General features: G+C 49.3%; 5 protein-coding genes and 1 long non-coding RNA gene across 25 annotated transcripts; 3 read left to right on the plus strand and 3 right to left on the minus strand.

Moving 5' to 3' along the window:
- The first annotated feature begins 677 nt into the window (after nucleotides 1-677).
- Nucleotides 678-101,573, plus strand: TET3 (tet methylcytosine dioxygenase 3). 10 transcript variants are annotated; one of them, XM_084765268.1, is made up of 12 exons: nucleotides 1,456-1,562; nucleotides 5,187-5,927; nucleotides 19,483-19,539; nucleotides 53,820-55,968; nucleotides 76,120-76,210; nucleotides 83,172-83,265; nucleotides 86,616-86,824; nucleotides 87,602-87,752; nucleotides 90,120-90,209; nucleotides 90,633-90,770; nucleotides 93,357-93,693; nucleotides 94,162-101,573. In XM_084765268.1, the coding sequence occupies exons 2-12, from the start codon at nucleotides 5,625-5,627 to the stop codon at nucleotides 95,949-95,951; spliced, it is 5,409 nt and encodes a 1,802-aa protein (XP_084621394.1). In that variant the 5' UTR covers nucleotides 1,456-1,562; nucleotides 5,187-5,624; the 3' UTR covers nucleotides 95,952-101,573. The 10 variants fall into 10 exon arrangements, with proteins under 10 accessions (XP_084621395.1, XP_084621394.1, XP_084621399.1 ...); XM_084765272.1 differs by lacking the exon at nucleotides 1,456-1,562 and adding an exon at nucleotides 3,824-3,928; XM_084765270.1 differs by lacking the exon at nucleotides 1,456-1,562 and adding an exon at nucleotides 4,144-4,362.
- A 5,015-nt stretch (nucleotides 101,574-106,588) lies between these two features.
- Nucleotides 106,589-114,552, minus strand: BOLA3 (bolA family member 3). Its single transcript, XM_084766546.1, has 4 exons — nucleotides 114,394-114,552; nucleotides 112,798-112,921; nucleotides 110,965-111,053; nucleotides 106,589-106,866 (listed from the first exon to the last, which is right to left on the minus strand). Exons 1-4 carry the CDS (start codon nucleotides 114,445-114,447, stop codon nucleotides 106,801-106,803), a joined length of 333 nt encoding a protein of 110 aa, XP_084622672.1. The 5' UTR covers nucleotides 114,448-114,552; the 3' UTR covers nucleotides 106,589-106,800.
- A 5,114-nt stretch (nucleotides 114,553-119,666) lies between these two features.
- MOB1A (MOB kinase activator 1A) lies at nucleotides 119,667-139,715 on the minus strand. Of its 2 annotated transcripts, none has more exons than XM_084766545.1 (6): nucleotides 139,477-139,715; nucleotides 135,108-135,271; nucleotides 132,603-132,696; nucleotides 129,083-129,216; nucleotides 125,639-125,802; nucleotides 119,667-123,448 (listed from the first exon to the last, which is right to left on the minus strand). In XM_084766545.1, the coding sequence occupies exons 1-6, from the start codon at nucleotides 139,488-139,490 to the stop codon at nucleotides 123,371-123,373; spliced, it is 648 nt and encodes a 215-aa protein (XP_084622671.1). In that variant the 5' UTR covers nucleotides 139,491-139,715; the 3' UTR covers nucleotides 119,667-123,370. The 2 variants fall into 2 exon arrangements, with proteins under 2 accessions (XP_084622671.1, XP_084622670.1); XM_084766544.1 differs by having other exon boundaries at nucleotides 135,108-135,274.
- A 13,255-nt stretch (nucleotides 139,716-152,970) lies between these two features.
- MTHFD2 (methylenetetrahydrofolate dehydrogenase (NADP+ dependent) 2, methenyltetrahydrofolate cyclohydrolase) lies at nucleotides 152,971-166,846 on the plus strand. Of its 2 annotated transcripts, XM_084766050.1 has the most exons (8): nucleotides 152,972-153,140; nucleotides 157,326-157,510; nucleotides 159,012-159,134; nucleotides 159,931-160,083; nucleotides 161,155-161,262; nucleotides 162,550-162,642; nucleotides 163,258-163,383; nucleotides 165,712-166,846. In XM_084766050.1, the coding sequence occupies exons 1-8, from the start codon at nucleotides 153,040-153,042 to the stop codon at nucleotides 165,873-165,875; spliced, it is 1,053 nt and encodes a 350-aa protein (XP_084622176.1). In that variant the 5' UTR covers nucleotides 152,972-153,039; the 3' UTR covers nucleotides 165,876-166,846. The 2 variants fall into 2 exon arrangements, with proteins under 2 accessions (XP_084622177.1, XP_084622176.1); XM_084766051.1 differs by lacking the exon at nucleotides 159,931-160,083 and having other exon boundaries at nucleotides 152,971-153,140.
- A 2,278-nt stretch (nucleotides 166,847-169,124) lies between these two features.
- SLC4A5 (solute carrier family 4 member 5) lies at nucleotides 169,125-239,092 on the minus strand. 9 transcript variants are annotated; one of them, XM_084766856.1, is made up of 25 exons: nucleotides 238,793-239,092; nucleotides 235,336-235,465; nucleotides 221,308-221,468; nucleotides 220,374-220,526; nucleotides 219,418-219,513; nucleotides 216,755-216,810; nucleotides 215,436-215,596; nucleotides 214,255-214,342; nucleotides 211,543-211,697; nucleotides 210,537-210,737; nucleotides 208,350-208,527; nucleotides 204,293-204,426; nucleotides 203,186-203,457; nucleotides 198,935-198,996; nucleotides 196,007-196,207; nucleotides 189,317-189,430; nucleotides 186,816-186,977; nucleotides 185,746-185,924; nucleotides 184,098-184,170; nucleotides 177,591-177,659; nucleotides 176,622-176,795; nucleotides 175,745-175,894; nucleotides 173,934-174,018; nucleotides 172,878-172,945; nucleotides 169,125-169,262 (listed from the first exon to the last, which is right to left on the minus strand). In XM_084766856.1, exons 2-24 carry the CDS (start codon nucleotides 235,386-235,388, stop codon nucleotides 172,911-172,913), a joined length of 3,012 nt encoding a protein of 1,003 aa, XP_084622982.1. In that variant the 5' UTR covers nucleotides 235,389-235,465; nucleotides 238,793-239,092; the 3' UTR covers nucleotides 169,125-169,262; nucleotides 172,878-172,910. The 9 variants fall into 9 exon arrangements, with proteins under 9 accessions (XP_084622982.1, XP_084622988.1, XP_084622981.1 ...); XM_084766862.1 differs by lacking the exon at nucleotides 238,793-239,092 and adding an exon at nucleotides 238,293-238,562 and having other exon boundaries at nucleotides 186,816-186,857; XM_084766855.1 differs by lacking the exon at nucleotides 238,793-239,092 and adding an exon at nucleotides 238,293-238,562.
- Nucleotides 239,093-259,479: 20,387 nt separating this feature from the next.
- Nucleotides 259,480-260,757, plus strand: LOC311588378. Its single transcript, XR_014776181.1, has 2 exons — nucleotides 259,480-259,757; nucleotides 260,612-260,757. It is a non-coding gene; the product is annotated as an uncharacterized lncRNA (long non-coding RNA).
- Nucleotides 260,758-266,910: the final 6,153 nt, after the last annotated feature.

The following is a 266,910-nucleotide window of genomic DNA, read 5'->3' on the forward strand; positions in this document are numbered from 1 at the left end:
TGTTTCCTCTAATCACTTCTTAAACATGTTTTCAGTGAGGCTGGCCATATGGCTCAGTGGGTAAAGGTGCTTGCCCCTAAACCTGATGACCTGAGTTTGGTGCCCAGCACTCACAAGGTAGAAGCAGGGAATGAAATTGTCCTCTGCCCTCCTCATGCCCACTTATGGCATATGTGTGCCCACATATAAAGCATAAACAATAAGTAGACACATATCAAACAAACAAACAACAAACTTGGGGCTGGAGAGATGGCTCAGTAGTTAAGAGCACTGGCTGCTCCCAAAGGTCCTGAGTTCAATTTCCAGCAACCACATAGTGGCTCAAGACCATCTATAAGGAGATCTGGTGCCCGCTTCTAGTGTGCAGGCCTACATACAGGCAGAACACTGTCTATGTAATAAATAAATAAATCCTTTATTTTAAAAAAAAAAAACCTTGACAAGTGAAGAGGTTTGTTAAAAGATTACTGGGTCAGAGCAGAAGAGTTTCTGATGGCGTTTGTTAGGGTGACCTGGAGCATAGCTTCTCAAAGTTCCCAGGAGATGGAGATGGTCTAGGAACGCTGCACAGAACTGATTCCTGTTTATGGCTGTCCTCAGCTGCTCATGTGGCCTGAGCAGTGTGGGAATAAAACCACAGCACAGAAGGCTGGAAACCCCGAGGCAGAGAGCTGAGCATCTGGGACCACACTTGAGGTACCCCTGAAGGATCTGGGAGGCTGGACACTGGTTGGGGAAGAAACTTGGAAGCCTATGGGTCCTTAGTGTTCCTGGAATACGTCATTGGTTGGTGCTATTGATTCATTTCTCTTTCTTCTTCTCCTTCTCTTTTTAAAACACATACTGAGCCGGGCAGTGGTGGCGCATGCCTTTAATCCCCGCACTTGGGAGGCAGAGGCAGGCGGATCTCCACGAGTTCGAGGCTAGCCTGGATTACAGATCGAGTTCCAGGACAGCCAGAGCTGTTGCACAGAGAAACTCTGTCTTGAGAAACCAAAAAACAAACAAATAAACAAACACATACTGATCTGGTGCTACGTCACCAGAGGTGACAAAGGAGAAAGAAGAGTGTGGTCCTCGCTCTTCAGAGCTGGTCTGGTGACTAGAAAGGAAATATGTAAACAGTTGTAACACTGATAACTATTCTCTGGGGGCTGGGGGTGGAGGAACCCTGGCATCTAAGTTGCTAGAACCTTCTGGGAAGAAGTGGTATTTATTCCCAGACCTGAAGGGTTTCCTGGAAAGTGGAAAGGGTATGTTGTTGAACTCAGTCCTCTGAGGAAAAAGTGACCATTTTTATTAGATGAGCTGCGCCTGCTTTCAGAGGCCGTCAAGGTCCAGCTGATGACTGTTGGGTTTCCTCATAAAAGTTGGGTGAGGGGTTACTGGCCCCTCCCCCCAGCCATTTGTACTAGTTTGCCCTAATTGCACATGGGAGGGACTAGAGTATATAGGCTGGTAGGGTTAGCAGACGGGGGTCTCCCTTTGTGTGACTGTTGAGTGAAGTGCAGCTGCTGCTGAGGTGTCCTTCCTGTCCCTGCCAGTTACCTCAACAACATTCTGTAAGTCTGTGGATCCCCGGGGTAAACGGGGTAAACCTTGGTGTAACTAACCGTGCTTTGGTTTGTTGATAGGGCCTTAGGAGGAAGGGATAAACTTTAACATCTCCCCAGGGAAGAAATTCTTGAACCGGGGTTAGCGGGATGAAGCAACCGGAACAACTGAGATTTAAAGTTCCAGAGAGAAAAGTGACCCGGCAGGCTGGGCAGGCAGCTACTCCAGCCTTGGCTGCTCTCAGGCTGATGTGCCCTGCAGCTCATTCCGACACCTCTTTGCTCTCACATCCTCCACCCCTGAGGACTGCTCCATGGTTGGCCACAAGCATCCCTTGTATTCTATCCCGGTGAACACCACACGCCCGCAGTCCACCAAGGTTCCCAAGCCAAAGAGTTCTATGAAAGGTGCAGAATAAAACTGGTTAATTGTTGTCGCCAATTATCCAGGCAAATCAGAAGTTGCTGGGCACTGCTTTTGAATCCACTCGGTAGTAGCTAGTAGCGAAGTGGCCCTAACAAAAGGACTTAACTCACCAGGTTGCTGTGTTGGTTAATAGTAAGAATCACTTGTTACTCAGTGAACCCGGGATTAAGTGCTTACTTTGGATTCTCCTAAGAGATGGGGTGTACACAGTTCAAGGTTGCATCACTGGTCAGCGGTAGAGCCAGATCTGGGAGCCACAATTCTCTAATGCCTTTGCTATTTTCTTCACACCCAGCCCATTTTTCAAATAATAGACAAGCGAAACGGGCAAGTGAAAGCAGCATGGCAAATTGCATTGTCATCACAAGTGTAACCAATTAAGAGACATTAAAAAAAATTTTTTTTTCTTTTCCCAAGACGGGGTCTCTCTGTGTAGCCCCCTGACTGTCCTGGCCTCGAACTCACAGAGATCCGCCTGCCTCTGCCTCCCCCGATTGTTGGGATTAAAGGCACACACCACTGCCCAGCTTGAGATTTAAAAATTTTTAATCATTCACCTACTGTTTTGTTGTATGTGTGTATGTGGGCATGAGTGCATATGTGTGCGTGCATAAGTGTGCCAAGTCCACAACTTCTCCATCTCGTAGTTTCTAGTCTCAACTTCCCTGATGGGAAACTCTTGGGTACTTTCAAAGGCCGTGGTAGGAAGTAGCTACTGCAGCCATGTTCACCACCCACCCAGCTGACAAGCTGGCGTGTGGAGCAGGTTGTCAAATAGTCCCAGACAACGCCGGCTGCTTGAACTAACTGCCTAGGGCTTTCTGGACAGAGAGAGCTGTGTGAGATCAGTTAAGCACCCCACCCCACCCCACCCCCCGCATAGCGCGAACACACACACACACACACACACACACACACACACACACACACACACGAATGCTCTTTTTTCCAGCTCTGGATGAGTTGTTAGCTTTGGCCTCTGAGGACGCCTGCTAGGTACCTGGCTGTGTGAGCACCGCCCAAACTGGTCAGGCTAGTCCACGCATGGTGGTTTCTGCCAGGACTTGCCCATGTGTAGGAAGGGTACAGCCCTACCCTTCTCCACAGCAACCCGGGTAGGTGGAAGGCAGCTGTGGGCACTAGCCTGGCAGTCGGACCAGATGGGTGGAGCTGAATTAATCTAACCTGGAATTTCAACTTGGCTAGTAACAACAGGTGAGGGGTGGGGGGGAGAATCAGCCTAGAGAAATGGCAGTTCGGCAAGTTGGAAATACTTTTGTGTCTTGTCCCTTATCCCCTCCCTGAAACACAACACAGGGTGACTTTTTCTAAGTGTCTGCGATGTTTAGGCCTCGGCGGCGAGCTGGGCCCTAAGAAATTGAGTGAACACACCCCGAATCTGGCTAGGTTCCTCTCCGCAACGCGCCCCTTCCCTTTACTGGAAGGCAGAGCCGGGGTCTCGGATTAGTCTTTGTTTTAGATGTTAAAGAGCCCAAGCGTCGCGCCGGGTAAGCTGGCGATGGCAGAGCCCAGGGGTCGGTCGGGGCAGGGCACTCAGCTGTGACCCTCAAGAGGATGCCATGCAGCGGGCACTAGGTGTCTGCCTTCGGGCACCTCCTTTTTGCGAGTCAGGCTGACTCGGTACGCAAACGCGGATGTCCCCTATTGTCCTGCCTCGGCCTGAGAGAGAGGCAGCCGAGGAGGGGAAAGGGGGTCGGTCAGGCTCGGGGCTGCTAGGCGAGCGTGGGGCCGTCCCGAGCACGCAGGGAGTGGCAGGAAGTGGGGACACCCAGGCGGCTGGGCCAAGGGCCTAGCTGGGGAGGTCCGCGCCCCGCCCCTCCTCGACAGCTCCGGCTGCGGGGCCCGCCGGAGGGCAGGGACGGGCCAGCCCGCGGGGACAGCCGCGTCTCGGGAGGGCCCCTCTGTGAGGCCTGGGGAGGCGCTGCAGGTGCAAAATCCGGCCGGCCCGCGCGCGCCTCGCTCTCTACCCGGGAACTCCGTTCTTGCGCGGTCTCGGGCCTAGCGGCCAGCCTCGGCGGGACCGCACGTGCGCGCCCTCCCGGGCGGGGGAGTCCCCGGGCGAGCACGTGCCGCGGCGCGCGGGGGGCGGGGAGTCCCGCGGCCGCCTTCATTGCTGCTGCTGCTGCTGCTGCTGCTGCCGCCGCCGCGGCCGCCACTGCCTCTGCCTCTTCCTTCCTCCTGCGCTGTCCCCTGCTCGGCCGGGGCTGGGGCGGGGGTACTTCGCGCGCGCAGCGAGCTTGGCTGGGCTGGGCGCTCCGCTACCGGAGGCGCTCACCTTGGGCCGTGGCGGTGGCGGCGGTGGCAGCGGCAGGGTAGGAAACTTTGCCCCTTTGTGCGCTCCGCCCCGGAGGCGGCGGGCAGGTCGGTGCAGCCGGTGGCTTTCCGGCTCCGCGGTGGGGGAGGGGCAGCGCGTGGAGGGGGGGGAGGGGCGGCACGGGGACCGTGGCAAGGCCGTGGTGGTGGACGCGGCAGGGTAGCCAGGGACCTAGCCGGGAGCTCGGGGTGGCCCTGTGGCGCTGCTGAGTGGGGGTGGCGGGGCGGGGGCTGCGGTGCAGCGGGAGCGGAGCGGTGGAGGCCCCAGAACAAAGGAGCCCGAGCAGCGGCGGCGGCGGCGCGCGCAGCCTGGCCTGCGCCCCAGCGCGTCCCCTCCCCGCACCCCTTGGTTGCTCGGGTCGCCCTCCTCTGGGTCCGCGGGGGTTTGACTCCTGGGGCGCTGTGAGGTGGCCGGCGCGGGACTCCCTACGGGCGCGCCCCCCACCTCCAGGCCGCCTGGGGCGCCGTCCGCTCCAATGAGCGTGCCTCTGCAAACTTTTATTTTGCAAGCTCGGTTTCCCCGAGGAAGGTCCTGCGGCCCCCCTAGTGAGGGGCTGCGCGCGTGGACTTTAGTGAAACTCACAAGCCAGTAGAAGATGTGTGGGGGTGGAGGATGAGGGTGTACACAGAGCAACTTTCTCAGAAATCCCACCTTGAGCACCCCTCATCCCCTTGAATGCCTTGTCCAACTCCACCCCCACCTCCAGTTCGCTGTACCTCCGTCTGAGGTTCTAAGGAGGACTTCATTTGACACAGACTCTGGCTTCCCCCATTTTCTCTTTTTCCCAGAAGCAGGAAGAGATAACACGTGAAAGTTGTCCCTGAGCCCCGAGTGATGCGCTTCCCTTTTCTGTGTCTTTTTCCCCCCTCAGGCAGCATAGCCTTCATCATCCTGACCCCACCAGGGAGGGAGAAGTGTCAGGAGGAAACTCCTCACCCTAATCTGCCCCACCACACACCCATTGGCTCACCTCATGCCTGAGCCCCGGGTGGGTGAGGGTGAAGAGCCCGCACAGCCAAGATGAAACTTTCCCTGGGGTCTGCTGCTGCTACTGTCTTGCCCCAGCTCCTGGGGCTCTGCAGGTGGGAGACTGGTCCTCGAAGGTGCCCTGTAAGCCGGCTGCAGAGAAGGTGAAGAGGGTTTAAGAAGAGGCAACCATTCCAGAGGCAGAAGCTCCTTGTCTTCACCCTTGTAGACTTGTTTAGGAGAGAAAAAAAAAAAAACCTGTTGGTGGCATTTGCAGATAGCAGGACTCTGGACAGTAGTTTAACCCGGCACCTATGCGCCCTTCCCAGGTGAACGCCGTGTCATGAGCCAGTTTCAGGTGCCCTTGGCGGTCCAGCCGGACCTGCCAGGCCTTTATGATTTCCCGCAGGGCCAAGTGATGGTAGGGGGCTTCCCGGGGCCTGGGCTTCCAATGTCTGGGAGTGAGACTCAGCTGCGAGGGGGTGGAGATGGGCGAAAGAAAAGAAAACGGTGTGGGACTTGTGAACCCTGCCGGCGGCTGGAAAACTGCGGGTCTTGTACCAGCTGCACCAATCGTCGCACGCACCAGATCTGCAAACTCCGCAAGTGTGAGGTGCTGAAGAAAAAAGTGGGGCTCCTTAAGGAGGTAAGTGGGCCTCTGCCAGGCCCCCTCCCATCCCTTGCCTGAGGGCGTTTGTCATCTGGAGGGTCTGGTTAAAAAGACCCGGCCACTTAAGCCCATCCTCCCGTTCCTGGATCACTGGGTCTCCCTTGGAGCACAGCCTGCTGCTGTTGGAAGCCCAGCAGGTTCCTTTTCCGTGCTGAGGGTTTGTATGAGAGCGCTTCTGTTCCCACGGAGCGTGGCGGGGCCACCGTTCTCATCACGGGTGTTTACAGTTGATGCGAGACAGATGTCTAGCTTGAACTTGAAAAGGTTTCTTCTGCTGGAAGCCTCAGGTGTATTTTAAGGTGACCGATGTGGGCAGCTGCGGACAGAGGTGGATGCACTTAGAGGGTAAAGCTCGGGAGTGATAGGTTGGCTTTTGTGCTGTCCTGATTTTTGGGTGGTGGGGGGGGGGACGACTGATATTTCTCCCCTAAACGTTTCCTTGGGTTCCAGGTTTTTTTTTTTTTCCTCTCAAATAAGGAATTTAATGAGAGACATGTGATTGGGGTTTCCAATCATGGGATACTTCCAAGTATGGGATACTTGCCGAGGCCACAGTTTTTTGGCATAGTAATAGTTTGGTGGGTTTTAGGCACTAGATGCCAATTTATCAATGAAGTGCTTTTTAGGTTTGTCGTGTCAAGGACGGCTCCCTGTATTCACGGTGGTAGACAGGAGGAAGACTTGGGATGAGAGCAACCAGAATTGGGCTGGGGGGAAGAGTGGAGGAGTAGTGGCCCTGTATTGGGGTCCCCCCCCCTTTCCTACTACTACTTGGTGAACAATCCACACAAGGTTGGTAGCATCTGTGACAGCAGAGAGTTGGCGAAAGCAGGGGCCAGCCAATAGAGCAGATTTTAGGCGGAACACGTAGCGGCTCAAGTTGCTCCAGGCAGCGGAACTGGCGCTGGACAGAGACAGAGAGGTCTGCGCTGTCTGCAGGGCTCCTAGCTCTGCCACTAATTTGTCCAAGACTTTTCCGCACCTCCGGGCCTGTCTAATCTTGGGGGAAATGGAGCTGTCCCTGATGATCTTCAAAGCCCCCTCAGCTGGGTCAGGAGCTGCTGTGCTCTGAGCACCAGGTCACCTGTGGCCGGGCTGGGTGTGCAGCTCACACACTCAGGATTTCCTTGCCGGCTGTGTGTAGAATTGTGCCTCAAACTGGTAGGGTTTTTGGCTAGGAAGAAAAATCTAGGTGGTAGGGGCAGAGGAATGGATTCTGCCAGGGTGTTTCCATCTCTCCTTAACTCCCTTTGTCCATTTGCTACGTACCTATTTCCGTTGACCAGCTGAGGCAGACATCTGGATCACATCTGCAGCCCTACCCCACCCCCCAGCCTTGGGGCAACAGTGTCCAGCCCCATCTATGCTGCTCACCTTGTGCCTTGCAGCTCGTTTCTCAGAGGGTGAGCTAGATATAAGAGCTGGTGTTTGGCTGTGAGAGCTGCCTCGTATATGTTGCATGTTTGGGTCCCTTAATTTCCTTCTTCCTAATATCACTTCCTCTTCCCATCCCAGGACCTCTCTCCATTCTTCTGGTCGACTCAAGGGTAAAGATGCAAACCCCTGTGGGCCACTATTTTTTTTTTTTTTTTTTTTTTTTTGGTGAGACTTGTGGATGACATTAAGTGCCTGTTCTGTCAACAATAGGATAGGACATCCCTGAATAATGAATGGAGCCAGAAATGAGGCCCCAGGGCCTCTCATCCTCTTGTTAAAAGCTGCTGGCCAGGTTGCCGGGTGGTCATGGTAAAGATGCTGCGGACTTGGGTTGGCTGAGGCTTAGAGACAGCCCTGAGAAGTCTGCGCAGACCTTGCCACGCTTGATGGCTTTGACGGCTACTCTAGGCCCCTAGGGTCAGGTAAAGATGTAGCTGGACAGCCTGCGATACAGAGGGTCTTCATGTAGGGCTGTGGACCAGGGAGGGCTGCCTGCTGGTTCCTGGAGAAACAGTGTAGTAGAGGAGGTGGAATGAATTTTTTGTTTGGTTTGGTTTAGTTTTTCGAGACAGGGTCTCTGTGTAGCCTTGGCTGTCCTGGACTCACTTTGTAGACCAGGCTAGCCTCGAATTCAACAGCAATCCACCTGCTTCTGCCTCCTGAGTGCTGAAATTAAAGACAGGTGCCATCACCATGCCTGGCATAAGTTTTTTAAGGCTAACTAATTCGTTCTGTTTATTTTGTGTGCACCATGATGTGGACGGACAGGTTGACCGTTCTCTCCCTTCTATCATGGGAGTTCTGAGGATCAAACTCAGACTTTGCAGATAACATCTTTACTCACCATCTCACTGGCCCTAATTTTTTTTTTAAGAGCAGTGCTCAAAGAGTGTGTACTTTCGAGCCAGGCATGGTGGCACATGTCTTTAATCCTAGCACTCAGGAGGCAGAGGCTGTGAGTTTGAGGCCAGCCTGGTCTACAAAGTGAATCTAGGAACAGCCAAGGCTACACAGAGGACACTTGTCTCCAAAAACCAAAAACCAGGAAAAAAAAATCGTATTGATATTTAAACTTTGAAGAAAACTTCTTTCTATCTTTTTTCTTTGCTTGGTTTAAAACAAAACTAACCAAAATGGTAACTAGTGGCTCTCCTTTGCAAAAACAAAACAAAACACAAAGCACCCTGCTGATAAAGGCTTGAAAGCCTGGGAACTGCTGTCTAGAAGACACTCCATCTAATGGGTTTGTCTCTGGCACACTGAGTTGTGCCTGACACACTCTGCCTGAGCAAAGTGTTTGGCAGCCTCAGGGGGCCGCAGTGACCTTAATCATTAGATTTTCACAATGCTTAGCAGACAGAATGTGTCCCAGGAGTTGTTTTGTTTTTGTTTTTTTGTTTTTTGGCCTGACTCTTCAGGCGTGGTGGGACACTCCATCCCCAGTGGCTTGAAGGTTGTACCATCTGCCTTCATCTGTGCTCCTGAGTTTGTGGTCCTCTGGACATCCTACCTTACCTCTACCCTGACTCCACTCTGCCAGCTTCCTTAGGGGTCCACAGCTGCTTGGCCCCATCCTGTAAAGCTGAGGACATGGCATGTGCAAAAGAAAGCTTATTCTGTGTTTCCCACTCCCCCTCCTTTTCTCTTCTTGACTTCTTTTTGCTGGAGGGCTTTGGAAAGGGTGTGCCAAATCCTTGGACTCAATAGTTCAGAATTTAAAGATTAAAGATGGCTTCTGGGGGAGGGGGGCGGGTGGTGGCTGCTTCTCTGGGTTTGGAAGTAGGCGAAACACATCTGAAGGGGTTTGTACCTCTACTATTTTCTTTCATTCCTAGTCCCAGACAGATACAGAGCTTAGGCTGGTGTCTGAGTTTGTTTGGCTTACATTCAAGTTAGTAGACTTTGAGTATGAAGCACGCACGGCAGGGTGACATAGTCGATCGCTCTAGCATTGGTTCTCTCGGTTGTGAGAGAGGGCTAATCCCCTCCGGGTGTCGCAAGGATGACGTGTAAGACTGAATGGGCATCATATCTGGCACGCAGTAGGTAGCCAGCACAGTGATAGAATTAAACTTAACATACATACAACTGTGCGCTAGTCTGAGTGGTAAGCCTGTGAATACAAATTAGTGCTTATCTTGAGGCATCCCCCGACTTCCTGGAAGAACAATTCTAGAACAGGACTTTGGAGCTAGGTGTAGGGAGGGGGATGTCCGCACACTGGGAACAAGGTGGCACTGTGGTGGTCCTGGGTGTGGGCCAGGGAAGTAGAGACTTAAGCAAGAGAAGCAAATCTGTGTAGAAAAATACATGCATCAGGTTGGGAGCTGAAGAGCAGTAGGGATGAACAGCGGAGAAGTGGTCCGTGGTTGGAGAGTACTTGCTAGCCATCAGCCGAGCACACATCGACTTAAGCTTTCTGACAAGATACTTGCAGCTCTCTCGGGGTCAGGGAGGCCTTTCAACAATGCCAGAAACATGACGGGTTCTTGCTAAGGCATCTGGGAGTTGCAGCTTCCTGAGGAGGGTGTTCAGCTCCCTCAGGGAGAAGCAGCTGAAATAAGGTGGGCGATGAGATTCTTTAAAAGCGAGCCCACCTGGCTGCTTGAGGCCTGAGAAAAAGGCTGGGCAAGAAGGCCCCCCCCCCCCCCGAAAGTCCTCACTGAGTTGCTGTTTTTAACCTTGCAGCCACAGACGTGATGAGGACAATCAGCGGGGTGGGGTGGGGGTTAAGGGGGTGTGTGTTTAAAAAGGAAATGTGATAAGGGTAGTAGAGGGGGCCAGGCCCATCTGAGCCATTTATGTGGTGCCACATTACTGTATACAGATGGTCAGGGCTGTGCCCAGTGGGGATTGTGATGTGAGGAGCTGGCTGGCTGAGCCTTCCCAGGCACACCAGAAGGCCCAGTGGCCAGAATGCACTGTGCCTAGGAGGAAATGCTGTGACAGCAGCTTCTCTGCATACTCCCCCGGCAAGGAGAAGGAAGTAAGTAGGCCTGCAACTTAGGGAGCAGGACTAGGGGCAGGAAGGACAGCTATTGGGCCCCTGTGTACTGGGGGGTGGTGTTATACTGGGGAAAGGAGAGCCAGTCACCCTGGCCACTTGCTCTCTGCCAAACAGCTTCCCAAGTGAGTGCTTCAAGGAGCGTTCTTTACAGAATTACCATGATAAAGTGCAGATTCAGGCCAGCAAGAAGTCCAGTTTTTCAGAGTTTTTTTTTTTTTTTTAAATTACAAGCATATTAATTTGATGCTAATTTTTTTTTTATAGTTTTAGGACAGATTGTTAAAAGGGGTAGTGAGACTTTGGAGAGGCCAGTAGTGGACTATGGGAACGCCCAGGGTTCCTTAGCAAGCAGCCCAGACAGGCTACGCTCTGGATTTCTGCAGAGAAATGATGTTCTCTCTAGAAGCTTCGACAGAGCTGAGCTTCTGTTGACAGTGTAGATCAGGAGCACCGTAATGGAGTTGCCAGGGGAAATGTAAAAGGGAGGCACGGGATGGGACTGAGGGCGTGGGGGGTGGGAGGGTCCCACCTGCCAGAAACTTTAACCTAAGTGGCCTGGAGCAGAGTTGAGTGGACTGTGGCTCCTGAGGAGCATCCATCTGTGGGGGCAGAGACCCTTTGCTGCCGACAAGAGTGGTACAGATCCTGCCTGACTTGAGGGACAAAGCGGAGGGGGGCAGGTTCAGTTCATCTCACCCACTTCCACCTTGCTGCACAGTGGTCCTGCAGTGCTTTCTAGAGCTTGTTGTGAATGCATAATCTCTGGCCTTCTCCTAGACCTTTAGAACCCAAATCTGTAGTTCAGCCAGATCCCCCGGTGGCTTATATAATCATTAGAATTAGAAGAGTAAGTCTCCCAACACTTGTGTGGCTAGGAGAGAGGTGGGCAGGACACGGGGGAGGGGGCAAATGAACTCACAGCCAGGCACAGAATTCCAGTAGCCAACCAGGAAAGGAGAACCCCACCCAGGACTGACTCCACATTCCTTCTGGAGTTCCCCAGGCTGGTGAGTTTTGAGTAGTACTGTTTAAGGACTTGGGTGTGATCTGAAAACAGCCAGGAAAGCTCTCAAACACTGTTTGCTGCTCGAAAAGCCTGGTGTGGGACGTTGTGTAGGCCCACAGGTCATGAATGGTACTTAGCAGAGGGATAGGTATGTCTGTGGAATCTTGGTCCTGGTTGAAGGGTCTGAGGTTGTAGCGTGTTGCAAGTGAGGAGGAAGTGGCTGCAGGTTGGAAGATGGAGCATAGGGCTGAGGAGATTGGAGCAGTCCAGAGTGGCCAAAGTCAACGGGACTTCAGTGGAAAGGCCTAGACTTGTTTTACTTTTTTAAAAAAAATAATTAATTTTATGTGTATGAGTGTGCATGCCTGGTGCCTTCAGAGAAGTCAAAAGAAGGTGCTGGAATCCCCTGGAACCGGAGTCATGGATAGTTTCAAACTAGCACATGAGTACTAGGAATTGAACCTGGGTCCTCTGCCAGAACAAATGCTCCTAACCGCTGAGCCATTTTTCCAACGCCCCTACCCCCTCCCAAGACTTGTTTTGAAAAGAGTTGCTCACATGAGGACCTGACTTCCTGACCAGGTAGAAAGAAGAGCTGAAACTCTGTAAGGAATTTCCTTAGCCTATCTTGAGATCTGTCACAGCGGCCACATATAAGACAATCAAAGGAAACGGGGCTAGTCATTTGCAAATGGGTGGAGGAACAGATGCTGTGTGGAAGAGGAGCCTGTTCCTTCCTGTGTGTGTGTGGGGGGTCCTGCAGACCTCTGTTAGTGGGCTTTAAGCAGGCCTACTGAGCCCATGGCAAAAAAAAAAAAAAAAAAAAAAGGGACCGTGTGACTCTTTGCTGCTTTTCCTCCACTGGTGAGCTAGCCTGAGAGATGCCCTGTTTCCTGAATATGTCATAGGCTGGTGATATGCTATGAAGGAGCGAGTGATCTTACAAGGTCTGTGGATAGTGTAACATTAGGTGTAGTTTCATTTTCCTTAGACAGCTTTTCTTGCAGAAGAAATATTTGTGTGTGTGTGTGTGTGTGTGTGTGTGTGAGAGAGAGAGAGAGAGAGAGAGAGAGAGAGAGAGAGAGAGAGAGAGAGAGACAAAGCGACAAAGCCCAGTGATCAGTATTGAGCGTCTTCCTCAATGATGTCCACCTTCCAACTTAGAGACAACATCTCACTATATAGTCCTGGCTAGCCTGGAATTCATTATGTAGTTCAGTCTGGCCTTGAACTTGGAAAACTCTGCTGTCTCTTGTTACCATGATATGGTGTTTAGCTTGCATTGTATGTCTGGGCACCAAGTGTGTGCCTAGTGCCTATGAAGGCCAGAGGAGGGTGGTGTCGGGTCCGCTGGAACCAGAGTTATAGATGTTAGCTGACATGGGAATTGAGTTCGTGCCTTTTGCAAGGGCAGACAGTCCTCTTAACCACTGAGCCATCCGTCCTGCCCAACCACCTTAGCTTTGGAGTTTGCTGCAGCCCCAGGAAGGATCCTATCTTCGCCTCCCCAGTTCTAGGGGCTCAGTATACACTGCCATGCTGGGCTTTTATGTGGGTGTCAGGCACCACGTTTGTGCAGCAAGCACTTTACCAAAGGGAGCCACCCTTCCCAGACCCTTAATTTTTTTCTTTTGTTGTTGTGCTGAGGATTAGACCTTAAACATGTTAGGAAAGTGTGTGGCTTCGTGACTGAGCCACACCCCGGCCCTAGGCTCTATCCTATAACTGGGCTCAGTCGCAGATCTAGGCTGAGGTCAGGGTTGTGAGCTTTCTGAAAGGCTCAGCTGAATGTTCGTGAACGTGCAGCAGCGAGCATACCTATCTTCTCTGGGGAGACGGTATATGGTTTTTAGCTCATTCTCAAGAATATTCATGGCCACCCCGAATTTTAAGAGCATGATTTATCTGAGCCATCCAATACAAGATCCATAAACCATGGACAGCTATTTAAATTAAAATTAAAATTACAGTAATAGTCTCGATAGCTCCCTTCTAATTGCTCAGCTGCACGTGGCTAATGGCTCGTGTTGGACAGTTCAGATAAAGAATGTTCTCAGCCGGGAGTGGTGGCTCAGACCTGTAATCCCAGCACTGGGAGATGGAAACGGAAGGATTCGCCAGTCGGAGGCTGGCTGAGCTCTTTGTGTAGTCCAGCCTACAGGATGGGTTCTAGGCCAGGCTCAGCCATATGCTAAGACCGTGTCTCCAAAAGTTCCTAGTACAGAAGAGCTATTAGGTAGAGCTATGGCTGGACTTAGGGTGTTCTTGTATGTGGTCCCCAGATCCATCCTCGCCATAGTTGCTTTTTAGGTTGGGGAACTAGCCTTCTGGTTTGGGAACCGTGGCCCGTAAGCCATGTATGGAAGAGACAGTGCTCTCCTGTATTCTAACCTACAGAAACCATTGTTGGAGGCATGGCCATGGTTTTCCTTAGAACAGCAGTAGGAGTAAGGTGAAACTCCCTACCACTCTGGGACTGTGTACCCTGTGGTGGCTTTGTCTTCCATTTGCATAAGAAGTTGACAGCCTGAGTTTCTACTACTGACTGAGGCGGGCACAGGTGGGGGGGGGGGAGGGGGGATGGAGGGCTAGGAAAGCACTGGTGCCTCTCAGGTCCAGGCGGGGGTGGGGGGGGGCGTTGCTTGATTGCATCAAGGGATCCAGGAGGTGGGCTGGGCTCCCGATGGCTCTGCTCTGTTCACGTTGCTGTCTTTGGCTTGGAGTCCCGGCGCTGCTATGCCCTGCCTGGGACTTAGTGGACGGATTACACACCTACCACTTCAGTGACTCCAGGTTCTCACAATAGGACGGGTGGGGCCACTGGCAGTCAGAACAGCAGTGGTGAGACTGTGGCTGCCCCTCTTGATTGTCGGAAGAAGCCTCAGGAGGGGACAGGGAGAAGCTGGGTCAAAAACAAGTGGCCAGGTGTTGGGCTATAGTGTTCCACTTCTGAGTCATTCGTTTAGGGCCAGTCTTTATTCTTTTGTTGATCTCCCCCTTTAGGGGTAACTCAGTTCTCCCCAAGATTCCAGGCGTGATTCTGAGACTCTAGAAGAGAAGGGTTACAGGCTCTTGCTTGAGGCCTGGTGGGGTGGAGAGGAGAGGTGCAGCTAGGGGCCAGGGAGAGGGCTGGCAACTTGAAGAAGGAGGACACATTCCTTCTGGAAAATCCCTGAGCTCCAGGACCTAGAATGTTCCTCTTCCTGGAGAAGTACAGCTCCTCTTCTGGTGCTGCCTCAGTTTCCAGAATCAGGAAGAGTCTGCTTAACCTGTAGCTAGCCCTATCCAGCAAACCTCTCCAGGGGCTGGTGCTGGCCAGGCCAGGCACTGAGCCTGAGTCAGGAGTGGAGGGATGACAGTGTTACCTTTGTCCTTCACGACACCAAGGAAACATTTTCTTGCCCGACCGTGGTTATAAAGCTGGAAGGGAGGAATGCCTTGAGGACAGAGTCTAACCTTAGTCTCCCTGGGGCCTCTCTTGTAGACCGGCTGGGAAGGGAAGGAATGGGTCTTGTGTGTGACAATGTAGGTGGCTTGTGAAGGGTTGAAGAGAGCTGTCTGAGTGCTCGGAAGAGGATAACGGCAGAGGTGTGGGAAGACGCAGGCAGGCTGGGCACACCCGAGGGTGCTCACAGATCCTTAAAGTAGGTTAAATCTCCGTTAATTCCGTTTGGAAGTCTTCTTCCAGGTCGCCTCGAGTTTCTAAGGTACTCTGCACCCTGTGTCTGTAGGGTCATAAAGTCTCCTGTTGTTTGATTTGGGTCCTGGAACAGGTTGTGGTCCTAAAGACTCTTGAATTTGACCCTAATGAGACTCAGTACAAGACCACCTCCCCACCGTCTAGGACCATGGTTCTCAACCCGTGGGGTCACGTATCAGAACCTGCATATCATATATTTACATATTATGGACTCATAACGGTGGCACAGTTACAGTTATGAAGTAGGAATGAGAATAATTTTATGGTTGAGGGGGGGTCACTACAACATGGGGAGCTGTGCTAAAGGGTCACGGCATTAGGAAGGTTGAGAACAGCTAACAGGAGGATGCTCAGAGTTCAGGCAGAGTGGTACTACCTGCCAGGGTGGCCGTGAGAGGGTGGGTCTGCTGTCCCTCCAAGGAGAAGAATCTTCCCCCCTCCCCCCATTCTTGCTCCTCTCCTCTGCTTCCTCCTCCTGGTGACTGCCATTGACAAAGACTTCCGCTGCCAAAGCTAATTGTGAGGTCTGATCAGTGAATGAAGGCGAAGGCAGTTCCCATGACAACCTCAAAGAGTTTCAAATATAGGGGATGATGTATGTGTGATGGGCTGCAATTACTTGGGTGGAAATGGGTGTGTGGACACCAGGAAACATCGGCTCCAAAGGTGGAGGGGGCGGTCGGTTTCTTTGGCAGGAGCCTTCGTGTGATAGAGAGGCAAGCAGGTCACAGGCTTCTCCACAGTCAGTTCCCAGGGCCTTCAGTGTTGAGAGGTTTGGAGAGGCAGGGCTTCAGCCATTCTGGTTGGGGAGGCAGGACACACATACACATAGACACAAACTTCATAGGTGTTAAAAGAGAAATGTAAGAGGTGCTGTGGACCGGCAACAAGTTGAGGTAACCAGAGAGGGCTTCCTGGAGGAAGTGGGCTTCCACTGAGCATGGAAGGAAAAGCCCTGTGAAGAGGTTCTTTGTTCATGATGAGGCGAAGGGAAGAGACCCATCTCTGCCCCCCCCCCCCCCCCCCCCCCCGCCTCTGGAAGAGGTAGATGGATGATGTTGTAGGATTATCATAGTGGCCACTGCAAGCAGAGCATAGGAAGAGGCATGCTGGGTGATTTTCTAGCTGTGTGACCTTGGGCAAGGTGCTTAGAACTCTTTCATCGTTTCTCCATCTATAGCATGGGCATGGAAAATTCCTAGCATGTTGGTTTATTTTGAGGTTTTTAAGAACTTCGTGTCTCCATTTGTGGGGCCCCTTGAGGCTTGGTGCTTGGTTCACTAGCAGTCTTCCCCTTCCGTGTGTGTGCGTGCGTGCGTGTGTGCACGCACACATATCTGAGTTCCTGTTTGTGTGGAGTCTGGTGAGATTTCTCGGTGATCCAGCAAGCAAGGGGCCCCCATTTACCTTCTCTGTGGCCCCTACTTCAGCCAGCACAGTAGAGTCTGGGAGGTCAGGATGGAAGATTGGGGGAAGGATCTTTGTCCTTATGCAAAGGAATCTAAGCTGGTCACTGTGAGGCCCACAGTAAAAAAAAAAAAAGGGGGGGGGCATATAAAGATGAGGAAAGTCAGGTGGGAAATGAACTGTCTTGGCTTAGTAGCCCAGCCTGGTGTGCATCAGGTGCCTCTCAAGAGGGAAGGTGGCCACAGAGGGACGAGGATGGGAACAAGTAGGTTGTCTTGGGTGCCACATGCTCCCTTGGTTTAGCCAAGGGCTGATGGAGGGCAGTGTAGGGACCTGGGGGAGCACACAGTTAGCCCAAAGAGATGGGGAGGACTTGGTTCCAGAGCTGCTATAAGCTGTAAGGAAGAGGCGGGTTGGTCCATAGTTCACAGTGGCAGGTCTTTATCTAGGAGAGCGGATGCTGGCCCCCAACCCCAGGCTTTAGGGACCTCATTTAGGAGCCTGACCATCTCGGTGCCCAGCTCCCCGCCACTCCACACTCCCGAGGCAGAACTGGGCTCAGCACATTCCAGTTCTGTGTAGAGCCTAGGAACTCGGGGAGGACAGGGCCCCACCCACGTGGGGAGCGACTGTAAATAAATAACTGCTTGGATGTGACTGGTGCGCCAGAAGAGGCAGTATGCTGTTACTGAGGCCAGGGAGGAGCTTAGGGAAGGCTTGGTGACTGAGGACCTAGCAGAGGGGAGGTGCTGTTTGGATTCCGTCCTGCAGTACAGGAGCATGCGGGGGGGAGGGGGGAGGGAAGCAGCGTTGGGAAGAGTGAGAATAAGTAGTAGTCTCAGATCTGTTTGACAGGAAGTAATCACTTGAAGTGACCCAATTGTCTTTATGTCTCCCGGGGCTTAGCAGAAAGGGGTTTCAGGACTGGGAAGGGTCTAGGCTTGAATTCCTACCCACCAACTTTCAAGGGCAAATTGTTCAGCATCCCGTAATACTCTTCCTTCTCCCGAAAACAAGTGTGTGTGTAGAGCAGGTAAAATGAGGTGAAGCTACAACGCGGTTGGCACAGGGCTTGTTATGTGGCAGGCTCCTCGGCTGATACACCGTGGCAGCCCCATGGTGGCAACGGTATTGATGCTGTCCAAGCTGCTTTGGTCTCTCCCACAGTCTGTGTGGGGTGCGTGGGTTTAGCACAGGGCTTCAGGGAATGGAGAGACGTGGGAGGACTCACTCAGGCTGGTGGGCAGTGAGTTAAAAGACACACACACTCGGTTTTTTGTCACCTAAAGTCTTGATTGAAGACACCCTCCCTTCACCTTATCTTGTCATCTGCCTCCCTCCCTGCTTTAGGACCCAGTAGGCCTCCCCTTTAGGACAAGGGGGAGACAGGTGTGGGCCCTGAAGCCTCTCTGCCAGAGGCAGGCTTGCCCGTCTCTTAAGGAGCTTATCTGATTCTGAACACCCCCTGGGGGCCCTGGGGTGGGGCATGATTATGCCTTTGTGGTGGAGTGGGTAATAGAGCGAGTCACTGGAGCAGGGGCGCTCTTCTGTGACTCACTTCTCTCAGACCTCGGCTTATTCATCTGTGAGAATGAGAAAGCACCCTGAGCTCTGGCAGAAATGTAGAGCGCTGGAAGGCGGCAGCACCTACCTTGTGTCAGGCAGCTGGCTCTGTGCCTTCTCAGGGCCTCACAGCTCTATGAAATGGCTGCTGGTTCCATTCTACAGATGAGAAAAGAGAGGCTGAGAGAGGTAAGTTTACCACCTGCTTGGACCAAGATAGTGTGGTTACTAAAGTTCATGCGCCGCGGCGCGCGAGGTGGAAGCCTGGATGTTCCCCGTCAGATGGGAGGGGATAGATGAAGGAGGTGCCTGGGAATGCCTGGGGCTTGCGTACGAACGCGAATTGCTAGCACCTTGCTGTCCCCTCACCCCTTTAGTCTCCCGGCCAGGGCACCCTTGGTATGCTTTGGAGTTAGGGAATTAGAAGGGAACTCTTGAGGTCTGGGAGAAGTGGGGGGGGGGGTGACGGGTGTTGGAAGGGGCACCTGGTGGGTCCCGCTACAGCCGGTTTTCCGAGTGGGGTGCCACAGCGTAGGGGGTAAGAGCTACAGAATGGTGAAGGGTACGGTCAGAGGATAGACCTGGCTTGGAGTTTGAGCTCCGCTGTGTTGTAGCGGTGTCACCTTCGGTAAGTTACTCCGCTCATCTGCACTCTGCAAAGCGGGGGCGGGGAGCGGGGCTTGGGGGTGGGGTGGGAGGGATTAGAGGCTTCTGCCGTTCTGGATTCTCCTTGGGGCACTCTCCACCAGCTGGAGAGTGGCTGCTGTGGGGTACCCACCTCCCCCAACCCCAGCTCGGACGTACTCCAGGCGCAGCCGCCGGAGGTGCAGGGGATTCCTTATATATGTGGGGAGGGGAGAGTGCCCCGGGATCCCCGGCCTGCCTGGGAAGCAGCCCTGGTGGCTATGGCTCCCTTGACCAAGGCCCCCGCCTGGCTGCTGGGCAGGTCCTTGGCGAGGAGGGCCGGGTGCGGGATTGGCTGGCGTGCGCGCCGCCCCTTCGCACACCAGCCTGGCGGGGCGGGAGCAGCCGGCAGCTGGCCGCCGCCTCTGCAGTGCCTCCCTCGGTGCGCTCCCTCGGCGGGGATAATGGGAGGCCCGGCGGCGGCCGATGCAGTAGAGGAGGCCGGCCGAGGTAGAGCGCAGGGCCTGGAAGGGAGGGTAGGCCTCCTTCAGGCCGGGAGCGGGTCCCCGGGATCTCCTGAGGCCAGAGAACCGAGACAGGAAAACAAAACACTGGAAGGCGCAGGGGCCCATCCGCGTTCTGGTGGCAGCTGGAGCAGGAAGATGGCCAGGTCCAGCCTTTCTTCCCCCGGCCCTTTCCCCTCCAGCGCGCTGGGGCCTGTGCAGGACCGCTTTGCTCCCTGCCTGCTGCCAGCCTGCCTCACCAGTGTCTTTGGCTTCTTTTGCAGGTGGAAATAAAGGCTGGTGAAGGAACGGGGCCCTGGGCACAAGGGGCGACTGTCAAGGTACCCTGCCTGCGCGCGCTCGTGTGTGTGTGTGTGTGTGTGTGTGTGTGTGTGTGTGTGTGTGTGTGTGTACGTACGTGGGCGCGCGCGGTGGGGGTGAAGTGTTTGACTGGATTGGATAAAAATAAAGGGTCTCCTCTGGTGATCCCTTAATCTCCCACTGTGTGTGTAGCAGCAGCTGAGGGGGAGGGGCGGCGGGAGTGTGGGCGGCCAATGAATTCTCAGGCCTGTGTGGGTTTTGTTTAGGTTCTTTTTGCTTTCTCAGCTGGATGGTTTGGGTGCAGTGGGGGTTTGGTGTGTGTGTGTGTGTGTGTGTGTGTGTGTGTGTGTGTGTGTGTGTGTGTGTGTGTGTGTGTGTGTTGTTTTAAAGACATGTAACCCACTCCCCACCCCTGCCTCTGGAAATCTCTGGAGAATGGCCCTGGCACTGTTGGGTTGCATCCAATCTGGAGAAATCCCCGGGGTGCGACGTCGCGGTGAGGGGGGGGGTGAAAGACAGTAAGGGGGAGGGAGAATTGCACTCCTGAGTCTGAAGCTGATAGGGTGTCATTAGTCATGCTGCTGTCACCATGGAGATGGCTGGAGAGAGGAGAGGAGGTGGTGGGGGTGAGGATATTTTGGGTAGGGTGGGGGCTGATGCAACATTATGGCTGGGAAGCCAGCCGGTGTCTGCTGTTATTCTGTGCCACTTGGTGTCTGGGAGACTGGGAAGGCCGTGTTCCCAGGTGTGAGGGAAGCAGAGAGGGCCTTTGAGCCATTCAGGTGGGTTTTCGGGGGGGGGGGGCAGGGACATTTGAGAGGGGAGAGTGGAGAGTCTGGGGAGCACCTGATCACTAAGAAGCTATGACTAATTTGCCATAGGTTGGCCAGCACCAGATCAATAGATTTCCTTGTAGTTTGCCCCACTTTACAGGGCTGGGGGGTCCAACTAAGTTGGAATTACTCAGCAGTGTCTTCTGGCCCAGGAGGTGAGTGTGGGGACAGGTGGACAGGACAGGCCCAGTGGGGCTCTCTCTAGCACAGAGGAAGCCCCAAGCCTGGTTGCTTAGGTAGCAGGTGGGCGAGCTGTGAGTGTCCCTGCATGCTCTCAGTCTTTCCTGTAAATCTACCTCCTGCTTCCTGGGAAAGCTGTGGGAAGCTCTGAGGAGGTGCTGGAAATGGCACTCTGCCTCCTCACTGGGTGGTGACACTGACAGGGTGGCGCTTTGCTTCCTCCTGTGTGTGTTTGGGGCTTCCTGGGCTAGCTTACAAGGTAGATTTGAAAGCCAGGGTTATACTTTGGCCAGTTCCCAAGTGAGTGTTTGCAGAAGGGTGTGGATTTTACTTCTCAAATGGCTTCCTAGGGAGGAATAGCCCAGTGACAACTCTCCGAGGGAGCTGGCATGCCTTGGTGAGGCTGGGAGTTCTTGATAGTCACCTGCAAAGGGCCTGGGAGACCGCAGGCAAGCAGAGCATTAGTGATACTGTTTGTGTGCACGCTGCTGAGGGAACTGTGAGCTCACATTGGCTCACTTACCATCTTGCTGTCTTTTCTTGGGAGCCAGATCCCACAGTTTCCCACCTCCGCTTCCTTTGGCCTCCCACTGCTGTCTGGGGGAGTTGTAGTCATTGAGTATACTGTCCCAGGGCCGTGGGCACTGGAGATGCTAAGATTATGAAGCCGACTCTTCCGTCCCCCAGTCGGACAAAAGGGGGGGACAGATGGGCTCAGGGAGCTGAGGAAGCTCTGTTTCTGTACCTATGTGCTTATCTGTGTATTCACTCAAGCACCCTGCCTGCCTGCTTGCCTGCCTACCTGCTTGCCTGCAGCACACTGCCTGCCTGCTTGCTGTGGCGGTGGCTCCAGACTTGCTTCCTTTTACTTTCCTTCTCTCACCTGTTCTGCTACCCTGGGGTCCAACCCAGAAGCCCAGCCCCGATGTTATGAAAATCGAGAGGAGGCCCTCTGTATGGACCTTCCCCTACCTGGTTCTCACTGGGTATGTGCTTGTTTATGTTGAGTTGCCTGTCTGAGAACCGTAGCTCCCCCTCAGCCTTGATACAAGCAGTACTCTGGTCTGAGCCCCCGTTTTCTGGCTTTGTCTTCTCTGAGCCTTGGATTTTTCTCAGGTGGCCTGCTGGGGTGAGAGTTTTTCCCAATTTATTATTAGGTCATGGTTTTTTTTAAAAAAAAAAAAAGGTTCTCCTGTGGTCAGGATAAAGGGAGTATGTTTGTGTGTGTGTGTGTGTGTGTGTGTGTGTGTACAAGTTCCCACAGGATGGGGATGGGAGGGGTAAGCCCCAAGGGTGAATGATGTCCAGCAGCCAGAAGAAATAATGCATGTCTCCTTGTGTGCTGCCAGGAATATCCTGATGTGTGTGGGTGTACACAGTCTTGGCACAGCCATAAAGCTGGGCTTGATGAATGCAGGTCGTTGGTTTACTGTACGTTAGGCTCCGTGCTGTGTACTCATGCTATATCCTGGGGAATATGCCATAGCACAGTGCGCTGTTGCTGCCTCCTTCCCCTCAGCTGCCTGCACAGAACAGAGCGCCCAGTGCCGAGAGCTCCAGGCTGCCCTGCTTTTGGGATCCCACGCTCTGCCTCATGGGAACATTCACTCCACAGGCTAAAGGATGTCTGGAAACTATTTTGGTTCTGGCCCACGATCTCTGCCTTCTGTCTTTCCTTAAGACCACCCTAAAAATGCCCTGTTGAGAATCTGGTCCTTGCGACTCCGCACACCCTTGGTACTCCTGTCTGTCCTCTTCTGCCTGCCCTTCAGCTCTTGCAAGGATCCTTCTCTCTGAGGTAACTTATGAGTAGCAGTAAAGTGTGAAAACAGGTGGGCCTGTCAGGCTGGAGCAGGAAAGGAACCAGCCAAGAGAATTGTCAGATTCAATTTGGGGAACGAAGAGAGGGCTTCTCCATGCTTGGTAGGAGCCAGAGTTAATCACACAGTGACCCCAGCCATTTTTGAATGAATATCAGAAGAGGAGGAATTGTGGCAAAAATAAGGTTTTGTAAGCTGGAATGGAAGGCTTCTGTCCATCACAGTGCAGGGACCTGGAGCTGCGTTCTGGGACCACCATGATGCTTCTGTGGCCCTCTCGCTGGGGTTGTGTGCGTGCCTGCATGTGTGCACCATGGAGGGGGGGGGCAGGGCTTGGGTGCTCATCTGCTTCTAGCTGCAGATGGATGGAGGGTTCTACTAGAAATGGGCTTTGTGGTTTTGCCAAGTTCCCTCCCATACCCTGAGGCTGTGGCAGTAGCTGGGCTGGCTGGGGGGTCCGGGCTGGGAGTATGGCAGAGGCTTTGTTTTGGCTCAGCTTTTGGGTCTCCCCATCCACTTAAGTCCTCTTTTCCATCCCTGACCTCTTGGGCTTTTGGCCTCATTTCCTCCCACACCCAGACATCTGGCAGTCAGCGAGACCCCTGTTCCCAGCCTGAGTGGCCTCTGAGGGGGAGTAGGCTTTCTCTTGGGCCAATTTAGGAAGTCTGGACACATGGAGCAGCAGGGGTGGCTTGTATGAGTAAACCAGTGGCTTGGAGTGCTAAACCAGGACTGCCCCCAGCCCCACCTACCCTCCCCCATTCTTTGTCTCTTGTCTCTCAACATTGGAGAAGCATTCACAGGTCCCAGTACTAAGTACAAGATAGAAGTTACTATTTGAACCTCACAGAACCATTAGATAACTAAGAGATGCGGACTAAATTACTTCAGTTATAGGTGGGAAAAACCAGCATTGCCGGTATGTTTTCATGCAGCTAAGACCCTTGATCTCCACTATTTGGGGCACATGAACTTGTACACACCACAGACTGCACCTCTCACCCCACGTGCACTCATTTGTGCCGAGCTTACTTTTTGGCTTTTTGAACCTCAGGAGAGTTTGAAGAATCAATGTGCCAGCCTTGTTTTCAAGGTCAGTGCTTCCAGGATCAGGTGTGATGGGTTAAGGCCATGTGTTCAGAAATGAATAAGGTGGAAAGAAAGCGTTGGTTTTAGATCCTGAGAGGGCGGGATAAAATACCGTGCCTAGGCTGGTCATTTGGGCTTGTAACTGCCTTCAGCTCATCAGCAGTGAGCGTCTCCTGGCTGTGCTGGTGCACACCTTTAATCTCAGCATTCGGAAAGCGCACACAGGTAGATCTCTTGAGTGGAGGCCAGCCTAATCTGCATCGTAAATTCCAGAAAGCTTGAGTTCTGGGGCTGGGGCTGTGACTTCACTGAAGAGCATTTGCTGTGGACTCCATCTCCAACACTGCCAAAAGGAAAAGTCACCTTGTAAATATTTACCTGGATATAGTGGTGTGTGCCTGTAATCTCACACTTGGGAAGTAGACCAGGAGTTCAAGGTTATCCTTGATTGTGTAGCTAGCCAGGGTTATATCAGACCTTATCTTTAAAAAAAAAAAAAAAAAGTTTAGGTCTGATAGACTTACTGCCTCACTGGCTGAGAGGGAGCAATAATTTGATTTTCTTACTCTATTCATGGGCTCTGCCGTTAATTCTGGAGAGTTACTTAGCATCCATGGCCATGGCTTCCTCTCCGCAGCAGAGGGCTTGCCTTCCAAAGTTAGTTTTTCTCAGACTAAATCTAGAAACGGACCAGATTGGCTTTTTAGGTTTTCTCTTTTTTAAATTTCCAAGACGAAGTCCCATTTTGTACCGTTAGCTAACAGCTAACAGTAAAGTTTTCCTCCAGTGTTCAGTGCCAGTCAAAGCATCCCATGAGCAGTAACTGAAGGCTCCTCTGCGTGTATGTGATGCTGGACAGGGTCAGACCGTGGACAGCACTGCCTTTGAACTTGCTTCTGGCGGTGCATAGGGCTCTTAGTTTGCATGCTTCCACACCCTTTCTGGACACTGCCTCCCCAATTCTTCCTCACCCTGCGTTTGTTACAGGGAGCCTCTTAAGAGCAGCCAAAAAGGCTTATTTGTACCTCAGTGTCTGTAGATAAGGATCCCTCCTGTGTGTTCAGGAATCTGATGGTCTAAAGTCTGAGCCCCATGAGCCCCTGAAAGGTGTGTTTGTGCTTGGAGACAGAGCTCACACATGCCAGGGAAACGGTCTACTACGGTAACATCCTTATCCCAACCCCCTTCCCTCCCAGGCTTCTGAATGCGTTCTGTAGCCCTGCGCCACCGTTTCTAACTTCATTTACCTTTATCTCTCTTCAGGCCTTCAGACGGTGACCCGTATTAATGCATAAGTGTAGGTAGCCCTGTCCTCCGAGGGGCTTAATCGCATACTGTGATTCCTCTAAGGATGGACATCTCTGTCACCTTGGCGGCTTTAGTTGAAGCATTTTGGCCCTACTTACTCCAGCTGAGGCTCTTCAGCTTTTTTGTTTGCATTGTTTTTTTTTTTGTTTGTTTGTTTGTTTTTTGAGACAGGGTTTCTCTGTGTAGCCATGGCTGTCCTGAATTCACTTTGTAGACCAGGCTGGCCTCGAACTCACAGTGATCTTGCCCTCCTCTGCCTCCCTAGTGCTGGGACTAAAGGCTTGCACCACCACTCAGGGCTTGTTTGCATTGTTAAACATTATAGTAAAAATGTGAGTTTCTTTTTGTCTTAGCTGCCTAGAGAAAAGGGCCTAAACTGACTTGCTGCAGAAATATTACTTAAGGGGCCAACATTGCCAAGTGTGAGAGGATTAGGGTCTAAGCAAATCCTGGTTGTGTGTCTGGCTAGGAACTCTTGTGCCCTTGGTGCTTAAGTAATTGGATTTCTGAGCCCCGCCCCCACGCATCCTCATGAGTAATCCTGATCTCATGGGCTATGCATGGAAACAAAGGCATTGAGAGGGCTAGTAGCTTGTCCCTATCAGAGAGCTCTCCAGCTCAGCCCTGTTGGCTGGTTTCTGCTTCCTGCCTCTGCAGCATCCACTGTCTTCTTTCAAATGGTCTGTGGCTGGGGTCTACCTTCCTATCCCTCAGGGAGGTTCTGTCTCGGATTCTGTTGGCTGCTCTGTGGATGGGCCCGAGCAGGAGGCCACAAACACCTTTCAGAGGCAAGCAGAGGCCCAGAGAAGGGCTGTGGGCAGAGAACCTGGTCTGCATTGGCATATCGAGTCCTCAGCTATGTTTTTCCCTCAGGAGTACCCCTCAGACCAAATCCTGTCTCTGCCTGCTTGACCAGGTTCAGTTGGGGTGCAGAGGGTCCCTTCTGATCCTCCTGGTTCTGGAGAAGGAGAAGCATGTGAGCCGTTATTGGCGCTGTCCACCAAGCCTAGGAGAATGGTTTTTGATGGAGCTGAAGATGTTCCTGTCAACATTAAAAACAAAACAAAACATACTGCTCATTTTAAAGGACCAGGGCCATAATGTATTCTGGAGCCAATATGAATTATCATGGCCCAGAAACACAGATTCAGGTTACGCCAAATTCTGTGGTTCAATTTGGTAACTGTTTTATAAAGTTTTTGTTTGTTTGTTTTCAAGAAACTGAACAAAGCCATAAGTCAAAACACTTTGTATAAATGCATGGATAGGAACAGCCAGGCTGCAGTGAAGTGGGAAAACTGCTTGCTATTGGTCTCAGATGCTATCTGGGGACACTTCTGGCTTTGGTTGTTGGTGAAAGTCACAGGATGTCAGTCGCAGAGGTGGGCAAACAAATGGCTGTTTAGGGACTAGGAGAGTTCAAGATAAATTAGCTCTGGGCCTGCAACGTTTCCAACTCAGTGATCTCTGAAGTGTTCTTATCAGTCAGTCTGCTTGCTAGACTGTTCACGGTAGCTGTGGTTTCTCTAGTCAACATGTCTGAGAACTGTCTCCCTGTTTTCCTCAGCATCTTTCTATCCAACTCTTATTTTCTCTATACTAGGACGTTGTTTAGGGTCTCTGGCTGTCTGCCCTTGTTCCCACTACACACTTTAGGCATAGCTCCTCTTCCTAGTCTGAGCATGCTTCATGACATGCGGACCAGGACTCCTTGAGTCAGAGTCATGGAGGGAGAGTGCCATGGAGCCGCCTGGCCAAGATAACCGTGTGTTGACTCAAACTCATAGATACGGGCTCCTGTTCTAGACTGGGGTAGACGGAGGACCAGGGTGGCATGAGGCCCCCGATGACAGTGCTGGAAGGTCTCTGTAGGCATCCGTGTGGGGGCTCCCTCCTCACTGCCTCATTCCCTGTCTCTGTTTACCTCTGTCCTATGGCCCTTTCCTTCTATTTTCCACTGGTTTCCCGTTTTCCAGCTGTGGGCTCCCAGAGGCATCATTTGGCCCCTGGGTAGTAGTTAGGGCTTAGCTCTGGGGTTGTGTGGTTGCATTGGCGTGTGTCTTGGGGCTTCCTGGCAAGGAGTCCAGTCTGAACTCCTTGGCTAGGGGCCAGAACCCATGGTTTTGTGTCCAACTTCGTGGGCCCTAGAGTTATTTAGAAAGCCTCTTCTGCGTTCCACATTTGTGTGCCCAGGAGTGCATGCAAACATGCCCCTCCCCCTCTCTTTCAGAATGATACCTTTGCTCCCCATTAAGTCTCTGACTGAGGTCTGGGGAAGTGTTGGATATGGAGCAGGAGCTGGGTGGGTGCCAGGACACGCCACCCCTAGACACTCCCACCCCAGCTTCCCCCACCACAGGCAGGGCATTGCTTCAGCTTGTCCTGAGTCTACAGCAGCCAGTCTCTCTGGTTTAACTAGTTTAGCAGCTCTCAGCCCCTGCTGCATGGTAGAATTTTCTAAGCAGCCTTTCAAAAAGGGTATGCCAGTGTCTGGCCTCCAGGGACTCTGTTCTCGGTGTGGAGTGGAGCGGGGCCCCGTGCTTTCCGAGGCGCTCCCGATGGTTAGAATGTGCAGGAGGGGTTAAGAGCAGTTGCCTTGTCAGTTTGGCTCTCTGTCTCCCGTGCCTGTGGGTTGCACCCAAGCAATGAAAGCCTGGGAAAGTTACGATCAGATTGCCAGACACTTTGTACAGGATTGAACGTCCTGACCAATCTGTGAGCTCGGCAATTAGAGTGTGAGGTTCGGAATGAGGCTCTAGGGCAAGCAGGACATAGAATTTTCTCATCCCAGCCTTTAATCTTTAAACCTTTTATTTCTTTTTTTTTTATAATTTATTTATTTTTATTGTGTATGCATTGTTGTTTTGCCTGCATGTGTATATGTGTGAGGGTGTCAGATCTTGGAGTTACAGACAGTTATGAGCTGCCATGTGGGTGCTGGGAATTGAACCCGGGTCCTTTGGAAGAGCAGTCAGTGTTCTTAACCGCTGAGCCATCTCTCCAGCCCCAAACCTTTTATTTCTTATGTATGTGTGTTCTCATTTCTGCAAGTGCATGTGCATGTGTGTGTGCATGGATGTGGAAGCCCCAAGGCTTGCTTTGACTGTCTTCTTCAGCCTGTTTCTGCATATTGAGTCACAGCCCCTCACTGGAACCCAGAGCTTCTTAGCTTGGCTCCTCGGCAGCCAGCCTGTACCCTGGGTTCCCTGTTTCTGCCTCCAGAGCGCAAGGGTTACAGGCAGGCACCTCGTTTTAACTGAAGTCTAGTGTATGCGCAGAAGAAAAGCATGTTCTGTTACAGCGTGTTAAAGTCTCACAGACACGCCCGTGTAATCAACATCCGGCTCTGGAGATGACTTTCCGCCCTGTTTGAAACACTCAAGTGTCTCTGTGGCACTTTGGGCAAAGTCAGGGTGTGCCATGCGTGGTGTAGCAATCTGAGCTGGCTTTGAGCCTGGAGGTTTTTTAACGTGGCCTCTGCCAGGAATACCTTTAAACGCCTTCGCAGACCCACCCGTGCGCTTTCTCTGGCGTTGGTAGGTGAAGGTCACAGGGCAGGGCATCTTGTGAGCCCCTTTAGTTCCTTTTCCACCTGGGTGTTTAAGGTGATGGCAGGCTCCAATCTTGAGTTTAAAAAATAAAAGCCTATGTCCCTTTTTGGGCCCTTTATTCTATTTCTTAAAATTAAACCAGTAACAACTATTCTTTGGGGTAAAAATGGAAGACGGCAGGGGAGGGAATTTGCGGGCAACATCACAGTGCAGCTGCCTAGCTTTCCTTGTTCAGATCTGCTCCTCTGACCTGAGTCCCAGTGCGGTGTGGCTGGTTAGCTGGTCACCCTGGATGACAACTAGCCACCGGGTCACTGATGAGTGCACTACACGTGCAGCGTGAGCACATGGACAAACAGTTCACAGTTCTGTCCGTTAGTCCTAGTGGCAAGGCTGGAGCGGGTCAGGGAGCCAGGTTAAATCAGGCCAGGAGCCTGACCCAGGGCCTGGTGTTTTCGCGATGGATGGAGCTGGAGCTGGGCACATGTGTCCTTTGTCAGGTTCTTACTGGCTTGAGCATCTTTCTCTTTACTGGTACTGTTCCCTTCTCACTGCAATGTGAGTGACTAGGCTAGTGGTTTGCCTTTAAGCAAGGTGTTGTGGATTACTGAGGCCTTAGGGTTCTGTGATTTCTTACTATGTCACGTGAAAGAAACCATCTCATTTCACTTTGTTAATTTCTTGCCCATTGGAAGTTGTTAATTTTTTGTCTTTCTATTTGGGTGTGGTTTGAAGATCACATAGTATTTTCCCCTTACCTTTTTTTTTTTCTTTCTTTTGTTTTTTTGAGATAGGGTTTCTCTGTGTAATAGCCCTGGCTGTCCTGAACTTGCTTTGTAGACCAGGCTGGCCTTGAACTTGCAGAGATCCGCCTGTCTCTGCCTCCCAAATGCCTCCCATGTGCCACCATGTCTGGCTACCTTTTTTTTTTTTTAATAATAAGATGATTTAGTGTTAACACTATCTCATTTGCTTATGTTGGGAGATTAAGTTTTCATTGTTAGATGGTGGAAGAGTGGCAGTAACTTCATATAGGGGATTGAGAAGGTTTCTGAGGCATTGGTACAATTTTAAGTAATATAGCTGAAATAATTCTAGTCTTTTAGAATTTGAAAAGGTGTCATGAGACCACATGGTCTGCTATCTTTTCTAGAGATACCAGTCTGGCCTTTCTTTGTCCTTTGCTTGCTGGTGTAAACCGTTTACCATGTATTTTCTGTCAGTGGCCCAGCCTCAGATTATTCACATAATGTATCTGCAGTTGGCTGCATTTCATTTCCTGTGCATTATGATTTTTTTCCATGCTCTGTATTTCTCATTTGTTAGTTGTTTTATGTTCGTGAATTTCGTGCCTGAATGTGTGGACATGCACCACATGTGTGCCTGGTCAGAGGAGGGCACTGGGTCTTCTGGTCTCTACTTCTGGATGGTTGTGAGGCACCGTGTGGGTGCTGGGAACCACGTTCTGTGCTTCTGTAGTGCTCTGTAACTACTGAACAATCTCTCCAACCCTATTTTTGAACTTTTTAATTATTACTGTCATCAGCAGGGGGGAGAGGAGAGGCCAAGGTTTCTTTCTGTAGTACTGAGTGTTTTAAAACTCCGAATGCAGACCAGGCTGGCCTTGAACTCCAGAGATCTGCTTTTCCAGGTCCTGGGATTAAAGGTGTATGCCAGTAGACCTGGCTATTTCTGAACTTTTAAAATAGTACATAGCTATTTAAAGACATCAAATATATAAAACTGTATGGCTGGAAACTCAGGTCTTATTTCTCCATCCTGTGTAACAACTGAACAATTTACTGCTTCTCCCCTAGGCCATTCCCAGCTCTTTACTAAATATACTAAGGATGCTTTGCTAAGTCAGTGTTGTCTGTCTTAGCCTTTTCTGCAGGAAGTAGACGTGGTGACCCATACCTGTAATTCCAGCACTTAGGAGGTCGAGGCAGGGAGAAAGAGCTCAAGGCTGGGCTGGGCTGTACAGTAAGGGCCTCTCAAAAGCAGCAGCAACAATGGTTACTGAGTTGTTAATGACATAGATTTATATAATTTAACTTGTTTCCCATTGGATGATCACAATTCCAATTTTTAATGGCTATAGCAATAAAGTGATTTAAAATTTTTAATTTAATTTTATTTTTGAGACAGGGTTTCTCTGTGTAACCTGTCCTTGGCTGTTCTGGACTCATTTTGTAGACCAGGCTGGCCTCGAACTCATAGAGATCTACCTGCCTCTGCCTCCCAGAATGCTGTGTGCCACTGTGCCCGGGGAAGTACCTCTTTCTTCCCTAGCCCTTCTGGGTTCCTACCAAAGCTTGAAAGTGTCCTTGTGTCTGTTACACATACTCGCCACCATTGCTGTTGTGGTCTCTCCCCGGCCTTCCCCTCCCCCTGTGGCTTCCTGCTGTGCTGTAGTGCTGGTGATTGGAGTTGGGACCTCACTTGTTCCAGGCAGGAAGTGTGAGTGTGTGTGTGTGTGTGTGTGTGTGTGTGTGATAGCACGTTACTCACATGTGTTTGCCTGTAAAGGCCAGAAGAGGCTATCAGCTGTCCTGCTCTATTGCTCTTATACTCCCCTGACGCAGAGTAGGGTGGTAGCCAGCAAGCCCCAGCAGTCTTCCTGTCTCTGCACACCTAGCTTTTCTGTGTGGGTGCTGGGGAGCTAAATGCAGCCCCTCATGCTCACATGGCAGATGCTTTTCCTGAAGGCACATTGGAAATACCTGTTTTTATTTTATTTTTATTTTTTTATTTTTTTATCAGCTGTCCATGGTGCGTCCCTGTCTCTCTGGCCATCTGTAGCAATACCGTAGTCCTTGGGTCTAGGTTCCTTGTGGTGGTGTACACATCAGCTGCACTTCCCCGGCACCTGGCGCGACGCCTAGCATGCAGTAAATGCTTTTAATAAGTGCTTGTGGAATCAAACTGGTGGGAGAGACAGTAACCTTCACATCTTCAAAGTATGCTGCCTGGGCCTCAGCCAGGAGTGCAGCCTGAGGCAGCTCTGGCCCCAAGCCTGGAGGCTGGGATCTGGGTAACAGATGGGGGGAGCACCCTCCCTGTCTCTGCAGGGAAAAGAGGGTCCTGGGCTACTTTCCCACAGAGACTTTTAGGGAGTAGCCTACGCCTTATTCATAATTACCCATAATGACCAGTGACTCTCTTGTCACTCACCCTGGTTAGAACTAATCTGAGGAGACCTGTGCTCTCTGTTCCCAGAACAAATGAAACTTCCACTCTTGTCAGAGGACAGGATTCATCGGCAGGAAGTAGGAAGCGGGAGCTTGGGAGGCTGCCGGCAGCGAGGTGTGCGCCACAGCTGTGTGCCCAGGAAAATCGTCTTCACTCAGGGCAGCGTCTTGCTCCCTACTGTTTGGTTCCCCCAGATGGTTTCTGCCTGTCAGCATGCTAGTTGTTCCTGTGACCAGTGTATTTTAAGCTTCCATTGGGAATTGGGGAATGAAAGGCATTTGGGGTTTTTGTTGTTGTTTTTGTTTTGTTTGTTTCTTTGTAATTTGCTGTGTGTGCATGGGGGCTAGTGTGTGAAGGTCAGAGGTCAGCTTGACAGGTTGGTTCTTTCCCTCTATGACTTGGTCCTGAGGCTTGAAGTCAGGTCGTCAGGCTTGGCAGCAAGTGCTCTTACCCGACCAAGTGTGCCAGACTGGAAAGGCACAACTTCCGGATGTGGCTGTCCTGGCGTGCTGTCTGTCCTGTGTCCTTGCTAGTCTGTCGAGATGAAATCCTGAAGTCCTGGTCTCAACTGGCCTAAGAGCCAAGGTGATGATGGAGACGTCTCCTCACCTAGCATTGCTAGGCCTCCTGTGTGGCACGTGAACAAGGGACCCCTCATTTCTAGGGGCTACCTAGAGCCCACAGGCTTAGATAAGTGGGGGGGCTTCCATGGTTGTTAAGCAGGGAGTCAGGATGTCTGCCTCTTGATGTGCGTAAGGAGAAGGTGAGGGTAGAGATGTGAGCCGGCCCTCTGTGTGTCCACTGGGGCTGTGCTTCCCTTGTCTAGGTATGGCACAGTCAGCGTTGTCACCCATCTCTCCAGCAGGGCAGCAGCATGAGAAAGGCTTTGCTAGTGCCTTTGCTGCCCTGCCCTGCCCTTGGGAACAGCTGAAGCAACAGCACACCCAGGGATGTTGGGGTTTGGAGGAGGAGATGGGGGTACTGTTCTGAGCCCCAAGCCTAGCCGAGTGGGCGAGATGCCGTGTGCCAGGTGGCCTTAGGCCTGACAGGGGGGCCACTCCTGGCAGCCACTGCTGTATCCCTGCCAGCCCTGGAGGAGCTGCTGCCTCCTCAAGGTGCAGAGCAGAAACAAACAGATGGACCTCCGCGAACCTGTGGAGTGGATCCAAACGCTTCCTCACAGAGCAGAGAGCGCTCCGTCAGAGAGGAGCTGTGGTGCAGGGCTGCCCAGGGTGAGGCTTGCCTTGAGGAGGAAGCACTCTGGAGACAACACTGCCTCTTTTAAAGAGCTGATATGGAGGGGGGGTGCATGATGTGAAATTCACAAAGAATCAATACGAAGTTAAAAAAAAAAAAAAAGACAGAGGCCGGGATCTCTGGCTGGTAAAGCCGGCTATGTACATGGGCTGTGAACTGCTGTCCTGTGCCAGCCTGTGAGAGTCATGTTGAATTTACCCAGCTCCCTAGCCAGCTGGGGCCTTCCCCTCATCTCTGTTGACCTTCTTTGGGCTATAGAAGGGGGCTTCTCAGAAGGTAGTTCCCTCCGAGCCACACCCCTGGATCCTGTTTGTAGCCTGTAGGAAGGTGGTTTTACACACACACACACACACACACACACACACACACACACACACACACGTACGTACTCTTGGGAGTTTGAGAAACAGGTGGTCTGGGGACTGGGCTAACAGAGGGGCTCTGCTTGCTTGGAGTGAAAGTCTTTACCCGTGTTTGCTTTTAACACCCTTGTGCATCTGCAGGGGATGGTAAGTGTGAAAGCTGTTAGACTTCAGGTTTGGCCAGACTCTGGAGCTGTTTGTTACAAACAATGTAAATTTATTGCTGGGGCTGTGGTGGTGCACGCCTTTAGTACCAGCACTGAAGAGGCAGAGGCAGGTGGATCTCTTAGTTCAAGGCCAGCCTTTGCTACAAAGCAAGTTCAGGACAGGCAGGGCTACACAGAGAAACCCTGTCTGGTGAGGGTGGTTGGGTAAATTCATTGCAGATAAGGAAAGTCTAGTAAACAGAATGATGTTCTAATTTTTTTTCATTTATAACTCATTAATTTAGTTTTTCTAGAACAATCTTTTTATTTTAATGTCTTTATTGAATTTTTATCCCATTATCAAAATATACATGCTTACTATATGTACATAGTGGTTTGTTTTGTTTTGTTTTTTGGATTTTCGAGACAGGTTTCTCTGTGTAACAGCTTTAGCTGTCCTGGAACTCACTCCATAGACCAGGATGGCCTCGAACTCCTAGAGATCCACCTGCTTCTGCCTGTGCCTCCCAAGTGCCGGGATTAAAGGCATGCGCTACCACCGCCTGGCCTATATACTGTTTTTTAGTTCAGTTAAAATGATATGAAAAGTCTAATTTTTTAAAACTACATTTAGTTGGGATGCGCTTTTTTTCCCCTCTGTGTGTTATTTCTTTTTTATTTTGTGAGGAATTTTTACTAACAAGAGACCTTCGTATATTGCTGGTACCAACTCTTTACCTCAGGAAAAAAGTAGAAACACCTTTTAATTAAGAGTTTGGCTTTTGCTTATTCTGCCAATCCTTTTAAAACAAAATTTTAAGTATCTTTGTGGGGGCGCGGGTAGGGCACCTGTGTCAGAGGACAACTTTTAGAAGTCCTCGCCTTCCATCATGTTGGCCCCAGGGATCAAACAGTCCCTCTGGTTTAGCAGTAAGCAGGCTGTATGTGCTGAGCCGTCTTGTCAGCCCCTGCTCGGCTAAGCTTTTGAATTATGGTTGTGACATCAAATCAAGCTTTATCAGTTGTCCCCACCCTTAGCCTTTGGTTGTGATAGGCTGGACCGAGAATGGGTGTGTGCGCTTTAGGAAGCCGATAGGAACTACAGGGCAGTTGGGCCAGTAGGGGTTAGACAGGCTTCTGGTAGTTCAGTGTCCGTCCAGGTAATGTGGGGCTTCTGGTGCATTTCTTAGCAGGCCTGGGCTTGAGCCTTGGGTTGTGCTTCCAGGGGAGGCACTGATGCTGGCGTTTGGACCGCAGTTTGCATAGGTAGCAGGGGGACTAGAAATGCCCACATCTGACCAATGGTCAAAGCAGCCTCACGAGCGTCTTCTGAGCTGTTTGCCCAGGGATATCGGGCTGTGGGACCGAGTCTCATGTCTGGCTAGGTGACTTGGCTAATAGCTAGGCCTGTCTGAGCTCCTACATTCCTCTGTCTACACATGTGAAGAAGGCAAGTAAGTGCTGATCTCAAATGTCTAGGGAAGTTTAATAAGAGGAAAATGGGTTAACTAAATGGATATAATTCTTTGGTAGATGTTTTCTGATAAATCTTTCAATATTTCTAAAATTTCCCTAGAAAATCATTAATTTATATTTTTAAATGTTGGCACCTCTTAGCATCTCCTTTTTTTTTAACATAACCAGTCATGTCATGCATGAAAGCCACTGCTTTTGTTTTGTTTTCTAACCAGCCACTTCAGTCTTTATCCCCAGTCATTCGGATTTTTTTCCTACTTCCGTTTACTTTCCTTCATACCTTCTTGGATTGAAACTAATTTTTCTCTTTATTTTGTGAAAGTGCCTATGAGACCAGGGTTTTTTCTGTTACTAGATATGGTTCTCACTGCTACTAACTTATCTTTGAATCTGCAGTTGTGGTTTTAATTTCTCCCCTCTGACCTGAGAGCTATTGAGGCCGCTTGCTAACAAAGCTTCCCAGATGTTTCTTGGGTTAGGGATTTGAGCACTGCGCTCCTGCTCCCTGGCCTGCCGCTTAGCATACTAAGCCGGGAGCCTGCTCCACGTGGGCCTGGGTGTTGTGGTGAGAGCCTCTTTGCCTGTGGAGTGCCAGAGGAGGAGGGGTTGGTACCCTGTGTGGAGGGGGCTGGTCTCACAGCAAGATAGGTACTGCCCCCTGGCAGTCCTGTTTCTGCACAATGCTGGCGCTGCTCAGTACACTGGTGGTGGCCCCTACCCTTTTTATTTCTCAGTTCCTGACTCTCTAGCTCACATACCAGTTCTTGGTGTGACGACCTGGGGCTTGGTGGAGGGTTGAGGGGGATGGGGTAGGGGTGGGGTGCGGCTGTTAAAGAACCCTAGATTCAGAGCTCTTCTGTCACTGATAGCCTTTGACTTTGACCACTGGTTTCTTCCTGGCTTTTTTGTTTGCAGAAAATGCAACCTCATCTCAAGCTGGAAGACCCTTAGGGGTCACCTATTAACTTTCCTTTTTTTTTTTTAAAGAATATGCTGTTTTGGCATAACTTCGTAGTTTCCAAAAAGAGGAAGAATCTTACACTACTTCGTCTCCCTTCTCCTCATCTCTCTGCCTCCCAGGGGTTAAAGGCGTGCCTCACCACCGCCCAGCTTTAAAATTCTTTATAGCTTAAATCCGCACCACTTGATCCTTGGCTCACACCACAAGATCTGGTCTTGGTTGGTACCTGGGTGGGAGGCGTTCTTTATGTTGATAAAGATTAGGGACCTAACTCAGTCAAGTGTAGGGGTGCTAGGGCAGGAGCTGCTATCTGTCCTGAGGCCTGGAGTCTCGGTTGCTAGCTGAAGTCCACAGACAGAGGGGTGGGGCCAGCCAGCGCCCAGGAACTGCCTGCCTTGGTCTTGCCTTCTGCCCTTCCGGGTTTGCAGTGCCAGGGCTGTGCCCCACCCCTTCCCTGGATGGTTTGGGGTTGGCTTAGGATCAAGGCTGAAGCTTGGGAGGGGAAGACTTTAAAACTCCAGCCACTGCCTGTCCTGAGAATGGTGCCAGGGAACAAGATCTCTGCCCCCAGCCATCACAGCTGCCCCCCTTCCCTGGAGGAACACCCTGGGACTGGATTTTGAGCCCCCTCCTTCCCACCCCCACAATTTGGGGCCTGGTACTCTCAAGCCTGAGAAATGTGTCTGAACACTGTTCTGAGTCTGGGCTTAGGTAACCAGGTGTCAGGCTCACCTGCTCCGCATCTCCCTCCTGGTGCAGGTGCGGGGCATCTGGAGCGGGTCATTTACATGACAAAAGGGATACTTCACAGGCTGTTGACCCTCAGGTTATCTTGTTGGAGCTCCCCCCTGGGTGGTGGGTGATTTTAAAAAAAATGTAATTTGTAGCTTTGGGTTTGTTTTTTGTTTTGTTTTCCCCAGCAAATGATTAGCCTTCACTTTCTTGCCCACACCCCTGCTGAGAGAGCTTCCTCTCTCTTCAAAGCCCTGTGGTGAGGTGTGAGGTGGCTTATCTTCTGTAGGAAAGGAACTTCCCTCTCGGCCCCCCAGTGGGGCCCTCCTGTCCTGTGACCTAATGGGAAAGGTCAAGGAGTTGAAACTGCTTTCCCTGGGCTCCAACCTGCCCTGCCGATGCCAGATGCCACCGTTGCTTCTTTCTTCTTCCGTCTCGCTTTTATTGAGATATAATCCACATAATATAGCCAGGCGAGGTGGCGCACACTTGTAATCCTAGCACTCGGGAGGCAGAGGCAGGCGGATCCTGAAAGTCCAGGACAGCCAGAGGCTACACAGAGAAATCCTGTCTCAAACCCCTGCCCCCCCCTGCAAAATCACATAATATGAAGTGACCCTTTTTAAGCTACACAGTTTGGCTTTGGTATGTATGTATAGAGTACATACTTCACACTGCTTTGTTTCATAACTTGTCTTATCCCAGAAAAGCCCCATGGAAAACAGTACTCAGCTCCCTGGACTCCGCCGCCCCCGCCCCCCAGGCCCCATCAGCCCTAGGACTAACCACCACCCACCCCCATCCCCCCACCCCTGCCCCTGGCCCTTGGCCACCACTAATGGATGCTCTGCCTGTGGATTTGCCTAATCTGGACATCTTCACGTAAACGGAGTCACAGTCACACAGCCTGTGACCTTTTGTGTCCTTTCTTTTTATTCTTCCCGTTCTCAAGGTGTGCCTGTGTGTGAAAGTTCATAATTCAGAATATCCCATAGGACAACCAGGCCACATTTTGTTTGCCCATTCAGCAATGGGTGCACATTTGGGCTGTTTCTTTCTACTTTTTGACTGTTAGGAATACCATTGGTATGAATAATCATACAAGTTTTTCTGTAAATGTCGTTTTTGTCCTATGGGTTTTTTTTCTTTTTCTTTTTCTTTCTTTTTTTCTTTTTTTTTTTTTTTTTTTTTTTTTTTTTTTTTTTTTTTTTGGAGACAAGGTGACATTGTATAAGCCAGGCTGATGATGAACCCACTCTTGCCTCAACTTTGAAAGTGCCTGGATACAGATGTGGGCCACCATGCCTGGCTAGCGTGCTTATTCGTAATTGATGTTGCCTTTTTATAACTAAGTTGTGTGAGGTTTTATGCAAATAGCAGCCACTTGTCAGATGTATGACTTTCAAGTGCCTTCCGGCTTGCCCCATCTCTCTACCCCCACATACACATATGTAGCTAGTGGATTTTTCTGAAGCGGAGACATTTCTCAGAGGACAGCTCATGGGTGTTAGTTCTATCTTTCCACCCTGTGGGCTCCCTGGGACCAAACTTCAGGCTTATGTCAGCGTGTGCCTCCACCTGCTGAGCCATCTCGCTGCCTCCTGCCCGGAGAAGCGTTTGAACCGGTGAAGTCTGATTTCTCTTTGTTCTTTGTTACTCATTGTCCCAGTGTTGCACCCAAGAGTCCATCTGCTTATCTGGGCTGATGGCCCTTAGCTGTCGTGTAAGCGTTGTATAGTGTCCGTTCTTATACACAGTGTGCGGTTGGTTCATTGTGCGTGGGCTTTAGAACCGGCTGTGAGCCACGTGTTCCACTACTGTCACACGTGGTATTGGCTGCTCTGCCACGCATCTTGAGAGGAGGACTCTTTCCCTCTTGGTGTGCTTTGCAGCTTTTTATAAAAAAGGTATCTTTTAAGACATTTAATGCATCTGTTTGTGGGTGTGTGGGTACATAGGGCCTATGTGGAGGCCAGAGGCCAACTTGTAGGAGTTGGTTTTTCTCTTTCCTCCATGTGGGTCCCAAGGACTGAGCTCAGGTGGTCAGGCTTGGTAGCAAGCGCTGCTGCCTGACTAGTTATGTCACTGCCCCCTTTGCAGCCTTGTGAGGTATTTTGGCTAGATTGATCATTATAAATCTCATTAGCTCTTTATGTGAATTATTTGTGATTAGCTCTTACATGATAAAAATCAATCAGTAACTTAAAAAATTAATTGTAGCCGGGCGGCGGCGGCGGCGGCGGCGGCGGCGGCGGCGGCGGCGGGTCTTTAATCCCAGCACTCAGGGAGGCAGAGGCAGGTGAATCTCTGTAAGTTCAAGGCCAGCCTGGTCTTCAGAGGTTAGTTCCAGGACAGCCAGGGCTACCCAGAGAAACCCTGTCTTGAAAACATAAATTAATTGCATATTTATACATTTTTAAGATATGGTGTGATATTTTAGTACATGTGTATGATGCTTAGTGATCAGATTTGGGTAGTTAGCCTATCTGTATCAAACATCATTTCTTTGTGTTGGGAACATTCAGGATTCCTTTTAACTTTTTAATTTTCCATGGGTGTTTTGCCTGCATGCCTGTCTACTATATGCAGTGCTCAGAGAGGCCTGAAGAGGGTGTTGGATTCCAAGGAACTGGAGTTACAGTCAGTTTTGTGCCACTATGTAGGTGCCGAGAATTGAACTTGGGTCCTCTGGGAGAGCAGTGAGTGCTCTTGACCGCTACCTATTTTAAAGTATACAGTTGATTGTTAGCCATAGTTACTGTACTGCAGTATAAAACATTAGAAGTTGTGTCTCTTCTCCACCTGCCCTCCTGGGCCTATTAGCCAAACTCTCCAGTGGTCTTCAGGTTTTTTTCCTAATCCATCATAGGTCATTTTGTAAAGTAAAAGCAAACTACTAGAAAAACAAGCGTGTCCTCATATTGCACGGCAGTGTCAAACTCTGATGCAGGTTCTAGAGTAAATACTCCTGGCTTCCGTCTTCATTCCGCCATGGAGAGATGGAGGGTCTGAGCCGCTCAGAAGACTTGGCCGTGGGCTGCCCGTGCTCAGTCTGCGTACCCTTTGCTGGACATTCTCAGGCCTGTGTTTCTCAAGCAGTGCCTTGCAGGCCTCATTAGTGTCAACTGAGACAAGAACCACAGATCCTGGTGTTGTCATCCCCCGCGCCCCCTTCAGTCTTGAAGGGTAGCTTTCTCCAAGTACACGGATGGTAAACTGTCGTCCAAACAGTGAGCCAGGGATGGTACAGCTTCTAAACTGTTGTTCAAATAGTGAGCCCGCCCTGCTGTGTGGGACTCCACCTTTTATCCATCACCTCCTACAGTGTCTGCAGCCAGTGGGGGAATTAGAAGGCCGAACAGGTGTTGGACAGGCAGTGCCTGGGGAGTGTGGCAGACCAGGAGATGTCTAGAGATTGAACCATGGGTTCTGCACCTGCAATGGATGGCCCAGGGAGAATGGGGCAGTATCTATCAGAGGCGAAAACTGTTTTTTTTTAAATATATATATTTATTTATTTTACATATATGGGTACTTTGTCTGCATGTACATCAGAAGATGGCATCAGAAAGTTGTGAGCCTCCATGTGTGGTTACTGAGAATTGAACTCAGGACCTTTGGAAGAACAGTAAGTGTTCTTAACCACTGATTCATCTCTCCAGCCCCAGAGATGAAATTCTTAAAAAGCTAGAAATGTATACAAAGGTTTATGACATGCTAAGGGGAAGCTTAATGTTAAAAGAAAAAATCAGTTAAAAACATCAGTGGTTTCAGTTCTTTAAGTTAAATGTATGCTGCATTAAACTATGATAAACTCCGAACTAAATCAAAGAAAGGCACCCGCTGCAAACCAGGCTTTGCGTTGCACCTCTTCTGTCACTTCTGACAGCCAGCAGAACCCTCTCACTCCACAACTCCCCAAAACTTTGCTAACCGGTTCTTTCTCCTCATCTTTCCCTTATGACTTCGCTTTATTCCCCAGAGTCGTGCACCAGGGCCTCCCTGCCTCTGTAATGACTCTAGTGCATGCCCTGGATATTCTACCAGCTGACACATACCAGGCAGCTTTACTCAAAGACAAATCCAGAGTCAAAGCCCGCGTGTGTGGGCGGAGGCTCCTGCACTCCCGCGAGGCCCAGTGACGCTGATGGCCTGTGAATGTGGACAAAGCCACACATCTAAGCAGTGCCAGGCCACGAGCAGGGACTCTATTGCAGTGTCCTCAGTGCTGAACAGCACTGCTGACTGTATGTTTGGACTGGTGGCTTGTGATTCTGTACGAGAGGAAAAGTGATATATATATATACACATGCTGATCACCCTCATAGGTGGAGTTCACTGTTTTGTGGCGCTGCTCTGGCTGTTTTGTTTTTACCATGTATAGAGTGCACACCTAGATGATGTCGTGGCTCTCATAAGGCAGGTGCTCTGCTAGTTTGACTTCCCCATTTGATCCATCTTTTCCCTCTATATTTAAGGTTTCCATGAGAATCTAATGTCCTGTTGAATTGCCTCATAATTTACCCTAATGTTTGGTTTATAAGGAACCACTTTTTACTAATCCATAGAAAAGTTTTTGTTTTTTTTTTTTGAGATGTAGACCTTCCCAGGTGGCACACACCTTTAATCTCAGCACTGGGGAGGCAGAGGCAGGGAGATCTCTGAGTTCGAGGCCAGGCTGATCTATAGAGTGAGTTCCAGGACAGCCAGGGCTACACAGGAAACCCCTGTCTTGATATTACCACCTTGCCCCTCAAAAAAGGAAAAATTGCAAATCTTTAAAACTAAGTTCCTGGGCTCAGCATTACTGTGGGGAAGGGTCCTTCTTACGCCAGTTACTCATTTAGTTACATATCTGGTCATCAGTCTTTTACTATTTGAAACAAAAGTAAAGATTCCAGTAGTGAGAGGCACCCTGGCAGAGGAGCCTGTTGCGTGTGCGTACGTGTGTGTGTGTGTGTGTGTGTGTGTGTGTGTGTTTTGGGATAGGATTCCCACTGACTTGGAGCGATGGCTGTGTAGCGTAGGATGGCTGGCTAGGGAACCCCCATCTTCACTTCCTAGTACCCCAAGCCCAGCCTTTTATGTGGGTTCTGGGGAATCTGAGGTGCCATGTAAGCACTGGACCAACTGATCTGTGTGTCTCCAGCCCTTCACTACCCCCATGAGCAGATTATGGCTCCACCTTACTCTTTGAGAAAGGAGTACACAGGGAAGCAAGCTGTTTGAGGGAGAAGATGGGATCTGTTAGTAATGTTGAGACCCTTCTGTAACTGTGGGAGTTTTCTCCCGAAGAATTATAGCTGGGTAGCAGGGAGGCTGCAGGCATCCACAGTGCTGCCGTAGGTGTTGGATTTGACTTTATACCACTCGCCAATTTTGTGCTTGGTTGGTTTGTGCCTCTCTTGGCTTGCTGCCAAAATGGATGTGGAGTCGGAAGCATTGGAAGTTGGTTACATTTAAGCCAGAACTGCTACGTCATGTAGTTTGTACTTCCACTCAAAAACTGTTAGCTACTTGCTTTTCCTCCTCAGTCCTGGTCCTCTGACACACCCGAATACTCTGGATTTTGAGGGGTTTGGGATTCCTTCAGGAAGTAGTCATGGGGCCATTCACCAAGGCTAGCTCTGTCGGGGGACTGTGATGGTAGCAATGCTTACTTGCTGGTTTCCTGAGCCTTTTAAGAAGGCTTTTTGAGGCAGGAGGTGGCAGAGAGACTGACTGTGAGCAGTGCTAGGCGGGGCCTGACTGAGCCATGGGCATCCGAGTCTAAGGATGTTCACTGTGGGGCTGGCACGATCGATGGCCCTGTGGCAGGAGTGCAGGCTGTATTTTTGCCCAGCAGGGCTGCCCACGAGTCTGCTATGCCTGGGAGCCACCCTGGTGGCTTGACCTGGTTTTGGTGTGCCGGAGACTTTGCCTTCTGCGAGTCCTTTGATGTGGTCAGCTCAGTTGCCTCCATACTAGCTGGAGGCTGTGGTCCAGGGGCTGGTGGGACCCCACAGTCCAGGACTCTGCGCTGAGCAGCTGCTCTGCCAGGGCCTGCAAATTGCTGTTTGAAGTTGGCAGCCATGGTATGCCATGGGTGAGGATTTTAGATACCTCCCAGGGCACTCTTCAGCTCCCAGACATGCTTTTTTTTTTTTTTTTTAAACTGGACTTGTGCATGAGAGACCAGTTTGTAGCTAACAACAGAAAGTGCACAAAAAGGGCCCACAAGTACTGGGCCTGGGGGTCTCTGTTTGTAGGCCTGTGCTTGTTTCTATGCTGTTGGAAATCTTATTTTTTAAATATAATTTTTAAAAAGATTTATTGATTTATTTATTAAGTATATAGTGTTCTGCCTGCATGTACACCTGCAGGCCAGAAGAAGTCATTAGATCACATTATAGATAGTTGTGAGCCACCATGTGGTTGCTGGGATTTGAACTCAGGACCTCTGGAAGAACAGTCAGTGCTCTTAACCTCTGAGCCATCTCTCCAGCCCCTGGGAATCTATTTTTAAGCCTTTCTCCACTTAAAAAAAAAAAAATCCAAGGCTACATCGAGAGACCCTGTCTCGGGAAAAAAAAATCAAGTATGATAACCCGTGAACAGAACATTTCTTGCATGCTTGCTCTGACACGCATGTACAGACATCATACATACACGGTGATGAATAATTGTGAAGAGAAAGCATAGTACTGCACAGTGTCTGCCGCCAGGAGCCGAGCGCTGTCCATGTGTGTGTCCCTGCAGCGGCAGAGCTGGTTTGCTGTGGATTGTTAAAGGGATGGAATTGTTAAGTCAGGCAGTGTTTGAATCACGCCCTGCCCCCCAGCACTTCCTCATCAGGAAAACATTCCCCTGAGGATGGGGTGTGCAGCTCAGATGGTAGAGTGCTTGCCCAGGAAGGATGCTTGGGCTCCATCTCCAGCATAAAACTGGATGTGGTAGCACATGCTCATAATTGAAGCAGTCACAGTGTGGAGACAGGAGGATCAGAAGTTCAAGGCCAGCCTCCCTCCACAGAAAGTCTGAGGCCAGTTTGGTCTACCCGAGACCCTGCCCTTTTCAGGGGCATTCTGAAGTGTCTTTTTTTTTTTTTTTACCCACTGAACATATTTTCTGTGTTTTTGTATTTTATATTTTCCTATTATCACTTTAAACATACCAGCAAATGAACTGCCATCTTGTAATTTTTCTGATGTTGTTATGTGCACATCATGATGTATCACAGATAAAGCCTGACAAATAAGTGCTGTTCACATGCGTGCTTTCTTCTAATCCATCCCTGTCTCTGTCTCAGGGACCCAACCATTGCTTGGTATTCACTGCTTATCTTTCCTTCATTGGAGTTTTCATTATACGTTGTGCTCCCTTACATTTAATTTTGCTTGTTTAGTACAAATATCTTAAGTCTTTAGAAGGAATATATACATACACATATATGTGCTCCTTTGAAGGTCAGTCTTTGTGTTTTGTTATGTAAATCAGGCTGGCCTTGGACTCACAGAGAGAGATCCACCTGCCTCTGCCTCCAGAGTGCTGGGATTAAAAGTGAGCACCACCATCTCTGCATAAAGCCAGTTTAAAAAAAAAAAGTTTATTTATTATGTATACAGTGCTCTACCTCCATGTACAGCTGCAGACCAGAAGAGGGACCAGATCTCATTATAGGTGGTTGCTGGGACTTGAACTCAGGACCTCTGGAATTGAATTTAGGCCTGGAAGAGCAGTCATTGCTCTTAACCTCTGAGCCATCTCTCCAGGCCAGGCCAGCTCTTTTAAATTCATGCATATTCAGTTTCTTTGTGTGGGCACACGGGCGTGAGGATGCGGGAGAATAGCTCGCCTGAATCTGATCTCTCCTACAGTGTGTGTTCCAGGCGTGGAGCTTGGGTTGTCGGGCTTGGAGGCAAGTGCCTTTATTCACTGCACCATCTCCTCCCTCCCCACTTTTCTAACTCATTATAGTTTGTGAGAGCCTTTCCCATCCTATGGTCCATTATTCCCACTGCTGCTTAGCACTTATCTGATCTGTGATTGGTGGGCTCTTGGGGTGTCTGCACATGCTGCTGCTGCTGCTGCTGGCTAACACTGCGGTGAATCATGGGTGTGCCACCTCTTGCGTGTATATGTGGTTTCTCTGGAACTGGAACTACAGGGCCACAGGACGTGTGTGTTTGACATTAATCATAGTCCACAAATGTTTCCAGAATGATTGTCCTCTTAGCTTTTTTGTTAGTGCCTTTTCAGGAAGAGCTGCTGCTGAACCCCACAGGTGCTCAGTGTTAAAGTAACACACACCTAGCCGGGCCATGGTGGCACCTTTAATCCCAACACCCAGGCAGGCAGATCAGATAGTTCAAGGCCAGCCTGGTCTACATAGCAAGTTCCAAGACAGCCAGGACTACATAGAAACCCTGTCTCAGAAAACAAAACAACAACAAAAAAAGTCCCACATCATTTTGTGGCCCTTGCTGTATGCATGCGTGTGCTCTGTGGACACAGGTCGTGTGTGTCTTTAATGCTCAGGTACTATTACCCTCCTCATTTTACAAATTGAGGAAACAGAAGAACAGAGATTGCATAAAATGTGGCATCTAGTAAGTGGCAACGACAGAAGTCTCACTGTGTTATTTTATTTTGTTTGAGACAGTCTTGCTGTGTAGCCCAGGCTGGCCTCAAACTTCAGACCTTCCTGCCCCAGCCTCCTGAGTGCTGGGATTACAGGCATGCGCCACCACACCTGGCATCACTCTGCTTTTACTATGTTTTATTCTAATTTTTAACTATGTGTTTGGTTTTCCCTTGCATGTACCACATGCATGCCTGGTGCCTGAGGTGGCCAGAAGAGGATAACAGACCCCTTGGAACTGGAGTTAGACAGTTTTAAGCTGCCACGAGTGTGCTGGGCCTAGAACCTGGGCCATGTACAAGAGCAGCCTGGCTCTTAACCTCTGAGTCATCTCTCCAGCTGCTGTGCTCTGTCTCTCTCTACCTCCCCGTCCCCGGTATGTGTGTGTGTGTGTGTTTAGTGGGGTACTTTTCCTACCCTCCACCCCACCCCACCCTCATAAAGACATATAGAGCACTTTGTAAACCACTCCTGTGTTTTTGGAACAGTCAGGCTGTTTCTAGTTTTTTTCTGTTATAATGCTTCAGGGGAAACAATCTTGGCATTTGTAGCATTTTAATTTCTTCTATTCCCTTATTGTTTTTGTTTTTTTTTTAAACATTTATTAAAGTGAGAATCAGCACTTGGTGAATAAAAATGGCTGCACTGTGTGATCAGGAAGTGGCACTTGTCTGTGCTCAGTGTCTTTATGTCCAATGCCTATGGACTATGGGAGGAATAAGCGTGGGGTGCTGAGCGCCATGCCCTGCCTGCCCTGAGGGTGTCCTAGCAGTTAGTTCTACAGGTTTGTTTTCACCTTCAGCCTCTTTGCTGCCACATGAGTTGCTGTTAGGTCAGAGGGCATGAACTCTCATAGTCCGGTACTCTTGCCAAATGGAGCAGAGGTTACCTGTCCCAGACGAGGCAAGTTTCAGCATTTTCTTGAGCTTCGCTCGGTCACTAAAAGACCTGTGCATCGGTCAATTCTGAATTACAAAAATCAGGAGGTTTTTAAATGCTGCATTGATAACATGAATAGGAACCGTGAGACTCACTTCTAACCCCTCCCTAACAAGAAGTAGCTCTGCCGTCCTGTGATGGGTCAAAAGTTAGACATGCCTTCTCAGGGTTACAGTCTACATAGGGGGTACATCCCTGGGGCTTACTAGCCTGTGTGCACACATGAGCACACATACTCTCCTGCCAAAGTGGGCAGCTGTATGTGTCCTCTGCCAGGGCCCCCTAAAAGTCTCTCCATTACACATCAGCTTTGTCAGCAAAGCTCAGGAGGGGGAGGACCCTCTGAAGAGATGAATAATTGATTCAGCTCTAGATAGACTGCCATAAGCAGGATCCCTGCACTCTTTTCACTTGGGAAGGAGGGGAGGATTCTTGCCTCCTGGAGATGCCTGAACTAAGCTGAGGGGGAGAGGGTAGGGCTGCAAACCCTCCAACAGCAGGCTTGGGCTTGGCTGGGGTGGAAAGATCTGGGTGGGGAGGCAGCCTCTATTGCCTCAAATTCTGGGAGAATTCACCCATGGAGAGACGGGCGCTTGCTCTTCCTGGCTGCCAGCACTTTGGACGGGTTTCTGCTAACGTGGTGTGTAGCTGACAAGCAGCAGTCCAGCCCCGCGTCTTGGTCCTCTTCTAACTCCGCCTCCTGCCAAGGCTGACAGGGATGGACAGCACTCCTCTCTCCCAGCCCTGCTCTTCCCTAAGCCCTTCCCTTTGCTTTCTTGTCAGTGGAGTGCCGCAGAGCTGGTATGTGCTTACTGAGAATCTGGAGAAACTTAGGAAGCTAGGACTGGGTCTGAAGCCCCCCCTTGGCATTGACTGACTTCTCTGGAGAGTAGAGAATCCAGCCTTGCCCCGCCTTGCCCAACACCAGGGCTTCTGGACTCCCTCAGGTAGGGAGGGCAGGCGGCTGCTGTCGAACCCCTGAAGCTGTCTGGGGGACAGTGGTGGAGACTAGGGAGCCCCAGATAGGATGAGGATGAGGCAGCAAGAAGAACATAAGTAAAAGAGGCAGGATGTGAATGGCATCCCAGCAGAGGCCCCTGTGTCCCTGGAGGGAGATGAGAGTGGGGCGAAGGTGAGCTCCAAGCTTCTGGCGCACACAGCTCCTCAGATGGAGACAAAGCTTAGGGCACGTCTATGCCTCACTGAAGGTTACTGCTGCTCCCGACAAAGGGGAAACACCCTAACCTGGGCAAGACCTAAAAGGGGAACTGGAGAGTTGTTGGCGTTGTGGGTCAAAGAAGAGACCCAACAGGAATAGGAGGGCCCCAGGAGAGTTGGGGGGGGGTTTGTACTCAGAAAGGGAAGCAAGGAGGGGGGGCTTTGACACTCCCATTGTAGTGGAGAGATCATTAACTATGCATGGAGCCTCAGAGGGTGGCCCAAAGCTTGGGTAGGATAAGACGGATGGCAACCAGCCAGTCAGCACCGCAGGAGGCAGAGGCACAGGTTCCAGAAGTGTGCCAGGAGCCTCATCCCTTAGCAGCTCAGGGCCCAGTTGGCTATGCGTCCCAACAGAATGAGGCTACGCATCTGTCATACTCAGCTCTGGCACGGACCGGTCAAGGGAGACTTCACCCAGCAGAAGTGTTTCCTTCCTTGTCTCTTAATGTTTTACTCCTGTGACATGTTGCATACATGTGCTGGTTCAGGCCTCATGCCACAGGTCTGGAGAGTGATGGTAGCATCTGCCTGGCCTTTGGGTCACAGCCCTTAGGACTTGCAGTGACTCCTGAAATTTCCCTCCTGGAAGTAAGTCTACTCTCTGCTTTGTCCTCGCTGCTGCCCCCATACCTGCTGCTTTCCATCTTGGATCCGGTGTGCCGTTGGGCCTTATACGTGACATGAGTCTGTCTGACTGTTGATTCCGGTCAGGAAGTCTGAGGAAGGCACGGGCTGCAGGGCCCTCCGAAGCTGCTGCCCTGCTTTATGCCTGTCATCCTTTCACTTGGGTGCGCACTGCTGTCTCCTGTGTATAGTTCGCATAGACATGGTGTAAGTGCAGGGCTGTATTTACTGTTTGATTTTTCTCTCTCTAGCCTCTTGACCTTTTGGCATCTGGTCCAGTCTGTTTGCCCTTCTGGCAGGTGGCACAGCTGCTCAATCTATGAATAGTTTCCCCCTCCTGTATTCAACATCTGTGTCTTCTCTGAGAGCAGCCCTGCTGTTGCTCGTGGTCAGGGTCTGCCCCAGGTGTGTCCGGGTTCCTGGTCTCTTATTAAAGGAGTTGAAGCAAAGGCACAGTCAGACTGCAGAAGGAGCAAGGGAGCTTTATTCAAAGGAAAATGACAGAACAGGCCGGATGCACTGGCAAGAGTGACGCGTGTGAGTGAAGATGGTGAGGGGTCCCGATTACTATTGCGACTTCCCTTCGAGAGAAAAGGGGGGTGATGGGGGGGGCGCTAAAGAGATGGCTGCTCTTCAGAGGTCCTGAGTTTAATTCTCAGCAACCACATGGTGGCTCACAGCTGTCTTTAATGAGATCTAGTGCCCTCTTCTGGGGTGTAGGCCTACATTCAGGCAGAACACTGTATATATAATAAAGAATATATTTTAAGAGAGAGAAACAGACAGACACACACACACACACAATCAGATGTACAGACAGACAGACAGACAAGGGAGGGGTTTTGGGCACTCGGGGCATATTTTGAGCAGTTGTGTTTTGACTGACAACTTTCAAGTTACATAACCACTTCTCTAGCTTGTATGTCCTTTCCCATAACACATCTGATTTTAATCCTATACATGTCCAGTTAGGCATGAAATGGCAAGTTAGGAAATTCTCCCTAAAAGTTCATTCTGAAGACAGCTTGCCTTATTACTGCCTGAGCTCCAAACCAGTTCAGGCCAGACCCAACTCAAGTATGACTGAATAGGATCTAAGGTTGACAGCCATTAAGGCAATTAGAAACTTAGTCTATTCAGAGAGGGGTGTGTAGGCAGCTCAGTGCATACAGGGGTCCTTTGTTGTTGTTGCATTCCTAAGTTTGGAGAGGTGTGCGTGCATAGTACGTGCAAATAAGAGCAGCGTGTCGGGCTGTTAAGTACGTTGTAAAAAGAGGGGAGTGAGTGTACATAGCCCAAACCGAGTGGAGTTCCAGATTGCTGAGCTACACTACACTCCTTGCTTGACTTTCTCACTGTGAGGGACCTCCGGATCCCACCCCATTAGTTGACTCACCATAGTTGAATATGGCTGGGCTGTGGTGACAGGCACTTACAAGCCAGCACTCTCTGTAGCTGGCCTCATCAGAGTTGTGGCAGACATGAAACTTGAACGTCTTCTGATGGAGCTGTAGATCAAAAGCCTACAAGGGGGCTTCACAGGTAGCCCAGGTAAACGAAGTGACAGCTGATCCAGATGTGAACGGGTGCTCAGTCCCTGACCCCTGGCCTTGGTTTCAGCAGTCTGTGCTGGTGCTGAGGAGACAGATCTATTCTGTGTACGTGGTAGCTCCTCTCCGCTGCAGGCAGATTTGCCAGGTAGACTTGTAGACCCTTCAAGGAAATCGAGGCTTTGTGTATACTTTGGTTGTGAAACAAACAACAACCACTAACTGTTGGTCAGGCCAGCTAGGCAGACCTGTGGCAGTTGTGGCTCTGACCTGTGCATCATGGCATCCCCTGCTTCATTAGTCACATGACACAAAACATTAAGATAGTTGGTTGACAGTCTCCTGCGGAACCTGACTCCTTATGGGCCCTCTACCCATTCAAGAGTGCACCAGCCTTCAAACCCAAGACTGCATGTCGGGGACCATGCCTGCCTTCGGTGCTCATGGGCAACTTCTGCTGACGAGTTTGCTCCAGGCTCACTGGCAGGTACTGAGAAAATATATCAATGGAGTTCCTTAGCCAGGAAACAGGAATTCAGGGTTTTCTTATCTCGCCCACGTGTGCTGGCTTTCCTGTCTTCCCCTCCATGCCTGTGTCTACCTTTCCCTTTATTCTCTTTTTGGTCTGAAAAGCATTTTTCCTTCTCAGGGAACTGAGTGGCACACTGCCAGCCTTAGTTCTTTCTTATTCACACACCAAAAATAGCTTTTAAAATCCCTTTTCGTTGCCTTGACCATTTTGGGGAAGCCTCAGCTCCTGCAGCGTTAGTCTTCCTGACATTGTTTTCGTGAATCTTGCTACTCTCGGATGTTACCTCTGCCTGTCCCTTTACACACAAACACTTAAAGTTGTGTTGCTGCAGGTCTATAAGCCACACTTGTGTAAGCCACACTTGTGTAAGCCACACTTGTGTAAGCCACACTTGTGTAAGCCACACTTGTGTAAGCCATACTTGTGTAAGCCACACTTGTGTAAGCCACACTTGTGTAAGCTTCTAAAGTGAGCAGTGGGCCAGGTATAAGATACATTCCTAGATGTCTAAAAGTTTTCCAGCAGATACTGCGTGGCCAGTGGGGGACAGGAGATTCCTTGTCCTGGGAGTGTTTCTGCTGTACCAGCTGTGGGTCGGCATGGGAGTCCTTGGGTTTCAAACATTGCCTTGCATTAACCGCTACCACTGCGGGAAGCAGCTGCTTAGGCTTGTCAGAGTGGCGATGCGTGATAACCATCTGCGAAGCCACAGGACGCAGAGCCTTGGAGATGGAGGCACAGCTAACTCTTCAAACTGGGTCTGAATAGAAGTGATGCTCTAAGAATAAACCACAGTGACCAATAAACCACAGGCCAGAAAGCGAGGGCCACATGCTCAGAGCTGAGACATTGGAGAAGCACGTGGGCCCTTTGTCGCCTGAACAGGGACAGTGATGAGGAGGTGGGATCTGCAGGCTGAGGTGTCGTTGCAACAGACCTGATTCCTAGTGGCCGCCACCCCTCTGGAGCCTATGATGGCTGTGCCTAACTGACATTCTGGGAGCTGGTGTTATCGTAGCCACCGTAAAATATTTTGTGTGCTACCCAAACATCTGGTTTATTTTTTAGTGTTCTATTTTGACAGGTTTTTTTTTTTTTTTAAAGACAGAATTTCTCTGTATAACAGAGCCCTTGCTGTCCTGGACTCTTTGTAGACCAGGCTGGCCTTGAACTCAGAGATCCACCTGCCTCTGCCTCCCAAGTGCTGGGATTAAAGGCGTGCACCACCAACTCCCAGCCTGACAGAATTTAAAACTTTTCCCATGTTATAAGATCATACCTGGAACCAGAATATTTACATTCTCATCTGCTTTAGCATTTTCTCTGTATGTATATTTTTATATATGCATATAAATGTTTTATTACTACCTGCGATTAAATTAGAAATACACCGTGTCCCTTTACTGCTAAATACTTAGATGTGTTTGTCATACTAACAAGGGCATTCACTATTTAAAAAAAAAAGATTCTGTAGTTTTAATTATTACCTTTTGGAGGGGCAAAGCTGAGGCTTGAACCTAGAGCCTCTCACATGCTAGGCATGTGACCTACCACTGAGCTGCATCCCCAGAAGCGTTTTCTTACCTGCTTCTATAATGATGCAAGTGTAGATTAGGATGGACAAAGTGTAATCCTGCTGGTGTTGCTACTCAGATTGCATCAGTAGGGCAGCTGCTGTTCTCCCTCATTTGAGATCTGACCTATAAGCACGTGCTTTGTTTAGGTAAATTGGAAGAGGTTCTCCCTTGATTATAGGCTTTGGGAGGACACTTGGCATATTATGTAGAATGCTGCAGTTTTGTTTACCTGGTAATTTCCTCACGAATAGATTCAGATCCTACATTTTGGCAGAAGTTCTCTGAGTTGTGAGTCCTGTGTTGGTGTTGCCATATTGTAATAAGTGTAATGGGTAGCTTTGATTGGATTGAGAAATACCTTGGACATTAAGGCACATCTTAGGGTGGGTCTCCCAGGGCTTTTCTAGAGAGGATTACCTGAAGGGATAAAGGTCCACTCTGAATGTGGGGGCACCAGTGCACGGATTGTGATTCTATACCGAATAAAAAGAAAAAGCCAGCTAAGCATCAGCCTTTCCTTCTGCGTGTGTCTGCTCTGTGCTGTGAGCAAGAGTCGTCACAGCCTTACTGCCACAGCTGTGTGAGTTCCTGCTACCAAACAGAACCTGCAGTAGTGAGAGGTTGTACTCTCTCAGACCGGGAGCCAAAACAAACATCCATTCCCTTAAATTGCTTCTTGTCAGTTATTTGGTAACTAATGTCGACCATTTGGTTAAGGTGGTGTCTTTACTAAAATCCTCCCATGTGTCAGCTTTCCATTGCTGGGGGTGGGGGAGGGGCAGTAGAAAAAAATCTTTTTGTAAGTTGTTTAATGGTCTCAGAGGATTCAATCACTGGCCGCTTGGCTTCATCACTGCGTCTGAGGCAGGACATCATGGTGGGCAACAAGTGGCAGAGCAAAGGGCTCACCTCATGGAGCCAGGAAACAACGAACGGAGCAGGGGTACCATGAAGGCCTTTGGTCCACTCCCAAGTTCCACAGCTCCCGGGCAGTGCTACCTACCTACTGCAGGTGGAGCTTTGAAGGCCCCTGCCTCTGGGGGTGCCACAGAGCTGGATATTGGACCGTGCAGCAGCTGCTGTGACCTGAGGTTTTCAGTAGCTGTCAGTCCTGCACCTCACCAGGTTCCCGCTGCCTGTGACTGAGAATCTGTCAATCCTTCTGAGGTTTTTCTGGCCTTCGGTGGAAAGGAAAGATTTTCCAAGGGATGAATCTTGCAGATTTATGTCATGTCTTTCTTTGTATTTGCTTTTACCTTTCTGGACTTGGTCCTTTCAGCCCTGCTTCAAGCACATCAGGCTTTTGTGGGCATTGAGTATATATATATATATTTCCTGGGTGAGAAGTTTGAATCTTTCCAAACAGGAACTCAAATGCCATGAGCCCAACTGGCCCTGCATGGAGTGGGGCTAATCTCCTTCATATGGGATGGGGCTCAGGGTTGGTCATCAGTATTTCCCTCAGCCCTAGGGCTGTGTGTGGGATGTGAGCTAGTTCTCCTACCTTGAGAGCATTTAACTGGGAGAGAAGGGAATGTGGGTCGTCTCCCCAGTAGGAAGCGGTGGCTGATCCTTGCCCAGGCCAAGTGGGAAAGCTTCCCAGCTTTCTGTTTACAACACACTGTTCCATGTTGGGGTTGGTTAGCTTTCTTTCCCTCCTGACACAAAAATAGAGTAGGCAGGACCTTGGGATACCTTTGGTTATTGGAAGTTTAAGGGTATTCATTTTGGGTATTCATTTTTTTAAAATATATTTTATTAATTTATTCATATGACATCTAAATTGTTATCCCATCCCTTGTATCCTCCCTCCCTCCCATTTTCCCCTTACTCCCCTCCCCATGACTGTGACTGAGGAGGACCTCCTCCCCCTGTTGTATTTGCTCATAGGGTAGTGTTCATGGTTTTTGTAACTGGTCTGAGCTCTCACTGGGCCCAGTGACGCTGAGAACTTCACGTAGAACCTCTCTGTGTGTTTGCATGTATGCACATGTGTGTATATGGAGGTCAGAGGACGGCCTTGGGCATCATAGCTCAGGAGTGACCCCTCCTGACCCCTCCCCTCCCACATGGTCTTTTCATTGGTCCAGCACTAATAGGCCAGAGCAAACCCTGGGGGTCGACCTGGCTCCCCTTCCCCAGCTCTCTGAGCTAGAGAGTGGAGACGCATGAAGATAGACTGAGGCTCAGCAAGTGCCAGGGAGAGAATTTGCAAGAAAAGAGGGGTGTGGTGGCCGTATGCCTGGGCAGTATGAAGCACGGTGATACTTTACAAATAGTGTGGTTTATGCTTTTCCTTTTTTCCCCTCCCCTCTGTTCTCTCTCTCCAGACAGGTTCAGAGTTCAGCCCAGTTGATGGACCTATTCCAGGTCAGATGGACTCAGGGCCAGTGTACCATGGAGATTCAAGGCAGCTAAGCACCTCAGGGGCGCCGGTCAATGGTGCTAGAGAGCCCGCCGGACCCACTCTGCTGGGAGCTGCGGGTCCTTGGCGGGTAGACCAGAAGCCCAGCTGGGGCGCTGCCTCAGGCCCTGCTCACACCGCCCGCCTGGAAGATGCCCACGATCTGGTGGCCTTTTCGGCTGTGGCCGAAGCTGTGTCCTCTTATGGGGCCCTTAGTACCCGGCTCTATGAAACCTTCAATCGTGAGATGAGTCGTGAGGCTGGGAACAACGGCAGGGGCACCCGGCCCGAGAGCTGCTCGGAGGGCAGCGAAGACCTTGACACGCTTCAGACGGCCCTGGCCCTTGCGAGGCATGGCATGAAACCACCCAATTGCAATTGCGATGGCCCGGAGTGCCCTGACTACCTCGAGTGGCTGGAGGGAAAGATCAAGTCTGTGGCCATGGAGGGAGGGCAGGAGCGGCCCAGGCTCCCAGGCACTCTGCCTCCCGGTGAGGCTGGCCTCCCAGCCCCAAGCACCAGACCACTCCTTAGCTCTGAGGTCCCCCAGGGACCTCCCCTGGAGGGCCTGCCTCTGTCCCAGAGTGCCCTGAGCATTGCCAAGGAAAAAAACATCAGCCTGCAGACAGCCATCGCCATCGAGGCCCTCACGCAGCTCTCCTCCGCCCTCCCTCAGCCTTCTCATTCCACCTCCCAGGCTTCTTGTCCGCTCCCTGAGGCCTTGTCCCCTTCTGCCCCTTTCAGGTCTCCCCAGTCCTACCTCCGGGCCCCCTCATGGCCTGTGGTTCCCCCAGAGGAACATCCATCCTTTGTTCCTGATAGCCCAGCCTACCCTCCAGCAACCCCAAGAACTGAGTTTCCAGAAGCATGGGGTACCGATACCCCTCCAGCCACACCCCGGAACTCCTGGCCTGTGCCCCGCCCAAGCCCTGACCCTATGGCTGAACTGGAGCAGCTATTGGGCAGCGCCAGTGACTACATCCAGTCAGTATTCAAGCGGCCCGAGGCCCTGCCCACCAAGCCCAAGGTCAAAGTTGAGCCCCCTTCCTCCTCCCCAGCCCCAGCACCATCCCCTGTTTCCCAGAGGGAGGCTCCCCTGTCATCAGCAGAGCCCGACACCCACCAGAAGGCCCAGACGGCACTGCAGCAACACCTTCATCACAAGCGCAACCTATTCTTGGAACAGGCCCATGAAGCCGCCTTCCCTGCTCCCACAGAGCCACAGGCTCCTGGCTGGTGGGCCCCGCCAGGCTCACCTGCCCCACGGCCTCCCGACAAACCACCCAAGGAGAAGAAGAAGAAGCCTTCTACCCCAGGTCCCGTGGGAGCGGAGAAAACCACCCCTGGGATCAAGACCAGTGTCCGAAAGCCCATTCAGATCAAGAAGTCCAGGCCCCGGGACATGCAGCCTCTCTTCCTGCCTCTTAGGCAGATTATTCTGGAAGGGCTAAAATCCCAATGCTCAGAAGGACAGGCACCTCCACCTGCCCAATTCCCCACCCCGCCTCCTGCCTCCCAGGGTGCTGCCTCCCAGAGCTCTGCCGCCCCTTTACCCCCAGAACCTTCTCTTGCGCTATTTGCACCTTGTCCCTCCGGGGACAGCCTGCTGCCCCCTACTCAGGAAATGAGGTCCCCCAGCCCTATAGCAGCCCTGCAGCCGGGCTCTACCGGCGGCCCCCTTCCCCCTGCTGATGACAAGCTGGAGGAGCTCATCCGGCAATTTGAGGCTGAATTTGGGGATAGCTTTGGGCTCCCCGGCCCTCCTTCGGTGCCCATTCAAGACCCTGAAAACCAGCCGACCTGTCTCCCAGCTCCAGAGAGCCCTTTCGCCTCCCACTCCCCCAAGAAGATCAAGATTGAGTCTTCAGGGGCCGTGACTGTCCTCTCAACCACCTGCTTTCAATCAGAGGAGGGAGGGCAGGAGGCCACACCCACCAAGGCTGAGAACCCACTCACACCCACTCTCAGTGGCTTCTTGGAGTCACCACTTAAGTACCTAGACACACCTACCAAGAGTCTGCTGGACACACCTGCCAAGAAGGCACAGGCTGAATTTCCCACCTGCGATTGTGTTGGTAAGTCCGCCTGAGTGCCAGGGAAGAATGGAGAGCAGCCTGGTGGGCTTGGGTTTTCGTCTAGCGGATGGTTTACTGAGTGCCTACCGCTGTGCCGCATCCTGGGAAACGAGCTGACAGGCACGTGGAAAGACGCCTAAAGGAAACTGGTACCAATGTAACTGAAATAGGCTGTCTTAACTTATTTTCCCGTTGCCGTAAAAAAAAAAAAAAAAAAAAAAATACTCAGCTAAAATCAACTTAAAGGAAAATAGGTTTATCGTGGCTCCCAGTTTAAGGATGCCGTCTTTCAGGGCCGGAAAGCCAAAGAGATAAGGAGTTGGAAGCAGCTGGTCACATGGCAACCAAAACCAGGAAGCAGAGGATGGTGACGGTTTGCTGCTGCCCAGCTCCCTTTCTCTGCTAACATAATCAGAGTGTCAGCTAGGGAATCCCACGGTGGACTGGCCTTCTGTCTCAGTACAGTTAAGATTACGCCTCCCATAGGCATGTCCAGAGGCCGCCTCCTGCTCATTCTTCCTGCAGATGGTGCCTTTGCAGAGCCCTGTAGGGCACTCAGCTAGAAAGGAGGGCCATTCTAGGAGTTAGGAGTGCCTCTGGCTGAAAGTAGGATTCGTTTGGAGTCTTTTTGCCCTAGAAAGAGCAAAGTAGGATGAGGTGGCACAGTGGGCAGGGGTCAGATCAGTCAGGCCCCAGGGGGCCAGTGTCAAGAGTTGGATGTGATCCCGGGGGAAGTAGTAGGTTCCTGAGGGTTTGAAAGCAAGCGATGTCTTTGTTATACACTTGGAAACTTCTGGCTTATGGTGGAAGGGGGGACAGTCCAGACCCTAGAAGGAAAATGACATGAGCGATGTAAGAAAATGTGTGTGCCTGAGAGGGAGTAGGGGGAGCAGGAGGATGAGGGTCCTGGAAGAGGTCTTGGCCACAGCTCTTCACTGGGGACAGGCGTGGAGAGGAGTGTGCACTCTGGTTGTGTAGGCCGAGCCTGGAGTGGCTGCGCAGCTGGAGGTAACATATGCACATGTTCTGACATGGCTAGGTCTGGGCTGGGTGTGACCCTGGGCCACAGGTCAGGGGCTAAAGAGCCAGTCAGTTTGTAGGCCTTGTCCTTGGGTGCCTTAGGACTACCCCATGGATGTGATAGTCTCCGAGGATGTTTTTGCTACGGTGGCAGCCCTGGGTCTGCTCTGGCTCCCCGTGCCCCGCTGCTTAAGAAAGGCCCATGAATGGCACGTGCGCTTCAGGTATTGACAGAACAAACGCCCCCTCCCCCAATGCTCATGATGAGGACACTGACTTCTGTGACTGTGTGATACACAAAGGCTGTCATCCTGACATGGGGAAATGTGCGAACAGCAAATAAAATGACTTGTAAGGTGCGTGTAAACGCCCATTAGCTCTGCTCCTTGTTAGGTGTGGCTGTGAAGCCCCTGGTCCCCAGTGTTTGGGGGGCAGTGCGTTCAGATCACGAGCAGTCCTCCTCTTGCCCTTCTGTGTTAATCTGTCTCTTGCTTGGCCTGAATGTAGTACGTAGTGCTTAGGGCTTAGTCGGTCCTTAATAAATGTGTTACTTGCTAAAAATTCATTTTATGGTGTGAGGGTTGGTCAAGGCAGTTTTAGAATCTGAATTCCAGCTCCATCGATCATGAGCTGGGAGTGCTGGGCCCTTCTCTAGCCTTTATGTGCGCCCTAGAGGGTGATGACCCAGAGCAGGAAGCTGCTGAGAGCTGCAGTAGTGCTCAGGAAACGCTGCTCAGCTCCAGGCAGCAGAGCAAGCACTTCAGTCACCACTTCATTTAGGTCACAGTACAGTCACATGGTGTGAGGATTGTAGCTGGCTGTGCTTTGACATGAGGAAGTGAGAGTCAGGTTAAATGCTTTTCCAGGGTCATAGAAATGGTGGAATGGAGACTCGAACTTAAGCACTTGGGCTCTTAACCACCATGTCATACTCTTATTTTTCTTTTAACTTTTCGTATGTGTGTGGTACAGGGGATGCCAGAAAACAATCTGTAGCTGCCTTTCTCCTTTATTAAGTGGGATCAGGGATCAGATTCAGGTGATCAGGCTTGCACCACAGATCATTACCGCTGAGCAGTGGCTGCAGGCTCCCTAGCAGGTCATATTGGACCGAAGCTAGCTAACTGGTAAGCAAGGCCTAACTACAACACACAGCAGCAGGACGAAGCGATTTAACCTCAGCTTCCGGAGCGTCTGAGGCTCCTGTTAGGAAAAGACATTCAATATTATTTTAGAAGCATCTAGAGCCCTGTGTCCAGAATGGTCCTTTTCAGCTGCTCTGGGTAGACTCTGAATCAGGCTGACTCTGGATCGCTGTGATGTAAGGTGAGATAGAAGAACCCATGGACCGTTCCTAATACATGCTTAACAACACTTGGCTTCTCTTGCCAGAGGGCTTGGGCTTGGTTACCAGAGGTTCAAAACCATCTGTGACTCTAGTTCTGAGCCATCTGACTTCCTCTTCTGGCCTCTGCTGGCACCAGGCACACACATGGCACACACATAGATATAGACACACACACAGAGCACACACATAGATACACACACACACAGAGCACACATATGGCACACACATAGATACACACACACACACACAGAGCACACACATGGCACACACATAGATACACACACACACACACAGAGCACACACATGGCACACACATAGATACACACGCACACACAGAGCACACACATAGATACACACACACACAGAGCACACACATGGCACACACATAGATACACACACACACAGAACACACACATGGCATACACATAGATACAGACACACACACAGAGCACACACATGACACACACATAGATACAGACATACACACAGAGCATTTAAAAACAAAACAAAATATTTCCTATAACATAGTACGAGAAACTTAAAAACCAAGAGCATTACCCATATGTGAGAATTATGGAGCAAGATATGGTGACATATACCTGTAATTTCAGCCCTTGGGGGAACTGAAATGGGTGAATCATAAGTTTGGGGCCAACCTGGGCTATGTAGGAAGTTATAGGCTAGTTGATGCTGTGTAGAAAGACTCTGTCTTAAAAAAAAAATTATGGTTTTCTTGGATGTTTGGTAGGATATATCTAAGTTTGTTTTAGGAATTCTAAAATTAAAGGCAGCCATGAAATTTCAAAATAAAGTATAGACAGTGTGGAAGGCATTGGCTCTGAGGGGCGGGGGACAGGGCGTGGGTGTTGAAATATTCCTAGTATTTTGAAGTTTGCATTGGAGCGCCCTGTTTACCCTTAACCATCCTGTGACCCTTGGCAAAGATGGGCAGGGCACTGGGCTGTGCAGACTGCTGTGTCCACGCTCAGTAATGGAGAAATGCCCAGAGGAGAAAGATTAGGACAGAGAACGAATCTGAATGACGTTTTAGTGGGAAAAGCATCCTTTAAGATCTAGACATCATCTCATACATGAGAAAGCAATCTGTGTCAGCTTTTAATCGTTGCCTTAATGTATCTGAGGCGCGGCCAACAGGAAGCTGTGGGGACTAGCCCAGAGCCCAGGCAGGAGGTTAGATGTGTGGGGGTCAGGGGGCAGATTTCATAGAACTTCTGCATTCTAAGCCCATTATCACGCCTAAAGAAGTGGCTATGAGAACAGCCTCTCCTTTGCCCGGAGCACAGTGAAAGCTGAGGGGAGGGACATCCATTGTTCAGCAGATGTGGCTGGCTGCAGTGGCTACCAGGCAACACCAAGTAGAGACAGTCCTGAATGGAGAGCACGAATTTATCTTGGTTTATAATCATTTAGAGCCTATTTCCTGCAGCTTTCATTTTGTGAAAATGCGTCCCCTTCCTTTGCACTCATTTTGATGATTCTTAAAATAGTTGTAAAACAATAGAATATTTTGGATAACAGTAGAGAATCCAGTCCTAAGTTCAGAGGGCAGCAAAGACGACTTCCTGGTAGGGGTGATGTCTGAGTTTTAGAGGGCCATAGAAGGTAAACAGGGGTACAGTTGCCAAGGAAACACTAAGGAGAGGGCTGTGGGTATGGGGAAGTGAAAGGGCATGCAAACCACATGCGATGTGGGGAAGACATGGAAGACAAGTTCTGGTGTGGCTGGTGTGCTAGCTGGGGGCGGTGGGAGGGGCAGTCTCGGGGAAGGAGGGATGATACTAAAAGCAGAGAAACCAGCTTACAAGCTCAGGCAAGGAATTGTGGGTGCCTGGGCTAAGAGTGACTGCCAAAGGCCAGACATGGTGACACATGCCCTTAATCCCAACACTCGGGAGGGAGAGGCAGGTGGGTCTCTGAGTTCGAGGCCAGCCTGGTCTAATAGTGAGTTCCAGGACAGTCAGGGCTCTGTAGAGAAACCCTGTCTTTAAAAACTGACTGCTGGTTAGGAAGGAGGGGAAAGAGAAGTCCATCAGTGGCTAGGCGGTGGGAGAGGTGGAGGAGCAGCAGCTGATGTGACTCTTGAGATTCAGGTTGGGCAACTGGGTGTGTAGTGGAGGAGACCTACAGGCCGGCCGTGCAGATGTGTGGGAGGGAGCCAAGGTTGGATTCATGAACTGGAGATGATGATTTGAATTTTCAGTTGTGGTCATTGCCAGGCTGTGTAGACTAGGAGGAAGCCTTAGAACACAGATGACCAATGTTCAGCAGGGAGGGCTCGCATTTGAGGCGAAGGTCATGTGAGAAGTCGTGGCAAAGGCAGGATAAAGTCCCCCCTGGGGAGCTTTGAGCATCAGTACGGAGTGAGTCAGTGATCGGTGCTGGGGCTTCTCTGGCTGGCTGTGCTCCGTGTGCTCATCTCTGCAGTTAAAGCCTGTGTTTCTTGTTTTTTGTTTGTTTTTTCGAGACAGGATTTCTCTGTGTAGCCTTGGTTGTCCTGGACTCGGTTTGTAGACCAGGCTGGCCTCTGCCTCTCGGGTGCTGGGATTAAAGGCGTGTACCCCCTCTCCCCCTCCCACCTGTCCCCCCACCCCCCCACCCCCCCTCCCACCCCCCCACCCCCGGCGAAAGCCTGTGTTTCTTGATAACAAGATTTTCTGTTGTTGTTCTGAAGCATCTGGGCTGGCAGGTACGCTATGCGTTTTTTGGGTTAACTGGTCAACCTTATTCCATGTCTGTATTTCATCTTATCAGAGATGTGTGATCAACATAGGTGTTATCTCTTCGCTTTCCATCTTTGTAGTCAGCTAGTGGATCCATTGCCAGTAACATAGACATCAGGGTGACCTGATCATGTTTAAGAATTCCACCCAGTAGTCCTGATCCAAGAAAGGTCCTGACCATCTGCTTGCCCCCCCCCCTGCTGTGGGCTTACAACTTTCAGGAAATGTCATACCAGGGGCACTCTGAGGGAATGGATCTTATTGGCTGTGTACACAAGCTGCCCATAACATTGCATTTAAAAACGGAGGCTTTACAGAGGATTGCTAGGGAAGAGCTAGTAAGTGCAGGTAAAGCCCGATGTGGTCTGGCATTGGTTGTATGTGGTTTCTGTGTACCAGTGTCACGAAAGCCATGATCACCGTTCCCATGTGCATTCTGCTTTTAGCTTTCCCCACTGGGAGAGTGGAGGCCCTCGTGCCTATTACAGTTTTGTTTATGTGTGTGTGAGTGTGCCCATGTGCCACAGTGTGCATGCGGAGGTCAAAGGTACTTGCTTCTCTTTCCACCTTGTGGGTCTTGGCTTCAGTGACGCTCCTTGCTTGCTCTCCGCAGTGTGCAAGTGTGGAGAGGGAGGGGTAGGTGGGAGGTCCCTCAGAAACTCAGGGTCCCTCTTTCATCATGAGTGGTTTCATTTGCCTCTTGCTAATGATAGAAAAATGCATTTCATCTATCTCCCCAGCCTGGTAGGCGTAGAACAGAGCTTTCTTTTTTTGTCTTAATGAGTATAAAATGAGGTGCATAGGGGTTAAGGAAAATACCCCAAGCCATGTGGGAGGCGCTCTCCCAAAAATAGTATGTTACGCTCCTTAGCTCTCCCACAGTGGAGCTCTCGTATATATATTTCAGAAAGAAAAGAAAAAGAAGAAACCTCACTTCACTTCTTGTCTTACTGTCCAGTGTGAGGAGCAGAAACAGATTTTTCTCTAAGAGTTAAATCATTTCTCTTTACCTTAATGGAGAAGGAGGAAGTACCACATGGGACTGAAAGGAGGAAAATGGTGACCTAATATCCAGATAGCAAAATATTCCTTTTCTGAAACCTGATAAAAGGAGCCCAAAGGAATACAAGAAAAGGAGAAAGTTCCTCGACCAAAGCAGGAAGGGCTCCCATCTTAAGCCACAAGTGCCCGGCTTGCCTGCCAGCATAGACGCTTGTTCAGGGAACAGCAGTAGGGTGCACAGCACTGGGTATTGGGGAAACAATCCTGGGGCCTCAGGAACCCCATAACTTAGAGACAGGAGAACACCTTTGGGGAAAGTGTATGCAGGCAAAGTGAGGAAGCTCACTTGAAGGACTTCACACCTCAGCATCTGGGAGGGTCAGCTCTCAGCTCTAGTTGGCTGGCAACCAGAGAGGCCGGATACTAGGAGCCAATCTGTAGGTGAGACCCAGCAGTGCCAGTCAGAGTGAGGCCACTGTACAGGGAGTAATCTTCACCGACACTCCACACAAAAGTCCTACCCAATGTGAGGCTTTTAAAAACTGAACGGAGTGGTCCAAAGTGCCCAAAGCCTGTCCCCATCAGGACAGAGCTTGTAACCCAGCCCTCAACACACAAAGCCAGGGGTCTAGAGCCATCAGTACCACAAAACATAGACCTGGGGCTAAACTCCTGCCCAGCTCCTGCCCCTCTTCTGGCCCACTGAGTTGCTTTCTCTGGGTTAGTTCCTAAGGGAAGAACTTGAGCAGTAGCTAAGTAAACAAGGGTAATAGTCTATTTCAGTCAAACAAGTCTAGAACTGTGGTTTTAATTGAAAGGAGGGCTAATTTATCCCTCTTGATTGAAGACATTTTGGGCTCAGAGCAGATACAATAGTGCTGGCATCCAAAGGGCATGGATGATGCTGAGCCCCAGCCACAACAGCTTACAACAAAGAAGTATCCACCCCACAACATCCATTGCAAAAATAGTATGAGAAAGCCGCAAGTGAGAGACGCCTTGGGCATATAAGACTCCCCTGTCAAAGATTACTTAATGCCGAGGCTGGTGTTAGCCGCCTATAATCCTAAGGACTCTGGTGCCTGAGGTAGGAAGAGCCAAAGTTGAAGATCTGATTAGAGTGAGGTCAAGGCCAGCCCACACAATTAGCAAGACCCTGCCTCGGAGTAAAAAGCATAGACAGGTGTAGGGGGCAAACCGAAACTGGGAATGGTATGAAAGAGCACCTTTGGTGTAGGGCTCCACCAAGGCACGCTCAAACATGGGAGCCTCACTCTACAGTAAGAATGAGGGGTAGATCGCTGGAGGCAGAGGCAGGTGGATCTCTGAATTTATTTGTTCCTAGGGCTAAGGCTGTGTTCCACTGCAGGTGGTAGGTTGTACCATCAGCTAACCAGAGTGGTTGTAATGACTTAAACTCTGCATCCCTACCAGCAGGTAGTGCCGGTCTTTGCCACTGCGGCATGTGATAGACTCTCACTGTGCCGTTATGCATAGCTTCTCCGTGGCTATTTTCATACACCCTCTTTGGTAAAGGGTCCGTGTGACTCTGTTGACCTGTGTCTCGTTGATTAGTAAAGGTTTTTACGTTGGAGATATCTATTGCAGCTCTCTGGGTATTGAAATATTCTTGAGTGACTGAGATCAGTGCTCGGTTAAATCCCTATTCGTGCATGTACAGGACTCACTAAGATATGTCCATGCTGAGTACGCCTTTAATCCCAGCACTTGGGATGTAGATGCAGGCGGATCACTGTGAGTTCGAGGCCAGCCTGGACACGACTGACAGGGCTGTTACACGGAGAAACCATATCTGGGTAGAGGGGAGATGTCTGATATTCAGGAATGCACAAAATAATGACAGCCGGGGAAGTTGTGCTAGCGGAGGGGCTCGCAGTGAACGCTACCGACAGTCAGAATGAGTGTAGAGGAACTGGTAGTTCTCTAAACAGAAGCCCCACCAAGCATGGTGGTGCCTGCCTGTAACGCCTGCACCTGGGTGCTGGAGGCAGAAATGTAAATTCAAGGTCATCCTTGGCTACAAGCTGAGATTAAAGCCAACTTGTGTAGACTGAAGTCTACACACAACCCTGCCTCCAGGACCAGGATGTCAAATAAAATGCAAAGGTCACTCCTACTCTAAATGAATTTATTACATTGTGTACCTTTCTCCCTCTTTTATTCCTCACTTCCCTCCCTTCCTGAGTAGTTCAGAATTCACTCTGTAGACTCGGCTAACCTGGAATTCACTCTGTAGACCAGGCTGGCTTGGAATTCAGAGAACTGCCCTCCTCTGCCTCCTGAGTGCTGGGGCCAAAGGCGTGTGCCACCACTTTCTGCTTATATTAAAACATTTTATCATCCAGAGAGGAAAGTATAATCACAAGAACACTATCAAAAAGCAGATGGTAAGGCTGGGCGTGGTGGCGCACGCCTTTAAGTCCCAGCACTCAGAGGCAGAGACAGGCAGATTGTTGTGAGTTCCAGGCCAGCCTGGTCCAGGACAGCCAAGCTACACAGAAAAACCCTGTCTCAAACAACAACAACAACAACAACAACAAAGCAGATGGTAAAGGAGATGGAAGACATTCTAAAGACACTAACTCTTCCACCTCCAAAGACCCACTAGTGTTAGCAAAAACATAATAGAGATTGTCCAAGTTAGAAGTGGTATGGTGTGGGGGGGGGGAATACAAAACTATGGCAAAAACCAGGAAATAATGTTCATTGCTTACTAATTTTCATGAAATACCAAATGCCAGGAAGCAAAATGTTATAAGTAGGCTCATCCCTCCTAATGGCTTGCAGGCTCCTAGTGTTAGCACCGCCGAGAAGGCTGTTAAGCTTCATTTTGCTGCGGGAAGCACCAGGCATTGGTTGCTGACGCAGAGCATATGTAGCACATTATCTCAGCCTTGTAGAGTAGTGTCTTTACCCCCACCCCCATGCCCCCCACACCCCCACCCTGCACCCCCACACGCCCCACACCCCACCCTGCACCCCCACACACCCCACACACCCCACACCCCCAGTGACACAGCACTGCCTGCAGAGAGCTCCAGCTACAGCCCTTGCAGGGCAGCCAAATCTAAGCGTCCGTCAGAGAGACCAGGGCCAGCTTGCTCCCTTGACGCATCTGCACTCTGGGCTCATGGTGTTAGTTAACATGCTTCTGGATATTTGTGTTTCATGTGGACTGAAAGTGAGGTCTAAGGGCTTGTTTAGCCCCTGTTAGTGATGCCCTGTTAACCACTGTTAGGGCAGTGAGAGTGGGTATTGCTGTTAGGAAGTTACTCAGCCCCCTTTGCATCCAGGTCATTCTTGTGATGGCCAAAGCCGCTCGGATCCCCATGATCCTCTGAATGGATTAGTTTTTCATCGCTCATGGTAGAGTGATGATTTTGTCATTCTCTCAGTCTTTACCTATATTTGATTCCTGGCATGTTTCTGGATGTGAGCAGATTTAGAAAGCATTCTGTCTAGGTGAAATAGTCTAGTCGCAGAACCGTGTACTCGGCATGATTCCACTTAGGTAAGCTGACTAACACAGTCCAACTTGCAGCTTCCCGCTTCCCCACACCCCTGACCCCCTGACAGCCATCAGTATGTTTAATTAAAGTGTCCTCAAAAAGAATGTGCTGTGGCTCAGAATTGAAACAAGAGGTTACTATAAATGCAGTGAAGAGCACTTGCTGCTCTTCTAGGGGGGCTACATTTGCCTCCCAGCACCGTGGTAGGTGGCTCACAATTGCCTGTAACTCCAGCTCCAGGGAATCGGATGCCTTGAGTACCTGCACTCCTCACCCCCAACCCCAACCCCTCTCTCAGACACACACACTTAAAAATAATTTTTTTCAAAACCATTTGATGCTTAACAACACACAGTGGACACAGTGGACGTGGTTGTGGAAAGTGGTGCCCTGATTATTTAGCTCCTGCTGTTTTCTGTATATACTGATGGGTTCTGTTTAGACAAGTCGCAGAGCTTTTCTACAAGCCCAATTTCAAATGATATAAAGGTGTTCCCATGCTCTACAAAGCAGTTTTCCCTCTTTTTGGTGCATGCAAACACTGCAAAGACCAGCAAATGAAAGAGCCCCCCCCCCACTTCCCGTGGTTGTAAAGAAAGGTCTCTCTCTTTGTATTCCTCTGTCATTGGTTTCATTGGTTAAGTGTTTCTCTTCCAATGCTTACATCTAATGTGTGTTTGCTACAGTTGCCTTTTTGCTTGGCTTCTCCAGGTTTGACTGGTTAAAGCACCTTCAGGCCAGCTCCAGAGCTCTTTGGACATAGCTTACCCCTGCCCACTCCCCACCCCTCAGGCATTCTGTCTGTGCTTGTTTGCTTTTTCTGCAAGATGTTTGAACTACATGCCTCCTCTTCTGGCCTTAGACCTCGAGTTGACCCTTCCTCTGAGCCCCTTGGTTCTTTGGTGGATGGTATTTAAAAGTCAGAATAAAGCACTGGCGTGTCCGCAGCTCCTAGAGGGTTGGGGCTTTTAGCCTGTTTCAGTGAGTAGAGACTACATTCATAGTGATTGCTGTAGTTTGGCTATTGATGCCTTTCAAAGGCCCACGTGTTGAAGGCTGGGCTCCTAACCTGTGGCACTACTGGGAGAAAGTGAACCACTAGGAGGTGGGCTCTAATGGAAGTAAGTTAGGCCATTGGGAATATGCACTTGTTGTGTGGCAAACCTTTTCCTGGAAAGATGCACATCTACTCACCCCACATAGGGTTCTCAAAAAACCCCCAAAGTACAGATACCACCAAAGTCCAATTTAGTGAACAAGTGAGTTTTATTGGAGTTACTTACAGGACTATGGGTAAAGGGTTACTTACAGGGACAGAAATGACTCCAACAGCTGCATCCAGGGCGGCCTACCCCAGCATGGTGACAGCTCACAAAATCTGGGAAACCTGAAGCACACTCCAGCCTACAGGCAGCTCAGCAGGTTGGGGAGTGTCCTTTCCGAGTGACTCTGCTCTGAACCTCTTCCAGGCAGTTCAGCATGTTTCTGTGGCTTCCAGGCAGATGTTCTGGTTGTAGGACAAACCCAGCTCTTCTTGCTTACTCTGGTAGGGAGGGGCCTAGTGAATCTGGTCCGTTTCAGGGACTTCCTTATGCTACTCTGGGTTGCTTACCTTGTTGCTTAGAGAGCATCGCTGCAGGATGCATCTCCTTCCTCTTCTCTTTTTCCCTGCTGCCGTAAGGAGAACAGGCCTCCTAAGCCCCGCGTTCCTACGGTGATGCTCAGCATCAGACCAGTGACCGCTGGCTGAATTGTCTGACACCATGAGCTAGAGCAAACCTTCTCTCGTTGTAAGTTCATTATCTCAGGTGTGTAGGTCTCTGTCATGTTGAAAAGCTGAGCCACACATTAAACATTTGCAATTCAAATGAAGCATAGGGTTTTTACATAACTTTGATATTTATAGTTATATCTCTTTTTTAAGATTTTTTTCTTTATTTCATTATGTATACAGTATTTTCGCCTGCGTGTACCCCTGCATGCCAGAAGAAGGCACTGATCTCATTATAGATGGTTGTGAGCCACCATGTGGTTGCCAGGAATTGAACTCAGGACCTCTGGAAGAGCAGCCAGTGCTCTTAACCTCTGAGCCACCTCTCCAGCCCCTATAGCTGTATCTCTTAATGTTAACACCTAACTCAGGAAACTATAAAGGTGCCGGTTGTCATGGTGATTTATGTAAAGCAAACCGTGGTCCAGTGAGGCGGCTCACCTTGTTGTGCATGCCTGTCAGCCCCGGCTTGACCCCTGGAGCTTGTGTAAAGGTGGAGAGAGAACAGACCCCATACCACCTCCCACCTCAACACATGTGTTGTGGCATATATGTGATCACACAAAATAAAAATTTAAGGCAAAAAGCTGTAAAATGGGATATTTACATAACAAAAAATGGGCGCTGTTGGGGTTTATGTGTGTACACACAAGTTTCATAGTTAAACATATGTGTTGGATCAGATTTATTTTTCCTAGAATGTCCACTCCCATATAAAAAAACATGCTCAGGAAAGGAAGTGCACTTAAAAGAAATGGTGTTTTTAAGACGCACCTGGGCTGTGTGGTCAACTGCTGCCAAGTGGCCTTGCCTTTTTTCTTGGGGTGTCTCCCCTGTGTTTCGGCAGCTCTCCCAGAGAAACCTGACCAGCCAGTTTCTAGACTGGCTCGGTTAGGGACGGAACTGCCAGGCCTCAGTTTCCAGCTTCCCCTTCACCGTGTGAGCTGATGTTGTCCGACCTGGGGCAGAAGGTAGCCACCAGAGTCACCCTGGTGCTCGGTTACCTTGCAAGACCCTCTGGTTAGCTCATTCCTTTGAACTTTCTCTGCACAGCAGAAGCTGGAGCAAAGCCCACAAGTTCTGTCACAGTCACATCCTGTTTTCTGTATGCCATGCTGTCGCTGTCTACTAAGCACCTATAAAGAGTGCTCAAACCACTAACTCCAACCCCCGCATCCTCGAGGCTGCTCTCTCGGGGCCTCCACCGTGCTTCCTCTGTCTGTCGGCTCCTGCTTTTGTATGGCTCAGAATAGGGTGTATTTGGAGCAAGTCATTTTTGTAAACTGTGCTTGGAGCCACTCAGAAAGTGCTGAGGCCTCGGCACCTGGCAGCTCATCAAATCCTCAACTGCTCTGCAAACGTATATCTACCCACCTTTTAGTTGCTTTGGGGCTTATGAAGGTTGTGTAAGTCGCTCGCAGCCTCACAGTTGTTGACAGAGCCTGAACAATAGCAGCCTGTTGAGTTCATGTTTGTGCCAGACGCTGGGCTGAGCCTTTCATTTTGTACGCAGAGGCATAGGGATTAGAGAGGTTGGGAATGTAACCACCATTGCTGCCCAGGTTCCTGTCCACGAGATCATATTTGTTCTTCTGCGTACCACTAGTGGTTACCTAGCAGACCGGATCCTCTCCTTGATACCCGGCATGTACCAGGCGCCCAGGAAAGCTCAGTTGGGCCTCACGGCAGATGCTTGGTGGGTAAAGTGCTTTCTGTGTAAGCACAAGGGCCAGCATTTAGGTCCCCAGGACCCACATGAACATCTGTAGCCCCAGAGCTGGGTGAAGGACACCGTTGGCGCAGGAGGTGGTTATTGGACAGCCAGTCTAACCAAAATGCCGAGCTCCATGTTCAGAGAGAAATTTTGTCTCAAAGGGCGGGGAGGAAAGGTAGAGGGCTATGGGGGTGGGGTGGCTCAGTGAATAAAGTGCTCACCGTGCACAAGGACTGGAATTTGGATCCCTAGAACCCACCCAGATGCTAGGTAGGCATAACGGCCTACCTGTAATCCTAACACTCTGAAGGGTGACCTGGCTGGCTGGACTAGCTGGGTTGGCCAAATCTGCGTTCAGTTTGGAGACTTCGTCTCAATGAATAACGTAGAGGTGGGTTGGGAAAGATGCTTGTTATCCACTCAGGCCCTTGCACACATTCACACATACACGTATCTGCACATGTGTGAGCATTCACAGAAGACACACAGTATTGATGCTTGGCCTACACACACACACACACACACACACACACACACACACACACACACACACACACACACACACACACGGGCCTGTGCGGGTGTGTGGCGGGAGCCTGTGGCGACGGTGTGCGGTCCCAAGTGTGGGGGTTGTGGTGAGATGGTGTGGTGTGGGGCAGTTGTGGGACAGTGTGGAAATTGTGTTCTCTCTTCCGTCTAGAGTCCTCAGCAGGAAGAGCCATGAGCAGACTTCTGTTTGTCTGTGGTGTGGAAGGGTGCCTTACGGGTATGGGGACTTGCTTTGAGGAGAGCGACTGCTGTCCTGGTCTGGGCCAGAGAAGCCATCAGGAGCATCTGCCTGGCTGCACGTAGGCATAGAAAACAGCTCTTTAAAACGAGGCTAAGAGATGACTGAACTCAGTTTAAGCTTGCCGTATCTATGTTACTAGCATTGGTAATGCTAGTATAGCTTTATGCTTATGTGTGTACAGATGTGTATAGCATTGGAAATATGGCCACCCTCGATGAAAATACCTGGAAGTAATTTTCTGTACATAAATCTAATTCCAACATAGGGTTCAGTAATGTCCGTTGGTGGGGCTGTAGGTTACTTATGATAATTTCCCATTATGAACAACAATACCAGGGACATTTGTGTCCCGTCGTCCCATCCCTATCCATTTCCCCACCGTAGCTCCTGACCTTCAGTTGACACGACCCTCTGTATAGCCCAGGCTGGCCTGGAACTTGCTATGTAGCCCAAGCTGGTCTCAAACTCACAAGGCATTTTCTTCACCCTCCTCTGAGTGCTGAGATGACAGATGCCTGCAAATCCAACTGAATTCCTAAACATAAATTCTTTAAAATTGCTGGGTCAGACCAATTGTGCACTTGTTTTAGCACGTGGCTGTGTTGCTCTCCACACCGCTTGTTTCCTGTGCCCTCTCCAGTACACAGACTTAACAAGTGACCCATCGAAAAAGGAGAGAAATGGCTTCAGACGTGTCCAAGCCACTTGTAATTCTCCAAGAATCAAACACCTTTTCTTTTCTCTTTAGTTGTGGTAGAGCTTGGTGTATTAAGGAAACTAGTGTGGTGTTCCAGATTGTTCTCCTGGGTATGATGTTTGTCTTCAGCACTTTTGATTGTGATTACTGTAAGGTTCCCTTTAGTTAGACTTATTAGGGTCTTTTGCTTTAAATCAGTGGCTAGTGGATTTTATGTCATGTTTTGAGATATTCCTTACTCTGTGATAACTTGAATAATCTGTTTTTTTCAGCATTCGTGTAATTTTTAAACGTTTGGGGTGTGTGTGTGTGTGTGTGTGTGTGTGTGTGTGTGTGTGTGTGTGTGTGTGCGCGCGCCCTCAGAGGCCAGAGGAGGCACTGGATAACCTGGAGCTAGAGCTACAGGCAGTCGTAAGCTGCCTGACAGGGGCTGGGGTAGGGTGAACTCTGGTCTTCTGGAAGAGCAACAAATGCTCTTCAACTCCGACTTTTGGGGAGTGAGGGGTAGCTCTAAAATTCTAACTAGGGATCAAATAGTTCCATCCAGTTGACCCAAAGTTAAGCATTGAAAAATCCCATCCCTCCCCTGTGGTACAATGCTATGAGGGTAGCTTGTGTGGGTCCCTTGCCTGTGCAGCAGGAACAACTGCTCTTTAATGGGAGTAGCGGTGTGTGTGTGTGTGTGTGTGTGTGTGTATGTGTGTGTGTGTATGTGTGTGTGTGTATCCACCATAAAACAGTATAATGTTCTATATAAAATTAAAATGGACTCTTAAATTATTTAATATTTTATGTGCATGTGGTTTTGCTTGCGTGTATGTCTGTGCACCACGTGCATGCTTGGTGCCCACAGAGGCCAGAAGAGAGCATCACATATCCTAGAACTGGAATTGAGATGGTTAAGAGCCACCATGTGGGTGCCAAGAACTGAACTCAGGTCCTTAGGAAGAGCAGCCAGTGCTCTTAACTGCTGAGGCATCTCTCCAGCTCCCTAGACTTTTTTTTTTTTTTTTTACCATGTTTTACATTATAAAATTGTAAGGTTTTGACTCACAGGACAGCTTGCCAAGCCTTCATTTACAGTTCCATGAACATTTATAAAACGAATGCCCACATCAGCACCAAATACTTACAGATCTAGGCCATGCCCGTCCCGAGGCTCCTCTGACCCCTCCTATCCTTTTCTTGTTCCTGAACCCCCGAGAAACCATTGTCCTTACCTTTTTTTTTTTAAAACAATGCCGTACTTGATTTTCTTTTGAAAATGCATTTTCTGAAGGTCAGATTTCATTGGGTGTCTGAGTGTCCTGTCTCCTTCTGCCACCTCTGTGTGGATTTCTAAGCAGCATTGTTTAGCCACCCCTATCTTTGAATGTTTAAGCAGAATCTAGTTTGCTGGCTCAGGCTTGGCCTTCAGCCCCCGACTGTGCTCGTGTGGTGGTCGGCACATCCTGGATGCATCCCAGCCGTGACTACTACATTTTATTTATCCATCTTCTGTTGCTGGATTATGAGTGTGTGTTAGGATGTACTGTTATCAGTAGCCCCACCCCACACTGGACAGCTTAAGCGAGCATTCTCACAGGCCAAAGACGCTGTAACTGGTGGGAGCTCCCTTTCTAGCTGGGATATAGGCTCTTCCCTGATGCAGGAGGACAAGCAGAAGAGTTAAGATTTCTGTGTCTCTTGTGTGTGTACATGTGTATAGAGATCAGACTCAACATCTAACTTCTGATCATTTTCATCTTTTTTTTTTTTTTTTGAGACAAGGTCTTTCAGTGAACCTGGAGCTCATCAGCTTGGCTAGGCTGGCTAATGAACTCAAAGGATCGACCTAGTTTTGTGTGCGTGTACACACACACACACACACACACACACACACACACACACACACACACACAGTCCCATCTCTCTAAGCTGTACTTATAGATACAAGTTGACATGCCCCCCGTTTCTATGGTTGCTGGGGAGCTCAGGACTCATGTTTATACAGTAAGCTCTTTACTCACTGAGCCATCTCCCCAGTCCTCTCCCCCTCTCTCCCCCCCTCTTCCCCCCTCCCCCCTCCCCCTCTCTCCCCCCTCCTCCCCCCTCCTCCCCCCTCCTCCCCCTTCTTCCCCCCTCCTCCCCCTCCTCCCCCCTCCTCCCCCTCTTCCCCCTCCCCCCTCCCCCTCTCTCCCCCCCTCTTCCCCTCTCCCTCTCTCCCCCCCTCTTCCCCTCTCCCTCTCCCTCTCTTCCCCCCTCCCCCTCCCCCTCTCTTCCCCTCCCCCTCCCCCCCCCCTCCCCCTCTCTTCCCCCTCCCCCTCCCCCTCCCCCTCCCCCTCCCTCTCTTCCCCCCTCCCCCTCCCCCTCCCCCTCCCCCTCTCTTCCCCCCTCCCCCTCCCCCTCCCCCTCCCCCTCTCTTCCCCCTCCCCCTCCCCCTCTCTTCCCCCTCCCCCTCCCCCTCTCTTCCCCCTCCCCCTCCCCCCTCTCTCCCCCCTCTCCCCCTCTCCCCCCTCTCCCCCTCTCCCCCTCTCCCCCTCTCCCCCTCTCCCCCTCTCCCCCTCTCCCCCTCTCCCCTTCTCCCCCTCCCCCTCTCCCCTTCTCCCCCTCCCCCTCTCCCCCTCTCTCCCCCCCTCTCCCCCTCTCTCCCCCCCTCTCCCCCCCCTCTTCCCCTCTTCCCCTCTTCCCCTCTCTTCCCCTCTTCCCCTCTCTTCCCCTCTCCCCCTCTCTCCCCCTCTCCCTCCCTCCTCATCTCTTTGATGGATAGATGCATGGATGGGTGCATGGATGGATAGGTAGGTAGGTAGATAGATAACACATGCTTGTAGATACATGGGTAGAATTTATAGGCATAGTGGTGCTCAGTATGGATGTTAGCAACTGAATTCTGGTCCTCTGTATAAGAGATCTTAACTGCTAAGCCATCTCTCCAGCCCCAAGGCTCACTTCCATGGCCTAGTTACTTCTTGGGAACCTCACTTCATGATGCCTTCACACCGGGGTTTAGAATTCAGCTTATACTGTTGGGCATAGCCTCTTCCTGCCCCCCCCCCAGGCAGGGTTTCTCTGTGTGGCCTTGGCTGTCCTGGGTGCAGCCTTTTTAACCTTGCATGTTGCTTCCAGTTTTGACTATTGCTAATAATACTGTAAAAATCCTTTCATGCATGTTTTGATGTGTGTGGCCAGAATTTCTCATGGAATCAGATAACAAATGATGGCTTTGAAGCAATGTTTACTCTAAATGTATGTGTATATTTGAAGGTCAGAGGGCAATTTGTATAGGAGCTGGTTCCCTCCTCCTAGCACATGGGCTCCAGGTACCAAAGTCAGGTCTTATGGGGCTTGATGGCAAGTGCCTTTACCCACTGAGCCATCTCACTAGCCTTGGGTTTTCCTTGTTTGAAAGATAACAAACTTTTATTTTTTGTATTGATCATTAGTAATTATAAGTGTCAAACATCTTAACATACTCTTATATTGTCTTATATAATTGCATACATTTAAAAGTGAGAGGCTGACGCTGGTACCCTACTCCCTGGACTCCTGAACCCTCTTCAGTGGGCTTCCATCAATTTCCTTTCTCTGTTGGTGTCTAGTTGTCTCCTTTAACAGGAGCCAAACGTAACCAACTTAAGTATGTGTGGCTTACAGTTACCATCTGTCTGTCAGCCTTACAGTAGCCATTCAGAACACCTGTCCCAAGTGATTGCTGCTCTTGGAGTCTGGCTCTTTTACTTTGAAATTTTCACTTAAGCTTATTTAAAAGGGCATATTTTATCTTATTTTAGCAGATAACCCTCACACAGCATGAAATTAGCCATTTCAAAGTTAGTGATGAGGACACACACATCGTGCAACCAGCTCTTGCCTAGTTCTGAAATTCTTTCACTACCCGCAAAATGAAACCCGTGCCAGTTAGGCTGTTACTCCCCATCTCTTTCCCTTTCAGCCACCACTCTTTCTGTTACAGATTTATCTACTTGGGGAAATTTGCACAAATGGAACCATATACTGTGGGGCCTTTCTGGCTTCTTTTACTTAACAGTGTTCTCAGGCTCCATGAACGTCAGCATGTATCAGCACTTTGTTTCTATTTATTTTTTAAATTTTTTTACTTTTTTTTTGTTTTTTTGTTTTTTTGTTTTTCAAGGCAGGGTTTCTCTGTGTAGCCTTGACTGTCTTGGATTCCCTTTGTAGACTAGGCTCTCCTCAAACTCACAGTGATTCACCTGCCTCTGCCTCCCAAGTGCTGGGATTAAAGGCATGCGCCACCACACCTGGCTGAATTTTTATTAGATTTTATGATGCAAAGGTCAGAACTTGCAGGAGTCAGTTCTTTCCTTCCACTATGTGGGTCCAAGAATGAACTCAAGCCTCTGAGCTTGCCTGACAAGCACATTTACCCACTGAGCCAGATCACCGGCCCCATTTCTGTTGGTTTGTTTTTTAACTGTGATAAAATAAAATACATCTAACAAAAAGTTGACACTTAATCATGTATAAATGTATGTGCGGTCAGGGCCCTTAAATACATGTGCCGTACCTTCATTCTGCCATCGCCACTGTCTGTTTCCAAAACTCTTTGTCACCTTAAACAGCCGCCCTGTGCTGTGAAGCAGTAACCCCACATTCCTCGCTCTTCAGCCTTTGATAACCTCTAGTGTGCTCCCTGTGTTTGATGAACCGGCCTCTTATAGATAATCCATGTAACTGAATTCTTAATGTATTTGTAGTTTCGTTTTTGAGACAGGGTCTCTTGTAGCCTGTGACAGCCTTGGGTTTGCCACGTAGCTGAGGTTGGCAGCCTCCTCCTGATCTTCCCAGTTACCAGGGTTACAGGCGTGCATCACTGTACCTGCTGTGTCTAGTGTGTTTCACTGAGGCTCGTTATGCGACAGATAGCCATATCAGAACTTCGTCCTGCTGGACCTGGTGCCACAGGCATGGAGTTTGCCTACTCAGGAGCCTGAAGAGAAGGATCTCCATTGCACACGTGGCCAGAGTAACTTAGCAACGCACTGTCTTAGTTTCCTCTAAGGGTCTGGGAATAATACCTCAGTGGTGGGAGTTACTGTATAGTTTGCTTAAGGTCTTGCATCCAACCCCCAGTACTGCAAAAAGAACTTACTCCTCCTTGGGGCCAAGTGATGCTCTTTTGGTGGATTTGGATGGTACCACATTTAACTTACTGTTCTGCCTGTTGATGGATGCTCGTGTTTGGAGGTGCTGCTGCTGTGAACTCTGGAGTTTGGTTCCCTTCGGTGGTGTTTCTGGGGTAGCTTGCTGACTCTAGCTTTATTGGCTGCCGGTGAGCTGAATTCCAAATGGCTAGGCTGCCCTCTTGACAAGACTTGGTTTTATCAATTTCTTAAACTTCCCCATTTGACGGATGTGCTTTATTATGAATTTAATTCTATTGTGTATTTCCTGATAGGAATCGAGCAGTTTTTACAGCTATTTGTGACATACTTATTAACTTCCTACTAGTGGTTTGCCTTTCTGAATTAGTGTTGCCTAATTGTCTCCAAATAATGCTTGCTCTTGGTATTTCTGCAGAACAAATAGTGGAGAAAGATGAAGGCCCATATTACACTCACCTGGGATCTGGCCCCACAGTAGCCTCTATCCGGGAACTCATGGAGGAGCGGTGAGTGACGCTGGCATCCAGGGAGAGTGGGGAGCGGAGCGCCGGTGGAATGTGGAAGCACCTGAGTCCATAGGGTCACGATAGATGGCACCAGGGAGAACCCCCACATCTGGATGGTGGCAGGTTCAGAGCAGGAATCTCTCTCACTTTCTGTCGTGAGTTTCATGCCATCTGTAGGTCTGCCCTCGTGTGCCCCGACCCCTTTTCTTGTTCCCAAAAAAGCTTTATTGAAGAAATACCGCTGTGTGGTGTTATCGCTTATGGAGTTAGTCGTCCACAGCCGGGTTTTCTTGGGTAACTTTTCTACACTGCTGCTTGGCATGCTCCCATGCTCCCTTGTCCGCTTGATGTCCCGCAAAAGGGTGCTTAGAGCTCACGTTCTGTTGGCATCGGGTGGGTTGTCTTGTTTTGATTTCCCACCCCCACCCAAATTATGTCATAACTGGAGTCTGCCCTGATTTACTGTATAGGATGTTCTGGATTCATGTTGCACATTGATCCAAGGAGTCCTGAAAGGCTCTGGGGACTTTGGGGTCAGCGTACATGTTGCTACAAAAGTGGTTCATTGTTTTCAGGTCACTTTAGAGGAAAAGACTGAGTGAGGTTATGGCTTTTTTTCCTTTTTTGTAGTTGAAGGTATCATGAGTTTACCAATTCAGTACTGAATTGGAGTGGGGTTTTTGTTTGTTTTCTTTTTCAAGACAGGGTTTCTCTGTGTAATCCTGGCTGTCCTGAATTCACTCTGTAGACCAGGCTGGCCTTGATCTTGGAGATCCACCTGCCTCTGCTTTCCTGTGGGGTTATTTAACAGCTCTTCGTTCTTTTCTTTTCTTTCTTTCTCTCTTTCTTTCTCTCTTTCTTTCTTTTTAAAGTTGTTCACATAAAGACTTTTTATGGAAATTTTGTTATTTGTTTTTAGACAGGGTCTCTCTCTGTCTCCCGGGCTGTTCTAGAACTCCCTATGTAGACCAGGCTGTCTTCAAACAGAGAGCCACCTGTTTCTGCTTTCTGAGGGCTGAGATTAAAGGTGTGTACCACCATGCCTGGTTCACATAGAGCCTTTAATGTCTGATCCTATGCTTATTGCTGAGTCCCCTTGGGGGTTATATAACTCAGTTTTCTTATCTACAAAGCAGAGCTGGCATTATAGGAGTGCTGTGCACACAGACTGGACTGGCATGGAAACTGAACCATTACAAGTGCTCCAGAAAGCGTGGGCAGTCCTTGTCGTGTGTGTACACTGATGTGTTCAAAACCAACCATTAGAATTTGAAATAGAACAAAGCAAAGATGATCTACCTTTGCTTGTGTATGTGCATAGCATTTTGTGGGAGGCTTAGTGGCTTAGGTCCTACAGACATGGGAGCCGGGTCTTCTGTGATGAGGGGAGCTGGGCTCAGCGTGTCAGTGCAGCGGGAATGGGATGGAGACCGGGATTGCTGTAAGCTGAGCTGGATGGAGGTCACTGATCTGCAGTAATTGCTCTTCATTTCCCAAGCCATCTGGAAACGTTTCTGTTCAGAATAACCATCAGAAAAGCCACTTGGTCAAAGACCAACTCCAAGTGCAGTCTTGATTTAAAGGGTCCTGCCTGAGCCCGGGACAAGAGACTTAGATCCGGGTGTGTTTGTGTCTCCTTGCGTGTCTGCCACAGTTTGTAGACTGCACCGGGACACATTTGGAGGATGGCTTTATTTTGTTTTTTGTTTTTTCAAGACAGGGTCTCTCTGTGTTAGCCTTGGCTGTCCTGGACTCGCTTTGTAGACCAGGCTGGCCTCGAACTCACAGCGATCCGCCTGCCTCTGCCTCCCGAGGGCTGGGGTTAAAGGCATGCACCACCACACCCGACCAATGATGACTTTTTTATTGTTGGGGTTTTTTGTTTTGTTTTGCTTGTGGTGGGGGGCGTGTTTTTTGTTTTTTGTTTTTAATTTGTTGAGACAGTTTTGGACAGCCCAGGCAGACCTCACACTTAACTGTGTATCTGACACTGGCCTTGATGTCCTGTCCGCCTGCTTCCACCTTCAAGTGCTGGTGTGACCCAGCACTCCAGGCCTGCCAGTGGTTTTGGTAAGGGAGTGCAGGTCTTTGCTCAGGTCTGAGCTGGGAGAGTGTGATTTTGGTTTTAGTTGGATTTGGTTGTTCTCCTTTGGACAGGGATGTTAGTAATTCTATAAGATTTCCAGACAGCTCTCTAATTTTAGCAGAGGACACTCTGAAACAAGGATTTGGAGGGAGGGATCGAGTTGAGATTGACCCCCCCCCCTCTGCTTTAAAAAATAACAGCCAACTATAGATTCTTCAGAAACAGATCCAAGGGACGATCCCCTCCGAGAGCTGGGAATGCCTGTTTGTTTCCCTCAGCAAATGGCTTGTTTCCACCATGAGGGCCCCATGAGTCACGGAGCAGGTTGTGCCTCTATCTTTGTATTGGCTGCCAGTGAGCTGAGAGCCAGGTCTGATCACCCCACCCCAGGAAGAGCTCGAGGGGCTCACCTTTGGCGGAAAGAGTCCTCACCTTTGGCGGAGGGAGTCTGAATCTTATGACTTGCCCCTAAGGAGTCACTGCTGACCTGCTTGCCCATAGGACAGATTATTGTGGGCTCATCTCTAACACACCAAGCCTGTGGTCACATTTTGTACAGCAGCCCATCTTCCCTTCTCTCTTCTGAGTTTATCTTACAGATGTCTTACTTTTCTGGAACAAGGAAGAAAGCAGGTGGGCAATGCATTTCTTGCTGTTGTGGCTTGTCCAAGCTGATTTTTTAATTTTTGTTTTAATGTATATGAATGTTCTATCTGCATGTACACCCGCATGTCAGAAGAGGGCATCAGATCTCATTATAAATGGGTGTGAGCCACCATGTGGTTGCTGGGAATTGAACTCAGGACCTCTGGAAGAGCAGCCAGTGCTCTTAACCGCTGAGGCATCTCTCCAGCCCCACAGCTGACTTTGTCTGCACCTCTCTTCACAGGAGGACTCTATTGTTGGGTTAGCCAAAGTCGGGGAAGGGCACACACTGACATCAAGGGAGTTTTGATGGCTTTTGTAGCTGCCTGTAGGGCACAGATCTAGAGGAGGGAGTGGAGTTGAAAGCAGATTCTAAAATACCCCAGTGTGTTCATAGGCATCATGGACACCCAGGTCCTGGTGCTGATAGATAATTAGAATCAGTGGTCACGCTACAATCTGTGGATGGCCCAGGGCGCAGAGCCTTAAAGGGTCCTCTGCAGCCTGCCACTGTAGAGAGCCTGCCACTGCAGAGAGCCTGCCACTGCAGAGAGCCTGCCACTGCAGAGAGCCTGCCACTGCAGAGAGCCTGCCACTCCAGAGAGCCTGCCACTCCAGAGAGCCTGCCACTCCAGAGAGCCTGCCACTGCAGAGAGCCTGCCACTGCAGAGAGCCTGCCACTGCAGAGAGCCTGCCACTGCAGAGAGCCTGCACTGCTCGTGGGTCCTGTGAGCTCGGGGAGGACAGATCTCATTCATATGCTAGTGCTAGCCCTGGGGAAGTCCAGATTTAATGCTTCTCAAATTTGAGCAGGGGTCCAAAGCTGCTGGGGGACGGTGAGAGCACAGGCAGGGCCCTGGGCCCCATTCCTGGTCTGGGTAGGACCTGATAACCCACCTACCTACCTGGCTCCCAGCGAGACCTGCTGATGATCCTGGGGCCAACCTTCCAGAACCATAGGCCAAGCTTGTTAGCTGTCCTCGGTGAGGCTTCGGCCAGTCCTGACAGACTCAGAATCTGGTAGTTTTAGGTTCGTCATGGTTAGGCAGGAGGTAAGGCATTTAAGATGAAAGAAGCAAAGCAGCAGTTGCCTGTCAGGTTCTGTTCTAGAGGTAAATGGGCAAGCAGGACGGCTCGGTGGGTAGAGGCATTAGCCTTCAAGCCTGAGTGTAACCTTAAAACCCTCGTGGCTGAAAGGAGAGACTGTCTCCCACAAGCTGTCCTCAGATCTCCATACATAGACCATGCTGTGCCCCCCACCCCCAGTGTTTTCAGTTTTTATTTTTTCAAGGAACAAAAAAAAAAAAAAAGAGTCTAGCTGGTTAGGCAACTTGGCCCTTTCTTTTTGGTCTCCAGTGCAAACTTTGAGGAGCTTTGTCACCAAGGACAGGACAGCGGGGAAGGAGCTAGCTGGCCGGAAAGCCAGCACCGGTGTCCTCAGCTCACCCTGCTGTGGGAAATATGATAGTTGTCTCAGAGAGATCTGTGGCAGCCTTACGCTAGTCTCCAGCAGGGATCCCTAGACAGACCTAGGTCCCAGGCCTGCCCTTGGGGGCGGTGGCTTGATAAAGCCAGTTGGGCTGAGACTTGTCCAGGCAGCGAACAAAAGCCACCCTGTCAGGTCCTGCCACAGAGGCCCTGAATGGCGTCTGCAAGCACTTCCTATAAGGACGGGCTGCTGCTCCCGTTAATGTGGTCCAAAGCACTTCTTGCACTCCCCGAAGATCTGAGTGAGATAGACACCTTAGTTCAGAGTCTGAAAAAGAAACTCTGTTCCCTTTTCAACCAGGGAAACAAGGAAGCTTTTTTTTTTTTTTTTGAAAGACATCTGTAAGTATTGGCAGGGCTTGGTGCATGCCTTAAATCCTGCCCTTAGGAATCTAAGGTCATGAGGACTGAGTTCCTAGACCAGCCTAGGCTACACAATGAGACTGTCTCAAAAAAAAAAAAAGTTAGAAAGCCATTAGTGTACAGAGTGGGGAAAGCACCTTGGCCACTGTTTTTTCCACAAGATTCTTTGCTAAAGGCAGGATGTGTGTGTGTGTAGTGTGTGTGTGTGTAGTGTGTGTGTGTGTGTAGTGTGTGTGTGTGTGTAGAGTGTGTGTGTGTGTAGAGTGTGTGTGTGTGTGTAGAGTGTGTGTGTGTGTAGAGTGTGTGTGTGTGTAGAGTGTGTGTGTGTAGTGTGTGTGTGTGTGTAGTGTGTGTGTGTGTGTAGAGTGTGTGTGTGTGTAGAGTGTGTGTGTGTGTAGAGTGTGTGTGTGTGTAGAGTGTGTGTGTGTGTAGAGTGTGTGTGTGTAGTGTGTGTGTGTGTAGTGTGTGTGTGTGTAGAGTGTGTGTGTGTAGTGTGTGTATATATAGAGAGAGAAATTATACACCTAGGTGAGTTAATGATGCCAGCTTTTGTACCACTGACCTGCATCCAAGACTCGTGCCCTTGTTGGTTGGTTCTGGGGTATAATGATTCATAACAGTGGAGCAGATGAGGTGAAGAATGGGGTATCACAAAACTTCAGACATCAGGATAGCATTATGCTTTATTAAATGGCATACTTAAATGTCATGATCAAACTGAATTCACTACAAAATACAAGGATATTTTTTATTTAATCTTTTTTAAAAAGCTGCCTGTGTTGGAGCTTGAGAGATGGCTTAGCAGAGTGCTGTGCAGTAAAAGGAGTGGAGCCTGGATCTCAGCACCCACAGAGCACCACCCAGCCTAAATGTGCCTGTGCACACCACACCACACACACCACACACACACCATGCACAAACACCACGCACACCACACCCCACACCCCACACACCCCATACCCCATACCCACACACACCTACACACACACACACACCTACACACACACACACACACACACCCCTACACACACACACACACCTACACACACACACATACACACACACCTAAATCAGTCTTTTAAAAATATATTAAGGGTCTGGCGTGGTGGCGCACTCCTTTAATCCCAGGACCCGGGAGGCAGAGGCAGGCAAATCGCTGAGTTTGAGACCAGCCTGGTCTACAAAGTGAGTCCAGGACAGCCAAGGCTACACAGAGAGACCGTGTCTCGAAAAACCAAAAAAAAAAAAAAAATCATGTTAATAGACTAAAGAAAAAAATAGTTTCATTAGATGTTAAAAATACATTTGTTAAGTTAATTGATGGATGCCTAGTTAAAGGTCCTAGGCCCTCAGGGCACTCGTCAAAGGCAAGAAGTCTGCCCCACATTGGAGAGTTGGCTGGAAATGCTCTCAGTGAAGTCCAGGAGGAGCAACCATGCCTGTAGCATGACAGGAGCTCAGTGGATACAGACCCTTGTCTGCAGATGATACTGAAAATGTATTATAAAGAGGCTGGCTTTCATGCTGTGACAGAAGTGCTGAGTTTCTCCCTCGTGCTTGATGCGCTTTAAGTAATACGTGTACGCCATCAAGCCTGGGGGCTGTCCAGTTTACACACAAGAAGGCTGGGCTCCAGACGATCTCCTTAACTTGGCCACACAATTATGTAGCTAGAGAGTGGCTGTCTGACCATCGGGTTGTATTTGAACCAGGCTTGCCCCGTGTCTTTGTGTGATACATGTTCACGGTCATAGCTGTGTCCATAAACATGGTGTGTTTGGTATGTGATGTCAGAGGCCTTTGGCTCTTTAATACTGAGGCATGGGTGCCCAGGAAGAGGGTGTGTGCCGGGGTGGGGGGGGATTATGGGGCAGCCTTGTCCACTGTATGCTGGCATTTGTGTTTAGCAGGGTCACTCCCCTACCATCCTTGTATTCAGAGGTCAGCTGAGGTGGCTATAAGAGACCAATAAGCATACACACACACAATTTTGTTTTTCATTTGTATATTGAATTTCTAAGTAGTTAACTAGGGGGTCCTTGGCCAGCAGAGCTGAGTGCAGATGCCTGTGGGCTTAGGCAACTTCCTCAAGGGTCAGAAGTAGCCGGGGACTATTCTGCCTAACTGTCCCTCTGTCTGAGGACAGAGACAGGCAAGCTGCACGGGAGCAAAGGAGGAACAGGTGAACCAATGCTGGGAGCCCAGGGGTAACACTCCGAAGCCTGTGAGCAGAGAGCAGCCACAGTTTCCACCTTTCCCCTTCTCGGTTTGCCCCACAGTGCCAGAAGCCCGGGCTGAAACGCCCTGGGGCCCTTCCTCCTGACACTGCAGAGTCTCTGGGTGTTCGCTGTGCTGATGCGGCTTCTGTCTCCTCTCTAGGTATGGAGAGAAGGGGAAAGCTATCCGGATCGAGAAGGTCATCTACACGGGGAAGGAAGGGAAGAGCTCTCGAGGCTGTCCCATTGCCAAGTGGGTGAGTGCTGGGTCTCCACGGCTAAGCTGCGCTGAGCATTCTTGTCCTCTGGGCCCATGTGGCAGAACAGGCTGCAAGGCGGGTGGGTAGGAAACAGACATACGTACCATCGTGGGCCCAGAGCCAAAGACCCTCGTGGCAGCAGATTACCTTTGTCTTACTTACACGCCAGCACCAGGCATCCTGTGCTGTGAGGGACTATGTTCATCTTTACACTTAGTGTGTGTGACCCCTCGGTAAAGGCTGCAGACAGAGGAAGAGAGGAGCTGGCTACTGCCCGGCCTCGCCCACCCCTACCTGGAAGTCAGGGAAGATAGCGGAGGCTGACCTAGATGAGCTAAGCTGAGGGATGCGACGCGGCCTCCAGGTAGTACTGCGACGAGGCTGGCTTCTTACCGGCCTCTGAGCAGGGATCCTGGCCATCTGGTCGGGGAGAATGTCACTGGCAGACCTCAGTTCTCTCAGCCTTGCCTTTCTGGCCCACGCGCAGCTCTTGGAATCACCGTTGCTACTACAGAGCTGGCTTAGAGTGAGCTGGGGGCTCTCAGTAGCTGGTCCGTGTTCGGTTGCCATAGGCAACTGGAGGCGAGGTCACTGAGACCTGGAGACACGAGTTTTAGTCAAGAAACGGCGGTGATGCTACTAGTGTAGGAGTTGAGGGACAGGAGTTGAGGCTGGGTTAGCCTGGGACGCAGATGTGAGCAGGGCCACAGGGCATTAAGTGGCCCAAGGAGTAGAAGCATCTCTGAGGAGGAGGGCCACGGGGCCAGAGGCAGGAAGGCTGAAAGGATGCTCGTGGGGCTGATTTGGATGTCGCCTCCACGCTCACCATCTTTGCCTGGGATCACCCCTTGCCTCTGCATCTCTGCATTGGATGGAAATAACAAATGTCTGAGCCTCAGTCAGCACATATTAGGTTTCGGCACTCCCTAGCCAGTGTTGTAGGCCTTTTCACAAGAAAAGAGCCTGGTGCTTCTTAAAGAAGCGTGCAGAAGCATGTCGTCTCCACCCCCGTGGGAGGTGGCCCTTGCAGTAAAAGGTCTGATGTGGTAGGGAGGTACCTCCTCAGAGCTCCCACCTGCGAAGTGACATCAGCCATAGAGAGTGACCGTAAGGCCTGGAGAACCCTGGTCCAGGGGCCACTGTCACATCAGCGTCTGCAGAAACATGGCGGTGCCCACAGTGGGCCTCCTGCAGCCTGCCAGGAGCCAGGCAACCGTTTGAAGAGTCTTGAAGTAGCATTTGACCTAGGGTAGGTTGTTCGTGTGCTTCTGAGTTCCAAGACACAGTCAGAAAATGATGGCTGGGAAGTAGGGGATGACTTCACTATGTGCCAGCTTTAGACCAAAGCCTCATGGTCAGGACTGCGTGCCGTCTAGAATGCAAAATATTCTGCTAATGTTTGCAGAGACCATGGACCATGCTGCTACAAACAGAACACTACCAGTTGTCAGTTTTGGGTTGCCTAGAGCTCCACATGCGTGAGGTACTTCAGAGTCAGGTTGCAGAGACAGAAAGGACAGTGCTGAAACGCTGGGAAGAATGCAGCTCGGTAACAGAGTGCTGGCCCGGGATGCACAAGACCCTAGATACAGCTCTCAGCCCAACCAAAAATCCAAAATGTGGGCTTGGCAAGATGGCTCAGTGGGTAGAGGCATTTGTGGTATAAATTTCATCTCTAGATCTTACTAGGTAGCAGGGCTCCCAGAAGTTCTCCCTCGGCCTACCCTGCATGGGCACACGCAGACTAAATAGATGCTAAAAAGAAAAGTTTAATTAAAAAAAAAAAAAAGAAGAGAGATCTCAGGGGCTTGGGAGTGTCAGAAGGGAAGAGTTGGAGCTTTACCGTTCCTCGAGTGAGGTTTTAGCTTTATTAGGAATAGAAGTCATAGACCAGCAGTAGTTCTCAGCCTCTTTGGGGGTCGCGTATCGGGTATCCTGCGTATCCGACATTTACATTATGATTCATAGCAGTAGCAAAATTATAGTTATGAAGTAGCGACAAAAATGATTTTACGGTTGGGGGTCACCTCTGCATGAGGAGCTGTAATAAAGGGCCATGGAGGTAGAAAGGCTGAGAGCCGCTGTGCTAGAGGAAGTGGTAGCTGTGCAGCATGGCGAATGAGCCTAAAGCCACTAAAATGTACAGATCTATGTGTTATGCATATTTTACCATAGTAGCAAAAACAAAAAAATGTGGTGCTTGTTACTTTAAAGAGGGAGCTTGGGTCCTGGTGAGATGGCTCAGCCATTACGAGGTTTGCTGCTCTGGTGGGGGGGCGGGGCTCCAGCTGCCCCCACGTGGTTCTCATGAAGCACACAAATATATGCACATAAGTTCTTAAGTGAAGAAAAATCTCAAAAGTGTTTGGCCAAGCACACCTCTAATCCCAGCATTCAGAAGGCAGGGGAAGCAGGTCTGTTTTTGGTTTTTGTGTTTTTTGTGTTTTTTTGTTTTTTGGCAGATCTGTTTTTAAGGCCAACACGGTCTGCATAGTAAGTTCAGGACCTTCCAGGACTACATAGGAAGACCCTGTCTGAAAGGACGGCTGGACGGCGGGGCGTGCAGAGCTCCTCATTTCCCCGTTGTCCTTACAGACCAGAGAAGCTTAGCTACACAGGCTTGAGGTCCCTTTGTGGTTAAGGAGAGCTAGGCTTCACAGCTTTAGTGAACAGATATCTCTCCTGAGGCCTCACCTTGTGTCAGGCCCCTTTTCCCTGTTGGTACTGCCTACCCGTCCTTTCTGTGGACCCTGCACAAGGTGAGTGGCAGGTGTGACTACACCTGTCTGCAGCCTGGTCCTCCCCTGACCTCAACACCCCACAACCGTGGGTTCTGTGTTGGAGGAGCCTGGCTGTTTTCCACAGTGCTATGCCCTGAGTGCGAACACACACATATGCGCAGCCCTTTTTCTGCCCGTGTATAAACGTACACAGATGTGCAATGCTCTATACTATATTTCTGGCTCACAGTTTCATTTATTCTTACTTTCAAGTCTGTGTTGGCCACAAATGTCTTAGACTTTGTTGTAATTTTTTTTTTCCGAGACAGGGTTTCTCTGTGTAGCCTTAGCTGTCCTGGACTCGCTTTGTAGAACAGGCTGGCCTCGAACTCACAGTGATCCACCTGCCTCTGCCTCCCGAGAGCTGGGATTAAAGGCGTGCGCCACCGCGCTCTGCTTGTAATTACTTTTTTATTTTGCTGTTTTAAAAAATGTGTGTTTCTTCTTCCCTGACGGTACTGTCCAAAAGACTCATAACTCCAGGTCTGTGTGGGTAGTGAGGGGCGGGTACCATGCAGAGCTGTGTGGCCCCCCGCAGGGTCATAGCTCAGGCCCGTGTCTCTGCAGGTGATCCGAAGACACACGCTGGAGGAGAAGCTGCTGTGCCTCGTGCGGCACCGGGCAGGCCACCATTGTCAGAACGCCGTGATTGTCATCTTGATCCTGGCCTGGGAGGGCATCCCTCGCAGCCTTGGAGACACCCTCTACCAGGAGCTCACTGATACCCTGCGGAAGTACGGGAACCCTACCAGCCGGAGATGCGGCCTCAATGACGAGTATGTGCTGGGGTGGCAGCAATGGCTTCAGCCCCACATCAGTGCTAACCTGTCTTTATTTGGGTTTTCCTATCCTTTCGTTGAGATGCGTTTCGCTTCAGTAAACTTATCCTACAGGTATATAGTTTGGAGGGCTTTGCGTTATTTTTGTTGAGACAAGGTCTTGCTATTGTAGTCTTGGCTGGCTTGGAACAAGCAATATAGACCAGGCTAACCTTGAACTCGGGGAGATCTGCCTCTGCCTCTGCCTCTGCCTCCAGAGTGCTGGGTTCAAAGGCGTGTGCTCCACCAGCCCCAGCAGTTGGAAGGATTTTGATAAATATCAATGGTTAGGTGGCGTAGTCAAGATTGCGAACAGGGGTCCATGAGGCGGCTCAGCGGGTAAAGGCGATTGCCACCAAGCCTGAGTTCATTCCCCAGGACCAACATGGTAGCAGAGAATAATTCCTGAAGTTGACACACACACATACACATGTGCACACACGTGCAAACACGCATAATTCCTGTACCCTTCATCTACAGCCCTTCCCCCGACCCCAACACCCATGTCTTTCCTGTCCCTTTAAGTTTGCCTCTGCAAGAATGTCACTGCTAGTCTCGTACTTCAGGTAGTATGCTGGATGCTCTGGACAGGCATGCTTCACCGAGCGTGAGTGTCACAGAGTAACCTGCCCTTGTCACCAGAGGCTAGTGGATGCCAACCCTCTCTGCAGGAGTTAGGGACAGGGTTAACAAAGAGACCACATCTGCATGCCTGGCCTGTGTTGTACCTTGCAGCCGGACCTGCGCTTGCCAAGGCAAAGACCCCAACACCTGTGGTGCCTCCTTCTCCTTCGGCTGTTCCTGGAGCATGTACTTCAACGGCTGCAAGTATGCTCGAAGCAAGACGCCTCGCAAGTTCCGCCTCACGGGGGACAATCCCAAAGAGGTGAGGAGAGCACTGCCTGGCACAGGGCAGGCCCCCACCCCTCCACCCCACCCCACCCCTGCACCCTTCCCCACCTGCATCCTAACAGCTATGCAGAGGGTAGGGCTGACTTGCCACAGCACAAACAGCAGAAAATGTTTCTTGCTTGGCTTTGGGTTTTGGCCCTGCAGAGGACCAGTTAGCAGGCGGTGAGGAAACTGAGGGCTGCCAGCTACAGATGTTTGCCACCTAAACAGCAGCTTTAAAGGAATTACTCTGAGGGCTTCAAATGCAAATCAATGCCGATCTTCCATCTGAACTTGATCTGGCCATTTATTTGTAGGGACTTCTTTAGGGTGTAGGAATTACAGGAGGAAGTGGGGGGCACCTTCCTCTCTGTGGATGACCCTCTGAATCTGTACTGGGCTTGGTGAGGTATCGCACCCCTCGGTGGGCTGGGGCCCTGTCCTGGTGCACTGGGTGGTGGTCCACACATAGTCACGGGGTTGTGATGAAGTTTTCTCTCCGTGGCTTCTCACCCTGGTCTCCCTTCCAGGACCTGTCTCCCTCAGCCCTGTCACAAGAGACTAAGGACCTCTGGGTCTGTAGTGCAGCTTCCACCAAGGGGTTAGGATCTGTGATGTCAGCTGAGGCCATTTCTTATTTGCCGTGTTTTCTGTGCTCCGTGCTGCAATGGTCGTAGCAAGGGGTGGTCTCAGGATAAGCATGCTGCCCTTTCACCTCTGCTCCGCTTCCTCTCTGTTTGTGTTCCTGGTGGGTGGGGTCAGGAGACTGGGCTCTTTGCGGGATTGCAGGCATCCTGGGTGTCCTGATATCAGTTCCGCCTTCAGAACTCAAATCTCTTGGTCCTGGCAGGGTTCCCCACTCCCCTGAGGACAGGGACACCCACTAGGCCGCCTCTTCTGTGCCTCCACAGCCCATGTAAGCATCTTCATGGCTTTGTTCTTCATAGGTAAAGTGAAACACTTTCAGGGATTGGAGAGATGGCTAAAAACCCTGGCTGCTCTTCCAAATGACCCTCGTGCAGCTCACAGCCATCTGTAGCTCCAGCGCCAGGGGCTGGCACCCTCTTCTGGCTTCTGCAGGCACCTGCATGCACACATACCGTAAACACACATACATAAAAATCTTATTTTTTCCCTCAAATTCAGAGCCTTTTCCCCCAGAAAACTTTTAGATAATTCAGTAAGCTTAAAATACTCTAATTTCAGCTCTTTGTAAGCTAGGGACCCTCTACCTCCTGAAGCTGCAGATGTGGCTGCCTCAGCGGGTTGAAGAGCTTCAAGGCCTAAGACTTGCCAGGAATAAAAAGACACAATCACTTAGTTTCTTCAAGAGCCGTCCCTGGTTCTGCCAATCGCCACTTGCTGAGCACTTGCTGCATCCTGGGCTCACATGTGTCTCAGTCACCCCATTTGTCCAGGCAGTGTTAACCTACTTCACAGACGAGAGTGACGTGGGAGTAGTTCGTGGTGAAGGGGGCAGGGTCCCTCACCTTGGGGCTGTCTGTGTTACTTTGGACCAGCTGTGCTGACAATAGCACCCCGACATTCTCCAGAGCAGCAGTCAGGCCCCCACACAGCGTCATGCGGGTTGCACTGACTGTTGACCGAGCCGTGCTCCTAGCTTCTCTCTGTGCGGTGTGGCTTGCTTCCTTCTCCATAAATGTTCCGTGTGTGTGCTCAAGGCCTCAAGTGCCTATGAGCCTGTGTAAGGCCAGAAGGGTGACGGAAATGCTGCTGCTGCAGGTGAGACAGCAGCCAGCACTTGGTGTAAGCAGTGGTCATGGGGTGTTTCCTCGATGCTGCTGATGACCAGCTTTGTTATCTAGTGCAGAAACCACCTGGAGCCACCGAGGGACCTAGTTCAGTCAGTCACTTACATTTCAGAAGGCTGTAGCAGCCAGGGCTTTGGATTTGGCTACTTGGCTGGCAGCGGGCTCTGGGCCAGGCCAGCTGTGAATGCCCAGCACAGGCCCATCAGTTTCCGCTTTCTCTAACATGGGAACACAGATCTACACCTACCAAAAAATCCCCACTGCCATAGCACACCTGTGACCCAGAGCCTTGCTCTACAAGGGCTCTTCAAGGGCCTGCTCTCCTGCCCTGGGCCAGATGGGGCTGCGTGTGACTCATATGGTAGCTTAGCCATCAGGCTGACTGCACCTTCCAGCTGTGGCTTTTCATAGCAAGCCTCAGCGTCCCCAGCTTTAAAATGGACATGATAGAGGAACACTGTGAAACCCTGCAGACCCTTGGCTTCCTGCCTTCCCAGTGGTGCCCAGCAATGGATCTGGTAAGGTTCCTTTCTGCCAGGGAGTTTGCCAGCCAGGGCAGTCCTGAATGTTCTTAACTGTTCTCTCTGCAGGAGGAAGTGCTCCGGAATAGCTTCCAGGACCTGGCCACCGAAGTTGCTCCCCTATATAAGCGGCTGGCCCCCCAGGCCTATCAGAACCAGGTACTGGAGCCGGGGCCTTTGTCTGTCCCATGGCGTTTTCCCTCAAGTTTCCTGATGTTGGAAAGTGGGAGTGGTCACCTTTGTGTTCTTAAAGCGCTAAGCCTAGAGGTCTCCTGGGGCCATTGTGTGTCTCAGAGACGCCTTGCTTTCCCCGTCTACCCCTAGCTCCCATCTCATGCTCCCGGTGGTCCTCGGGTGCCTCTGGCCTAGCTTCCCCCATGGAGGCTTGAGTTCCTGTCTATCTAGGCAAGCACGCCTGAGCTAACTCAGAAGAGAGAGATTCCTTCGGGACTAGGGCCTCTCAAGTGGGAGACCTTCCTCTTGTGGCTCAGGTTCACAAGACAGATGTGACCCTTAACCTGCTTCTAAGCCCGGCATCCCAGGTGCAGCCTCCTGAGCAGCTGTTCTTGGCCGTTCACACAGGTGACCAATGAGGATGTGGCGATCGACTGCCGCCTGGGACGGAAGGAAGGGCGGCCCTTCTCAGGGGTCACGGCCTGCATGGACTTCTGTGCCCACGCCCACAAGGACCAACATAACCTCTACAACGGGTGCACTGTGGTAAGGAAGCCTAGGTCCAGCGGAGAGAGCCAGGTTTTGCTCATTATAGGGAGGGAGGTAGAGACTGGATTCTTGGAGCTCTAGGTCGTGTTGGTAAGATGGCCAGCCCCTCCTCAGAGAAAGCCCTCACAGCAGCAAGTGAGGTGCGTGAGCCGTCAGAGCCTATATATGTGCCTCTCCTGAGCAGAACAACAAGATGAGGTTTGGGGGTGACAATGGGAAATTCTTCCTCAACGCCTGCTAGGCTGTATAGATTGTAGAAGGAGCAGGCAAGAGAAAGGTTCAAAGAGTACAAGTGGATCATCTCCACAGGCGTGTGTGCGCTGGAGAAGAGAGACGGCCGTTGCTGACTGAGGTGGAGACCCCCCCTCAAGGGAATGCTGCCGCCGCTGTGCTTGCTTTTCAGCTGGATCCAGTTCAGACAGGACTGTGGGGCCTTGGGAGCCTGAAGGAAAAGGCTGGGGGCCCAGACATGAAATGCTAGAGAGGGCAGGCTCCCTAAGATAAAGTGAGGGGCCCTGCAAGTTTTCATGTCTTAAAATTTGTACATGTGTAGCCAGGCGCCATGGCACACACCGTAATCCCAGCACTCAGGGAGGCAGAGGCAGGTGGATGGATCTTTGAGTTTGAGGCCAGCCTGGTCTACAGAGAGCGTCCCAAACAGCTAGAGCTACACAGAGAAAACATGTCTGGGGGGGGGCGGTGTACATTTATGTAGGCAAGTGGGCCTGCGCATGTGGGTAGCTGTGTTTGCACTTGGGTTCAATTTGCATTGAGGGTCAAAGGTCAACCTCTGGTGTTCTATGAAGCTGTCTGCTTTTGCAGGGTTTACTGTCGTTTTTGAGTTGGTCTTTCTTTGGTACCTGCAGCTGGGCAATTAGGTTAATCTGGATGGCCAGTAAGATGGGATCCAGCCTCGCTTGGCTCATTGTGTGGGTCCTGGGGCTTGAACTCAGGTCCTCTGTTTGCACAGCAATAACTTTATGCACTGAGCCATCTGCCTCAACCCTTCAGTATAAAAACTTTTAGAGTTGGGGATTGAGAGGTGGCTTTTAGCAGTGATCACTTGCTACCCCTTCCAAAGACCCTCAGTTTGTTTCTCAGTAAACTACTTCAGTGAGCTCTCCATCTTCACCCTCAGAGGACCTGAGATGCTCTTGGCCTCTGTGACACGTATGTCATACTTCACACACAGACACAAACACATGTATAATAACCGTCATCGTCGTCACCTTTTAAAAACCCTTGTCTGAAAGCTGGTGTGGATAACCACAGTCAGCATGTGGCGGCCATCCCTTCTGCAGCTCTGCGCACGACCACGGCCATACACAGCTAGATACAACCCCCCCTACATGGGGTAACCGCGTGTCGCCTGTGGTCCTATGGCGTGCTTCTTAACTAGCGGGAAGTCGGGCTCTCTGTGTCAGTGGGTATAGATCTATGTTTAAATGTGCCGAACCTCTCATATCAACTACTTAGCCAGTTCCCTTACAGGTGGGCAGTTAGCGAGTCCCACACTTTCCGTCCATAAGCCATGAAGGATCCCTGCCGCTCTGTTCAGAAACGGTTCCTTCTGGAAGTCCCAGGGTGGAGATAGTGACGGTCGCAAGTGTTTAGTACTTGTTCTGTTTCCTGAAGCGCAGGACCCTGTCAGTCTGCCTGATTAAGTGAGGTGTGCCTCTTACACACTAAAGAGGTTGGACATCTTCCCATTTCTCTTGCTGCTTTTTTTAAAAAAGATTTATTCTTTTATATATATGAATACTCTGTCTGCAATGCAGAGCCTGCGTGCCAGAAGAGGGCATCAGTTCCCATTATAGATGGTTGTGAGCCACCACGCGGTTTCCGGGACTTGAACTCAGGACCTTTGGAAGAGCAGCCAGTACTGAGCCATCTTTCCAGCTCCTTTTGCCTCTTGCTCATAGAGAAGGCAGGCACGAGGCTAAGGGCAGTCGAATGTGGAGTATACGAGTTGGGGAGGTGTAAATTGTATTAGAAGATTCGTGTACAAGAAATATTCGTGCTATGTTTAAAAAATGTGCATGCTATCCTAGTTGGTCATCCAAAAGTATTACATACAAGTGCATGTGTGTGGAACTAATGTTTACAACTTTTTTTTTTCTGAGATAATTTTTTTTTTTTTTTTTGGTTTCTTTGAGACAAGGTCTCTCTGTGTTAGTCTTGACTGTCCTGGACTCACTTTGTAGACCAGCCTGGCCTCGAACTCACAGTAATCCGCCTGCCTCTGCCTCCCAAGTGCTGGAATTACAGGCGTGTGCCACCACGCCCGGCCCATTCTTAATAAAAAGAAAGGTTATTCTAGAAGCAAAAAGCTCAGTGGTCGATGTGGTCAATGTGGCATAATGGCGGCAGTGGTGGGCTACAGGAACGGCAGGCGCCCTGGCCCCAGCGCAGCCACACTGAGCCGCACGTTGTCAGATTTTAGAGCCTTAGTGGTCACGAGCGTGTGATGGGACAAGGCAGAGGGCTGATGGTAGGTCTGCGTGGGGGTGACATGTTTGGGAGCTCAGACCCTTCTCTTGAAGCATGGATTCACCCCACGCCTTCTCTCCCCGTGTGGGGCAGGTCTGTACCCTGACCAAGGAAGACAATCGCTGCGTGGGCCAGATCCCCGAGGATGAGCAGCTGCACGTGCTGCCCCTGTACAAGATGGCCAGCACGGATGAGTTTGGCAGTGAGGAGAACCAGAGCGCCAAGGTGAGCAGCGGGGCCATCCAGGTGCTCACGGCATTCCCTAGAGAGGTCCGGCGTCTGCCCGAGCCTGCCAAGTCTTGCCGCCAGCGGCAGCTGGAAGCCAGGAAGGCGGCGGCCGAGAAGAAGAAGCTGCAGAAGGAGAAGCTGAGCACGCCAGAGAAGATCAAGCAGGAAGCCCTGGAGTTGGCTGGCGTCACCACTGATCCAGGTAAGCCAGGGGGTGCCACCAGCACAGGATGGGCCCTGTCCTCAAGGGGCCTCCCCCAGCCTTTAGGCAGCACGGTCCTGAGGCCGTTCATTCTGTCCTTCAGAGAGATGTCCTGTGAAGCACCCGGGCGGGAGCAGTTGGCTTCTGCAGCATGCCCTTGCTGTGTGTGGGGAGAAGAGCACTACGGCAGGGCCCATGGGTGGGAAGTGGGCTGGGTGCCTGAGCTCCCATTCCTCCCTTCCCCACACTTGGGGAAGAAGAGCTTCCGTTGGAACCGAGGCGTTTTCTGGGGTCAGACAGTAAGTGGTGGCAGAGGGGAGACGGGCTCTCTGCGCGCCGCGTGGGATGCCCAGGGAGCTCATCTCAGCGCCTCGTCCATCCTGCGCCTCTCAGACAGGGAAGGAGGCTCCATCCCCTGAACTCTACACTTAGACCGTGTCGTTCCTCCTTGCCTCCTGCCTTCCCCAGGCCTGTCTCTGAAGGGTGGATTGTCCCAGCCAAGTCTGAAACCCTCCCTCAAGGTGGAGCCCCAGAACCACTTCAGCTCCTTCAAGTACAGCGGCAACGCGGTGGTGGAGAGCTACTCGGTGCTGGGCAGCTGCCGGCCCTCCGACCCCTACAGCATGAGCAGTGTGTATTCCTACCACTCCCGCTACGCGCAGCCTGGCCTGGCCTCCGTCAACGGCTTCCACTCCAAGTACACGCTCCCCTCCTTCGGCTACTACGGCTTTCCATCTAGCAGCCCTGTCTTCCCCTCCCAGTTCCTGGGCCCCGGCGCCTGGGGGCACGGGGGCGGCGGAGGCAGCTTTGAGAAGAAGCCAGACCTCCATGCTCTACACAACAGCCTGAACCCGGCCTACGGTGGTGCTGAGTTTGCCGAGCTGCCAGGCCAGGCTGTCCCCACAGACACCCGCCACCATGCCCCGCACCACCAGCAGCCTGCTTACCCGGGCCCCAAGGAATATCTGCTACCCAAGGTCTCCCAGCTCCACCCAGCAGCATCCAGGGACCCCTCTCCCTTTGCTCAGAGCCCCAGTTGCTACAACAGATCCATCAAGCAAGAGCCAGTAGACCCTCTGACCCAGGCTGAGCCTGTACCCAGAGACTCCAGTAAGATCGGCAGAACACCCTTGCCCGAGGCGTCTCAGAATGGGGGACCCAGTCATCTGTGGGGACAGTACTCAGGAGGCCCAAGCATGTCCCCCAAGAGGACTAACAGTGTGGGTGGCAGCTGGGGGGTGTTCTCCTCTGGGGACAGCCCCACCATTGTTCCCGACAAGCTCAATTCCTTTGGGGCCGGCTGTCTCACCTCTTCACACTTCCCGGAAAGCCAGTGGGGACTGTTCACGGGTGATGGTCAGCAGTCGGCCCCCCACCCCGGAGGACGGCTCCGAGGCAAGCCATGGAGCCCTTGCAAGTTTGGGAACGGCACCTCGGCCTTGACTGGTCCCAGCCTGACTGAGAAGCCATGGGGGATGGGAACGGGTGACTTCAACTCTGCTCTGAAAGGTAGTCCTGGGTTCCAAGACAAGCTGTGGACCCCTGTGAAAGTAGAGGAAGGAAGGGTTCCCACACCGGGCGCCAACCAGCTGGACAAAGCCTGGCAAGCCTTTGGCATGCCCCTGGGCTCTGGCGAGAAGCTCTTTGGGGCCCTGAAGTCAGAAGAGAAGCTATGGGAACCCTTCGCTCTGGAGGAGGGGACCGCGGAGGAGGAGCCCCCCAGCAAGGGGGTGCTGAAGGAAGAGAAAAGTGGCCTGGGAGTGGAAGAGGAAGAGGAAGAGCTGTGGTCAGACAGCGAACACAACTTCCTGGATGAGAACATCGGTGGCGTGGCTGTGGCCCCTGCCCATTGCTCCATCCTCATCGAGTGTGCCCGGCGGGAGCTACATGCCACCACGCCACTCAAAAAACCCAACCGTTGCCACCCCACCCGCATCTCGCTGGTCTTCTACCAGCACAAGAACCTCAACCAGCCCAACCACGGCCTGGCACTCTGGGAGGCCAAGATGAAGCAGCTGGCGGAGCGGGCGCGGCAGCGGCAAGAGGAGGCCGCACGCCTGGGTCTGGGCCAGCAGGAGGCCAAGCTCTACGGGAAGAAGCGCAAATGGGGGGCTGCTATGGCAGCTGAGCCCCAGCACAAAGAAAAGAAGGGGGCTGTCCCCACCCGGCAGGCGATGGCCATGCCCACAGACTCGGCGGTCACCGTGTCCTCTTACGCCTACACAAAGGTCACTGGCCCCTACAGCCGCTGGATCTAGGTGCCGGGAGCCAGCGTACCTCAGCGTCGGGCCCGGCCCGAGCTGCCTCTGTGGTGCTTTTGCCCTCATGCCCGGGGGCGGGTTGGGGGTGCAGAAGTCTCTCTATATCTACATATATGGATATGCCTATCATATATATGTATTTATGGTCCAAACCTCAGAAACTGACCCGCCCCTCCTCTCCTACTTCCCCAGCACTTTGAAGAAGAAACTACGGCTGTCGGGTGATTTTTTTTTTTTTCGTGATCTTAATATTTATATCTCCACATTGTTTTATTTTTCCCCCTTGTTTTGAGGGGCTTTTATTTTCTTTGTTTTTAAATTTTTATCCTTGTATATCACAATAATGGAAAGAAAATTTATAGTGTCCTTTCACAAAGGAGCGTAGTTTTAAATTCCATTTAAAAATGTGTATTTATTGGATTTTTAAAAAAAGCAACAATAGTGATGGCTACAGATGGGCGGGAAAGGCCAGCAGCGCTTCCTGCCTGGTGAGCCTGGCCTCCTGGGAGCTGCAGGTTCTCCCAGCCATCTGCCCCCAACAAACCAAGGTTAGCATGTAGCCCTGGTCTAGCCCTCCTTCCCACAGGCTGGGGAGCCTTTGGGGACCACCCTGTTCCCCTCTGTGGAGTGGGAGAAGCTGTAGATAGACATCTGGGGGCCTGGCCTGGAGATGCTGGTGTTCGACGTCCCTGGAAACCAGGTTGGAAGTAGACAGTTGCAAGCTCGCTAGTCTCCACACTGAATCCTCTCTGTCCGTTATTTATCAAGTCATACGATGTCCCGGGTCGCTAGGCAGCACCTCACGCTGGAGCAGGAGTTGAGAGCTCCTAGGAGCCCTGTTCCATCTTAGTGATAAAGCCAGTCAGTACTGGGCTGAAGGAAGCTTAGTGGCAATTTTTTTTAAAAAAAATCGCCCCAAAGTTTGTTGATACTGAAAAAGGGCTACTGTATCTTTAAAAACAAGAAGTTGAAATCCAAGCTGTGAAGAGCCAGCATGCTATGTGGTGCTCTGCGGTGCTGTGCGGTGCTGGAGCCTGGTGCTGTAGTATTGCGCTGGGACTTTTCTGACTCTCAGGGCAGGTAGCATCCTGCCAGAGCTCAGCAAGCCAGTGTGATGGCAGGTCACACGTCATCCTTATTCCTGGATCTTCACAAGGGACAATGGTGCAGTCCTCCCAGCCTTCACAGGGCGTGGCCTACACTTCATTTAAAGTGCAAGGGTCAGGCGTTTTCAACAGGTTGCTATGCTTTTCCTCCTTCGAGGGGGCCAGTTCTCCATTGGATCTTTCTCTTTTCCCTCCTCCCTTTTCTTACCTCCCATGTCACACGCCCACTCTAAAATCCTGGTGCATTGATTTGGTTCTTTGAGAATGAGAATGTTGGTGCTTTAATTTCCGTGACATTGCTGAGAGAGGTTGGGCCTGACAGGTGGAAGCGGCACTTGTCTGGAGGAGTCAGACTTCATGGCGTGTTCGTTTTTTTGCCCCCGATGCCATTAGCCATGTTAACAGGCTGCTCGTGTGGACGCGTGTGGTGAGTGGGGGGCCTTCATCATCGGGACACACACAGAGTGGCAGCCAAGCCCCGAGACGGCAGTCAGCGAGTAGGTCTAGCCAGGTTCGGTCTTCATAAGCTGAGCGTAGCAATCCCATGACAATGCTGAAGGCAAGTCTGAGTCCCGAGCTTCGTGGTGCCTTGTGCCAGAGCTGAGAGCCCAGCGGCCTTGTGTTGCCTGGAGCCCTTCGGGAGCACTGGCAGAGAGTGGCTAACAGGTGTCCTGAGCATTTTTGTGGTCTGGTTTTAACTGTAAATAGTGAAAGATTTTTTTAAAGCACTTTTGCCTAGATTTAAACAGCAACTTGAAGAGAATAAAAAGTACATTTTAACATGGAATTGTGGGAGAAACTGTAAATAGTAGCTGAATATTTACTGTGCTTTGTCAATCCACCTTTACCATATTCTGTAAAGTCACAATTATTTTACAGGACAAAAAAATGAAATATTATTGCTTTTGAAATAAATAACCCAAGAGCTTGTCAGGACTTAGAATTCCTCAGATTCAGATTTATAGGCAAGCCTCTGGCCCTCTGTCTGACAAGCTCAAGGTGTCAGAGTCTTTAAGGCGCATGCTAATTTTCTAGTTTTGAGGGAGAGTTGGGTCCTTTAAATGCTATTTTGCTTAATCGCATCAGTACTTTTACGCAGGTCTCATCTGACTCCGTGCTTAGGTAGATGCGGGGGGTGCCTTGAAAAACTTCATTTTAAATAATCTTAAAATATGATATTTTGAAAAGCATTTGGAGAATGTGACCGTGTATACGGCCCACGGAAGCCCCAGGTTGGCTGTTGGCTTGCAAGGTCCCGAGTGTGGCCCAGATGACTCTGACGTTGGCAGTGTGTGGATCTCTGACGTGTATTCAGTATGCTCCAACCCTCCTCACCCTCTGGTAGCAAAGCCATTAGATGAACAGAGAAACCAGTACCAGCTGAAAAAGCATGTGGTGCCCATCCCATCCCCCAAACCTGCACAGCCTTGGTTCATAAGCTCTAGGCCAGGAAGCAGGCTGCTGTGAGGTGAGGCGAGAGGTGTTCTGTGTTGACCGTTCAGGTCCTAGCGAGCACTGCCTGAGGGCGCCGTGCTGCGGCAGTGCTTGAGCCCTGCTGATTTTCACACACTACATGTATAACCTACCTCAAACCTGTCATTGAAATGAGCATGCTTTAGATGTGTATTTAAGACGTAACTATGCACACTTCTATACCCCCCACCCCTTGCTGCTGAAGGCTTCTTAAAGAGAAAAATCAAAATTTTTATTTTTTACTGGCACTATCATTTTTTTAAGTCCTGAAGATGATTGACAAGACATTTTTTTATCACGAGAAGAGGAAAGAAAAATTAAAAAAAAAAAAAAAGCCATTGCAACTCAAGAACCTGACAGCATGAGCGAGATTTAAGGGTACCCTGATAGCAGGGAGATGATCGGCCGCTCCTAGTGTGCTGCCGCCCGTGGCCACAGCCCACACCACCTCTGCTTCCTTTCCTTTCCTTTGTTTTTGTTCTCCTTGCCTGCTGTGTGCGAGAGGACTTTTGAAGTCCTATCCCAAGAGATCTTTTAGAATAAAAATAATTTTGCAGCAGGTTCTCACAAAGTAACTGGTGCTAGCTGGAGAAACCGCCCTGTCAGTGCCACTGGGGGAGGGGGGGGGAGGTCACATGGATTGATGGGGGGAGTTTGAAGTCTGGTTTTTAGTGGGGCCTAAGCAGCCCACCCCCAGCTCTCCTGGGTGCTGCTTTGCCTTTTCCGGGCCTCCCTCCTGCTGCGTTAGGAAGCAGTCCTCTGCAGACCCTAGGGGTTGTAGAATGCTAGACAGCAAGGTCAGAAGTAGTAGAGCTCTGTTGCCTCATAGCGGATCTGTGAGCGTGGTTGACAGTAGCCAGAAGCCCAGTGTCACTGAGCGAGGAGACTTTGTTGACTGCCTCAAGATGTCAAAGCAAGGCCAAGCTGGTGGAAAACTGATATATCCCTGATGTGCCTCAACCGATCTCTTTCCTTTTGTTACTGAAGTGTGTTTTCTGGACTTGGAAGCATTTTTATGAACTGAAATAGTCTAATACACGGTGCTATGGTGTTTCAATGTGACTGTCCCTGATCTTGTCTCTCCCTGAGGTGCTATCAACGTTTGAAACCACAACCAACCAAAAACAAGGTGGGCTTCGTCTGGGCTTTTCTTCCCTTCTCTTTTGGTGCTGTCTTCCTAGACCTCCGTTTACCGCGCTGTGTCTGCTCCGAGCAGTGTTCTGGGTTTGTTTTTGTTGTTGTTGTCGTCCCCCCCCCCCCCCCGCCCCCGTGGTGGCCAAAGCTCGGCACATGGAAAAGGCAGCTAGCTTCTTGCAAGGACAGCAGTGGCCTGCCTGTCTGGGTGGGCACTGTGGGTTTGTGCTATCTTCTCAGGCAAGATCAGGAGGGGGTGTGGCTCTGAGGAAGGAGAGTCAGGGCCCCTGCCTCTTGTAGTATGGCAGGGATTCTCCTGTGGCCCAGGTGCTAATCCTAAAGGGGACAGGCCGTGGTCCAGGGGGAGTGCCTTCACCTGGCCCCGGCAGGGACGGGATGGGCAAGCCTTTGATTTCTTGCCACTCACTGGTAGCTCCTGGTGCTCAGACTAAAGGCAGGTGCTTTCGTTGTCCCTCGATGCCACCAGGGCCGCTTTTAGTTGGTGCTAAACTCCTTGTGTCCACATAAGCTGATTAAATTTTAAGAACGTCATCCACTGTCACAGTTTTTTTTTTAATACCTCAAAAACAGGACATTGTGACAACTTAGAGTCCATGAGGGTATGATGCTCACAGGTGGTTCCCCTGGGCATCTCCCTTGACCTTGACACACCTGGGGTCATTATCTTGGCTCACTCTTAAGCAGTAACATGGCAGAGTGCCTAGAGGAAGGAGTGTGGCTGGATTTTGTTTTCCTTCTCTTAGGTTTTGCTTGTGACTAGAATGTGAATCTCCTCTGCCCGTCTCATCGAGCTTTCTGTCGTGGTTGCTGTCATTTGAAAACTTCCACAGCACCACTGTTTTATCTGCTGTCCTACCAGGCCTACTTCTTCACCATATACCCTGGACCAAGATAACACATTGGAGGTGCATACCCAACCCAGGCTCACAGCCCCACTTCCACCCACGTGCGCGTAGCGTGCGCAGTGCCGCCTGAGAGGGCAAAGTGGAGCCCTCAGCACAGAAGCCGAGTTCTGGGCTCTGTGGCTAAGGATTGACGAGTTGTTCATCCTGCTCCTCGGTCGCTTCTGTTTTGATATCAGGGATGCTTTCTGTAGGGTGTCGTTCACGCTCTCCTCGCTCTGACTGCCCGCATTCAGGGGGGACCCTCACTCTTCATATGGGGACTTCAGATACTAATTGGCTCATCTGGACATCCCAAATTTTCTTGATTCCGATAGTTGTTTTGTTTTGGGGTTTGGGTTTTTTTTTTCTTTTGAGGGGGGAAGACAGACAAGAGTGATGTCATTGATTTTTCTTGTGTTTAAAGAAGCAAGGACCGGCTGTCTCACAGCATACTAATGCTTTAGACTTGATCAAGAACCCTTGTAGCTTTTGGATGTGTTTTATTTCTTATCTCTTTGAATTCCTGTTTGGTTACCTGGCTTCCAATGGAGGTGAACTTAACAACCATACTTGAATATTCCGTCTTGACTTTGTAAACTGTGGCTACTTGAAATGAAGTTTATCTGGGGTTGATGGATGAATGGTAGGTTTTTGCAGTGTCTCAAGGCAATAGGATGTGTATTATTAAACTGTAGATATCTTAGTACAGTAAATTTATGCTGATAATTTTATTTTGTATAATTTTTACCTTTTGTTAATATTTTCCTTCCAGTTTATTGGTTTGTCTCCTGAGCTACCGCCTTCCTTCCCCTTTCCTTCTCCCCCAGTGTTTCAGTAAATTTAATTTAGGGTGCCTAGAAATTGCAAGTATGTATCCTTTTTTGATTTGTATTTTATTATAATTTACACAAACAACTGGGTTTGTGAACTGTATTACTCCTGGCATCTTTAAAATATTGTGGGTGTTTTAATAAATTTTATATTTATTTTTTGCACTCAAATTCTGTGTAAGCTCTTTATTTCCCCCATCTCACCTTGAACCAGGATTACTTTGTGACATGAGGTACCGTGCAGACAAGCCTTTCTGGAATCTATTATAGACACCCTTAGGAAGCCTACTTCAGGGGGCAATGAGGAGCCTGCCATCTCAGTAGATGAGGCCACAGACTGTTCTCCAGAGCATCCTGTATCAGCCCCTGTCAATCTGGAATTCAGCTGTCCACACTTCCACTGTACAACTGCTGAGAGTTGCTGCATCCTGCTGGGCTCTGGCAGCCCTGACACGGTAATGAGCTGCAAAGCTGGCCCCCGGTTCTGCTGCCCCTGGAGAAAGTGGGGAGGGATTCCTTTAGCCCAGGCTGCATTGTGGTTCTGGGTTTGGGGGCAATTCTGAGCTAGCTGACGGTCACCCTCGTCTCCCATTTCCTCAGCCCAAAATGTCCCAGCGAGCAGATCTAGCACCACGTGCCTGGTATCCTCAGAGGATTGAAGGGCGTTGGATCTACTAGGACTGCAGGGACAGGTGGTTGTGAGCCTCCATGTGGGTGCTGGGAATTTGAACCCAGGTTCTCTGGAAGAGCAGCCACTGACCCATCTCTTCAGTGCTCCTCCCGCCCCTTTGCTGATGTTTTTCTGCTTCCAACAGCATTTGAGGTTTGGCTAAGCGTCTCTTTAAGCTCGTCCTCCTGGCCCATCCTGATCTTCGTCTCATCACCCCTACCTCGCTACCCTACTTGGTCAACAACCTTACTAAAAGTTCTGAGGGGGGTGGGACAGGAGAGATGGCTCAGCAGTTAAGAACACTTGCAGCTCAGAGAGCCTGCTTTCAGTTCCTAGCGATATTAGGCAGTGTACAACTGAACTGTCAGCTCCAAAGGATCCCAGGGTCCTGGCCTCTCTGAGCACTTTTGCTGCAAGAAACCGCTGCCCGGATGCAGGTAGGTGTAGCGATATTCCAATCTATGGGTATAGCAGCAAGCCGTTAGGAGGCACTTTGATACTATGTCTATTAGCACAGTGGTTCTTGACTGTTGTCCTTTCCCAGGGGTCACTAAGACCATTGGAAAACACAGATACTTACGTTATGATTCATTTTAGTAGCAAAATGAATTAGCAATGATAATTGGGTGGTTGGGGGTCACTATAACATGAGGAACTGTGTTGAAAGGTCATAGAATTACAAAGGTTAAAAAACCACTGATTTGGCCAGGTGGTGGCGGCACACACCTTTAATCCTAGAACTTGGGAGGCAGAGGCAGGTGGATCTTTGTGAGTTCCAGGCCAGCCTGGTCTACAGAGCAAGTTCCAGGACAGCCAAGGCTACACAGAGAAACCCTGTCTGACGGGGAAAAAACCAACTGATTTTAGCAGAATAGTAGGTTCTCTCCTCTGGGACCTGGGACCTATCTAGCCACATGTTCTTGGCACCATTAGCAGTGCCGGACATGGGTCCTACCTCATGGGTTGGCCCTTAGAGCTGATCAGAAAGCAGCTGGTTACTCCCATGATATATGTGTGTGTGTGTGTATGTATATGTATATATGTATATATGTATGTATATATGTATATGCATATATGTATGTATGTATATGCACACACACATTTGCCAGGCCAGTTGTTGCTGATGATGGAGTTCGCAGCCAGGTGCTTACGCTCCTCCCAACTAGCATCCCTACCTGGTGGCGCTATGAAAGCTAGTCAACAGGGGTGAAGCTTTCAGGAAAGTACCAGTTTGATTTTCCCATGCTCTGTGGTTCAAGTGTGGTACTACTGTCAAGCGTGACCGGGTTACCAGGAGTATTGACATTAGCCTTCAGTGTTTGGGGGCCTACAGGGTCTTTGCAAGCGGGAATGGAACGCTTGTAAGAGGCAGGTGTGGTGGAAAACTTCAAGGAACTGGTGTTTTCCAGGCCCAGGGGAGCACTTGCACAAATGAACCCAGTGGCGGTTGTAACAGCGTGCCCAGAACCTGTAGAGGGTCAAGCCAGACAAAACCCCAGCGTGAGAAGGGAGAAGCTGGCAAAAATCTGAACACTCCATTGAGCTACTGGCATCTTAGTAGCTAAAGAAGAGGGAGGGTCCATCTTCTTTAATGGCTCCGCCCACTCCCAAGGGTGGTGGACGAGCAACACACATGGACTTGACGGGAAGAAAACACAGTCTGTTGGGGAGGGAAGTGAGTGTGGAGAGGAGAGTGTGAAGTTCCCAAAGAGCTGACACAACATTATTTTGAAAGTTTTGCTGGTGGACTTGCAAGCTGCTTGACCTTGAAGAACTGAAGAGGCGTCCAACCCTCACAACCAGCGGTTGTTCAGTCAGCACCCCCAGAATGCCAGACAAGCCTGGGAAAACCGTGTGCAGCTCCAGCTCAGGCTAGCCGCCCCCCCACCTGTGGCAGTCTGTGCAGACAGATGGCCCTGCTGACCACCCCTGCAAAGCCTTCCCCCGGAAGTCCTCACCTCCATCCTCCATGTCAGCTTATTCCCTAACACACCCATCTCTGCTCCAGGGTGTGGCTCTCTCTCTCTCTCTCTCTCTCTCTCTCTCTCTCTCTCTCTCTCTCTCTCTCTCTCTCTCTCGGTTTGTACCCCCGTGTAACAGCTCAGGGATGTGCCACATGGCTGGCCCGACCACATCCCACCCCATAGCTTCTCATCCCCAGCTTTCGGGTCCACCTTGGCCCAATCGTGCCATCCATCCATCCCGTGTCCCATCACACACACACTTCTGGGAGTAAAGATGACTTTTTCACTTTGACTTGTACACCATTCACTTATCTGTGCTCTTGTTCCTCCAAAGAGCTGTCCTTGGGCAGGCCAGAGAATCCAGTCCTCACCGATCTCGCTGAAGGACTACCCTGACACCCTCTGCTCTTGGGGCCCATGGCTGGTAGCCTTCAGTGTCCCGGGAGCCTGCACTGCAGTCTTTCTGATCACCCCAAGAGCATCAACTCTCAGCACAGCCTACCAGATGTGTACAACACACAGCCATAGGCCACATGCACCCAGGATTGCCCTGAACACGGCCCAACAGTCATGAATTTAAACCATGATGGGTTTTCCAATTTTTTTCCTTTTATCATATCGGGTGGGAGGAGGCTGGGAGAGGTGTGGGTCTTAGTGCATGTGTAAGGCTTGGGGGCCAGCATCTCTTCCAGCTGAGCCACCTCCCGGGCCCAGCAATTTTCTTATGACTCAGTTGCACGGTTCTCAAGCATGAACTTTATAGATCATGGCACTGAGTTGCAGTGTCCAAACAGTGACTACCCCTGCAGGCTCTCCCTTCGGGGCCCCTGGTTAGCCACCTGGCCTTGTGTCACTACCAGTGCCAAGGCTGTGTCTTGCCCTGGCCTCCCTGGTGTTCCAGCATGGTGCTCCTCAGCTGTTTGCCAGAGCTGAAGTTGTAAGTGCCGCAAAAATCAAAGCTTGCCACTCTGCCAACCTTCCCATCTTCCCAATCATACCCGGATTCTACGCCCCCAGTGTCCTCAAGCCTGCTCTTCCTTGTTACTGCTGGCACATGTTATATCCTGGCACAGGCTAGGGACAAACTCAGACAAACGTGAGCCTGTTGTGACAGGTGCCTTGTCTCCATGGCCAGGGACAGGTGTGCTCAAAGAGGACCACATCAGAGCCCTCCAAACCTCGGCCCTAGACAGTTTTGCATACTTTGGTCTAAACTTGGAAAGATTAAGCAATTTGCCACACAGATGTAAGAACTTGAGTTTAGATGCTCAGGACACCTAGAGATACAGCTAGGGAGATGGCTCAGCTGGCAAAAGTGCTTGCCACCAAGCCTGAAGTGAGTCCCCAGGACTCAGTAGAAGGAAAGAACCAACCTCGATAAGTTTCCTCTGACCTCCACATGTGCACTGCTTGCACGCATGCACACGCTTGCATGCATGCACACCCAGACACTGATTTTAAAAAGCTATCACTGGGTATGGTGTCACATGCCTTTGAGCCTATCACTCCAGAGGCAGAGACAGGTGGATCGCAGAGATCGAGGCCAGCCTAGTCTACCAATTGAGTCTAGGACAGCCACATAGAGAAACCCTGTCTCAAAAATAACAAACCAAGGGGGCTGGAGAGATGGCTCAGAGGTTAAAGGCATTGACTGCTCTTCCAGAGGTCCTGAGTTCAATTCCCAGCAACCACATGGTGGCTCACAACCATCTATAGTGAAATCTGATGCTCTGAAAGCCAGGAGGTCTACATGCAGGCAGAGCACTGTATATGTAATAAATAAATAAATAAATACATCTAAAAAAACAAAAAAAACAAACAAACCCAGAAGCTATTCAGTAAGATGCGGAGGCTGGGCGACTCCTGCAGTGATCCTCGATGCCTGCAGCAGGCATTGACCAAACTTTTATGAACTAGTCAGACTTCAGAGCAAAGGTAAAGAGATGGCCATTGGATTTGGGGGCTCGCTGGTGAACCAGCTTCTGGAAACACATGAACAAGGCAGGCCCTGGGGCTAGAGGTCAATCACCCTGCACACTCTGCCCACCACGGTGGAAGCACCAGACTCAGTAGCCCTGGTATCTAGAAAGGGTGCTCCAGCTTCTCGGTCTCTCTCACACCCAGAGCCCAGGGTGAGTGTGTGTGCAAGGCTAGCAGAGACAGCACAGCTCCTGGCAAACCTGCTTCCTACCAGATGCAGAGGATGAGGCCTTCAAACCCAGGTCTAGGCACGCCACACTCCTCCTCTCCTCCCCAGGGGATGAGAAACTGGGGGTTCCTTGTCATTCTTGGAGAAGCAAGGGAGGGAAATAACTTTAAAATAACTTTATAGAACCAAAACTCTGGGGTCAGGTGTGGTGACACATGCCTTTCATCCAAGCAGTAGGCAGGCAGATCTCTGTAAGTTCATGCTAGCCTGGTCTAAATAGTGAGTTCTAGGCCACCCAGGGCTGCACAGTAAGACCCTGTCTCAAAAAGAAAATAACCCAAAACTCTGGCCTTCACTCTGTATCCAGTAGTAGGACGAACACACAACCACTGTAAACAAAGGCTGCTGTTTCATGACACGGCCTGCTGTGAGCAGTAGGTATCCGTGGCCTTTAATTAACTCTAAATAGATAACATATCTCCTATAATTATAATATAGAAATGTCTATGAACAAAAATAGATACATTTTTTTTGGCAGGGGATTTTCCTGGAAGGTTGCGGTGAGCTTAGTGCACCTAGGTTTCAAGCATCAGCAGTCACGTAGCCCGGGCGTGGTCAGCACTTGGGGACAGAGGTAAATATCCGAAGGCCGTGCATCCCCTTGATCTCTTCTTTTAGTGCCTGAGAAAGAGATGTCACAGTCAGTTCTAGTGTCTTTATGTTGGCTACAGAGTATTTTATCTGGTTCTGACTGAAGGCTACTTTGCACATGTTTCAATTTTTCCTTCAAAATATTTTTTTGTCTGACACTGGTATCTGCAGGCCTGAGTTTGACACTGGGTATCTTCCTTGGCCACTTCCACTTTTTGTTTGTTTGTTTGGATTTTGGTTTTTCAAGACAGGGTTTCTCTGTGTAGCCTTGGCTGTCCTGGACTCACTTTGTAGACCAGGCTGGCCTTGAACTCACAGCGATCCACCTGTCTCTGCCTCCCAAGTGCTGGGATTAAAGGCGTGTGCCACCACACTTGGCAGGGTGTCTCGCCAAACCCGGGGCTTACTGTTTGGGCCAGTCAACTAGCCAGCTTACCCCAGGGACTGTCTGCTTCTGCAGTCCAGGCGCTGAGGTTAAGATGGGTTGTCACACACACACACACACACACACACACACACACCCATACCCAGCACTGACAAATGCTGCGTGGTCACACAAGTCTGGAACAGCAGCAGCTAGTGTTATGTGGGTTCTGAGAATCTAAACTCAGGTCCTCACACACTTGCCCACAAGCACTTTAGCCTCTAAGCCTCTCCCATTCCCTTTTATATGTTTTTGTTTGAGGCAGGGTCTCACTGTGGAGCCCTGGCTGGCCTGGAACTTCCTACGTAGAGCAGGGTCCTCCAATCCACGGAGCTCCGCCCTCCTCAGCCTCCCGAGTGCTGGGATTAGAGGTGTGTGCACCACCACACCCTTTACAATTTTTTTTCTCACTCAATAATACTTAACTTTGTTGTGGTGCTGCGCATGTACAGCCCAGCTACCAGGGTAAGGCAGAGTGGTAGCCTGAGCTCCTGGGTTCAAGTCCAGCCCAGCAATGAAGGAAGACCCTGAACCAAAACTTAATGGAAATTGAGGCCAAGGCTGAAGAGAGGGCTCAGCAGTCCAGAGCGCTTGTTACCACTGCTGAAGCCCTGGGTTCTGTAACTCCAGTCCCAGAGGGCACCGGACCCCCTCCTCTCACCTCGGAGTACACCAGACGCACATGTGATGTCATGTAATAGGCGAACACTCATGCAGACAAAATATTCATACACATAAAATTAAAATGAATAAATATTTAAAGGTAGAGAGTGACTGGGAAGGACACCTGATGTTGACCTCTGGCCTATAACTAACACACACACACACACACACACACACACACACACACACACACACAATACCTGGGTTATAGAGTTAGAACAGTCCAAAGTCAGCAAGCAAGTAAATAGGTCAGGCTATGGACCCAGATGTTCTGTGGTCCTGGCCACAGCTGGTTTTACTCATGTTCCTAACTGGTCCTGCCGTTGTGCTGGGAGCCCATGAGCCACCCCAGGCCAACTCTGTATTGCCATGGAAGTCTCAATTCTGCAGACAAACAGAAACAAACCTGGAAAAAGCCTTCCCTTGGCTTGCTGCGGGCCAGGATGCCCCCTAGTGGCCACTTCCGTCTCTGCATCTGGACTACCGTGGGACACTTCCATAGCAGCTAGCTGGGAGCCCAGACAAAGGCCTTCAGGCCACAGACAGGTTCTGGATCTGGAAGCTTTGCAGTTCACTGTGCACAACTCCTTCCCAACACCTCCCCCTGACCTCTGTGAAACCTCCCAAGGCTCCTCAATCCACATCAGTCAGTGTCACATGTTCCCTGCTACAGCCAGAGGAACCGCTGGCAGCTGAGCAAACTGGGGCTCCAGTTGGGGAATGGGCTTGGCTTAAAGCACCCTAAGTGTGAGAGTGGAAGCAGGTGGATCATCATGGGCTGCAGATAAGGCAGTGTTCAATCCGCAGTGCTTAACAACAAATAGAGTTCAGGGTCATGCCCAGTTACATAGCAAGTTCAAGACCAGCCTGGGCTATGAGACGCTGCCTCAAAAAAAAAAAAAAAAAAGTACCAAGGGCAAGAAGGTGCAGCTTGAAAGCCAATCATAGTGGTGTAAACCTTTAATCCCAGCACTCGGGAGGCAGAGGCAGGCAGATCTTTGTGAGTCTGAGACCAGCCTGGGCTACATAGTGAGTTCCAGGAAAGGCAGGGCTACACAGTGAGACACTGTCTTGGGAGAAAAACAAAAAAGTAACTTGGATAAGCATGGCTGATCACATGGTGTAATACTAGGGATTGGGGACAGAGAGAAAAGCAAAGGACAATGATGAAATAACAGAGCAACAAAAAAAGAACTCAAGGCCAGCCAACAACGTCACTGTGAGGGCCAGCAAGATGGCTTGCCAGGTAAGACCCCTTGCTAAGCAAGCCTGACAATTTGAACTTGACCCCAGAGCCTACGTAAAAAAGGCCTGGAGTCCCATCTCCCTGTGCTCTAAGCTTCGAGGCCACACAGGGCTAGAACATCTGGAGGGGCCAATGGCTACTGCCCCATCACAGCCTATCTCAAACCACCAGCCTGCCTGAGGGCTGTAGGTGCCACAGCCAAGGTACAGGGCTGTGAGAGTGCCAAAGGGCTGACAGGGGTCAGGAGTGTATGTATCCAGGACACAGGTCAGAATCAGCAGCAGCAGCTGGCAGAGGGAGGTGGGGGGTAGGTGAGATGGCCCAGTGTGGAAAGGTACCTGGCAAGCCTAGTGACCTGAGTTCAATCCCCAGGACCCACACAGTGGAAGGCGAGTTCTTCCCCAACCACATACGTGCTGCAGCAGGTGCGCACCACCCCTAGTAATACAGAATACAAAATGTTTAAAAAGAGGGAGTCAGAAAGTAGAGGGGCTTTGGGGCCCAGCCAGGAGGATGGGAAGCAGCTTTTGAGTCGAGTGCGGAAGGGACCCTAGGGACCGCAGAGGGAGGGGACCCTCCAAGGACAGTAAAGGACACGTGAACTAAGGTAAAGGGGTTTATGGTCAGAGCTGTGCTTTTCAAAAACTAAAGCACCTGACAGTGCACCAGACCTCTGAGGGTGACGCCAAACACAGCTGTCCAAAGGGGTGACTTCAGAGACAAAGGGCCAGACTCAAAGCTGGTACAGGTTCCCATTGCGGGACACACATGCACGGAAATCCACAGAAATGTCATTTACCACTGTCTATGCTTGCAGTGTGTGACAGGAGACGCCACTGGGTGGGCCAGGCATGGTGGTGTGTGTCTGTAACCTTGCTCAGGAGGCAGCAACTAGGGATCCTGAGTCCAAACAAGTCTGTATCAGGTGGACGCCCTGCCTTAGAAATCCCTAGCCAGGGTTGAGGCCACACCTCAGTTAGGACAGCACTTGCCTAGTGGGCGGGAAGCCCTGGGTTCCATCCTTAGCACCTCATAAACTGGGCATGATGGCCACAGTGAGAAACCCAGCATTTTGGAGGTGGAGGCAGAAGGGTCAGAAGTTCAAAGTCACCCTCAACTAATAAGTTTGAGACCAGTGTGGACTGCATGAGATCTAGTCTTAAAGAAATACCCAAACTAGTCTGGGGGTGCAGTTCAGTAGGTAGAGCTCTCACAGAGTGTGCACAAGCCCTAGGTTTGATCCCAGCACTTCATAAACACACACGCACGCGCACACACACACACACACACACACACACACACACGCACACACACACACGAACACACACACGCACACGTGCGCGCGCACACATACACACACACACACACACGCACACGCGCGCACACACACACACACACACACGCACACAGCACCAGCACTTGGGAGGTAGAGGCTGGAGAGTCAGAAGTGCAAAGCCACCCTCGCCTACATAACGAGTTTAGGGCTGGCCTGGGCTACATGAGACCATCTCTTTAAAATCACAACAACAAAATCCAAACCAAAGACACAGTCAACACTGTTAGTATTATAAAAGGAGTGGCCTGCTGTCAATTTTAAATGAATTCACATTTGTTCACTATCTCAACCTAGCGAGTCTCTACTTTTGGGTTTCTAGGATCTCAACTGCTGTCCTCTGACTGGATACTAGTGGCTGCCTCGCTTTCTCCTGGCCTGGCAGTGATTACTAGCGTGCCCACTGCTGTGCCCTCAGACGCTGAAGACCAGGGGGGAAAAGGGTCATCAGGAGCCACTGACCTGATTAACCATCTGGTGCTGCTGGACAGTCCTCTTCTCTTTAAATTCTTCCGACTCGATCTGAATTTCATACATCGCCCCACAGCCTCCTAAAACAGAGTCGTGACATCTCAGTCACCAGATGGCACGGCAGCCTCCGGGTACCAGAGAGTGGCAGGAAAGGAACACGCTGACAGCATTCTGTGAACGAGTGTAGTTTAAAGACCACAACTTCCGGTCTGACCATTCCCTCCTGGCAGGCAGCCTCGACCCAAATGGACTCATCTTTTTGCAAGGCCTCTCGGCTACCCACACCGGTCAAGGGTGGACAGGAAAGAGGCCCGGAGAGCATAGGGAGGTAGAGCATTCTCTCCTAGTAAGCCCCAGGAGGGAGCTGGTGGAGGAGCGATTCAGTGTCCCGGTGGACCACCTTCCCCAGGACCTGTTAAAAGTACAAACATCCGGGGGCTGGAGAGATAGCTCAGTGGTTAAGAGCACCGCCTGCTCTTCCAGAGGTCCTGAGTTCAATTCCCAGCAACCACATGGTGGCTCACAACCATCTATAATGAGATCTGGTGCCCTCTTCTGGCCTGCAGGTGTACATGCAGACAGAACATTGTATATATCATAATAAATAAATAAATCTTTAAAAAAAGAACCCCAGCATCCGGCTCTCTCTGCTTCCTGGCTGTGGACACCACGTAGCCAGCAGCCTCAAACTCTCCAGCCACACTTTCCTGGCACAACGGGGCACCCTCAGTGCCCTCACCTGCCATACAATCACATAGACTCCTTTTTTTAATTTTGTTTTCTAAGGCAGAGTCTCACCTCACCACACCTCCAACTCTCCACATACTCAAGGATGGCCTTGAACTGCACCTCCTGAATGCTGGGGTTACAGGCCAGCACCAGCACACAGTTTTACATGTGTCTGGGAATCAAACCCAGGCCTTGGTCATGCCACGCAAGCAACTCTACCAGCTGAGCTGCAGGCCCAGCCCGCCCTAAGTAAAAGCAGTGAAGTGTAGGGCTGCCTCTTATCTACTTGCTTGCACCTGCGTTCCTCTGGGCGCGCTCTGCTTCTGCTGCAGAAGCTGTGCCACCCCCTCCCCCACCCCACCCCACCCCACCCCCGGCATGGTGCTGACAAACAGCCAGCTAGCGATTCAGAGGTTCAGAGGTGCAGCAGCGGCCTGAGGAGACCAGGGCTCAGAGAGTCTGCCCTGGGTCCTGATGCTGTTCCTTGTCCTCCCCATCTCCCTTGGCTGCATTGGGCTTGACTCTTGAATAAAGTAGGCTGGCTGACAAAACCTACCTTGGGTCCGTTCTAGTTCTACCACTGTAGGGTTTCAGAAGTACCGGGGTGAGCAGACTACAAGGTTCATCTCGAAAGTGAGAGAACATGGCCTGAGCTCTCGGCACCTCTACAGAGGTCTGGTAAGCCACAGTTCTCTCAGCTAGGCCTTATCTTTGGAGTTTCCCTCTGGTGTTTCAAAAGATTTATTTATTTATTATTATGTATACAGTGCTCTGCCTGCATGTACACCTGCAGGCCAGAAGAGGGCACCAGATCTCATTATAGATGGTTGTGAGCCACCATGTGGTTGCTGGGAATTGAACTCAGGACCTCCAGAAGAGCAGCCAGTGCTCTTAACCTCTGAGCCATCTCTCCAGGCCCCCTCTGGCGTTTCTAAGGCCCCCATCTCCATCTGGCCCGAACACAACACCTACAGAGAAGTCACTGTGGCAAGTTGCCTCCTCCCAGTCTCTTCGCTTCAGCCTCTCCCCGGGGCAAACTCGAAAAATCTCAGCAAAGCCCCCATGGAGGGGGGGGAGGGGGGAAGAAAGCCTCACCTGAGATGTCTGTGACCTTGATAGCTGTGGCTCGAGGAAACTTCTCTTTGAGCACCTGGGTCACTTTGAGCTCCCCCTCAGTCTGGGAGGCAAACAGCCGATGTACGCAGTGCAGCAGAGGGAGCTGTGACAACAAAGAGGAAGTCTGTGGAACTGTGAGATGATGGGGTCGGGGCAGGCAAAATACTGGGGTTGTTGGGGAGAGCTGAGGCTGAAGGTCACAGTCACCTGAAGGCCCAGGGCAGGGTGCTGTCCTAGACTTCCAGGGATATGCCCTGGGTCTCTATGGTATGTTTATGTGTGTGCAACTGCCTATGCGCACATGTCCACTGTGGCTTTTGGGGGGGGGGGGGAATGGTCAGAAAACAAGCACAGCTGGCCTTCTCAGGAGCAACACCTTGTTTTTGAGACAGGGTCTCTCACTGGCTCAGAGCTCATCAAGTAGGTAGCCTGGTAGCCTGGTAGGCTGGCAGCCTAGCCCCAGGAAGCCACCCGTGTCACCCTCCCAGCACTAGGATTGCAAGTATGTGGCCCCCACGTGTGGCTTTTGTTTTTCAATTGTTATTCTTAATTATGCGTATGTGTGTCTAAGTACGAGTTTGTGCACACGAATGCAGAGTGCCTTCAGGCTAGATGAGGGAGGGTATCAGATCTCTACAGGAGCTGGGGTTACAGGCAGCTGTGAGTTGACTGACCTGGATGGGAGAAAGTGAACTGGGGTCCTCTGCAAAAGCAGTGAGCACCCTTAACCACCATCTCCCAGGGATCCTGCGGGGCGGGGTTTGAGCTGAGCCATCTCCCAGCTCTCTCACTAGCCAGTCTTAAAAGCAGGACGGAATCTGTCCGTCTACAGCAGCAGCCCAGTGCTGACCCAAAGGCAGGAGGCCCTTCGAAGCAATGAGTGAACAGAGGAGAGACACGGCCGCTGGACATAGGCCGGGAAGCCTATGAGACGGCCAAAGTGCAGACCAGACGAAAGGCCTGGCGTTCGATGGTCTGTATGCTGCACGTAGGAACAAAACCATGAGGCTGTGAGTTTGATACAACTGCAAGGTCTGGAGGTGAGCCTGCTCCGGGACAGAAACATTGGTGGGACAACCCAACGCCGGCAGGCAGAAGGTAGAATCACTACTAGCTAAAGATGAGTCTGTCAAAGGGGAGAAAGACCAGGCACTTTATTCCAGGAGTCGGGAGGAATATCACAAACTGTAGGCCAGCCAGGGTGAGACCCTGTCTCCAAAACTAACAGGGAGTAGGAGGATTTAAGAGAGCTGGTCCTACGCTGGGCTCCCACTCCAGGCTGCTTCAGGCTATGGAGGCTCAAGGTCAGAGGCCTGGTCAGTGTGCAATTTCAGGGCGCGGGTTCGTCCGGAGTGCCCAGCACCGCTACGTAGGGCAGAGTTTCTTTCCCAGGGTCGCTATAGTGTGACTGCTTATGGGACTGTCGCCCGATCCACCTGAGCCCGAACCCCCAGCACACCCGGTGCGATGCAGACGGCGGGAGAGAATGAATGAGAGCAAGGCCCGCCTTGGCCCCAGCCTGACAACAGCCACCCGAGTTCCCCCGCAGCTCCGCCCGAGCCCCCACCGGCTCACCCCGCGGCTCCCGCGGAGCAGAGGTGCAGCGGCCGCCGGGCCCCACGCCGCCATGCCGGGCGACGCAGCCCGCAGCCCGAGGTCAGGGTGCAAGTCGGAAAGACTGCCCGCATGGCGTCCAGGGTCGCTGCCCTGGGCGAGCCCGCCCCCTGCCGCCCGGAGGCCGCGACGGCCTCGCGATCGCCACCCGGAACCAGCCTCACCTGCAAGCGTGGGCACGCCCTCCGTCTCGCGAGGCCAGCGTCCGTGGCAGAGTTCCCCACCCCGCCCCCAGGTCGCCCTCCTCGGCAGCCAGTGCATTGGGGTGCACGGGACAGGTCTCCTTCATGCCGACTTCCCAGCCAGTGCTCTGGGAAACTGGCTTCGTTCCGGAGAAGGATTTCCTGTTAAAGTCGCAAGCAACGGAGGTCTTCTCTGGTTTGTGTTCTTGAAAGGGCACTCTGGCTCCTGTGAGGAAGCGAGGTCGGGGGTGGGAGCGTTGGGGACTTTGTGAAGGGGCTGAAACTGGGAAGGGCAGACTGCTGCAGTGGCCACGTGAGCCACGTACAGTGGCAGGAGCGGTGGGATAGCTGAGATCTTAGATGAGCGATGGGAGGTGGAAAATTGTTTGGGATTTCCCTGAGTCCCCAGGGGACACAGGCCAGCAGAGGCCCAGGATGAAACCTGTGTGTAATTCCTGGACTCTTTTGTGTTCAAAGCTAATGTGAGTCCCAGGCCGGCTTGGGCTGAAACACTGTCTCAAAACTAAATGGGGTAGGAGTGTGGTGGTTTACACTTTTTTTGTTTTGTTTTGTTTTGTTTCGAGACAGGGTTTCTCTGTGTAGCCTTGACTGTCCTGGACTCGCTTTGTAGACAAGGCTGGCCTTGAACGCACAGCGATTCACCTGCCTTAATCCCAGCATTTAAGAGACAACGGCAGGCATATACCTCTGTGAGTTTGAGGCCAGCCAGGGCTATGAAGTGAGGCCCTGTCTCAAAACAAAACAAAGCACACCACCACCACCAGATGAGGTAGGATTAGGACTGTACACCAGGAGGTATGAGCCACCACCAACAAAACAGCTTGGTTCACTGTCAGAGACAAAAAGCCCAAGTTTCATTAAGCCCTTTGCTTCTCCTGTGGTAGCTGTTTGCAGCCTGCCGACTTCAACGCCTTTCATGACTGCACTTGTGCCTGTGCAGTCAGTACCTCCTGTGCGGACCTGGATTTGTTCGTTAAAGTGATCAACTACAAGCGGGCTCACTTACAGACCCGGGCACCTTTAATCCTGGCACTCAGGAGGCAGAGGCAGGGGGATCTCTGTGAGTTTAAGACCTAACTCGCCTACACAGCAAGTTACAGGACAGACAGGACTACATAGAGAGACCCTTTCACAAAACTAAACAAAATATTAACAATTCATTCCAATGCAGAGTGACTCCTGGCTCCAGCCCTCATCTCCAGATTGCTTGATAGGCAGATTTTTCTGCTTGATTCCTTAAAATTTACGGTGACTGTAATTAGGAATAATTTATTAACTTTTACGTTTCTTGATTTATGCCAAAATACAGTTCAAACTATCTGAACTGTTTCCTAGCTGTATAGCAGTCCCTCTTTGCTATTCAAACTTCCTGTTCAATGAGCAGAGACTGGGAACTAGATGCTAGATAGTTCCGGTCACACGACTGAGACTGGTTTTGGATTTGGTTCAACTAAAGAAATTACCATTTTCCAATGTGTTGCTAAGCTTCTAGAAAGCCTGAAACGGAAGGCAACCAGCTTTGTGACCAGTTAGTTAAGAGATGCTTTGGCAATGAATCAGACACAGAAGCAAGCTATCTGAGGCGGCAGATACGTGACCCTCCCTGAGCTATACTGGACACCAGCCCTGCTGGAAACGAGCACTGAATTCAGTGCAGACATGTTTGTCACGTGAAGCTAAGTGTTCTGGGTTAAGGTCACAGTTTTATCTGTAGACTTCTCCACCGTTTACATTGGTGCTTTTTCTGGTCAATCCTCCAGAGAACCACCACCCACTTAACTGTCACTGAGAACTGTTGGCTCTCCACTGTGCACCCCTTACCTTCAGTTTCCAGGAGGCTGTCCAAACCGTTTGAGAGAAAAATGTTCACTCTCAAATCCTTCAGACTCATCACCCACAGGAAATTACCTTTTTATATGACTTACCTTACCTACGCATCCAGCTGGATTCTTAAAGTGCAAGCAAGATAACGGCACCAGAATTGTGCCAGGCATTTGGTTACACAATTGTCTTTCTTTTTGTTGTTTTTTGTTTGTTTCTCTGTGTAGCCTTAGCTGTCCACGACTCACTTTGTAGACCAGGACTGCCTCTGCCCCCCTAAGTGCTGGGATTACAGGCATTCATCACCCTTCCTGGCCACAACTGTCTTTTAAAGTATGTTTTTGTCTTTTTTTGAGACTTATACCTCCTCCAACCAAGCCACATTAGTACTACTTGCAACTTGAGGCTTCTTAAAATGTTTTCATTTTATGTGCCTGAGTGTTTTGCCTGCATGTGTGTCTATATAACATGCATATGCAGTGTCCACTGACAGCCAAGTGTCAGATCCCCTGGAACTAGTTACAGATGGTTGTGGGCCTCCATGTGGGTGCTGGGAGTGGAGCCCTGCTCTTAACCACTGGCCGTCTCTCCAGCCCCTTCATTTTTAAAACTGCCTTTGGGCCCAGGAAATGGCCAATCCTTTCCGCTTGGAACTTGCGGTTGTTTTGTTTTTGATTTGAGACAGGGTTTCTTCTGTGTGTAGCCCTGGCTGCCCTGAATCGCTCATAAACCAGGCTGGCTTCAAACTCACAGAAATCCACCTGCCTCTGCCACCAGAGTGCTAGGATTAAAGGGGTGTACCACCACCACCTGGCATCAACTTGAGGCACTTACCCCTTTATTTACTTTGGGTCATAATCACTCCATCTTGTTGACTGTTGAGACAGGGTTTCCTATAGCCCAAGCTGGCCTCAAGTTCATTACGTAGCTGAAGATGACCTGGGATTTCTGACCCTCTTGTTCTGGGTTAGAAGCCTGTGTTTGTCACCTCACCACAGGGACTCCTCAGTTAGGGTTTCTTGGGATGCAGTTTTATCTCACTGAGATGACTTTTAATTATAGTCACTCTATAGAGCCCCCTAGCACCCCAAGAGTCAGAGTTTTTAAAATTTCAACCCCACACAGCTGTGTACCAGTTTACTGACCTTGTCTGACATTTGAGAACCGGCTGAAAATCTCCTGGCTTGCAGCTCCTGCCTCCCCAGACTGCTGAAAGCACTGAACAGTCCTTTGGAGTAAGGTCCTGCAGTGTCTTCCCAGCACCTTGAAAGCCAAAACAGAGCAGTATGACCCCTATGGGACCTGTCAATCAAGGAGCATCTAGGTTGCTTTTCATCAAGACACGGAAGAGAACGAGGGTACCGGAAGCCTTGACACTCTGGACAGGTTAAAGGCTTACAGTTTCTGATTATGGTAATTTAAAGCCCAACTCTGGCCTTCCCGACTCTTATGTGAGTTACTTCTACCCTTCTAAAGCTTCAAACAGCTCCCAAAGACTAGGCCATTAGTGATCACATATTTTGGTGATCACTTAAAAAAATTTAAGGTTATTCATAATTTAAATTTTTAAATTATTATAAAATATAATTAATTACGTGGGGACATTTACATGCCATGGCGTACATGTGTAGGTAAGAGACCAGCTTTTGGGAGTTGGTTCTCTCCATCCACCATGGGGGTTCCAGAGATGAAACTCAAAGCTGTCAGGCTTGGCAGCAAACACCTTGACCTGCTGAACCATCTTGTGGGCCTTTGTGATTACTTTCGGGCCTACTGAAACAAAACAAAAAACAAAACCGAGATAGGCAGTAAGTCTTGGCTGGTCTTCAGTATACACTGGAATCCCAAAGAAGTAGGCTCTAGTGCCCGTGCACGAAGAGATTTGCCACCGAGAACAAGCAAAGAACACGCTTTGACCATGCCAATAAATGTATGCTGCTGACTGATGGCTTGCCTTATCTTACACAATGAGTATTAAGCACATTTGATCAAAAAGCCCAAAACCACTAGCACTGTTCTTCAAACAGACCTAAAATGCACCTGTGGTTTTTTCTTGGTTGGCTACTTGACTATATCTGGAATTAATTTAAAACCCAATAGACTGGGCACACCTGTGAGGAGTGTTTATTTCATGAAGTCATTTGCAGTGGAAAGACCCATGTTAAATCTGGATCTTCCGAGGCGAGAAGACAAGACACACCTTTAACCTAGATATTCTAGATTATCTGAGCCACGCTTGCTGCTAGTAGCCTCTATAAAGGACACAAAGAGGAAGCATTGCTTGTTCTCGGTGGCAAATCCTTCACGGGCACTAGAGCCTACTGCTGTGGGATTCCAGTGTATACTGAAGACCAGCTGGGACTTACTGCCTCGTGGGCTGAACTACTGCGTTCTCAGACCTGCTGTTAGGAGACAGCCACTCCTGGGCCAGCTGGACCACAACCTGCAAGCCGTTCTAGTAAGCTGACATACGGTCATTCTGTCCGTTCTGTTCCTCTGCAGTGCTGGCTTTCAACCTACCTGCTGCTGTAGCCCTTTAATACAGTCCTCACGTGCTGACCACTACCATAACGTGACTTCATTGCTACTTCCTAACTGTCACTTTGCTGCTCTTCTGAATCACAATGTAAATGTCTGGGTATCCCATGGTTTTAGGTGACTCCTGTGAAAGGGTTGTTTGACCCCTCCCCCCGCCCAAAGAGGTTGAGACCCCACAGGTTGAGACCCGTTGCTCTAAAGAACCCTGATTAACACACCGAGCTGGTTAGTAATTATCCTACATTAATGACAAGTGGCTGTTTGGGCTGGGGAATGTTAGGAAATTAGTGCATCGAGCCTCCGTCCTGTTTCCCAGAATGTACATAACATGTCCTATGAGCATGCCAGGATCAAGACTGCTCATTCTGTCCGGGGTGGATCTGCAGGCCTGGTATTATGTTTGGTTTCATGTAGGAACTGCTTTCTTTTTAAAAAAGTATTTATTTTTACTTTATGTACACTGGTGTTCTGCCTGCTTGTATGTGTGTGTGAGGGTGTGAGATCCTCCGGAACTGGACAGATAACTGTGATATAAAATGAAAGTGAAAGAAAGGAGACACTAAATGGCATGCAAGAACAGCCATCCAAATTTAAACTGTATTCAAATTTACAACACCTAAAAGATCTTATTTCCACACTTAAATAAAGGCATGCCAACACACTTCAAAGACATTTTTGCTTTCAATATAGTTTATTCTTATGAAGTTACAAAAGTAGATACAAAATACCTTTTTAAAAAGTACAGTTAACGACTTAGAAAAATAGATAAAGCCCTAAAGGTTTAAAAATACAACATAAATTTTTCATGTGAGGAATATTTTAAGTTATTTTAGGTGGTAACCAAGACTACCTTATGCAAACTATTTTTGATGCAGACCAACACAGAATGCTGTTCTATAACCAGCCCATAGCACACTGGCCACCCAGAACAGCTTTACAGAATACTTGTTTGATACACTCTGAAGAGAAAACCCGTGTGAATTTCAATGCAGTTGCTTCAGTAAAATTACTACTACCATGTGTGCTCCGGAGCCTGTCACAGCCCAGCCTCAAAACTGAATGTAAAACCAGGAAGACCAAAAGACTACTGTTTCCTTCTTTGCTTGAACTCTTACTGACCTCAGCGGGGAATGACATGACAGGAGCTCATGTCCAGGGTGGCACTGTTCAGGCCACGGCCCCATACTGACAGAGGATGGCTCCTGTAGAGAGTAGAGGAGCTCTGGCACCATGACTGGAAACATACTTGTAGGGCCTACACTCTTCAGGCCTGATTTGTTTATGCTTCTGAGGTAATGACATCATGGCTGAGAAGCTCTACTCTTAGTATGCTCTTGGGGCTAAGAGAAGCCAAGAATACAACAGGAACCCTCACCACCAGGACTATGCCTTTGCCTTTGCTGAAAGTCATGGAGAACACAGACCTGAAGTTCTCCAGTGAGCAGCCGTGTGAACTAGAGCTCTGTAGGCCTAGGCTACAAGAACCCTAGGCTAACTGGCTGTTAGTAAATCACTTTATTCACATAGCAAAGTAACAGTATAGTAGCTATTAACACAAAAACTGTATTACAAGGAAACATGACTATTTTTTTAAATTTGTCTATCATTGTCCAACTTTTTTTCCTTTAATGTGCATTGGTGTTTGTCCTACATGTGTGTTTGTGTGAGGGAGTCGGATCCATTGGAACTTGAGTTACAGACACTTGTGAACCACCATGTGGGTACTGGGAATTGAACCCTGGTCCTTTGGAAGAGCAGCCATCTGAGCCATCTCTCCAGCCCCATTGTTCAAGTTTTTAAAAGTCCTAGAAGTTAAAGCACCACAGGGCTAAGGCACCACCAGGCAGTCAGAAGCCATTGCAAGGCCAGGACAGCTTGACTTCTGCTGAGGCAGTGGGAGAGCTGTGGAGAAGGCAAGACAGCTGATTTTTTTCAGATGTTGTAAGAGGGCTCACTAGCCATTGGTGGAAAGACACCATCCTCCTCCCATGTTTCTGCCTCAGAGGTGAGCAAATGGACCAATGTGTGCACACCGCTGGTTAAGGCAGGTCAGTTTGAGAGTCTGGCACTGTTTTCATTTTAAAAGGAAAAAGGGAGCCAGGCATGGCGGCAGCACGCCTTTAATCCCAGCACTCAGGAGGCAGAGGCAGGCAGATCACTGTGAGTTCGAGGCCAGCCTGGTCTACAAAGTGAGTCCAGGACAGCCAAGGCTACACAGAGAAACACTGTCTTGGAATTTAAAAAAAAAAAAAAAAAAAAACCTCAAACAAAAACAAAACAAACAAAAACCATAAAAAGGGAAAGGGGACACAACAAAAACGGAGATACTCTTAAGTTTCAAACTACTAACAAGGTTTTTCTTTAAGTCCCATTAATGAGCTGCCTCTGTATATGGGGCTCAGTCATGGAGAGAACATTTCTATCCTGAAATACATGCAGAGAATAAAAGAAACCTTTGATTTGAGGGTACCAGAAATCATAAAAATGATTGAACCCTGGTTGAGAAAGAGAATTTCATTCCTTAGGGACTTAAATCAAAGTAAATGGAGTCTGTGGTTTGGGGGTGATGCATTCTTGGTGGCAAGAAGGCTGCTTCCTGTCTGAAGATGACTGTCATACACTTGCACAATAGCTGACATCTGGACCTTTGTATACACCTGGGTTGTGAGGTGTTTCCAAGCTGTCCTTTCTTCCTTAAACTATTATCCCAACTTGAATTCCCCTAATGGTGATGTGTGGTTTCAGCCAAAAGAAAAGAAAACAGTTCCTTTAAAATTCCAAGCTTAATTAAGAACATAGTGAAAGTGAGTTATTAAAACTGGAGCTTTTCTTTCCTGTATAGTCTAGTGGAAATAAAATAAATAACAAAACCTCATCAACTCTAACTTTACAAAGCCATGTAGGAGACCACTGTGTGAATCCTAGCTCTGGCACACAGAAGGCTGATAAACTCCAGCACCACCCTTCGGGCAGGTGTTCAGGATACTCAGGATGGCATGCACATCTGAGGAGGCAGCCAGAACTGACTGGATCTGAGACCAAATGAAAAGCAGGCACCTTCCTCAATCAGAATCTTTTATCCTGACAGAACGAGCAAAAATTCAAGTTTTGATACAAAGACAAGCAGGATACAAGTCCAAGATACAAGCGCAATGCAGTCTTTGGGTCACACCAGAGTGAAGGCAGGCTGCTGTCACTCCCTGCCTGCCAGTTCCCAGCTCCCCTTCTAACAGGCAGCAGGGAGACCTTCTGCAGCCACACACACCCTCAAGCTGTTCTGCGGTTTTGACTCTTGTCCTTATTGCCATAAAGTCTCTGCATTTCTACACATAAATGTAAATTTCAAGTTGCAATAAAAAGATGGAATCATTTAGGAAGTATCAAATACTCTGAATACTTTTTTTTCTCTACTGTCTCCTCCAAAATTGCGAGGAAACGTCAATGAAAATAGTGGCTTTGAGGCCCAAGTCTGTCACAGGTTTTTGGGATTTTTCTTGGTATCTGTCAAAAGCTACCTATGAAGGGAATCTGAGCGAGACTTTCAAAGGAGAGCGTACAAGGCCGCGGTCAGAGACTGAGTATATGTGCTGTGTACTCTCCTCAGACAGACGTGAAGACAATCCCAAACAAGTTCAATAAGACAAGTGACGTAAAATAACTTTGGTTAATCTTAGTCCACATATGCCTGTGAGTTAAGCCTTGTGGATTTTGCAGCCCCCCCCCCCACCTCCCCTCCAGCCCCCCAGCCCCCACACAGTTTTACAATGTAGCCTAAGCCAGCCTCAAAATGTGTGATCCTCCTGCCTCTGCTTCCACAGTGTCAGGTAACAGGCATGCACCATCATGCCTGGCTAAAAATATACATTCTTGCCTATAAAACATCAGTATACAGATATGAACTAAAAGGCCATCCAAAGTGAAAAAGAAGCTTTAAATGTTGGGATTTAGAAACAGAACACCACTTCAATTTGTAAAATGAAGCAAACTGATCTGTGTTAAGAAATTTGTTACAAATTTCTTACTAATAAGTCACTGCTGAAAATTCTTAATGTCCATTATATTGTCACACAGAAAAACTCAATCACTTTCTTGAACAAAGCTCAATAACAAACTACAGGTTAGTCATGAGGTTAAAACAAAGAAGGACACTAACAGTAACAGTGGTGGCCACACAGCAGCTCTGATTTGGCTGTGTCACAGGATTGTTCTGAAGCTATCTGGCCAACCTACCTTTGGGACAGTTTTCTCTGCAGACACAATGGGTCTTTGATCCTGCTTTCTTATAGTCAGTCTCACTAGTCCATACCAGATGGCAAGGAGAGAGTGCTAGCAGTAGACAGAGCGAGAAGAGCATAACTGTGTTCTAGAAGAGACATTTATCTGTCTTTAGATCCAAGCTTCTCAATTAATTCCTGAAGTGGTGCCAACTCACGCCTATCAATCAGATTAAACTCCTAGAAAGAGAAGAAAAGAAAAATGTAATCATGAACCAAAATTGAAACTCTTACATATTTTTCAGAGAACAGCCTCCTAAACCTAGTTTTCTGAAATCTGAAAGAAATTACTTCTATGATATATAAAAGGACTGTTTTTCTTTTTTCTTTCTTTTTTTTTTTTTTTAGACAGGGTTTCTCTGTATAGCCTTGGTTGTCCTGGACTAACTTTTTGACCAGGCTGGCCTAGAACTCACAGAGATCCGCCTGCCTCTGCTTCCCAAGTGCTGGGATTAAAGGTGTGCGCCCACAACGCCAGCTAAAATTTTGTTGTTTGTTGTTGTTATTGTTGTTGTTTCTTTTTTTAACAGTACTCAAGATTGAACTCCGCACCTTGTACATACTGGACAAAACCCCCTTCCGCTGAGCCACATCCCTGGCCCTGTTTACTCCTTCTTAAAACAAGTATAGGCTGAGGAGAAGGCTCAGTTGGTAAAACTCTTATCACACAAGCAGGAAGATCTGAGTCCATAACCATAGTGCTGGGGAGGTAGAAACAGGAGGATCTCTGGAGCTTGCTGGCCAGAAGTCTAGCCAAGCCACTGATACTCAGTGTTGGGGACATGCCCAATGTTGACTTCTGGCTTCCATTTACATGAGTACCTACATGCATAGACATAGTCTAAGAATTTAAGAACTAGAACACAGGTGATATCGTGACATATGTTGGTCTTCTCCCCTACTTCCTGACAGCTCCTACAATCCTGGAACCTCTAGTGTCAACAGCGTCTAGTGACCCATAAGATCACAAGGTGTGACTGGGTCCCAGAAAGACCAAGACATGATTCATTATTTTTATAGTGTTGGCATATCAGACTCCCTTCCTAACCAGCTGTGGGGGTGAGGGTGGGGGAGGAACTATAGCTATGAGATGATCCTCATCATTGTGTTAAACACCAAAATCAAATACATGAGTTTATATAAAAATGACCTAAATATTACAAACTGAACCTTTGATAATGGCCACATCATGAGAAGTCAACTTTTAATTTTATAATTACACATATGAGCATACATACAAACACTTGTGCACATACAAGGCACAAAAACAATCTCAGAAAAATAAAAATCTTTAAGTATGGTATAGCCTTTATATTATACACAGAGCTATAATACACAATAATCACTAAAAGGATCTCAGGTTTCCCTACTATAAAATATTTTACATACAGAATTGCCTACCTCTAAATAGTCATTTTCTGCTTTTTAAAAAAGTTTAATGTGGCTCGGGAGGCAGGGGCAGGCGGATCGCTGTGAGTTTGAGGCCAGCCTGGTCCAGGGCAGCCGAGGCTAAAACAGAGAAACCCTGTGTCAGGGGAAAGTTTAGTGTGTGGGAGAGAAAGAGAGAGAGAGAGAGAGAGAGAGAGAGAGAGAGAGAGAGAGAGAGAGAGGGAGAGAGGGAGAGAGAGAATGTGCGTGTGCATGCGTACGTGCCACATGTGTCGGTCGGGTTGTCTGAAGAGACCAGAAGTAGGTATCAGAACCCCTGGAACTGCCGTTACAGGTGGATGTGAGCTCCCCAATGCAGGTACTAGAAAGAGCAGACGGTGCTCTTTACTGCTGAACCATCTGTCTCTCCAGCTCTTTTCTGGCCTTTTGAAAAAAAAGGTCTGGCTGGGATTTCAGAGGTATGGCATTATGCTCTGATAATTCTTCAATTTTTTTCCCCAAATAATGTGAATTATGTTGACCTTTAAAGTTTTAATTCTAAGTTAATACACATAGGAAATGGGCCACAAACCTGGATGACCAAGGGAAGCCCTAGGCAACCAGCCCCAAGTGGGATGCTGCCTTTCTTCCTTTCTTTTTTAAAGATGTAGTTATTTATATCAAGTGTATATATGAGTCTTCATGAGTTGATATGGACCACACATGTGCATGCACCTGCAGAGCTAGAAGAGGAGGCCAGATCCCTTGTAGTGAGCCTGCTGACATCCTCTGCAGTAACTGGCCATGTTCTTAAGTGCTGTGCCCCTTCTCCATCCCAGAGACGCTGCCCTTCCCTACAGCTTCATGAATTGGTAACAGTGTGGAGAACAAAACTAGGCACAGAACAAAGCTTGTACTTAGACATTCTACATGTATGAACAAGGCAGAGCTCTTACTAAGTTACCAAGATCCACAGCCAAGAGATCTATATGGCTCACCTACCTGAACAAAGAAAATAAAGTGCTTAAAGGAGGTGTTGAGGTGGGCCTCTTCCTGCAGCTGCATCACGGAGTCAAAGTGCTGGTGGTAAATGTGGGCATAAACCCTGAAGAGACGCTTCAGAATAGTCTTGGCCACAGACATAAAGTTTTTGGGAAATGGGACACCTGTAATCAAATGCATACCTATCAGTCTATTATCAAATCAGAAGGCATTAAGTCTTGATACTACTGGAGCAACTCTAGTACACAAGCTCACACAGTCACAAGTGTACTTCAGAGTATAGCAGGCAAGGCAGGCACTACCTTAAGTATTCTCACACCTCACACCAACTGCCTACAACAGCAGACACAGGCATAGAGGCTGCTGGATCATGATTCAAATGAATATGTTAGCTGTTTAATATCCGTTTCTTCCTGAGGTGAAATGCAACAAGAATAAGCACTATGATTATAAACATTACTTCTGTCATTTGTAATAGGAAAGAAAAAACAAAAACATTTAGAAGCCGGGCGTGGTGGCGCACACCTGTAATCCTAGCACTCGGGAGGCAGAGGCAGGTACATCTCTGTGAGCTCGAGGCCAGCCTGGTCTACAAAGTGAGTCCAGGACAGCCAAGGATACACAGAGAAACCCTGTCTTGAAAAAAAAAATTTTAAAAAGGCAAACAAACAAAAACCATTTGGGAATGGACATTTTCCTAAACAAAGTAAAAGACAGATACCCCTCAAGTCATTACCATCATCTACAAGTACAGAATATCTCAGCTTCTACATTACTCTGGAAAATAGGTCTTCATTTTCCTGTAGCCTAAAAAGGGGTGATCTGTCCTGAAACAGCAGAAGGGGGACCTCAATCCTTTTTAGAGAAAAGAAACTTCTCTTGAGAAAGAAGCTGGGAGGTGTGGGAACCTCTCCAAGACGTAGCCATGGGGTGACTGGCTACACTCCTGACAAGTTTGGCTGATAGAACCAAGGTCATTTAGAAACTGGACAGGAGAATGGCGGAGAGCCAGCGCTGGCCACACAAACCAACAAGAAGCAGCACTAAGAAGACACCTGCCTGCCGAGCTTGTGGTGCTTGTCTTTAATTTAAGGCACAGACAGGTGGATCTCTGACAGTGCATGGACTCCACCGTGAGTCCCAGGCCTCCACTCTAAGTAAACACCTTTCAGCCTCTGGGAAATGGAGGCTCTAAGAGCACTACTTCCATGCGTCTTATTTTCTTCTTCCATGAGCCAGCCCTCAAAAGCTGGGGAGTTAATACATCTTGCTAATCTTTGTGGTATCCCGAACCCCTAGTCTTAGCTAACCTGACTTTTCAAACATTACACTGGAATTTATGAGCTGTTTCTAAGGGCAGAATTTTAATACAAAATATAAAATACAGGTTTTAAAATCAAAATTTCTCTTAAAATTTCCATCTTGCTAATGACTTAGATATGCTACTAAAAAAAAAAGAAAAAGAAAAAGAAAAATTCTAGCCAACAAGATGAAAAAACAAGCAAAAATTATAACCTATAGTAACCTAATGGGTTACTATAAGAAGAGGCAGCAGGGGAAGGAGCAGGATGAGAAGCTGAGAACAAAGGAGGCTCTGCTGGGTGGTGGTGAGACTTTCATAACCTCAGCTAGTGGGAGTTAGAGATAGAAGGCTGGAGCAGTGAAGGTCACCATCAGCTACACAGTGAAGTCAAGGCCGAACTTAGCTAAATGAGATCTTGCCTCAAAAAATAACCGACTAAGTATATAAACTGTTTCAGTCTCAGTACTTTCTAAACTAAATTTAATAGAACGTATTCAAGTGGAGCCAATATATAATAAAGGAAATCCATGGTTTAATTGAAGTCTAACAGTTTTTTGTTTCTTTGAGACAAAGCTCTGTACCACAGGCCAGCCTGGAACACTCAGCAGTCCTCCTGTCTCAGCCTCTGGAGTGCTGGGATTGCAGGTATGTGCCACCATGTTCCTCAACTCCAGCCTAAGTATATAACACTTGATCTAAGTATTTCTCCCAGAAGTGCCTTAGACTATAAAGAGGAGCACAAAACAAAACCAAAAAAGAGAAAAAGAGCACAGGAAGCTGCTCAGAGTCTGATTTCAATCTTCAGTACCACACCAAACTCAACATTAGTAGCAAGCCAGAAACGTTCTCCTAGCAGAACATTTTCAAAAAGTGTTGGAGAAGTTGGGGTGTAGCTTAGTGGTAGCGCCTGTGCTCAACCATGTGAAGGGCCTTGGGTCTGAGCTCTAGCACAAGAAGAAGTATTAACTTTCTCGCTATCAAAATGCAATTTGGGGCTGCGAGAGCTCAGGGCAGAACATGTGCCTAGCACACACAAGGCTACACTTCAATCCCTAGTACCACAAAAAGCAACAACAAAACAACCCACATTTTAAAGGAAATGAGCAAAATAAGAAGTGTATACAGCAAAACACGCCATAAATAAGACCAAGGTGTCCTAGGGGAAGAATACACATAGCTTACAAGACAAAGACCAAATGTCTGTAACAGACAAAGGGCATAAGCAGAACAGAAAATGTAAATACACCAGAAAATCTTTTTTTTTTCCCCTTTGTTTTTTGAGACAGGGTCTCTCTGTGTAGCCTTGGCTATCCTGGACTCACTTTGTAGACCAGGCTGGCCTCGAACTCACAGAGATATGCCTGCCTTTGTCTCACAACTGCTGGGATTATAGCACTCATGTACCACCATGCCCGACTCAGAAAATATTTAATCTCATTAATATTTGTGTGTGAACGAACACAAATGTACCCATGCACACTCTGTAAGGCACGTGTGGAGATCAGAGAACACGTCCACCCACCATGTGGGTCTCAGGCCTGACACTAAGTACCTGTACTTGCTCGGCCATCTCGCTGGCCCTTTCATCAGTGTTTTTAAATGAACATTAAAACAAAAGTTTACGGCCAGTGAGATGGCGCAGTGGGTAAGGTGCTTGCCATGAAAGCCTAAAGACCTGAGCTGGATCCTCAAAATTTATATTAAGGCTAGACACAGTGGCACATACCGTTAGTCCCAGCACTGGGGAGGCAGAGGCAGGCTGGCCTACACAGTGTGTGCCAGGACACTAGGGCTACATAATGAGACTCTGTCTCAAAACAATCAAACAAACAAAAAAACATGTAAAGGTGGAAGGACCAAATCCAAGTTGTCTGACCTGCACATAAATCCTACATACTTAACCACACACACAGGAGAATACTTTTTATTTTAAAATATATCCAATTTAATCAAATTAGAAAAAGATTTTAAAAATGAGTATTAACTGGTGTGAAGAAAAACAAGCAGGCACGCCGGGGGGAATATACATGGGTATAAGATTTTTAGGGAGCTGGCCTTCTCTGTTAAGCTGATTTAAAGTAACAGAGCGTTTAGAGATTACAGCCACCGCTCAGAAAAAAGGCTGTTCAGTGTCAACTTACCAATCTTTGAAGGAAACAGAGTTTCATCATCAAGCTGATCCTGAACCCAAGTCATCAAGTAGTCAATGTATTTTGGTGCAGAACACTTGATTGGCTTTTTAATATTAGTGCCATCTGCCCAATGGTATTCATACCTGCAGAGAGCAATGAAGTGTTACTAACAGTTGTTTAAACTTTAACATGTACAATCTGTAAAATCAAAGCAAGTTCACATTCTGTCCACAGAAACTTTTTGTGACTCTAAGCAATTATAGAAAGCTCTAAACCTCTTTTTAACCCAACATCTTTTTTGTTGTTTTGTTTTGTTTTTCAAGACAGGGTTTCTCTGTGCGGCCTTGGTTGTCCTGGACTCGCTTTGTAGATCAGGCTGGCCTTGAACTCACAGCAATCCACCTGTGTCTGCCTCCCTGAGTGCTGGGACTATACATCCATTTTAGCCCAACATCTTTTGGGATTCGCACCTACTTTCATGAATATTATACAGGTACCACACCAAAAAAAAAAAAAGAAAAAAGAAAAAAAGAAAGAACAAATATTAAAAGAGCACCTAAAAAATCTTGTAAGATATTGAACTCTAATAAAAATAAATAAATAAAATAGAGACCTTTTGGGATGAATCTAACTCACATTTCTTTTCAAAGTACATTTATTTATTTGTATGGGCTTGTACACACAGTATATGTGAAAACAACTTACAGAAGTCAGTTCTTTCCTTCCACCTAAGAAAGGAATTTAAGTTGCCAGGCTTAGCATCAAGTGCCTTTATATCCTCTGAGCTATCTCACTGGCTCCTAACTCAAATTTCTATACTTTTACTCCTACAACAGAACAATATAATTACAATATAAATATTCAACACTGAGTATCCATATGCCAAAGTACGTAACAGCAAGAGCTATTGCTGAGTAGTCAAGAACTCACAAACTAAAAATTATCTCTACATGAAAAAAGTAAAAACAGTCTTTATTATCTAATGCTTATTAGTTATAGAAGAAACCATCCAAGAGTAACTTTGGGAGAGCTAAGATGGCGGTGCTGATCCCACAGCGCTTCTCATCAGCAGGACAACCAGGACTGCACAGCAACCTAAAACCAAACTGAGAGCTACAAGACACCAGTGCGCCTGAGCCCCAGCACTGAGAGCTTCAGCTGCTGTTCCTCAACAGCTCCCTGAAAACCTTTGAAGAAAGCTTCCAATCCCAATTGGTCCAGTACTTCAGTCTGTCCCACACAGGACTCTAATTAAGCCTGAGATTTCTCAACATTTAGAAACTAGACCACAAATGCTATTCCTAGCTTGTTTAACCATTTCCCCAATTTTATTTGGGCTCCTACAAAGGTATTATTTGTCCCAAATCAGCCAGAAGAAGCATTAAGAAAATGACACCCCATTTCCTTTAAGGGGGGTCGGGTAGGTTTTTGTTTGCTTTCTTGGGCTATAGAGGGTTATTTTCTTTCTTTTTTCTTTTTTTGGATAGGGTTAGGGTTAGGGTTAGGGATAGGACTCAGGGTTAGGGTTAGGCTTAGGGTTAATGTTAGGACTCAGGGTTAGGGTTAGGGTTAATGTTAGGACTCAGGGTTAGGGTTAGGGTTAGGACTCAGAGTTAGGGTTAGGCTTAGGGTTACTGTTAGGGTTAGGACTCAGGGTTAGGGTTAGGCTTAGGGTAACTGTTAGGGTTAGGGTTAGGGTTTCTTTTTTTGGTTTTTTTCAAGACAAGGTTTTTCTGTGTAGCTTTGGCTGTCCTAGACTTGCTCTGTAGACCAGGCTGGCCACAGTGATCCACCTGCCTCTGCCTCCTGAGTGCGCCACCACACCTGGCTAAGTGAGGGTTATTTTCAATGGGAGTTGGTTGTAAGTTATTATTGGTCTTACAGAGAGAAAACAAGGTTGGACTTAGGGATGTCTCTCTTTTCCTTTATCTTCCATTCTTAGATTTAGAAATAGGGACTGTAAAGAAAGAAGGGGGAACATAAAAATATACAGGGAAGATAGAACAAAAAATAGATTACTGAATCTATCCCTTAACTTAATGCCTTAATTGCCACTCACAAGGTAATTTTTAATTCACTGGTATAGAACTTCATATATAGATGCAAAATAAGTTTAATTTTAGATATAGTGGTATAGAATTCAAGATTATTCTGCACATACATGATATATATTTCCACTCTTTTTTTAAAAAAGATGTATTTATTTATTATTATGTATACAGTACTCTGCCTGCATGTACACTGGCAGGCCAGAAGAGGGCACTAGATCTCATTATAGATGGTTGTGAGCCACCATGTGGTTGCTGGGAATTGAACTCTGGACCTCTGGAAGAGCAGCCGGTGCTCTTAAGCTCTGAGCCATCTCTCCAGCCCTATTTCTACTCTTAATATGTGCTTTGTATCCATATAACTCATTATAATACAAAGTTTACTTCCAATACTTTGAAAGTGCTATTGTAGGCTGTTCAGAATAAATAAGTTATACAAGTTAACTGTTAGTTGATCAAATCATATCAATTACTAGCTATTTTTATCACAAGAATATACATCTTAGGTGCAACAGATAGATATGATTCTATAGAAATATAAGGTAAAATAGTTAAATAAGGTCTTCAGAAACATACAGAATATGGCATTTAAAGATATTTTAATTATTTTAAAGATTCATTGACAATGAGACAGCCTACCTAAAAGAGGATGATGAGCATCAAAGAACCTCCTTAAGGAGATGGCTTTAAATGTGGCAAACCAACCACTGGGCAAAATGTCCTTGTTTCAGCCACAGAGAGAATTCTGCCTTAAAAGGGCAAGTTTGGATGCAGGCAGAGTCAATAGGCAAACTCTGCCAAGACAGGGTAAGCAAGTCCTCAATAGCTCCTGCCTCACAAATATGTCTATCCCATATATTGGACCAGAAGACTGAAGATGATGCTCCAACATTATAGAGTTTTGGGTAACTGCTCAGATAGCAAACTGTCTCTGCCATCTTCTCATTTGGGAAGCTGCTAACCTGCCCTCCCTGTCTACTCAGGTAATTAATTTTATTCCTTCTCAAGTCTCTGATAGGGTTGAAGACCAGATAGTTTAGTTTTACAATTAACCTTAGTTGTTTAGAGATTAAGATATTTTTAGCCAGCACTCGGGAGGCAGAGGCAGGCAGGTCGATGTGAGTTCGAGGCCAGCCTGGTCTACAAAGCAAGTCCAGGACAGCCAAGGCTACACAGAGAAACCCTGTCTCGGAAAAAAGAAAAAAAAGAAAAAAGATATTTTTAGGTATATATAGATGTTTTAAGTTGATAATGATGAGATACTATAGGATATTTCAAGGTTGCCAAATACAAATAATCAAAACACTAAGAACGTAACATTTATATAATTCCTGATTGTTTCATGGTTCTTCTTGCTGTAGGTAGTTTATTGTATATATGTGTAACAATATAAATATATGTAAAAAAATAAAAAATATTTAATAAAAATAAATAAATAAAATAAACTATCCAAAAGTTTATGTAACAAGCTGGACACATACCTGGGACCTGCAGACATGACTGGGCAGCTTGCCTCAGTGCAGAATTCTGTAATGGTCCCATACAACATGTTGATCTGATTGAAGAAATCCACAGCTGCAAAGACAAAGCCACAAGTGTGTTAAGTATCTACATAAACTGCAACAAACCAAAGAGACCTCTCAGCCAAAGGAAAAATAAACAATACTTTCTTTTTTGAAATGGGGTCTACGTTGCCCACACTAGCCTTGAACTCCTGGGCTCACACAATCCTCCTGCCTCAGCCTCCCAAGCAACTGCTATGTCCAACTGATTTGAGCAAACTACTGGGGCTAATGTTAATAGAAACTAGTAAATCACTGGAGTTTTATTAGATTAAATCCAAGGAGCTGAAAGATTCGTAGCTTATCAATCTAAACTACTACATACCATCATCTGTTAGGAAAGAGAAAAAGGCATTGTAGAGCAAATTTAGTGAGAAGTCACACACTGTATCGTACATTTCAAACATCTGCTTCAGCATCTGTATTTGAGGCCTTTGGCATACTGAAGACCACTCAAAAAGGATTTGGAATTAAATACCTAGTCCGGGGTATATGCTAACAGAAGAGCTTAAAAACGAATAATTTAAAACAGAAAAACTTGGGGCCCACATGCCAACAGTAAGTTCTAGAAGTTCAGAGAAAATAAAACCATCAGGAAGGACTAAGGGAGTCAGAGAGAACATTCCAAAAGAGCTTCTGCTAGATCCAGAGGATGAGGAGGAAGGAATAAAGGACAAATTAGACTGGATGTGAAGAAAATCATTAAGACTTGGAATGTTTTTCAAAGTGTGGTGATCCTATCTAAAGGAGTACCTGAAGAAAAAACAACAACAAACTAAGGCTTTCGAAGTTTCTTCAAAAATGGATTAAGAAAATAATTCTGAGCCAACCAATGGTGTCAAACACTTTAATCCCAGCACTCAGAAGGCAGAGGCAGGTGGATCTTTGTGGGTTCAAGGTCAACCTGGTCTACAGAGTGAGTTCCAGAACAGTCAGGGCTACCAACAAACCAACCAATCAACCAAACAGTTCTCTGACATGCTCAGTAATCTTTTTTAAGACCTATTTTTACTGTGGAGGAAGGGGTATTATACAGGAGGTCAGGTGCCTGTGAAGACCAGAAACGTTGGGTCGGCCAGGAATTGGAGTAACAGAGATGCCTGATGTGAGTGCTTGGGAACTAAACTCTTGTCCTTTATAAGAGCATTATGAGGGGCTGGAGAGATGGCTCAGAGGTTAAGAGCACTGACTGCTCTTCAGAGGTCCTGAGTTCAATTCCCAGCAACCACATGGTGGCTCACAACCATCCATAAAGAGATCTGGTGCCCTCTTCTGGCCTGCAGGCAGAACACTGTATAAATAATAAATAAATCTTTAAAAAATACATATATTAAGGATCTTTTAAAAAGAGAAAGCATTATGAGCTCTCAAATACTGAGTCATCTCTCCAGCCCCACAGTAATTTTTAAGAGAATAAAGACATTCTGGGACCAAAAGTATTTGTGTGTGTGTGTTTTGGGTTTTTTGTATTTTACATTTTATTTATTCACAGTATCTGTGTGCACAGAATGTACATACACATGGAGCTCAGAGGACAATCTCCAGAAATCAATCCTCTTTTTCCACCATGTGGATTCCAGGGATTGAACTCAGGCAGTAAGTATCTTTACCAGCTGGGCTACCTTGCTGGCCAAAGACAAAAAGGTTTGAATATATGAGTTAGAGCAATTAAACCTCAAAGAAAAATCTAAACCGGTAAGAAGCTAACACATATGTTCAGAATAACATAATCTGAGGTTTAATTAAAAAAAAAACAAAACTTTTTTGTTGTTGTTGTTTTGTTTTATTGACACAGGGTTTCTCTGTGTAGCCTTTGCTGTCCTGGACTCACTTTGTAGATGAGGCTGGCCTAGAGCTCACAGAGATCTGCCTTCCTGAGTGCTGGGATTACAGGTGTGTGCCACCATACCCGGCTTTAAAATTTATTTAAATTATGTGCATTTGCACCTGTGGGTATAAACATGTGAGTCCAGAAGAGACTGCTAGATTCCCTGGAGCTGAAGTTACAGGCAGCTGTGAGCTGCTCTATGTGGATGCTGGGAATCAAACTGGGCCCTCTTAAACACTAGCCCAAACTTGATAATTTGAATAAAGTTTAAAAACAGGGTTTCCCTAAATAAGTAGTATTTCACAATGTTCAAACAACATATAAGCTTCCCACTGTGCATGTACTGATTTAGTTGACCTTATTCATTTCTTCACAATATTCTCCCAAACAGTGCCCTGGAACACTCAGCACTTCTCAAGTCTCACCGTTCAACCACACAAGCATGTACTTTGCCAGGTGAAGTCTAAATATACTTGTATTTACTTTTTTTTTATAGATAGCTGTTATATTACAATAGTTATACCTATAGATGATTCATTAAATGAGATTTTAGCAAATTCTGTAAATCAATAAGTTAAACGTTCTTTAAAACTTACTATTCACAGCAATCCATTCATTGAGGTCTTCTCCCTCTGGCAACATAACAGCTTGCCTCAGATTGCCACTTCCTAGAGTTGCTTCTGCATGTTTTAAGAGTTCATACTGATGGGACCCTTCAGGAATATTCTTCTTTGGTTTAAATGTTTTTGAAGAGCGGCTGCTGCTGTTGGGTTAAAAGTAAAAATATATGAATATTTAGGAATGAAAGAAGAGTGGCATTTTAAGGACATAAATGGCTCTAACAGGGTGCTGGAAAGATGGCTAAGCAGTTTCAAGCATGTATTGCTTTTACACATACACATACAACTAAATAAATATTGGAATAAATAAGTTGATCAATAAAAAGCACTCCCTGAAAAAGGCCAAGATGGAGAAGGGGATGATGACAATAAAAGAATGCAGTAGTATCAAACATTTGCCCAGCACTTGGGAGGCCCTGGGTTCCAGCACAGCAACACACACACACACACACACACACACACACATACACACCTTTCTTTTTTTTTCCACCTATAAAAGCAAGAGCATAGACTGAATAGACGATTTGCTAGATAAGAGCACTTGCTGCACAATCATAAAGACCGAGAGTTCAGATGCTATCACCCACATAACAAACCAGGCATCCTGTGCATACCTGTAATCCCACTCTAAGACTTGCTGAGTACTTCAGGGTACTTCCTGGGGAGAATATTGTGAAGAATTGAGTAGGGTCAACCAAAAAAGATTGATACACACAAACTGGGAGCCTTATAGGTTGTTTGAATAATGTGAAGTACTACTTATTTAGTACTGGGGAAGAGACAAGAATGTGATAGTTGGCTGGGTGTGGTGGTGCACGCCTTTAATCCCAGCACTTGGGAGGCAGAGGCAGGCAGTCGTTGTGAGTTCGAGGCCAGCCTGGTCTACAAAGTGAGTCCAGGACAGCCGAGGCTACACAGAGAGACCCTGTCTCAAAAAACCAAAAAGTCTAAAGAATGTGATAGTTTGAATAAGAGTGGCCTCATAGGTTCAAATATTTAGAGAGTGGCACTACTTGCAAGGGGTAGGGGATGTGGCCTTGTGGGAGGATATGTGTCACTGGGGTCGTGTTTAGTCCCAGTTTCTCTCTCTTCCTGCTGCCTGTGGTTCAGATTAAAACTCCCAGTTACTTCTCTAGCACCACGTATGCCTGTGTGCCGCATGATGACAACGAACTAAACCTCTGAAGCTTTAAGCAAGCCCCAATTAAATGCTTTTCTTTAGTAGAATTGCCATGGTCTTGGTGTCTCTTCACAAAAATAAAACACTGACCAAGACAAGGAGGATCTTTGGGGCTTGCTGGCTTCCAGCCTAGTGGGAAGAGAAACAAACAAACAAAAAAAGAGTTCCAAGTTCAAAGAGAAAGAGACACCTGGTGAGGGTAGGGGCAAAAAATGATGCGAGCCCCCCATGCCCCCTTCTAGCCTCTGTACATCAGGGACACGTAACACTGTGTACATACTCTACACTCACATATCTACATATATGAAACAAACAAGTAAAAATTTAAAAACCTTAGTGCAGGGGCAGCACAACTTGCTACCTAGGGCAATTTGTTATACCTCACCTACCAGAGCATTTAACCAGGGTGGGCAAGACACACTCTAGATTCCAGTGCTTGTTATGGTAGCATCTTTAACAGTGCAAATCTATTCCTTCCACTTAATTGTAGGCCTCTCTCTCAGATATGGATGGCACATCCACATCATGGGATGCTGTACAGTGATAAAGGAAACAGGGTACACATATTCACAGAAAGAACCAAGCATAGCTGAACACATTACAGAACCAAACTAGAGCAGAGCTGATTTTGTCACCCATAGGAAGCACAAACAACAAAACAGAACAAGCATTAGACTAATACAGAACATCTAAGACGGGAACAGAGCAGACCTGTGGACTTGCACCTTACCTGTGAAAGTCAATTTTAAATAGTATAGGAAGTAAGAAAGAATTATGAAAGTGCTAGACTAAGAGTCATACTTGATAAAGAACTATATTCATTTTTTAAAAAGTATTAAGTTATGAAGATCACCCCAGGGACACATGGAGATAGGAAACTGAATGACAGGAAACTAAATATGGAAAGTTAACATTAAGTGACTTCTTAAGATTCAATATGATCTTCATATTATAAATTAAGATGTGTGCTTCAAGGGCTAAAGAGATGGCTCTGTGGTTAAGAATACTTGCTGTTCTTGCAGGCGACTAGGGTACAGTTCCCAGCACTCACATGATGGCTCACGATCATCCAGGGGATCTGATGCCCTCTTCTGGCATCCATAGGTACTGGATGCACATGGTATACATCCATACATGCAGGCAAAACACCCAGACACATAAGGTAAAAATAAATCTGAAGATGGGCATACTGGTACACACCCTTAATCCCAGCACTCTGGAGGGAAAGGCAGATCTCTATGAGGGTGAAGACAGTGAGTTCTAGGACAACCAGAGCTACATAGTGAGACCCTATCTCAAAACAACAAAAACTAACTAACTAAATAAATCTTTTAAAAATACATTTTTCTTCAAATGATGCCATCAAGACAGTTAAAGTAATCCAAAGGATGGAGAAACTATTTTTAAGTCACAGATGTGATGAGACACTCATATCCGAAAACCATCAAGAATTCCTACAACTCAAGCCAAAAAGGCAGATCAACACAACCACTGCACCATATACACACGTATCGAAATGTCACAGTAAAGCTCCTTACTTTGTATAATTAACAGGTGCTAACAAAAAATTTTTAAAACCTGACTTTAAAATAGGAAAAGAAGCCAGGCAGTGGTGGCACACACCTTTAATCCCAGCACTCGGAAAGCAGAGGCAGGCAAATCTCTGTTGAATTCGAGCTCAGCCTGGTCTACAAAATGAGTCCAAGACAGGCAAGGCTAAACACAAAGAAACCATGTCTCAAAGCAAAAACAAAAACAAACAAACAAAAAATAGGAAAAGGATTACATTAGACTTTATCTACAAATGCCCTGAAAATACACAACAGTGCTTAACATTATCGGTCCCTGGGAGAACGAAAATCAGGAGATTCCACTTCACAGAAAGACAATTGCCAGATATATGTGATCTGTGGAATTTTGAAAACCCACCCAGTGAGGTTGGGAAACAAAATGAGTGTAGGCTTTAAAAAGCTTGGCAGGGCCTCAAAGGGCAACATGTAAAAATTCACTTTTAATACCCAGGAGATATCTAACATGCATACTCCCCGCCCCCCCCCCCAATCTCTCTCTCTCTCTCTCTCTCTCTCTCCTCTCTCTCTCTCACACACACACACACACACACATACACACACACCCCTACCTATAACCAAATGTTCACAGCAGTGTTATTCAGAGTTGCCAATGAGTGGAAAAAACTAAGGCATCAGTTTAAGTTATAAATAAAACCTCACATTTACCTCATTAAGTTGAAAAGCTATAGAAGAGTCAGGAGTTTTCAGGGACACAGACTGCCCATAATCACGTACATACAGGCAACACTAACTGGATTCATTAGGTATGTATGTATGTATGTATGATACACACATACGGGACGGGGGGAGGACATAAATTTGAAGAGAGGTAACTGGAGGAGTTGGAGGAGGAGAGATAGAAATACGCATATATTAAGTTCCAAAAAAAAAACTAGCCGGGCATGGTGGAGCACGCCTTTAATCCCAGCACACGAGAAGCAGAGGCAGGCGGATCGCTGTGAGTTCGAGGCCTGCCTGGTCTACAAAGCGAGTCCAGGTCAGCCAAGGCTACACAGAGAAACCTTGTCTCGAAAAACCAAAAATAAATAAATAATAATTTTTAAAAAAACTTTAAAAACAAAAAAGATTCACATCTGGGCGCCCCCTTTTAATCCCAGCACCCAGAAGGCAGAGGCAGGTGGACCTCGAGGCCAGCCTGAACTACGTACTGAGTTCGAGGCCAGCCTAAGCTACATAGTGAGACCCTCTCTCTCAAAACCAAAAACAAACCACCCTAAAAATCCACATTTAAAGCAGGTCTGTCCTGGGAGCCCAGGCTGTAATTCTAGCTTCTCGGAATGCTGAGGCAAGAAATGCCCAGGTTCAAAGCCTGCCTACGATACAGAGAGAAACGTCACATTATAAGGTGCAAGGCTTCTCCAATGTAAAAAACCTGTGGGAAACCACAGAGGATCTGGACTTTTCTTTCTCGGCGAGTCAAGGCGGCAAGGCACATCCTCCTGCGAGAACCTTTGCCGACGCGCCAGGCTCCGGGCAGCCACACGTCCGGCTCCGCCCTCCGCTTGGCCCCTCGGCCCGGCCCGGCCGACCCACACCCGCCCCGCCCAGCCCCGGCCCGGCCCGGCCCACTCACAAGAGGAAGCTCATCCTCGTAAACCCGAGGGGCCGCTGCCCCCGCCCCAGTCAAGACTCGGCGCCGCCGCGGACACCGGGAAGCGGTGGACGGTCCGCGGTTGGGCAGGGCGGCCGAAGCTTCACGGCCCGGGTTTGGAACTGGGTTCCAGGCGCCACGAGCAAGCTCAGACCGCAGCGTCCTGCCAAGCAGCCTTCCACACCTCGTAGACCCGAAATGCGGAACCAACAGGATCTCGCGAGACCGAGCTTCCTCCTGTCCCGCTGGGCTTCGCCCCGCCCCTTGCTGAGCTCAGCCAATCAGCACTCTGTGGGCCCGGGTTGACAGCGGGGCTGATTTGGCACTACTGTCAACTATTCCGAGGCCCAGGGAAGGACGTCCACCAGCACCGCTTAGCGACTGATTTTGCTACAAAGAAGGACTTTATTCCGTTTCCTAAAGGAATAAAGATTCCAGCCACATCACCTATTTGTTGATGGACATTTGGGTGGCCTCTATACACACACACACACACACACACACACTCACACACACTATAATACTGCTATGTGCGTGTTTTGTGTTGGTGAAGGATATGTTTACACTATGGTAGACACTATGACACTATGGTAGAATGAAAAAAAAAAAAAGACGGAGGGAAAAAAACTAACTGTGGAGATAACTGAGAGCCAGAATTTTGCTGCTCTAATTCCTGGTGGTTTTAAACCACTCAAGTGTCACCTGTCACATTAATGACATCGATTTTATTTTTATCAACTTTGGATTTCTTCTATTTTTTTCTTTTCTTTCTTCTTTGTGGAGACAGGATCTCATGTGTCCCAGGCTAGTGTAAAGCTCACTAAAATAGCCAAGGATGGCCTTGAAGTCCTGATCTTCTTGCCTCCCCCGCTGCCACCTAGTTGCAGGGATTACAGGCTTAAGCAACTATGCTGGGCTCCTTTTATCAACTTTAAAAAACACTCTTTGTAAATTTGTATTTATTAGTGTGTGTGAGTGTATGTAAGGGCAACGTGTAGGAGTTGGTTCTCTTTTTCTACCATGCTGAATGGGGGGAGGTCCAACCCAGGTTTCTGTAGATTTGTATGTGATTTAGATTATGTGCCTTGATACAGATTTTTTTCTTTCCTTCCTTCTTTCTTTTTTTTTTTTCCTGGTTTTTTAAGATGGATTCTCTATGTAGTCCTGCTGTCCTGGAACTTGCTGTGTAGACCAGTGTGGTCCTCAAACTCATAGAAATGTGCCTGCCTCTCTGCCTTTTACTTGAGAGATATATATGGTTTTTCGAGACAAGGTTTCTCTTGTAGTCCTGGCTGTCCTGGACTCCAGGCTGTCCTTGAACTCACAGAGATCCATCTGCCTCTGCCTCCCAAGTGCTGGAATTAAAGGCGTGCGCCACCACACCCAGCTTATAATTATATTTTTAAAATAACATATTATTAAAGTTTGAATCTGTATCCTTGTGTTTATAACTATATCAAGGCAGGCCAGTCATGGTGGTGCATACCTTTAATTCCAGCACTGGGAGGCAGAGGCAGGCAGAGCTTTGTGAGTTCAAGGCCAGCCTGGTCTACATAGCAAGTTCTAGGACAGCCATGACTACATAGAGAGGCACAGTCAAAAAAAACCAGATGCATATATTAAAGTATAATGTGAGGGCTAGAGAGACAGCTTAATGATTAAGAGCGCTTGCCTGTCCTGTACAGTACTTGAGTTCAGTTCCCAGCATCTGCATCTGACTGTAACTCCAGTTCCAGAGGCTCTGACGCTCTCTTCTGGACTCCACAAGCACCAAGCATGCATGGGTACCACATTCATGTAATCTGGCAAAACACTTACAAAATTAAAATAAATCCTCTTGTAAAAAGAAGGGGGCGGGGAAAGCCCAAAAGATGTTCTACCATACCACAAGGACATTTGTCAACAATGTTCATAGCAGCATTATTCATAATAGCCAGTAACTGGAAACAACCTAGATGTCCTTCAACTGAAGAATAGATAAAGAAACTGTGATACATTTCCACAATGGAATACTACCCAGCTATCAAAAACAAGAACATCATGAAATTCTCAGGCAAGTAGATGGACCTAAAAAATATCACCCTGAGTGAGGTGACCCACACCCAGAAAGACATGCATAAGTATGTACTCACTTATAAGTGGATATTAGTCATATGGCACAGGATAGCCATCCTACAATCCACAGACCCAAAGCAGCTAAGGAAGAAAGAGGACCAGGGGAGGATGCTGAAACTTACTCAGGACGGGGAATAAAATAGACATCTGAAGCAGCTGGAGGGAGGGAACTGGATGAGAGAGGGGGTGGGGGGAGAACAGGGGTGGGGATCAGATGTGAGGAGAGGAGGGAGGGCTGGGAGGGAGAACTGAAATCGGTGGGGGGAGGCATCTGTGGCGTGGGGGAGAGGCTCCCTTGGGAGTATATGGTGTTGACCTTAGACACCCAGCTGCAGAGGATATGGAGCCTGAAGTGGTCACCTTCTGTAGCCAGGTGGGACTTCCAGGAAAGAGAGGGGACACCAACCCACACACAAAATCTTCAACCCAGGCAATCAGTGACTGGCCCAACTTGAGTCGCATGCCGTGAGGGAGCACCCGCCACTGACACTATTAATAACACTCTGCTCTACTTGCAGACAGAAGGCTAGTGTAACAGTCTACCTGAGTGGCCTCACCCAGCGGCTGATGAAAACAAATGCAGAAACCCACAGTCAGCATTAGGCAGAGACCCATAGTCAATCAACTGGGGAATCTTACAGAAGAGGGAAGGAAGGACTGAAAGAGCCAGAGAGGTCAGGGACACCACAAGAAAACCTACAAAATCAACTAAGCTGGACCATAGGGGCTCACAGAGACTGAACCACCAACCAGAGAGCATCCACGGGATGGTTCTAGCCCCCCACCACCACACATGTGTAACAGATGTGCAGCTTGGTCCTCGTGTGGGACCTCTAGCATCAGGAGCAGGGGTTGTCTCTGACTCTGTGCTTGGCCTTTGGGTCCCTTTCCCTTACTGAGCTGCCTTGTCTAGTCTCAGTAGAAGATAGGCCAGTCCTATTGATATGCCAACATGGGTTGATACCCGTGTGAAGTCTCTCCTTCTCCAAGAAGAAAGGAGGGAAGGCATGGGGGAGGGGACAGGAGAGGGCAGGACTGGGAGGAAAGTAAGAAGGATAACTTCCTACCAGGATATAAAGTAAATAAGTTAGTTAATTAATGAAAAAAATACAGAATAAAAGAACTCCAGGCTTTGTTTTGTTTGTTTGTTTGTTTGTTTTTACTTTTTAATGAAATTATTCTTAAAGTTGTAGAATTATTAAGTCTATGGTCAGTGGGAAACCAAGGTACTTAATAGAGAATCTTCTCAGTATGGAGAAAGCCTTAGGAACTAGGGAGGAAACTCTCTGCTCAATATTTAAAGAGGATACCAATATAATCCACTAAGGAGTGAAAGATAAAGTTTCCCAGTGAGGGAGGGGAGGGGAAAAGTTGCTTTCTACAGGGCAATTTGGTCTCTACCAGACAGGGGCCAGACAAAGACTGCCGTGCTTTATTCACTGTAGCTCAGCAGGATGGAGAGAGAGCGTCATTCCGTCGGCTACCAGCAGATGTGGGAAACAGAAGGTAGGCAGCAGAGCAAAGGGCCATCCTGTCCCGCCTCTTCTGAACTGCTCCCCACCCCCACCCCAACCCCAACCCCGTTCACCATCCAGTTCCCCTTTTGAGCTTCCTTAGGCAAAACTTGCAGCCTTGACTTTTCATTCTGTGTAAGCACCCCGCACCCCCCTTTGCAGAACTTCAGCTTGTCCCTGCTGTCACCCACACAGAGCCTCCTTTCCCTCCACCTCGGACACTTCGAGGTATCTGCAGCTCACTTTTGGGGCCCCCTCGCAGGTGAGTGAACAGACATTGAAGGCTTCTAAGCTGTTCCTGCTCCTTGGATCTCCGGTGTAGGAGAAATCTCAGTTTGTCGGGAACAAAACCCCACTCTCAGAATATGGAAGTTTCGATTCTGAAAATGACCTAAAGTCCCTGGTCAGACTTCTGTGTCTGCCATACGCATCTGTAGACAAATGCGCGGCCTCTGTCCTCCTGGAGCTTGCACTGGGTTAGACGAGGTTTGCGCGTGCATTTTGTTTTCCTTGTCTTTTAGGCAGATCTCACGTAACCCACGCTGACCTCCAGCGCACCGTGTAAGGTGTGGGAATAGCAGCTCATGCTTTTAATCTCAGCACTTGGGAGGCAGAGACAAGCAGGTCTTGGTGAGTTTAAGGCCAGCAGTGTTATATAGTGAGATTCCGTTTCAAAAACAAAAAATATAACAGGCTCACCATGTACCTGAGGATGTCCTTGAATTTCTGACCCTCTGGACTCCACCTCCCAAGTGCTAGGAATACAGGCATGCATAGTTTTATACAGCAGAGCCCAGGGCTTCGCGCATTCCAGGCGAGCACTTTACAGACTGAGCTACACCTTTGGGCCTGATAGACTGTATAGTAACCCATCAATCCCACCAGTAAATGGTACAGAATTGCAAATCATGGCACTATGGTGAGGAAAAGGACAAAACTGATGAAGATCATTGAAATACTAACAGGAGAGAGAAAAACAGACCTGATTGCTCACTTTAGCAGCACATACACTAAAATTGGAACGTTAGAGAGATTTAGCTCGGCCCTTGGGTAAGAATGGCATGCAAAATTTCTGACAGTTACTGCCAAGCTTGACAGCTTGAGTTTAATTCCCAGGATCCAAGTGGAAGGAAAGAACGGACTCCCACGCTATCCTCTGACCTCCACATCCATTGTAACACCCAAGCCCCAACCCCAACCCCATATATATATATATATATATATATATATATATATATATATATATATATATATATATATATATTTTTTTTTTAAAGACTGAGCCAGGCATGGTGATACAAACATTTTATCCCAGCACTTGGGAAGCAGAAGTAGGCAGATCTCTGTGAGTTCAAGACCAGTCTGCTCTACAAAGTGAGTTCCAAGAGAGACAGAGCTACATAGTGAGGTCCTATTTTAAAAACAATCAATCAAATAAACAAAACAAAACTCTGGAAAATTTAAGTGTCAATGAAGCTAAGTAACCAGAAGATGAGATTGTCCAGTGTGTGTGGGGGGGGGGGCACTGCTCAGAGCTGAGCCCCATATGCAAAGGCTTTGAAGCAAGCGGGAGTTTTCTATGTTTGCTACTGAAAGAAGAACTGAAAGAATAAAAAAAAAAAAATCCAGCCTGATGAGACTGTGACAAGCCAGGGCAAAAGTGAAGGAAAATGAAACCAGCCACTCAAAAATTCTTTATGAGAAGGTATACAAATATTAGAAGGCTTTTTGAAGCTTAATGTGCTCTCTCTCTCTCTCTCTCTCTCTCTCTCTCTCTCTCTCTCTCTGTCTCTCTGTCTCTGTCTCTCTCTCTCCCTCCTCTCCCCTCCCCTCTCTCTGTGTGTTTGTATTATTCAAACATGTTTTGGTGGATGTATGTACATGTGTTTGTAGGTGCCTATGGATTGAATATATTTCTATCATCTTTCTTCCTTCTTCTCCTCCTCTTCCTCCTCCTTTTCTTCTTCCCCTCTCTTCCTCCCCCTGTTTCTTTCTTTCTTTCTTTCTTTCTTTCTTTCTTTCTTTCTTTCTTTCCAATGTTTCCCTATGCAGCACAGGCTGGCCTGGAACTTGGTATGTAGAGCAGGCTGGCCTTGAACTCAGGAAGATCTGCCCGTCTCTGACTCTGGAATGCTGGGATTAAGATGTGTGCCCCCATGGTCAACTCAAGGCCTAATTTTAAAAAAGATCTATTTTATTTTATTGTTTTAAATTATGTGCATATGTGTATATGGGAGGTATGTTCAGGAGTGCAGGTGCCAGCAGAGGCTAGAGGGTCCTGTCCCCCTAGAGCGGAAGTTTCAGGCAGTTGTGAGCCCACTGTGGGTGCTGGAACCTGAACTCGAGTCCTCTGCAAGAGCAGTACGCGCTCTTAACTGCTGAACCCTGTCCCCAGCCTTCAGTCACCTAAAGTTACAGGATAGGGTCTCATCACACTAGCTTAGCTGGCTCCAGAGCTGCAAGACTCTCCTGCATCCTCTTCCCAGCCCTGGGTTACAGACATGGCTGTTACATGGATGGGGGTCCAGCACTGACTAAGCCACCTCCTCAGCATCCATTTGCTCTTTAAAAAGGAAACCCGATCCAGGTGAGGGAACAGCTGTAATTTCAGTGTAGAAGGGCTAAGGTGGGAAAATTACTACATAGCAAGACCTCATTAAACACACACACACACACACACACACACACACACACACTCCAGCACCACTGCTACCACCACCACCACCAATTTTTACATTAAATAAAGTTATTGGAGATGGATTTGATAGGGACTTAGGTCTGTGAAGAGTTAGGTGGATGAAACAAATTAAGATCTATTTTGGAAAGAAATTCTACAAGTTCTGAGCAGGCTCCAAAGACAAGGAATGTTAGGAGGGCATGGGAAAGGAAAGAGGCTCTAACCCGAGGAGTGTGCCTGGAACCTTTTGCCAGTTGAGGCTCAAGAATTTTTGAACAGCTGGGCGCAGTGGCACATGCCTGTAATCCCAGTATTCAGGAAGGCAGAAGCTGGTGGGTCTCTGTGAGTTCGAAGCTACCCTTGTCTACAAAGTGAGTTCAGGACATCCAAGGCTATTCAGAAAAACAAAACAAACAAACAAACAAACAAAAAACAATAAAAACAACCACCACCACAACAACATGAATTTCAGAACAATAAACATTAGTTTGAGGTCTCCTTCCCACTCCAGAAATAAACCTGCAATTTTTGAAATTTCACCAGAAACCCAGTTGATAACAAACAGCGTGCCCCAATTCCCTTGTACAACCCTAGTGTTCTTGTTAAGGTTACTATTTCTGCGATGAAACACGTGACCAAAGCAACTCAGGGAGGAACGAGTTTATTCAGCTTCCCCTTCCGTATCACTGTTCATCATTGAAGGAAGTCAGGACAGGAACTCAGACATGGCAGGAACATGGGGGCAGGAGCTGATGCAGAAGCTATGGAGGAGTGCCTCCTACTGGCCTGTTCTTCATGGCTTGTTCACCCTGCTTTCTTATAGCACCCAGGACCACCATTCCAAGGATGATACCACCCACAGTGGGTTAATAACTCATTTTAAAACGCCATACAGCAAGACCTTATGGAGGCATTTTCTCAATTGAGGCTCCTACCTTTCATATATAACCCTAGCTTGGGTCAAGTTGACAAAACTAGCCAGCACAGGGGCTGGGGAGGTAGCTCAGTAGGCAAAACACTTGCTGTGCAAGCATAAAGACCTTAGTTTGGGTCCCTGGCACCCCTGTAAATGCCAGGCAGGTGTGATGCTCTGTCTGCAATCCCAGTGCTCAAGAGGCAAAGACCGGAAATACCCAGGGCCAGCTGGCTAACTGGGCTAGCCAAACTGGCAAACTCTGGGTTCAGTCAGAGTCCTTGCCTCAGCAAAGAAGAGGAAGAGGGATCGATGAAGGCATGAACATTATTACTATTGACTTCCGGCCTCCGCACACACATGTTCCCACATCACATACACATTTGCGTTTACAAGCCAAGCAAGAAAAGGGGGAGGGGAGAGGGCAGCAGGGAGAATAAATAAATTGAAGAGTGGCTAAAGAACATTTTTTGTTAAACAGATGACTTTGGCTTTTACATATGCTACTCTGGGAAGCATAGAAGCAAGCCTTTTCATTAAGCATATTAAACCTCCACACTTGGAAGTCAGGTTTGATGGGGGCATGCCTGTAATCCCAACTTACCATCAGACTGAGGCAAGAGAGTCACGAGTTAGAGGTCAGACCTGGGCTACATAGGAAGGAAGGAAAGGAAGAAAGGATGAAGGGAGGGAGGGAAGGAAGGAAAGGAGGGAGGGAGGGAGGGAGGAAGGAAAAACTAGGGGTTGGAGAGATGGCTCAGTCAATAATGAAGTGTCAGCAGTCACACAAGCATGAGGTTCTGAGTTCAAATCCCAAGAGCCATGTAAAAAATCATTTGTACTTGTGCATGTAGTCCTAAAACTACCGGGGCAGAGACAGGAGGATCAGTGGAACCTGATCAGCCTAGTTCCAGATTCAGTGAGGCGCCCTGTCTCAAGAGAATACGGCAGGGTGTGATAGCATAGGGTACCTAATAGCCTGTTCTGGCCTCCATGTGCTCCTATGGGTGTACACACCCAGAAATGTACACCATGCTCATATGCGTGCATACACATAAAGTAAAATAAAATGAGGTAGGGAGTCATTGAGGAACACACCCCATGTTGACCTCTGGCCTACACACATGAGCTCATATATATATATATATATATATACACACATACATACACACACACAAAAAAAGTAAATTTAAAGTATATATATATATTCAGATGTACTGGGATACTTCTAATAATTCATATTTTACGCTGGGGGCGGTGGTGGTGCATGCTTTTAGTCCCAGCACTCAGGAGGCAGAGGCAGATCGATCTCTGAGTTCAAGGCCAGCTTGGTCTACAGAGTGAGTTCCAGGACAGCAAGGGCTATACTGAGAAACCCTGTCTCAAAAAATTTTAAAAATTCGTATTTGGGAAAAGAGAACTTTCAAAATGTGTAAAGAGGTAAGTGATTAATCTTTAAATGCTTCTTTCAAAATTATTTTTCTCAAATATTTTTAGATGCATTTATTTTATGTCTGTGACTGTTTTGCCAGCGTGTGTGTGTGTGTGTGTGTGTGTGTGTGTGTGTGTGTGTACCACATGAGTGCCTGGTGCCCATGAAATTCAGAAGAGGGCGTCAGATCCCCTAGAACTGGAGGTCAGGGATGTTATGAGCCAGTATGTGGATGCTGGCAACCAAAACGCCATACTTGCGTACGTGCATACCATGTATCTTGATCATATCCACCTCGACTCCCGCCCCCAACTCGCCCACGCACAACCCCAACACACCTCCCCCCATATGTTTTCTCCTTCCACTAATAATCCCTGAATCCAATTAGTGTTGCCTATTTGCACACAGGTGTGGTGTCATTGCTGAGGCGTAAGTGTCCCACAGTGGCCTCCCCTCAAGGAGAAGGGACCTGGCTCCTCAGCCTCTCTGAAGCAGGGCACATGCCTTTTCATATTCTCTCTGTCTGTCTGTCTGTCTCTGTGTCTGTCTGTCTGTCTGTCTGTCTGTCTGTCTGTCTGTCTCTCTCTCTCTCTCTCTCTCTCTCTCTCTCTCTCTCTCTCTCTCTCTCTCGTAAGCCCAGATAATCAAAAGATGCCACTGCTAGAGGCTAGCTAGAGGCTGTTATAGAGTCCCAGTGTCTAGTCACATGACCTGCAGGCCACTCGTGGGCCCACACAACTTTTCACCTCCACTGTCTTGTGGGCTTTCAATGCCAGACCCTTTAGTGTTTTCCTCTTATTTGTAGCATATGTGCCTCATCCCAAGCCTCAAGAGCCCAGAAATATTGCTATATTTTCCATCTTTGAAATAATTTCAGGCACACGAGAAGGTGATAGTGTGCACAGAATACTTGCAGAGCCCCAACTGCTACTACCTCACACTTGCTGTTTGTTTTATCCAATCATTTCTTCCCTCATGAATGTACATTGTCATAAAAGTGTGTCCCCTTTCAATTCAATATATTATTTTGCTGGGGTGGTGGCACATGTCTGTAACCCCAGCACATGGGGAGGCAGAGGCAGGCAGATCTCTGTGAGTTCCAGGCCAGCCTGGTCTAACAAATGGAGTCCAGGACAGCCAAGGCTACACAGAGAAACCCTGTCTTGAAAAAACAAAAACAACAACAAAAAATGTTATTTGGTTGTTTTTATTTTTGTTGTTGTTTGTTTTGAGACAGGGTTTTACTCTATAAAGCATGTTGGTGGGACTCAGTGTGTAGCCAAGGCTGGCCCGGAACTGATTGATGGTGAGCCTCCTGCCTTAGTCTCCTGAGTGTTGGGGTTGTAAGTGTGAAGTGCTTTTGTAGGCTTTCTTTCTTTCTTTCTTTTCTTTTTTTTTTTTTTTTTTTCGAGACAGCGTCTCTCTATGTTAGCCTTGGCTGTCCTGGACTCACTTTGTAGACCAGGTTGGCCTCGAATTCCCAGCAATCCGCCTGCCTCTGCCTCCCGAGTGCTGGGATTAAAGGCGTGCGCCACCACGCCCGGCCCTGTAGGCTTTCTTTGTGTTTTAAAAAATTATAGTTTTAAAATTGTGTGTGTCCAGGACCCAGTTCAGAGTCACAGGTTGTATTCCGTGATCATAAACCTCAGTCTGGAACTTTAATTCCTCATTCTTCCATGATCTCGGCACTTTTGAAGACGGTAATTGGCAAACCTCATACCGGGACTTTTTGATATTGCCTTGTAAGTAAATTAAGGTTTTCTATCTTATTCCAAAAGTTCAGAAACACATTTTTTTTTCTTTTGCTGGACTGTGTTTACAGTCCAAGCCTAAGATTTCTCTTCTCCTCGTGGAAATGAGGAATACCTAGCACTTTTTAGGGGACGTGTTAGTTAATTTTCTCACTGCTGTGAGCAGTCACCTGACAAGAAGAAGCCTAGGGAAGCAGCAAAGTAAGGTGGCTTGGGATGTACAGCTCGCTGTGGTGTGCTGCGGTGCGCTGTGATGCCCTGTGGTGCTCTGTGATGCGCTGTGATGCGCTGTGGTGCTCTGTGGTGCGCTGTGATGCCCTGTGGTGCTCTGTGGTGCGCTGTGGTGCTCTGTGATGCTCTGTGATGCCCTGTGGTGCTCTGTGATGCTCTGTGATGCCCTGTGGTGCTCTGTGGTACGCTGTGATGCCCTGTGGTGCTCTGTGGTGCGCTGTGGTGTTCTGTGATGCGCTGTGATGCCCTGTGGTGCTCTGTGGTGCGCTGTGGTGCTCTGAGATGCGCTGTGATGCGCTGTGGTGCTCTGAGGTGCGCTGTGGTGCTCTGAGATGCGCTGTGATGCGCTGTGGTGCTCTGAGATGCGCTGTGGTGCTCTGAGATGCGCTGTGGTGCGCTGTGATGCGCTGTGATGCGCTGTGGTGCTCTGAGATGCGCTGTGATGCGCTGTGGTGCTCTGTGATGCGCTGTGGTGCGCTGCGGTGCGCTGTGATGCGCTGTGGTGCTCTGAGATGCGCTGTGATGCGCTGTGGTGCTCTGAGATGCGCTGTGATGCGCTGTGGTGCTCTGTGGTGCACTGTGGTGCGCTGTGGTGAGCTGTGGTGCGCTGTGGTGAGCTGTGGTGCGCTGCGGTGGGGGAGGCAGAGCCACTCCCAGCTGTGGTAGTAGGAACCCGAGGCTGCTGGCTCACATTTCAGTGGACCTGGAAGCAGAGAGAGGGGGAATACAGGCAGGCAGGCTTTTTCCTTCCCCACATTTAATTGATCCCCAGTCCCCAGCCCCTGGGATGGGTGGACAGCTCCTCCTCCCGTTAAACCTCTCACAGACGCACCAAGAAGTGTGCCTTCCAGGTCACTCTAAATCCATGGAAGAGTAACCACCAGTGATGTCTTGCTTGTTTAGGAAAGTCACGAAAATAAACTTTCAGATTTGGGGCTGGAGAGATGGCTCAGATGTTCTGAGTTCAATTCGCCGCAAGCATACGATGGCTCACAACCATCTATAATGAGATCTGCTGCCCTCTTCTGGCGTGTAGGCCTACATGCAGGCAAAGGACTGTAAATATAATTTTTTTTCCAGATTTGTTTAGACCTATCAAGTAATGCATTTTTGCCAATGCCTCATATCAAGGCCACAAAATGCTTGTCCAATGAATGATAATCCTAACTTTAATCTTTTTTTCTTCTTTTCTGGTTATAAGGCTGGAGAGGAGGCTCAACAATTGGAGCACTCACTGTTCTTCCAGAGAACCGGAGTTCCATTCCCAACACCGACATGTCGACTCACAACAGCCCATAATTCCAGTTTCAGGGGATCCAGTGTCTTTTTCTGGCCCCCATAGGCACCAGGCATTCCTGAAGTGCACAGACACCCAGGCAGGAAAAACACTCATACACATCAATAATGGAGAGCGAGAGGGAGAGCGAGAGAGAGAGAGAGAGAGAGAGAGAGAGAGAGAGAGAGAGAGAGAGAGAGAGAGAGAGAGGTTAAGTTCTCAATTGCCCAGAAGAAAAACCTGAATTTTGTTCATTTTATGTGTTTTGCCTATGTGGATCTATGTCCCACAAGCATGAGTGGCCATATGGGTGCAGGGAATAGGGAATAAAACTCCAGTCCTGTGGAAAAGCAGCTAGTGCTTTGTTGTTGTTGTTGTTGTTTTGGGGTTTGGTTGGTTGGTTGGTTTTTCGAGATAGTGTTTCTCCATGTAACAGCTCTAGCTGTCCTGGAACTCACTGCGTAGACCAGGATGACCTTGAACTCACAGGGATCCACCAGTCTCTGCCTCCCGAGTGCTGGGATTAAAGGCGTGTGCCACCACGCCCTGCTGCAGCTACTGCTTTTAACTAACCACAGAGTCATCTTTCCACACCCTGGCAAACTTTTTTTAAAAAAGCTTTGTTTAATCAACCGGGCGATGGTGGTGCAAGCGTTTAATCCCAGCACTTGGGAGGCAGAGGCAGGCGGGTCGCTGTAAATTCGAGGCCAACCTGGTCTACAAAGAGAGTCCAGAAAAGTCAAAGAGAAACTCTGTCTCGAAAAAAAAAAAAAGCTTTGTTTAATCTATGTGTATGTCGCTGTGTATGTGGGGGTCCCTCAGAGGCCAAAAAATATCTGATTCTTTTTTGTGTAGTGTGTGTGTGTGTGTGTGTGTGTGTGTGTGTGTGTGATGTGTGCCTGATCTTTTGGAGCAGGCATAGCCTCCCCGCGGCCCCCGCCACAGAGTTTCTCTGTGTAGCCTGGCTGTCCTGGAACTCACTTTGCAGACCAGGTTAGCATCAAATTCACAGAAATCCTCCTGCCTCTGCCTCCCATGTGCTGGGATTAAAGGCAGGAGCCACTACTGGCTTGTAGGAGGTTTTGAGCTGGAATTATAAAAGGATTTGAGCCACTAGGAGGCTCAGACTCGAACTTGGGTTCTTTGCAAGGGCAGTAAACACTCTTAAGCGCTGAGCCATCTTTCCAGCTTCTATATGGCAAAGATACCTGCAAATATCTTGCTCCTTTTTCAGGTTTCATCGTTGTTTCGACATCCTTCAACGATTCCAGATCAATTTTCAGTGTGATTTTACCAAATGGTGATTTTTTTCTTTAAAAAAATTTTTTTTAGTGTTTTTCAGGTCCCCAGAAGGCAGTAGGCGCTTCAGATTTTTGTTTGATGAATGAATGAATGAACCCCAGACCCCGTTGGCCTGGCTGAGAGGGGACCTCTGCTGCTCTGTCAGGGGCTTGACTCCTTCAGCCAACCAGGACGTGGTCCCGGACCGGCTTACGTAGAATGGAGACCTCCTATTGGCTTCTCTTTCTGTTCCGGGACCAATGGGCGCGCGGGTAGGCGGGGCTTCCGTGGGCCGGGGGTATAGCTTCGTGGCCCGCGCGCGCGCTTCTCTCCGGCGCGGGCACCGGCGCGGGCCATGGCTTCAGCTTCCCTGTTATCCGCGCTGGCCGTGCGGTTGCTGCGTCCTGCGCATGGCTGCCACCCTCGCCTGCAGCCCTTCCACCTAGCGGCAGTGCGGTGAGTGTGTCGGGGAGCGGGTCCCTTGGGTCGCGGAGCCCGGCGTGGACAGATGTCCTTCTTGAGTACCCGACGGCCGTGAGGCTGGCAGCCGATGGGGGGGTGTGTGTGGCGGGGAGACGTGGCACCGGGTCGCACGTGGAGATGCGGACGCTTGGCGGGGGACACTATTCTGCCGCCGCATCGAAGGGTGCGGAGAGGTCTGCTTTTCCCGGACCCTAGCGGCAGCCGGGGTTGCTGCAGTCTGATGAAATCCTTGAGCCGGCTTGCTCCAGGGGGTACCGACTTCCCTCCTCCCGGGTGGGTGTGGTTCGCAAGATGCTCCTGCCGGGCGGTGGCCTCCGCAGTTCACTCCGGAGCCTACCAGTTGTAGCCTGAGCGACCTAAGGTGATACGTGCCCCAAAAGTTGTCGGGGGCTGCTGGGAGTTGGGGTGCTTTGGGGAGTTACAATGTTGGAGCTTCCGTTCTGCACGTGGACCACTGGTGGTCACACCATTTCTGAAAGTGTTTAACGCACATAAATTGCCAGTGAGATTGCTTGTGAGGCAGGATTAGTGCGGTTCAAAGCCAGTTTGCAGTAAGTACATAAGTGAGTTGGAGACCAGTCTGGGCTGCAGTGTGAGACTCCTCCCTCTCCAATCTCAAAATAGCAAATTTTTTAAAAGTCACAATGGCAAATTTCGTATGTGTATTTTAAACATAGTTTTTAAAAGTTGAAAAAAAAAAACCCAACCCCTCCCCCCCAAAAAAGTTGAAAACAAAAACAACTGATAGGGAAAGCAAGGAATGTATCGTTTACGTTTATTTCAGGAGAGAATTGATCTTTCTGAACCTCAAACTCCCATTCTGAGCCTAGGAAGAAGAGTCTATGAGGGGTTGCGAAGTCTTTCCCCACACCTGTGCACCTTAAGAACATTTGCGTTGCCTGAGTCTTGGGTCTTGAAAAAGTTGGTGGTTGCCCCCGCCGCCGCCCCCCATCCCCACCCCCACCCCCACCCCCACCACATCACAGAGTTTGGGACTGAAAATTTAGAGGTGATAAAAACTGCGACTTCCACAATGGGACTTTTTGTTCTGGGTAAAGGGAAACAGGTGTGACTGAGGACATTAAAGCCATTTCCTGGCTCCTGCATGTTGGAGCATAGGCTGCTGGGGCTTTGGAGGACTTGGAGGGACATGATTCAGGGTTTTCTGACCCTGACCCTGCCTCTTTGAGCTCCAGTTTTCATTTCCCTGGTCTACCTTTCCTCTTGCTGAGTTCGGGTCTTGTCAGAGACATTGCTTACTGAAAAGATCCCGAAATTCATTACTCAAGAGCTAGAGCAGTTTGACTGCGCTCCGGGTTTATTCTTGCTTGCTTTTCTGAAAAGTGTGGGCTCCGTATGTCTGGAGGCAACCTGTGTTACTAGCTGTTCTGCTCGTTTGATAATTGCAGTGCTGGGCTTGCTGTCCCAGAGTTTCAGGAACATAAACTCCATGGTTGAAGAGAGAGTACCGTAGCCTAGGAGACGGGGAGGGGGGGGGGGCGGGGGGGAAGGGAGTGAGGGAGTGGGGGGGGGTAAAGGGGGTGGGGGGGAGAAGTAAATTAACTTGGTGGCAGATGTTTACACTTGAAGCTTGTTACTTAGTATCATCTGGTTTTTCTTCTGTATAAAACAGGGTTTTTGTAATAGGCACAATAACCAAGAGTAATTTATGGAAAGGTGTTGGCAAAATACCTGGTGTTCAGTCGGTATTGGTTTCATTCCCCTCTGTCTTTCTCATTACTTGCCCATTAATTGAGTAACAGAACTTTACCCAAAATAACATGCTTGAGAGCTCTGTCAGCCTTCCTGATACTAACTGACTGGAAAAATCACTGTTGGTTTTGACTTTTATTAGAACGTTATTAGACCTCTTCTTTCTAGCTTGTTTTTTCATTTGAATGGAAACTTCTAGATACATCTGTGAACTCATTTAATATAAACCAAGTGTACAGACTTAAAATTTATTTATTTTAAGTTTTGGGTCTGAGCTCAGTCTCCCATCTCTAAGTGGTGACTTAATTTGGCCCTTCCGGTGGAGGGAACTTGGTAAATGGCTCATGTTTTTGAGCGCTGTGGGAAGCAGCAGAAGGTTAAAATGCTGTTGGAGTGTGAGAAGTCATTACACTGTGGCCTGGACTTGTGTTGTTTTGTCTTCTTTCTTTCTTTCTTTCTTTCTTTCTTTCTTTCTTTCAGTACTTTGTCTTTTTTCTTTTCTTTCTTTCTTTTTTTTAAAGTAAATTGGCATAACACCCAGAACCTTCCTCTGAGGCAGAGATTATGCCTTGGAGCGCTGACCTCTGCAGAACCCAGTGTCCTTAACACCAGCCATCATTTTTAGACCAAGTGGGCTTCTACTCTATGTTTACTGCTTTCCAAAGAAACCTTTTATGGGGTACAAGCTAAATCCTTCTCACATAGTATTGTGTGTGTGTGTGTTTGTGTGTGTGTGTGTGTGTGATTCCTTATTAGTGTGTATATATCTTCCTTTTCCCCCCATCCCTTTCCAGGGTCTCAAGTACTCAGGCTGGCCTTGGACAACTATGTAGCCATGGATAACCTTGGTAGGTCAGCTGTGAGTGGACAGAGCAGAGAGCCACTTGTGAGGACGACTCTATTCCAGTTACTTGCTGTTGCTGTGACAATAATACCCTGACAAAAGCAACTGTGCGTGGTGATAGTCCAGGCAGCAGGAGCAGTAGGCAGCTGGTGACGTCACATCCACATTTAAGAAATGGAGGGATGACTCCTGCTACTCAACTCCTTTTCTCTGCTCTTCCTTTCTTCCTCCCTCCCTCCCTCCCTTCCTTCCTCCAACACAGGGTTTTTCAAAGTAGTCTAGCTGTCCTGGATCAGGCTGCCTTTGAACTCATGGAGATCCACTGGCCTCTGCCTCCTGAATGCTGACATTAAGGGCAATAAAGGCGAGCCCTTTCTCTCCCTCCCCCACCCCGACCACACACCTCCCCCCCTTCCCCCAGTCAGAGAACGGTGCTGCCCATAGTTTATGGGTTTTCCCTTCTCAAGTAAAGCACTCAAGATGACGGTGTTCATTGGCATGTCCAGAGGCCCATCTTCCAGGTGACTCTAGGTTCCGCAAAGTTGACAACACTAGCCATCGCACCCTCTTATCAGAACAGTCCCCAACTGGGCAGTGACAGGCGTTTTGAGATCTGACTTGCCCAGTATGGTGGATGGTGTTTATTGATCTAGCCACATGACGTAGTCTGTATACAATCAAGTCGTCTGTAGCATCCTAAACATCTATGGATCTTTATTTCTTGTTATTTCATAAACAATGTATTTATATAATAGCTGTTCACATAGACTTGCATTGCGTTAGGGTTATAAACAAATTTACAAGTAATTTAAGGGTTGGGAGAGCATGCGTAGATCATACAAATACCGCACTATTTTCTATAAGGGACTTGACTGTTTGTAGGCAGAGCGAGCATCATTCGACCGGTGGGGACAGCTGTGTTATTCAATACTGTCGAAATTAAAACCCTGCCCGCTGGGGCTGGGGAGTGGCTCAGTGGGTAAGAACACTTGTCTCGCAGAGATCCAGGCTCTATCCTCAGTGCTCACATGGCAGCTCACAGCATCTGTTGTCCTCCAGTTCCTGGAAATCTGACCCCCTCCTCTGGCCCCCTTGGGTACTGCACACACACAGTACACATGCATGCTCAATAAAAAGGAGCAAATCGTTTTAAAAAAGAAAACGGGTCCACTTCCTAGGAAACATGACCAGATACCAAATCGTCAGCATGACACAAACTTAGATGGGATACCAAGATTTAGAGGGAAGCTTAGCCGCAGAGTAGTGAGGGGCCAAGGAAGTGCCCACAGAAGTGATGAAAACTTTGGTGGTGATGAGGAGGTGGCACTGAGAGACCCTGATCTGCAGTCTCGCCTGGGCAAGTGCCAGCTGTCAGCAACTTAAACTTCTGAGCCCCAGAAGAACTATTTCAGTCATGTGACCATCCTGAACTGGTAGCTGTCCTTTGGATTTCGCATTTAAACCTAAGCCTTTTGTGGTGTTTAATAACAACTTTTTCTATCTGGATCGTTTGTTCCTGTTTTTTTGTTTTTTGTTTTTTGTTTTTTGTTTTTTTTGCAAAGACCCAAGCCACATTTTTGTGATTGTGTCACCTTCTGCAGAAATGAAGCTGTCGTCATTTCCGGAAGGAAACTGGCCCAGCAGATCAAGCAAGAAGTACGCCAAGAGGTGGAAGAGTGGGTGGCCTTGGGCAACAAGCGGCCACACCTCAGTGTCATTCTGGTTGGTGACAATCCTGCCAGTCACTCCTATGTTCTCAACAAAACCAGGGCAGCCGCTGAAGTGGGTAAGTGTCATCATCAGAGCCTTACTGTTGTTGCTTTGAGCAGTGCAGGGAAGGCCGCACTAGTGCATGCTTCTTTCTGAGTAGAGCCCTGAGTGACGGCTCACACCCTAATCCCAGCCCTGTAGGAGACAGAGTCAGGAAGACCAGGGAGTTTTGAAGTCATCCTGGACTACACGAGACCGAGTCTCAAAAATCTAAAATATGGCCGGGCGTGGTGGCGCACGCCTTTAATCCCAGCACTCGGGAGGCAGAGGCAGGCAGATCGCTGTGAGTTCGAGGCCAGCCTGGTCTACAAAGCGAGTCCAGGACAGTCAAGGCTACACAGAGAAACCCTGTCTCGAAAAAACAAAACAAAAAACAAAACAAAACAAAAAATCTAAAATATGAAGAGAAAAAAAAGCTCCCCTCTACAATAAAGACAGAACACTCAAACATGTAAGACTAATGTGATTAAAAAGAACCGGCCCTTCTAAAGGGCTTTCCGTGAAGGATGGCTTCTCATGCTGTGGCTTCTGGGCTGTGACCTCGACGCTGCCCTTGGCCTTAACATTTTGTTGATGACCTGGAGCACACTTTGCATTTGCTTCCCGTGAGCAGTTAAGAGTCTCTGTCTAGGGTCAGTGAGCTGGTCATTCAGCCCGGCCACGTCAGAAGGAAGAACACCAGACACTCAGACCGTGGGCTGTCCCATCTGAGCCAGCTGCCTCTAATCTGCTGTCATCTGGGAATCTGCAATGACTCAACGGTAGACCCAAGCATCTCCCATCCCCCCCAAGAGCCGAGCCACTTCAGCGCCACCATTATAAAGGCAATCGGTGAAGAACTCAAAAGCCACTTCCCAGAAGTCAGTCATTTCCGTCATACCTATAACTGTTTGACCACATCACAGAGGCCTCTTCATCCTACTGCTCAGCCTTTCCCATGATGCTTCAGCACCCAAGACGACGTGTGTGTGTGTGTGCGCGCGCGCGCGCGCGCGCGTGTGTGTGTGTGTGTGTGTGTGTGTGTGTGTGTTTTACTCTACCTTTTGAGTCAGGGACTCTCACTGAACTTGGAGACTGGCTGGCCAGCAGGCTCTGGGAGTCCTCTCATCTCATTGCCCAGCGCTGGGCTTACAGATGTGGGCCAGCGTACCTTTTACTATTTATATGGGTACTTGGGGTGAAACTGGGGTCCTCAGCAAGCATACTGAGCCATCTCTCCGACTTTCTAGCTGGTATTTTATCTAAGTCTCAGGCTCCCTGTCTCAAAATGAGGCCAATGAATGAGCACAGAACAGTGCATGAGGAGCCCTGAGTTGGTGTTTTGGGGTGTGCTATCTGTGCAGGGCCCTGTAGGCGGCTCACTTAGCTCCCATGGTGGTCGCACACTACAGGTCCTCATTAAGTACTTGGGTGTTCTTTTTCTTTCCCCAGAGAAGAACGTAGTCTTTATTCATCCCCCTACAGTTTGGAGCTGTGCACCTCCACATCCTCTTTAACCTTGACCTTTCTTACACTAGGGATCAACAGTGAGACCATTGTGAAACCGGCCTCCGTTTCAGAGGAAGAGCTGTTGGATTCGATCAGGAAATTGAACGATGATGAAAACGTAGATGGCCTCCTCGTTCAGCTGCCACTCCCAGGTGAGTTTCGGCCTTTAAACCCTACAGCGAGAGTAAGCAGGCTGCCGAGATGAGACTTGATAGCCTATGGCCATATAGTAGGGGAGGAGGTCCCCCTCGGTCATTGACCTAGGGGAAAGGGATAAGGTGAAAGCGGGAGGGAGGGAGGGAGGAATGGGAGGATACATGTGATGGGATAACAATTGAGTTGTAATCTGAATAAATTAATTAAATTTAAAAAAAAAAAGCTATAGTGATTTGGGCTTGAGAGATAGCTTGGTGGTTAAGAGCACTGGCTACTGCTCCAGAAGGCCCAGCCTCGCTTCCCAGCACCCACATGGTGGTTCACAACTGTCTGTAACTCCAAGGGTTCCAAGGGTTCTGATGTTCTCTTCTGGACTCTGTTGGCACCAGACACAGAACTGGTATATATGCTAATTTTGAAAATTATAAAAAGGTAATGGTTTTTGGGCGGTGGGAGGACTCTGCTGCTGTTTGAAGTACTTAAATACTCACTATCTCACTTTGCGACATCCAGACTGGCCTCAGACTTGCAGCAGGCCACGTGCTGCATGGATCGCTGGTGAGAGTCATCTCTTGCAGCCTGGTAGAGATGTTGACATACAGGACGGTGGAAGGAAGTGGTGGGGGAGAAGGATGCCGGCTGTGGTATTTGACTTTACTGTACGCTCATTCCGTGCATCTCGGTGTCAAGTCACAGGAAGTGGGTTCACACAGGGAGCCTGACGCCCTGGTGCAGGGCAGCCTTGACATCACGGCTGGGACTTTAGGCTGTGGCCCTGGTTTCTTGTTTTAGAGCACATTGATGAGAGAAAGATCTGCAATGCTGTTTCTCCTGATAAGGATGTTGATGGCTTTCATGTCATTAACGTGGGGCGAATGTGCTTGGACCAGTATTCCATGCTACCAGCCACCCCGTGGGGCGTGTGGGAGATAATTAAGCGAACTGGTAAGTGTGTGTTTAAACTGCATTTCTGTGTTAGTGTTATGAAAGTAGTGTAGGTTGGGACATCCCCATCTGAAAATCTGAAACCCTTTCAGCACTGTTAGTTTAGGCCAAATAGAAGCTATGCAGATATCCCCAAATCTGAATAACTGGGACACTGGGACACACCCCACGCCACATGCCTCATGTAAGGGTTATTCAGCCTGTAATCAGAACCCTCCAACAGTGAAGAGTGGTACCCCAGCCCACAGCCCACCCTGCAGGGCTCACCTAGCCGTTGCTTAGGATGGCTCTGCTCTATTCTACAAGCCTTGGGGAAGGAGGTGTAAGGATTAACAGTGGTGACACCAAAGATCCGTGGGATCTTTCCCAGTTTACAGAGTGCCTTTTCCTGTGTTCTCCATGCCTCCTCTGTCCAGCTGGTGGATTAATAACTGGATTCATGACTTCATGACCTCGGTCACCTGCTTTCCTCTGGTGCACATTCTGAGACAGACCAGGACGACTTTTGGTTTTTTTCAAGACAGGGTTTCTCTGTGTAGCCTTGGCTGTCCTGGACTCGGTTTGTAGAGCAGGCTGGCCTCAAACTCACAGTGATCCACCTGTCTCTGCCTCCCGAGTACTGGGATTAAAGGCGTGGGCCACCACACCCGGCTTTCCAGGACACCCTTTTTTAAAAAAAGTTTATTAATTTATTCAGTTGTTATCCCGTCATGTGTATCCTCCCATTCCTCCCTCCCTCCCGCTTTCACTCTATTCCCTTCCCCTAGGTCTATGACTAAGAGGGACTCCTCCCCCACTATATGGTCATAGGCTATCAAGTCTCATCTTGAAAACTCCAGGACACCTTTTAGTGCACATCTATATACTTGAACAATTCACTTGTGGAACTAGCTCCAAACAAATTCAAGTTCTGAGTAGAGCATGGTGGTAGGCAAGGAGTCGTTTTCAGATGTGGCTTTGATTGCACTTATTCAGAGTTGGTGTCTGTGCCCTCCCATTTGATGTACACACACACACACACACACATACAAGTGTATGTGTGTGTTTATTTATTGTTATTTATTTTTACAGGCATTCCAACCTTAGGAAAGAACGTGGTGGTAGCTGGCAGGTCAAAAAACGTTGGCATGCCAATTGCAATGTTGCTGCACACAGATGGAGCACACGAACGGCCTGGGGGTGAGGAGCTTACCTTTCCTGTTGTGTGAGAACCCTAGAAGACATCCTGTGACCACTGTCAGCACTCAGAAGACAGCCACGGTGTGGAAGGAAGGCCACACTCAGTGCCATCAGGGATCCTGCAATAGCCTCAGACAGATTTTAGTTTTGAGTAAAGCTTGGTTGTAGGCAATTAGAAATGGTCAGTCACGGCCGGGCGTGGTGGCGCACGCCTTTAATCCCAGCACTCGGGAGGCAGAGGCAGGCGGATCGCTGTGAGTTCGAGGCCAGCCTGGACTACAAAGCGAGTGTAGGACAACCAAGACTACACAGAGAAACCCTGTCTCGAAAAACCAAAAAAAAAAAAAAAAAAAAAGAAATGGTCAGTCACGGCTTGGACAACACTGACAAAGCTTTCTTACTCAAAATTGGTGTTCTGCTCCGTGTTGTTTGCAAGGAAAAGAAACAGGCTCCTGTAGAGGAGTGAACTGACGTCACCACTGTGTCGTGTCATCTTCTGTTAGCTCATCTAAGAAAAAGCTAAGTCAAGAATTGCGTGAAATTGAGCTGGGTGGTGGTAGCCCACGCCTTTAATCCCAGCACTTGGGAGACAGAGACAGTTGGATCAGTGTGAGTTCGAGGCCAGCCTGGTCTACAGAATGAGCTCCAGGACAGCCAAGGCTACACAGACAGACCCTGTCTCAAAAACCAAAAAAAAAAAAAAAAAAAAAAAAAAAAAAGAATTGCATTGCATGAAATTACCATAATAATGAACTTTATGACCAAAGCAAAAATGTATTTTCAGGTATCTTTTGCATTATTAAAGAGCAGACTCACCTTGAGTAATTCTGGTGGTGTTTTCTTAGAAAAGGTAAAAGTCCAGGAAATAGGAAATAGAATAAATGTGATTATATATGATCCCAGAGGGTAGAGCTGAGAGCAGTGCCAGATGTGTTTAAATTTTTATTTCATTTATGTGTGTGTGTGTGTGTGTGTGTGTGTGTGAGAGAGAGAGAGAGAGAGAGAGAGAGAGAGAGAGAGAGAGAGAGAGAGAGAGAATGTGTGTGTTCTCGTCTTTCCTGAGTTCTGGGGTTGGCCTCAAGCTATCGAGAATGGTTGGCAAGCGTGTTTACCCATGACCTTGCCGTCTGGCCTGAGTGTTGGCTGTAAGAGGTAAATGACCATTAGCCATCTAGAAATCGTGCCGAGCCCTTGCTTTTCCACAAGTGCTGTGTCTGCAGTGCCCGTGATCCCTGCCTCCATCCCTGCCTGGGTCTGGAGCTCAAGGCATCTGTTCTCGCCCCTCAGGTGATGCCACAGTTACAATATCTCACCGATACACTCCCAAAGAGCAGCTGAAGAAGCACACGATCCTGGCGGACATCGTGATATCTGCTGCGGGTAAGAGCGCTAAAGAAAGGCCGGGCGTGGTGGCGCACGCCTTTAATCCCAGCACTCGGGAGGCAGGGGCAGGCTGTGAGTTCGAGGCCAGCCTGGTCTACAAAGTGAGTCCAGGACAGAGAAACCCTGTCTCGAAAAACCAAAAAAAAAAAAAAAAAAAAGAGTGCTAAGGAAGTGTGTACAGAGAGTGTATGTGCATGTGTATGTGTGACTTGCCAGAGCACGCGCCTGCCCAGATGCCACCCCATCCAGCTCTCCTCAGCTGTGATTCTTTGAGCTAGCTGCCCACAAAGATGGAGCTGAAGTTGCAGGCGGAACACTTGTACCCATCACTCTGTTGTAGACTGGAGGAGGGCACATTTAAGCCTCAGAGTATTTCCACGTGGAGTTTAAATGGTTCCTTAGTTGGTGGTGTGTATAACACACACTAGTAAGTTTTTCCAAGTACCTGCCTAAAATACCTGATTACTATGATGTTCACTTCTGACCTTCATGGCGCATATACATTCATTCAGGCAAAACATTTACATACATAAAAGCAGTGAATCTAAAAGAAATGGAAAATGAGGACCGTCGCCTCCGCTGCCCTGCTGACCGGCTGCTCTCTCTTGCCAGGCATTCCAAATCTGATCACAGCCGACATGATCAAGGAAGGAGCAGCAGTCATCGATGTGGGAATAAACCGAGTTCAGGATCCGCTCACTGCAAAGCCCAAGTTGGTTGGGGATGTGGATTTTGAAGGTATTTAGTGCACTTTTTTGAAAACATAAATCTGTAAATAAATATTACCTTTTCATGGGTGTTTAGGACAGATCATTTTCTTTTCAGGTTTGTTTGAGACAAGGTCTCAGCGGTTACCCTTGGCTAGCCAGGACTCACCCTGTAGACCTGGCTGGCCTCAAACTCACAGAGATCCACAGCCTCTGCCTCCCAAGAGCTGGGACTAAAGGTGTACATCACTACATCTGGCTCTTTTCTTATAACTTTTACTCTTGAATTATTTTGGTAATATTGTTTAAAAATGCTTATTTTACTTAATTTATCTTTTAAAGATTTACTTGTTTATTTATATGAATGTTTTGTGTGCATATACGTCTGAAACTTAGTATAGGGCATCAGATCACATTCTAGATGGTTGTGAGCCACCATGTGGTTGTTGGGAATTGAACTTAGGACCTCTGGAAGAGCAGTCAGTGCTCTGAGCCATCTCTCCAGCATCCCTAAAATGCTTATTTTCTAAAACACGTGGTGTATATGTGTGCACAAAATTGTGTTTCTGTGTGCACATGTTGGGTGCATGTGTGTGGCGGCCTGAGGACATTGCGAGTCTTTCAGGCTTGCTCTTCACCTTCTTTCAAGAGGTGCCTTGGCCTTACATGCAATTTTGTTTTGTTTTGTTTTTCAAGACAGGGTTTCTCTGTGTAGCCCTGGCTGTCCCAGAACTCGCTCTGTAGACCAGGCTGGCCTCGAATTCACAGAGATCCTCTTGCCTCTGCCTCCTGAGTGCTGGGATTAAAGGCATGCACCACCACTGCCCAGCTGTGGTTTTTTTGTTCAGTTTTTTTTTTCCCCCTGAGACAGAGTTTCTCTGTGTAGCTTTGACTGTCCTGAAATCTCTTTGTAGACCAGGCTGGCCTTGAACTCACAGTAATCCCCTTGCCTCTGCCTCCCGAGTGCTGGGATTAAAGGCATGGTAGCAGATTTTTTTTAAAAAAAGAAATTGTGTGTATGTGTGTTGTATATGTGTGTTGTGTATGCCGTGTGGATGTGTCTATTTGTATTATATGTCAGTGTTGTGTGTGTATGTGGTATGCTTATGTGATGTGTATGTCTATGTCTATTTGTTATGTGTCTGTTTTGCGTGTATGTGGTGTTTCTGTGTTGTGTGCTATATGTATGTGTGTGTGTATGACATCTCTGTTAATGTGTATGTGTGCTGTGGGTATATGAAATATGCATGTGTGTGTTGTATATGTATGTTGGTGTGTGTTGTGTCTGTGTGTGTGTCCTCAGTGTCTTTAGTTCATGACTTGGAGTATTTCCCTGGAACTTGCTGGTTTCCAGGCTGGCTGACTAGTAAGGCCGAGTGATCTGCTTATCTGCCTCCTAGCCCTGGGGTTGCAGGCACGCACCACCACATCTGGCCTCCTAGCCCTGGGGTTGCAGGCACGCACCACCACATCTGGCCTCCTAGCCCTGGGATTGCAGGCACGCACCACCACATCTGGCTTTTTTACATGGGTTCTAAGGGTTGAACTCAGGTGCTTGTACAGCCTGTGCTTTACAACTGAGCTGTGCTCTGGCCTGTAGGTACTGTTTTTAAAACAATTCAAGATTTATTTTGTGTTTGCTTTTGTTTTTGTCTTTTGTTTTTTCAGGACAGGGTCTCTCTGTGTTAGCCTTAGCTGTCTTAGACTCGATTTGTAGACCAGGCTGGCCTCAAACTCAGAGGGATCCACCTGCCTCTGCCTCTGCCTCTGCTGGGATTAAAGGCGTGCGCCACTATGCTCGGCTCAAGATTTATTTTGTATATATGGGTGTTTTTGCCTGAGTGTTTATGCATGTGTACCAGTGTGTGCCTGGTGCCCACAGAGGTTAGAAGAGGGTGCCAGATGTCCTGGACCTGGCGTTATGGATGGTTATGAGCTACCATGCTGGTGCTGGGAGCCCAACCCAGTTCCTCCACAAGAGAAGCCAGTGTTCCTAACCTTTGCACCAATTCTCCAGCCCCATTCATGTGGTCTTTCCTGCTCAGTTTGAAGCTAATGAAGCCACTTACATTTTCTTTTGTGCTAAAACTACAAGAGATTTCATTTTCTCTTCTTTTTTTCCTCTCTTTAGAATTATTTATTCACTTTACATCCTGATCGCAGCTTCCTCTCCCTCCACTCCTCCCAGTCCCTCCCTCTCACCTGCCCCCCCATCAGAAAAGAGGAGGCCTCCCATGGCTGTCGGCTCTTATACTCCTATTGCTCTTTCTTTGAATAGTTTTCTTTCATAACACGGTAAGGTACACGTGATCTTTGCCACATATATCCGATACGGCCTGCCTGTCTCGTTTTGGTGCAGGAGTCAAGAAGAAAGCCGGCTACATCACTCCTGTGCCTGGGGGTGTCGGCCCCATGACAGTGGCCATGCTCATGAAGAACACCATCATCGCTGCCAAGAAAGTGCTGCGGCCGGAAGAGCTGGAGATGCTGAAGGCCAAGCAGCGCAGCGTCGCCACCAACTAGCAGCACTCCGCGCCAGTCTGAGAGGCACGGTGGGCCAAGAGGGATGCAGGGTGGTTTTTTTTTTTAATTTATTCTGTTGAAATGATTTAAAATGATGTGTGTATTTATTGAAAGCGTAAAACGGGTGGGTGTGTGCTCGCGTGGCTCTGCAGAACCTCACCAGAGTGCCCATCAGTGTCCTCCTTTGACCTGGTGATGCATGGGAGACGCCCTCACGCTGAGAAGGGATGCTGAACTTCATAAAAAAAAAAAATCTGCCTTCTTAGGCTTTCATTTCCCAAGTGCTATTTCAATACGAGTTGATGACTCATCTTAGGTTCCAGGCCTTTGAGTCCAACTTTCAAACCAAAGGAAAACTTATTAGAGAGAATTGGGGAAAAGGAGGAAGCAGCAGCACCTCGCTTCTGTCTGTGCGTGCCGGCTCGTAATCAGCTTTCCCCGAGGAGAGCCCAGCTGGCGGGCCTGGTAGACGAAAGCCCAGCGTTCCTAGCTGTGCCCCTGTGTCACCGGGGAAGGTTTAGGGTCTCCCCATTTGCTGTTACCCTCATTTGGTCTGTTATCTTTCTGTGAGCTTGCCCCATTTTAGTTTTCTAGATTGTTTTATAAATGATGTGTTGTCTTGTTCTGCTTGTGCGGTACGCCCAAAGTTTAAATTTCAGGCCATTAGAAGAGAGTGTATTTCCTTGGTGTACGCCATGAGGCCTATAATTTGAAAAGCAAAACCTGGGCGCACTAATCATGAAGGCAGCTCGTGTGAGACTCACTCGCCACCAAAGACCTGTCAGCAGCTGCCTGTGCGTCTTCCACGTAACCGTGTCAGCTTTCCTGAAAGGTATCGAGGAGCTTGAGTTAATATAAGATTTAATCGGATTTTCTTATTAAAGAGTTTTGTTGCTGTTGTTGGCTTTTTTGTTGTTGTTGTTGTTTTGTTTTGTTTTTAAATAAAACACATCTGTCCAGTGTGGAGTGAATTTCTGAAACGCTGTCTTCTGTCTCAGACCTGCACCGTTCATTACTATTTCCTGCCTGATGTTCTGGCTAGCTGTTCCTAGATTACACCCACTCTATGAGGAGCTGTGGGGAAACCAGCCTAAACTCGTCTGTATCCCAGCAGGCAGTTCCAAGGCAAGAGTTTATATTAATCTCTAAGATGTGTGTAAGTGATTCTGGGCGTCTTCTAAGCCATCCGGTCCATTCATATACACTCACCACGAAGGACTGGCTTGCTTACAAACTTCTCAACACACGCACCTAGGTGTGTAGTAGGTGTACTTCGTCTCTTCTGTGCAACAGTTTGACACTTGGAAGGTGCAAGCTGAACTCCATTCCTGTGTGTTCTCATGGGCGTCTGGACTTAGGTGCAATTCCTGCTCCAGGCAGCCCCAGGCAGAATGAGAAGCCATGCAGTGTTGACCTATTTTTCCCTTGTCCCCCTGCCAGTGGCTGACTGTGGGTTCCTGTGTGTGCCGGGTGCATGCAGTACTTGTGGTGGCCAGAAGAGGGCCTTGGGTCCCTTGGATTCACAGTTCGGGTAGTAGTGAGTCATCATGTGGGTGCTGGGAAGCAAACCTGGGTCTTCTGCAAAAGCAGCAAGTGCCCTTAACCACTGAGCTATATCTCTCCAGCTCCCTTGCTGGATATATTTATAATTTTGGTTTTAAGAGACAGAGTTTCTCTGTGTGATCTTGGCTGTCCGGAACTCACTTTGTAGCTCAGGCTGGCCTTGAACTCACAGCGATCCACCTGCCTCTGCTTCCCTGAGTGCTGGGATTAAAGATACGCGCCACCACGCCTGGCTTATTGCTGAGTATATTTTTATAAGTCAGGTATGATACACGTTATAGGCAACAACTGTTGACTTCCCTCAGATATTAAACATGGCATAAGATAAGCAGACACAATTATGTTTTATTGAAATGCAGTTTACGTTAGGAATGAAAAAAAAATTCCCAAGTGAATGGAGAAGCAGTACACCAACATATTAAAGGCTACTGAGGTTAAAATGTTCACATATGTACAAAATATAAATGATATTTAAGGTAAAAGTTACATGGATTGATTTACATCAACCTTTTAAAAGCTAACTGTTTCCCAGCTTGTTTGATTAATGCAGCACACTTAGCTCTGACTCCGTAACAATGCTACAGTTTAATCTGGATAGAGTGTTATTACTGATCAGCAAAGCTTTGAGACTTCTACATTGTGCCAGGATTGGTACAGAGAACAGTAACAATTTTATCTTGAAAAGGGTTGCATCAGGGAAGAGCTGGGCAGTCTTACCCCAGTTGGCAATGGTGTTTCTTCCAACCACTTGTATAAAATACTAGTTTGATTCCAAACATTAGCTGCCTAACATGCAATGTTCGTGAGGCTGGAAATCTGGGCTTTTGCTATTGCAAAATTGTGCTGGGAAAGAGGGGACCTACTCAAATGTATCAACAAGTAGACTCCAGGTTGTGAAGCCGGTGACAAATTTAAAGGTCATTTGGTTGACCTACTGTGGCTTAAGAGTTCAGTTAATAAGCACTATTTTGCCTTTTCAAAACAATCCACTCAGAGGCAGGTGAAGAGGCACGTGCCTTTTTATCTCAGAGATGGGTAGATCTGAGTTCTGAGGCCAGCCTGGGCTACATAGGGAGTTTTTGGGACGCTGAGGGTACATAGTGAGCACCCGTCTCGAACAGAAACAATCCAACCCTACACAGGTTCTCCCATTGATAATTTTATAGCTGGCTTCTCAGTGTGGGGAAGGCCCAGACACACCACAGAGCCAGGCTCACTGTACAGAGGACTCAACTCTTTCCTAACACACAAACCTGCAGAAGACTCAGGGCTTCAAGTCATTTAGACTTCAATCTGACCTTTAAAAGACACTAAATTGGTGTTTATTTTAAATAGAAGATACCAAATCGGTATATATTTTAAATACAAGTCCACCGCCGACCCTTTCTCTTCCTTGAAACTTGGGAAACCATTTTTATTCTTTTCAGAAGAAGGGGTGTATCTGTGTTGGGGCTCTGTTCTGGATATTTGAGTAACTGCAGAGGGAAGGGGGGGGGCGGGAGCTTTGTGCCTATGCTGGATGTCCCTGGAAGGTCTCCAGCTGTCTACCCGGGCTGTGGGTACGGAAACATATAAAGAGCTTGACCCAGATGCTCTAGATGAAGCCAGGGCCAGCCTTCACCCTGCCCCCAGCCCCGAAGAGCAGCGCTGTGCTAGAGGGTGGTCTCCCCGCGCACCCCCACCTCTCTCCCGTAGTCCTCCTCGTCTGTGAGGTTGAGGTCGGACTCCATCTCTATCTTCACCTGCGGCACCGTGAAGACTGGACTCCGTGGGTAGCTGAAAGCCGGTGACGCCGGGCAAGAGATTTTGAAGTGCAAGGTGATGCTGAATAGGACAAAGCAGGAGGAAGGAATGAGTTATCTAGTCACGGGTGTGTTCGCTACCAGCCACAGAGCAGGGCTAGGATGGAAAAGCTCTATTCTGTCAATTTAAAAAAACACGGGCGTGGTAGCGCACACCTGTAATCCCAGCACTCAGGAGGCAGAGGCGGGCGGATCGCTGTGAGTTCGAGGCCAGCCTGGTCTACAAAGTGAGTCCAAGGACAGCCAAGGCTACACAGAGAAATCCTGTCTCAAAAAAAAAAAAAATATATATATATATATTATGTGTGTGGGCATTTGCATGTATGTCTGTGCATCACATACATGCAAGCTTTTTTATTTCTTTTTTTAAAGACAATTCTTACAAGCCAGGAAGCAGAGAATGGTGGATTGAAGTTAAAGACCAGTCTGGGTTACCTATGTAAGTGAAACTCTGTCTCAGAAAAATGATCTATTGCATGTATTTATTTATGGGTGTTTTGGGGTACAAGAATGGATGTCGGAGGGCAATGCAGGAGGAATTGATTATCTTCTTCCACCATTTGGGTCCCAGGGATTAAACTCCAATCATGTTGTATTTTGTTTTTCCAGAAGGGTCACATTGTGTAGACCAGGTTAACCTTGAACTTGCAGAGACTGCCTCCCAAATGCTTGCTTGGATTAAAGGCGTGGTTCACTATTTCTCTGAACTCAGGTCACCAGGTTTGGTGGCATGTGCCTTTGCTTACTACGTCATCTTGCTGGCCTTTTTTTTTGTTGTTTTGGTTTTTATTCATTTTATTTTTTATTTTATGTACATTGGTGTTCTGACTGAATGTATGTTTGTGTGAAGGTGTCGGATCCCCTGGAACAGGAGTTACAGACAATTGTGTGTTGCCATGTGGGTGCTGGGAATTGAACCTGGGTTCTCCGGAAGAGTGGCCAGCGCTCTTTCCACTGAGCCATCTCTCCAGCCCGTTTGTTTGTCTTTTGATACAGGGTCTTGTGTAGCCTCAAACTTTCTTTGTAGCTAAGAATAACCTTGACTTCTTGATCCCCCTGTCTCTGCCTCTCACAGAGGCATGAGCTGTACATCTAGAGAACAAAGTGTCCTCTATCCCCTGGGCTTTCAGCTGCAGTCACTGAACTGGTCTCAGCCTGTTTTAACCTATTCCCATGGGTGCCAAAGGCAACTTCCTGAGTCATAAACCTGACTGTTCTGCTCTCGTTGGTCAGAGGACAGCATCCAGACTGCACAGCACGGCACACAGGGCCCGCTGGGTTGGAACTGCCCACTTCCCCAGTTTGATTGCCCATCAATCCCTGTATGCGTGCTTTCCAAATGTTGCCTTAGGCCTGTTCGCACGCCTGTTCTGGCCTTCCCTCCTCTGCTCTGGCCCACTGGGCATCAGGCAGGTCTTCCTGGCCTCTACGTGTGCCTATGCTTCTTCTTACACATGGTGCTGTGCCCTTGTCTGCACGACCCTTTGTAACTCCAAGTACGGGCACCTCATGCCTGGAAGGCTTTTAAAAACGTACTATCTTATGTATGTAAGTGTTTGCCTTCATGTATGTCTGTATACCATATGTGCTCCTTGTGCCTGGGAGTCCAGAAGACGGGTTCAGATCACCCAGAACTGGAATTAGAAATGGTTCTAAGCTGCCGTGTGGGTGCTAAGAACCAAACTTGGGTCCTCTGGGAAAGCTGCCAGCCTGCAGTCCATCTCCCCAGCCTCCGCCTCTCAGCCCCGCCCCTCCGCCTCTCAGCCCCGCCCCTCCGCCTCTCAGCCCCGCCCCTCCAGCGCTGAGGCTTCATCTAGATCAGCCAGGTCCGGTCGCTGAGCTCTGTCTTCTCTGGAGAGAACGCCTTTGCTTCTATTTGCTCTCATAGATTTGGGGAAACACTAGTGCATATGGCAAGCCCCATCTCTAGTGAACCAAATTCTTTGCATTTATGAACTTGTTCTGTGGCTCTGGGTAGTTTAATAGTTTTTTTTTTTTAAGTCCCTATCTTGTTCTAGGCCCTTGCCTGCAGATGAGGTGGTTAGAAGGTTGACTTAGTATAAACTTTGTTTTATTAATTTAAAGATGTATTTGGGGGGCGATGGCTCAGTAGTTAAGAGCACTTGACATTGCAGAAGGGTGTTCTTGCACCCATGCTGGTGGCTCCTAACCACCTGTAACAGCAGTTTTGGGGGATCTGATGTCCTCTCTGGCCCCTACAGGCACCCACACACCCTAACAGGGTGACACCCAAGCAGCTTGAGCCATGTCCAGGACCTGCTGCATGCAAGACTCTCCTCATCCATGGCATCTCATCAAGAAACCAGGGCATCCCATGGCATCTGGACCTTAAATATTTTTTTTTCCTGAGGTAGGGTCTCATATAACCCAGGCTGGCCTTGAACTTGCTCCACAGCAAATGATGGCCTTGAGCTCTTGATCCTGCTGGCTCGGCTTCCTCAGTGCTGGGACTGTAGACACGAACCCCCATTCTTGACATCATAAACATCTGGGGACTGAAACCAGGGCTTTCCACGTGCTAGGCAAGCTCTCTAACCACGAGTTGACCTCCCTAGTTCTTTCCCCAAATGTTCCTATCTCTGCTTAATTTTTACTTTCTAGTCAGCTTTCCTTAGTGCTTTTTCTGACCTGTGGTCAAACTAACCCCACTGTTGTTTTTATTCCTTAGAGTACCTTGTGTTTTGATCCTGTGCATAGATCTACCCAAGCTTTCAGAAACGGATAATCAAGCTACGCTTTCACTGTAGTCTATGCTGGTTTCTTCATCCTGTGTTTACTTTCAGTCTTCTATGCAACATTTTGCAGTATGTTCCTTTTTTAAAGTTGAATTCCTCTGTGCACTGAAGCCAGGTTCATGTCAATGAGAACACACATTTATTACTTGATTGCCGCAACCAGACTGCTCATCACCTGGGCCTCTAAGTCTTCAGCTATTCTGCCTAGTCTCGTGTCTGACATGCAAGGGTGTACGTAACACGAGGACCCACCCTTAACTGAGAAGCTGCATGCAGTTTATGGCTGCTGGGGGAAAGAGTCATTCCTTTATGAGTGTATGCATGGATGAGTCTTCCATGGCCCAATCAATAAGCCTGCACCCGTGCATATGAAACAGAAAAGTACCCCAGCAGCTTTTACCCGTAGGCATAAGGTTATTGTGTAATTCAAATGCTGATTTCTGTGGCTCCACAAATCTGGTTGTAATCCTTGTTCTGAGAGTCTCCTGTTTCAATGTTATGTAAACACTGCTCTCCAACTGTCCCCTAATATGCCAATAAAGCAACTTACAACCAATCTCTGAGCAGGGGAGAGATAGGGCTGGACTTCCTCCCAGCTAGGGGGAGGAATTAGAGGAGGAAGTAGGGGATCCAGTGGTGGGAGGAGTCCAGGAGACATCATGAGAGAGGGGTGGGGGCGCTGGAACAGGAAAGCTACAAAGTACAAGTATCTGTACTTTGGGAGGAAACCAAATTAGCTTAGAGTGTAACAACTTCTCAGATTTTATGTTGTGAAGCTTGTTAAAATAATATAATGGCGTCTCAATTATTTGTGTGATAGCCGGGTTGGGGGAGAAACTGAGACACAAATGCAGTTTTATAGAAATAACTTCAGCATTTACCTTCGGTCCAGTTCTGAGCCACTGAAGGAAGAGTCAGAGTGAGTAACTCCAACTGGAAGATCTTTTTCCTGGAAGGAGACAGAAATGCCAGCAGTGAGCAGGTCCAGCAGGGTACAGGGGGACATTTTAGGTCTCCGGAACCTCCTCACCATCCTTATTTCCTGCCCCTCCAACCTTGTAGTGCACACTACACAGGAGGAACACTGGGGTCTCACAGAGATGGGTGGCTTCCGGCTCAATCCCTCATACAGGGGGCTGGCTCCTAGCTGGTAAACAAGGAAGGAGGACGGGGAAGGCATACAGAGGTTGACAGAAAGTGGGGCGGCAGAGGAAGGAACCTCAAGTGACCTTGTGCTATGATGGAGAGTCCTCGAGGGTCCCCTGAGGGTGCTGGCAGGATGTACCGGCCACCCACACCCGACCTGTCTTTGAGGAAAGTGACAAGTCCTGTGACAGGAGCCTCGGGACCAGGGATCCACTGCATCTTGCAGAAGATTGCAAGCACAGGTTGGACTGTCTATCCCTGGGGTTGGATTAGAGGATACGAAAGGTCTAGAAAGGTCTTCAACGAGCAAAAGCCGATCCTTTCCAAACAACCTCTGTGTCACCTGGCAGGTGCCTGTGGCTTTCACAACATCACAGCTTAATCTCAGGGCTGGGGGTCAACCACATGGCTGTCTTTCTAATATGGACGGCTTAGCCCTGCCTGGAGCTCTCAGGCATCACAACCCCAGGAAAATGTGGGAGGCTCAGGGGCCACTTTTGGACAGATGTGTTCTAAAGGAAAGGAAAGACCAGCAGAGCCTAAGGAAAATTGGGAATGGGGGTTTGTCTAAAGTGAAGATTTAGAGGAAGCCCTTTTGGGGGGTAGCATCTCTATATGGTTGAGTTCCTATGCTCATGGCAAAAGTCATATTTCTTTCTCCCTGGCACAGGAATCCTTGGCATCTAAAGCAATTAGACCACTGAGTTACAAGGGGGAGTCCATTAGGGGAGTAGATGGAAGATCAGTGGTGAGCAGGCAGGGAGAGAGACAGACAGAAGTCCTTTACTTACTGGCAATGCAGTGGATACCGTTTTGGGGGTCAGATGGAACACTTTCCATGGGGATCGTTATAACTGAGGGAGGGAGGAACTGGGGCTGGAGAAAAACAGTGGGAAAGCAGATAAACACCAACACAACACCTCATTGAGACAGAAGATGCATACACAGTGTTTGAGCCACCATTTTCTTTCCGCTCAGACCAAGAAGTGAGGGCTGAGGCAAACACTCAGGCCCACCAAGACACCATGACACAGTTACCCCACTGTGCTAGTGCCCAGGAGACAGGAAGGAATTCAGCCAGGAACGTCTTCCCGAAGAGTTTAATCTGCAGTGTAAGCAGTTGCTGTGAGTGACTCACACTGTAGCGGCATTGCCATAAAGACACTCATAAAAAAGGTTTATGTGGCCTGAACCTCATTCTTCCACTGAGTATATGAATTGTAAAATGCATAAATGTTTTACCTCAGACCTGGATTAATTCCTGTCACATGGGAGTTACTCAGATGTTTACTGAAGAAACCAAAGAAATAGCATTTGTCTTTAAAAGGCAGTGAGGGGCTGGAGAGATGGCTCAGGGGCTAAGAGCATTGGTTGTTCTTCTAGAGGACCCAGGTTCAATTCCCAGCACCCACATGGCAGCTCACAACTGTCTGTAACTCCAGTTCCAGGGGATCCAACACCCTCATATAGACATACATGCAGTCACTTGCACTCGCATGTACATGGCCACATACATACACCCTAACACATGCATACTTAATTAAAAATAATAAATCCTAAAATTAAGACACTTGGGCTCTAACCCTCCTTTCCTCCCTCCCTCCTTCCCTCCTTCCTTCCTCCATAGGCTGACCCCAAACTCACTATATGCCTGGGGATGCCCTTGAATTGGGGTGCTGATGCGGGGTCTCAGCACCCAAGATCAACAGAGATGCCATCTCTCTGTGCCAGGTACGGTTGCAGTGGGTGGAGACAAGAGGGTCAGAAATTCAAGGGCATCGCTCGCGTTGGGATGGCAGGTGTGCATGACCATGCCTGGTTTATAAGGTGCTAGCAACGGAGCCCAGAGCTTCATGCATGTTAGGCAAACGCCCTACCAACTAAGCTATCGCCTCGGCCCCAGAACGCTCCTCCTCTGTCAAAGCACATGAAATAAATCTGAGAGCTCTCTCCTCCTGAAAGAAGACAGCAGTTAAGGATGGGGAAGGCTGGTTTCCACACTGCTCACCGGTTGGCAAGGATCTGCCTGCGAACAGTTGTCATTTGCAAAGAGCGAGATCCCTACATGAGGGTAGATGAAGGTTATGGGTGTGAGTCAAATCAGGGTGGGGTGGGGGCGAGGGGGGACTGGGAACTGGGCACGGCCTCAGGAGACGGCAGGGACACAGTAGGAATGGGTGTTCTTAATTCTCTTAGACAGTTGGCTATGTATCCATCTTGGGAAGTTTTGTTCCCTCCGGGGAGGAGTTGTCATCATTGGTAATGAGTGTTTGAATCAGAAACTCTTCCTGCCTGATCTTTTGATGCTTACTGGACGGTGTGGACTATCTCCTTGACTCTCGGTTCCCAGAGTATTTTAGGGCTGGGATGCAGAGGAGAGGTGCAGACAGAGCAACCGGGTGATCATTCTGTTTTCAGTGAAGACACATGTTTCTCCCATGTCTATCCCTAAGACCCCATCTTGTAGACCCAAGCCAAGCTCGTTCCCAGGGCCACCCACCCGGAATCCAGGTGCTGCTGCCATCCACGCGAAAGGCCACCCCTCACCCTGGCAGACGCTGAGAACCCCCTTCCGTCTCTGCCCTCAGCCCAGGCTGCTCACCATCCCCACCTCCTCATCAGTGTTTTCATGGACCCCTTTCCTTCTTTTCTTCTTTTTGTCTGTCTCCGGGAGGATGTTGTCAATCCAGGCCAGGTCATGCTGGGAGAAAACCAAGTCCAGGAGCCTTCGAACAATGATAAGGCCCAAGATCTGGGGTGGGAAGATGGGCAGAAAGGTTGAAGCTTCGTGGGAGCTCGGAGAAAACCGTGAGTTTGTGTTTTCTCCCAAGTTGGCTGAGGTCAGGGGCCATTTGTGGTCTCTGTAGCCATTTTGGTGTCCCCAAGACTAACTACCCAGCAAGCTCTACAGATCTCAGCATCCCTAGTGCCAGGACTACTGGCCGGTGCCACCTGGGAACATTCTTTTTTTTTTTTTTTTTTTTTTTTTTTTTTGGTTTTTTGAGACAGGATTTCTCTGTGTAGCCTTGGATGTCCTGGACTCACTTTGTAGACCAGGCTGGCCTCGAACTCGCAACGATCTACCTGCCTCTGCCTCCCGAGTGCTGGGATTAAAGGCGTGTGCCACCACCACCCGGCCCCAGTATATATTCTTAAGTTCTTGAATCTATGAGGATGGTTTCTGTCCCCTCATGAACCATTTATCTTTTCTAACACAGTCGTTTTGCCCAGTGAAAACTTTACTACCATACTTCGATTTCAACACTGGGGGCTTTGGTTTTCTGCTTTGTCCGGCTTTTCCAGTCCCGCCCCCCTCCCACCTGCCCACCAGGGGAGGCTGGGTGACTTTTTGCCTCGACCTCAGCATATGGGCTGTCCCTACAGGGTGCTGTTACTCTGGCACGCTTCCCTGCTCGCTGGCCCTGAACCTCCTGGCGGGCACTGCCGAGCACCAAAGAGGCCCCGCTCCCCCTCCTCACCATGACGGGGAAGATGATAGCAGCTACGGATGACTTGAGGGTCCAGAGCAGTGCCAGGCAGAGGATCTGCACCAGGGTGAACAGGTGGATCCGGCGGAGGGGCACGTGGCGCAGGAAGGCGTGGTCCGGCTGGTGCTTGGCTGGCATGAGGAAGAGCTTACAGCGTTCCCAGAACTGGCAAGAATATGGCACAGGACTCAACCGGGAGCTCAGTCTCCAGGGCCAAAGGCCTACTGGGCTATAGGATAGGGGAAGTGATGGCCTGGTGGGGTCTCGGAGAGGGGGCTCCTAACGGGGCCTATGACAGACTAGTGGTACCTAGGCATGTATAACAGGGAAGGGGCCCTGAGCACTGGATGTAGGAAACAGCCTGGGGATAGTCTCTAAGGAACGTGAACATGGTCCATAGTTAAGAGCAAAGCAACTTTTTTTTTTTTGGTTTTTCGAGACAGAGTCTTTCTGTGTAGCCTTGGCTGTCCTGGACTCACTTTGTAGACCAGGCTGGCCTCGAACTCACAGCGATCCGCCTGCCTCTGCCTCCCAAGTGCTGGGATTAAAGGCGTGCGCCACCACGCCTGGCAAGAGCAAAGCAACTTTTAACGGTAGCACACACTGCCCGAGGCCCTGGGCTCGTGGCGAATCATAACAAAACGAAATCTTTTCTTTGGTAGAACAGCTTTAGGGAAGGGGGGCGGGAAGGTTCATCAGAGTTGGCTCGACCTGGCCTTTAAATTCTCAGCCTCAGCTTCTCCACCTGTAAAATGGGGATGGGGGGGGGTCACACAGAACATATGATACCTGTCAAGTACCTGGTACAGTCATTTTGTTGGTACGGTCAATGGAAATAGCATCATTATCATTATTTTCTTATGGAACTGGGACAGAAAGCATTTAGAATCTTGGTCGCGCATGACTAGGCATGAAGTTCCGACTCTAGGTCGTATTAGCCTGGGGAGGATACAACCTTACCTGGATGCCATTCAGGGAGGCCACGCCCATGTACAGGAAGACGCCGTAGAGCACTGGCATGGGGATGTACTGAAATGAAAGCAGAGGTGTGGGCTGCGGGAGCTCCTTGCTATCCGGTGATGGACAGGGGTGTTAGCCAACCACAGAGAGTGATGGAAAGCCGGACTTAGAAGGAGGCAAGGGTCCAAGAGCAGATCTGGAGCCAGAGGACGTGAGGGGGCCCCATGAGAGTGGGACAGCACTGGTCCAGCGCAGGTGGTCTGGCCAGCCTGCGGCTGCTCTCCCAGCCACTCAGAGCCTATGTGATGTGGGTTATTCCTTCCAGGAAGAGGAGGAAGAGCCCCACAGAGTGAGCACTACTGAGTCCCACCAGACCCTCCCCACTTCTGCCTCAGCTGACTCCCTGAAGGGGCTGGGACCCTTGGGGAGCTGAGCACGAGGGAGGAACGGAAGACGCATGCTACAGACAGCATTATAAAAAGTAAGGCGCACGGGTCACCGCTCGCCACCGAGGATTTAGTGAGCACCCTCCCTTGCAAACAAGGGCAACAGTTAGCTTGCTTTTTCAAAAATAGAGCCATATCGTTTACACTATCTCACAATCATCATCCCAAATCTTCAAAAGCCTTCTTTCCGACTCCTGTCTAGGCTGCATCTCTGTTCTTTTTTTTTTTTTTTTTCCTTTCTCTGTGCCTGTACTCACTGCCTGAACCAAGGCTGAGCCTGCCTTGCTCTTGGGTGGTCCCAGGAGAATACTTTGGCAAGCACAAAGTTCGATAGCAATACGGGCTGCCTAGCTTGCAGGTGCCGTCGAAGAATGTTGAGACAGGGGCTGGAGCGGGCGGATGCTCAGCAGTTAGGAGCACCAGCACCCACATCAGGCGGCTCACAACCACCTGAAACTGCAGCTCCAGGGGATCTCATGCCCTCTTCCTGCCTCCACAGACACCCGCATTCGTGTGCAGATATCCACACACAGACACACACGCACATAGTTTTAAAAAGTAAAATAAATGTTTAAAAGAAAAAGAGCGTTAAAGACATCCGAGGAAGTCTGGGTGAGGTGGCGCATGCCTTTAATCCCAGCACTCAGGGAGGCAGATGTAGACGGATCTCTGTGAGTTCGAGGCCAGCCTGGTCTACAAAGTGAGTCCAGGACACTCAAGGCTACGAAGAGGAACCCTGTCTCAAAACACAAAAGCAAGCAAGCAAGCAAACAAACAAACAAACAAAAAGACATCCAAGCAAGCAATCTGTTTTAAGTTAGGCTGCTCAATGTTTAAGCACTTGAGAAAGATTTGGATCTAGACGGTGTAGACTTCAATGCCAAGGCATTTGAGCTAAAAATTAAGAAGTTAGATGAACCTTGAATCTTCCTGTTAACGCATGGCTTGTGAAAAATGTCCTCATTACAAAACAACATACAAAGCCAAGAGGTTAGCACTGGGCAAACTGCACTCCAAAGTACAGGAGCAACTGAAAGAAAATCTTAAATAAAGCATAATCACAGGCTGGCGCGGCAGCTCATCTTTGCAGTCCTAACACCCGAGAGCTCTGCTCTCAGCACTCACGTTGGGTGGCTCACAGCTGCCTATAATTCCAGCTCAGGGTGGCCCAGTGTCCTCCTCCGGCTTCTGGTGGCACCCAAACAAATATGGCAGACACTCACACAGACATATACGCATACCCAAAAGTAAAAATAGAACAAATCGTTTTCCCTTTTTCTTCCTTCCCCACCCCCACCCCCACACTTGGGTTTTCAAGGCAGCATTTCTCTGTGCAGCCTTGGCTGTCCTGGACTCAGTTTGTAGACCAGGCTGGCCTCCAACTCACACTGATGCTCCTGCCTATGCCTCTCAGAGTGCTGGGATTACAGGTGTGTGCCACTGCGCCCAGCTAATAAAACAAATCTTTTTAAAAAAAAACTAATCAAAAATAAAGAAGACAAAGAGGCATGCACCACTAGGTATTAGACAGTGCCTGGGTTATGCAATGCTGGCACGGAACAGGAACAAGAGTGGGACCCACGGACTCACGCGTGCTCAGCAAGCACTCTACCAGCTGAGCTACCACCCGAAAACTTTGAAAACACAGCAGCCAGAGCCCTGGGAGGCTCCTGACACTCAGCATCAGGGCAGCGCGTTCCTCGTTACCTCCTCATGGTTGGACTGCGTGTGCACGGCAGGGCCCCGTTTCAGCAGCACCCCACCCCACGCTTCTGTTTCTTGGGGTAACACTTTCTCCTGCCCTGGGTTTGCAACTCTTGTGAGAGATGCTGTCGTTCAGCACTGGCTGCAAAGGACATAATACTTTTGAAATCCTTTTTGTGTGTGTGTGTGTGTGTGTGTGTATGTCATGTGAGGCCAGAAGAGGGGTTGGATCTTCTGGAATTGGAGTTACAGGTGGTTATGAGTTGCCTGATGTGGGAGTTGGGTACCAAAGTCAAATCCTTGGGAAGAGCGGCAAGATCTCTTAGCTGCCGAGCCATCTCTACAGCCCCTGAAGCCTTTATTTACAGGAAGGTGTATACCTTGATATGCTCAAGCCAGAAAGCCTATGGTTTGCCCAGTTCCTCACCAGAGTGGGGTTCACAACTGTGCCACCCTCATTTCAATTATTTTCTTTCCACTGCTGTGGGCCCTAGACTAGACATAGACAATGTTAAGCGCAAAATCGAATGTCACAAGTGTGAGCATAAAAGACTGGTCGTTATATGCAGGATGTAATAAATGTGCCCATAAAAGGACTGATCACATTGTAAACAGAACAAAAGGATAGAGACCATAGTAGAATTTTCTAGCTCAATTGTGTGCTCAATTCAAACGCACAGAAAACGCTTGTGTGGGATGACTGGATGGCTGAGCCTGAGATTGTCACCGGGGGATAGTGGCTTTTTTGACACAAACACTTGTCAAACAGAATTAGGCCTGAAACATGATGGTTTTCTGGAAACAGTTTTATAAGAATATTCCCTGGAGGTTTAAAATACAATTTTGGGTCAGAGAGATGCTGGGTAAGTTAAGTCTACCAATGACTGCCAAGCCTGACAACAGAAGTCCAGTGCCCGGACACACAAGGTGTCAAGAGAAGCAATCCCTACAAGCTGTGTTCTGATCTCCACATATGTTCAAAACACATACTTACACACACACACACACACACACACACACACACACACACACGCACGCACTGAAAGTGGTTCTATGGTCCAGAGCTACAGCCCAGCTTCAGAGCACTGTTCAGCGTTCACGAGACCTCAAGTTTCGTCCCTGAGACCATTAAAGTGCTTCTTGGATTGCTTGTGACTGCCCCAGGCCTCGCATATGCTAGGTGAGCATTCTACCACAGCTGACCCCAGGCCGCAAATGTGCTAGGCAGGCATTCTATCACTGTGCTGTTCCCCTAGTTTTCACTGCAGCACTTTTTATTTTATTTTTGTGCCTACACCAGCACAGAACTCATTCTGTAGCACATGCTGGCCTTGAACTCGTGACTCTTTGCTTCATTTTCCCAAATTACAGGTCTGTTTTTTTAAACCTTATTTTACTTGTATTCATTGAATTAATTTTAAAGCATAACATACTCATTTAAAAAGATTTATTTTTATTTTGTGTGTATGAGTGTTTTTTGCCTGCCTGCATGCATGCATGTGCATAACCTGTGTGCCTGGTGCCCACTGAGGCTAGAAGAGGGCGTCAGACCCTCTTGCAGATGACTGTGACCCGATGTGTGGTGCTGGGACCCAAACCCAGGTTCTCTGCGAGAGCTACCAGTGTTCTTGACCACTGAGCAGTCTCTCTCCAGCCTCGATTCATTTTTTCCATTTATGGATTGATAGATTGCTTGGTGTGTGTGTGTGTGTGTGTGTGTTCATGTGTGCAGGTCACTGAGCACATATGAAGGCCGGGGGACAGCTGTTGGGAGTTGGTTCTCTCCTTCCATCATATGGTCCAGGGGATCCAACTAGACCGGCAGTTCAGCAACAGGCACTTTTACCTGCTTAACTATCTCACCAATCTGCAAACAGCCACTTTCTTTTTCTTTTTTTAATTTTAATTTTATTAATTTATTCAGATTACAACTCAGTTGTTATCCTATCATTTGCATCCTCCCATTCCTCCCTCCCTCCCTCCCGCTTTCACCCTATTCCCCTCCCCTAGGTCTATAACTGAGGGGGACCTCCTCCCCCACTATATGGTCATAGGCTATCAAGTCTCATCTTGGTAGCCTGCTTATTCTTTCTCTGAGGGCCACCAGGCCTCCCCACCAAGGGGAGGTGGTCAAATATGGGGCACCAGAGTTCAGGTCAGAGTCAGTCCCTGCTCTCCACACTTTCAAATGAACAGAAAACTCCTTCCCAATGTGTGACCCATTCTATACACAATGGAGACAGTCTGTGGAAGGACCCGGCTGCACGGCGTCTACTAGTCAGCTGTGCCCAGCATCTATTTTCAAGCCAGAAACACCTGTCATAGTGAGCGAGACAGGTGCATCTGGCTGTTCACTCTGCTCTTTGCAAGGTCACCTCAGAATCAGCTGGTTTTAAGAGACTGAAAGGTAGGGGAAGGGAACGGCTGCAAAAGGGAACTAAGCTGAATAGAAAGGAAAGTCTTGGGCTGCAGAGATGGCTCGGTCAGCAAAGTGCTGCCGCGCCAAACACAAGGTCCCGAGTTTAACCCCCAGGATCCAAGTGAAAGGGCCAAGTGCAGAGGTGCATATTTGCTATCCCAGCACTGTGACAGTAGAGATGAGAGAAACCATTGGGCTTGCTTGCAGGCCAGCCTAGTCAGATTTGTGTGCTCCAGGTTCAGTGAGAGACCCTATCTCAAAAAAGACCCAAAAAAAAAAAAAAAAAAAAAAAGACCGGGCAGTGGTGGCACACACCTTTAACCCCAGCACTTGGGAGACAGAGGCAGGCAGATTGATGTGAGTTCAAGGCCAGCCTGGTCTACAAAGTGACTCCAGGACAGTCAAGGCTACACAGAGAAACCCTGTCTCAAAAAACAAAAACAAACAAACAGAAGGTAGAGAAACCAGAGAGATGGCTCAGGGGTCAGAACCACATACTGCTCTTGCAGGGAACCAGGGTTCAATTCTCAGCACCCATGTTGGGTGTCTCACAACCTCCCGAGAGTCCAGGAGAATCTGATACTTTTTTGGCTTCCCATGAGTAGTCTACACACACACACACACACACACACACACACACACACACACACACATAGAGAGAGAGAGAGAGAGAGAGAGAGAGAGAGAGATGAAGGAAAGTCTTATGTGGGTATTGACTGAAGGAAAAGGACCATGAATGTGGTGAAGAGCAGAGAGTGGTGAGACCCGTCAGGACCACGCGATTCCTGACTGGAAAGTGAATCTCCTAAGGGACACAGCCTCGGATGCAGCCCTGCTATAGTGTCCTCTAGCCGTTGGGACAGCAGCAAGAGGAGTTTTGAGCTTCTGGGAAAAGTCACTCATGTGTCCAAGGTACATAAGACAGAAAAGTGGAGACGTGCTTGTAGAAGAGCTTGTGGGTTCCCATTTGCAAGGTTTACATCCAGAAAAACGGGCAAAGTAAGAAGATCTGGAGTGAGCCCCAAGCATGGCAGTGTGGACTGGCCCCAAGCATGGCAGCGTGGACTGGCCCCAACCGTGGCAGCGTGGGCTGGCCCCAAGCATGGCAGTGTGGACTGGCCCCAAGCATGGCAGCGTGGACTGGCCCCAAGCATGGCAGCGTGGACTGGCCCCAAGCATGGCAGTGTGGACTGGCCCCAACTGTGGCAGCGTGGACTGGCCCCAAGCATGGCAGTGTGGACTGGCCCCAACTGTGGCAGTGTAGACTGGCCCCAAGCATGGCAGTGTAGACTGGCCCCAAGCATGGCAGTGTGGACTGGCCCCAAGCATGGCAGCGTGGACTGGCCCCAAGCATGGCAGCGTGGACTGGCCCCAAGCATGGCAGTGTGGACTGGCCCCAAGCATGGCAGCGTGGACTGGCCCCAAGCATGGCAGTGTGGACTGGCCCCAAGCATGGCAGTGTGGACTGGCCCCAAGCACGGTAGCATGGACTGGCCCCAACCGTGGCAGCGTGGACTGGCCCCAACCGTGGCAGCATGGACTGGCCCCGAGCATAGCAGCGTGGACTGGCCCCAAGTGTGGCAGCGTGGGTTGGCCCCAAGCGTGGCAGCGTGGACTGGCCCCAAGCGTGGCAGCGTGGACTGGCCCCGAGCGTGGCAGCGTGGACTGGCCCCCAAGCGTGGCAGCGTGGACTGGCCCAGCTCTGGGAGTCAGTGATTAATAAGCAGGGACAGAACACTGTGGACCTCCCTGGGGAAGAATGTTCTCCAGAAAGATGACAGAACACTGCAGACATGATAGCAATCAGGCCAATAGACCATGTGACATCACAGCCAGTGACAGATGAGGAAATACACCGTGGCCTGGCACATCTCACCTTTCCTATGCCCTGCCGGCCGCTGGCCCCTGGGCTTTATGAGTGACAAGGCAGAGCCTCACCTTCAGGATAGGAGCCAGAAAGACGGAGATGCCTGTCAGGATGAAGACCATGACTCCAGTCACTCTCTGTTCCCTGGCGGAAATGAGGACACAGTCAGGTGTGACCTGGAAGATACCTGGTGACCAGTCCCAGCCCCCTTAGTTTGTCTGTTGGACTTGAAGCTTGGTATGTCCACCGCTATGGACTCACCAGCTTCCTTAGTTGGGCTCTGCCTTGCAGCCTAAGGCCCGGATGACTTGGTTAGGAAAGGCAGGGAGCACAGTGCCCTGGGCACTGTGAGGGGGCCAGGTGTGGACAGTGGACAGCCAGGTGTGGACAGTGGACAGCCAGGTGTGGACAGTGGATAGCCAGGTGTGGACAGTGGACAGCCAGACCATGAATACCCTGAGCAGAGTACAGTCAAGATAATAACAGTATTGCTTTTGGCAGGCTGGAAAGTGCTTAGCGCCCTGTTGCCATGACTCACAGCTAATCAAGATCTGGGAAAGTGACTGCTGACAGAAAAGGCCACAGGTGCTGGTGCAAGGAGTTTTTCACTCTCAGGCCCTGGTTGTGGGCTCTGGGGGAGATTCCTTACAGATTAGGAGAGGACTCCGCCCTGGCCAGTCTGAAGCACTTCAACCAAGCAAAGAGGTCTCCTTCAAGGCATGCCGGGTGGTCCACGTGACCCACAGACACAGGAAGTTCCCAAGGTAGCCATTTTGGGGCCCCAAAGGGGCAGACCATGTGATTTCCTGCATGAGCCAGCTTGGGGCCTAACATGGGGCAGGAATGAAGAAGCAAATGGAAGGAACAGAAGTGACAAGCCAGGGCCACAGGCTGGAATCCCAGCTGGGTCCAGGAAGGCTCTCAAGAGGTACAGCAACTGAGAAGGCTGGGAGCCCGTGGGAAGGCCTCTCTCTAGAGGGTCTCGAGGAAGGACATAGAAAGGGCAAGAAAAGGCCCTACTATGGGTGAGACTCTAGAGCAGTGGTCCTCAGCCTGTGGGTCCTGACACATACCAGGGGATCACATGTTAGAGATTTACACTATGATTCATACAGTTATAAATTAGCAAAGAAATGATTTTATGTTTGGGGGTCACCACAACATGAGGAACTCAATTAAAGGGTCTTAGCATTATGAAGGTTGAGAACCACTGCTCAAAAGTGTGTGTGTGTGTGTGTGTGTGTGTGTGTGTGTGTGTGTGTGTGTGTGCACATGCATGTGCATACATTTGTGTTACTCTGGAGACTTATAAGAAATAAGTCCCACTTAGAATTGAATTTTCATCTCTTTCCCATCAAAATATTCCTCCTATGGCTGTGGTTTCAATGGTCATAGGGAAAGCCTTTCTTTCTTTCTTTCTTTCTTTCTTTCTTTCTTTCTTTTTTGTTTGTTTTTGTTTGTTTTGTTTTGGTTTTGGTTTTTCGAGACAGGGTTTTTCTATGTTATCCTGGCCATCCTGGACTTGCTTTGTAGACCAGGCTGGCCTTGAACTCACAGTAATCTGCCTGCCTCTGCCTCCCAAGTGCTGGGACTAGAGGCCACCACCTGGCTTGGAAAGTCTTTCTTACCCAAGTACCCTGAGGAGAGACAAGGTCCCTTCCCCTAAGATGTCCACTCCTGGTCAGGTGACCCATGCCTTGCTCCCCCTTCCCCTTGTACCTGACCCCCAGGAACTGGGGCTGTTCCCCCGGAGCACTGGTCTCTGTCTCCATCTTGAGGCTGTCGATGTGAGCGATGGAGATGACAGTGGCAGCCACGTACCAGGGGAGCCCAGTGAAGGAGCACAGCGCCATGAGCAGGCCCACCCAGAACAGGTCCAGATGGTAGCCGGCAGCCTTCTGCAGGACAGTGGGACAGGAGAAACTCTGGGATCCTAATCCTTCCCAAAGCAACCACTTTGTGGAGCATGGTTCAAGGGCTCCCCCTGCCTTCCCCCCTGAGGACTTGAGAAGTGTGTGGGCCTCACTAGCCCCAAAGGTAGCTTTAGTTGCCACCTTGTCTTTTTAAAAAAAAACTGAGCCAGGGCCACAGATGTGGGGTGCTCAGCCTTGGGCCCTGAGGTGGTCCTCGGTGGCCTCAGCCTCTCTGTGGTTCCCAGATAAGGGGCCCCAACTTAGACTAGGGAGTGGTTGACTTGAGTCTCCCAAAGGCAGCTCCCCTCAGACACACAGGCAGGAAGGGGAGCTCCAGGAAGTGGGGTGCTGAGGAAATTCTTCTGCCTCCTGATTTTAGGCCTAAGCTCATCGGCATGGGTGAGGTGACCAAGTTTCACTGTCAGGTGGCACAAGCCAGAAAAATGTTTTGAGGACTACACGGAGCTTGTGCCCAAGACCCAGCCTGGGCTTGCACCTGGTTCTCAGACTAAGTCACCTTGGTCCTGCTCAAGCATAGATCTCCCTCACCTAAAGACTGTAAAGAGCCTCCCTTAGGTCCATGTCCGAGGGGGACCTCCTCCCCTACTTTATAGCCACAGGCTAACAAGTCTTATCTTGGTAGTCTGCCTAGTCTTTCTTTGAGTGCCACCAGGGCTCCCCTCCAAGGGGAGGTCATCAAATATGAGGCACCAGAGCTTATGTCAGAGTTAGTCCCCGCTCTTCACATAACTGTGGAGGTAATAGGTTAAAAAAAATTATTTAAAAAAAAAAAGACTGTAAATGGGATTTCTCAAAGTATGGACGGAAGAGCATCCCTCCTCCATCCCCACAACTGTGCTTTTGGCTCAGCCTTACCCTCAGCTTGTTCTCCTTCCGGTTAACAATGACGGCGGTGATCTGCTGGTCCATGAAGATCAGGATGGTCACCAACAGGGCGGGCAGGATGCTCGCAGGGTATACCCACCAAGGGTTCTTCCCAAAGGGGGCAACGAACCAGCCTCGGTCAGGCCGTGTGGGCTGAGTGGAGCAAGCGGAGAGGCCTGTTCCTCTCTTCCTCGTCCCGGACACTTGCCTGTGTCCCCCACTCGCCCACTGCTTCCCCTTCCCCATCCGGAGGTGCTCTTCAACTACGATGTTTTCTCTTAAAGATGCTGGGTGCCTGCATCTTTACAGAGCATCTTTACAGAGCATCACAGAGGCAGACGTAGCAAGGCTACAGAACTAAATGGAATACAATGGGCTGCGACACCCTGGGGAAAACAGGTGAAGGTGAGAGGGCAGCCAGGAGGGCATATGCATTCGTCACTCATCAGAATAAGACAAAAGGCAGAAACGAGACCTGACAGAACAAAGCATTTGAGGGGCCCAGCGCTGCCTCTGCAAAGCCAACTGCCTAAGGAGCATGGAGAGCTGTCTATAAGAAGCCAAATGGGGCTGGAGGGATGGCTCAGAGGTTAAGAGCACTGTCTGCTCTTCTAAAGGTCCTGAGTTCAATTCCCAGCAACCACATGGTGGCTCACAGCCATCTATAATGTGATCTGGTGCCCTCTTCTGGCCTGCAGGTGTACATGCAGGCAGAGCACTGTATACATAGTAAAAAATAAATCTTAAAAAAAAAAAAGACAAACATCAGCTCAGACCTGCATGCGTGTGTGCATGCATGTCTGCCTGTGTGGTGCATGCGCGTGAGCATGCAAACCCAGAGCAGTACATCAGGTGTTGATCTCTGTTGCTCAGCCCTCCACAGCCTTGATTCACGGCTTCTGACTAATACAGCTCACGGTTTTGGCTGGGCTGACTGGTCAGTGACCACCCAGACTCTGCCTGTCTCTGCCCTCTTAGGGTTTCTCTATATAGCCTTGGCTGTCCTGAACTCACTTTGTAGATCAGGCTGGCCTCAAACTCAGAGATCCTGACTGCCTCTGCCTCCCGAGTGCTGGGATTAAAGGCGTGTGCCCCCATGCCCGGCTCTTATGGGGTTTTTTGGTAGTAGATAAGTACATGAAAATATATTTGGTGGTGAAAATACAAAATCCAATAGGAAACCCCACAGCTTCAGAGCAGCTAATCTGGCTGTATAGAAGTCATTGAGAAGAATGGACTTTGGGTCTGGCTAATCTTGCTGTGTAATTTTTTTCAAGTTTTTTTTTTTTTGAAGTTTTAACAAACTTTTACAAAATGATATTTTATTTGTGTGTGTGCCTGTGCCATAGTGCATCATGTGTTATGGTCAGAGATTGTGTGGGAATCGATTCTCTCCTCTGCCAAGTGCACTCCATGGATTGAACTCAGGCTGTCAGTCTCGGCAGCAAGCACCTTGACCCATGGAAGCATCTTACCAGGCCCTAAAATAAGCAACTTTTGAATCATAGACCTCAACTTTAAGCATGCCTGGTATCATGTGGAGAAGTCATTAAAGTCTCCGCCTTAGAGCCGGGCGCGGTGGCACACACCTTTAATCCCAGAACTCAGGAGGCAGAGGCATGTAGATTGCTGTGAGTTCAAGGCCAGCCTGGTCTACAAAGCAAGTCCAGGACAGCCACAGCTACACAGAGAACCCTGTCTCAAAAAAACCAAACAAACAAACAAACAAAGTTTCTGTCTCAGTGTGTCAGATCCCATAGGTCTAGGATAGGACCGAGACTCTGGGTTAGAACTGTTTTTGGTTTTAATGAGACAGGGTCTCTCTCTCTATAGCCCTGGCTGTCCTGGACCACACAATGTAAACCGTTCTAGCCTCAAACTCCCAGAGATTCGCCTGCCTCAGCCTTCCTGGTGCTGGGCGGGATTAAAGGGATATGCCACCATACCTGGCAGAGAATCTGCTTTTTTAAGCTTCCTTCTACCTGACCCTGGGGGCTGTTCCCCAGGGTACTGGTTCTCTGTCTCCATCTTGAGGCTGTCAATATGAGCCATGGTGATGACCGTGGTAGCCATATACCAGGGGAGCCCCATGAAGGAGCGCAGTGCTACAAGGAGGCCCACTCAAACCAATATGACACTAATAGGGGGCCACACACTGGCAATGACCGTTCAAAGGGATCACTTTGAATGGGTCTCAGTTGGCCCCATTTGTAGGTCAGGGAATTAGGAAGCCTCTGCCAGAACCCAGAGGCTTCAGCGGGCCTGGAGAGACCATTCCAGAATCTTCTCCACTGTGAAGGCCCACGGCCATAGATCATGACGTACACGGCTCCACCCACCTCTCAAATGACCCCCTGTGGGAGGAACACACAAAGGGCCAGGGTACGCAGGGTCTCTCGGCTGAGAAAGGAAAGCTCAGTGAGCACAAAGGAGAAGTTAGCAAGTGGGAGACAGGCAGAGTGACCTGCCCAGGACAGGGGCAAGGGGCAAACCTTGATGACATTAGGCACGTGCAGCTTGGGCGTTTGCAGGCCAAAACAGGCATCGATTCCACAGAACAGCAAGATGGAGAACACAATGGAAAAGTCGGCCACCAGGGTCCGGACCTGCAGAGAGGAGAAGGAGGAAGTGAGCGAGGCTCCTGGCTTGCTGAAGACTGAGGAGAATTGTTAAGGGTTGGGTTGGGAAGTCAGCAGGCCTGGCCTCACACCCTGGGCCAGCAACCTTGGCTATGTCCGCCATCTCTCCCAGGCCTTGGTTTCCTCTTCTGTAAGAGGCAGGTAATGACAGCGCTCACCTTGAGGGCACAAAGCCTGGGATGCATCAGTCAGGGTGGCAGCCGTCGCTGAAGCCGTGCTCCAGTCAAAACGACTGAATCTGGCCACCCAGCAGGTGGTGAGCTGAACTCAGAAGGAAACCCTAGCTCCTCTGTCTGTACCCCACCTGAGCTGAGAGAAGGGGGTCCCCTCCATTTCATAGGGGACCCACAACTACTTTCAAGTCTTCCATCTGCTGGGAGTCTCTGCTCTCACTGTCTTTAGGAGGCTGCCCTCTCTGCCCCTTCGAAACCAGTGTCCCCAGTGTCTGTGCCTTTTCAGAGAAAGTGGTCGAGCAATAGGGGCCCCATCCATATCTGCGTTCTAAAGGCACACCTGTTCTCTGTGTGGAAAGGACTCGGCAGGAACACGCTGTCATCTGCTTAGCATGTTCACACACTGTTAACTGCTCCGAGTTAAACCACCGCCCACCTGCCCGGGTGCCCTGAAGAAATACAAGGCTGACACTAGACAAAAATGAACATCTCAGGTGCCTGTGGGAGAAAACAAAGGATGCTCAAGAGACCCACGGGCATCCCAGGTCCCAGCAACATGGCTGAGCACCTGAGCAGAGGGGTGACACTGGGCTCTGGGCAACTGACTGTCCCCTCTACCCCATCTCTCTATCACCACTGGCTGGCAACGAGCCAGAAGGCGAGCAGCACGAGCTCGGACAGTCCGTTTTTAGAACCCACTTGAACGGCAGAGGAAGACACAGTACACCGACTTTGTCCCTGCACCCCCAACCCTGTCTAGTTTTTTTATTAAAACAGCGTGTAACTGGTTTAAAGTCACATGGCATAAAGAGACAGTAAAGGCGCATCTCCACCTCACTCACCTTTCCTCCCTTCCCACATATGCCTACACGTGGTTTTAGTTCTGGAAGTCTCCTCCATGGCAACCAACATACTTACAGCTTCAAACCTTAAACCAACTATTTGTTCTGTCATTGTTAAGGTTGCCGCTGCTGTTATTGTCCGTGTGTGAGTGTGATGGGGGCGGGGCACACGGGCCACAGTGCACACGTGGAGGTCAGGGAACAAGGCTGAGGAGGCAGTTCTCTTCTTCCACCTGTGTGTGGGTTGTGGGACTGGACCCAGTTTGCTGAGCCATCTCGCTGGCCTCTCGTGGTTTGAATTACTGAGAGCACTGCCTCCGGATGGGGGCTCAGACTTTACTTCCACCGTCCTTCCTGCTCGTCCCTCACTCCAAATCCTGGGTAGCTGTTTTTAAATTCCTTCCATGAGCTGCCTCTGTTGTTTGCAATGACACCACCGCGTCTAGTTTTTCCAGTGCCTTTTATTCACCATGATAGCAGGTGGCACTGCTGCCCTGCCCTGGCCACCACCTCTCTCCTCCTCGGTTCCCCGTCTGCCTGGGACACCGACTCCATTGTCAAGTGGATTCTTTTTGTAAAAAGAATTTTTTTGTTTTAATTTTTAATTATGTGGGAGGGACAGTGGGTTTGTGCACGTGAGCGCACTGCTCACAGAGGCCAGAGGTGCCGGGATCCATAGAGATGGAGTTACAGGCAGTTGTGACCTGCCTGGTGTGTGTACTGGAGACTGAACCTAGGTCTTCTGTAAGAGAAATACATGTTTTTAACTACTCAGTCATCTCATATACTAATTATTCTGGCTGTCCTAGACTTCACTATGTAGACAAGGCTGTCCTGAAACTCACATAGGTCTGCCTGCCACTGCCTCCAGAATGCCAGGATTAAAGGTGTGTGCCCCCATGCCTGGCTCCGTTTCTACTCTAAAAGGTTAAATATATAAATATTGGTCACATAGCATAATCAAATATAGGGCACGGATGTGCTTCATTTCTTATAACCTCCTCAGCATTCAAATCAAAGATTATGGTAAACAATATGAATTTGCCATTTTGTCAAATATAGGTGATTTTACAAAGATGGGCATAGTACTTAACAATGTACTTTCTTCTGCCTTAAGAAATAAAAATTCTCCTGGGTGTGGTGGCTCACACATTTAATCCCAGAACTCAGGAGAGGGTGGATCTCTGTGAATCAGAGGTCAGCCTGGTCAACATGGTGCATTCCAGAACAGCCAAGGCTACACAGAGAAACCAGGAGAGAGAGAGAGAGAGAGAGAGAGAGAGAGAGAGAATATATTCCTCCATTGTGTGGATATCTGTCTCTTGTATCCAGTGGCATCCTTGATGTTGCTTTCTACAGAAAATCACTGAAAAATTTATCTCCTTCAACAAAATATAGTATTGTGCTTTGCGGTTAAAGTTTTCACATAAGTGGTAGCATAGTGCCGATAATCTTCTGACACCTACTTTATTTGCTCCGCATCATGTTTGTGGTATTTCCCCTGGTAGATAAAGATAGCTGTAGTCTGTGTATATTAATTATAACCTAATGGCTCCATCATTTTTCCTTTTTATTTACTTAAGGGTTTTTATTTTATGTGCATGTGTTTTGCCTGTATATGTGTGTGTGTGTGTATGTGTGTGTGTGTGTGTGTGTGTGTGTGTGTGTGTGCGCGCACTGCATTTATTCCTGGTGCCCAAAGAGGCCAGAAGAGGCTGTCGATATCCCTGGAACTGGAGTTGCCAAGGGAGAGCCATGAGCCACCATGTGGGTGCTGAGAACCGAACCCGGGTCCTTTAGAACAGCAACTCTCAGCCACGAGTCGTCTCTGCAGACTCCCCACTTACTTATTTGTTGTGCTGTAAATGGACTCAGATTAGCCAGTGTGGGTCTCTTACTCTGGAAAGCTGATGCAGGAGAATTGTATCAACTAAGTCTAAGGCTAGTGAGACCCTAGGCTAAATGAGACCCAGTTTAAAAAAAGAAAAAAGAAAAAGAAAAAGAAAAAGAAAATCTGGTTGCTTTCTTTTTTCTTTTCTTTTTTTTTTCATTTTTCCCTTTTAGAATCAATGTTCTTGTGACAAGTTTTGTCCATGTATGAGATTTCTGTGGAACGTACATCTGGGTGTGGAACTGATGGTCAGAAAACAATGTTGTCTTCAGCTTCACCTCAGAGGGCACAGCATTCTCCGCACTGCATGGGTGACACTCCTGGGTACCACTTTTTGTCTTCAGGACCTGGTATTCAGCTCTATGGTCACCAGCCCATGGATGCCAACCATTGCAGCCTCGTTTTTCTACATGAGGCAACAGAACATCTTTTTTTTTCCTTTAAAAAATGTGTGTGTGTGTGTGTGTGTGTGTGTGTGTACGTGTGTACGTGTCACAGCTCATGTGTGTGCAGGTCAGAGGACAGCCTGTGGGAGAGAGTTCTCTCCTTCTGCCACGTGGGTCTTAGGGATGGAACTTAGGTCACCAAGCATCTTTACCTGCTAAGCCATTTCACTGGTCCCTAATTTGAGTGAAATCTCGAACAACACCACACATAAGCTAGGCATGCAAGGGCGATGATGATGCTACTGAAAAAGGCAAAGAAGAACTTAGTCTATAAGAAAGATACTCACAGCACTCGGGAGGCAGAGGCAGGCGGATCGCTGTGAGTTCGAGGCCAGCCTGGTCTACAAAGCGAGTCTAGGACAGCCAAGGCTACACAGAGAAACCTTGTCTCAAAAAACCAAAAAAAAAAAAAAAAAAAAAAAAAGAAAGATACTCATCAGCTGGGCGTGGTGGCGCACGCCTTTAATCCCAGCACTCGGGAGGCAGAGGCAGGCGGATTCCTGTGAGTTCGAGGCCAGCCTGGTCTACAAAGTGAGTGCAGGATAGCCAAAGATACACAGAGAAACCCTGCCTCGAAAAAATAAAAACAACAACAACAACAAAGATGGGTACTTAGCATAAAGCATAAGACTAAAGCTGGGGTGCTGGCATACAAATAATCCAGTGAAACTGAATAAAAATAAACCCAGAGGGACCACTGTCCTGCAGGAAGACATGAGACATGGCAAAGGATGCTTTGCAGGACAATGGTCAAAAAAAAAAAAAAAACAGAAAACTGGGACAATGAACTATTTATACAAAAGCACAAAGCGCCACTGTCTCCCATCATGCATCAGAGTCGCTTACGACAGGCTGCAGAGCGAACCCGAAAGGCAAACCGACAAGCTTTTGGTGGTACATGACCCGGGAGATTTCTGTATTTTCCACAAGGGAAATTCCGCTGTGTTTGTCTGGCAAGTAAAACTGAGACTTCTGTTAATCAACAGATCCCATCAGAAAAGTCAGAGTGGGAGAGGCTGGTTGGAAGGTTCGGCTCCTGGCTACTCTTGCAAAGTTTCGGTTCTCAGCAGCTGTGTGGTGGCTCACAGCAATCTGTAGCCCCAGTTCCAAAGCCTTTCCAGCTTCTTTCAGCACTGCATGCATGTGGTGAGCACACATACATGTAGGCAAAGCATTCTTACACATAAAATAAAACAAATGCATTAAAAAATTTTTTTTCGAGACAGGGTTTCTCTGTGTAGCCTTGGCTGTCTTAGACTCACTTTGTAGACCAGGCTGGCCTCGAACTCACAGAATGCCACCAGCCCCTGACACCCTGAGTGCTGGGATTGCAGGCGTCCGCCACTGTGCCCAGCTCACAAATGAATCTTAAAAGCAATAAGGAGGGGCTGGAGAGATGGCTCAGCGGTTAAGAGCACTGACGGCTCTTCCAGGGGTCATGAGTTCAATTCCCAGCAACCACATGGCGGCTCACAACCATCTATAATGTGATCTGATGCCCTCTTCTGGCTGCAGGTGTACATGCAGGCAGAGCACTGTACACATAATAATAAATAAATAAATCTTAAAAAAAATAAGGAAAACTAAAGGAGCGAGCAGGCTCAGAAGCTAAGCCTGAAGACCTGAGTTCTATCCCCAGTACCCACATGGTGCAAGGAGAGAACTGACCCCCACATGGAGTCCTCTGACCTTCATAAGGAACCATGGTGTGCCTATGCACACACAGAAATAGACACGATGCAACATCAAAGTTTTAAAAGAAAAATTGAAGGCCAGTTAACACAATGGAAACAGATACTTACAGCATACAGATCACAAAAACAGTAAATGCCATACAGAAACCAAATTCAATAGAAAACACGTGACAGATTGAAACAGAACATTTCCAAGAAGAAAGCCAATTTGGCTCTATGGCCAATAAACACACGATAAGGTTTTTTACTTAATCGGCCACCAGGGGAACAAAAAAAATGTAGAAACACAAGGAGTTTAGAAACCAAAGGTCAAAAAGGAACCTTTCTGCCTCCAAAGTCTGGTTTGTGGATTTGTTGTTTGATTTTCAACACTGGAGATTAAATCCAGGGCCTCCTGCGTGCTGGATACACACTCTCACTCTGAGCTGTAGCTCTTTCCCTCTTTTAAAAACTTCAATCTTAGTCCCAAACACTTATTTTTATTTGTGTGTGTGTGTGTGTGTGTGTGTGTGTGTGTGTGTGTGTGTGTGTGTGTAAATAAATGCCATGTATGTGCAGTGCCTCTGGTGGCCACTAGAGGGCACCATGTCCCCTGGAGCTGGAGTTAATTGGGTCAATCACCCAATGTGGGTGCTGGGAACCAAACTCAGTTCATCTGGAAGAGCTTGCAAATACTCTTAACTTTTGAGCCATTTTTGTAGCCCCTATATTTTCTTTTGAGACAGTATATGTTTCCCAGGATGGCTTTGAATTTCCCCCTGCCTCAATGTCTATGCATCTGGGATTACAGGCCAGAGCCACTGGGCTGGGCAAAGTTTATGCTCTTTTTTTTTTGGATTTTCAAGACAAGGTCTCTCCATGTAGCCTTGGCTGTCCTGAGCTAGCTTTGTAGACCAGGCTGGCCTCAAACTCACAGCAATCCGACTGCCTCTGCCTCCCGAGCGCTAGGATTAAAGGCGTGTACCACCACACCTGGCTCAAATTTGTGCTCTTAATTTGTAAAGATCCCTCAGGCTAGCTCCTCCATGTTTGTCCATTTCCTCAGAAGACAGAGCCCACTGGAGAGACTATGTGGAAGTGTTCCTTTCAAAAAAATTTTATTGTGAGCCAGGCACAGTGGCGCATACCTTTAACCCCAGTATTCAGGAAAGAAAAGGCAGGTAGATCTCTGTGAGTTCAAGACCAGCCTGGTCTACAAAGTGAGTTCCAGGATAGCCAGGGCTATAGAGAGAAACCATGTTTCGAAAAGAAAAAAAAAAAGAAAGAAAAATTATTTTGTTATGTCCTTAGACTGGTGTCATTGGCTCAGCTGTGGAGATCAGAGAACAAATTGTGGGAACAGGACCATCTCTTCTCACCATGTGGGTCTTGGGGAGTATAACTCAGGTTGCCAGCCTTGGCAGCAAGCATCTTTACCTGCGGAGCCGTCTCAGTGAGCCGAGGCAGGCTTAAGAACACTATGGACGCAAGCCCTGGCTACCAGCAAGGGATACTTACCTTGGTGGGGAAATAGCGGCTGAATTTGAATTTCTTCAGAGTCAAGGTCATAGAGTAAGTCCCGAAGAAAAGGATGAAGGACATAAGCGCCAGGTCTGGGACAAACTGGCAGGAGTTCCCAAGCAGGCGCCCGCCGTAGCTCAGACACTCCTTCCTGCTCAGCAGGGACCAGTCCAGCGCTGTGAGGTTAAGGGGAGTGTACTTGGAGACCAAGCACAGGAGAAAAGGAGTCAGGACCCTCCTGCTAGGCTGTGTGCCCTTCCCCCACAGTCCACCTCTGAGGGGTCCCTGGCCCTCCTGTCCATGATGGCGCCTCAATAACAGAGATGTCCCTGGGGGCAGGCAGCTCCCCGGGCAGACTGGGGACTGACGAGTGTTTTTGCAGTGTGTTCTGGGATGTGTGGTTTTGCCAATAGGAGGAAGATGCTTTCTCCTTCCATCTGTTTCCTGCCGTGAGCCACGGTGCTACTAGTGCTACCTTCCCAGAGACACGTGGTGGGTCTGGTCCTTTCTCTCTGTCACACTTTCATTAATTTCTTCTTGGGTCGTTTCAATCTCTTCCTCCCTAGGTGTCCCAGATGCTAAAAATTCAGGCTGTGGGCTTCATATATGTAAATTGAAGCCATTTCGGATTTTAAAGGCTAATTGCATTTGTATTAGATAGGTAGACTCCCCCAATTTAGTCCCTAAATAACATTCTTTAGCAGATATTTATACATCATATAGAGCATATTTTGTATTGTTCTTTGTTTGTTTTTGTTTTGTTCATTTGTTGTTTGTTTGAGACAGGGCTTCTCTGTGTAGCCTTGGGTGTCCTGGACTTGCTTTGTAGACCAGGCTGGCCTTGAACTCACAGAGATCCACCTGCCTCTGCCTCCCAGGTGCTGGGATTAAAGGCATGCACCACACCATGCCTGTCTCTCAGTGTTGTCAATAATAGGATGATTTAAAGAATGTAAGAGGATGGTAATAGGTTAGTTCAAGTGCAGCACTTTGTAAAAAAAGGATTTGAGCATCTGTGAATTTAAGTATCTTTAAGGACCTTGGACCCATCCCTTTGTGAATATCAAAGGCTGGCTGCATTTATATATTCCCAAGAGTAATATGTGGAGGAATAAAAGGAGAATAACTTATGACAAAAATTAATTCATACTTTTGAAGATTCCAATTATGCATGTGACTTTGTGTATACCCCTGTGCATATAGGTGCCTGCAGAGACCAGAAGAAAACACCAGATCCCATGGAGCTGCTGTAACCCACATAAATGGATGCTGGGCCCTGAACTCGGGTCCTCTGGAAGAACAGCAAATGCTCCTAACTTCAGAGCATCCCTCTCTAGTCCAGTTAGCATGCCCATGTTTAGAAATGGATACTTAGTGAAGTAAACAGATGCTTGCAAGCAAGGTTTGAGCTGCTGAGCCGACGGCCCCTGTGTTTGTGTTCCTTTCCAGCATGCCGTGGCTACGCCTGCCCTCAACACTGAAGGCTGTCTTCCCTCTCCTCTGAACGTGGGCTAACTGTGTGTGGGAGCAACGTGACGGTTCATTTTTAAATGCCGACTTGATTCAACCTAAAATCACCTGGGAGGAACTGTCTACATCAGGATGACCTGTGGCTGTGGCTGTGGCTGTGGCTGTGGCTGTGGCTGTGGCTGCCCTGATCGTGTTCATTGATGTGGGAGACCCTGCCCACTATGGGTGGCACCATTCCCTAGGCAGAGGGTCCTGGACTGTATAGAGTGGGGAAAGCGAGCGAAGCAATAGAGGCACTCATCATCCCTCCATTCCTCACACCCCCCGCCCCCCCCATCACCCCCATCCCCCGAGACAGAGTCTCTCTGTGTAGCCTTGGCTATCCTGGACTCATTTTGTAGACCAGGCTGGCCTTGAACTCAGAGTGATCCACCTGCCTCTGCCTCCCGAGTGCTGGGATTAAAGGCATGCGCCACCACGCCTGGCTCTCTCCCTCTATTCTTCACTGGATGTGACTCATTGTTTGAAGGTCCTGCGGCCTTGACTTCCTTGCAGTGATGGGCTGTAGCCTGGAATTCTGAGCCTAATAAACCCTTTCTCCCTTTCTGTTGCTCTCTTGATGCCAGGGAGCTTTAGTCACAGTGACTGGAAAGGAAACAGGGACTCCTGGGGGCGGGTGGCTTGGAGCCGCCACAAGAGGCCTCACACCTTCTGTCCTCACACTCACAGAAACCTCAGACCACTGTGCTGTGAATCACTAAGCAGTGGAAAGACACAGCAAAGCCTCCCAGCTTGCCCAGCTCCCAGCACACAGCACCTAACAGAATAGGCACTGCGCGGTGGACACTGCCTCCCTCTGCTCTTCCCAAACTCTGATATCTGAAGAGTTCTGGTGAGTGGTCAGTTGAGTTGGATATAGGCCGAGCCATCAGCTGCCTGTGCAAGGGAACTTAGGCGACCTTTAAGGTCATTCACGGCTTATGAAGCCGCCCCAAGACCTACACACTGCCCCGATTATAACCTCCCACCCTTCCATCTACTTAGGCTGGGAGAGGCCTGCAGCCCACACGTACCATTGTTGGGGAAGGCAGACCAGCTAGGTCCCTGGAGACTAAAAAGTGCAAAGGACAGATCAGATTTATTGGGAGAGGGAGCCTATTAAACTTTGGGGGGCTGGGAGTGCACTGTTGGATGGAAACGCAGGGGTCCCTGGCAGAAACTAGCCATGGGCTGTGCATGTGTGCAGCTCTGTGTATCATTTGCCTCCCCTGGGGATGCACATAGTTCTGTACAGAGAAGCCACACAATTGAGGATGCTGTAGAATAGGGTGCTTACGGGTATAACCCTAACAGCATGTTCACAGTGCCCAGGTACTCCTGGGGTTGATCTCCCAATTCCTTCCCCACCATAAACAAGAACACACGGACAGTCTGGCCCGGTGGGAAAGGGCTTACCAGAGACGCGTTGGTGTTTGCTGCCAGTGGGGCTGAGGCATTGACCGTAGTTGTATTCAATACTGGAGAAGACACAGAAGATGGGGTGTGTCAGTGGTTGCCAGAGGCACAGCCTGCAGCCTCCACGGGCCCCCACCGTTTCCCACCTCCTTCTGATCTTACTGGTTTCACCTTTCCGCTCTGCTCCCGTAAGGGGAGGGCGTCGTCACGCGACTGACACAGAGCAGCTGGGTCCGTGCAGAGCAGCTCACCCTGAGGTCTAACAGCTACGTCTAACAACTCAAAGAAACAGCCTGGTGCTGAGACAATGAAGGTGGCAGGTTGTGAGTCCCTGATGGGTGCTAGGGCCCAGTTATGTGCTGTCGAACTTTTTTAAAAAAAAATTCATTTTTATGTACATAAGTGTTTTGCCTATATGAATGTCTGCGTGAGGGTGTCAGATCATGAAGTTACAGACAGGTGTGAGCTGCCATGTGGGTGCTGGGAATTGAACCCGGGTCCTCTGGAAGAGCAGTCAGTGCTCTTTTCCTCTGAGCCATCTCTCCAGCCCCTGTGGAACTTTAAAAAAAATGTCCCACAGAGCTAATTCCATGCCGTTTGCTGTCAAACCCTGACCATGTACTACTCATTTGTTAAGTTCCTAAAATCTCCACAATGTGTCCCCATTTTATAGATGAGGTAACTGAGGTTACCTAAGGTTTCAGAGCTCATGCTTGGAGCTGTGACCCCATCCCAGGTTGCTGGTAGAGAAACTACAAACCTCCCATCTCTGCCTGGTTTTCATCTACAGACACATCTCTCCTACCCCTTCCACCTGTGCTCTTCAAAGGCAGCTGGACCTGTCAGGGTATGTTTGCTTTGATATTTACTTTGATATTTATCACCTGCCCCCACAGTGCAAGGCAAGGAAAGTGTAACCCTGGATCTAGGACCCGAAGGAGAGGCCTGAAAGAGCTGCGTGCTGCCAGCTGTTCACTCTGCATCCCTAGCTAAGCCCCATTCTCCGACCTCTCCCTAACTGTCACTGGAGGATCTAACAGTCTCTGAGAGGAAAGCTGGAGGAGCCATCGCAGCCTCGCGTCCCGCTGTCCCTCTACTGTGTCTGGCTTCCCTGACTCTTCCGGGTAGGAAGGGCCCATCACCCACAGGACCAGGCTCTCCAGGCCATGTGTCTGCCCACGCTCCTCTCTGGACTGCATTGGGCGTTAGGAAGACTGGCTCTCCCCTGCCTCTCCCAGGCAGCTCCTCTGTGGCAGCTTTGGGGGGTCAGTGGCAGTTGCCACCACCGTCTGAAGTGTTGGAGAAGTCCCATTTGCTCCTGTTGGCTATCTGCCTATGGATGGACACCCAGGAAAAAAAAAAGCCAAATCCTGGGGCTTCACCCAGCTCCTAGCAACTTGGCTACGATCACAGAAACAGGTAGCTTCTGCGTCAGCCTGATCTACGATACTCAGGTTGGAACAGTCCCGAGGCCATTACATCCTAAGAATCATTCTGAAGAAAGCCTCACCTATGAGAAATCGGGGAATCTATGGCCTCTCTTCACAAGATAACGATGCCCAATTATTATTATGGACAGTTAAGCCAGGCAAGAAGCCCAGTAAGGTCTACCCTCTCCACCACTCAACAGCACCCAAGCACCCAATGTTTTCAGCCTGGGCATCTTAATGTCTTCTACTTGGGCTTCTCCATTCCTTTATAGGAAGAACTGAAAACTGTAAAGGAGATGGAAGAAATCTAGTATGGCAAAGTCCAGAAAGGGTCCAAGTATCAAATATTGTAAATTCAAGTGTTCGCAGAGTGGTACTCACTTAAAAGTTGAGGGCGGCCAAATCAGCATTTGCAGCATCCATAAACAGAATACAAATCAGTTACCATGGAAACAAAATTAAATAGAAAAAGTGACTGTCCCCAGCAAGGCTGCATGAGAAAGAGTGTGAGCGAAGGATGGTGTGCCATCTTTAAACTGGGCTGTGCAGCAAAGTCAGGGGGATGGAGCACTTTAGTCAGCAGGTGGCACATCAGCTGGGAAGAAGAGCCCATTAGTTCCACACTGCCTGGGTCTGCTACATGTCTGGCCACTTGCAGTCTAGGTTCTAATCCAAGTAACTGGCACTGATGCCAGCACATTTATTCTCCGCGGAGAAATCTTACTGGGTTTAGTCGTAATCACAGCTCAGTAAGGTAAGATTTGTCAGAATTGGGGCGGTGGGGGGGGGGGGGGGACGGGGAGGGCAGCAGACGCCCTTGGAAAGCTTGTTCGCGCACAGCCCGGTGTGTTCTACCCCACAGTTCCTAGATTCCTCAGATCTGGGGTGGGAGCCCACGATCCTGCATTCTGGTCCTGATGCCCCCAGGCTTGAGGCCAGGCTTTAAGAACCATGAGGACGATGCAAGACCATCAGGCACTGGGGCAAGAACAACCCGGAAGTGATTCAGAAACAGGCAGCTCCGCCTCGCCCCACAAAGCCCACTGTGCATGCCGCTACAGCACCCCACTCGCTTGTAGGGCACCCTTAGGTGGGCGGAGCATTCACACGGTGGCCAAAGCTCCTCACAGGACCCCAGAGTTTGGGCTCTTTCTAAAGAGAGACAGGGATGGATGTCCCTAAAAGGCAGGTTTGAGGAAGGGGCGGGCCCAGTGCATGAACCGGGAATCTCAGAAACACATATAGGTAAAAACAAGCTTGGCCGGAGGCAAGATTCACCCTGGAGGAGAACAGAAGGGCCTGTGGTGAGACCTCTTTAGAGATCTAGGCAAGGACCTGGACAAAGGGTAAATGTCACCTGTCACTGCTTAATAGTACAACTCAAAGCTAATGCTAGAAAAAACGAAGACAGGAAAAAAGACGTTAAGCCTAGACATCGCTACAAAACCAGCGCAGTGAGTGGAGGAGTGGCCAACACTATGCCCCTAGCATCCTAGCAACCACACAGGCTAAAGTAGAACCCCACACTCACAAAGCAGAATACTGGCTGACAAAAATCCACATTTTGAGGCGTGGTCTCAGTATATAGCCTTGGCTGGTTTGAAACTTTCTATATAGACTAGGCTGGCCTTGAACTCACAAAGATTCGCTTGCCTCTGCCTCTCAAGTGCTGGGATTAGAAGTGTGTGTCACCACACCTGACATCCTGACATGATCAACTCTTATCATCATCATCACCATCATCATCACCATCATCATCACCATCATCATCATCACCATCATCATCACCATCATCATCATCAAGCTAAGAGATTGAACAATCTAATATCTACTTATTTTCCTACTTTGAAAAACTTGCCGGAATCTCTGACAAACACTAATGACCATTCCAGGGAAGCTGAGGTTTAGTGGGCATGGTTATGGCTCTGATGATGGAGGCCAGGAGACCCGACTCTGAGGAGGCCTTCACTTTGCAGGTGATGACTTCTTCGGTCAGAAAGCCCACTCAGTGCTGGGTCCTTTAAACACTGTTGGCACACGAATGCCAGGCAACCCAAGCAATTGGCCCCCAACGAAGGCGGACGGTAGCTTTCAAGATACCCTCCCCACTCTTAACTTCCTCCCTCAACTCAGCATCCGGCGTCATGGAGATTCTCCTCAATTCTCACTCCACATCCTGTGGTCCCAGAGGGCACATGTGGTCCCTCATGATGCGGCAGTCCTCTCGACCCACTCGCTCCTAAGCTGAACGATGGCAGCTTCACCAACTCTCCCAACAGCATGATTGGCAAGGCCTCCACCCTGATTGTAGGGCTGTTTGTCCTTCTGGGGTGGTCTTGTTCTGTAAGATTTGTAACTGCACTGGCAGTGCTATGTCTGAGGCAAACGGTCATGTATCAACAGCCCTAGGAAGGGCCATGCCATCACACCTAACTTGGGCAGTATTACCGAGGGGCGTGACTCTCCCAGCAGCCCACACTGCGATAAATCATGCCTTGCTCCTTCCTGAAGTATCTCTGCAGCCTCCTAATTACAACCCTGAGTGCTTTCTACCACAACCATGTGGTGGCTTTTGTTAGAGCTCTCATCCTCTCGGAGTTTTTCCAAAAATTAAGTTCAAGACCCTGCAATTAGCATTGTCAATTTCAAAGCCAGTCTGGGTTACACAGACAGACCCCCATTTCAATAAAGAAACAAAGACCCAGCATTTGCTCCTTTGGAGCGGTGAGCACCAGGCTACATAACCCCTGCACTGAAAACTGTGCTGGGAGGAGTGGGAGGGCGGGTGGGGGCCCAGCGCACATCGGGGATTACCGGTCACCTGTGTCAGGAGCGACGCACTCGCATTTGTAGGTGGTGATGGCGTCAGGCTTGAAGTCGGTGTTAATGGGATAGTATCTGAAGGCACCAATCATCTTTTTGATGGCGTCGTAGATGAAGATGAAGCTGATGAGGGTGGAGAAGCCTTCTTCAGTAAAGCGGGTGATATACTTGATGATAAAGCTGGCGTCTGTGGCCACCAGGATAAGGCACTGGATGGCTGAGTGAAGGCCAATCCAGAGGCGGAACTCCATGTAGTCCAGGCCATTGGCCCTGCATGGCAGAAGGAAGTGAAGGACCCTCCTGGGCTTGGCTCCCAAGCCCCACCCCCAGTGGCTCATACCCCCTTTTGTAGCATACATGTCTCTCAAAGGACAGGACAGGGACAATTCCTGGCTTGGGTTGTCTAATCTGTGTGTGGGTGCACCTGTGTGTGCATGTCCAAGATTGCAAATGAATTTATGGGTTTGTATGTATGTTGGTGCCCATGTGTGGAAACCCCCAGGTAGGCTGGGGAGTCCCTGGGCCCCACCCATCTCCACCTCCCAAGCACTGGGATCACACATGTGCCACCTGGATTTTATGTGTAGGTGAGCTCTGGGCATTGAACTCAGGTCCTTATGGAGCCATCTCCCCAGTCTGGGGTGCCTGGTCTTTGGGAATTCAAGGAAAGGACCTCACTGAGTGTCACAAAGCTGCTAACACCTTGGTGCTCATTTGGAAACTTGAGATGAATGGGCCAGAGCAGGCCTTAGGCATGGTCCATTCCAGACCCAGAAGGCAGCTAGGCCTGCGATGCTGGGAGATCACTGTGGGCTTGTGAGCTCCTGCCATGTTGACTTTCTAGTGAGCAGTGGTATGGCCTGGCTTGGTCCCTATGTGCTAATCTGTACTCATGACCCCAAGACAGGCAGCTTACAGGAGTCAGAAAGAACCGAGAACCACAGTTTTAAGATGCCTATGGGGCCTCCTGACAAGTCCTCTCCATCCTCCTGCCCCTCAAACCCACCCCCACCCCCCACCAAACGTCAGCCTGTCCTCCACCCTTGCTTAGGCTGGGCGCCTCAATCTCAAGAGTAGGCGTGGGGCTCTACCAACTGGTACCTACTTGCTGAAGTCAAAGAGGAGCTTCTCAAAGATGAGGATGGGGCCCGTGCTGCTGAGGATGATGAGAGGTTGCCCCGAGAAGAGGCAGAACAAGGCGCCAGCCATGGCAGTGCCCAGGAAACTCTCCATTACTCCCTGTTGCGTGAGAGAGCAGGAGGCTCAGGGAGGCAGAAGGGACTGTTGTACAGCTTACTAGGACATGGGATTTTAGCTATGCACAGCGGCGCACACCTGTAACCCCAGCACTCCGGGAGGCAGAGGCAGGTGGATCTCTGTGAGTTCAAGGCCAGCCTGGTCTACAAAGCAAGTCCAGGACAGCCAAGGCTACACAGAGAGAGACTCTGTCTCAGACACAGGACTTTTACAGTGGGGTAAAACTCCCGTTGCTGTGAGGGGAGGTAAAACTTTCCATCCTGCAAGGACCCTCCTTCCTTAAGCTCAGAGAGTAAACAACTCAGGAAGTCCCTGAACCTGACCAGATACACTAGTTAGCCCCCACCAAGCATCTGTAAGCGGGAAGGTCTGCTGAGAGAGAATCTCAGACTAACCGAGCTGCTCCGAGGAGGCCCAGAGCAACTGACCACCTGGAAAGGATGCTCCCCAACCTGCTGTGTTTCCTGCGGGCCATGCCCTGGGCTCCAGGTTGCCAGCTTTGTGAGCTGTCACCCATGCTCGGGTGGGCTTTAGCAATGCAGCTGTCTTTGAGTCATTTCTGCTCTTGTATGTACCCCTCATCCGTGTAAGTAACCCCAGAGGTGAACCCAATGGCTCACCACGTTGAACTTTGGTGTTTACCCTTGGTTTTTTGGTCTGTCGTGGCCTCCCTATCTGGGGCGAGTAGATGCTTGTTGTGCCTCCCCGGGAATATAACACACATGACAACACATGACAGACAGGGGCCTTTCTGCACTGGTTGCAACAAACCGTCTCTCCAAGGACCTAAGTCACTGTTTATCATTGTCTGGGCTCTGTCTTCCCAATCCTGCCTCCCAACCCTACCATGGCCAACACCACTCTCCAATTCCGTTTGTGTAAAGGTCCCCCGGGACTTCTGTTGTCACACCTAGGCCTAGAAAACAGTGGCTATGCTTGTCCCTGTGCTCACCCTGTTGTCACTCATTTGTGTAATTATTCATTCATTCAAACATCTATGGGTTGCCTTTAGACTTTAGGTCACTCATTCACTCATTTAAAACCCACTCAGCAGGAGCTGGAGGCGTGGCGGCTCCACAGCTCAGAGCACTTGTCACTCTTTCAGAGGACCCAAGTTCAGGTCCCAGCATCCACACAGCAGCTAACAAACTTCAGTTCCAAGGGAGCCGAGATGCCCCCTTCTGGCTTCTGCAGGCATGGCTCACAAATAGTGCAACATCTTAATAACACAGCCATCTTAATAACATGAAAATAAATCTGTAGAATGCTGTGTACCAAGCACTGCGCTTAGGCACTGGAGAGCAGCCAGTGGACAATACAGAATATTTCCAGTTTAGGGGAACATACAGGTAAGTAGCTGCTTTTTAGGGAGTTTGTAGGTACATTGTGCAATGTGGGATATTCAGTAACCTTTCTAGCCTGTACCTACTAGATGCCAAAAGTCACTGCTTCTTCCCAGTTATAAAAGCCAAACCCAGCTGTGGATATGGCCAAATGTCCCCTGCCATCACAACCGCCCCTGGTTGAAAGGTCACTTCCAAGATGCAGGAAGCTGGCATGGGTTCCCAGTGCCAGAGGACTTCACAGCAGAAGAGAGAGGGCCAAGGAGGTCACTCCCGACAGATAAGTGGAAGCTGAGATGCAAACCATAATAAGCAAGTATCGGCTAGGAGACGTGGGTTAAGCGTGGTGAAGAGCAACTGGCTCCCAGGAGAGACCAGTGCACGCAAGGCAGGGGCAAAAGGGAGCGTGTCACAAGGCCCTGAGGATGGTGAGGATGGACAGAAAACAGATTTGGAGCAGGGCGGGGCACTGAGAGAGAGAATGCTGGAGACAGGATAGGAAAGCCGTGGCAGACCAAAACGGGGGTAACAGGTGGAGGGACAGCAGAGTGGGCTATATGTCACATGATACGCTGGGAAGGAACCGTGAGCAGCCAGGGAGGAGAAAAGATGCTGGATGTCCCGCTGTCTGTGTGAGGCAGGGGGATTCGGAGCAGCAGCCGTGTAGGTGTGCCCAGGAGGCAGCGAGCATGGACCAAACTTGGGGGACAGACGCAGGCAGCAACAGACATTCATTCCCATGCTTTGGAAATGTGTCTTTTCCTTGGTACTTTTGAGTGGTTGTTGGGTTTGGTTTTTGTTTTGTTTTGTTTTGTTTTTGTTTTTGTTTTGTCTTATATATATATATATATATTTTAAAGATTTATTATTTATTATGTACAGTGTTCTGCCTGCATGTACACCTACCTGCAGGCCAGAAGAGGGCACCAGATCCCATTAGAGATGGTTGGGAGCCACCATGTGGTTGCTGGGATTTGAACTCAGGACCTCTGGAAGAGCAGACAGTGCTCTTAACCTCTGAGCCATCTCTCCAGCCTCCTTTTGTCTTATATTTGTTGTAGGTTGAATACACATGCTAGAGAACCTCTGAGCTAGGTCCTTGCTATTTTTCTACCATTTAAAAATTTACAATTTTAACATTTTATGTATTATTACTATTTGTGTGTGAGTGCAGGGGTGTGTGTGTGTGTGTGTGTGTGTGTGTGTGTGTGTGTGTGTGTGTGCGCGCGCGCCACGGTACAAATGTGGAATCCAGAGAACATCTTGCAGGAGTCTGATTTCTCCTTCCACTGTGGGGACAGGAGATCTAAGCCAGATCTTCAGCTTTTCACAGCAAATGTGTTTACTCACTGACCCAGCCTCCCTTGTTAATTTGTTGTTGTTGTTATTTTGAGACGGGGTCTCTCATGTATCCCTGGCAGTCCTGGAACTCTCTATGTAGACCAGGCTGGCCTCAGATTGACAGAGATCTTCCTGCCTCTGCCTCTAAAGTGCTGGGATGGAAGACGTGCACTACCACCACCCAGATGCTCCTTACTTTTATACTTTCACTTTTTTGAGATAAGGTCACATGTATCCCAGGTTATCCTCCAACCCAATATGTAGCAGGGGCTTGCCCAAACTCCTAATGTTTCTACCTATGTATTTTAAGTGCTGGGATTTTAGGCATGTAGTTCCACACCCACATGATAAAAGTGTGTGTGTGTGTGTGTGTGTGTGTGTGTGTGTGTGTGTGTGTGTGTGTATAAACATATGTATATTAGAGAGCACATCATGCTAAGTTGTCCAGGCAAGCTTTGAACCTCTGACCCCTCAGCCGCCTGAGCAGCTGAGATCATAGGCCAGTGCCACCAGGCCTGACATTGCTCTGAACGCCTGATGGTTCTGCCCAGAGGCCTCTGTTGGATAAGATCTTTGGTGGGAGAGTTGCAGGTATCTCTACTAAACTGACACTTTCCCCAGGAAAGCCTGTGATGTCATGAAGGTTAACAACTTAACTATCATTCCATAAATGCATTAACACTAAGCTAAGAAATCAAAATTAATTTTTAAAAATATAATAGAGGGCTGGTCAGAGAGATAGCTCAGCTCTGAGTTTGGTCCCCAAAACCCACAGGGCAGCTCACAACAGCCCGTAACTCCAGTACTGGGGGACCTGATGCCTTTTTCTGGCCTCCCTGGACACTGCATGCACACGGTACACAGACACACCTGCTAGCAGTATGCATATGCCTACAATACAATAATTAAAAAATAAATAAAATGAGAATGTAGAGAAAAGGCCACAATTCGCCAACTTAGCATTTAGTTCATTAAATATCAGCTGGGAATGTAACAAGCAGCAATATGGGAGACTTCACTAGAAATCCAGGCCTATTTGCATCACTCATAAAATTTCTATTTTATTGGAAGCATAAGGCATTACAGAAAGTGATGGCCCAACTCAGGGTGGTAGACACAACCTTGGTGTTGGGATTACAAACTGAAATTCCTTACTACCACCAGGTGGCAGCAGATCTGACTGGCCGTTGTCCACATGCCCGCTGCGGGGCTCACACTCACCTGATAATTGTCTGTGGCATCCCCCAGCAGCCCCCCAAAGGTGATGGCGTTGGTGATACAGCCGAGGTAGATGAACAGCACGGCAGAGATGGACTGGATGTGGAAGCCATCATAGAAGTCACTTGGGAACCAGGGCAGCTTCCTCTTGACATCCAAACGCAGTCCCCCAAAGAACCTGCTTGGGACAGGCAGGAGACATCTTTCCTCCACAGATACCAGGAAGGGCAGGGATGCCTCCAGGTCCCTACAGAGTCTCGGGTGAGGACCAGGGGTAGATGAAGTGACAACCTTTCTATCAGAACACCGAGGACCAGACAGGATTCTTGTAGGCCTGAAAGTTTGCAGCCGGCACCATCCATGCTGGAGAGGGTGGACACAAACCGTCTGAGAGAAGGGAGTTCTGGTGGGAATATTCCACTGTGGGGGCCTTCCCTGTGTCCCTGTCCAGCCCAAGGCATATGACATGTGATGGTTAGTGATAACCGTCAGCGTCACAGACTCATTTGGGGAGATGGGTCTCTGTGTGTGCCTGTTGGGGATTATCTTGCCGTTGCCGGTTGATTTGGAAGACCCATCTTGACTGAGGGTGGGGCTGCTCCCTGGGCAGAGAGGGGATCTTGGACTGAATAAGATGGAAAAGGTGAGGTGAGGCCGAACAGGTGCTTACTGTTCTCTGTTGCTCGGCTGTGGGTGCAATGTGACCAGTCCCCTCAAGCTCTGACTCCCCCAGGGTGGAGAGCTCTAACCCAAACTCCGAACCCTCCTCCCTCAGGCAGCTTTTCTCAGAGTACCTCATCACCATGAGAAACTAAGCCACGGCGCATTTGCATAGAGCCCTGTACTTCTCTGGACTTTCCTAAACTTAGGCCTGGACTTTCCTAAACCTAGGCCAACCTGTGCGATTCCTGGATGAGCCAGGGAACTCAGAGCAGGACAGCTTTCTCTTGTTCTCAGAAAAGAAGAGACAAGCGAAGCTTTTTAATAACGTTAAGGTTTAAAAACAAAAGCCGGGCGTGGTGGCGCACGCCTGTCATCCCAGAAATCAGGGAGGCAGAGGCAGGAGGATCTCTGTGAGTTTGAGGCCAGCCTGGTCTACAAAGTGAGTCCAGGACAGCCAAGGCTACACAGAGAAGCCCTGTTTTGAAAACAAAAACAACAAAATTAAAAAAAAAAAAAAAAGGATTTTAAAGCATGCTATTATACGTTGGCGTGTGCTTCTTTTTAAAAAGGTGCATTAAATCTCTGCCCCCCTCAGACTCCCCACCCTCCGTGTTTGTGTATATGATTTTATTTTTAAAAATCTTTGGGTTGGGAATGACGCTCATTTGGCAGAGTGCTTGCCTAGTATGCATCAAGCCCTGGTTTATAAGCCAAGCACAGTGGTGCCTATGAGGTCAGCACTGGAGAGGGAGGGGCAGGGGCATCATCAATTCAAGGTCATCCTGAGCTGTAGCAAGCTAGATGTCAGCCTGGGTTACATGAGACCACAAAAAAAGGACGCTGGGATTGCAGATGTAATTAAGTTAGAATGAAGTCATTAAAGTGGGCTCTGATCCAGCCCTCACAGAAACAGGGCAATACCCAAAAACATACACACAGGGACAAGGCCATGTGACCAAGGTGGAACGCCGCAACTGCCAAGTTAAGCTGGCTGGCATGAGGAGGCCCACGGAGGTGAAGGAGATTCTAAGAGGCTCAAAGGCAGTGCTGTCCCCTGGCACCTTTATTCAGGGGGGCAAGGTGGAAATAGGGCCTCACACTATATAACCCAGGCTGGCCTGGAACTTGCAGCAATCCTCCTGCCTCAGTCTCCCCAGTGCTGAGAATTATAAGGTAGGATCCACCTTGGCCCTGCTCCCTGCTGACGTTTGCAGTTCGGTCTTCTGACCTGTGTGAAAGTGGATTTCAGTGGTTTTATACTACATTGTTTGTGGTACATTGTTTCAGCCGCTATAGGACACAGGTACCAAAGGACGTCTAGAGAAAAGTTTGGGTTCCTTCCTCATGGACGGGGTCCTTCTGTTCCTCTCACCCTTGGATGTTCTCAAGACCCAAGAGAAGATTCACCGGAGTGCAGAAAGTCTGCAGTGGTCAGACCCCGTCCCCAGGGGGCGCTGCAGACAGCAGCGGGAAGATAGCTAACAGGACCGGAAGGAGAGAGGGTTCAAGACAGCATGGCTCGGGCACCTTCCGGTCCAGAGCAGCTCTTCCCCGATTTCATGCATAGCTGGCATCTCTGCCTCGTCGCCACTGCCTACTCCGCCGCCGGCCCCACTGCCTCCAGCCCCTCCGCCGCCGCCGCCGCCGCCGCATCCTCCAGACGAGGTACCGCCTCCGCCCACAGAGCCATTCATCTGGCCCAGCTCTGCCAGAGAGAAGACAGATTTCCTGAAAGAGAAAGGGGCACGGGACAAAGCAAGATTCTCAGCGCTGGGAAGGGCCCAGCCCCTCACAACTGTCCCTTTGCCCCTCCGAACAAGCAAGCAAACAAACAAACAAATAAAACAAAACCCCAAACCCTAAATATCTTAACTAGCAGGGGAAATGAAGGTGGGCGTGGGCGTGGGGAGAGAGCTCAGCTATTAAAGCATTTGCCACACACACAAAAGACCAAGGATTCTCGGAAGCCGTGTGAAGGTCAGGTGGGCAAGGCAGCCACTTGTCAACTCCAGCACAGGGGAACCGAAGAACAAGCTAGAACAAGACTAGCCAAATCTTGAGAGACTCTGCCTCAATAAATAATGTGGAGAGCAATGAAGGAAAATTCTCTGATGTCACCCTCAGGCCTCCACATATGCACCCACACACGTTCAAACCGACACACACAGACACATACCACACAAAGACTGAAAATGATTCAGGAATACCACTTTAGAGCTGTTCATAGGAGGCTGTGTTAGCTTCTGGTTTCTTGGGTGTTTTTTGTTTGTTTGTTTGTTTGTTTGTTTTATTATTATGTGTACAATGTTCTGCATGCATGTACACCTGCGGGCTAGAAGAGGGCGCCAGATCTCATTATAGATGGTTATGAGCCACCACGTGGTTGCTGGGAATTGAACTCAGGACCTGTGGATGAGCCGCAGGCAGTGCTCTGAGCCTCTGAGCCGTCTCTCCAGCCCTAGCTTCTGATTTCTTACAAGGAGAATAAGACACCTGTGGCGTCCCCTCTGTCACTCTTACCCCTAACACGCACCTCTTGTCAGCTGAGGGCACTTTCTTGGGCGGCTCAATTCTGATGTTTGGGTCCCATTCTCCAGGGGGGAGGACAATGACCTCATCTAGAAATTCATCAATTCCTGCGATCAGATCCTCTCGGTTCCGGGCTTTATAAGCCACATCGCTGAAGAGCTGGTGAGGGAGGAGGAAGGAAAAAAAGAAGAGGGTTCGGGTCTTCCTTCCTAGGAGCGAGCACACCCACGGCTATTTTTAAAGGAACCAGTTTAGCTATTTCTCAGGATGCCAACTTGGTTTCAGTGGGTGGATAAGGACAAAGGACAGTAGGGGAAATAGGGAACAATGGGAAGGAGACAGTTCTGAGAGCAGGCAGTCATCTGAAACCCCAGTCTCTGTGATATTTTAGAGACAAACAAGCATAGGGAATAGCTTACCAACCCAGGATTCCTCTTGATTTGGGCTATGCACACTCTTCTTCATCCTCTTCTTCTATTTATTTATTTTGATTTTTTAAAAAATGTTTTTGGTTTTTCAAGACAGAGTTTCTCTGTGTAGCTTTGACTGTCCTGGACTCACGTTGTAGACCAGGCTGGCCTTGAACTCACAGAGATCCGCCTGCCTCTGCCTCCTCAAATGCTGGGATTACAGGCATGCGCCACTGCATCTGGCTACACCCATCTCTTCTTCTAATAGCGCGTTTGGAGCCTAAGACCTTTGTCTGAATATACTATGCACACATACCCCCTTTTGCCCATGTACTTACCAACTTATTAGCAACTTAGGGCCTCCACCTGCACTGAGCTGTACACACACCGAAGGAACCAGCCCCCTCTCCTTAAGGACCTCCATTAAGGCCAAAGTCTGGGGAAATGTAAAAGCTGGCCTACCCAGTCCTCCCTTAAGGGCACCCATTAAGGCCAAAGTCTGTAAATCTCCTCTGCTTGGAGAGTCCAGCTTGAACCAAGGACAGCGAGTTTGTGTTGCAGCTTTGTGTTTAAAATTTCCACTTTCCCAGGAATGTACTTACCCCTCCCAACTAAGAAAGTTCCTAACGCCCCTGTGACTGCTTTAACCAATCACATGCTGTAAAATCCATTTCTTTGTCTAAAACCTATAAAAGGCTCATGCTTCTGCTTTTTGGGGGGAGGGGGCAGGTCTCCAACTCAAAAGAGCTTGGCAGACCCCATCACGTCGGCTCAATAAAATGCTATGAGTTGGCATCAATAATGGACTCCATCTCTCAGTGAGGACTCTAGGAATAGACTAGTGATCTCTCTGGAGGTCTCAGTCTTACAGCACGCTGCACTCTGAATAATGGAACTGCCTCCTTCCCTTAACAACGATCAAACACAGATAGATTATATTCATTGGCACTCTCCTTGTGTCTGCGTAAGAAGTAGGGAGGTCCATCTGGCCTGAACTAGTTTTGTGTGGTAAGTCACACCGTGCCCTCTAAGTGAACACTTAGGGGGATTCCTCTAGATAGCATCTTATTTTGTTTATTTATTATTATTATGTATACAGTGCTCTGCCTGCATATACACCTGCAGGCAGAGGAGGACATCAGATCACATTATAGATGGCTGTGAGCCACCATGTGGTTGCTGGGAATTGAACTCAGGACCTCTGGAAGAGCAGGCAGTGCTCTTAACCACTGAGCCATCTCCCCAGCCCTAGTTAGCATCTTATAACCATGCAAAATTGGGTGTGCTTACGATCAAAGTCAGATGTGTATGAGAAGGGCCACGCACAAGGAGAGAAATGGTTATATGATTTAATCGGTCACTTAAAATACAGAACTACTCAAACTATACTTCTCCTTCTCTTGAACCCCATAAAAAGAAACCCCAAACAGTGATCTGGGTCCCTGAGTACCCTCACTCACGTGGCCTGCTGTCACTCCTGACAGTGTCCCTGACCTTGAGCCAAGCCCCCTACTGTGTCTGCAAATCTTTGTGTGGCTTTGTATCAAGTCCCTGAGTAAGAGCCAAAGAATCTGGACACGCTCAGCCTAGATGCCGACCCCTGGTGACACCTCTGCCGGACTTGTGTTGAGCTCGTTGGCTTTCTTCATTTCTGTTTGCCACAGAGCAAGCACATGCGAAAACCTCCACAGAACCCAGTCTGAGAAGTTCTGACTTTCAAATCCACTCCCTACAGCCCAGACGCTCTCCCTAGGCACGGGAGGGAGGAGGGTCAGGTTACGTCTGTGTTTAAAGACCCCCCCAACTCCCCATCACTCTGAGGACAGAAGAGGGCCTTTAGGCTCTTCTCCCAGGGAATGTATGGTCCCTGGCTCAAGCCACTGGTGTTGCCTTTGCGGAGTTCTCACACCGAGCTTACATTGCTCCAATTCCATTCAGCTTCTCTGAGCCTCCATTACTTCCCTCTGTCCAGAAGGCTAGCATCCCAAGGTCATGCTACCTGCCTCCTGCTCGCCCTTAGCCTTTTAATCAGCAGAGCTGGCCTCGGCTTCCCGGGCAGATAGCACATGGCTAATTTTATTTTGCATGATTTCATTATTGTAGATCTGTCCCTCTCGCTGGATAGTGCTCTAACTGAGAGGGTCTGGCTCTACTCCCGGGATCTCTAACCCTTAGGTCTGTGGTCCACAGCAGGGGCTCCAGTGTGCCTGGTAGATAACTGGTGATGACAGGGAGCGGGGAAGGCTGTGCCAGTACAACAGCTATTAGCACTCATAAAAGAGTTTATGCTTCCTGTTTTCACTTACATCATCCACCATGAGGGTTGCAATGGCTCGGCCAATTTCATTATAGGACTTTGCTCTCCCAGAAGGTCCTAGAAGAATGAACAGAAATCTGCAAAGAAGATAGAGGAGGAAGAAGAAACAAAGAGGGAAAAATGGAAACAGGTGAAGAGAAGACTTCTTTGGCCTCTATGTATATATTATTAGCTTTTTAACTTCCCTTCTTTGAATCTTTTAAAAAGCCATCATTATCATTATTATTTTAAACTATGTGTATGTCTGTATGGAGGTGTGTGTGTGTGTGTGTGTGTGTGTGTGTGTGTGTGTGTGTGTGCAGTGTCTGAGAAGGCCAGAAGAGGGCACTGGATCCCCTGAACTGAAATTACAGGTGATTATGAGCCACCTAGTTATGGGTGCTGGAACGGAACTCAGGTCCTCAGCAAGAGCAGGAAGTACCATTAACCACTGAGTCATCTTTCCACATCCTGTTGCTGTGTGTGTGTGTGTGTGTGTGTGTGTGTGTGTGTGTGTGTAAACCCAAGCTCAAGTCAAGGATGATTTTTGAACTCCTGATCCTCTGCCTCTCCCTTCCAAGTGCTGGGATTACAGACAAGTGCCATCCTTTTTGCATGTATGTAGTTGGCTATTTGTCATGTGTATGTGTATACGAATGTGCACACATGCCACACCGCATACACCACTGCACACACGTGCTGGTTTAGAAGACAGTTCACAGATGTCGGCTCTCTCCTTTCACCATGTGGGTTCCAAGGGTTGAACCCACGTTGTCTGGCTGAGTGACAAGTGCCTTTACTCACTAAACCATCTCACCACCCTTAGAATCTTTCTCTATTTTATTTGTTGAAAAAACATTTCTGTTTCTGCCCCTAGTAGGCATTCCTGGCAGCACCCCTGTGTTGGCATTGCTTTTCGAACCACTCAACAACTTCCTTCTTGGCTACTGCCTTCCCTGAACACCTCTGTCTTTTGTGAGGGTCTTACTGACACACCCTGGCTGGTCTAGAACTCTCTATGTAGAACAGACTGGCCTCAAACCCCCAGAGATTTGCCTGCTGAGTTCTGGGAATAAAGCTGTGTACCACCATGCTGGGCTTTATATTGTTTTTTAAAAACATCTTTGCTTTCTGACTGCGTGGGGAGTGGCTCCCTGAAGACAGGTGTAGTGGCACTTTTCGGTGACTCACCTGGTGGGGACAGGCACCTCTGTGACCCCTCCCAGCATGGCAGACTGGATAAGACGAACAAACGCAATGAAGGGCTGGTCCAGGAAGTCCACCTCGCCCACAAGCACGTTGGAGGCTTCTGAGTCCTTGGGGATCTTCTTCATGAATTTGTTTTTCCGCTGCTCCAGGAGGAAAATGACACACCCAAGAACACTTGGCGTGCTCCTGTTCATTCTTCAGAGAACACTGGAGGTCTAACTTTAAACTCTCCCCAGGAGTGGCCGGGCATGGTGGCGCACACCTTTAATGCCTGCACTTGAGAGGCAGCGTCAGGAAGATCTCTGAGTATGAGGCTAGCCTGGTCTACAGAGCCAGTACCAGGACAGCCAGGATGACTCAGAGAAACCCTGTCTCGAAAAACTAAAAATAAATAAAAAATCCAATCTCCCTGGGGGCTGGAGAGATGAGTCAGTGGTCAAGATCCCTTGTTATACCTACGGAGGCCTGGCATTCCGGTCCCAGCACCCAGTCAAGCCGCTCACAGCTGCGCGCGCGCACACACACACACACACACACACACACACACACACACACACTTTCCACAGAAATTATTAAGAGACCAAAATAAACAACCAAACATTCTCTCCAGTTCTGTAAGTGAGGAGACTCAATGTTAACCTGAGACCAATTACAGCTTCGTAGATGGTAGGATCGTCACTAAGCCGACCCTAAAACACTTCTCTGTCGTGTGAGCCGAGCAGTCAGAGAAGAGCCCTGGGCTTGCTGAAGCTGGCTCTCTCCTACAGCCACCTTGTTGGGACAGACAGAACTCTTAGCACTTAGTGATAAGCTGTCTAGACCTCTCTGTCCAGGCCTCACCCTTTGGTGGTGGAGAGAAGTGCGTTACGATGGTCTGTTTGCCCTTTGCCCTGCTCCTTTACTCATAGGCATCTCTGGACCAGTCTCCAAGGATGCAGGAGGATTTCGTGCTTCCTGGCTCCCCCAAGGGGTCCTCCTGGGGAACTTATAATTCTTAGGCCTTATAACTGAGGCTGTGAAGGGGTCCTACTCCAGCCCCACTGGCTGCCAGATGGAGTGGCCGGGGTCTAATATACCACACAGGTCCTCTGTCTTCAGGACTCCACCTCTCCAGAGTCATCTGATGCTGAGAATGTCCTTGGGAAGGCTACTTATAGGTTTTACTTAGTCCTGGGGGAGCTTGTGGCCCCTTGCGGGAGAGAGGTCTTCAAGGGCTCTCTGCTTTTGAAACCAAAGGCTCTCCCCCACCCCCCACCCCACCCCCTTCCCTACCTCTGCAGTCTAGGGCAGAGCTCTCCTACCTGGTCTGTGTTTGGGGTATGTGAGATGTCATTCATGCTTCTACTCTGGGCGTGACCTAGGAGAGCAAGGAAAGCAAGCCTGTCAGGGGCAGCCAGGCTCTCACCAGCTCTCTGTGCTCTCGCCCCCCCCCTCATCCTCTTACAGCCTCTAAGTGCATAACCACAGCGAGCCCCTCTCCCCCTCGGTGCTGCAGCCACCTTCAGCTGGCATCCCCCACACGCCTTCCCTCCCAGGGCGGGTTCGCTTGAATAGGAAGCTAGGTGCCCAGTCCTACGTCTCCCTACTCGTTTCTCAATCCATGGCGTGCTTGCCTCTTGCCTTCAGCCCCTCTTATTCTGGGCACAGCTCTGCGCCAGCCTCAGAGGGGGAGGGACACAGAGGTGTATTTATAGACGAGGTGCCTGCAACGTGGTGAAGAAAGACCAGTTTCACTGCCTCGCCTCCTGGTCCCGTGAAAAGTCTTCAGAGCCAGCCTGATGTGCAAGTTGGCTGAGTCCATGGGGAGACAGGGACAGTACAGGAACTGAATTGCCAATCGCTCCTTCCTCTGGAAGCCATTTTTAGTTCCCATTGGCAGTGCAGTCCAGTGGGTATGCTCAGCCCTATGAATCCTTGGCTTTGGGCCTGTAGCACCGCCTTACTTTTTAGAACACTGTTCTCCTCCATTCACTTCCCAGAATCCTCTTCTGCTTGACTCTCCATGGGGTTTTGGGTTTGCCATCGTGCCCTCCAAAGCATCTCTCATTTTATCCCTGTCAATTACAGCCGCCCCCATTGCTATTGCTTTGTGTGTGCGTGCGTGCGTGTTTGAGTGTGTGTGTGTGCGCGCATGCACGCGCATGCCCATGCAAGAAGGGGAAAACCACACACAACGCATCTCAAGTTCCATCTCTCTGCCGAGCTTCAGAACCTTGGTGCCACCACATCTGCTACCCCCAGGTCATTATCTGCCTCCAAATCAACCCCACCCCACCCCCCTCCACTCAGCACCCCCTCCATCTCACCCATTGGCCACTTACTGTCCTGGGAGGCAGTCCTTGGCTCCTCCCACACCCCTCCCTCGCACTTCCCTCCAATTGTTGACGTCGTCTCTCCATCTTTCCCCTCTACTCCGGGATGCACGCACAGCCTCTTTATTTCTTTCTCAGACAAAATTTGACTACGGCACACGCCTACTTTCAGCTCTTCAGGGTCCCCTCACCTTCAGAGTGATGTCTTTAGGGTTTTTTTGACTGAACACACCAGACCTTTTGTCTGACCCTGGGCTCCTGGTGAGCTGAGTGGATGTTCTTTCCTCGACAGCAACTTCCATCAGCTGCCGTCTGCGCCCCGGGTTTAGAGTTCCTGCTTCTCCTTGCCCCCCCAATCCTGGACTCAGTCCTGGGTTTATTTCACACTGATCTTTGGGCTTACTCTGTAAGGAGATGCTCTGGCGAGACGGAGGGTTTTGGTTGGTTGTTTCTCTGCATGTCTCCTCCTCTCTGAGGCGTCCCTATTGCCATCTGTGCCCTGGGCCACCTCGGGGAGGCTGTGTACCTGAGCTGTGCACATGATCCAGTTCACACAAAGCGACAGTCACTTCCTCTCATGACTCCTGTCTGGGGCTATCGCGGAGCATTGCTGAACAAGAGGGTCCCCTACGCAGAACTAGCTGAACAGAGAGCTCTACCCGGAGCAACTTTCTGCCTACTGTGACCACTGCCCCCTGGTGGCCACATATGAAATAAGGGCAATCAGACATTAGGGAAGGAGAGATGCTGAACCAGGCAGGCAGGCATCTGCTGTGAAGAGACAATGGTAGGCGCTTGCTGTCCCTCCCTCTTTCCCTCCCTCCGTCCTCTTTCCCTCCCTCTCTCCTCCTTACCCCTGGCATCAAACTCTCAATCCTCCTGCTTCCAACCCCAAAGCACTGAGATTATAAGTATGTGCGTTGTCCCCACAGGTCACCTGACTATTCACCACAGATGAGTTTGAGAAAGGCTGTCTGTGACCTTTGACCTCACAGTCCCCTGACCATGCTCTTCATGGTGATGAGGAGGTGTCTTGGGTGCCCTTGGGCAAAGGGCTTAGGTAGATGTTTTATGTTGTTGTTTGGCTATTGTTGTTTTGTTTTTGTTTGTTTTGAGAGTCTCTGTAATCCAGATCGGCCTGGAACTCATTGTGTATCCCAGGCTGGCCTTGAACTTGTAGCAAGCCTGCCTCAGCCACTGCACCCAGCAAGGTGATTCCAGTTTCATTTCGCTTGTGTCTCTGTGGTGCTGGAATCAGACATGGTGCTTTCAACATGCTAGGCTAGCTCTCTACCACAGAGCTGCACCTCCGTCCCCAAGGACCGGCTTCAGTGCCATAACTAAAAAGGGTTCTCACCAGAAAACGGGCAAGTGACTGAGTTAGTGAGAACAAGAGCTCTCACGGCTGAGATCAATGCACCTAGGACACGAGATGGGTGCTGACGATGCCAGGACTTGGTTGGGCAAGGAGTATTATAGTAGGAACCTAGGCCCTGGGGCATGACTAGGGTTAGGGGAAAGTCTGGTTTCTCCTGATGGTCTCTTAAGCAAGCTACATCCTAGGCTCTCCTTCTCCAGCTATGGACATGTGGACCTTCCCCAAGCTGTCACAGACAGCGTGCTGCTGTCCCTGGCTGGCAGAGAACACTCACACAGATGGCCGTAACTGGTGCTTTGTCGAATCCTCAGGTCCTCGGTGGAACGGTGCAGGGTTGGGCCTGCTGAGGAGCTCCGGGCAGAGTTGCGATCTGTGAGGCAAAGGAAGGCATGTGGCTCCAGCCTCCTCGCAGCTGCAGCCGCTCTGGTTAGCACACTGACTGTGTATTCACTTCAAAGTAAATGAAGCCACTACAAGACACATCTCCTCTTCCAACAATAACTTTTCAAGGAATGCTGTGACTAAGATTACCCGGGCATGGGGCTGGAGAGGTGGCTCAGTGGTTAGGAGCACTGGCCCCTCTTTCAGAGGACCTTGGCAAATATTTGCACAGTTGAAAGGGAGGTAGAATGCACAGTTGGCTAAACTGACCACCGGCTGCAGCCAACTACCCACCTTCATCTCTGATTCTGCTCTCCTGCCAGCTCCTAGGTTCATCTGCGAGGTTTACCAGGGTTAGGGCCTTCAGAGGTCTCAAATCCTGAGAGCCAAAGGCTAGACAGTAAATAGTCCGCTCTCCTCAAATGGCCCCAGGCTTTGCTAGTTAGACTATCGCTAGATGCTACTCAAGCCCTGGCACACTAGAGGTGACCTCCATGCTCCCACCATCTTCGTGTGCTCTGTTTTCTCCAGAAGTTTCCAGCTTCTCCTGGGAGTGGAGCTTAGTGGGAAAACACTTTCATAGGCAAGCCCATAGAGACCATATTATGAGGTCTCAAACTGTGGCAGTGTGCCGTGCAGGCTGTGAGCCACCTGTTCCTAAGAAGTGCTGTGCTTTGGAGTCAGGGACAACAGAGAGTATAGTTGGGGGGTCCCCCCCTAGGCCTTCCAGAGAAGGAAGCCGGGGGAGCCCCCACAACCTCGGACTTTCTTCAGGATCATTAAGTCAGACGCTTGCAGCCACGCAGATGGCCACATGGCCTATGCCCACCAGCGCACAGCTCTACTCACTCGTGGGGGAGACAGACTTCCCGATGTCTGCAAGGGAGCGGTGGATGGGCTTCTTGGTTTGGTGACGATGCTTCCTCAGAAGCACGTAGCTGACCCTTTCCCGGAGCTCCGGTCGCAGGAGGCCGTCCCCTATCTGCTTCTCAATGACATCATCTGGATGAGAAACAGACAAGGCAGGCTCATGTGGGACAGAAAGAGCCGAAGACTCTGGGGCCTTGCTTCTTCCCTGTTATTACTGGGCCTGAAGGTGAGCAAAGGGACCAGGGCTTTGAGAACGGTCCTGTGGCTTTGCCGCTGACTACTGGGACTGCCAACTCTCTTCATATATAAAGTCGTGTATACGTCTCCAGGTGTGTGCACGTGCGGACAGGAGTCCACGCTTTTTATATCCCTGTTGTAAAAGTGCATTTTAAATAGGACCTACGGGGGGGGGGTGCCAAGAAGCACAAAGGTGCTGTGTTAAATGTCTTTCACTCCCCAAATGAATTAATTTTTTGTTTAAAGAAATAGTTACAGCAAAATCAAATTTACTTGAGAGACAGGGATGTTTAGGGACACAGAGGCAAGCCACCTCCTTGTTTAACCCTCCATTAAATGGGAGCTTTCCTGCGGCGGCGGGGGCGGGGGGGGGGGGAGGACACAAACAGGTCGCCATGGCAATAGTTGTCTCTCCCCATGTGAGGAGCCCCTCTCTCTATCTGCTGTCTGGCTGAACCACATTTCAGGGACGTTCCCTTCCCAGCTGTTGGAGGTCAGCGTGGTACGGAAGCTAGGAGCGCCTGAAATGCTGCCCAGACAGCGCCAGAGCCAAAACCCGTCTCTGCAGCATCAGATGAGTGGTGAGTTGGCCAGTCGTACAGACCTGTGGGTTGACATGAGGTTGGGGGAGTTGCCCTGGCTTGTGGGGACCGCAGCAGAGATGCCCTGGCCTCACCTATGATCTGCGGCAGGGAGGCGCTGTCCAGATCCAGCAGCACCGTCCCTGTCTGCAGGCAGGTGCGGAGCTCGAACAGGCTGTGCAGGGACAGCGTGGACACGTGCGGCTTGCTCCAGCGCTCTCCTCCTTCCTCTACCTTTTCTTCAAATTTTATCCACCTGGAAGCGGATAAGAACGGGGCTCAGAGCCGGGCGTGGTGGCGCACGCCTCTAATCCCAGCACTCGGGAGGCAGAGGCAGGCGGGTCGCTGTGAGTTCGAGGCCAGCCTGGTCTACAAAGGGAGTCCAGGACAGCCAGGGCTAACACAGAGAGACCCTGTCTCGGAAATGGCGGGAAGCTCCTTACACAGGAAGGCAAACAACTCAAAACCGCTTCAGGAAGTCCCTGAAACCGACCAGAGTCCCTGGGTCCCTCCCTGGCAGAGGAAGCACTCACTCATCTCTCAGATGAGTCAGGGTCGAGCTGCAAAGAAGTCTCTCTGATGAGCAAAGCTCCCTGGAAGAAACAGGAACCAGCTGAGCTTCCTGGAAGAGGTTTAAGCCAACTGAGTGACTTGGAAGGGACACTCTCCGGCCTGTTGAGCTGTCTTCAGGTCAGCTTTTGTGAGCTGTCACCCATGAGTCATTTCTGTTCCAGGAAGTACTACTGTAATACTCCTATAAATAACCCCAATAAAAGCCATGGTTCACCAAGTTGTGCTTTGGTGATAGCTGTACTCTGGTTACCATCTGGAGTAAGTAGGTGTGTGTGTGTGTGTGTGTGTGTGTGTGTGTGTGTGTGTGTCTCCCCAGGACAAGTTTTGTCCCACAAGTTGACACGGGCCAGTGATTATATACTGTTGGAGACATTGGCCCTGAGTTCACAAGCAGAGTGTGTCTTAGGGATGCTGTCTGTCTGTCTGTCCGCATACTGATTGATGCTGTTGTGGTAAGAACAGAATAACCACAGATGGCTGTGAGGAATCTTTCTGGGGCGACAGCCTATTTTAACATTAGGATATGATGGTTGAACAGCTCCATACACTGAACATCATTTGCTACTTAAATGAGACTGTTGTCTCATTAGATTACCTTATAGCAATAAAAAATTTTTTTTTGAGACAGGGTCTCTCTGTGCAGCCTTTGGCTATCCAATAAAGCGCCTGCCTTGTAAGCGAAGGACCTGAATTCAATCCCCAGGCCCCATGAATAGCCAGGTGCGGAGGTGTGCGCTTGTAACCCCAGCACTGGTGAGACAGGGGGATGCCTGGGACTCACTGACCAGACTAGCTGAATTGTCCAGCCCCTGGTCAGTGAGAAACTGTCTCAAAGAAACCAAGGTGTAGAACTCCTGGGAAGTGTACCTGAGGTTGACTGCTGGCCCCCCACCTGCTCACCCATACTCACGCATGCCCTGGAGCTCTTTCCCCCCAGGTTCCACCACACGGGGCCTACGGGTTCTGTGCTTTCTTCTCTAGAGCTTAACTCTGAACTCAAGTTCTGGTTAAAGGGCAAATGGCACCTGGAGAAGGAAGGAACTGAAACCAGCCACATGAAGGAATTTTTCCCTCGCAGGAAATCTAGAATCACTGGGATTGGAGGTGATGGAGTAGGAAGGCCTTGGACGGCAAGCAGAGAGGCATCGCCCTGTTAGGCCTTGCATGCAGAGGCAGCTCCCCTGGGAGCTGGGAGAGTCCCCAGGGAGGCAAAGCATCCAAGGTGCAGACTTCACTCCATCCTAGTGACATATCACCTCCAAACCACTGGGCCGCTTCCACCTGCACCAACAGGAACTTCCAGAGGATTGTTCTGAACCATCTACTTCAATTTTTTAAAAAAGATTTATGTATTTATTATGTACACCAGTGTTCTGCCTGCATGTACACCTGCAGTACAGACTAGCAATATTGACCACAGAGGCGCAAAGATGGAGGTGAGTGTTGGACAGCGGGTAAAAGCACTTGTCATACAACCAGGAAGAGCTGAGTTCAGATCCCTCCACGTCATGTAAAAAGCCAGGTGCCACTGGGACTGTGATCACCACGATTCCATGGGAAGATAGGGGGTGAGAAGGCTGGAAAATCCACAGGAGCTTGTGGACCAGTTAGATTGGCGGAGGCACAGGAAAATAACAGACATGTCTTCAGACATGTGGGGTCCTGCATTCACTCACATGGATATGTGCGCGCGCGCGCACACACACACACACACACACACACACACACACACACACGACCCACACAGAGGTCAATGGAGCAAAAATACCCTCTGGTGGAAGAGTGCACCACAAATTATGAAACAGAAAATCAGGCGGAGGCAAATCAGCCACTCCCTCCTCTGAGTTTAGAGGAAGATCAAGGCGGGCAGAGAGACGCGATAAACACCAGCACAGGATGTGACAAAGAGCACAGGAGTATGGAGAGCCAGGTGGGACAATCATTGCAGCCTCTTCAATTACAACTGCCAGGATAAACACACAGTGGAAACTGTCTACTGAAAATTATTTCAGCCATGTATCTCTCAATGCAGGAAGTCTCAGCTGGCCTAAACTCACTTGTGTGAGCCACGTTGGCTTTGAACTCACAGAGATCTGCCTGCCTCTGCCTCCCTCCCAAGTGTCGGGACTAAACGCATGAGCCACCACACCCAACCCAACCAATTGTGGCTTTGAAACAGTAGACGAGCTGACCTAAGAAACGTGGGCACTGCATACATAATTTGATGATATTAACGGATTCTTACCGTTCCTTTTCTGATACGGCAGTGGCTTCCTTGTGAGTCATTTTATTTTAGAGACTGGATCTTGCTCTGTATGTAGCCCAGGCTGCCTTGGCCACCCCTCCCCCATGCTGAGCTTTCAGGCCAGCCGGATATGGCAGTGCTATTGCAGGTATGTTAAAAAGAAGGAGGCCTCGGGCCGGAGAGTTGCCTCAACAGGTAAGAGCACGTGTTGCACAGAACTTGGGTTTGATTCCCAGTACCTACGTGGCAGCTCACAACCATCCAGAACTCCAGTTCCAGGGGAGCCTATGCCCTCTTCTGAACTCAACAGGTGCCAAGCATACAGCTGGTACACAACGCAAATAAAATAATAACATAGATAAATCTTAAAAAAAAAAGATGGTGTCCTTATATTTTTAGAGACCAATACTCATCCATTTACATGTGGAGTGATGTGGTGGTTGGAACGTGTGCTAACGTAGATGTTGGGGGCAGGGCGTGTGGCACCTTGAGAATGGCCATGGGTTCACTGGTAACACTGACAGGTGGCTGTGTGGCAGGACTGAAACCTGGCGACAAATACGTGGAGGTGAATCCTAGTACACATTGCTTTCATGAAATTTAAATTTTCTTTCTTTTTTTTAAAAAAAGAGTTATTTATTTATTTATTATTTATATAGTGTTATTTTTATTTATTTATTTATTTATTTATTTATTTATTTATTTATTTATTATTTATATAGTGTTCTGCATGTACACCTGCAGGCCAGAAGAGGGCATCAGATCACATTATAGATGGTTGTGGGCTACTATGTGGTTGCTGGGAATTGAACTCAGGACCTCAGGAAGAGCAGCCGGTGCTCTGAACCTCTGAGCCATCTCTTCAGGCCCCAGACTGAACTTTCTATAACCCAAATGCTTAACTATTTTCTAAATCGAACAGAGGCACAAGCTGTTTCCAAAGTCTCTGGGTAAAGCCAGGCTTACCAGCTTGTAGATGCCTGATGGAAAGGTTCATGTGATCCCGACAGCTCATGGCAAGGCAACCTTCACACCACAGTTTGGCTTCCGAGCAATGAATTAGAGTCAAAGAAGCAGGTCAAGTGGAATGAAAAATCTCTGAGTTGGAAAAAGACTTTTAGGTATTTCACCCAGTGCTAGTCAACACCGTGGCCTCCACTTCCGTGCGTGCCAGAGACAGGAGCCAGGTGCCCCCTTCTCGGGGTACAACCTCAAAGAGTCACATGCTCCAGAAAGCAGCTCTCTGTCACAAAGAGGGAGGCTAAATATGAGGCCTTTCCTGTGACTGGTAACTCCCACCATTGGCTACTGGCTACTGATACAGACATAACAATAGCAAGGGTCCCAGGGCTAGCCGCTGGGAACAGGCTTCCGACATGAACCCCCAAACATGGGAAGAAACTATCCCACAAGGGAGGTAAACAAAGGGCTCACAGCCGAGATGGGGCTGGGGCTGTCACTCAGCAGTGGGGTGCTTGCCTCAATGCAGGAAGCCTGTGTTTGATCCCCAAGCATCTCATAAAAAACAAGGCAGCACAGCCGGGTGTGGTGGTGCACACCTTTAAACCCAGCACTCGGGAAGCAGAGGAAGTGGATCTCTATGGATTGGAAGCTACCCTGGTCTACACAGTGACTTCCAGTCCAGCCAGGGGTACACAATGGGACCCTACATCAAACAACAACAAACTAACATGATGGTGCCGGCATTTGGGAAGTAGAAAGCAGAAGCAACAAGATCAGAAATAAATTCAAGGTTGGCTGACCCGGATGGCTCAGTGGGTGAGGGTGTTTCCCAAGTCTTGTGATCTTGGTTTGATGCCTGGAACCTATGGAAAGGCGGGAGGAGGAAACCAACCCCACAAACTCAACCTCTGCCCCACATCCGGGGAGTGTGCAAGCATACACATAATACACTTAAAAAAAAAAAAGTCCAAAATCATTTGCAGCTACATAGCTGGGTGTGAGGTCAGCTGAGCTATCAAGTCCAAGCTGAGTCCCAGAGTGAGGAAATGGGAGTTTCGGAGCACTGGCAATCAGCTGTCAATCAATCCGCCGCAGCGTTATTTAAAGGGGAGATACAAAAGGGCTGCTGAGACAGCTGGGCTGTGAAGAGCACTGGCTGCTCTTGCAGGGGACTAGGGTTCGACCCCCAGCACCCTCGAGGTGGCTCACGACCAGCGGCAGCTCCAGCTCCGTGGGAATCAGCTTCCTGCACTCTAAGCAAACCCTCTACCCACTGAGCTGTAGCCTCGGTGGAATTTTTTTTTTTTTGCTTTGTTTTGTTTCTAATATAGCGTCCCTATGTGGGCTGGCTTTATGTCAACTTGACACACGTTCTAGCCATCAGAGAGCAGGGGGTCTCAGCTGAGAAAATGGCTCCGTAAGAGCTGGCTGTAGGCAAGCCTAGAGGGCATCTTCTTAATTAGTAATTGATGGAGAAAGGCTCAGCCCGTTGGAGGTAGTGTCATCCCTGGGCTGGTGGTTCTGGGTTGAGCAAGCCACGGGGAGCAGGCCAGTGAGCAGCATGCCTCCATGACCTCTGTGTCAGCTCCTGCCTCCATGCTCATGGCCTGTTTGAGCTCCTATCCTGACTTTCTTCAGTGATGCACTGGGATCCGGAAGCATAAACCAAACAAGCCCTTCTCTTCCCCAACTTGCTTTTAGTCATGGTATTCCATCAGAGCAATAGGAACCCTAATAAGACAGCTCCCTATGTAGTCCAGGCTTGTCTTGAAGGTGAACTGTAGCCCAGGGTGGCCTTAAACTTGTGACCCTCCTGTTGCAGCTTTCTAATGGCTGGGATTACGGCTATGTCCTGCCACATATAGGCAATTTTATTATTTATTTCCATTTCTGTGTTGGAGTGTTTTGCCTTCATGTACAGAGTTAAAGTGCAGCACATGAGTGCGGTGTCTTCAGAGGCCAGAAGAGGGTGTCAGATGTCCTGGGTCTGGAGTTAGAGACAGTTGTGATCCTCCATTGTGGGTGCTGGGAACTGAGCCTGGGGTCTTCTGGAAGAACAGCTAATGCTCTTAGCTGCCGTGCCATCTTTCCAGCCCATAGATACATTTCTTTTGTTTGTTTGTTTGTTTTGGTTTTGGTTTTTGAGGGAGGGTTTCTCTGTGTAGCTTTGGCTATCCTAGACTCACTTTGTAGACCAGGCTGACCACGAACTCACAAAGATCTGCCTGCCTCTGCCTCCTTAGTGCTGGGATTAAAGGTGTGTGCCACCAGGTCTGGCCTAGATTCATTTCCTTAAAAGTAATATGAATTCATGCTGATCCCGTCATCTGGCAAAGCAATTTAACCTTTCAAGTCTGTTATGTCAGGACTCTGCAGGCCCTAGCATGACTGAAAGTGAGTGTTAATTCAGATATAAGCCAATTTCTAGAGATATCTGAGGGTTCAGCAAGTACTGTCTGGGTTCTGTCCTTTTCAAGAGTGGTGTGTGGATATAAAAACAAAATTTTAGTAAGGATGGAACCCCTGGGGCTGGAGAGACGGCTCAGTAGCTAAGAGCACTTATGCACACACAGAGGACCCGGCTTTGACTCCCAGCACCCACATGGTGGCTCACAACCTTCCGGAACTCTATCACCAGGGAATCCCATGCCCTCTTCTGACCTCTGGGGGGCATCAAACATACATGTGGTGCAGATACATACAAAGAGGCAAAACACTCATAAAATACAATGAGTAAATCCAATTTTTGGAAAATTTACAGAACAAACCGGGTAAGCAAATTCCGTCTTACTTTCACGGTTTACACGACAAACTCTCTTGGTAGAAGGTCACACAGCCTTGATGAGATGGCTCGGGAGGTTAAAGTGCCTGCTTCTGCGTTCAGTCCTCAGGGCCCCACATAATGGAAGAAGGGAGAGAACTGACTCCCACAGTGTGTGCTTTGACCTGTGCATGCACTCTGTAACACACACACACACACACACACACACACACACACGTGCAACAAATAAATACAATGTAATGTTTTTTTAAAGTACATGCATGAAGGTAGGAGGGAAAAAGAGCATGTGATTTCTACAACCGATGTAAACACACACCCATGGTTTATCAAGCGCACTTGGCAGTGAGTCTGAACGACTGTGGTGTATAAGAGCCGTGCTTGAGGGGCTGGAGAGATGGCTCAGAGGTAAAGGGCACCAACTGCTCCTCCAGAAGTCCTGAGTTCAATTCCCAACACCCACATGGTGGCTCACAACAATCTATAATGTGATCTGATACCCTCTTCTAGCCTGCAGGTGTACAGGCAGCCAGAGTACTGTATACATAATAAATAAATAAATAAATTAATTAATTAATTAAAGAGCCATGCTTGGAGTGCTAAGGAGAGAGAGTTCAGAAGGCTTCACGGGCCTGTTGGGGTACTCACTTTCATTGAGACTCAGAACTTCATCTTTTTAGGCTCCTGGGGATGATGAGCGAGAGAGCTGATGACCTGTGATGGCCAGCTTCACGAGAGCTGTATCAAGCTAGCAGCGAGCTTACAGATCTTACAGTAAGACTTGTACAAGGCTCTCACCTTCCAGCTCTTTTGTTCTCTCCTTGGTAGACACACTGGAAAGCCAGGTTATCCTCAGGACGCTGCTGGGTACAGCATCAACATGAGACACTTTGCCTAAGCGATTCTAGTGTTTAATAGACTCTGGACACAGAGCCAAAGCCTCCATCTCTGAAGATGAGTTATATCTGAGACCCAGACCAGACCGATGAGGTCCTCTTCCTTAGACCAGTCTGGAGTGGACCCACTGACTTCTTGCCAGGATTACCTGACTCTCTGTAACTCAAAGTCTTCCTTTATGCTGGCCTACGAACCTTGGCAAGGCTTTGGTGATAACTGCCATTTGAGAATTTTTGGAGCGCCATCCCCTCCTAGGAAATGACAGTAACAGGCGGGATGGAAGAGGGAGCCATGGGAGTGTGCTGCTCCCAGGCCCGGATCAGGGGAGAAGTCTACTTTGCTATATACAAGCACAGCAGAGCCACCAGACAAAGCAATTGGCCAATTCTGTGAGTTTTATTTTATTTTATTTATTATTATGTATACAGTGCTCTACCTGCATGTATACCTGCAGGCCAGAAGAGGGCATCAGATCACACTATAGATGGTTGTGAGCCACCATGTGGTTGCTGGGAGTCGAACTCACAACCTCTGGAGGAGTGGTCAGTGCCCTCAAGCTCTGAGCCATCTCTCCAGACCAACTGGCCAATTCTGAACTGAGTCTCTCAGGGAAAGGCTCTGGGGGCTGAGTCCCCTTGTCTGTACATCCAGGAGGTTTATGGTGTCATCCCAGGGGACTGTCAATCGCCAGCTTACCTGGCTCCCTCAGACTCTAGTCTGCACTGTCTCCTTCCTGATCTCGACGTTCATACCCTCTCCCCCGACCTTCACTGTTATGTCAGGGCCAGGCCGAGGTCCCTTCTCTGTGAGGAGGTCTCCCAAGAACCCTGGGGTGCACAGGTAACTCTTTCCTCTGGCCACCATTGCAGTGCTCACTAACGAAGACAACGGCTGAAGCTTACCAAATACGTTCCAGGCGCCAGGCGCTCTGCTTCACGTGTGACATGTATGACTCCATCCTCCACAGATGGGGAACTGAGGCCCTTAGAGGACAGCCACCCTCCCCGTGGACCATGGCAGGTGCTGACAGTCTCAACCTACTGTCCATCCACAAGGAACATAGGCCCAGGCCTCTACTGTCCATCTTGGTCTACAGCTGTACCACCCCGAAACCACCCCAGCTCATCTATTGGGTGCATGCTAAGCAAGTGCTCCATCCGGCTGTCTCCCCAGCCCATGCTCTAGGGGGCCTCTCCCCCGTTGCCTACCCTTGCTGTGCTAACTCCGATCCACCCTCCCATCTTGATGTGTGCACCCGTGCTCCCGGAAGCCTCCCTTGAGCCTTCGTGCCTCCGTGTCCTACACTCACACACCCCCTCCTCACCAAGGATCCCCTTATTTGACTTCCGTGCCTCATCACACAGGTTTGTTGGCCTCCACGGTGAGAGGTCTTAGCTTCCTACTCTGATTTGTAAACAGGGGGGATAGCTCTGGCCCTACAAGGCTGACCCCAGAGAGGGCTACAGAAGCTTGCGGCCCCACACTAAGAAGAGAAATTATACCAAGAGAGAATTATGCAAGATCGTAATGAAGGCAAGTTCAAGGCTGAAATGGGAGTGCTCAAGCTTCCGCTGTACTGTTGACATATGGAGAACAATTTGGAACGGTTGAAAGCGTCCCGATGTGGAGGACTAGGGGTGCAGCTCAGGTGATGGAGCATTCACCTGGCATGCATGAAACTCTGGGTTCAAACCCCCGCCCCGCCCCCTGTACCACATACAACAGGCTGGGGGAGGAGCAAGAGTCCAAAACCAAAACCGTCCTTGGCTACTTAACGAGTCTGAGGGCCAGCCTGGCTACATGAGACGCTGTCTAAAAAGAAAGAAAGTGTACCAAATCAACCAAGCTGACCCACTTCTCATGCGCCTTTTGGCCTTTTTCTGGTCACGGCAGGAATGTTCTCAGGGCCTATGCATCTCCTAAGAACCTTCTGGCAAGTTCTCGCCCTCGGGCCGCTGAGTGGCAGCCAGAAGAGCTTAGATTTGGAACTTGTTCTCAAGGCTCTTGAGCGTTAAGCTCTAGTTATTTCTGAGTAACCCTGAAGGGCCCTTCACTCTTGGGCGGGCTCCAACCCGGACCATTTTCCTTCCTGTCCCTTCACTTGTGGCCAGGCAGGTGTTGGTTTGAGAAAGGTTGGGTTGTGTTTTTGGAGGGGGGGCAGAGGGGTAAATTATTTGCTCATCATATGGGGGAGTCACCCCTATCTCAGCCCTCCCTCAGGCAAGGTCAGACTGTCTGTGTGGGAATGCCAAAGAGAGAGAATTAATAGCAGTCTATCTTATTAACGGCCTGGCCTCCCACCATTGATCACATCAGAAGGGGCTGCTGCCCGTGCAAGTCCCGATAATATGCACGGGGCAAGGCTCAGCAGAGCTCAAAAAGCCACTTCAGCCTTCGCAGCAGTGACTCCTTCAAGGGCCCGAAATGTCCCCCAGACTAATGACCCTGACAAAGCACCGCCAGGGAAAATTCCTTGCGGATTTGAGATTTTCACTCTCTTAAGCTCCTAACTCAATAAAGCCAGCACTCGGTGTAACAAATTAAATACTTTTATGAAAGGGGCCCCTCCCCCACTCTCTTTGATGTATGATCAGCCCCCCTAATACCAAAGCGTGGGGGGGGTCTTAGGTGCCACTCTTCACCCCTTTCAGCTGCCTCCTGTTACTCTACAGAGGCCCAGAGCCCGCTGGGATTTGCTGATACTGTGATTCTAGAAACTTCTGAGACTTCTGGCTTCTCTGGGGTGGGTCTCACAGTCTGTTAGCTGAGAGAAATGCTTGCCATTCTTGTGGTGCGGTGACAAATTCCAAGCAGGCCTGACTAAGCACCTCCACTTTTGGTTTTTTCTTTGTTTGTTTGTTTGTTTGAAATTATTGTTTTTTACAACAGGGTACCACTGTGTAGCCCTAACTTGGCTGGAGCTTGATATGGTGTTGACCAGGCTGGCCTTGAACTTATGGAGATCCACATGGCCTGCCTCTGGAGTGCTGGGGTTTGGGGCATGGACTACCAGTTAAGGAGTCACAGCACAGGTTTTGGGTACACAGTCTGCCCAGGGAGAGAAGGCAGTCCCTCTTTTCTGGGCCTCTGACAAAGCCTTATAAGCATTCTTTGTCTCTATTCACCTACTTTGAATGGAAGAGACTATGGCCAAACTGGCTTGAGACCCCTCCCCCTTAGAAGTTTATTTTGTGTTTTTATGCTTTTGTTTTTGTTGTTGTCTGTCTGTTTGTTTGTTGAGACAGGGTTTCTCTGTGTAGCCTTGACTGTCCTGGACTCACTCTGTAGACCAGGCTGGCCTCGAACTCACAGAGATCCACCTGCCTCTTCCTCCCTGAGTGCTGGGATTACAGGCATGGCCACCAACCTCCCCCACCCACCCACCCCGACTTCCCCTCCCAGTTGTAAACCACTCCAGGCTGAGCTCTGGCCATTTGAACTGTCCTTTTCCATCTTGTGAGCCCTGGATAGAGGCCCCAGGCTCTAACTCCAAAAAAATTTGCCTTCAGCCCTGTCTTCCCTTGGAAATCAAAACAGAGGCAGGGCAGGGATATGCCTAATAACCTTAGAAGCACATAGTAAGCTGGAGGGTCAGAGAGGCCTGGAGGCCCGGCAATCCAGCCTTGGCTTCCTGGTCCTTCCTGGCAGGCTACTTGTCCTTTTACATCTGTCCCATATGTCATTGTGGGGGGCTTAAATGAGGGTGAGTCTGCAGTCTCAGCATTTTGGGGTTCAGGAAACTTTGGATGAGAAGAGGCCCCTGGGTTTGCATGGGAGGACTGGGCCCGACTGAGCTGTGGGGCTGAAAAGTGGCCCCTGCCTGAGGCCAGCAGGACCTGTTTCCTCTTGGTGGCCCTTCTTCCAGACGCCCTTGCTGCAGAGAAGGGGTTAGAGAGACAGAGGGGGTGTGGAGGTGCGCTCTTCCCTCTGCCCAGCCCGCAGAGGGAGCCTTCAGACTCCCAGTGTCAGAACGGCACCACGCAGACCCTGTCCTGGGCACCACTGGGAATTAGTTAACTTATGCATTTTCAACTGGGACATTATCGCCTCCGAGGGGGCAAACTGGGGGTCTTAGGGGAGAGAAGTCAGGATAACTGACACTAACTATACATGTTTTAGCATATTCCAAAGCTCAGCTCGACGTGACAAATCGAGTGGCTTACTACATCGGTTCTCAACCTGTTGGTTGAGACCCCTTGGTGCTCTGAATGACCCTTTGATGGCAGGTGGGGGGAGGTCAAATATCAGATGTCCTGCATATCAGATACTTACATTACAATTCATAACAGTAGCACAATTACAGTTATGAGGTAGCAATGAAAATAATTTTGTGGTTGAGGGGTCACCACAGCATGAGGAACTGTATTAAAGGGTCGCAGCATTGGGAAGGTTGAGAACCACTGTTCTACTATCTAATTTCTTTCTATGGAATTTAGTTGATTTAATTGTAATTTGTTTTTGTTTTTGTTTTTGTTTTGAGACAGAGTCTCAGATATTCTAGGCTGGCCTTAAACAGGCTACGTAGCACCGGTTGTGGTGGCGCACACCTTTAATCCCAGCACTTGGGAGGCAGAGGCAGGTGGATCGCTGTGAGTTGAGGCCAACCTGGTCTACAAAGCAAGTCCAGGACAGCTGAGGCTAACACAGAGAAACCCTGTCTCAAAAAAAAAAAAAAAAAAGAAAAAGAAAAAGAAAAAGAAAAAGAAAAAAAGAAAAGAAAAGAAAAACCTCCTCAGTGCTGGGGTTACAGCCATGTGCTTCCACTTAACTCCCTCCCCTGTGCATGGAGCTCTCTCTCCATGCTCTCTTTTGTTGGTAGAGATCAAACCCAGGACCTTGTGTGCTAGGCACACGCTTTACCAACTGAGCCACAGCCATAGCCTAGATTTTAATGTACTAAAATCAAAATTTTTTTTCCTGCATAGCAAAATGACTCGACAGGTAAAGTATTTGCTGTTCAGTGTGAGGACTCAGTTTGGATCACCACCACCACCATGTAAAAGCCAGGTGAGTGTGACATCTCATTTGTAGACTCAGCGCAGGGAGGCAGAGCAAGCTGGGTAGCCACCCTCGCCAGACCAGCTGAATGGGTAAGCTCTGGTACCAGAGAGAGACCCTGTCATGAACTATAAAGTAAAGAGAAATCGAGAAAAGACACCTAATATCAACCTTGGTACTCCATACACATACACACGTGTATGAGTACCGCAAGACAACACACTCACAAACACACTCCCGCACCTGGACAGAGGTTAAAACAATTACTACTCGTCAGGAGGTGGTGGCACACGCTTTTAGTCCCAGCGCTCAGGAGGCAGAGGCAGGTGGGTCTCTGAGTTTGAGACCAGCCTGGTCTACGGAGTGAGTTCCAGGACAGCCAGGGCTACACAAAGAAAACCCTGTCTCAAAAAACAAAATGAAACAAAACAAAATTATTAGTTCTCCAGGAAGGAGGGTTGTGATTAAATGATGGAAAAGCTGAGAAACAAACAGCAGAGTCTTCAGCTCTCAGCAGCCCTCCCAGGGCCTCTCCTGCTGTCCCTGTCTCCCCCACCCCCCACCCCACCCCACCCCACCCCACCCCACCCCACCCCCCGCCTCTTCTTGGGTTTTTGGGAGCATGTGGGACTGTTCAGAGGTCCCTCTGTCCTAGCCACTGGGGATATGACAACATCCATGTTACTCAGACCCAACTTCGGCTCCTGACGTCACCGTGCAGCCCCCCACTAACCTTCTAGATAGCTTAACTCCCTCCCCTGTGCATGGAGCTCTCTCTCCATGCTCTCTTTTTTTGGCATGCATATGCTTGTGGGGTGTGTGTGTGTGTGTGTGTGTGTGTGTGTGTGTGTGTGTATGGGGTGTGTGGTATATGTGTGTGATGTATGTGGTGTGAGGTATGTATATGTATGTATGTGTGGTGTGTGTGTGTACATGTGGTGTGTGTGTACATGTGGTGTGTGTGTACATGTGGTATGTGTGTGTATATATATGTGTGTGTGTGAGTGTGGTGTTTATGTGCATGTGTGGTGTGTGTGCATATGTGTGTGTGCGGTGTATGTGGCAGGGCTGTGGGGGGGTTCGTGAACATTGTGTGGTGTGTGTGTGTGTGTGTGTGTGTGTGCACGCCTATTCATGTGTGTGAGAGTGCACATGTGTGTTCGGGTATATGTTTCAAGAAAGGACAAGCTTGTTCCTTGGGTTCTGCCCACCATTTTTCAGAGAGACCCTCTCACTGGTCTGGAACTTACTTAGGCTAGGCTGGCTGACCACAGGCTCTGCTGATCTCTACTCTCTGGCTGCCACTGAGGTTCTAAGCAGCACAGCACTGCTGTCAGCTTATTTACATGGATTCTAGGGACAGAATTCAGGTCCGCATTCCCCCAAACAAGCACTTTTTGCCAACAGAGCTAGTCCCTCAGCCTTTGCAGTTGCATTTATTTGACGAAAACAACAATCATTTACATTTGCTCCTTTAGTGTTTACAGTTCTAGACACACACACACACACACACACACACACACACACACACACACAAAGAAGATGGAAAGATGTTGGTGAACAGAGATGCTCCCTGGCAGAACTTAAGGTGTGACGAGCCACTTCCCCACCAGGAGATTCTGCCCAGCCTGAGCCCAGACACGGCCCCTCCACGCGGCTCTCTCTCACCTGGCTGACTCCTTCCACTCCATCTGGTCACCATCATGCTGTAGAGTGTCCATCTCTGTGAAGAGGGTGGGGTTGGGAGCCTCATCTTCCTCCCCCAGGATGTCCTGCAGCTGCTCAGCAGCCGGAGACCCTGAAACATGAAGGGGTTGCATCTGCCCGGTGCCCTGCAGAGGGCAGGAGGGCCACAAGGCCAACAGGAACAGAACCACTGGCATGGGGGGTGGGGTGGGGTGGGGAGGGCAAGGAAGGAGTATTTCTTGACTCGCTAAGGCTCCGGCCCTTTCCTGGGTCAGGCTGAGCTCTTGTCCCTTTGGACTGGGTGCAGGTGTTAGCCTTTGAGGTAAGAAAGAATTTGATCTGTGTTTAGATTTCAAGGTCTGGTATGTGACAGCAAAGGTTGGGAAATGGCCCAAGACACCGGAAGTAGGAGGATCCGGGAACAGCAAAGGGAAATGAGGAACACCCTGACCCAACCTCACTCTGCACAAAAAGCCTAGAACTGTCTCTTGCTCTACTGGGTCCTAAGCCAGCCATCTCTCAAAGGCGACGTATCAGGAGGAAAGATGGTCTAGCGTGTCCCGTGGCCTCCTTCCTCGCTGGCAAGGTGATTCTTGGGTGTCTTGACTCCTCACCAGTGGCCCACTAGAAGTCATCTCCTGAACACTCCTCAGGCGCCTTCCTCCTCCTCCTCCTCCTCCTCCCCCTCCTCCCCTCCCTTGCCCTCCCTCCCTCTTCCCGTTTTCTACAGCTGCCTACTCTGTGGCAAGCATCATTCTTGGTACTGGAAAACAAAGCTGCGAAGGAAGTCTGCACGCTCACCATGGTCTTTCTATGGCAGAGACGGGTAAGAAGCAAGTAAAGACACACTCATAAGTGATCATTTGGAATAGTGACAAGTGCTCTGAAGAAGACAGAACACACAAGGCTGTTAAAAAAAAAAAAAGTATGCTGGTTGCAAAAGGCCCTGCTGAAAATGGCCTTTGAGTTGTGACTTGGACACACCGGGAGGAAGTGTGTTCGAGTGCTGTCAATGCTCTGTGGTGGGAGTGGTGGGGCCAGTTTGGCTGCAACACAGTGAGCCATCGAGAGGGATGACAAGACATCAAAAGATGGCCAGTGCCTTGGCTCAGGGCATCCTGGGTTCCTCTGCCACCTCCCATCTCCTTTGTGTTTTTGAGGATATTTCTCCCTGATGCAGCCTCCTAGCAACTGGCTGCAGACTTCACAAAGTTTTCTTATTTCTCCTTACTCTCCCCATTTCTGCCTTCAATTATTTATCAGGGGGTCCTCCCTTGTCAGTACTTTCAAGAACTCTGTTCACACATGCTAACCACTCTGCTGTAACTTCCAGGCAGAGCCAAACATTCAAGCAGCACCCAGGCGGAGGACCCATTGACCACGATCATCTTCATCTCTGATGTATCCTGGAGTCCCAGAAGGCAGGGCACCGTGTGCTCTCGTCCAACAGACATGAGTTGCACAGTTGCCAAGTACCCACGTAGTTGATTACCGATGCAATCGATTGCCCATGTAACCAATTACAAGTGTTGACCTGGCACAACGCTCAGGCCACAGAAGGTCCTTAGCAACCCTCCTCACCACCAACCCCAGCGTCCAGGCTCAGAGCCCATGGAAGAAAGCCTCTCACTGTGCCTATTTGCAGCCTTCCTTGTGGCCCTCGGTGTGGGCCCTGGCCTTCAGCCCTCTCTGTAAGCTGCCTCAGTTCCTACGCCAGTTCTGTGAGAAAATAACAGGCTGTGAAGTCCTTTAGCTTCCCTTTGGCTAGTCTGTACCCTGCTGCCAACCAGCCTCGGGCCAAAGGAACCCTCCCTCCGCTCACCTTCCTTAGCGTGTCTCCTCAACAGCCCCCTGCTGCCCCCTCTCCCCCCCCCCCGCCGCCTCATTGTCTCGGGGCACCCTTCCACAGCCAGGCAGTACCCAAATTTGCTCTTTAAACATTTCCTAGCACACTCGCGCAGTGGACTTCCAGAACCTCAGTGCTCTTAGGACAGCACACAGTCCACACAAGTTAGAAGCAGGTTTCCTAGCAGAAAGTGCTAGCAACTTATGAAGATCCACAATGGATGTCACTGATTTAAATGCATTTGATTTTGACATTTTTCTGCTGTTTTAAACTTCTTTAACTGGCTTATTGAGTTTAAGGACATTCCATTAAAAAAAAAAAGATTATTCCTGTAGCCATAGTGGCATATGTCTTTAATCCTGAGAGGCAGAGGCAGGCAGAGCTCTTTGAGTTTGAAGCCAGCTTGGTCTACATAGTGAGTTTCAGGACAGCCAGGGCTTCAAAGAGAGATCCTGTCTCAAAAACAAAACAAAACAAAACAAAACAACCTGAAAAACCAAAACCAAAAAAACCTGATCATTAAGAAACCTCACTTTCCCCCTTCAAGCTGGGAGAAGACTGTAGCTACTTGATTCTGAAGAGACAAGCTAGTTGCCCCTGGGATCAGTACAGTAACTTCCTCTCTATTTTGGGGTTGCCTGGCTGGGAACCAGAGACCTACTGGGTGTTCTTAGCAAGTGCTCCACAACTAGACTACACTCGCTGCGGGCCTACAACTCAAGGGTAGATTTGCTTTTGGGGATTTCCAGTTGAAACGCCTTGGGTGTCTCTTTATTACCTAAAGCTTGGTGGTTGATGGTGTGGTTCAAACCGTCTCCAACAATCTGGGCCTATCCCGGTGCATCCTTCACTCGGCTGGGCCCACGCTCAGCAGCATCAGACCACACGCAGAAAACAAGGTCAGTGCCGCCCCCTCACCCCCCCCCCGTTGGGCCTCTGTCCCCACATTTTGTAAATCTGGAATCTTCCACACGCTTCAAGGCCAGGAATAAGGTAAATAAATGGACATATCCTCAAGAGAGAGCTGATTAGAAAGCACAGACAGCCAGGGCAGAGAGAGGTCAGTGCCAGAGCCAGCCTGTCTGGGCAGTACCTGCTCCCTGGAACAGCTGAGCGCTGGAGTCTCCGGCGGCGGCCGCGGCGGTTGGTGCTGCCTCTGGCCCCAGCCTGTTTCTGTGGCTGCTACCCAGGCTGCAGCCTCCTCTTCCCCCACAAAATAAACACTTTTGTTCCCAGTAAAGCAACGAGGGAGGCGTGGAGGAGGAGGGCAGGAGAAGGACGAGAGGGAAGGAGGGAGGCTGGGGCTAGAGAGAGAGAGAGAGAAATATACGCCAAGAGATTGGGTGTGAGGTTGCGTGGAAATCCTGGGAGAAAAAGGCGGGGCGGTGGGGCGGGGGGGGGGGGACCTGAGGTGTGATGGAGAGAGAAGGCTTTAGCAATGAACTCAGACAGGAGCCTGTGTGCCTCACAGCGGCAGGGTGGTAGCAGCTGAGTACTGTGAGAGAACACACAGAGCCGCCCGCCCTCGTGTCCCCACTTACCCCTCCCCGCAACCCCCCCCCCCCGGCACCCCATGAGCCCTTCCCCACAGACCTGGCACCTTCAGAAAAGCGGAGCCGCCGCCTCTCCTCAGGCTCCTTTATAAAGGCTGGGGCCGAGAGGTAGGATTTGTGCACAGCCCCCCAGGGGCTCCTTAAAATCTTAAGATTTTGGTGGCAGGTGAGCAGGCTGCAGCAGCCCAGCGGGTTCTATTCTCTCAGCCACCACAGCCTCGGCCGCTGCTGGGAGTTGGGAGCGGAGGTCCGTGGTGGTGTTACCCGCCGGGGTTTGTTGTGGGCTCTATGGTGTAACACGGAACTGGATCAGCTTCCTTCCTAACTTTAAACCCACTCCTGGTCTTGCTGTTTGCACCCACTTCTAAGGCAAAGTGGCAAACATTGTCACTCGGTGGATGTTTTCTGAGACCTCAGGAACTGGTGGTCACTTCGCGGGGCGTGGCTGAATCCCCCGCAGGGGAGTTACTTTGCGCTCTTGAGAAACTTCTAATCTGGGGTTTGGCTCAGCAAGTGCTTCCCTAGTGCAAGGCGCAAGGTTGAGCTGCGGTCACGGAGGCTCCTGGGCAGCGCTAGGAACCCAGGTCCTTAAGTCTTAGAGATGGGAGGGGCCTTCGTGGTGGCGGAGTGCAAACCCTCAGTTCACAGCTAAAAACCGAGAGCCAGCGGCCGCCATGGAAAGCCAGGTCCCTGCAGAGCTCCAAGCAGTCACAATTGCAGAGGCCCCAGCAGCGGGCACCCCAGGAGGTTCTTTTTCAGCAGCAGGGAGCGGTAGTTCCCCCCACTGAGGGACCTGGCCTCACAGATTACACTCTACTCTGGGAGTGGTTGTACACACACACACACACACACACACACACACACACACACACACACACACACACACACACACACACCCAGTCCTTCGAAGTAGCCTCCGCAGGGCACAGTAAGCCAGAGGCTCGGGGCTACCTCAACACCGAAAGAAAGGTTTCAAAAGACCCTAGAGAGACGGTTAACATTGTAGAAAAGGGCGGGACCAGACTCATCTCCCGAGGCTGCAAATGAATAGCAGTAGCATATTTGGCGAAGCATTAACCGCCCCGAGACTCAGTTTCCCTACTAATTAAGTGAGAATGATGGCATCGCCTTTTCTGAATTCTGGTGGGGAATGACTGGGCAATCCAAGTAGTGTGGCCAGCACACACCAGTCTCTCAAATGATGCTGCTACCATTGATGCTTGTGGCTGTGACCAGCTTCCTATGGCCGGTCACCCACCTGTCCCCAAACACCCCAGGGACCCAATCCTATCACTGTCCCAACCCACCCTGCCACTTCTGTGTACTCCCTCACCCTATCATTACCCCTCCCTCCTGCCACTCAAGGTTTAGCTCATCACGTGTTGGGCCACTGCTTCTCTAAGGTCCCGTGACCCCATATACTCATGGTATGTCACAAACTAGCCCTCATCAAGAGAAATGCCACAAGTAATGGCCCCTCTGATCTATAACCCCAAGAGGCACATACTGTGGGCCCAACTGTTGAAACAGACTCAGACAAGCTTGGAGAATCAGAAGTTCAAGGCCAACCTCAACTATATAGTTCTAGGCTAGCCTGGGCTACAGGAGAGCCCATCTTTAAAAGAAAGAAAGAGAAAGAGAGGGAGGGGGGAAGAGGAAGAGGAAGAAGAAGGGAGAAATAATGTAAGCTAAGGAGGAAAAGGAAAGGAAGAGGAAGGAAGAAGATTGGACTTGGAAGGGAAATGTGTGTGGCAGGGCTGAGTTTACGGCAGTGGCTGTTTCTCAGCGAGGCCTGCCTGCTCGTTGCTTGGACAGAGAGCAGATGACCTGCTGACCACAAACCCCAGCAAGGGACATGGGCACCACCCTAAGAAAGCTTTGGGGAGCAGTTAGGGCCTCCAGAAAGTTAGTGCTGGGCTCTGAGGGAGGGCCTTTCTGTGATTCCCCTCCCCCTTAGCTTTGTATTGTTGGGGTCTCACACACACACACACAAACACACACACACACACACACACACACACACACACACACACCCCGCCACTTCAATCGCATTGCTGTCCGCTGACCTGGGCTTACACAGCATGGGCACTCAGTAAATATTTTCTGGGTGAGTGAGTTTGACTAACACTTATGAGCACATCAGTGGGGGATTAGCTGCCACAAGAAAGGAGCTAAGTGCCTAAGATCTAGGAAACAGGCGCTGGGGCTGGAACTGTAGGGGGTGTGAGTGCTGCTGTGAGTGGCACAATATGGGGGGCCCCCAGGGGCCCCCGGGAGACAGAGCCCGAGGGTGCCAGCGTCATCCTTGCCAAGTGTATGAAGTGAGTCTTTGAGAGAGGACTTGGAAGCCCCACACCCTGGTTTCACGGCTGGCAGATTTCCTTTTTCTGACACTGTACATAAACTCCAATGTGTTCTCTAAGGCAGGAAAAGAGACCCTTCCATTTGTGCTCACAGGAGTTCCCCCCCCCCCATGCCAGATGACATCTGCCCAGCCTACGTTTCGCACCCCTGAAAACAGTCTTTCAGTAAGACATGACATGTCACTGGCCAGAACCTGTTAGGTCAGGCATAGTTAATTGGACATCTGACCCATGTCTGGAAGGTTTGGAGTGCATCTTAGTTAACTGGCCTTCCCCAGTGGCTCCTGGGAATGCCAACACAGAGATGGAAGGTGAGAAGGAGCAGACAGAAAAGAGGAATGGATAGATCTGCCATGACACTGCTGGGAGAGGCCATGCAGCCTCAGGGAAGGGATCAAGGTCGCTGCATCCTCCAACTCAAGCCTGGCTGTTCCTGCTGCCTTGAGAGAGACGCTCCCCTGCTCTCACAGTAAGGGCCCTCACATACTTCCCTGGCAGAGACCAGATTCTTAGAAGTCTCTCCTTCCTCCCTCTGGCTCTCTCTCTCTCTCTTGAGACTTAGCTGCCCACTGAAGCTGATCTCTTGTAGATGAACTGCACCCTGAAGTAGGTGAGGCATGAGCAGACCTTCTCTTCCAGAGCACACTCTAGTCCCGGGGTATAGGAGGTCACCGTGGGAGGGTGCTTGTCAGAAAGGCTGACCACAGCAAAAACCTACCACAGGTCACCTTAACTGACGTAGAAACTATGGCCGTTGCTGTCCTCTTTGGAGCTGCTGGCCTGCGTGAGTGTACCAAGAGCACAAAGCCCTGTTCCTGAAGAGGTTGTTTCTTGAAACGTCAGAGACTGAGGCATTTCCCTATCCGGGCACAGGGGACATATCGCTCAGTAGTTAAGAGCGCTTGTAGCCTGGTGGTGGTGGTGGTGGTGGGGCTGCTAATGAAACATTTTTTTTTTCTATCTCTCTGTTTCTCATTTCTCCATTGGTGACTCTGCGTGTTGCAGTGAACTGACTGGTAACACAGTTACAGTAAAAACAATCTCTCTGTGTGTCTCTGCCTAATTCCACTCAAGTAGGTTTCGAGTATTACCAGTAGCCCCCCATATATGAAATTCTAGGGTGTGGACAGCCTTCTTTAAAACCCTGAGACTGTGCTGGAGAGACGGCTCAGCAGCTAAGCGCATGCGCTGTTCTTCCAGAGAAATCGAGTTTGTTTCCGGCATCCATGTCACGTGGCGCACAACCACCTGTAACTCCTGGTCAGGGAATCCGACACCCTCGCCTGCCCTCCACGAGCTCCTGCAGCACGCATGCATACATGCCCTTTTCATTCACACATAAACACACAGTTCAAAATAAACGCTAAAAATATCTTTTCAAACTGCAAGACTAAGAACTTATAAATAGGCCGGGCGGTTGGTGGTGCACGCCTTTAATCCCAGCACTCGGGAGACAGAGGCAGGCAGATCCCTGGGAGTTCGAGGCCAGCCTGGTCTACAAAGTGAGTCTAGGACAGCCAAGGCTACACAGAGAAACCCTGTCTCAAAAAAAAATTATAAATAATGGAAATAGTTTGAACAAGAGGGCTCTGGGAATCAGTAAAAGACGGGAGCCAATGGGCTGTGAGCCAGCTCTGTGGGTATGGGTGCTTGCTGTTAAGTCTGAAAACTTGACCTCAATTCCTGGGACATACATGATGGAAAAAGTTCTCTCTCTCTCTCTCTCTCTCTCTCTCTCTCTCTCTCTCAAGAGTGCTAAAAACAAACAAAACAAAGATTGTAGCCAAACAGAGGTGGAACTGGCTGAAGGAAGAAAAACAGGTCAAGGACAACCGCCTTGGCTGTGTTCTGAAGAGAGGAGAACCAGACAGGCATGTGGCCTTCCCAACAGTGCTGTGGGCAGCGTTTGGGGCAGGACAACGTCAGTCCAGGCTTATTGAAAAACATCAAATAAGTCCCTTAGCCCTTTTCTTCTGAGTCGCCTAAGCCACTCTGCTCCTCGGGGCAGGTGTGGTCAGAGAGACCCTGAGCAAGCCCATGTGAGAAACTCTGTGGTGAAGGGTAACTCCACAGAGAAGGAAACCACCGCCTTCATCAGTGTCACCCGTTCTGGAGACCCAAAAGGTAAAAGGCAACTCACTGTGTCACAGCTGCCAATCATAATCCAGGCTGTGCAGAAGCCACAGGCTGACCTCAGCGTTTGCTTTAGAGAATTTCAACAGAACGTAGTGAGTTCATTATGATTTTAAAGCGGATAGCTGCAGCTGAGCTAAGAGGGAGCAAGAAACAGCAATAAGGACACGAGGAGACCCTGAAGGCAGTGAAGTGGGTTAGAAATGCAGAAACTGAAGGGAAGGTGGCTTTGGAGAAACTTCCAGAAACCTCAGGCAAGAGGCTGATATCTGAAAAAAACGTCACCCAGAGGCTGTGAGATTGTCATGCAATAGGTCAGCTAGCAGAAAGGAAGGCAGAAAACCTCTCAGACCCACCGGTAACAGCAGAGCAGGCAAGGAAAAGCCAGAGTATGTAAATGAGCTACAAGGGCGGGCACTATGCAAATGACCCATAAAGGGTCACCACTCTGCAGGCACACTCTCACTGAGCCTCTAGGCTTCCTTAATAAACTTGCCTTAATAAACTACCTCTGCAGGCGGATCGCTGTGAGTTCGAGGCCAGCCTGGTCTACAAAGCGAGTCCAGGACAGTCAAGGCTACACAGAGAAACCCTGTCTCGAAAAACAAAAAAACAAAAAAAAAAAAAAAAAAAAACTACCTCTGGCACTATTACCCTCCACTTGACCTTATCTACTTTTTTTTTGTCCAGGGGCACAAGAAACCGAATCTTTCCACAGGTCCCCTCTGGACTCATACCCACTGATAACAGGTAGAGAATAGATTAAATTATTTCATTTTGTATGTGTATGGTATTTTGCTTTCACGTATGTCAGGGCATGTTGTCATGCAGTGCCCACAGAGGCCATTGTGGGGGTGTCGAATCACATGAGGCAGAATTATAGTTGGTTCTGGAAGAACAGCCCCTTCTCTCTCTTCCTCCATCTCTCCCTCCTAACCTAAAGGTGAGAAAGCAATCCCATTTTGAAGATTCAGGCTCCAAAAGAAACCCAGTTTTAAGGTCTGGAGAGATGGCTCAGTGGTTAAGAGCACTCACTGCCCTTGCAGAGGACCTGAGGTTGCAACCTACGCACAGTTACCAATACTGGACTATGGCAGGAAGTTCACAACTGTGCATATAAGCCAGTTTCACAGAGCCTGAGTGTTCACATGCAGAACCACATAATTAAAAACAACAAAACACATCTTTTAAAAGAAAAAACTGTGATGGCTGGTTTTGTGTCAACCTGACACAAGCTAAAGTCATTTGAGAGGAGGGGAACCTCGAATAAGAAAACGCCTCCATTGGGCTGCAGAGATGGCTCGGTAGCTGGGAGCACTGGCTGCTTGTCCAAAGGACCAGGGTTCAGTTCCCAGATGCCTCTGTGGCAGCTCACAGCTGACTGCAGCTCCAGGTCCAGACGACCTGGCACCTTCACATAGACACATATGCAGGCAAACCATCAATGCACATGCAGTTAAATAAATCTTAAAAAAAAAAAAAAAGGCAAGAAAACCATGCACGTTGTGGGAAAGCCTATAAGGCTTTTTTTTTTAAATGATTGAAGGACATAGCCCAGCCCATTGTGGGTGGTGCCATCCCTGGCTTGGCGGTCCTGGGTTCTATAAGAAAGCAGGCTGAGCAGGTCATGGGGAGCAAGCCAGTAGGCAGCACCCTCCATGGCCTCTGCATCAGCTCCTGCCTCCAGGTTCCTGTCCTGTTTGACTTCCTTGAGATCCTGACTCCCCCTCAGGGATGGACTGTTAGCTGGACATACAAGATGGAACAAACTCTTTCCTCCCCAGGTTGCTTTTGTCCGTGGTGTCTCGCCACAGCAATAGTGACCCTGACTAAGGCAGAATCCAACTATCTTTGTGCGTATATTTGAAGCAACGTGCTTCAGAAACCCCTGTGTGGAGGAGATATTGTAGAGAGAAATGAGCCTTCTGCCTTTGCTCTTTCTCATCAGAAATGGGGCAAGAGGGCTGGGGGTGTAGCCTCGCATGCACAAAGCCCTGGGTTTGATCCCTGGTGCCACTGGTGGTGCCTGTCTGTAGATGCCAGCATTGGGGAGGTGGAGCAGGAGGAGCAGGAATTCAAGGCTAGCCTGGGCTACATTGCAAGTTAGGCCCATCCTGGGATTTGGAGAGCTGCCAGATGGGGAGAGGTGGGAGAGGGAAAGAGAGGGACACAGAGAGACAAAGACAGAGAGAGAGCGGGAAGGATGGAGGAAAAGAGACAGAGACAGAGAGTGGGGAGGGATGCAGGAGAGAGGCGAGACAGAGAGGGCGCTAGGGAAAGGAAGGCAGAGGGCAGCATGTAAGGCTTCTTGATCCTGAAGTTTTGGAACTCTGTGAGGCTCTAGTATCTATTAGGAAGTAGCGTTTCCTTTTCTTTGCCACTTAACCTGAAGTGGTTCTGAATTCTCCTCTTTTTAATTGTTGTTTTCTTGTACGTATATGAGTGTTTTGTCTATCTGTGTGTCTGTATACCCAGTGCATGCCTGGTACCTGCACAGGCAGACGATGGGATTGAATGCCCTGGGACTGGAGTTACAGACAGGTGTGAGAGGCCCTATGAGCCCTGGGAATCAAACCCAGGTCCTCTGGAAGAGCAGCCAGTGCCCTTATCTGCTGAGCCATCTCATCAGCCCCAGTTTTGACTTTTTTTTTAAACAGCCTTATAACAGTTCAATACCCAGCAAGTAGAAAACAGCTATAATGTCTTTTTTCTTGCCCCTCCCATCAAAAGGAGTTCATAAGCGTCTCAGCAATGGCGAGGCTCAGAAAAAATGTCTGCTCGTAGAGGGGAAAGGCTCTGTGCTCATAAAGTGGATTTAAGTGTGTAAGTGTGCTCGCTGTGGGAGGGCCGACGAGGCATGGTGGACTAAGTTGAATATTTTATCTGTTTTATCTCATTTGGTAACTCCTGACAGTCTGATGTAGACAGCCACCAAGTTCACCTGGAACAGACAGGATTTTTGCCCTGGAAGACCTGCCTTCCTCATCCCTGGAAGTACCTCCATCCTGAGAAGACCAGGGGGCAGCTGGCCATCTACCTCAGCCCTCCACCTACAGATGAGGGAACTGAATGCTGAGAGAGCTGGGGTGAGCCTGATCCAACTGGTCTAGCCTTGAGTCAAGTTCTCATTAGCAGCTGAGTGGAGTGGAGTTGGATTCATGGGGCTAACGCTTCTCTCAAGGCTCTTGCTTCTACGGCATCTCGAGAGATTCTCAGACAAGAAAAACACTTCTTTTCCAGAGCAAAAGAAACCCATGTCTTTTTTTCCATGCTTATTGTAGCTTGTGGGCTCTAGGCATCACACATCCTAGGTTTGAATGCATCTTAACAACCAATAACAAGTGAGGTCCTAAATTATAGTCACTCTGAAAAGGCGTTGGTAAAGAAAGAAAGAGCCGGAGTAGGAGGGCAGCAGCGGGGGGTGGGAGGTGGGGTAGAATATGCTCCTATTTTCATTTATTCCCTACCAGCCTCACTCTTTCACCATAAGCCAGGTTGGTTACTTGAAAGGCTCTAGTTTTCACCCCATATCCAGCGTGGTCACTGACCACTGACCACGAATATCGTTCACTGGCTTTGCCATCAGCTGCTGATTTCCCAGCTTTGCTGATTACAGGTGGGGTTACGGGGTTGCGCTGTGTGCCTTTGAACTTTGGCTTCCTGACACAAATATGGAATAATGTATTCCCTCCCTCTCAGGGTGATGGAAGATTAACGAATATGATCCTCCTCCTCCTCCTCCAAACTGCATCACGGAGCTATATCAAATTCAAATGGCAGCACAGGCGCTGGCAAACAGCAACAACAAAAGCGTACACAGAGCAACGGAGCAAAGGAGACAGAACGACCTCACAGTGAACCCATGTGTACGGGGTCAGCTGGTATTTTTTTTTTTAAGATTTATTTATTACATATACAGTGTTTGCCTGTGTGTATGCCTGCAGGCCAGAAGAAGGCACCAGATCTCATTATAGATGTTTGTGAGCCACCATGTGGTTTGCTGAGAATTGAACTCAGAACCTCTGGAAGAGCAGACGGCACTCTTAACCTCTGAGCATCTCTCCAGCCCGGGTCAGCTGGTATTTAACAAGGGCAGCAAGAATATACATCAGGAAAAGGACAGCTACTGTATTAATTAGTATTGGTAATCAATGGATACTCATATGCAAAAGAGCGAAGCCAGAAACCCACTTTATGCCATCCACAAGAACAAACTCAAAATCCATTAAAGACTCCAGAGGAAAACTTGCAAACCAGGGACCCGAGGGACAAGGGACAGCTCAGTGTGCATTCTGATGACCTGGGTTTGATCCCTGGCTCCCTGTTCCCACAGATGGAAGGAGAGAAGTGAGTCCCACAAGCTGTCCTCTGAACCCCACACTTTCACCACAACACCAACCTCTACCCGGAAAATAAGTATAAAAGATGCTTCTTCCATTTGCAAACCATAAAACCTCCCTCCAAAATGGAGGGAACGCTCCTTGTCTGATGAGTTGTTGTTTTGGGGGAGGGGGGGGTTGGAGGGGCTTTTTGTTTTTGTTTTTTGTGTTTTGTTTTGTTTTGTTTTTGATGTGCCACCAACAGCACAGGTAACAAAAGCAAGTGTGTGGTGGTGGGGCTTCAGTGAAAAGGCCTCCGCAGATCTCAGCTGACGAAAGCCCCTCCCAGGGCAGGAGTTACAAGTACAAGGCCGCCACCCCTGGTTCCTGTGGCGCTGAGCGTCAAACCCAAAGCTCCAAAGCTTTTGTAAGCGCTAAGTAAGAGCTTTGAGACTTAACTTCAGGCCAGACCACAGCTCTCGATACCGCCACAGAGAGACCGACAGACTTTCAGGTTAGCTGTGTTAGTGAGACGGAAGGAGTGGGGAAGCCCTGAAAGTCAATGCTGAGCCCGCGGCATGTCACCTGTATTCTCCTGAGAAACCCCTACCTGGCCGTACTGTACCCACCAACAGGTCGGCTCTCCAAACCAGGCACATGAGGGGAACTTACGAGTCCTTTTGGTAAAAGCAGCACCGCCTCCCTGGCTGCTGGCCCTGGTCCCTGGACCAGCCAGCTCCCGCTGCGGGTCATCTGGCCGCAGGGCCCACTGGACTTTTTGCAGGCCGGAAAGATGTCTCTTTGTGTCATTTTTTCTTTGAGAGTAACTGGAGACGGGAAACCCAATATGTATTGAAGGGAAATCTGCGGAAACAGCACAGAGAAGGGTAGGCTGTGACTAAACCAGTTACAGAGACAGCTTCAGAAGCAACATGGAAGATGGCGGCGGGAGTGGGGGTGGGGGGGTGGGGGGGAGGGGAGATGCCTGGATAGAACCAAAGTCCCAATCCTTGAGAAGACAGCTCTGCAGCCGCCGGGAGTAGGGCTCTGTTAGAATGCATGGCGCCGCCATCTCTCCTCCTTGCTGCAACAGTGACGAGTAAGCCCAGGAAAAGAAATCCAAACTCAAAACTTGAAGTGTCTGAATACTTCTGCCTTCCCATCCTTACGAAGTCAAAAAAACGTCACCTCTCAGACATTCAGATCACACGACGCTCTTGAAAAGACCTGAGTTTGGTTCCCAACACCTACACCAGACAGTTCACAACAACCTGCCTATAACTTCTTCCCCAGGGGGCCCTGATACCCTCCTCAGGACTCTGAGGCACCTGTACTCACATGTGCACATAACTAGAAACAGATACACATTTAAAAAAAAAAAAAGCACATTGCATAGTTGTTAAGTTAGGGACTGGTTACCACAGACTTCAGGGTCTCCAACAGGAACAGGCCTGCAGTTGCCTCGTCTAAATTCTAACTGAGCTGGCTATTTTCAGAATGTACTAAACGTTGGGTATCTGCCATTGATCATAGCTGGGAGCGCTGGTAAATTTAAAGGCTTTTATGTTGGGGGAACTCTGCCCTAATCCACACCGACAAAATGCCCAGTCATGCGGTCCCTAGAGACATGTTCAGTTCAGTCTTTTAACATGGTGACATGACACTGTCAGCTACAAAGTTCACACCTCAAAAACTGCACAATTGAGTTACCAAAAAAAAAAAAATGTTTTTAATGCCAAGTAATTATTTGTGTAAGTTGGAGAGGCGTGCGCCATCGTATGGGCTTATGTACATATGCACATTATGTGCTTGTGGAAGGCCAAGATTGGTGTCAGATGCCTTATTCACTCTCCATATAATTTATTCAGGCAAAATCTCTTACTTGAACTTAGAGCTGGATGACTGGGCAAGTGTAGCTAGCTAGTGCGCTCTAAGGATTCCCTATCTCTGCCTCCCAAGTGCTGAAATTACAGATATCCACTTCACACACCCAACATTTACATGGGAGTTGAACCCTGTTTTTCACACTTGCACACCAAACTGTGAATGCTTCACCCACCGGGCCATCTCCTCAGGCCACCATGTCGTTAAAGTAAACTTATGCTTGTGTTGGGCCACGGTCAGAGCTAGTTAGTAGCCTGTGACTCTGGGTTGGCCATGCCTGTTAGGACATGGTAGACTGGTTTTTTACCAGTTTCAAGGACACACTGCCAAGAGCCAAGGAAAGAGACAGCTCTCTGTAGTGTCCAACTAGGAGCGCTGATGGGGTGACATTGAAAAAAATTCTCAGACCCCCGTGGGATTCAATATCAAGTTTTCAAAGTGCCTTCACCTTGTCTCTGCTGTCTCCTCTGGTAGCTCGTGGGGTCCACCCTTCTGATCCCAGCCTTTTCCTCTTCCACCTTCATCACTACAAAGAAAAAGATGAACATCAAAGGATGCAGGAGGCCGGGGAGGTGGTCCTGTCAGTGAAGTCTTGCCTTGTTAGCAAAGTTTGATCCCAGATCCCACTTTCTAAAAGTCAGATGTGGGGTTGCACACTTGCAATTCCAGTGACAGGGAGTTGGGTGGATGGATCCCCGGCGTTCATTGGCCACCCAGCCTAGCTGAGTTTGAGAGTTCCAGGCAAGAATGAGAAAGCTTGTCTCAAAATACAAGGTGGATGGCATGCTGGGGAGTGGTACCTCAGGTTAACCTGTGGCCTCCACAGGGACAACATATCCATGTGCATGTTCATCTGAACGCACGCACACACACACACACACACAGTAGATTAAAGTTGTAAATTAATAAATAAAATATAGATATAATGGCTACCATTAACATATTATTTTGAGTGCTCCCCATGTATGACCTAACGGACTCATCTCACCAATGCTATAGCAGTATTAATAGAAGTATTAGTGAATTTTCTCTGCTAAGGATGCTGCCCAGAGCCTTGCCTATCTTTGTTGTTGTTGTTGTTGTTTTGTTTTGTTTTGTGTTTTGAGACAGAGTTTCTCTCTGTAGCCTTGGCTGTCCTGGACTCGCTTTGTAGACCAGGCTGGCCTTGAACTCACAGCGATCCGCTTGCCTCTGCCTCCCGAGTGCTGGGATTAAAGGCGTGCGCCACCACGCCCGGCTGAGTCTTGCCTATCTTAAGCAAGTGTTCAGCCACTGAGCTTCACCTCCAACCATATTAGTCCATTATACAGATGTGGAACGGAGGCACCAAGAATTTGAATTACTGTCAAAATGGAGAAAGAGATTGTCTGTTTTGGGAATATATGGAATTCTTAGCCTTAAGGTTTCTAAAAATACACTTCTAACATAAAAATAACAGAAATGTCAAATTTGACGTTAAAAATTTTTTTTGAACACCTGAATTGATCAGTAGCTATGAATTACTGGTACAAAAGACTCATTGTTATTTTTGTTTGTTGTTTGGAACAACAAACAAAAGGGCCTCACTATGTACCACTAGCTGGCCTGAAATTCATGGTGCCAACCAAGCCAGTCCAGAACTCACAGGGATATTTCTGCCTCTGCCCCTGCCCCTACCCCTGCCTCTGCCCTTGCCTCTGCCTCTGCTTCTGCCTTTGCCCCCTCTGCCCCTCTGCCCCTCTGCCTCTGCCCCTGCCTCTGCCTCTGTCTCTACCCCCTCTGTCTCTGCCCCTGCCTCTGCCTCTGCCGCCTCTGCCTCTGCCTCTGCCCATCTGCCCTTCTGCCCCTCTGCCCCTCTGCCTCTGCCCCTCTGCCTCTGTTTCTGCCTCTGCCTCTGCCCCTCTGCCTCTGCTTCTGCCCCCTCTGCCTCTGCCTCTGCCTCTGCCACCTCTGCCTCTGCCCCTCTGCCTCTGTTTCTGCCTCTGCCTCTACCCCTCTGCCTCTCTGCCTCTGTCTCTGCCCCCTCTGCCCCTCTGCCCCTGCCCCTGCACCTGCCTCTGCCTCTGCCGCCTCTGCTTCTGCCTCTGCCCCCTCTGCCCCTCTGTCCCTCTGTCCATCTGCCCCCACCCCTGCCTCTGCCTCTGCCCCCTCTGCCTCTGCCTCTACCCATCTGCCCCTCTGCCCCTCTGCCCCTCTGCCTCTGTTTCTGCCTCTGCCTCTACCCCTCTGCCTCTCCCCCCTCTGCCTCTGCCTCTGCCTTTGCCCCCTCTGCCTCTGCCCCCTCTACCCCTCTGCCTCTGCCCCTGCCTCTGCCTCTGCCCCTGCCTCTGCCTCTACCCCTCTGCCTCTGCCCCTGCCTCTGCCTCTGCCCCTGCCTCTGTCCCTGCCTCTTGAGTGCTAGGAACAGGGTGGTCAGCACAACAACTGGTTAATGTGTTCACCACCACACCCTCCATGTTCAAAACCTTTTGTACAATAGAAAATAAATAACAAAAACCAATCATGGTGGCATGCTCCTCTCATTTCAGGCCTCAGGAGCAGAGGCAGGAAAATCTCTGTGTTTGAGGCCAGCCTGGTCTACATAGTGAGTTCCAGGCCAGCCACAGCAGCTTAATGAGATGCTATCTCAACAATAAACAACAGTAACAAAGAATTGATTAATTGTGCGGACAAACGTACTGCCTGTAGATGTGTTATCTATGTGCCTGACGGCTGGTGTGCATCCTCTCTGATCAGCTGTCTGTTATGCCGGCCAGTGCCAAAGCCATATTAGTTATTAAGGATTCTGGGTATCACTGATGGAACTAACTGTCGTGGGAGATGGAGAGAGGGAAATCTAGAGGAAAAATCACATGGGAAGATGTCTACAGGGGCTGGTGCACTGGGTGACAGATCTCCAAGATGACTGCTAGCTCTCCTTCACCTCGTTGTAATGACATCTCCATCTCATTAGCATTGCAAATTGCCCTCAGCAGTTACAAATCTTGGCTTCCTAACACATGTGGACAGAAATGGAGAGTAAGCCCTGTTCTAAGAAAGTCCCAGGGCTGGAGAGATGGCTCGTCAGTTGAGAGCGCTGACTGCTGTTCCAGAGGACCCTGGTACAATTTGCAGCACCCACATGGCAGCTCACAGTTGTAAGCATCTCCAGTTCCAGATGATCAGGCACCCTCAAACAGACATGCAGGCAGAATACCAATGCATGTAAAAATAAATAAATCTTTAAAAGAAGGAAAGAAAGTCCCAACCCGCTCCCAGAACTCTCTACACTTCCCCTAACATAACTCATCAACAATTTACCTTTTAAAATGTACTATCCAAAATCCCAGTGGTGGCCAGCAAAGTGCACTGGGTAAAAATATTGCCCCAAAAGCCTGGGGACCTAAGTTCAATTCCCAAAATCCACAGAAAGGTGGAGGGAAAGAACAACACACACACACACACACACACACACACACACACACACACACAATGACGGCAAATTAAATAAGTTCATGTTTTAAAATCACAGCAGTGCAGCTCTCTCCCCTTTAATGCCTGTACTTTTATCTAAAAGTCTACACTACCACCCCACTGGACCCCCTGGTCAAGACAGCATCTCCTGTATCCCACTATGCCTTCAAGTTTGATATGTGAACACACAGACACACACTCATACATTGAAAAAAAAATAGCCAACAAGAAGACTAAAACCATTTGCCTCCAGTCGTAGCGCCAGCTCTGGGGAGGCCAGGAATCAGATAGGATTCTCTCAGATTCCCAAGCCCAAGGAAGTAAGGGAAGGGAAGAAGGAAGAATGGAAGGGAAAGAAAGGGGGAAAGGAGGGGGCGGGAGAGAGAGGAGGAGTGAAGGGGAGGGGTACAGGCAGAGTCTTCCAGCAGTCTCCCACGTTTGGGTTCCAGCCTGTCTCTGAGCACTGGCTGAATTCCTGTACTCACCACAGCCCAGGGCCCTATGCAAGCTGACACTTCCTCAACACCTTCAGTTGATTAGTGTGACTAATGTCTGAAGAATATGAACCCCTACAATAACCCACTATGATATGTTACCAAAGGGCTTAATGGCAGTGACCCCCAGCATGGAGCAACAGGAAGAGCTTGCAAAGGCAGTTTTTCCTACCTATGTGCTCTCCCTTACCCAGCTAGAGTCACCGTTCCCTCACCCACCTCAGATTCCCAAATCACCTTGCTTCACAGTTCAGACCAAATCTTCTTTTGTCCCGAGTCATTGACCGGCACCTTTCCGTGTCGCTGCTGCCAGCCCAGAATATAGGATCCCCAAGGATAATCGAAAACCTCCCTGCCAAGGTCGATACTCTAAACTTGAAGGGCTGAATCAATGGTGCCCTGGCACACGGACACCCCGAGTCTTCCACCCAGGCAGCCTTTATGTCAAGATATACAGCACCTCATGCCCATCAGAACCTTAGAGGCAGAGTCATCTGCCAGCTAAACACTGCTCCCCCCTACCCCATCCATAGGATGATTCAGGCAAATATGTTCAGACATGTGTATCCAAGGCCTGGGCACAGCCATGATGAAATGTTGATTGCTGGAGAGGATTAGCAAAGGGTGCTAACACATGCTCAGCACTGGGCAGCCATGGCTCTGGACGTGCACTAACTACCTAGAGAAAGCTTGGTACACTCCATGCCCAGCCATGTAGGGTTTTTTTTTTTTTCTTTCACCTGTCTTTTAAGCCCTGTGACCATTAAGAACAGTAGGGAGGACAGCGTGGTGTCTGGTGAGCCCAGGGGATCTCAGGAAAGGACTTCCCTCTGGCAGATCCTGAATGATTCGGTCAAATAAACTGACAAAAGTGACCCAGAGCCATGCTAGGCCTTAGGAAGCTGAGCCAGAACCTAGACAAAGGAAAGTGGGAGTGGCCTCAGGTGCCGGGCATCCCAGCACTTGAGAGATGGGGGCTGAAGGACCAGGAGTTTCAGGACCAACCTGTGCTACATAGCCAGTTCCAGGCCAGCCTAGAACACATGAGACCTAACCTCAAAGAAAACAAAGAACAGAGACGCCACAGAAAGACCACCTTCCAACTGGAGGCTCATCTGTTGCCTTCAGGCCTGCCAAGCAAATGTCTACACTCCGGAAGAGAAAGGGAAAAACAGGAAAGCGAAATGTCCTAAGTGACTGGCAGTAACCACGCCAGGTACTGTATCCACAACCTAGAAGCAAAAATGCAGGTCTCATAGTTAACCATCCCATGTGTTACACGGACAGCCACAACCTGGTCCTCTACAACTCCCAGGGAGAAAAGGCAAATTTCTTCTCAGATCCTGGGTGCTTCTGAAGTATTCTGGCCAGTCTCACAAGCATCGTAAAGACAAACAGAAATGCACAGGCCTAGAAGCCAAAGATGTTCCCTTCCATCAGATGGGATCCCCAGGGTTCAGAGGGCACAAGAGTCTCAGCTCATCTCCGTTCATTTGGAAAATCCACACCCCAAACCAGAGAACTCTAGGACAGTAGAACACCTGGGGCTGGTCTGGAGGGTTTGTCTAGCATTCCAGGCCAGTGTGTGTGTGATGATCACAGGCCAACACCCAGTACCCACACTCAGAAAAACACACTTTGTATATGACGTTTCAAGCTGCAGACTTACCTGTGCGTTCTTAGCAGTGCACGCCAGGCTCCAAATGGCAGAGGCCCTGGCTCGGCTCCCGGTGGGTAGCAGGAAGGCTTTCTGTGGCTTCCAGACTGAACAGTATTTGGGGCATTGGAGATTGACTTCTGGGGTTCAGTAGCGGTCAGCCATGTGACCGGGGTGGGGGAAGGGACACTCCCACAGGCAGAGTCAGGCACGGATGCCTGATTGGCTGACAGACCAGGGTACTGGCAGGGGCTGACTACAGCAGCCATGGGCAGGGGACTTTGCTCCAAATTTCTTCTCAGATTTCACTGGGAACTTTAACTTGATGAGCATTTCATGGCTGTGGCATATTCCAGCCTGGAGTCTGAAACGCCTATTCTTCCCCCTGCTTGGTCTTATCCGAGATCTTTTCTCTGTGAAATTCTGTATTACGTGTGTGCACGCGTGTGTTCCTGCCACAGCCGACAGGCAGAGGTCATAACACAACTTGTGGGACTTGGGTCTCCCCTTTCACTTTGTGGGCTCTGGGAATTGAACTCAAGCTGTCAGGCTTGCCGGCAAGCGACTCTACCCACTGAACCATCTTGCTGGCCTCAGATCTTTTTGATGGCTTATTTTTTGTCTTGGAAGGACATTACAGTTGGAAGATAACTTGAAGATGATTTCATCCTACCCAGAAACACCCATTTAAAACTGAGGCCCACAGAGACGTGGTGACATCACTTGCAGGCACCTGTGCAGGCCCAGGTCTGTTGTCACGTACCATGGTGACCCCAGTTGAGTAAAAATTAAAGCTCGTTTGAAAGTCTTCAGCTTCCATGTGTTTAGATCTTTAAGGACTGCTAAAGTATTGGGGAGGGGTCTGTCACACTGAGGGTGTGTGACACCTAAAGGTGCCACTGTTAGATTGAGAAACGGCTAGGGGACTAACGTAGCCAGAGCAATGCACAGTGCATTGGGACATGATGTGTTTCCTTGCTTATTTGCGTATTGTGCTGTCCTCTAGTGTGGGAAAGACTTCATTTTATTGGCTGATATGTCTCTGATACCAAAGTAAAGTGTAGCTTGTGTGTGTTTAGGTTCAAATACCAGCTCAAATTGAGTTTGTTTTGTTTTGTTTTTTTTTTAATGGGTTCAGATCTCAGCTCAAATCCCTGTGGGACCTTGGACAAAGCGGTTTCTAGTGGTGACGGTGTTCCTCCCTCCCTCCCTCCCTCCCTCCCTCCCTCCCTCCCTCCCTCCCTCTCTCCCTCCCTCCCTCCCTCCCTCCCTCCCTCCCTCCCTCTCTTCCTCCCTCCCTCCCTCCCTCCCTCCCTCCCTCCCTCCCTCCCTCCCTCCCTCCCTCCCTCCCTCCCTCCCTCTCTTCCTCCCTCCCTCCCTCCCTCCCTCCCTCCCTCCCTCTCTCCCTCCCTCCCTCTCTTCCTTCTTTTCTCCCCGCCCCCCTCCCCAACCTCAGTTTCCTCAACTGGAGAAAGGGAGGAATCACTGAACGGTCTTAGGCCGATAGAGTCTATGCAGATGGCACATTGACCAGTGTCTGGCTTCTAACATTGCATAACTGGGGACCGGCTGCTGTGCACCCAAGAGGAGGCTCTGACTCCATAGCCTTCCTCGAGTCTAGGAACCGACCTCCCCGCCCTGACAGAGCAAGGCTGGACCTTTCCTCCCGCCTGATCTCTGCTGCCACCTGGAGGTCATCCTCGGCAGCGGGAAGAGAGTCACAAATTGCATTTCCCACAGAGGAAAACGAGCTTTGCTAGCCCGCAGCCCCTTTCTTTAAGTAAAGCCGGGACAAACCTCAGGTCTCCCACCTTCCAAGCTTGACAAAGTTTCCTCTGTAGCCGTTCACTAATGGTACCGGAAATCAGGGAAACCAGAAAGGAACTGAGGGTAGGCCCCAAATGGAGCCAGAGCGGTCAGGCAGCTAAGACTGGCCAAAGCCCAGCCCCACCCCCCACCCCCACCTAGTCATCTATCCAGGCTATATTCGATGAGCTAGGAGACAGTGTTCTGGTCACTTCTGTCAGGCTGAGTTACACTATTCACGTCCTGACTTAAGTCCCTCTTTCTGGGACATGAGAGATCATTGATTTGTCAGCCTACTCCTCTGGAGGCATAAAGGTGCTTGTGTGTAGTGGCAGTGACGGGGTCATCTGGTTACGGTATCGCGTGGAGGGGGGAGTTTCATTCCCAATACAGCCTAGGGTGGCAACACACACCTTTAATCCCAGCACCCTGGAAGCAGAGGTAGACAGGTCTCTGTGAGTTCGAGGCCAGCCTGGTGTGAATAGTGAGGACACAGTGAGACCCTGTCTCAACAACAAGTAAATTAAAATTTTTAATGCAGCCGGGTGTGGTGGAGTACATCTTTAATCCCAGTGCTTGGGAGGCAGGTGGATCGCTGTGAGTTCAAGGCCAGCCTGGTCTACAAAGTGAGTCCAGAACAGCCAAGGTTAACACAGAGAGACCATGTCTCAAAAAAAAAATATTTTTTTTAATGTAAAACATTGAGAAATGAACTTAAACATGTGTCTTATGTAAGACTGTGTGATAAACTTTGCTTAGGAATATATAATAAGAAACCATACTCCTGTATGGGGAAAATATATTAAATATTCAGAAATTTATATAAAATTTAAATATAGTTCTAGTGACATTTTTGGATGATAATAACAAAAGAAAAATCATGCCTAAAGTATTAGAGACCCCCCTGGACCTTCACTGGTGAGCCCCACCGTGCTCAATTTCATTAAAAGGAATTACTGTTCTAATTTACAGATGAGAGAACTGAGGCTTAGAGATGATAAAAATGACTTGTCCAAAGTCACGCCCCTGCTGACCCACTGAACAAGCTGCCGGTGGTGACTCACACCTATAACCCCAGCAAGTGGGAGAAGGAGGTAGAGTTTGTGGGAGTTTGAGGCCAACCTGAGCCGCATAGCAAGCACCCCAGCCAGGGTTAGATAGGCAGCCGCTGGCTGCCGGATATTCAGCAGCAATATCTGAATAAAACAACAAACACCTTTAATCCTAGCACCTGGGAGGCAGAGGCAGGCAGATCTCATGTGCGTTAAGGCCAGCCTGGTCTGCATACGGAGTCTCAGGCCAGCCAGAACTGCATGGCGAGATCCTGCCTCAAAACAAAACAGTATGTTTAGAAGCAAAGCTTGGGGCTCGGAAGGTGAAGACACCTGCTGTCAAAAGTCTCATGACCCTGGTTTGATCTCTGAAAAACACCTGATGAGAGAGCAAACTCTTGAGGGAGGGTGGTCCTCTGGTCTACCACTTATGCTCTTGTGGAGGACCCAGCACCCACATTGATCAGTTCCAGGGTTCCCAGGGGATCCACACTGTCTTCTGGCCTCTGAAGGTCTGGAGCATGCACACGGTTGCTCATACTTACCGAGAGTGACCAAAACAACCCTGTGACTGCCTAAATTTCACACAGGACAAAAAAAGGGTCAGGCTTCCAGAAGGAATTTTATTTTATTTTATTTTATTTATTTATTTATTTATTTTGGTTTTTCGAGACAGGGTTTCTCTGTGTAGCCTTGGTTGTCCTGGACCCGCTTTGTAGACCAGGCTGGCCTCGAACTCACAGCGATCCGCCTGCCTCTGCCTCCCGAGTGCTGGGATTAAAGGCGTGCACCACAACACCCGGCTCAGAAAGAATTTTTAGATTTGCTTCCTAATTTTTACACCCTTAAGTAGTGTACAGTATTATCTTGAATTATTAACAAATACGTGTGCGTCTTTTCTTACATTTAAATTTTGTTTTATGTGTATAGTGTTTTGCCTGCGTGTATGTATGTGTACCGCATGCCTTCCTGGTGCCCTTAGAGGCCAGATGAGGACACTGGGTCCCCTAGGACTGGAGTTACAGATGATTGTCTTAGAATGGTGGTTTTAACCCACACGGCGTCACGTATTAGATACTTACATTACGATTCATAAGAGTAGCAAAATTACAGTTATAAAGTAACAATTAAATAAATTTATGGTTGGGGGGTCACCAGCACAAGATGAGGAACTGTGTTAAAGGGTTGCAGCCTTAGGAAGGCTGAGAACCACTGGGCTAGAACACGCCTGGTAGCGAACATCTTCAAAGGAGGCTCAGGTTCAAAGGAACACCGACTGGGACTTCGTGCCCAAACAGTGAAATTGCACTCGCGGCAGATTGTAGCCCAGTAGAAAGAGCTATTGGCATGTCATTACCCAGAGTTCACACTTAAAGCGTGTGGACATTTATTTACTTCAGGTATTTTCCTTTTTTCTTTCTTTTTTTTTTCCCCCTGTCCCCCTCTCCTCCCGCCCCCCCCCACACCCCCTTCACTGTGGAATACAGGGATTTGAAGGGAGCTACCCTTGGATTAGGGAGGGGTAAGAGGATATGATGTGGAAGGGTTCCTTCCGGTCTGGGGTCGGAGGCTTCCCGATGGAGGAAGTGGGGCGTAAGTGGGCGCTGCCCTGGCAGAGACGGCGCTCTTCCCTGAGCCCAGTGTTCGGTGCGAGTTGCCTAGCACACTGCCTGTCCTGCACCCAAACCTAAAGCTACCTCAACTGTTAGCCGGCCAAATCACTCAGAGAACCTTCTGCCTTGCAAGAACAGCCAGGTGAGAGGTCCTGTGAGGAAAGAGAGGGGCCAGTGGAAAACTACAACCGTCGCCCAGTCCCATGGCTCAGGCAGGCTCCAGCCGGGCTCCTCTCCCCGCCCACTTCCCAGGTAAGCCCTACTCCGGGATGGACGCATTCCAGAGAAGTGGTTATCTAATGGGTGGGACCCAATTCACCTCTAGAACTCTAGAGCAAGGGTCTCCGGAGTGTTCTAGAACATTGAGGGGAGAGAAGGAAATGCAGGGGTTTGATGTATCATCTTGAACTTAGAGTCTCTCCCCACCCCCAATTTGGGACTGATCAAAGAGCATTTTCATAAATTGCCAGTTCATATCTATATTTATAGTGTTGTGTTTCTTTTTGCTGTTTATAAGAGGGTTTTTATTGTTGAATTTTGAGCCGACACCTCATTATGCAGCCCAGGCTAGCCTCAACCTTGGGCTTCTTAGCACTGGGCTCACGGGTCCTAGCTCTTTGATTAGAAAGGGAGTGGTGGCGCACGCCTTTGTTCCCAGCACTCGGGAGGCAGAGGCAGGTGGATCTCTGTTCAAGTTCAAGGCCAGCCTGTGAGTGGAGGTCAGCCCACAGCTGAAGCAAGTTGGTTCTCGCCACCCATCATGTTGGTCTGGAATCAAAATCCGGTTGACAGGTGTGGTGGCTTGAATACAAGCCCCCTCCTCCCAAGTTTCAGGCATTTAAATGTGTTAACTGTTCAGGCATTTAAATGTGCCCAGTTAGTGGCATCCTTTGAGCAGTTTAGGAGGTGTGGCCTTGCTGGAGGAAGTATGTCATTGGGGGTGGGGTGTGGAAAGTAAAATACTCCCACTATTTCCCTTCGGCTCTCTCTGCCTCCTGCTTGACTTTTGAGATGTGCACCCTCAGCCTCTGCTCCTGCCCACACGCCATGTGGACTCCTGTTCATCTGGAGCTGTAAGTCTAAATCAACCCCCTCTCCTTCTATAGGTTGCTTTGGTTGTGGTGTTTTGTCAGAGCCATAGAGAAGTAACTAACAGATCAGATGTGACGAAAATGCCTTTAAACACTGCTCCAAGTTGTCAGCCCCACCTGAACACATTTTTTTTTAATTAAAATTTATTATTTTGTTTGTAGGGGTGTTTTGCCTGCATCTATGTCTGTGCAGCATGTGCATGCAGTCCCTATGGAGGCCGGCAGAGGGCGTCATGTCCCCCTGGAATCTGGGCTTGCCTAACACACTGGAGGCCCTGTGTTGCATCCCCATTGTCGATGCATAAGCCCAATGTAATGGCCTTTAATCCTAGCGTTTAGGAAGTGAAGGCAGAAGGATCAGAAGTTCAAGGACATGCTTGACTACATAGTGAATACAAGGCTAGCTTGGGCTGCATAAGACTGTCTTAGAAACATCTTATAATAAATAATAATTGTATGCTCAATTTTCTTAGCCAATATATTTTATTAACAACTTAGTGACTGAGCATACGTCACTTATAACCCAACTAACCAAAACAATAAGAAATGAGGATTAATGGACACAATAACAAAACTGTAAGGATATCAGTTCCAAGGAATGATTCTCCAGGCACAAGCAGCAGGATTTCTTCTGCTGGAACCTAGAGTAACCAGAACCCAGAACCTCAGCAGGAGCCGGAGCCCCGAAGCCTTCCCTCAAGTGGTTCTCTCTAGGAGCGTCTCTAAGTGCAGCGATGAACAGCCAAAACTATCCCAAGTCTCCAAAAAGCCCCGCCTCCAGTTCTGGCTCATTTATATATCTCCTCCCAGAGTCTGTTCATGGGATCTTTTCAGCTGGCAACAATTAAGCTCCTGCACGAGGTGGTTGCTCTTCTAGTGAATTAACCTCACCTGTTCTCTCACGAGACCATTCCAATCCCACACTTGGAATCCTAAAAAACAGGTTTACCTCTCCTTCAAATAATAATAATAATAATAATAAGAAGAAGAAGAAGAAGAAGAAGAAGAAGAAGAAGTAGAAGAAGACGAAGACGGACAGGCATGGTGGTGCACACCTATAATCCCAGCACTCGAGAGGCAGAGGCAGGCGAATTGCTGTGAGTTCGAGGCCAGCCTGGTCTACAAAGCAAGTCCAAGACAGCCAACGGTACACAGAGAGACCCTGTCTTGAAAAAACAAAAACAAAAACAAATAAGTAACAACAACAACAACAACAACAAAAATTGATATGCAGAAGTCACTCTCTTAGTTTTTGTTCCCATGAATGTTAAAAAATAGAACACAACTCCTCGCTTGTTTTCCGTGAAGGAATGTGAGGCCAAATGAACAGCAGGATGGTGTGTGTTTGATTTCACAGTGCCTGGGTAAGCCATGTTTGCTCCGTGAGTATGAAAGCTTCCGTTCACAGCTCTCTCAGCTGCTTGAGGGCTCCCTGATACCCTGCCATGCCAGCCGTGGACTGACTGGACCCCAAGTCAGAAGGGTTTCCTTCAAAGGAGAACTGAGCTGACTTGTACAGCAAGGGATGTTCCGAAACAGGGGGCTAATGACTTGTCCTGTAAGAGGGCCTGCTCTAGCTAAGCTGCACCGTAGACTCGACAGTGGGGGGAACCAACATGTGGCAGGGAACTTTGTGAAGGGTGGGGAACACTGCATCGTGACTAACAATAGTCTTCAAAGGGTAGTAAGTCAGCTACGTGGTGACCATCGGCCCGCCACTCCATGAAACATCTGCGTTATATTCTTAGGCAATAGAAGTGAATCTGTATGTGTTCAAGGCCAGCCTGGCCTACATAGCTAGTTCCAGGCCAGCCAGAGCTATATAGTGAGACAGCTAATCAGCCTATAGAACAAAATGACTAGATACCATGTTTTTATGACTTCATGGCCTTGGTAAAGAACACAGCTGGCCCCACCCAATCAAATTAAAGGGCAACTCCTGAGTAAGAGCCAAAACTTCAGTGATTCAAAAGTCCCCGACAACCAACCAACCAGCTAGTCCTGATTCCCCTCGTACACTCTGACTCAATTCTGTCTATAAATTGAGCCTGCGTGCTCATTTTGGGGGTCACCCTCTAGGGGAGAGAGGCGACCCTAGCATGCTAGAATAAAAACACTTTGTGGGGCTGGAGAGATAGCTCAGTGGTTAACAGCACCGACTGTTTTTCCAGAGGTCCTGAGTTCAATTCCCAGCAACCACATGGTGGCTCACAACCATCTATAACCTCTAAAAAAAAAAGCCCTCTTCTGGCATGCAGTGCACATGCAGATTGAACACTCATGTACGTAAAATAAATAAATAAAATCTTTAAAAACACTTTGTTTTTGCAAGGCAGTTTTTGCATACTGCCTTGGAGTCTCTCTTCAGCAGATAACCCGAGCCTTAACACTCTGTCAGACAGGAAAATGGAGCCTTCTGGTTGTACAGCACCGCACTATGCTTTACAAAGGTGCTTTCCTGCGGGGCACGTGACATTGGACCTAGAAATCTGCTCAAGAAACCTAAAAAGAGAAGGCTCGTCGGGGGCACAGAATCCAGAGTCTTTGCACCCTGCCTCTGCCAACTGCAAGGCAGGTTTTTTGGTTCTAGCACTTGTGGGTCTGGAAAAAAAACTGTCACCATGCTGTGTGTTTCATCCATGATGCAAAGAAGTCAGCCAGGCGGCGCCATCATCACTCCTCAGTTTCCACAAATCACTCCTGTAGGCTTTGAACTTTTTCAAACCTACTTAATGCTTATACCTCCCTTCCAACCCACCTACCTTAGATAGGAGAGAAAAGAGGCTAACGGGAACAAGTAGACCTTTTTAGACTCAGTTCCTTGGAGTGATTCCACTGTTTGTCAAGTCAGGGTTCCAGCGGACCCGTTAAACAGCAAACCAGCAAGTCAGCAAAGGTGACTTCGCTGCAGCCAGAACCCAGAATCTCGAAGTTCTCCAGAGCATTTCTTTCTAGGAGCATCTTAAGCAGAGCGATGAACAACCAAACGACGGAAAGCAATGCCAAAACCCAAAAGCCCCGCCTCTTGTTTTGGACTCAGAGTCTGTACTGGGATGTTTATCAGTTTGCACAGACCATGCCTCCACAAGAGGTAACAGTTCCTCTTCTAGTAGACAAACATCACGTGCTCTCTCACAAGTCTGTTTCACATCCCACACTTGAGATCAAAACAAAAACATGTTTGCATCCACTACACACCCCCACGGTTGTCGGCCTGGCCATCCACTGGCACCTGCAACCCTCAGTTCTATGGCACTCTCCAGTGAGCCGATGGACAGATGGATGGATGGAACGGGGGTGCCACAGTGCAGTGAGGGCCTCGTTCTCCTTTCTTGTCTGCATAACCTGCTGTGCCTCCATTCCAGGTTCCTGTCCACCAGGCCATCAGGCACCTGGAAATCACTGACCTTACTTGTATCTGCGCTCTGGTGTCTCTTTCCTCATTTGGTAAAGGACAGCATATGTAAAGGAGAGATAGGGACGCTGTCACACCCTGTATGTGCCCCATATCGCAGACTCAGTTATTACCCTCATAGCACGCACACACTAGGAATATTTTCTGCATTATCCCTCCTGCCCAAACGCACTTGAAGGAATACAAGGTTGACCCCAGCTGAACTCACATTTCAAGTGCCTCTGAAAGAGAAGAGAGGATATCCCAGGTCCCAGAAATGTGGATGAGCACCTGGGCAGAGGGGAACACTGAGCTCCAGTGACTGGCTCTGCAGATGAGCCAGAAGACATTCTTGGGGTGTTAATTCTCTCTTCTCTGAAAAAAAGCTCTACTTCAAGATTGAACCGGTCCCTATTCACTTCCGTCAGATAACACGTCTGACCAGACACTTTGCTTAAGAGTCCTAATGGCTGCTCCCCCAGTTCTACTGGGGCATGGGGCTGGGGATGCTCAGTTCTCAGCACTGCCCAGGACTCTGCCTTGGCTGCTCTGTGCTCCCTTTGAGCAATTTGCTGCTGTTGTTCTCAGTTTCCAGCTCTGTTCTGGTGTTTCCTGCAGCCCAGCGCCTGGTGTTCCCCTCACACCATGGAACATGGATAATATGGCATACCGTGTGCCACGGCAGTGAGAAGGAAGAGTTAACACCCCCCAATGAGAGTAGGTAAGCTTCCTCTCTGTGCTTCTGAGCCCAGGCTTGGTGCTTGTATGTGGTCTGTCCGGGAAGGGCTCAGCAGGGCAAGCGACCAGCTGTGCCCCTGTGAAGCAATGGCCAGTTCTGCCCTAGCCTTTCATCTCCTCCTCCCCTCTGTCATTGCTGCAGCTGACTGCATCTTCCAAGGAAGTGCTGGCAATCAAGCTTTGCCTCCCTCTCTACTAACTAGAATTAAGACAGTGAACTCAGGCAAAGCATTCCTTCAGCCGCCACAGGTAGGCGCACTCCCAGCTCGCTGCAATTTGAACTTCCCTGATGACCTCCACACCTGATGGGCCCAAGAGCTGAACAGCCATGACTAGACAGTCAGCCAGCCAGCATTCTCACCAGTACCTCAAGCCCATGCCCAGAGCCCACACCCTTCTGAAACATGGGCTCTTCTCCTGTGTCTGAGGATGCAGAGATGGAAGGTACCCCAAAGGGAGAGGCAATGGAGACAGGTGCAGTGGAACCTGTGCCACCCCAAACAGGCCTGGAACAAAGGGTAGCACCCAAGAAACAGCAGAACCACGCCTTCCCCAGATGGCAGCATTAGAAAGTGCTCTCAAAAAGGGGGTGGGGGAGAGAAACAGGGATGGGGCAAGGAGGTGGAGACCAGGGAAAGAGACAAATGGCTTCTCTCCTTCAGAGGGAGAGGGCTGAGAGCACAGGGGAGTATGAGAACCCCAGGGGTTCACTAAAGCTGGGACACTGGACACATTTGGAGGACAGACCCCTAAGAGGCTGGAGAGATAGGCGGAACCTAAGAGCGTATGACCTTGTGAATCCTGGAAATTTTACCTTTTAAATCCTAGACACTAGGAGGGGTCCTATCATTTCAGGATTTGAAGCTCCGCTAGCTTGTGTTTCAGAAGAATTCACCCAACACTGGTGTGCAGAACTTGTCGGGGAAAGGCAGTGGACACGGGGTAAACAATTTAATACTGCGAGCATTCCTGCACAAGCAGCTACGTGCATTCGGAAGGCATTTTAAAATGGACAGACTCGGGGCTGGGAAGATGGCTCAGTTGGTGCAGTGCTTGCTGTGCAAGCATGAAGACCTGGGTTCGAGTTCCAGTGAGAGACAGGTGTGGTGAGCTTGTCATCCATCCCGGGGCATTCTGGCCAGCCAAAGTCCCAGTGAAGTTATGCTCTGGCCACACACACACACACACACACACACACACACACACACACACACACGGCAGTAAGAGTCATCTTGTGGCTTGCCACACCCAGGACATTGGACATGTTGAACTCTGAGATCCTGCAGGGCATTCACTGGGAAGTAGTCAGCAAGTCACAGGACGGATGAGCCTGGGAATCCACAGTGCAGCTTGGTGTGAAAACCTGCCACCAAAGTTGAAGGACAAGGAAAAACCCAAACACTCCCATCTTTGCTTGTTTTTGTTTTGAGATAGGGTTTCACTGTGTATCCCTTTTGGCCTGGAACTTGCTTTGTAGACCAGGCTAGCCTGAACTCACAAAGACCTGCCTGCCTCTGCCTCCTGAGTGGCGTGCGCCCCCACACCTGGCTGACCCTCAATATCTTAACCACCAGTCAGAGGCAAGACAGATTGCTGGGCGAAAGGACAAAAGCAAGATCAATGTGAGAGGCAATGTGTGGCCTGTGATTTTCTTAGCACTAGAGAAGCCAGAGTTGGAGAGACGAGGTAGAGATTATGAGCTACCAAGACAGCAAACCCACAGGCTGAGGATACAGCTGTGATAAAACGATTGTACCATTCGTAAGGACTTGGGTTCAAATCCTAGCAACACACACAGAGCAACCTTGTCAGTAGTTCTGTGGCAACCAAGCCCTACATTCCAGCCCTCCCTGGTACACAGCAAGTTAAGTCTTAGCATCTAATAAAACGCATTAGCCATGTACTATCCGTGGGGTACTGAGAAAAGTCACCTAACGGGCTCTTTCCCAGAACCCCAACAAGGAAGGCTAGAGACATGATATTCAAACCCCACAATCCCCTACAAGGCATTCTGATCACACCTGAGGTCCCTGGCTCCCTCCCCATCTCCGCTTCCCCCCCAGCCCCTTGAGTGCAGGCTTAGCCCAGCTGGACCACTCCAAGCACATGAGCTTCTTCCCCACCTGGACCAGACCCTTTGAGAACATCTTTTCCCACATGGGCAACAGGACAGCACCTCAAA

This window comes from Acomys minous (genome assembly GCF_964271855.1).
Source record: "Acomys minous genome assembly, chromosome: 17".
NCBI lineage: Eukaryota > Metazoa > Chordata > Mammalia > Rodentia > Muridae > Acomys > Acomys minous.

Excerpts from the sequence above, each read along its gene's own strand:
- TET3 (XM_084765268.1), top strand. The coding sequence starts at position 5,625 with ATGAGCCAGTTTCAGGTGCCCTTGGCGGTCCAGCCGGACCTGCCAGGC. Across the intron at positions 55,969-76,119 it reads TCCCACCTGCGATTGTGTTG|AACAAATAGTGGAGAAAGAT; the intron begins GTAAGTCCGCCT and ends GTATTTCTGCAG. Across the intron at positions 76,211-83,171 it reads CGGGAACTCATGGAGGAGCG|GTATGGAGAGAAGGGGAAAG; the intron begins GTGAGTGACGCT and ends TCTCCTCTCTAG.
- BOLA3 (XM_084766546.1), bottom strand. The coding sequence starts at position 114,447 with ATGGCGGCGTGGGGCCCGGCGGCCGCTGCACCTCTGCTCCGCGGGAGC. Across the intron at positions 111,054-112,797 it reads CAAGGTCACAGACATCTCAG|GAGGCTGTGGGGCGATGTAT; the intron begins GTGAGGCTTTCT and ends ACTCTGTTTTAG. Across the intron at positions 106,867-110,964 it reads AGCACCAGATGGTTAATCAG|GCACTAAAAGAAGAGATCAA; the intron begins GTCAGTGGCTCC and ends TCTCTTTCTCAG.
- MOB1A (XM_084766544.1), bottom strand. Across the intron at positions 132,697-135,107 it reads TGAATGGATTGCTGTGAATA|CTGTGGATTTCTTCAATCAG; the intron begins GTAAGTTTTAAA and ends TTGTCTTTGCAG. Across the intron at positions 125,803-129,082 it reads TCTGTTTCCTTCAAAGATTG|GTGTCCCATTTCCCAAAAAC; the intron begins GTAAGTTGACAC and ends ATTTGATTACAG.
- MTHFD2 (XM_084766050.1), top strand. The coding sequence starts at position 153,040 with ATGGCTTCAGCTTCCCTGTTATCCGCGCTGGCCGTGCGGTTGCTGCGT. Across the intron at positions 160,084-161,154 it reads GGAGATAATTAAGCGAACTG|GCATTCCAACCTTAGGAAAG; the intron begins GTAAGTGTGTGT and ends TTATTTTTACAG. Across the intron at positions 163,384-165,711 it reads TGGGGATGTGGATTTTGAAG|GAGTCAAGAAGAAAGCCGGC; the intron begins GTATTTAGTGCA and ends GTTTTGGTGCAG.
- SLC4A5 (XM_084766856.1), bottom strand. The coding sequence starts at position 235,388 with ATGGACACTCTACAGCATGATGGTGACCAGATGGAGTGGAAGGAGTCA. Across the intron at positions 175,895-176,621 it reads CTATCATCTTCCCCGTCATG|ATCTTGGGCCTTATCATTGT; the intron begins GTGAGGAGGGGG and ends TTCCCACCCCAG. Across the intron at positions 174,019-175,744 it reads CTGATGAGGAGGTGGGGATG|CCCCAGTTCCTCCCTCCCTC; the intron begins GTGAGCAGCCTG and ends GTTTTTCTCCAG.